The sequence below is a fragment of the Stegostoma tigrinum genome, chromosome 3 (assembly GCF_030684315.1).
Source record: "Stegostoma tigrinum isolate sSteTig4 chromosome 3, sSteTig4.hap1, whole genome shotgun sequence".
NCBI lineage: Eukaryota > Metazoa > Chordata > Chondrichthyes > Orectolobiformes > Stegostomatidae > Stegostoma > Stegostoma tigrinum.
The window spans coordinates 29,253,303-29,541,660 of record NC_081356.1 but is presented as its reverse complement, the minus strand read 5'-3'; the positions used below and the strand labels follow the sequence as shown (position 1 = coordinate 29,541,660).

The 288,358-nt window shown below is 42.1% G+C and overlaps 5 protein-coding genes across 9 annotated transcripts in view; 2 read left to right on the top strand and 3 right to left on the bottom strand.

The window, feature by feature from the left end:
* Positions 1-25,346, bottom strand: part of gda (guanine deaminase) — a 43,945-nt gene extending 18,599 nt beyond the window's left edge. The window contains exons 1-7 of the mRNA XM_048525472.2: positions 25,131-25,346; positions 12,059-12,147; positions 10,303-10,477; positions 7,552-7,639; positions 4,803-4,908; positions 2,782-2,809; positions 94-201 (exon numbers count right to left, since the gene is read on the bottom strand). Coding sequence (XP_048381429.2) covers positions 94-201; positions 2,782-2,809; positions 4,803-4,908; positions 7,552-7,639; positions 10,303-10,477; positions 12,059-12,147; positions 25,131-25,262 — 726 coding nt within the window. The 5' untranslated portion in view covers positions 25,263-25,346. The remainder of the gene's footprint in view (positions 1-93; positions 202-2,781; positions 2,810-4,802; positions 4,909-7,551; positions 7,640-10,302; positions 10,478-12,058; positions 12,148-25,130) is intronic.
* Positions 25,347-38,141: 12,795 nt separating this feature from the next.
* On the bottom strand, positions 38,142-68,769 carry c3h9orf85 (chromosome 3 C9orf85 homolog). Of its 4 annotated transcripts, none has more exons than XR_009444841.1 (5): positions 67,098-67,319; positions 47,889-47,995; positions 43,625-43,738; positions 38,611-39,883; positions 38,142-38,526 (listed from the first exon to the last, which is right to left on the bottom strand). XR_009444841.1 is itself a non-coding variant. In XM_048527425.2 (5 exons), exons 1-4 carry the CDS (start codon positions 67,197-67,199, stop codon positions 39,571-39,573), a joined length of 636 nt encoding a protein of 211 aa, XP_048383382.2. In that variant the 5' UTR covers positions 67,200-67,320; the 3' UTR covers positions 38,154-38,526; positions 39,546-39,570. The 4 variants fall into 4 exon arrangements, 3 of the variants coding, with proteins under 3 accessions (XP_048383382.2, XP_048383384.2, XP_048383383.2); XM_048527425.2 differs by having other exon boundaries at positions 38,154-38,526; positions 39,546-39,883; positions 67,098-67,320; XM_048527427.2 differs by lacking the exons at positions 38,142-38,526; positions 67,098-67,319 and adding an exon at positions 68,181-68,769 and having other exon boundaries at positions 38,535-39,883.
* On the top strand, positions 67,509-124,768 carry LOC125450942 (alpha/beta hydrolase domain-containing protein 17B). Its single transcript, XM_048527423.2, has 3 exons — positions 67,509-69,123; positions 117,869-118,048; positions 121,543-124,768. Exons 1-3 carry the CDS (start codon positions 68,657-68,659, stop codon positions 121,760-121,762), a joined length of 867 nt encoding a protein of 288 aa, XP_048383380.1. The 5' UTR covers positions 67,509-68,656; the 3' UTR covers positions 121,763-124,768.
* Positions 124,769-137,263: 12,495 nt separating this feature from the next.
* Positions 137,264-223,139, top strand: cemip2 (cell migration inducing hyaluronidase 2). 2 transcript variants are annotated; one of them, XM_048527164.2, is made up of 24 exons: positions 137,264-137,591; positions 164,719-165,064; positions 168,539-168,679; positions 172,804-173,362; positions 177,945-178,114; positions 181,532-181,720; positions 186,494-186,663; positions 187,552-187,761; positions 188,936-189,141; positions 189,811-189,880; positions 194,063-194,191; positions 195,990-196,078; positions 197,311-197,442; positions 198,471-198,506; positions 199,718-199,873; positions 201,206-201,383; positions 206,707-206,922; positions 209,851-210,059; positions 213,816-213,998; positions 216,443-216,662; positions 217,697-217,798; positions 219,318-219,460; positions 220,013-220,122; positions 222,908-223,139. In XM_048527164.2, exons 2-24 carry the CDS (start codon positions 164,731-164,733, stop codon positions 223,096-223,098), a joined length of 4,143 nt encoding a protein of 1,380 aa, XP_048383121.1. In that variant the 5' UTR covers positions 137,264-137,591; positions 164,719-164,730; the 3' UTR covers positions 223,099-223,139. The 2 variants fall into 2 exon arrangements, with proteins under 2 accessions (XP_048383121.1, XP_048383120.1); XM_048527163.2 differs by lacking the exon at positions 137,264-137,591 and adding an exon at positions 148,221-148,641.
* Positions 222,723-285,644, bottom strand: si:dkey-238d18.4 (TBC1 domain family member 17). The gene is made up of 10 exons (XM_048527995.2): positions 285,120-285,644; positions 264,149-264,334; positions 260,703-260,827; positions 255,624-255,727; positions 253,616-253,683; positions 252,422-252,568; positions 243,029-243,119; positions 237,287-237,435; positions 229,033-229,174; positions 222,723-226,446 (listed from the first exon to the last, which is right to left on the bottom strand). The coding sequence occupies exons 1-10, from the start codon at positions 285,382-285,384 to the stop codon at positions 226,287-226,289; spliced, it is 1,437 nt and encodes a 478-aa protein (XP_048383952.1). The 5' UTR covers positions 285,385-285,644; the 3' UTR covers positions 222,723-226,286.
* Between the last annotated feature and the right edge of the window lie 2,714 nt (positions 285,645-288,358).

Sequence of the window (288,358 nt, the reverse complement as noted above, 5' to 3'; positions counted from 1 at the left end):
ATGTTAAAACTATTCATATTTGTTGCAGCAAAATAGGAAACCAAGTGTTTTTGAAACACATTAAATTCTCCCTAATGTTTGTGATGGCAGTACCTGAATATGCAAATCCTCAGTGTTTGCATATGACCCCAGCTGTTGCAGTAATTCAGAAGAGCAACTAGGCACGAAACGAGGAGTCACAATGGGTTTTACCAGAGGGTACTGGAAACAAAAAACAAACATATACATTTAGCACTGTTCACACACACACACACACACACACACACACACACACACACACACACACACACACACACACACGTGAGGAATTCATTTCCTAAACATCTGAAGTACATTTTTCTACAATAATTAAAACTGAAAAATGCTGGAAATGTTTAACAGGTCAGGCAGAATTTGTGGAGAGAGAAACAGAGTTAATGGATCTGAATTTTCATCAGAACTGGAAGACATTGGAAACATAACAGGGTCTTAAGGAGGTATAAATGGGAATATCAGAGACACTAACAACACATGGTGTCTGAAAAAACAGGAACAGTAGTTCTGAGATAGTAGAAACTGATCTGAGATTGAATTCAAATTTGAGTCCATAAAGCTGTGAAGTGTCTAATGTGTCTAATGGAGCTTTGATGACATTTTGCTTGTGTTTATGTTGGATTTCGCTGGAACAGTGAATGAGGCCAACAACAAAGAGGTCAGAATGAGAATGAGGTGGGAAATTAAAATGACTGGGGACTGAAAGCTTAGGATCAAGCTTGTGGACTGAATGGACGTGTTCTGTAAGATGACCCTTCTCCTAACTGCCTAATCTGCACTTGGTCTCCTTCATGTATTGGGGAGGACATCGTGAAAAGGGGATACACAATACTAATGGCCACAGCATCAGAGGAACAGTATCGCTGGTGTTTCGGTTTGGGACTCTCCTTCAGAATTGTTATTTTCTGAAGAAGGGTCCTGACCCAAAACGTCTATTTTCCGCTCCGCTGATGCTGCCTGGCCTGCTGAGTTCCTCCAGCTCCATACTGTGTTATCTCAGACTCCAACATCAGCTGTTCTTACTATCTCTACACAATACTAATGTTCTATTTATACTTTGTGAAAAGTGCTTACCAATCTCCCAAGCCCTGTCAGCTCATGTAATGGTACTAAACTCATCGTCAGCACAGTAGATCAGTGGTTAGCACTGCTGCTTCACAGCACCAGGGATCCAAGTTTGGCTCCACTTTCAGGCGACTGTCTGTGTGGAGTTTGCACATTCTCCCCGTGTCTGTGTGGGTTTCCTCTGGGTGCTCCAGTTTCCTCCAACAGTCCAAAGACATGCAGATTAGGTGGATTGGCCATGATAAATTGCCCGTAGCGTTCAGGGAGGAGCAGGCTAGGTGAATTAGCCATGGGAAATGCCAGGTTACAGGAGCAAGGTGGATCTGGGTGGAATGATCTTCAGAGGGTCAGTGTGACTCAATGGGCCAAATGGCCTATTTCCACACAGTAGGGATTCTATGATTCTCAGCCAGCTGCTGCTGATCATTATTCTGCTTTTGTCACTTACATCTCCTCTGGATATCTTTGTTTCTTCACTAGCCCTATTGTTATCTCCTCTGCCTTGCATCATCATCCCTCTGGATACTTATTTTCTTGTGACTTCCAGCATATCTTCACCCCGCACTCTTTTAAAACCCTCATCCCCCTTGTCTCTGTTTGAGGTTATAACCTTTTACTGTTCCTTTCATAGTTCTGAAGAGGAGTTTTCAAGCTGGAATCATAGAATCACGCAGCAAGGAAACAGACGTTTCGGCCCAACTCCTGCATGCCAACCAGTTTTCCTAAACTGAAGGGTCTAGGCCCGAAACGTCAGCTTTTGTGCTCCTGAGATGCTGCTTGGCCTGCTGTGTTCATCCAGCCTCACATTTTATCATCTTGGAATCTCCAGCATCTGCAGTTCCCATTATCTCTAGTCCCAAGCACCTGGCCCATATCCCTCTAAACCTTCCCTTCCATGTATATTTCCAAATATCTTGTAAGTGTTGTAATTGTTTCTAACACTTCCTCTGGTAGTTCATTCTATAGACACTCCACCCTGCTCTGTGTGAAAAAGTTGCTCAGGCCCTTTCAAACCTTTCCCCTCTCACCTTTAACCTATGCCCTCTAGTTTTGGAGCCCCCTCCCCCATACTACCCTGGGGAAAAGATCTTGGCTATTCACCTTATCTAAGCTCCTCATGATTTTATAAACCTCTATAAGGTCAACTGTCAGCCTCCTATGATCTAGGGAAAAATGTCACAGCCTGTTCAGCCTCTCCTTTTGGCTCAAGCCCTCCAATCTTGGTAACATCCTTGTAAATCTTTTTTGCACCCTTTCCAGTTTAATAACATCTTTCCTGTTAGCCTCATGGTGAAGCTGTTTCAGTCTGGAGAATTGTACTTTCTGCATGGGCCCCTTGCCTTAGGGACCTGCCAGCACTTTTCAGTTATCAGAACACATGAAGGTGACTTCTTAGTAAGCTACCTCCCGTAGGACTGCAATGGAACAACGGCATTTTCTGGATCTACTGCTAATCTGTAAAAAATATCAATGTTGGTAAGGTTCTGTTCATTGGCTCTGATTCTCTCTGCAAACATGCTGCCAAACCCAAGAAATATTTCCAGCATTTTCTATATTTATTTCACATTTTTAGCATATACAGTATTCTGCTTTGAGTCAAAAGAGTACACCAAATTATACGTACACTGACATTTCCAATTGCTCAGGCAGTCAAAATATTCAGTTTAAAAGGGTTTCACTTACCATCCGCCCAGTTAGTTCCGTAACAAATCTGTGAATAACAGCAACAATTCAATGCATCTTATATTGCTGTGTCTAATGTCGGGTACATCTTAGGCATCCAATAACCAATTACAACATGTGTAAACATTTCTTAAGTCAGAAGATGCCAATCATTATTGAATTTAACTCAATAATAGTGATCAGCAATAAATCCAGAGCCCCACTGGAGTCAGAACATTTGAATGGGTTAACATCAGTCTTGATAATAGCTTACCTAAGTGTGCAGTGTCCATGCTGTAAATGAATGTGTTACAAAAACACCCTTATGAATGGATGATCTATGTTTGTCCTAGGCCTTAAACTCTGGAATTCCCTCCCTAAACTTCTGCTTAACTGATTTATTGTGTTCTTCAAACCCTACCACAGTGGAACTAGAGGTCACCTGCCATAATATTGCATTGTGTGCCTCAGTCATTTTTTTTTGTTTGTAAAGGGTCCTGCGAGGTACATTGGAACATTTCACTATGTTGCAGCTACCCTATAAATGTAGGCACTGAATTACCTGCACATTATTCGCATTAACAACCAGCAGGTCCAGTCTGTTGCCCAGCAATCTAGAACAAGTAAGCTGCGAATTTCTGGACTCATGGCTTGTCTCTACATGTCTTTAAATACCCAAAGCATGACTGAAGGACCAGATGAAGAAGGGAGTGGTAATTCAGTTACCTACTTCCATTCCAATGTTCCCATCTACCACATGCAACTGCAAATCCCATTCTGATCGTATGGAAATGCATCAGAAATCCAGGGGCAACTAAGACGAAGTAGGAATGTAACATGAGACAGCTCTTCTTCTTATGTATCAAAGCGAGGTGACTCACTCACTAGAGACACTACAAAAATAGGCCCTTTCCATTCTTTTGGTCAGTGACAATTGAAAAAGTTATAAATTGCTGACAGTCGCAACTGAGGTGAACTCTCAGTGAGGATATCACTGTTTTAGATTTCATAAAGTGACTACAACCCTGAGAGGAACTTGTTGGATAATGCTGTGTTAATGATGCATTCTGTTATTAAAGAGCACATCACCCAGAAATGAAGTGATATACGGTGATTCGTGATTGCTGGTTGACTTAATCTACATTTTAAACAAATCATTCATAGGTGTGGACCAACGTATATTATCAATTTGTAGTTGTCCTGGAGAAAGTGGCAGTGAAGTGATTCCTTAAACTGCTGCAGTCATTTGGTGTAGGAACGCCCACAGTGCTGTTTGGAATCATGCTCCAGGATATTGACCCAGCAACACTGAAGGAATGGTGATACAGTTCTAGGACAGGATTGTATGTGGCTTGGAGGGGAACCTGCAGGTGGTGGCGATATTCCCATGAATCTATTGCCCTTGTCATTTTGGGAGGAACTGGTCGTGGGTTTGGAAGGTATTGTCTGAGGAGCATTGTTGAGTTACTGCAACACATCTTGCAAGTGATACACACTATGTACTCTGTATCAGTGAATAGATTTAAAATACGTCATGTTTTTAATGTTTAAAAATTACTTTGTTACTTTTTCATCATGTTTTCTTTTTCCCTTCTCAGGATCCAATTTTTTTTTGCTCTTTATTTTTGTTTCTATAATGGATTTGACTCAGATTTACACCCCACCCCCCAACTTCTTTCCCCATCATTCACCTTTCTCCCTTCTCAAAGATTCAATCTCCCTGGTTAGGCATAAGATGTTGGACCTATCATTGAGGTTACAGGGGCCCCAATTTCCTTGTTGTGCTGTTAGCAGCTCACCTTCCCAGTACATTACAGAGAATTTTCCAGCTGAAGTTTATAGGAAGGAATCAAACTAACTGCATAGTAATCCACTCCAACAGGATCTTATCCATTACGAGGAAACCAAGTCATACAGTTTGGAGCATTTTCAGAATGGTTACCATGGCTACACGACTGCATCAATGGAAGCAAAACAAATGATCGTTTGTTTGAAACTTGCAGTACTCAATAATGCAGAATGGTTCATGGAAAGAACCTTACCTTCTTGTCTCAGACACAGATTCACACAGCTGTTCCTTGTAGGTAGGAAACAAGTTATTAAGATCCATACAAACTTTACCTACAAAAGCACGCTGGCCCAATTTATCTGTGCAAAACAAAAGGAAGTCCACATTGTATGTTCACAGCTTTGTAACAAGCAGAAATGTCTATCATTTTGTTGAAATTAAATGCAGTCATGCCTATTGCACTCTAACTAACAGTAAGAGTTCAATTGAATAGACCACACTGGTCTCTTGTACAGGACAGCACAGAAAATTGCTGTCTTTTATAATTGTATAATATAACTATATAATTGCATTTAATAATTTATCAACTACATACATACTAATTTTCAGCTAAATTATTAGAAAAACAACTTTTTCACTTTGATTTGTGGGCTGAGTGGGTAGCAATCTTGTCACTGCATGAGAGGCTGCTGACTCAAATTTCACTCCAGTGCCTCAAGCATGTAATCTCGCTGACACTCCACCTCAGTGCTGCAGTTCAGAGATGCCTTCTTTTAGATGAGACATTGAACGGAGACCCTGGGTAGATGTATAAAAAAAGTCCTGTAGAACTAGTCCAAAGAAGATCAGAGGGGTTGGTGCGCCAGCTAATAATCAAACAAAGTAAAGCTTTCTGGCGTCCTTCCTGCTCGTGAAAATTAGCCATGAATAATTCGGCTGCATTTGAACGTTACATCAGTGGCTACAGTTCTAAAGTACTCCATTAACTATGGAGTGTTTCAGGATGCGAAGAAAGGCAGTATCTACAAGCGAGCTTTTCTTCTTAAATAGCTGCCTGGTAATACCAATTATGGGCATTACTAAAAAGAGACATATTTTGTTGAAGCTTTTTTTTACTTGGCACTAATCAGAACAATTTGCACAAAATAGCAAGATAAAATGAAAACAGCCTCTTTACTAAATGACAATAGAGTGCAGATTGGTTGGCAAATGGACTCTGATTGGTAGAGGTGTTGCCATGGAAAATGTACCAGTTAATAACGACTGACAGTATATCCCTTCAGCTGTTACAACAATAGAGTATCCACCATACTCAAAAATCCTGCTCTTGCAAAACTCACCATGGTGTACAGCATTGAATATGACTCCACAATTGGACATTGCTTGTTAAATAATCCTGACAACCAATTTAGGATTGTTAATTGGGCTTGTACTGTGGCGAACTTGTCTGTTTTGGATGCTAAATATGTTAAGATACAAGGACCTGTTCTTTGTAGACAGAAAGAACATTTTTATATAAAGGTGACAGCTGTTTTGTGCTTCGTTTCTTAGATAATGCCTTGACTGATCCGAGCCAATAAGCCTTGTTTAAAATTAAAACAACACTTAACAGTTATCTGTCGATGTTGGAAATATTCTGCAACATCTGTGATTAGAGAAATTTAGTTAACGAGGTTGTAGACTTGCTCGCCGGCGTGTTTGATTACAATCAGCTCAGCAAGCAAGTTTACAACCTCATCCACAACCTGAGCTACAAGTCTTCTCAAAAACTTTAAATTTAGTTAACATTTCAGGTCAATGAACAATGGATTTTGATGAATAATCACTGGTCTGAAACATTAACTCGGTTTCTTTCTATCTGTCCGACATGCAAAAGCTAATATTCTAGCACTTTCTGCATTTATTTCTGAAGCCAAAAAGTCTTGAACACAACAGTCAAAATTAATTCCCCTCAGAAGGATGAAATTCCTGTGGTGGTTGGCTGCAATAAATACTGACATGGATTGACCGTGCCAAGTGCAATCAGCTAAAATCATTTTGTATAGCAGGGGAGACTCGATGGACTGAATAGCCTACTTCTGTTCCTAAGTGGTTTGCTTTTGTGCCAGATTTCCTACTTCAAAAGCTTCTATTCAATTAGCACATTTAATGTAATTAAAACTACAGCTGCTATAATCAAACAAAAATTGGCACTAAGCATCATAAAGAGAAATTAGAAAAGGCACTGGGTCCAGGATGTACATTTAGGAAGGGAATCAGAGAGGTCTGGGGCTTAGGCAGATGGGGTCACAGTGGTGGAGTGTTGAGGAATAGTCAAGTTCAAGAGGACAACACAGGAGCTCAGAGGTCTTGGAGGGTAGGGGAGGCATTAGGGAGAGGGGTTTTAAGACAGAAATGAGAATTTAAAAGAAAAACTGTTCCCAGATCAGGAGCCAATATTGATTACTGTTATGAGTGAATAGAAGCTGATATGAGTTAGGATATGGGTAGCATGAGCTTAAGTCTATGAAGTGTGTAAAATAGGAGAGCATTAGATAGTCAAAGGTAACAAAGGCCTAGGCCATAAGGATGACTATAGTGATGGTACATGTCACAAATTATTTGTCAAGTAAATGGCAGCCAGGGGACAATAATTACACCAAAAAAGCGTAAAATCAATCCCAGTCACCTAAAGAAGTATGGCCTCCAGGATTTAATTGTAACCATCTTCTTTCTGACTGGGACCTACATTGTATGCAGCCTTTGGAAGATTAACATTGGACAGTCAATGTGAGTGACTTTGCATTTAATTTGTCAACCAGGGGAAATAATTTGGGTGTTGGGCGAACCCCATCTCCCTGGCTGAGATAAGCAACATGGACTGATGTTAACAAATAAATTTAGCTCAACAAAAGCAATTTCAGTTCACCGTCACCTTTTCAAAGGTAATTAAGGATGGGCACTAAATGCCGGCCCAGCCTGTAACACACACATCCCATGAATGATGAGAGAAAACTTCTTACTTATGATGCTGCAAAGCTTTAGAGTTGATTCGGTGTGAATCGTTGCAAAATAACATGCGGTGGTGGTGCCGTTTCTCAGAGTTCTTTTCTGCCAACAATAAAGACATCATTAGCAAGAAGCTTCTCTTCTATTTTTAAAAGAAGAATATCTAGTTCTTTTTTTTTTCCTAGGGTTTCCCTGATCCAGATAGCAAAGTATCAATAAGACTTGTTTTGATAAAAAAAATTTACAGTAAAGAAATGGACCATTCATTTTTCAACACTAGTATTTATGTTCCAGGGAGTCATCCCCCCCCCCATTGTATTTCATCTCACTTCCATTAAAATATTTGTCTGCCCCTTTCTGCCTCTTGTTTATCTAATTTCCTCTTAAATATATCAATGTTATTCAACGGAACCACCGTCTACGATAACAAGTTTCACATTCTCCCCACTTGTTCAGTAAAGACATCTCTCCTGAATTCACAATTAGATTTGTTATTGTAATGACAGTTTTGGACATTACTGAAAGTGATAGTTCTCTCCATCTAGCCTATTGATCTTCCTCATTACTTTAAAGACCTCTAATGGATCAAAGCTCATCCTTCTCTTTCCTTGAGAAACAGGAGCTAACCTATCCAATCTTTCCAGATAGATCTAAGCTCTCTGTTCTAGAATCATCCATTTTTTGCAACTTCTTCAGTGCTTTGATACCCTTTTACTAAAAACCATCCACAGTTCTTCTAACTTGAGTTCAGTAGATGCTTTCTTTATTTATTCACGGGATGAGGGGTCACTGCCTAGGCCAGTTTTTTTTGCCCGTCCTTTATTGACGAAAGTGTCTGGAGTTACATGTAGGCCAGACCAGGTAAGGATAACAGTTTCCTTCCCTAAAGGACACTAGTGAGTCAGATGAGATTTCCCGACAATTGGCAACGAATTCATGGTCATCATTAGACTCTTAATTCCGGATATTTATTGAATGCAAGCTCCACTGTCTGCCCTGGTGGATTTTGAATCCAGGTCCCCTGAACATTGCCTTGGTTTCTGGATTAAAGGTCCAGTGATAATACCACTATATCATTGCCTCTGAAAGAATTCCAGTAATGCTGCACTCTCTCCGTACTGTGCTGGGCATGTCAGTTGTCATTCTACGCTTGAGTTTCTGGACTGGGACTCATTATCTTCTATCTCAGACACACCAAGTGCTGCCCACCGAACCCCAGCTGACACTGTGCAGAATGTGACTGTTCAAACCAATTCGTGAGGTTTATGTGCTAATGATTTTAGCTTCTTCCAAAGTGACTCACCAAACCTGAAGTCTCTGCAAAGTATATAGGAAACACACAGAAACAGACTCTAAACATTATTTGTTCTTTATTCATTCTCAGGATAAGGGGTATCACCAGCTAAGCAGCATTTATTGTTCATCGCTAATTGCACAGACAGCAGTTAAGAGGCAACCATATTCCTGTGGGGCTGGAGTCACATTTAGGCCAGACCAAGTGAGGATGGCGGTTTCCTTCCCTAAACGACATTAGCAAACCAAATGGGTTTTTCCGACAATTGACAATGGATTTATAGTCGTCATTAGATTCTTAACTGCAGACATTTTATTCAATTCAAATTCCACTATCTGCCGTGGCAAGATTTGAACCCAGGTCCCCTGAACATTGCCTTGGCCTCTGGATTAGAAGTCCAGCGATAATACCACTAGACCATTGCCTCTGAAAGAATTCCAATATTACAGCACTCTCTCCATACTGTGCTGGGCATGTCAGTCTTCGTTCTAAGCTTGAGTTTCTGGACTTGAACCTGGGTCCCCAGAACATTTTCTGGGTCTCTGGATTAACAGTCCAGCGATAAAACCACTATCATCAAATGACGCCATGATCTCCTTGTAAAGTTTTGGTCAGTCACTCCCAATTTTGTCCATCCACCAATTAGGTTTTAAAGTGGTGTCTATGAGAACAGTGGAGATATCAAACCAAGTGAGGTACAGGAACAAAGGGGATCATGGCATGCAGATCTACAAATCGCTAAAAGTGGTGACACATGTGATCCAAAAGTGCTAACACAACACTGTGATACATTTCTAGGAGAAAAAAAAGCTCCTGATCAAGGACCTCCTCATCCTCCATGCAGAAACACAGCTACAAAGACTCATAGACTGTCCCTCCCATGTAACTTGTTCACACTGACTATGAGTGTGAAGAAAACCAGGGTGTTGCATATCCTATACTGATCACACTAAATGCATCCCACTGGAAGTCATTAGTAATTGATGCCACCTTGAGTCCTCAGAGTCAGATAACCTGAATCTTGATGCAGAACATGATAAACAGGGAAAACAGCTACCACCTTTGTACTTCTCATGAAATGTCTATTGGAGCAAGCAAATGGTTTTGTAAGTTCTATGTTCTCAACACAGAACTGTTTGGCTGTGAAACATGGGTGACTCACAATTGCCAGGAAAGGAACCTCAATAATTTCCATGTTTGTTGTCTGTATTGCTGTGCAGACAGCTAGCATTTACTCAGTGGATAGAATGGTCTTTTGTGCCGTGATATCTCTTTGACTAAGAATATAGAATTAGTTACAGCTAGAATTCCTAGGAGAAAAAAGGAAAGAACTAGTCATCGCGCAGTTAGCTTCAAACAGTACTTGCTTCCTGTGAGATAGAACAATTTGAGTTCGTAAATATCTCCCACCATTTTGATGGAAGAAATTGGAAAATGAATATGTCGAGGTACATTAAGATATTAGACATACCACTACTTTAGTGTAGGTATCCTCTGCAAACTTCAGGTCTTTGAATTTGGATTCAACAGGAAATGTATACTCAACCAACCATTCAAGAAGTGGTAGATCCAGGCAGGTTCCCATGTTGGGATATTGTGATGCATGAATGTGTGTGTCAACTAGCCCTGGAATAAAAAATTCTTCCCTGAAATAAAAAGAATAAAAATCATTAAGGCTGAAACAATATCCTTTACCATTTAATCCAATTTAATGCAATTCATGAAGGACAACAGCAATAAAGTTAATGTTTACACACAACTAATATGGTTGCTTGTTTTTGTTTCTGATTTACAGCATCGGCAGTTCTTTTGGTTTGTATTTAATATAATTGCTTATTCATTACTGGTTAAAAAACAATCAGCAGTAAAAGAATGAAATAAAAGCCATCATGTTAGAAATAAAAGATTGCAGACCCCAAAGCTTCTTTGTTCTGCATTCCTATCACTCTTGTGAAAGATGTTTCTCCTAAATTGTCCATAGGATTTATTAGTGACCATTCCTTCTATGACTCTGAGAAAGGCTCTTCTCAATTCCACACCATCCCTCTCCATCACTCCTTCAGCATTCTGCAAAACCCCCTGACTCTCAGCATCATCTCTCCCTGCTCACTCCCCATAGTAGCAGTCACTATGAAAATCTTGGCATTATAGGACGTGATGATGTTCTACCTTGTAAATGCCTTGTGACTTCTGGCCTCTCTTCAGCCAAGAATGCACTGCTTGATTGCGTAAATGATGCTGTTTGTTTGGAATTGTATGCAGTAACAAAATGCATTATTTCTGAGCATTAATAAAACCCTTTTGTTTTCACAAAATATCCCAAATCATTTCACGGGTTGTTTAATCAAACCAAGCCATAGAGAGGATAGATAATCAAAAATTAAATCAAAGTAGCACATGTTATGGTACATCTTAAAAGAATGGCTTATGCCCAGGCAGCTGAACACATGGTTGCTAATGGTAGAACATTGGAAACCCAAGAGAATACCCAAGAGGTCAGAGTCAAAGGAGCACAGAGATCTCATTATCTCTACAATGGCTGAAGGAGATAACAGAGATAGGGAAGGATAAGGCCATGGAAGGATAAAAGTGTAACTCATGGGAAAAATGGTTTTCTACTCATGAAGCCTTCCACTCCATCCCTCATTTCCCATAAACTTGGTTCCGTAGCCAACACCCACAGATATCTTGCTGGAAAAAGACAGTCTCCCAGTGTCCTGCCACTGGCTGTCATAGAAATAAGAAACAAGAATGGGTAAACAGTCAAAATAAGGGCCAATCCCTCATAAGATGAGGTAGTTGGTCACCTTGCACTTGGAAAGCAATCTGTTTCAAGGCAATTACTTCACCCAGGGGCTTTTGTCCTGGACTCTTGAGTTTCTTTATGCCCAACTCTAAAATCAGCTGTCCTTTTCCAGCTGCTCACCATCCTCATTTATGTCTGAGGGAAGCATCATACTGAAGCAAAGCAAGATATCTCTGCACAGTATGTGGGGAAGTAAGTAGATAGTGAACAAGAAAGCATGGAATAGAAATAAAAGGAGCTGGAGATGCAAATCAAAAACACTTTAAGATAGAACTAAGGTCACAAATGCAAAAGCAACACTACGCTTTATTCATGTTGCAAAGTCTCAAGCATGGTTTTAGGGATTTTCACTGCAAACTCATATGCCTTCATGTAACACATGACTAATGAGTGAGGATACTGTTTGATGATATTGACTAACCTTTGTTGAAGTACTCGGATGTTCTTTTTCTGGAAATGCCATGTTTGGGATAACTCTTCCTCTTTATCAACAGTCTCAATGAAAACAATCTATGTGGCAACAAGAAATGTGGTTTAATTCAGTTAGATTGGAAAATTTTCTTCCTCATTGGAATATTGACGACAGAAACTTATATGACTCTTAACAACATGGGCTAAGATGAAAAATCTGAGATAAGTGTATGAGAAATCTAGTGAGGCCTTTCTAGATGTTGGCAGCAACAAGTCACATTTTCCAAAGAAATCTCAGCATGGCATCGATAGGATTCTCACAAGAAAGTGACGAGCTGCCTATTAACGGGGATTATTGCTTATTATTACCTTCATTGGCATTCTTATGTCATTAGTATGCGCATTTCTCCTCTACTGTGCCTCAGATAAAAACTAGTATTTGAGAATTCTCGACATAAAACTCAGAGTAGGGAAGCGTCTCGCGACTCCAGCTTGCTCCTCAGTACCACTTGGGCACTCAGCACCAACGTCTCAGGGCAAGCTTCTGGCAAGGGGGACATACCTTCCATGTTTATGGATGGTAGACTCTGATAATGTGTCAGCCTCTCCACTACCACCATAATACATCTCTGACCCACCGAAAAGACACTTATGCACTGTAAGGACAGTCTGTGCACAGAGACAGGCAGCCAGCTTACAGATTGGACCAGGCTGCATCCCAAAGCTTGTTCCCTTAGTGCCCACACATTTAGCCCCATGTGGATGCTCACAGCATCCCTCCTGGGCCTTGCCTTCCTTTTTACACTTTGGCCCCTCAACTAGAGCTTAAAAGTTCACAGAATGCTGCATTGCTTTTCCTCTCAGTGTGGCCACAAAAGCAGGCAGCTTGTTGTGATGGTCAGCAGTCAAGGAAGTGGATATGTTGCTTTAAGACTCATTGCTGCATTCATCTCTCATCTCCACTATGTCCAGCACAATGGTATGTGCTGCAAGCAAACACCTAGGTCACAGTCAAAGGAGAGTTGAAGGCAAGCAGACAGGTCCTTACCTGTTCTGGCCTGCATGTGACTCCAGACCCACAACATTGTGGTTGATGCTGAACTGTCCTCTGGGCAATTAGGGATGGGCATTAAATGCTGCCTAGCCAGTGACACTCTCATCCCGTTAATGAATAAAGAAAGAAAATGGTGGGAGTCGAATGTAGGATATTAACGGGTGTTGGCTGTCTCTGTGAGACAACAGTGTATACATAGACAAAGTTACAACAGAGACACTTCGAGCTCGATAAAACTCAATGAATTTATTAAGTGAATGATGCACACCTTTAACCACCAGAGATATCTTAACCTCTGTTACTGCTCTTAGTTCTGGAACAAACTCTGAACGTTATTACCTGGGAGAGGTGCTAACCATGTAGGCTGGAACTTTTCACAATGTCTACATCATGCTTCCTGATACAGGGCATTCCTTCACGTTTGTTAGTTGCTGATGAAATCAGGGATTTCCTAGGCTGCTTTTTGTACAGATCTCTGTATCAAGTGGATGCCTTATTTGGAATTATCTGCCATGGTATGATTCAAACCCTGTATCCAGACATTATCCGGGTCTTTGGCTGAACAGCCCAGTGGTTATACCACAAGGCCATCACTTCCCCACTGTTGACTCCTTTGTCAATTTCTGTATTTTTAGCATTATCCAACAAGGGTATGGTATATGGAGGCCATAAATATCTTGGGCAAACAGTTTGCTGAGGTGAGGACATGGTTAGTGCAGTGTAGACAGCTAATGACGTCTGCAATTTCATAATGCTCGGAGGCCATGAAGCAAATCCAGACAATCACATCATATCACTGCAGGAAGGGGTCCAGAATAATAATAACAGATGGTGCAAGCAGACAGAACCATGAAATACACACAAAAAGCAGAAATTCTGATAAAATTGCAAGGACAGCAGCATTAATCACAAGGACTGAGATATCCAAAAGGGACAGGATACAAAATTATAGCTTGGTCTTGCATAAGATAGCTAACTTGAACTTTTATTTTCAACCAATGTTGCATGTAACTATTGTGATGCAAAAATGTGTAAATATGTTATTTTGGCTACAGTTGGCAGAGTGCTTTGCAGGCTGCCTGTAGAGATCACTCGCTGCTGCGTGGTTAGAAGCTCTGAATAAAAATTGACTTGTTCTACTTTTCACGAAACTCAAGACTCTTCTTTGAAATAACAAGGTGTAGAGCTGGACGCAGGACAAGCAGCATCAGAGGAGCAGGAAAGCTGACGTTTCGGGCCTATACTCTTTTTCAGAAATGGGGGAGGGGAAGGGGGGGTTCTGAAATAAATGGGAGGGGGGGAGGCAGATAGAAGATAGATAGAGGAGAAGAGAGGTGGAGAGGAGCCAGACAGGTCAGGGAGGCGGGGATGGAGTCTGTAAAGGTGAGTGTAGGTGGGGAGTTAGGGAGGGGATAGGTCAGTCCAGGGAGGACGGACAGGTCAAGGGGGCGGGATGAGGCTAGTAGGTACGAGATAGGGTTGGGGCTTGAGGTGGGAGGAGGGGATAGGTAGGAGGAGGGGATTGGTGGGAGGAAGGACAGGTTAGGGAGGTGAGGACAAGTTGGGTTGGTTTTGCGGTGCGGTAGGGGGAGGGGAGATTTTGAAGCTTGTGAAGTCCACATTGATACCATTTGGCTGCAGGGTTCTCAAGCAGAATATGAGGTGCTGTTCCTACAACCTTTGGGTGACATCGTTGTGGCACTGCAGGAAGCCCAGGATGGACGTGTCATCCTAGGAATTGGGTGGGGAGTTGTAATGGTTCGCAACTGGGAGGTGCAGTTGTTTAGTGCGAACCAAGCGGAGGTGTTCTGCAAAGCTGTCTCCAAGCCTCCCCTTGGCTTCCCCGATGTGGAGGAGGCAACAATGGGAACAGCGGATACAGTATACCACATTGGCAGATGTGCAGGTGAACATCTGCTTGATGTGGAAAGTCTTCTTAGGGCCTGGGATGGGGGTGACGGGGGAGATATAGGGCTGGATGTAGCACCTCCTGTTGCAGGGAAAAGTGCCGGGTGTGGTGAGGCTGGAGGGGAGTGTGGAGTGGACAAGGGAGTCCCGGAGAGAGTAGTCCCTCTGGGAAGCAGATAAGGGTGGGGAAAGAAAAATGTCTTTGGTAGTGGGGTCAGATTGCAAATGGCGGGAATGTCAGAGGATGATGTATTGGATCCGGAGGTTGGTGGGGAGGTACGTGAGGACGAGGGGGATTCTGTTTTGGTTGATATTGTGGGGAGGGGGAGTGAGGGATGAGTTGCGGGAAATTGGGGAGACACGGTTGAGGGTGTTCTTGACCACTGAGGGGGTTAAGTTGTGGTTCTTGAAAAACGAGGACATCTAAGATATTCGGGAGTGGAATGCCTCATCCTGGAAGCAGATGCGGTGGAGGCGAAGGAATTGAGAGTAGGGGATGGCATTTTCTGCAGGATGGTGGGTGAGAGGAGGTGTATTCTAGGTAGCTGTGGGAGTCGGTGGGCTTGAAATGGATATTGGTTTCCAGGCGGTTGCCAGAAATGGAAACAGAGAGGTCCAGGAAGTAGAAAGAGGTATCAGAGATGGTCCACGTGAACTTAAGGTTGGGGTGGAAGGTATTGGTGAAGCGGATGAACTGATTGAGCTCCTCGTGGGAGCACGAGGCAGTGCCGATACAGTCGTCAATGTAATGGAGGAAGAGGTGGGGTTTAGGGCCAGTGTAGCTACAGAACAGGGATTGTTCCACGTAACCTACAAAGAGGCAGGCATAGCTTGGGCCCATGCGGGTACCCATGGCCACCCACTTTGTCTGTAAGAAGTGGGAGGAATTGAAAGAGAAATTGTTGAGGGTGAGGACGAGTTTGGCTATGCGGATGAGGGTGTCAGTGGAGGGGGACTAGTCGGGCCTGTGGGACAGGAAGAAACGACATGGGGAATGCAGACGAAGGAGGGTTTAGACCCGAAACATCAGCTTTCCTGCTCCTCTGATGCTGCTTGGCCTGCTGTGTTCATCCAGCTCTACACCTTGTTACCTCAGATTCTCCAGCATCTCCAGTTCCTAATGTCTCTGAAACTATTCTTTGAAATCTCTCCCAAACAGGAACAGTTCATAATGAAGTCCTGGGAGGCTCCTGTCAGTCAGGGGGTCCTGCTACAAAAAGGCAACTTCAGTCTTCAGGACCAGCCCAGGGATTTGTGCATAGTCAGGCATGTCGTCAGGGTAAAGCCTATGGGTTTGATAGGGACAGCTCCCAGGAAAGGGTTATTGATGCTTGGAGGGTTCATCTACACACAGAGGTTGAGTCAGGAACTCATTGACTGTAGACTACTCCCTTTAGACTTTGAAGACATGACCAGTTGCTTGCACACATTTGCATTTTTGCTGCTGGTGAGATTGCCATAGCGTTGAACCAGAGACCAACATGTTCAACCCCTTTGACTGAAAACCACAGACCAGCATGACAAGCTGCCTGGCTACGTCTATGTACCAAGTAGCAAAGCAATGCTGCAGTTCTGTGAGCATTTCAGCTTTGGCCACACTGTGAAAAGGCAAGGCAAGGCAAGGAACAGCATGACCAGGTAAGGATGCTGTGGGCATCTGAGTTGGTGCTAAGTGAATGAGTGCTAAAAGTGCAAGAAAAGTGCCCTGACATGCAGCCTGGTGTGAATGGTAGCTGAGTGCCTATCCCTGAATGCAATGTGTCTTTGAGCAGCATTGCAATGGTCATTTCTGGTGTACCCCAAAGTATGTAGTAAGTGGATCAGAGATGTCCCATGATGGTGAAGCGAAGCTGGCATTTGTTGAATGGCAAAGTGTGTAGATGTGACATGGCTGCTGCTACCTTGGAACATGCCCTGTGATGTTGGTGCTGGCTGTTCAGGTTGGAGGTCCACAGGAGCGAGTGTCCAGTTGGAGTTGCCAGGTCGCACTCTGACTTTCATGTCAGGAATTCTCAGCATCTAGTTTCTATTCACTTTCTGGTCAGATAGGAATCTGCATATTAATGGGGTGAGATTCAGCGTGAACGAGGCTGATATTAGGCAATGATCCTGTTAATAAGCATCTCTCTGATTTCTAGCGAGGATCTCATCTATTGCCCTGAACTCTTCTGGAAAATGCTACTTGCTACTCCCGACACTGAAAAAGACCATACTGAACTTCTCAATAAGACCATGTGTTACAGGTGCCATTCCCCAGATTTCTCACAATGGTTCATTGTCTGATTCTTTTGCTCTTTGTAGCAGTGACCCATATCTGCCAATACTAAGTGGCCCATGCCTGCTTACAAATTGGAAGACAGACACTAAGAAAACTAAACAGTCTGGTCACACAGTGAAACATAATGGTATCTTTGAACAGGCCTACTCCAAGCTTAGCAAAGGGGCCCTGCAAGCAACCATCCGAGACAGATCTGATAAGAGGATGCCTAAGGATAGACAAGCTCCAGCTTCATTAGTGAAAGGATGATTGTCCTAGTCAATAAATAACACCAGGTGAACCAGTCAGATTAACTCACTAAGCAGCTGCAAAGACAACACCTAAAGTTATTTTGTAGTAAATCAGCATTTCTTTGAAGTTATTCACAATATTGAGAAATAAGTTCTAGGTAAAGATTCTTCAGAAAATCATAGAAGTAGTTTTCAACGTGAAGGATAGATGCATATATAATCAAAGTATAATACAAACATTCAGGAAAAAGAAACACTTAAACTAAATATGAAAGTTAATTAGTCTTAGGAAATACCTTCTCTTATGTTCTGAACAAAACAGAATGTTCACAGCCCAAGCAGCTATAAAGTTTTATACTTTATGACTAACGTTATACTAGAAATTAACCTTATAGCAATTAGTTAAAACTAACTGTCTTTTGTACTTTAACATATATAGTTGGAACAGTGAGAAATATAAAACAAATAACTGAATTTGATAAAGATAAGCACACAAAATACAACTCATGCCTGTCCTTAGAGATTAGCAAGCGTGAGACAAATCCCAAGGAGTATAGCCAGTAACTTTGAAATGTGAATGGATAGGATGCATAAAAAGATCCCATGGCCTAGGGATAACAGTGTCTAGTAAGCACTACGAAATCATGGGAACATGGGAATGCCCATCATTGACTAGGTCTCCCATGGAACTGGTGGCGTGGATTAAGGAGGAAGGACAGTATCCACGCTGTATTTGACTATTGCAACTGAAAACGTATAAAAATGCTGTATTTCACTGGAAAAATCAGAGTGTGTCATTGATCTCACTTCTGATCAGAGCCAAAGATTAAGGGAAAAATTGCCTTCTCACGTTGAGGCTAAATTCGGGGTAGATCCTTTGCTCCTCTCCCTGCATCAACTGGTTTTTGCTTGAATAAAAGTCGTCCACTTACCTGAATCCTGCCTGCCTCCTGAGTCTTTATTCCATCTCGGTTGGGGCCGGTGGTGGTAGGGAGTGTGTGGGGGCTATGCTCCTACACCACTGCTCCCTGCTTCCTGCTTCCTGACATTTTGAAGTTTTCCAGCATTTTCTGTTCTGTATTTCAGATTTCCATCCAGTAACTGTGGTAATTTGCTTTTGGAAAGATGGAAGCATTGGAGGCTGAGGCGTGACTTTATAGAGGTCCATAATATCATGAGGACATGGATAGAGGGAAGAACCCAGGTCTTTTCCTTGGGTTATGCGACTCCAGAACTAGAGGGGCGTAGGTTTAAGGTGAGAGGGGAAAGATTTAAAACGGATCTGAAGGGTAACTTTTTCACACAGAGGGTGATGCGTGTATGGAACCAACTGCCAGAGGAAGTGGTGGAGGCTGGTACAATTACAACATTTAAAAGGCATCTGGATGCGTACATGAATAGGAAGGGTTTAGAGGGAAACTGGCCAAATGTTGGCAAATGGGACTAGGTGAGTTTGGGATGTCCGGTCAATGCAGATAAATTGGACCAAAGGGTGTGTTTCTGTGCTGTATGATTCTATGGATGTGAGTTTGCTCGCTGAGCTGGAAGGTTAGTTTTCAGACGTTTCGTCACCATTCTAGGTAACATCATCAGTGAGACTCCGACGATGTGCTGGTGTTATGTCCCGCTTTCTATTTATCTGGTTAGGTTTCCTTGGGTTGGTGATGTCATTTCCTGTGTTGGTGATGTCATTTCCTGTTCTTTTTCTCAGGTGATGGTCGATTGTATGATTCTATGACTCTATAACTTGCACTTCTATAGTGGTTTCTAAAGTGCTGTACAGTTTTAAGTACTTTCAAAGTGAAGAACTACTCCAATGCAGGAAACGCAGCTGTTGGTTTACACTCAGCATTGTCCCACAGATAGCATTGTGATAAAGAATTGCCTTTCTAGTGATGCTGTTTGGTAACTTAAAAGATAAATGGCATGATGGCACAGTGGTTAGCACTGCTGCCTCACAGCACGAGGGACCCAGATTCAATCCCAGCCTCAGGCAACTGTCTCTGTAGAGTTTGCACGTTCTCCCTGTGTCTGTGTGGGTTTCCTCTGGGTATTTTGGTTTCCTTCCACAGTCCAAAATGTGCAGGTTAGGTGGATTGGCCATGCTAAATTGCCTGTTCAGGGATGTGTAGATAAGGTGGGTTATGGGGGATGGGTCTGGGTGGGATACTCTGAGGATCAGTATGGACTTGTTGGGCTGAAGAGCCTGTTCCCACACTGTAGGGATGATATGGTTAACCCAGTGCCAGGGATCGTTTAACTCTGAGGCCTCAACATTTCATTTTATAATGGCAGCTCTAACAGTGAAGTGTTCCTTCAGTAATGCACTCTTAAATAATACTGAATAAAGGCCTGATATGTTATTTAGATGCGACCTTCTGGGTATGAAGCAGTGTGAATGTTTCCTGAAGGTATTTGAAGAGAAAGGATGTGAGGGCCCTCTCTCTGTCTCGACTGCGCACCATTGCTCATCCTCCCAGCGGAGAGGAGCCAGTTTGTTACCATCCACAAGTACAATCCCCACATCCTGGCATCAGATGTCCTGAACTTCCTCGGAGGGTATGTACAGCTTGAAGGAGGCAGTGCTGACATAGTGGACTCCTTCAAAATGTGGATCAGCAAGCGGCGGGTCAAGGTGGACCCTGAAGGTGGATACCAGTGGGAACATCCTTCACCAAACCACAAGATTTTTTACAGTGCCAAACTTCAGGGAGGTCAGGGCACATGGCAGTAGGCTGCAAAGTGACCCTCTGCAGGAACTGTACAGGAGGGGCATCTGACTAAGGACTGTAATGAGTCCAAGAGTTGCAACTAATGTAGGGAAGCAAGTCACCTCAGCAAGGCCTGACCAAGACTGGGGGCCACGTACGTACAAATGGCGAGAAGTGGCAACACAGGCACTGGACCCTAAAAGGAAAGAATGGTGCCATCTTAATGTCAGCAACTCCCACTGCTGCTTCTGCATGTCCAGGCCGCTCATTCTGGCCGGACACTTCAACTGCATCATCGATGTGATTGAATGATCCAGAGGGGCTGACAGCAAACTAGATGCCACATCCAGATTCCTGATGGAAATGGTTAGAATTGCCAAGCTGCATAGCATCTTCAGCACCTCTGCAGATGGACTGCAGGGTGGATACAGTTGATCACAGCCGACTGGGTCTTTCCACTCAAGTACAGATCTCCAGTTTGTGTCCTAAGTGTTCTCTGTCAGATCCACTGATGTCCAGCTGGTGTTCTTTGCTGACCAGTGACTCCTGCTGGAGACTGTCAGCTATAGCACAACCTGCAGGCTGGCAAGGGAACATGAAAGCTGAATGTGAAGCGTTTGATCCCAGGAGACATTGAGGAACTCAAAAGGACAACAAAGCTTGGAGGAGTGTGAAATCCCTCTTTGACCCTCTGGCAGATTGGTGGGAAACAGTTAAGGGGAACATTAAGAGGCTCTTCATCCTCAAAGATATTCAGAAGTTGAGACAGAAAGAAACAGGTAAAACTGTCCAAACACCAGAAAAGCATGCAGAACCTACTCCCGCTGCAGAAGATGGAGGTCAGTGCCAAGGAGAACCTCCAGGAGGTGAAGAGTCAACGAGCCTCACTCTTTGCCTCAGAGGCCACCAAGACAATCTTGTGATCCAGGGTCTGCAGTATGGGGGAAGCAGGATGAGACGTGCTCATGTTTCTTCTTCCAGAAGGTGCACAAGGAAAGCTCTGTGATCAGAAGCCTGAAAGAAGAAGATGGCTCAATAATGTCATCTCAGTTTGACATCCTGAGGATCAGCAAATCTTCTTTGTGCCAGACTGTATGACATGAAGCCCACAGATAGCACAGGCTCCCAGTAGTTCCTGTCCTCTATCACAGAGGTCTTAGACGACAGCACGTGAGAGATGCTGAACAAGCTGTTATCTCGAATCCTTAGAAAAGAATAAAACTCCCAGAAGTGGCTGCTTACCATCTGAGTTGTATTCAGGTCTGTGTGACTAGATTAGCCTTGATCTGTTGGAGGTGTATGACAGTTGGCTTCTGGAAGGTAGCACACATGAATCCATGAGGAAAATTATCATCACCCTCATTTACAAGTAGAAATGGGAGAGGGAAGAAATTAGAAACTGGCGACCAATCCATGCCCAAGGTCTCCAAAACAGGCTTTGGGGAGGGAATCTGCAATTGTATCCTTCTACAACAACATTGTTAGTACAGTTTCAATCAATGGGTGGAAATCAGAAAGCTTCCCAATCAGATCTGAAGTCAGGCAGGGCTGCCCTCTCCCCTGCCTTGTTTGTGTGTTGTGTAGAGCCTTTAGCTGAGTCTATCAGGAAGGATGCGAGCCTGAGAGAGGCAACTACTTCAGGCAGCAGAGACCTGTAGGTCAAAGCCTCCCAGCACATGGATGATGTTGTTGTTTTCTGTTCAGATCCGCTGTCAATGCGCAGACTCATAAGCATGTGTGACATGTTCAAGCTGGCTTCAGGAGCCAAGTTAAGTCAAAGCATATTCTTTGTGAACTGGGCCAACCAATCCGATGTTGCCTTCACTCTCAGGGCAGATTACCTGAAGATGCTAGGCCTATGGTTTGGAGGGGCTGTGGCGTGCACAAAATCTTGAAAGGAATGTGTCACCAAGGTGAGGCAGAAACTGGGCAAGTGGGAGTGCTACTCCCTGTCCACTGCAGGTAAAAACCTGGTCTTCAGGTGTGAGGTACTCCCCGTATTGAGGCATTTGGCACAAGTCTGGCTCATTCACTGAACCTGCACCTTTGCAGTCACTTGAGCCATCTTTCACTTCACCTGAAGGTCAAAGGTGTACCGTGTCCACAGGGTTACAAATGTACAAACCTCTGGATAAAGGGGAGAAAGACATACCCAATGCTGCCCTCATCCTGATGGCCACATTTGTGTGTGGCTGCATCAAGCTGTGCGTAGACCCTCCAAACGCAGCAGCAAGTGTCACTGCTTTACCTCTCCCCAGTTTTGCAAGAGATGGGACTGGCCTTGGCACCACAGAATGCTCCAAGTAGTTGGGCTGTTCTATATCACCTGTCCTTCATGGAAAAATCTGCAAAGAAAAACACCTTAGACCACAAGTCCATTAGGAAGTGATCAACAAGTAGTGCACTCAAGAAAAGGATCCTGTTGCATGGTTCCCTGAGCAGACTGTCAAAAGTCATTTCACAGAATTCCTCATCATCAGAATTTTCCAATGAGCACCAAGATATCGCTTAGCCGGTGGTGGGAAGGGCACTGCCCATCAGATCCTTTTTGCATACCCAGTCTCTGTGCTCCACTGCACACTGCCCTTAAAGCAGCTGTTAGTGGGGTTAGGACAGGCTGTCACTCTCTCCTTCTGCAATGTGCCTTTTTAAAGAAGGCCTGGAGAAAGACAGAACATAGAACAGTACAGCACAGGAGCCTGCTCAATTATTGGATCCTCTGTTTGCCCCAAGATGAATATAAGTAGTGCCATGCATGAGTAGGAAACGCCTTTGGTTTCTGCAACTGCAGGGAATACCAGATTTCAATATTTGTTTTATTTTCTTTTTATGCAAAGGCCGTAGAGAACATCTTTAGAATCTGTGTATGTACGTTAAAAAATTATCTTTATGAGTAAAGTGTACTTTTGCAATAAAACCATCTCTCATTTTTCAACAACATTCAAGTTCTGTTCTACCAAGCAACCTCTACTCAAATAGATCCCACATATCTCTGTAGATCAGTGCAATTCATAATTTTGATTCCAAATTCCATCACCTCTTAAATCTCAGCACAAGCCTTTTATATGTTGCTGCTTAATCAGTTATATCTACAATATCCATTTCACAATCATAATACTTCTATAAATAATAGGTGTAAAACTTGTTAATATATATGACAGTAACTTATGTGAAATAGGGAATTGGTTTCTGTTTCATTTGCCAAGAGCAGTAAATGATTACGCCTGGAAATAACATGCTTTGATGATGTGGAACTTCTTTTTGTTCCTTTTATTTCCACCTATTCCGCTGAGTAGACTATGGTGAACGAGTTTGCCAAATTCAACTTGGGTGAGTCATTCCAAAATTACGTCTTATCCTGTTTCAACTAGATCAGGCAAACAGGTTTTTTAACAGAGATGTTTAAATCGTTACAGTAAATACAGAATAAATGTTTCATGTGGCAGAAGAGTCAATTATCAAAGCGGACGCAGATTTAATATGGTAGATAAACGAACCATTGTAACGCAAAGAAAACAAAAAAAAAATTCACAGTACGCTGTTGTGACCCAGAATGTGCTGCCTGAAAGGGCAGTTGGACCAGATTCAGTAATAATTTCCAACGGCAAGTTGAATAAATATTTGAAGTCGAAACGTTTGCAATGGTCATTCAGACAGAGCAGAGGAAGTGGAAATAGTTAGACAGCTTTACTAAAGGGCTGGCCAGGCATGATGAGCAAAATGCCCTTCTTCTGCACTGTATAGTTCTATGTTTCTCCACTAACTGGTCCTAACTGAGGAGATATGGTAAGAGATTTGACAATGTGCCTAGTTCATGGCATTTTATTTGCCAAACTACTTTCCCATGGTTTTTAGAATAATAAAATAATTGAAACCAGAAGACGGGGGAAAGTAAAGACTGTACAGAACCGGTTTAGTATCTGCATATTTTTATGTTTTACGTGTAATGAACTATGGACTCTGGATTCTCAATCAAAGAGAGAAAACTAAAGCTAACAACTGTATAGCCACACTTGGTATTTATTAGAGAGTATAAATTCTCATACCGAGATTATACCACGACTAGAATTTGTCTCACGGAACCTGTACAAATACAATTCCCTAAATTATAAACAAAAACAAAAATTGCTGGAGAACATCAGTATCTGCTTTCTCTCCACCCATTTCTGCCGCAAATCTAATTTCTCCAGCAATTTCTGTTTTTATTTCAGATTTCCAGCATCCACGATTCTTTGTTTTATTTACAGTTTGCATATGTGTTGGAACCTTGGGTTCGAGTTAATTGAGGAACTTGTATTGTGTTCTGACATGTAAATATAAAATTAAAGATTTGCACACAAATTGGGTTGTTAAACCTTACAAGTGACAAGATGAGTCCCTGTGGTGTAACAGTAGGCCATTTGGCCCATCAAGCCCACGTCAACCCTCTGAAGAGCATCCCATCTCCCCCTACCCGTTTGCCTGGCGTTTCCCCATGATCTGAGACGTTACTCCTGATTTCCTCTCCGCTGATGTTGGCAGACGTTCTGAACTTTTCTATTAATTTCCTGTTTTTGTTTCCTCACGGGCATCTTACACATTATGGACAATCTGCGGGAGGAAACCCACACAGAGAAAGTGCAAACCTCGGTCGCCCGAGGCTGGAATCGAACCCAGGTCCCTAGCGCTGTGAGGCAGCAGCGCTAACCAGTGAGCCCCCGCACCGCCCGGGTGACAAGTAGCCAGCTGACTATGACATTTGGATCAGGGACAGAAAACTGCTACTTCTGCATGTAACCATTTTTATATATAAAAAAAACTCAAATCATGCAGCACCGTTCGGCGGACCCCTGAAGAACATTCCAATTTAACAACCGATTTGGCAGTATTATAAACGGGAAATTTGAAACACGAGTTCTCACCTTTCCCATCCCGTTTACTCCCAGGATACGAGGGGCTAGAGTTTCCATTGGGGAAGTGTCAGTGGCATGGATAAAGGTCCCCTTGAAAACTTGGAGGCTTTCGCCTTGCGGACGGGGAGTTTCGGTTGTCATGTTGTGGAGTGACAGCCTTCCTCTGCAGCGCTGAGAAAGCTGTGGAGAGTACCAATACACACCACTTCATTCTCTTAAATTGAAGCTTTGGGCGCGCATATCGAATAGTGGGCGTATACCTTCCTTTTGAGAAACAACTACGCGTCGGCTGGGTTTGCTCTAGAGCCATCAGAACAAAAAGGTCTAAAGCAATCGAAGGTAAAAAGAAAACAAACGAATAATAATGTCGTTGCTGGTGTCCATCTCACACTGTAGTTTAAAAAGGACATATTTCAGTCCCCAACAATTACAACTCGTGGGGCATCTAATCCCACATGCACACAGAATCGAAGAACATTAAAGGAGACCCTTTGGCCCATCGTAGCTGAGCAGGTCATTAATCGTCCATCTATTCTAATCCCATTTACCACACTTGGCCCTCAACCTTGAATGTTGTGGTATTTCAAGTCGTCAGTTAAATAGTTCTTAAATGTCTTGAGGGTTCACATCTCTACCATCCTTTATAGGTCGTGAGCTCCAGATACAGCCCTCTGGTGGAAACATCTTTCTTCACATGCCTTTGAAACCTCCCACTCCTTACCTTAAAGCTGCTCCCTGGTTACTGAGATAACAAAGTGTGAAGCTGGATGAACACAGCAGGCCAAGTAGCATCTCAGGAGCACAAAAGCTGACGTTTCGGGCCTAGACCCTTCATCAGAGAGTGAAGGGTCTAGGCCCGAAACGTCAGCTTTTGTGCTCCTGAGATGCTGCTTGGCCTGCTGTGTTCATCCAGCCTCACATTTTATTATCTTGGAATTCTCCAGCATCTGCAGTTCGCATGATCCCTGGTTACTGATCCTTTTACGAGAGGGAAACCTGTACCTACCTAACCTGGCTACGCCCCTCAAAACTTTGTACACCTAACTCCTTTCAGCGCCCTCTGCTGCAGGGAAAACAATGCCAAGCATATTTAGTGTCTTTTCATAGCTGAATCACACCAGCTCAGCATACACCCTGTTAAAGTGTTGGAAAAGGTGCAGAGGAGATTTACCAGGATGTTGCCTGGAATGGAGGGAATGTCTTACAAGGAAAGGTTGAGAGAGTTAGGGCTTTTCTCTTTAGAGCAACAAAGGATGAGAGGTGACTTGATAGAGGTGTACAAAATGATCAGAGGTGTGGATAGAGTGGACAACCAGAGACTTTTCTGAGTGGTGGAGGTAGCTATTACGAGGGGGCATAGTTTTTAAAGTGAGCGGAGGTAGATATAGGGGAGACGTCAGAGGTAGGTTCTTTACTCAGAGAGTGGTCGGGGCGTGTATTGCATTACATGCATTATTTTCATTTCTCTGTGTTTACCTTGTTATGAATCCAGCTAATGGTAATACTGGACAATTCAAATTTCCAAACGAAACCTATTCAGGGTAGTCTATTTAGGACGGAGATGAGGAGACATTTCTTCATCCAAGGAGTGGTGAGCCTGAGAAATTCAGCCTCACAGCACCAGGGGCCCAGGTTCAATTCCAACCTTGGGTGACTGTCTGTGTGGAGTTTGCACATTCTCCCTGTATCTGCGTGGGTTTCCTCCAGGTGCTCTGGTTTCCTCCCACAGTCCAAAGGTGTGCAGGCTAGGTGGATTGGCTATGCTAAAATTGCCCATAGTGTTCGGGGGTGTGTGTCCAGAGAAGGTTTCTTCTTTCCTTCTCTCCCAGTACAACTCAGTCCCGGGTTCTGTAGTTGGGGTAGAGAGAACCTGACCGACAGTGCGGCCTGTTGATCTTGGAGTTTTGCTTTGGTGACCCCATCGAACATTAGCATCTCAAGGTCCAGATACGCTGTGAGTGTCGTGATCAGAGAGACGTTCACCCTAATCAACTTAAACTCCTCCATGCCTTGGGGGATTGTGGCAGGTGATGTAGAAGTGTAAGGCCTGGTCCCCTGACTGGTGTGTCCTAAGAGGAGGCCTCTAGAGAGTCTCTATGTGGTTCTTTCTCCATTTACATGCTGACTAGGAAGGAAAAACTGAGTGAGACCAAAGTTCCCTGTCGCCTAGCAACAATAGCGGAAAGATGGAAGTGAAGGCCTGTGTGTGTATCCATCAAATTCTGAGACTGCTGGATCTGGCAGCTGTCAGCCAGGCGCTCATATACCAGACGCAGCAGGATCCTAACAGCATTAGTGCAGTCATGCAACCTTTGTGTCAATCCCTCCAGTACTTCCAACAAACCTATTTGCTGCTCCTATGTCTACTTGCGCATTTTTATGAAGTTTGTAAGTGCTGACACCATGGGTTCCTCTCCTGCTTGCAGCTGAGCAAATACTTGCTCTCCAGCAATCTTCTAAGTGCCAGCAACCTGGGATGCCTTTTCCCCCAACCAGCTATGGCAAAGTGGCGGTGGTCTACTCACAGGTAGATAATCCCTGTTCTAGTTAAAATACTCACCAATGTGTCAGTGTCTGAGCTGGTGGAGGGTGCATATGGCAGCCTTGACAGTTCATCCTCTGAGGCACCCATGTGTTCTACCTCAGAGGGAGTGGAGGGGATGTCTTAAAGGGCTGTGGTGTTGAGCACCGAGACCATGCTGATATCACCTATACCTGAAGGAGTCGAAAGTGAGAATGTGTCGTGAACAAGTTTGGACATGTTCAGACACATTCACCATGGTGTTAATAGGATAGCAGCACAGCAATGCAAACTCCAGGATATGATGTTTTCAGCATCACCACAGGTATGATTCCAGTCCTCACTAGCAAGCGCTAGCATCCTCTATTTGTAGGCTTATGGAGCCAAATGATGGGCATCCCACCACTGCCTTAGCTCTGTCTGCCCTATTATGAGTCTTATTATCCTGGAACAAGACAAAGGGAGGAATTGAGTGAGATGAAAGTGTGTGGCACAGCTGTTGCTGCTAGAAATATGGGTGTCTCAAGTGAGTGAGTAGGGGCACACTGGCTGTGCGCTGTTAGTTGTTTGGTTGGTTACTGGTGCTGTTGAGGGTCGTTGGCGGGGAGGGGTGTTGTGCAGTGACTGAGATAAAATGTTTTATGCAAGATTGAGAGTGGTAGACCATGAGACTGGTGGAGATAGGTGCAGTAGCAGATTTGGAGTGAGTGTGATTTGTCAGAGAGAAGACAGTGGCAGACCTACCATGGCAGAGCAGATATGGTAATTAATCTTCCTGTTACACTGCTGGGCATTACAGAGATAGTACTGACCTGCATGGCAACCTCTGAGTGGCAGGGACTGGTGTTGTGCCTTCTAGTCTGATCCTGGAGGAGAAAGAAGATGGCATTCCCCTGTACCCTCCCATTCACCAGAATCTCCACGTCCGTATTTGCAAAGTGGAGTACTAATTTTCCCTGATAATAAAATGTGAGGCTGGATGAACACAGCAGGCCAAGCGGCATCTCAGGAGCACAAAAGCTGACGTTTCGGGCCTAGACCCTTCATCAGAGAGGGGGATGGGGTGAGGGTTCTGGAATAAACAGGAAGAGAGGGGGAGGCGGACTGAAGATGGAGAGAAAAGAAGATAGGTGGAGAGAGTATAGGTGGGGAGGTAGGGAGGGGATAGGTCAGTCCAGGGAAGACGGACAGGTCAAGGAGGTGGGATGAGGTTAGTAGGTAGGAGATGGGGGTGCGGCTTGGGGTGGGAGGAAGGGATGGGTGAGAGGAAGAACAGGTTAGGGAGGCAGAGACAGGTTGGACTGGTTTTGGGATGCAGTGGGTGGAGGGGAAGAGCTGGGCTGGTTGTGTGGTGCAGTGGGGGGAGGGGACGAACCGGGCTGGTTTAGGGATGTGGTGGGGGAAGGGGAGATTTTGAAGCTAGTGAAGTCGACATTGATACCATTAGGCTGCAGGGTTCCCAGGCGGAATATGAGTTGCTGTTCCTGCAACTTTCGGGTGGCATCATTGTGGCACTGCAGGAGGCCCATGATGGACATGTCATCTAAAGAATGGGAGGGGGAGTGGAAATGGTTTGCGACTGGGAGATGCAGTTGTTTGTTGCGAACTGAGCGGAGGTGTTCTGCAAAGCGGTCCCCAAGCCTCCGCTTGGTTTCCCCAATGTAGAGGAAGCCACACCGGGCACAGTGGATGGAGTATACCACATTGGCAGATGTGCAGGTGAACCTCTGCTTAATGTGGAAAGTCATCTTGGGGCCTGGGATAGGGGTGAGGGAGGAGGTGTGGGGGCAAGTGTAGCATTTCCTGCGGTTGCAGGGGAAGGTGCCGGGTGTGGTGGGGTTGGAGGGCAGTGTGGAGCAAACAAGGGAGTCACGGAGAGAGTGGTCTCTCCGGAAAGCAGACAGGGGTGGGGATGGAAAAATGTCTTGGGTGGTGGGGTCGGATTGTAGACGGCGGAAGTGTCAGAGGATGATGCGTTGTATCCGGAGGTTGGTGGGGTGGTGTGTGAGAACGAGGGGGATCCTCTTTGGGCGGTTGTGGCGGGGGCGGGGTGTGAGGGATATGTTGCGGGAAATGCGGGAGACGCGGCCAAGGGCGTTCTCGATCACCGTGGGGGGAAAGTTGCGGCCCTTGAAGAACTTGGACATCTGGGATGTACGGGAGTGGAATGTCTTATCGTGGGAGCAGATGCGGTGGAGGCGGAGGAATTGGGAATAGGGGATGGAATTTTTGCAGGAGGGTGGGTGGGAGGAGGTGTATTCTAGGTAGCTGTGGGAGTCGGTGGGCTTGAAATGGACATCAGTTACAAGCTGGTTGCCTGAGATGGAGACTGAGAGATCCAGGAAGGTGAGGGATGTGCTGGAGATGGCCCAGGTGAACTGAAGGTTGGGGTGGAAGGTGTTGGTGAAGTGGATGAACTGTTCGAGCTCCTCTGGGGAGCAAGAGGCGGCGCTGATACAGTCATCAATGTACCGGAGGAAGAGGTGGGGTTTGGGGCCTGTGTAGGTTCGGAAGAGGGACTGTTCCACGTAACCTACAAAGAGGCAGGCATAGCTGGGGCCCATGCGGGTGCCCATGGCGACCCCCTTAGTCTGTAGGAAGTGGGAGGAGTCGAAAGAGAAGCTGTTGAGGGTGAGGACGAGTTCAGCTAGGCGGATGAGAGTGTCGGTGGAGGGGGACTGGTCGGGCCTGCGGGACAGGAAGAAGCGGAGGGCCTTGAGGCCCTCTGCATGAGGAATGCAGGTGTATAGGGACTGGACGTCCATGGCGAAGATGAGGTGTTGGGGGCCAGGGAATTGGAAGTCCTGGAGGAGGTGGAGGGTGTGGGTGGTGTCACGGACGTAGGTAGGGAGTTCCTGGACCAAAGAGGAGAAAATGGAGTCCAGATAGGTGGAGATGAGTTCGGTGGGGCAGGAGCAGGCTGAGACGATGGGTCGACCAGGGCAGGCAGGTTTGTGGATTTTGGGAAGGAGATAGAAACGGGCCGTGCGGGGTTGGGGAACAATGAGGTTGGAGGCTGTGGGTGGGAGGTCCCCTGAGGTGATGAGGTCATGAATGGTGTTGGAGATGATGGTTTGGTGCTCGGGTGTGGGGTCATGATCGAGGGGGTGGTAGGAGGTGGTGTCGGAGAGTTGGCGTCTGGCCTCGGCGATGTAGAGGTCAGTGCGCCATTCTACCACTGCGCCATCCTTGTCTGCGGCATTTCCCCTTATCGTCCATTCTCAAAGCAAATAAATTGACACTTGCGGGGAAGCTGTAGACTCTGGGTGTAAAACAGCCTTTTAAATATGGCACTGATGCCAAGAATCCCAAGTTATCCTGGAGTAGAGAGTACTTCTGCCCATGGTTAGTTGCAGATTATGATGAGCTGAGTGCTATATGGTGTGTGCGTTGTATCATTTACGATGTGAATTTGGGATGGTATGACAAATAAATACTGCAAGGCTTTGTGGAGAGAAACTCTACATGAATCTCGCCAAAAATTACAACTGATTTCTGATAAGGTTCAGCCTTTTGTTTCTATTCATCACTTTAAATATTCATTCCCTCTACTATAATGGCAGCGGTATCTACTATTTACAAGTTACTCTGCAGCCACTTGCTCCATGACAGCGTCTTTCAAACCTGCATGCTTTACCACGTATGACAAGGATGTCAGATCTTCAGGAATATCACCCAAGTTCCTGTCCAAGTCATAAACCAACTTTATCTGTAATTGTATCTCTGTTCCTCGACTGCTACTGTGTCAAAATGGTGTAGCTTCCATCAGAACAACATTGTGGATCAATCTATAACATAAGCAGTTCAAGTAGAAGGTTCACTAACATTTTGCTCACAATCTCCTGGGATAGGCAACAATGTTCACAGCTCATGAATGAATAAGAAACATGTTCCAATCCCATTCCTTCAGAATTTACTTTTTATCAATATATGAATTTAATATTTTCCTTACATATTTCTCTTTCAATCATTATTTTGAACCTTACAATGTCATGATTGCTATTGACCAGATGCTCCCCGTATGCTTATCTGTATTATCTTTTTAACTTCCCATTACTAGGTCCAGTAGCAAAACCTCTATAGTTAGGATATTACATTACTGAGCAAGCATATAAATCTGGACGCATGATAATAATTCCATTTGCCTTTCCTCCATGCAATTTTCCTTGTGAAAGTTGAAATCTCCCATAATTTTTAGTTGATATATTTTACTCATTCCATATACTTTCCTTTTCTCCTTCACTTCCAACAGAGCCTATAGTGTACCTCAGTTAGTATTAGAGAGAAATGGAGTCTTGTAGCACAGAAACAAGCCCTTCAGCCCACCAGGTCTATGCCTCCCAAAAAACACCAAGCAACACTAATTCTATTTGCCAGCACTTGGTTCACAGTCTTTTTTGTCCCAGCAATTTAAATCGTCATCTAGATGCTTCTTAAATTTTGTGAGAGTATCTGCCTCTCCCTTCTTCTCAGTCAGCATGTTCCATATATGTATCATCCTCTGAGTGAAAATCTTTTTCTCAGATCTCCTCTGAACTACTTGCTCCATACCTAAAACTTTTGCCCTCTGGTTCTAGACACGCGTACCGTGGGGAGGAGATTCTCACAATCACCCCTGTCTACACATCTCATAATTTTGTATACCTTAATCAGATCTCACCCCACACCCAGCCTCCTCTACTCCAGGGAAAGCAAACCCACCTTATCAGCCTCTCTTTATTACTGAGACTATCCACCACAGGCAACATTCTGGTGAATCTCCTCTGCACACTGTCCAGTGCAAACCCGTCCTTCTAATTATCGATGACATCTATCATCCAGCTGGAACTATATGGACTCAGTTACAACCTCAGTGCTAATTATGTTCATTACAGTCATTATGTTATTTCTAACAACTATATCTGCCCCACACCAGCTCCTTCCCTGTCAAAATGCTATACTCGCTAATTTTTTTTTTACAAAATCCCCACAGTATGGAAACAGGCCATTTGGCCCAACAAGTCCACACCAACTCTCTGAAGAGCATCCCACCTGGACTCAAGCCCCCTGCGGTTCCACCCCTGTGACCCTGCATTTTCCCTGCCTAATCCAACTCCACACATTCCTGAACACTACAGGCAATTTAGCATGGCCAATCCATCCAACCTGAAGATCTTTAGACTGTGGGAGGAAACTGGAGGACCCAGAGGAAACCCACACAGACACAGGGAGAACATGCAAACGCCAGACAGTCGCCTGAGGCTGGAATTGAACTTGAGTCCCTGGAACTGTGAGCCACCATGCAGCCTAATATTTTAACTGCTAGCTCTAATCTTCAAACACTTTGTGTTTCAATTGTCCCTGCTACATCTGGCTGTTTATTGTCCCAGTTCCATAATTAAGATATGGATTCAGTATGTAGAATTACAAGCATTTTAATTTGTTTTTATTTATCTTTTGCATGACTTTTTAAAATTGCAGTTAGCTTTATTTAATCAATTGTTTTTGTCTGACCTTTACTCCCATCTCTTATTTCTGTTAACTTCAACCTACTGTTGTTTGTACCATATCCACCTTCCCTCTTATCTCACAAATCTCTAGTTCCAGGCATCCGTTCCATGATGGTTCTGATCCTACCCCTGTCCAGGTGAAGCCCGGTCGAGTCATATTTTGTTTCTTTCCCCAGTAATGGCTGAGACCTGTCACACCAGGCTGGCAGCTATGTTACCACAGTCCCGATCTTTTCATCCTTATTCTAATCCACACATTGTTGAGGCAGTATCTAAGACTACCATCTGTGGGCTCGTGCTTTTTAAATTTGATCCCTAATTTGCTATACAGTCTCGGCAGGACATCCTCATATTGCTTCCTTCTTTCTTGGGATAATTAGGGCTGGGCAATAGATGCTAGTCTTGACAGTGATACTTACATCCCATGAATGAATTCAAAATAAATGTGATATTTTCACCAGCTTCAAGATCTCCCCTCCCCCACCGCATCCCAGAACCAGCCCAGCCGGTTTCTGCCTCCCTAACCAGTTCTTCCTCTCACCCATCCCTTCCTCCCAGCCCAAGCTGCACCTCCATTTCCTACCTACTAACCTCATCCCACCTCCTTGACCTGTCCGTCTTCCCTGGACTGACCTATCCCCTCCCTACCTCCCCACCTATACTCTCCTCTCCACCTATCTTCTTTTCGCTCCATCTTCGGTCTGCCTCCCCCTCTCTCCCTATGTATTCCAGAACCCTCACCCCATCCCCCTCTCTGATGAAGGGTCGAGGCCCGAAACGTCAGCTTTTGTGCTCCTGAGATGCTGCTTGGCCTGCTGTGTTCATCCAGCTTCACACTTTATTATCTTGGATTCTCCAGCATCTGCAGTTCCCATTATCTCTGATATTTTCTGCACCTGGAATTTGAGAACTGGATCCTCCAGACTCCTGTTGCAATTTGCCTTTAGACAGAATCCCTAAGTGCCATTTGGCCCATTGGATCTAAACCGACCCTCCAAAAAGCATACAACACACAGACCCATCTCCCAGTCTATCCCCATACTCCCATATTTCCCATGGCTAATCGACTTGGCCCGCACATGCCTGGACACTGTGGGCAATTTTGCATGGCCAATCCACCTAACATGTACATCTTCAGACTGTGGAAGGAAACCAGAGCACCCAGAGGAAACCCATGCAGACATAGAAATATAGAACTTAGGACCAGAGGAGGCCACCTGGCACTTTGAGCCTGCCATTCTTCATGATCATGGCTGATCACCAAACTCAATAGCCTAATCCTGCTTTCTCCCCATATCCTTTGATGCCATTTACCTCAAGTGCCATATCTAGCGGCCTCTTGAATACATTCAATATTTTGGCATCAGTTACTTCCTGTGGTGATGAATTCAACCGGCTCACCACTCTTTGGGTGGAGAAATATCTCCTCATCTCCGTCCTAAATCATCCAACCTGAATCCTCATATTGTGACCCCTGGTTCTGGACACACACACCATTGGGAACATCCTCTCTGCATCTATCCTGTCCACTCCTATGTGATAAGTGTCTATGAGATCTCACCTCATTCTTCTAAACTCCAGTGAAAACAATCCCAATCTAGTCAATCTCTCCTCATATGTCAGACCCGCCATCCCTGGAAACAGCCTGGTAAAACTTTGTTGCACTTCCTTGAGAGCAAGAGCATCCTTCCTCCGGAAAAGAGACACAATATTCCAGATGTGGCCTCACCAAGGCCCTGTATAACTGCAACAACACATCCCTGCTCCTGTACCTAAAATCTCTAGCAATGAAGGCCAACATACCATTTGCCTTCTATACTGCCTGCTACACCTGCATGCTTACCTTCAACGACTGGTGCACAAGGACACCCAGGCCCCGCTGCACACTTCCTTCTCCCAATTTATAGCCATTCAGGTAGCAATCATCTTGTCTTTGCTTCTGAAGTGAATAGCCTCACATTTATCCTAATTATACTGCATCACCCAACCTGTCAAGATCATGCTGAAGGATCTCTGCATTCTCGTCACAATTCACCCTCCCACCTGTCTTGGTATCAACTGCAAACTTGCAGATGTTGCATTTTGTTTCCTCATCCAAATCATTAATATATATTATGAATAGCTGGGATTCCAACATTGATCCCTGTTGCATCCCACTAATTACTGCCTGCCAATTTGAAAATGACCCATTAATTCCTACGCTTTGTTTCGACTCTGCCAACCAGTTTTCAATTCATCTCAATAAACCTCCTCCAATCCCATGCACTTTAATTTTGCACATTCATCTCTCATGTGGAACTTTGTCAAACACTTTCTGAAATTTGAAATATACTACACATCGATTGGCTTCCCCTTGTCAACTCTACTAGTTACATCTTCATAGAATTCCAACAGATTTGTCAAGCATGGTTTCCCCCTCATAAACCCATGTGGAGTCTGTCTGATCCTGCCACTGCTTTCTAAATGCTCTGCTATAAAGTCCTTGACAATGGAGTTGAGAATTTTCCCCCTACCGATATTAGGCTCACTGGTCTATAGTTCCCTGTTTTCTCTCAGCCTCCCTTTTAAAATATTGGAGTGACATTAGCCACCCTCCAATCTGCAGGGACTGTTCCAGAATCTACAGAATCCTGTAGGATGACCACCAATGCATTCACTATTTCTACAGCTACTTCCTTGAGTACTCCAGGTTGTAGATTATCAAGCCCTGGGGATTTACAGGCCTTCAATCCCAACAATTTTCCCAGCACCATTTCTCTACTAATGTTGATTTCCCTCTGTTCTTTCTCTCACTAAATCTTGCCTTTCCAACAATTCTGGTATCTGATTTGAGTTCTCTTTTGTGAAAACAAAATCAAAGTATATATTCAGTTCCTCACCCATTTCTTTGTCCCCTATTATACGTTCCCCCATTTCTGTCTGTAAAGGACGTACATTTGTCTTAACGAATCTCTTTCACATATATACCTATAGAAACTCTTAGCATCAGTCATTATGTTCCCTGCAAGTTTACTTTCATTCTGCATTTTCCCCTTCTTAATCAATCCCTTGGTCCTTCTTTGCTAAATTCTAAACTGCTTCAAATCCTCAGATTTATTAACTTTCTTGGCCAATCTGTATGCTTCTTCCTTGGAACAGGTACTATCTCTTATTTCCTTTGTAAACCATGGATTGGTCCATTTTGCTTCTGTGACAGACAGGAATAAACAGCTGTTGTAGTTCCCATGAGTGTTCCTTGAATGTTTGCCATTACCTCTCCATTGTCATCCCTTTAAGTAACTGTCCCCAATCTATCAAGGCCAACTCACACCTCATATCCTTGTAGTTTCCTTTATTAAAGTTCAGCACCGGAGTCTCTGAATCAACAGCTTCACTCTCCACCTTGATTAAAAAATTCTCTCATGTTATGGTTGCTCTTCCCCAAGGGGTCTTGCACAGCTTGACTGGCAAGGATTCCCATCTCATTACACAGCACCCAGTCTAAGACGCCTGCTCTCTAGTCAATATCCCCATATATTGGTCAAGAAAACCATCCCATATACACTCCAGGAATTCCTCCTCTATGGCATTGTGGCTAATATGATTTGTCCAATCCAAAAAAACCCATGATTATCAATATTCCCTTATCACATGCATCTCTGGTTTCTTGTTTAATGCTATTATTGACATCACCACTGCAGTTTGGGGGTCTATATGATACCTACTAATATGTTTTGCTCCTTAGTATTTGTAAACTCTACCCACATAGACTCCACATGGGGAGAATGTGCAAATTCCACACACAGTCACCCCAAGACGAGAATCGAAGCCAGGTCACTGGCACTGTGAAGCAGCAGTGCTAAAAACTGCATTGCCCAGTGTGCCCTTTGATATCCTGGTACTATGCAGAACTTGGCAACAGAAGATCAGAGCAGTCATTGGCCTTACAGCCTCTTGAACCTGCTCCGTCAGTTAATATAATCATGGCTGATCCTCAACATCACCTCCATTTTCCATCTGGATCCCCACCTCTTGGCTCCCTTAGTGTCCAACAGCTGGGAAAGTCAGTCATGGGGGTGCTACATAGTCTGAAAGTTTCCCAATATCTTTGCCTGGGATTTGCAGGTGCCAGGAAGGGGTATGGACAAAGAAATCAACCTTTTTTCTTTGATTGGGTTGCAGTGTTGATCATTACCTACCACCAAGAGGGGTGTGATGAGAGTAGTAGGCCATATGTCTCCATGCTGAGCAGCCAATCAGCTCACAGGAAAGGAATACACAGCAAGGGGACTCAGCAGCACAGAAATACATGTATTTGGTAAATAGACAGAACAAGGGGGCTAGGATTTCATTGCAGCAGTCACTTTTAGAACTGCCTCTCAGTATTCTTATGAAAATCATTGGAGTCTGATCCTCATCCCCTCCCTTACTTAAAAATTTGATTACTATAATAAAAACCATGAAGCCGCAGAATCAACACGACCTTCTGGCTACCAGTTCCTTAATAATAGATACCAGCACCATCTCAATAATTCATGTCACTCCCTTGTTTACTCTCTCCCTTCTTTGTCAAATTCTGATCAACTGAGATGGTTCTAAAATCTAGGCAATTTTGGGGAAATAAAAATCATAAAACCATATCCACCATCTCAACATAATCACTTCTAGAACTCCTCAGGGTGACCATTTCTCTCTGGGTGATAGGTGATGAAGAGCGATTAAATGTGTGAAATAGGTGACAGCGTACATTTCATGGGTGACTGCGAGAGAACTAGGTAACGGTCTGTGGAATAGGAGACAGAGACAGAGAGAGAGAGAGAGACTGGATGACTGTTATATTGCTCAAGCTAACCCAATCTATCCTTCACAAAGGGAGATAGTTTTTGATCTGAGAGAAACAAAATACACTGCTCCTTCGCCACAAAAAAATTCCATAATCATCTGCTTATGATTTCACTGAACTATTGTGGGAAGCCAAATACCAACATTAATATGAATGCAATCAATTTTATTTTGGAAAGTTAAGCTTGCAAATTTACAAGAAGATCAATTCCAAGCAGTTTGTACTTTAAAGTACAAACTTGAGATTTGATTTTAATTCAACATTTAGCTGGAATGAATAATTATCATCCTGAAACATTATCATGCTTTTCTCTCTCTTGACAAAAATGGGCTACCACGGAGTATTTTCTGTTTTTAGTTCAGAGTTCCAGCAACTGCTGTAATTCATAAGCTCTTCAGTGCTTTAATTTATTGTTTCTTTTCTTCGAAAAGGAGGCCTGGCTTTGAAGTTTTCTCTCTGTCAACAAGATTTCTGCTCATCTCTCCAGTTCTAACATAAGGCCATCAGGCTGGTTCCCTTTTCACAAATCCTTCATGGCCTGTTGAGTGTTTCCAGCATTTCCTGTTCAGATACCTTAGACCAATGAAAGCGAAGGGGGAAAATAAAGACAAAATACAGTGCAATTAAAAATAAGGAAATAACAGTATGATTTCTTACACAGTACGAGGGTGGCACGGTGATGCACCGCTGCTTCATAACGCCAGGGACCCAGGTTTGATTCTGGGCGACTGCCTGTGAGGAGTTTGCACATTCTCCCCGTGTCTGCGTGGGTCTCCTCCGGCTGCTCCAGTTTCCTCCCATAGTCCAAAGATGTGCAGGTTAGGTGGATTGGCTATGCTAAATTGCCCATAGTGTTCAGGGAGGTGTAGATTAGGTGGGTTATAGGGGGATGCTCTGAGGTTCATTGTGGACTTGTTGGGCCGAAGGGCCTATTTCCACACTGCAGGGATTCTATGATTCTTATAATTTTATTGACTTAAGTAGAAAGTCAGAATCCACTATTTGAAAGATTATCCAAATAAAACAATAATTGTTTGGTAGTACAGAATTGCAGCAGTTTTGAATTTTTCATCTTGCAGATGCAAGAACAGCAAATTTCAAAAATGAGCAACAAATAATATTGCATGAGTAAAGGGTGCTGATTAGTCAAGTCACCGGCCTGTGGTTCCCTTTGAAATCTCACATTCCTGTATATGCCCTGCTGAGTACAGAATAAAAACTTTTGACAACATGTTTATTTTTAATCAGCTGTATATAAACAATATTACACTGTAAAGAATGAATTAGGTCACAATTACATGGTCACTTATGTCACAATGTAGCCATTGAGGGGGTTAGTGCCAACTGGCAATATTTCCATAAATAAGGTGATAATGATGTCAATGTATATTCTGTCAAAACTAGAACAGCAAAACACATCAGTCAAACACAAGTTACATCTATCAATGGTTTGCTCTTACAATTCTGATTTACAAGATGTTAGTTTAATATTTATCACATTCGTGTGTCCTAGCACTATCTCATGCTAGTCAAGCAAAAATTCAACAGGATTCACAAATTATGCAAAATCCTGAGATATTATTGTAACTTACATTGGAATGTTACAATTGCAATCTATCATGCATCCAAAGTCAAGACAGAAATATCAAGCACGTTATGTGCCTCAGTTCCTTCAGCCTTTGATAATTTGTTTTTATACAATGCTGCATCCACATGTGGAACGTGTAGAGGAGTTAAAGAGGATTGAATGAAATCACTTGCATCTTTTACATCATTGCTGTCATCAGTATCAAAATCAGAGTCAGCAATACTGTCATCATTGTCGTCATCATCGTCATCACCATCCTCCTTTCTGCCATTTAGTCTGCTTCTCGTTCTTAAGTTTATTTCAACATTGCTGTTTTCTTGTTGATAGTCCTCAGAAGCCAATCTGGAAATTGTGGAGATAAAACAATTAGACCCATTAACTCATTCAAAGCACAAAAAGAAAATGAAGAAATTATATTAATATAGCTTTTTCGTATCTTCAGTAGGTTCATAAAGTGCTTTGCTACTAATGCATTGCGGTCACTCTGTAGGAAAAACAGCAGCAAATTGTGCAGAGCAAGCTCCCACAAACAGTTACATGATAACCATCAGGTCATTGGCATATTTATTCCCCACCCAATGCCCAAAAAAATATGCAGAGTTAACTGCACAGATCTTCTTCAAAGTAGTGACGGGGCATTCAGGTTTACCTGTGAGATGGATGCGGGCAGGCTTGTATAAAACAAGGTTAGCCATCAATGTGCTATCTCCTTCCATTGAATGGGTCATTTCCATCGAATGATATTGCACAGTTGCTAAGAATGCTTTATGTTCAGGTAATTAGACAACCTAATTACAGAAGACCGCAAAAAAGGTGGTTCAGTGCAAGGATTTGAGTCTGGAAGTTGGAAAACCTGGGAGATTAACAATGCCTGTAGCCAGCAGGAACAGTTGTTCTTACTGGTGGAAGCTGCCCCTTGTGGTTGGGAACTTTCCCTGATAAAACCTATGCTGATTAACATACCCACAAATCAACTTACAGCTGGGGGATTGTAAAGTAGCCGAATAAAACCCTAACCAGCAGGAAATGATTACTGCAAACTGAAGAATTCAAAGACAGGAATTTAAACCAAACCCTCCCCAGTGCAATTGTGCAGAGGACTAGTTTCTACACCAGCCCGATAGCGCTTGCCCCAAATGTAACAGGAAATAAATTAGGGCAAAACTCTGCACCTAACCCAGTCACTGCTCTGGTAGGGTGGTGAATAGTCACACCAAACCAGCTCAATTTATAGTTGTAGGGAAGGTCGGGTGCAAGCTTGCACATGTCCTTCAATAGTCAGTCAATCTATAAAGCTGTCCTGAAATAACTTCTGTACTGTCCCAAGAATGTGGGATATTATTAGTATGTGAATTTTGAATGACAGACAGAATATAATTCAGCACCTGACATATCTCATGCTACTGACAGGAAAAACCCTATATGTTTTGGTATTTGGATGAGACTCTGTTCCAGACTTTTGTCCAATGGAAGCAGCTGCAACCTTATCCATCACTCTTTGAACAAGCTGCTCCTCATTTTCTTCCTGCACTTCATTGCCACAATCCATGCAATGGTAGGGACTGGACAACTGAGAAGATTCCATCTCTCTGTTCCTGGACCAACTGATCATCTACCAGGCTCAGTTTGGGCTTAATACTTGTTAAAGGGGTAAGAAGGAAATAAAGGGCCTTCACGTTGGCAAAATCTGTGTGCCCCTGGAGGGGGAGTGTGCAGTGGGCATCTTTCTACAAGTGGAAGTGGACTGGGTACTCAACATTAGCAGTGACAAGTAATTGACTTGAAATGGTCAACTCACTCAAAACATATTCCTTTTAAAAAAAAAGTTAAAATCAGTTCCATTTAATCTATTTCTCTCTCCACTGATGTCACCTGACTAGCTGAGCATTTTCTGCTTTTATTACAGGTGATTAAAACAAATAAGGATGTTGAGAATGCCACTTGGTTGCAGAGATTAATGTAGGACATTTTAAAGCAAATGCACCAAACTTGATGTCACGTTCTATTTAGCAGGGGAGCAACTAATAAAGAAGAGAAGGGGATAGTTTCTGGTTTTTTGCAGACAATATGGATTATGGGCAGCACGGTGTCTCAGTGGTTAGCACTGCCGCCTCAGTGCCAGGGACCCAAGTTCAATTCCAGCACCGGGTGTCTGTCTGTGTGGAGTTTGCACATTCTCCCGGTGTCGGCATGGGTTTCCTCTGGGTGTCCTCCCACTGATCAAAGGTGTGCAGTCTAGGTGGATTATAGGGGGAATGGGTTGGTGTGGACTTGATGAGCCAAAGAGCCTGTTCCCACACTGTAGGGATTCTAAGATCTGCTCTTCTATGTTAACAAACATTATCTCACCAGCTTTGGCAATGGATTTACCTGGGACCCAGAATGACAAGGCCAGCTTTTATTAGAAAGAATTGGGTCATATTTTTAAAAATAAAATTGTTTGTTGCTTCCAACTTTGAAGTGCACCAAGATTTTCTGAAATTTTGTTTTGTTCTAAACCACTATGCATATGCGGGTCCGCTCATTATTGACACACATTGCTGATTAAATATTACTAACTTATAGGTTAACAGACGAACTAGCAAATCAGTGAAGATCTTGAACTAAATGTTTCTGTTAATTTAAAGTGGAACAAAAACATGTTGCGAAACAAAGCACCAATCAGAAAATAAGAGCTTGAACCTGAAAGGCATAAGAATGTTTAGAATGCCATCTGGCAGCAATGAATAATGTAGCACAAAGCGTTCCTGCTCCTCAACTCAGCCGCTCTACTGTAGAATGTTGTCCAAATGTAAAACAATCTTCACATTTGTGACCAGAAAGGAAAAAAATTCTGCACATTATCTCACCTAAGGACAAACTGCCTTTATTGTGAATGGCTCTGCCCAGTGGAATAAAAGCATGCACCTACAGGAACTCGGCACAGCAGTGTGCATCACTGCCCCATTACAGAGCTGTGGCAGCAGCTGCCAGTCACAAATACGGCACTGCCAGTATAATCACACCGATTGTATACACTGGATCTTGGCTAATTGACACGTCTGTTCCTTCTGATGAGCCACGATCTTTTCAGCCCTGGGCTGAATCAGTGCGAGCTAATGTGAGAAGCAGCTAAGGCCGGCACGTTCTGAAGAAGGGTCACTGAATTCGAAACGTTAACAGTTTTCTCGCCATGGATGCTGCCAGTCCTGTGTGAGTCCCAGCAGTTTCTGTTTGAGACAGCATGGCTGTTGCTTTAAAGGACTAAAAATGTGGAGCAGTCTGCACACAGAATGTAATCACGTAGCAGCACGTGCACAGACCAGTCCTGAAGCCTGTCACTATGGCCCCATCTGCACAAGCCTTGGGGACCTATTTTGGCATTCAGAAAGGTGAAGGTTTATAAGAGTTTCATTCTGGGAATTCTTCTTAAGTTATGAAGCTTGATTAAAGAGACTGGGATTGTTCCCCTTAAAAGAAAGGTTGAGAGATGATCTGGAGGTGATCTAAGCCATGTGAAGTTTAGATAGAATACATAGGGAGTAGCTGCTCCTTTTGGCAGCAGTGGCATGAACTGGAGGACACCCATCTGAAAGCGAATGGCAAGAACCAGAGACAGTGAGAGGAAAAGTTTTTTGTTGAAAGAAAATGCCATGAGTGCTTAGGATCTGAAATGCACTTACCGGTGGTTCAGTTGAGGTTTCCAATAATAAAAAGGGGAATTGGGCAACTATCTGGAGAAATAATTTGCAGGGCCACAGGGAAAATACACAGGTATGGGACTAACTGAGTTTCTCTCATAGCAGGCACGTACATAAAGTAAGTCATGGCCATCTTCTATGACGTTAAAATCTACTAAATCTATGTAGGTTAAACCACATTACATGGCTGGCTGTTCAGTAGAGCCACTGGTTGGCAAGGGCAATGAAGGGTAGGCAACAAAAACAGCCTTGCTTGTGCTATGTAACTGAAATTAAATGCCAGGAGAATAAAAAGGGTACTATGTTTGCACCATAGGATTCCATTGACTTACAAAAATGATCTTTCCTGTCTGGGAGATTCCATTGTTTCACCAATTATAAAGTATTGGAAAAAAATACTCACGGATTCACAATCTCTTCTTTCTTCCCACATTTGGCGCAGAGCTCCAATTTGAAAGCACAGGGTTTACACATAATGTGGTAAGAGTCCTTCACTGTTTTCTGAAGGCATTTAACACTAAACAGAAATAAAAACAAAGGTAAAAAGAAAATTGCTGATATTTTAACATCACAACAGACACCATGGAAACAGTAATTTGGAGGCTAAGTTCTTATATTTTCCATTTTTATTCAGCAATACCGGAATGTTACAGCACAGAGACAAACCACTCTGCCCATCAGCTGTGATAGTTGAAAACAGCACCCCTCATTCCATTCTAATAGCTCCCTGTCAACTTTATTAATTATTCCTCCTCTTCAATGCAATTAATTCCCCTTTGAAAGAGTAAGCACTTGCGATTAGCTTGGGGTCCACAATACTATTTTGCTGACCAGGAAAATAATTCATCATCATTTACCCCCTTATGACCTGCTCATAACCTCTGAAGACTGATTATATCAACACAAACTCATTTAGTAATAGTGGTTTGTAACAATTCTGGTTAAATAATAACGTAGACTGCAAAGAGTTTTGAAATGAAGCTTATCCAGAGGTAGGCTGCATTCTCTTCTTTGATGGACATAGTTCAGTGGTTAGCATCTGTCAGGACCCACTAAAATCACCCCCCCTCCAATACAACAGTTTCTGTTATATTGGCGCTTAATTGATCAAGTTAGAAATGGAGATCTACAAGACATGCTTAATCAATTACTGAACCAGAACCGGGGGGGGGGGGGGGGGGGGGGGGGCGCAGGGGGATCTATTGAAAACATTGCTTGAGCAAGTAACAACTCCATATTAAATTGTGATCAAGCTGCCTAATGAAGTGGGTTCCAAAGGATCATCAAAGCATATATCTCATCCAAATAATGGAAGCTGCATATTTAAAAAAAAACTTGCCAGTTGAACGTTTTAGTGGCATGCTTCATTTGAGCTTGTGGAAGCTCAAGGCTAAAGTTACCTACTTTAAGTTCAAAAGAAAGGGAATAATGTCATGATGATCAGACCATGGAAAAGGATTCCCAAGTTATTAAAGTTCTGGAAGAGATGGCTTCCGTGGTCCAGGTGAAATGGAATGAGGTGGCTCCCCTTCTTTATTCACCTGCTCCTTTGGTTGGTCACAAAATCTACAGGAGAATGTCCTCCTTTTGGATACCTTGCTCCCAGATTATATTAGGCTATGTTTCAAAAGCAGCCAATTTAATTTGGCTGTCATGTCAACAAGAGAGTTTATTAGTTACCCAAACATAGAAATAACACCACAACACATACACAAATTACAAATGGGTGTGTAAAAACAAATTGTTTAAGAGTAAATGGAAACATGTTGCAGCTGTTGCAGTGTCTATTACTGGTAGTGTTGACATTGGTAATTGAAGGGTCACTGAGTTTGAGCTTTGCAGATTCGTTGAAATCCTTTTGCCTGTCTTCTAGCACCCCAGAGCTGGAAATCTTTTAGCTGCAATGCAGGGGTGACTAGCAACTGTGACCAACTCAGCATCAATCAAATCCAGGATACTGCAGGAGTTGCTCAGTCCATCAGAACACCTTTTTCCCCGAGCACACACAAATCAAAGTTGAACTGGATTGTGTATTGTTGAAAGCTGGCAAAAAAAAACATGCCTCTTGCTCAGACTGCTTTGTTTTCTCCTGTCACCACAGCCACTGGAGATTTTATTATTTCAGTTTTATAGCACACTTCTTCCTCTAATCTATCCATTTGATGCTTCCTGGCGCTTCATCAGATTTGACAATCCAGGGTTTTCTCCAGATAGTCACTGAACATTCGAGTTAGGAGCAGGCATTGGCTCTTCAGTGGCAGAGTGGGCTCGAGGCATTCAATTAGATTATGACTAACCTCACAGTAACCAGAAATCCTCATTCTCATCCAGCTCTGAAAACCTTTTCACTCCTTTTCTAAAGGGGAATTTAACTACCTCCATCTTAAAAATGGGCTCTACTTCCACCACCCGTTCAAAAAGAGAGTTCCAAAGACTCGAGACCCTCTGATAAAATCTTTTTGTGGCCTCCTATGTGTTTCATATGGGCGATCGTCAACACTAAACAGTGAATCTACATCCACAGTCATGTGTTCGGCTGCAGCACTTGGCTTTTAAAAAAGACATTGGAATTAAAAAAGATCGGTAACTGATCTAGGATTATACTCCATGGTGACGATAATATTAAAAGTCTCGTCAAAACACATTACGCTATTGAGGCAAATGGAACAATTAAGGTCCACTGAGTTACACTGAGTCATAAATACGCTTCTGGCCCAACAGCTCAACTTGGTGTTTACGTTGTCCCATTTCTCCTCCACTCACCCAGTTAAGGTAATCCCTGATGTACCAACTCACTTATCAAAAATTCTTTCATGGGAGGTGGGGAGCACCAGTTGCAACATTTGTTGCCCGTCTTTATTTGCCCTTGACCTGACTCTCTTGGTGGGTTATTTCAGAGGGCGGTTAAAAGTCAGCCACACTGCTATAGTGCTGGAGTCACATGTAGGCCAGACTGAGTGCGGATAGCAGATTTCTCTCCCTAAAAATGACAGTGGGACCAGATCATGTTTCACAACGACATTCTGAGGAAGGGTCACCGGACCTGAAACATTAACCCTAATTTTTTTTCCTCACGGATGCTGCCACACCTGCTGAGATTTTCCAGCAACTTGTCTGCGTTCCTGATTTACACTGTCCACAGTTCTTTTGGTTTTTATTTAATGATAGCATCATGATCACAATTACGGAGACATAATTTATTAACAAAATTAAAATTCCAGCAGCTACCTCTGTCCCCAGATTATTAGCTGCTGCGTCTGGGCTATCAGTTCTACTTCATTACCACCACACCCAGCCCCAATACACTTCGATTTCACTATATTTATGCTGCATCTATTGAAAATTTGCCCAAATAGATCAGTGAAAACTTGTATCCAATTTTTTTTTAAAGTGAGAATCATTCTCTCCTTCCCAGTCAACCCACGAAGATCTATTTGTCCTGAGTTGCAGCTCATTTTCAAATTTTCAGCAATTTATTTTGTCGACTGTTCTACTGACCACAAGGTTCTATGCAGGTCCAATTACACGTAGGTTTTAAATTCTTCTTTCACTGCACTCTTCAACAAAGACGTAGCATGATTGAGTCACAAGATAACAGACAGAGATGAATAGTCCAAGCTAACTAACAGATTACTTTAAAACACGAGCAAGGTGTTTACACAGACCAAGAACATCTACTGAAACCTATTCAAATAGATGGCATAAAATCTATGCAGATACCCAAGATCAAATAGACAACATAACAGCAGACAGGGGTACAATTTCTCTTGATTTGAGTCACTGGATGCAATAGCATTTGGAAACGGGTTAGAACTTGGGTCGTGGTTTGTTAGATCTTTCTAACTGCCTTAGATATACAACTGTGTTTGTTTTCAGGCCCCCCCCCCAACCCCGTTTTGTGTAATAATCCTATATGCTGTTGTTGAAGAAAATTTGCAGACTTGTGAGAATAAGCGCCATGTTAATTGGACAAAAGTAAACCGAATAAATAGTCTATAAATCCAGGTTTAATCCTGGGATGTGACTTGTTCAATATTAATAACAGCAAGAATCAAAGTTCACACGCTTACCATATGGCACTGTTAAGGGAGTCATCATGTGTGCTGTAACAGCAAACCTCCAATAACATTTGAAGCCATCATCCTCATTTCCATGACAGAGAAACATTTAAAACCACTTTCTGATGTTGCAAGAAAATCATACAAGGTTGACAGCGTGTCAATATCATACAATATGCTGTGATAGTGTCTACCCTTCAAAACCACTTAGCTGGCTGCAGAATGCTTTAGGGTGTTCCAAGGAACTGCAAGCCACTTTCTGAAAGTAAGTTTATTGCCACAAGCATATTTTTGATGCAAGTGGCAACCCAAGAAGATTGGTATGGAAAGCTACAGGGATAAAACAAAGTAGACTGCAAAACAAATGGAAGAATCACCAGACCTCCTGAAACATTAACTCTGCTTTTGTCCTTCACAGATGCTGCCAGACCTGAACTTTTCCAGCAACTTTGTCTTTGTTCTTGAAACAAATGGTCATTTGTTGTTCTTTTAAAAAAAACTACCACTTCCAGTACCCAAATTAATGATATTGATTGAACATCAATGGATTAAAAAGATGCACAAAGATTGTCTTTGAACAGACAAAGAGCTAAGAAACTTTTAACTTACCATTTCCGAGCTTGACCAAGTGGCTTATATTTGTTGTATTTTATTTTCCATTCTAACACTTCCTTACAATGTTTACAGACACCTTTATGCACCATTGCATTTAGTCTCTGGAAGGAATAAAAAAGGTTTTATGTAGTAATGCGATTTAAAAATCCAAATTTCAAAATATGCTGAAGAAAGTACAATGGATTCGGAAGGATGATTCTATGTTGGAGGTGTTCTGAGCCATAGCAGAGATAACCTGATATAGGCTTTAGGTTTGAAGGGCAGTTGTAGACAAGATATTTCCATTTATGTCTGTGTCAGTGTGGGAGAGCACGAGAGCGAGGACAGTGGAGGACACCAATTCTGGGGGCTTATCAATACAAGAGAAAAACATGGACTTTAGGGGACTCTCTTTACCAACTGAGCAATGAGAATCTGGACTCTCAATCACAATGTACCAGGGTGAATGGTATGGATACATTTAAGGTGAAAATGGATAAAGACATGGGAGAAAGGAATACAAGCAAATGATAAAGGTGAGATGAAGAATGGAAACAGGTTCATAAACAATGACATATTTGGGCCAAACTGAATTTATATTTTTATATTACATTTTTTAAGCATTTCTCCAGTACAAGCAACAGTTTAGGTCGATGAAGTTCACTCTCAATTTTAGAAATCAGAAATTTAGGTGGTCACAAGCCTTTTTTTTGCTATCATCTAAACATTTTATTAATTCTTTAAATAGAAATAGAAACAAACGCAAAATGGAGCTGATGTTTTCAATGTCCTCGAGTGAACCCATGTAAAGCAGACTGATAAGTTCACCTGCAAACAAAGGATTTTCTACATGGAATGAGACTCGAGATAAAATGAGGAATATGGGAAGCCATGGCTAAATTATATTCAGTCTTGAGGCCACATCTTCTTAATCTTAGAATAGGGGTTCCCAAACATTTTTCCAGTGAAACCCAACTTCAAGGCTGGAAAGTTGTTGTGACCTCAAAGTGAGCCCTAAGAACAGGTCAGGAAGGGAGGGACCCTCAGTAAATATCAGTGCATGGAACGGAGGGGTTTTAGTTATTTTGTTCTTCTTCTGTGTGGGAGGGCTACCATTTTCACTGCTGCAGGAGGCAGACATCAGGGTTCAGTAAATTAGGCCTTGACCACAGTTTGAAAAATAGAGCCAGCATGTGAACTTGTCTTATACCTGCTCATTTGATTGGAGTGTCATGGCTTTGCGATGCCAAACTTTTGATTCATGCCCTCCCACATTTAGGGAGCACCGTCTTAGCAATTAACCAGTGGAAGTGCAGTGTTTTTATTCAAGCCTTTTGCAAGTTTCAACTTTAGTAACTTTGGATGTACATGTGTGTCAAGCTTAAATGGTTTAATAGCCAATGTATTAATAGCCAGAGTGCATCAATATTATCAGATCACATAGGAATAGAACCTGAAGGAAGAAATTTCTTATGAATTCCTGCTAAAGTTGGTCTTTAAATAGTGTAAATAACTAAATAAATATTCATCAATAGTATAATTGCCAGTCCTCTTCTATCAAAGGCAACCACATCCCAGTTATGATATTTACACAGACTGAAGCAAACAAAAGTTTAATTCACAAGGTTATTTTTTAAACTTGTAATTATTGTTGCTAGAGCACGCCTATTTTATTGTAGATACTAAAACTGATTTCCTGTTGCTATTTTAAATGAAAGGCAAACTATATATTATGGCTAGCAGACCAAAGTCTATAAAAATCCTTCATGAAAAATCTGTATCCATTACTCTTTAAGCAATGTAAAATTTTGCTTGTGGCAACTTTGGATGTGTACAAGATAAACTTGAACATTGCACCAGGATTTCAAATAAACTGTAGTTTCTCTGTCTAGAACTATGTCATCCTTCCCCACAATAATTTTGGAAACTTTAATAAATAAAGTTGAAAAATAGAGCCAGCATGTGAAGTTGTCTTATCCCTGCTCATTTGATTGGAGGGTCATGGCTTTGCGATGCCAAACTTTTGATTTGTGCCCTCCCACATTTAGGGAGCACCTAATCATCTAAATTCCAGGAAATTTAAAACTAATGGTAAAAGTTCTCCTCGTAAACTTAATTCAGATACCATTCTGGTAAGTTTATTCTTTAAGCAAGACCAATATAGTATTTTCTTCAAGTGTGGTGACCAGAAGTAAACCATGCATTTTAACAAGATATCAGGAAAGGAATTAAAATTGACAGAGCACAGGGAATGTCAGACTGCTGTGAGGTAGGCAGAAGGTCTGTTGAACTAGAAACAGAAAAATCAACAGTACAAAATGAGACCACTTAGCTCAATTTTTCTGTGCCAGTCAGTAAAAGGAGTTATGCAGCCTAATCGCACTGACCAGCTCTAGGTCTGTAGCCCTGTCGGTTAGGGCCTTTCAAATAAATATTCAAATTCTTTTTCAAATATGACGAGAGTTTTTGCCTCATCAACTTTCAGCCAGCAAGTTCCAGACTCCTACCTGCACCTGGGTGAAAAATAACTCTCAACTCCACTGATTCTTCGACCAAATTGTTGAAAATCTGCTTGCCCCAATTATTGACATCTGCTCCAAGAATACGTTCTTCATATCGACACCAAGTAATTCAAAATCTTTATAGGCATCAATTAATCTCCCCTTAATCCCAGAATATCCAATCCTTCCACAGACCATACCCTTTTCACTGGCAAAATCTTCATTAATGTCCCCTGCACATTTTTGAGCGTGGTCAAACTCTCTACATAATCCTGCATTTACAAATGCAAGGATGGAGCTTTACTTTGATTTGTTGTTAATAAATACATTCAAGCTATAAATCCTTAACAGCAAATCCTGTAGCACTGCATTTACTACAAATTTGTCCCAACCACTTCATGAAATAAAAAGTTTTAAACTATTACAAAATTTTCCCACCCACCAGCTGGTTTGAATGTCCAGGATAAATTGGACTCGGAGTGTTTATTTCCGCCACAAAAAGGCACACTCTGAAAGTACAAGGAAAACATCTTACCCAATCAGCATTCTGAAACAATGGCAGTGTTAGGCTGATTTACAGTTATTATAATATTTAAGTGCCTTTATCCGCTGAAAGTGAAATGGTCTCATGCGGCAGAAATTCAAGGCTTATAGCCCACATTTCCAAAGCACGGGTGGTTTTAGAATAAAGAGAGTTGTGATGTGCAGAAATTGGTCAGTGCTGAATTTTCCCTTCTTAAGCACCCACATTTAATCAGTCAACACTTTCGGACCTTTGTGTCTGTGCTGGCTCTTTGAAAAACTATCCAATTAGTCCCATACCCCCACTCCTTTCTCAGGGCTCTGTAAATATCTTTTCACCTATCCAAAGTATCTTTTGAAGCTTAATATTGATTTGCTCTGCCTTCTGTTAATGACCATTCTCTGCTCATTTTCTGAGGACCCATCATAACCTTGAATAACCCAATTGAAGCTCCCTTGTCTTGCTCTAAGGCAAGCATCCCAGCTTCTGCACTTTCTCCACCTCACTAAAATCTCATCCTTGTATCATTCCAGTAGGGTATCTGCATCTACTTGCATGCATTGACATTATTTGTGAAAGTACGTAGATATGGGAAATGCCAACATGTTCAAAGCTTTGAGAAGAGATGAGGTGGTGTTTCAAGGATGGTAGAGTCAGATGCATATTTAAGAGGGGAGATTAACACAAAGGTTATTTAAAATATTTCTCGGTACGATCGCTTCCCTTTAAACTTTGCCATTTTACTTTGCATATCCTGTAAATATGACCAAAATACACTATCCTCCCTCATCCTCTTGAACTTCTCAGAAGCAAAAATGACCCTCTGTTGGACAGCTGATAATTGGATGTAAACCTAATCTCCTTACCACTGTATAGTCACCTTCAGCAGATTCCAAAGTTTATCCTTGGCTCTCTACTTGTCCAGGTCTTACTCCAGAAGGCATTACCCAGACAAGAAGTTTTAGTTAATGGTAGTCAGCTCTCTGTCCTTTACTACTACATTAAATTCCATAGCCACCTCATTTTAATCTGATCTCAAAATGTCAAATTCACCTTAAGGACCTATCATGCTGCATAAGTAACAAAGTCTTCTGGCTCTCTACATCACAGCTCATACCTTGCTGTTCATTGTATATTGTTGCTGCTCTGTGACTACCTGTACGGGCAGGAAGCTATTATTATTTATAGAAGCCAAATTCTCAACCTAGCAATAATCTCCCAGGCCACCTCAGACATTTAAGGTGATTAGTCATCTGTTTAGTCTGCAGACAGGGCACTCCTGGGTAATGCAGAGTGTTGTTTGTCTCTTCAATGTGAATAAGCGGTTAGTTCTCACAACCCAGTGAAGGATGGTTACACAGGCACTGTGGCTTATCCTGAACCTGTTTGCAACGACTGCTCTCTCCATTGTATTTCGAAGACTGACAAATGAGGTTTGTCACAAGGGACATGTTACAGTGATTTCCTGTGCTTTTCATTCGTAGAGTCATAGAGTAATACAGTATGGAAACAGACCCTTCGCAATACCAAACTAAACTAGTCCCACCTGCCTACTTATATCCCCCTAAATATTTCTGGTTCATGTATTTATCCAAAATGTCTTTTAAATATTGTAACGGTACTCACATCCACCACTTTCTCTGCAACTTCGGTCCACACACAAACCACTGCATAATATAAAAAAAATTGCCCTTGTGTTCTTTTAAATCTTTCTCCTCTCAGGTTAAAAATACGTCCACTAGGTTTGAAATCCACTTCGTAGGAAAAGGACACAGGTGGCCGGGGTTCGAGTCCCCAGGTCAGTATAAATTGACTAGACTCATTGAACACAAACTTCAAATAATTATGTATCAGAACCCCTAGGTGTCTCTGTTCTACAACACTAACCAAGGTCCTAATTTTAGTTGTATAAGACCTGCCCTTAATTGTTTTATCAAAATGCAAAGTCTCACATTTTGCAAAATTAAACTCCATTCGCCACTTTTCAGCCCATTAACCTAATTGATCAAGATCTCTTTTGTAATCTTCAATAATCCCTCAATCCAAAGGCAGTTTGCTGTAGATCAATTTAGGAAAGAGCTACTACTTCTTTACCTCTAACTCTGTGTAAACCTTCTTGCCTGGTCATATTCTCAAGTTTTAAATGCTTCCTCGATCAAGCCTGAAAGGGAAGAACTCCAAAGTGCCCAAATAGTGTAGATTCCATTCTTGAATGTGCAAATTCCTTATGTGTCTTATTAAAGTGCAATTTAAAATTGTCTAATACAATTCAACTCTTTTGAAGAAGCCCAGAGAATTTTCTTTTACTGAGCCAATAAGGTGGCCATTCAGCCCATCATACGTACAGACATGTTCACCTAAAGAGCATATGCATGCTGTTTGACGAGCTAACCAATTGGTCGCATACCCTCTCACTCTTCCATTCAATACTGCAACTCCAACTGGCACGCCTCCCATTTCAAGTGCTTATCCAAATTTCTTTTAAAGTTACCTTTGAATCTGCCCCCAAAAACCTTTCAGCCAAAGCAATCAACAAAACTTGTTTTTTTTAAAAACAACTCATCTCCATCTGATAGTTTTAAGGAAATTGACAAAACAGTCTTCTACTCACAAACCGCTTTGCTTTTGGAAACAAATTACTCCTTGTTTACCCTGCCATAAAATTCACAACCTTAATTGCGAAAATGAAAGACACTAATCTGGAAGAAATAAATTATCAACTGAGATGTTAATGGGATAACATTAATTTTTAAGCTCCTTATCTTCCTAAACAGGGGTATGTAGAAACTGTTTTAAACTTACTGCCTGAATAGGATTGAGTGGGAAATGTTTGTGAAGGTGTGAGACTTCTGTAAAGGGGTGAAACTTTCGTAAAGGTATGAAATAGATAATAAAATGTGAGGCTGGATGAACACAGCAGGCCAAGCAGCATCTCAGGAGCACAAAAGCTGACGTTTCGGGCCTAGACCCTTCATCAGAGAGGGGGATGGGGGGAGGGAACTGGAATAAATAGGGAGAGAGGGGGAGGCGGACCGAAGATGGAGAGTAAAGAAGATAGGTGGAGAGGGTGTAGGTGGGGAGGTAGGGAGGGGATAGGTCAGTCCAGGGAAGACGGACAGGTCAAGGAGGTGGGATGAGGTTAGTAGGTAGCTGGGGGTGCGGCTTGGGGTGGGAGGAAGGGATGGGTGAGAGGAAGAACCGGTTAGGGAGGCAGAGACAGGTTGGACTGGTTTTGGGATGCAGTGGGTGGGGGGGAAGAGCTGGGCTGGTTGTGTGGTGCAGTGGGGGGAGGGGATGAACTGGGCTGGTTTAGGGATGCAGTGGGGGAAGGGGAGATTTTGAAACTGGTGAAGTCCACATTGATACCATATGGCTGCAGGGTTCCCAGGCGGAATATGAGTTGCTGTTCCTGCAACCTTCGGGTGGCATCATTGTGGCAGTGCAGGAGGCCCATGATGGACATGTCATCAAGAGAATGGGAGGGGGAGTGGAAATGGTTTGCGACTGGGAGGTGCAGTTGTTTGTTGCGTCCCCTTCCCCCACTGCATCCCTAAACCAGCCCAGTTCATCCCCTCCCCCCACTGCACCACACAACCAGCCCAGCTCTTCCCCCCCACCCACTGCATCCCAAAACCAGTCCAACCTGTCTCTGCCTCCCTAACCGGTTCTTCCTCTCACCCATCCCTTCCTCCCACCCCAAGCCGCACCCCCAGCTACCTACTAACCTCATCCCACCTCCTTGACCTGTCCGTCTTCCCTGGACTGACCTATCCCCTCCCTACCTCCCCACCTACACCCTCTCCACCTATCTTCTTTACTCTCCATCTTCGGTCCGCCTCCCCCTCTCTCCCTATTTATTCCAGTTCCCTCCCCCCATCCCCCTCTCTGATGAAGGGTCTAGGCCCGAAACGTCAGCTTTTGTGCTCCTGAGATGCTGCTTGGCCTGCTGTGTTCATCCAGCCTCACATTTTATTATCTTGGAATCTCCAGCATCTGCAGTTCCCATTATCTCTGTAAAGGTATGAAACTTCTGTTTCTTCTGGAGTGGCCAGGTCAGTGACCTTTGTTCAAGTCAGACACTTCGGTGGCTTGAAATCGCATCCTGTCGTTATCAGTCACTTCACGAATGATCAATGCTGTATCCTGTTCTCTTCATGTTCCAAGTAATTGTCTTATGTATCAGCCAATTCATAGAGCACAGAGAGTGGGGACTGTCCGCTGTTCGGGGATAATTGTTTTGGGAACTCAGCACACTGTGCCAGGTTGTGTACAGCGATCCTCCACAGCTTGTACTTGTTTAATAATAAAGGATTGTGTTTTTTGTAGCCAGATCAGTGTCTTGATATTGCATCAAGTCCGTGAGGGTTCCAACATTTACGGAGGTCGTACACGGAGAACTGACTAAGCGATCATTTGGGTGTCGGCGTGAGACAGACGGGCCCACAAGGTACAATTCACCTTGGTCTCTCTCACTAACCTAACACCTGTGCGACCCCTTGTCCCTATGTGGCTCTGTACTGACGGAACCCCGAGACGACTCGCGACCTTGGACACTGATAAAGTAATTCCGGGAGGTTAGAGTCCCCTGGTGGCCAGGGTTCAAGTCCCCAGGTCAGTATAAATTGACTAAGAAAGTCTGGGAGGTTAGAGTCCCCCAGTGCCAGGGGTTAGAGTCCGCAGGTAAGGATCGGGATTTTGGAGGTTAGAGTCCTCCTAACTATAAGCATCAGGAATTCGGAGGTTAAAATACCGGGGTTCAAGTCCCTGGAACATAGGTAAAGGATAACTACAGTGTCTGTCTCAACCACCCTGCCTTAGACTGGTTGTTAAGAGGGAGATCCCCCACGCAAAAGTCAGGGTCCTGAAGTGGGCGTGGAGACCAAGGACACTGGAATAGTATACAAAAAAAAGGCAGAAGTAAAAGTGTTAAAATGGGACAGGCGTTGGATAAGTCAGGTGTCGGAACCCCTTTGCATGGGTAATGTTGGGGTGACCCCGAAAATGAAGTACAGTTTGGACATCTGTTGGCATGCCTAAACAAAAAATTGGGAAATGAGAATTGGCCATCGGGGGAACGGGGGATGCAGAGCTATGTGTTAAAGCTGAGGAGGCATTATGGACACGTAATACAGGAAGCAAATGGAAAGGGTTCATGTCATCCTGGAGAAAAAGAGCTGAGGAGCTGACTGAGAAATCAAAACTGGCCAGTTGGGTGGATGATGCACGTTGGAGAGGGATTAGCGCCTGTCATAATGAGGGGAAACCAAAAACTTGGGACGTTTTAAAGCTGCAGTGTGAGGATCACAAAATGAATGAAGAGGAAAGGGTTAAACAAGAAAAGGCGGAAAGGGAAAAATGAAACAGACAACAGGGATTAGAGTGGCAAGCTGAGTTGATGGAAAATAACAAAATCAGACGTACTTCCTGACTGAACACCCAGTTCCACTCAGCTTTACTGGAAAGCACCTCCACACACTGCAATCCAGCCTGCCCCAGCTCAGAGCCTCCCTCTCCCAGACCTGCAAAGGACCCCTGCTGTTTTTCATCCTCCGCAGGATCCACAGACTGAACACCCAGTTCCACTCAGCTTTACTGGACACCAAAAATCGTAAGTACAACCAACTCACTGGCCCCTGCCCCCCACAAGAGGATTCCTGCGCCTCCCAAATCCCGACTCTGTCCCTGCCCCTCCCCCACCATGCACCCGCCGCCATTGACCATGAGGACACGGCCGGAGACCCCACCGATGACGTCACATCCGCCTCCGCCGGCCACAGAACTTCCGGAACCGCTGCTGCAGTCACCACCTCCACGTCCAGGTACTACAGCCCACACACCACCCTCACCTCAGCTGCTGCCGCCCACCCCGATCCTCCCACCGCCGACGGAACCCCGCCCGCGGCCGACGCCGACGGAACCCCGCCCACGGCTGACGGAACCCCGCCCACGGTCGACGGAACCCCGCCCACGGCTGACGGAACCCCGCCCACGGCCGACGGAACCCCGCCCACGGCCGACGACATCATCGCTCCGCCCACAACCTCCACAGCCTGCAACCCCAGAGGAGACAGCCACACTGAGCCCTGTCGCATCTTCACCATCCCCCCAGACCTCCCACTGACTGAGGACGAACGGTCAGTCCTGAGCAAGGGGCTCACCTTTGTCCCCCTACAACCACACATCAACGAATACCAGTCACGGTCGGACATAGAGCAGTTTTTCCGCCGTCTTCGCCTCCATGCCTACTTCTTCAACCGGGAACCCAACCCTCCTTCCACTGACCCCTTCACCCGCTTCCAACACAAGTCCTCCTCCTGGACACCACCCCCAGGCCTCCTACCCTCCCTCGACCTCTTCATCTCCAACTGCCGTCGAGACATCAACCGCCTCAACCTCTCCACCCCTCTCACCCACTCCAACCTCTCCCCCGCAGAACGCGCAGCCCTCCGCTCCAACCCCAACCTCACCATCAAACCCGCAGACAAGGGTGGCGCAGTGGTAGTATGGCGTACTGACCTCTACATCGCCGAGGCCAGACGCCAACTCTCCGACACCACCTCCTACCGCCTCCTCGATCATGACCCCACACCCGAGCACCAAACCATCATCTCCAACACCATTCATGACCTCATCACCTCAGGGGACCTCCCACCCACAGCCTCCAACCTCATTGTTCCCCAACCCCGCACGGCCCGTTTCTATCTCCTTCCCAAAATCCACAAACCTGCCTGCCCCGGTCGACCCATCGTCTCAGCCTGCTCCTGCCCCACCGAACTCATCTCCACCTATCTGGACTCCATTTTCTCCCCTTTGGTCCAGGAACTCCCCACCTATGTCCGTGACACCACCCACGCCCTACACCTCCTCCAGGACTTCCAATTCCCTGGCCCCCAACACCTCATCTTCACCATGGACGTCCAGTCCCTGTACACCTGCATTCCGCATGGAGATGGCCTCAAGGCCCTCCGCTTCTTCCTGTCCCGCAGGCCCGACCAGGCCCCCTCCACCGACACTCTCATCCGCCTAGCGGAACTCGTCCTCACACTCAACAACTTCTCTTTTGACTCCTCCCACTTCCTACAGACTAAGGGGGTGGCCATGGGCACCCGCATGGGCCCCAGCTATGCCTGCCTCTTTGTAGGTTACGTGGAACAGTCCATCTTCCGCACCTACACAGGCCCCAAACCTCACCTCTTCCTCCGGTACATTGATGACTGTATCGGCGCCGCCTCTTGCTCCCCAGAGGAGCTCGAACAGTTCATCCACTTCACCAACACCTTCCACCCCAACCTTCAGTTCACCTGGGCCATCTCCAGCACATCCCTCACCTTCCTGGACCTCTCAGTCTCCATCTCAGGCAACCAGCTTGTAACTGATGTCCATTTCAAGCCCACCGACTCCCACAGCTACCTAGAATACACCTCCTCCCACCCACCCTCCTGCAAAAATTCCATCCCCTATTCCCAATTCCTCCGCCTCCGCCGCATCTGCTCCCACGATAAGACATTCCACTCCCGCACATCCCAGATGTCCAAGTTCTTTAAGGACTGCAACTTTCCCCCCACGGTGATTGAGAACGCCCTTGACCGCGTCTCCCGCATCTCCCGCGACACATCCCTCACACCCCGCCCCCGCCACAACCGCCCCAAGAGGATCCCCCTCGTTCTCACACACCACCCTACCAACCTCCGGATACAACGCATTATCCTCCGACACTTCCGCCATTTACAATCCGACCCCACCACCCAAGACATTTTTCCATCCCCTCCCCTGTCTGCTTTCCGGAGAGACCACTCTCTCCGTGACTCCCTTGTTCGCTCCACACTGCCCTCCAACCCCACCACACCCGGCACCTTCCCCTGCAACCGCAGGAAATGCTACACTTGTCCCCACACCTCCTCCCTCACCCCCATCCCAGGCCCCAAGATGACATTCCACATTAAGCAGCGGTTCACCTGCACATCTGCCAATGTGGTATACTGCATCTACTGTACCCGGTGCGGCTTCCTCTACATTGGGGAAACCAAGCGGAGGCTTGGGGACCGCTTTGCAGAACACCTCCGCTCAGTTCGCAACAAACAACTGCACCTCCCAGTCGCAAACCATTTCCACTCCCCCTCCCATTCTCTTGATGACATGTCCATCATGGGCCTCCTGCACTGCCACAATGATGCCACCCGAAGGTTGCAGGAACAGCAACTCATATTCCGCCTGGGAACCCTGCAGCCATATGGTATCAATGTGGACTTCACCAGTTTCAAAATCTCCCCTTCCCCCACTGCATCCCTAAACCAGCCCAGTTCATCCCCTCCCCCCACTGCACCACACAACCAGCCCAGCTCTTCCCCCCCACCCACTGCATCCCAAAACCAGTCCAACCTGTCTCTGCCTCCCTAACCGGTTCTTCCTCTCACCCATCCCTTCCTCCCACCCCAAGCCGCACCCCCAGCTACCTACTAACCTCATCCCACCTCCTTGACCTGTCCGTCTTCCCTGGACTGACCTATCCCCTCCCTACCTCCCCACCTACACCCTCTCCACCTATCTTCTTTACTCTCCATCTTCGGTCCGCCTCCCCCTCTCTCCCTATTTATTCCAGTTCCCTCCCCCCATCCCCCTCTCTGATGAAGGGTCTAGGCCCGAAACGTCAGCTTTTGTGCTCCTGAGATGCTGCTTGGCCTGCTGTGTTCATCCAGCCTCACATTTTATTATCCTGTACTTCCTGACATGTCTGGTCTGCCAATATTGCTTCAAAATAATGACACTGATGACCAGGAGGACAAATTCCATCTAGTGCCCCACCCGCCCAATCATATCAACCCATATACCCTAATCCGTCTGCCAGCGTTCCACCACCACCATCCCAGCAACCACTACCCCAACCCTATTCTCTACCACCGCCCGCCCATCTACAACCTGATCCAGGTCCCTCTCCATTTACACAACTAGCTCCCCCTGGAATCATTACCCACCCTGCTGACCGGAACCAGGCTTTGGAAGGTATCACCGATCTGGTTGCTTTCCGAACCCAATCATGAACCCAGAGAAGGCAAGAGACTAACCCTTTTGAGACGCAGAGGACAGAACAATTTATCCTATAATACTGACACAGACAGTAGTAGTGAACATGACTAGCCTCAACATTATGACCCTGAAGATGAACAATGGTCCAGCGAGGCTATAGAGGGACCGGTCGATTCCAGTAATTCTTACCAAAGAAGAAAGGGAAAGCGTTCCCACAAACGCAGACAAATACAGTTCCCTACGCGGACAGTCCCTAACCCAAATCCTGGTCAGGGAGGCCAGGCCACCATGCAGGTTTACACACCCTGGAAACCACAAGAGATGTGTTTAATCATGACCTAGGGCCCAGATCGAAAAACAAGCCCAGAGGATTTCACTGATTACATTATAGGGACGATCCAAATGTATTGGGCCATGCCGCAGGATCTTTTCAGTCTGTGCTGTATGGCGTTGACCCCTAGTGAGAGATCTAGAAGGAAGGTCCATTTGGGACATAATGATTGGGCAACCTTTGCAGGGGCAGTTCCCCAGCCAGGAGCCCAAACCCAAGCAATCAAGGGCACTCTTCAAAGGACCCTGCAACAACCAGAGGATATAAGTAAAGTATTAGAATGCCGCCCTAAGCAGCGAGGGGAGGGTTCAGATTTTTGGGATCAATTCTGCTCCACATATGCCACGCATGCAGGTGACATCACTTATAATGCAGGGAACACTTCAACTCAATTTAATGCCCTACTGCTACAGTGTATCCCAGAAGAGGCTGCCACCGCTATTAGGACCAACAATATGGATTGGCTGGATAACACCCGTCCACAAATAAGAAGGGCGCTTACTTATTACTGGAATAATAATAAAGAATCTAAGCCGACTAAAGTCAAATATGAAATGGTACAGCATCCTTCTCGTCAGACCCATCACAAGGGCTCAGATGCTCCTGTTATAGACCCTGATGTCCTCAGAGGCCATCAAATGGAATCCCAGTATTGTGTGCTGAGATGGGTCGATAGGTATGGCCGTGGGTATACAATTCAACCAAACGGTCCCAGTGCACCTCTTTATCGGCCACCCTATACCCCTACCGACCCTTTCGATAACCATAACAACTACCTTCCCCATAGTGGTCCATCCTGGTTGGTAACGCCAAAGCCAACACAGGGCTGTTTTAACTGTGGTGGCAGGGATCATTGGCGGCGAGACTGTCCACAGTTATAGCAACAAAATAGACTCCAGCGCAGGAGACAACTTTTCTCTGCCAGCAACCCTTTCTCAGCCTGACTATCTTCCCTTGTGAATTTCCACATATTGACTAAGGACCCTGAGGATGAGCTGAAAGTATGCTCGACCGTTGAGGGCAAGGAAATCCCCTTTATGATTGATCCTGGAGCCACAGCTTCAACTCTTGAAACCTCCTGTGTAAGCCAGCATGGGTTTACGCTCTCACTTGCCTCCGTGAACCTTAGCAGGCTAACCGGGCAGGAGAGGCTAAACCCCCTGACTGAACCACTAACTGTCCAATTCGACCCCTAGACTTACACTGTCCATTTCGCCCAGACCCCTGATTTAGGGATTAATCTGGCAGAAAGAGATTTGTTGTGTTCCCTCCAAAGCGAAACGCTTTGTTTTAATGAGGATATCGCCATCAAAAATAATGTCACTAAGAGTCAATGTTAGACTTATTGCTCCCCCCAGTGATGGGCTGTCGAGTTGAGGCCAGATGATTTTACTCCTCCTCTGCAGGCCCCAAATCCCCATGTAACCGTTTGTTATGACTCCACTGGAGCTTCCACAGAGCTGTTAGCCACCTTTACTCCATTTCTGGGGTTGACTGTCACTGTTACCATTACAGGACACATTGAAAATAAAGGAGGGATCAGCCTTCTTGGTGGACATTCCCGTCCACCTCTAGCACCAACCGGGTTCAGTTTCTCCCCATATCACCTTATCTGTAAACAAGGGTATAAAGCAAAGGCACTGGGATACTTAGCTCACTGCTTACAGCAGCAGTTAGACCCCAGTGTCACTGATGGGCCCCAACAACTGGCAGAGGGGAGCTTAACTTATTATTCTAGCCCTTTCACGGTAGTCCACCCGTTCTGCCACCATCAACACCAGCACGGCCCTTCAGAAGAACCCTTTTGTGATCTCTAAGCATGAAGTAGGATGCACCCCTGTGGAGCCTATTAAGATCCAAATTATACCAGGAACAAAACTACCTTCAATACCTCAGTACCCCTTAAGGCCAGAGGCAATAGAAGGGATAACACCCTTGATTCGGTCATTCCTCTAGCAAGGTGTTCTAGTTTCCAGTCAATCACCCTGCAATAGCCTCATTCTACCCGAGCCAAAACCAGGACGCCCGGAATGGAGATTAGTGCAGGATCTCCAGCAGGTCAACAAAAATAGCCCAGCCTTTATACCAAGTTGTGCCGAATCCTGCAACGATTCTTAGCAGCATCCCTGCCAATGCCTGTGTTTTCAACCTGGTTGACTTACAGCATGCTTTCTTTGCTATCCCTCTGGCAGCAGATTCCCAATATTTGTTTGCTTTTAGCTTCAAGGGCCAGCAGTACACACCTCCCTCAGGGATTTGTCCATTCACCCACCTTATTCTCCCAGGTATTGCATGGGCAGCTTTCGGAGCTTCGGCTCCTGGACGGCTCTACCGTTGTCCAATATGTTGATAACTTGCTCCTAGCTAGCTCTTCGGAATCTGCTGACATTGCAGATACCAACCGCCTCCTGAACACTGTCCATTCGTGGGGGTGTCATACCGCACACCAAGGTTCAGTGCACTCAGCGCCAAGTCAAATTCCTGGGGACTTTGCTCGTTGCTTCTGATAGGCAATTAACTCCGGAACGTATTGCACCCATTCTAGTGACCCCTCTGCCCACTCGCCCCAAGCAAATGTGTGCCTTACTAGGTTTAGTTAACTACTGCTGACAGTGGCTCCCTAATGTAACATTACTCACCAAGCAGTTAACCCCTGTGGCCTGAAGCAAGGCTCCAAAAATCTTTACCTTATTGGAAGAGCAAAGATCAGCCTTCACTGAGTTAAAAACGGCCCCCTCGCCAGTGCCCCAGTGCTCGGAAGACCCTTGTATGACAGGCCCTTCCAGTTGTATGCCAGTATCCTAGAGAACTGTGCAACCGCTGTTTTAACCCAAACCCACGGGGATTGCAGGAGACCCGTGTCCTACTATTCGACTCATCTTGACCCTGTAGCTATGGGTCTCCCACCTTGCTCACAAATTCCTCATGTCCATTGCCTTGTAACAGCCGCTTCCAATATTACTCTCCAGCAACCCTTGACAGTCTATTTCTCACATGCTTTTGTAGCCCTCCTGACTTCCCATCAGACCCAACATCTTACACAGGCACGACTCAGTCGCTGTGAGATAGCTCTTCTCAATAACCCCCTTCTGACTTTCTCCTACTGCTCCACTCTCAACCCAGCGACTTTCCTGAGTAGCCCACCAGAAGAGCTCCTAGAGCATCCCATGATTGCCTTTTGCGCAACCACTTCTTAACCTCCCCTCGACCGGACCTTTCAGACGCCCCATTACCCACACCGGACCTTACCCTCTTCGTGGATGGTAGCTCTTCGATGTGATCCTTAGGAGCTCCCCTTTCATGATATGCAATTGTGAACCACACAATCGCTTTAGAATCAGCCTCCTTCGATCCTCCGGTATCTGCTCAGAAAGCAGAGCTTTTTGCTTTAACACGGGCTTGTATCCTGGCTACAGGAAAGTCAGTAAACATATACACGGGCTCACGATACGCTTTTGGCGTGGCCCACGACTTTGGCCAGCTATGGTCGCAGCGCAGGTTTCTGACCTCCTCAGGGACACCTATTCAGAGCTCACTATACGTCCAAAATCTCCTCAAAGCCATCCTCGTCCCCAAGCGATTGACCATAATCAGATGAGCGGCTCATGAAATGGATAATACGGATATCAGCAAAGGCAATACCAGAGCTGATCGAGCTGCCAAAGACGCTGCAACAGCACGCAATTCTATCGTGTCCTCCATGAACCAGCAGGTGTTAAACTGCTCACCTGCCTCAAAAACAACAGGCATATCAGACATTGACAATGTTCAGCACTCACAGGGGGATGCCCGTGAATCCGAGAAAGAAATATGGAAGGCACATGGATGCTCACGTTCTGCGTAATCAGGCCTGTGGGTTACTCCAATTGGCCAAGTGTGTATACGTGACGCTTTGTTGCCTTTGCTCATTGACTGTCTTCATTCTGATACCCACCTTGGCAAGGAGGGAATGAGTAGTATCATGCTCTGTACCTGGTGGCACCCTCGGCTGCCTGAGGCAGCCCAGTCTCGGAGAGCATCATGTTTGACATGCCAGCAAGACAATGTTGGTCACGAGGCGAGATGCTCACCAGGAAGAACACCCTTGCCAGGTGGACCGTTTGAATTACCGCGAGTACACTGTTGTAAGTACTGTCTTGTGATTGTTGATGTATTCAGTAGGTGGATAGAGGCTTTCCCAACGACAAATAACAAAGTCTCAACAGTAGTCAAATTGTTATTAACTGAAATAATACCAAGGTTTGGAGTGCCTCGACAAATTAGTTTGGATAATGGCCCCCACTTTGTAGGAAAGATTAATAAGGAATTGTGTGATGCGTTACACATCCAACAACAGTTCCACCATGCCTACCACCCCCAGGCGGCAGGAGTAGTGGCTAACAGAACTCTCAAAGCTAAACTGACTAAGCTGACACCCAGAACCAGCCTTAACTGGTTAAAGGTTTTGCCCCTAGCTCTGTACCACACGAGAATAACACCCCACTCAACTACTGGACTCTCGGCAGCAGAGATAGTCTATGGCCGACCCAGTAGGACACCCTGGGATGCCAATACCGGCCCACCCACCCAAATAGACTTGAATGTTATGGGTGAGGAAATGCAAAAGTACTTCCAGCACTAATGTCGTCTCCAAAGTTTCTCCATTCACAGGTAAAGTGTGCCTTCGGACCACTTTTGCGGATATCAGACCAGCACCTTGAGGATCAGAACTGCTCTTTGTGGCCTCAGATAGGGGACTGTGTGCTCATTCAGGGCTGGGATCATCCCTAGCTTGGACCAAAGTGGAAAGGGCCATTTCAAGTGCTTATCCAAACTCTGACAGCCCTTAAAGTTAAGGGACAGAATCGCTGGATCCACTTAAGTGGCTGCAAACGGTGGGTCCCCTCACCAGCTTCCAACTAATCACTGAAATGAGTATTGTTCTGACCGTGTGTGGCTTGGAGGACAATTTGTTTTATCGGACTCATATCCAACTGCATGGATTTCAAACAGCATGTTATCCACTAGCACAGTCTGTAGAGGTTTTATTTGTAGCAACACCAGGATGGAACCGTCACCAACTCTATGAAATAGATTATTCTGGTAGGCCTTGCCAAGGGGAGGGAGGAACTTGGAAGAGGGATGTGCAGGGTAAATGCGTAGACTTGGTGGTTAACGGCCCCTCCAATTGTGCAGGTACTAAACCTAAGCCCAGGAAAGAAGGGACCAACTGTACGAATCCGAACAGCTATCCAACTTATTTTAATGGTACTGGGATTTGTTGTGTATATGCTTCAGTAAACGTCACTAACCATCCCCATGATGCTTCCTGGCCCAGTCAATGTGTAAAACAAACTTGTACAACTAGGCAGGGCTACTGAACTGCTGCTGTTTGGAATCGAGCCCAGTAAATGAGACTCCAGGCATAGAGTGGACTTGAAATTCTGTTGTAATGGCACTCATGTAAAAACGGGGCATGAGATATTCCGTTTCACTCTCCAGACTTCCAACCATTTAAAGGTCAATCCTCCTGGAATAGTTACAAAATAGTAGGTGAGTCCGTTACCTGTTACTGTGCTGAGAAGGGGTTCATTTTCCTTCTCAACAGGACGTTTTCTACTGCTACTCCAACTTTGCTGATGCAGTTTGCTGTTGGGACAATTGGGCCTCTCATGGTGACTTGTCCCCAACAAGCACATATTCAACGACAAATTGTCACACGCTCCGTAAGTGAGGAGTTTTACGTTGAGTGGCAGGATCCAGTCACCTTGGGATCTCCCTTGGGATACAGCTTCCGGGGAACTGTCAGTTTGGGAGGGTCCTCAGGGGTGGTGTCCGCTAAAAACTGCATTTACCTTATATGTGGACTCCCCACCCTCAGAAATAGCACCAAGTTGGCATAGGAGGCAGTAAATCAAGAATTAGCCAAACTTTAGCTCTATGCTCAGCAAACCCAGTATGCAGTGGACTATCACCTGGCTCAACAAGGAGGAGTATGTACGGTTATAGGGGATAAATCCATTACCCATGTTACTGACGAATGCTACAATATTACCCAGGCCATCCAAGGACAGTTGGACCAGTACAGAGAGGAAACCCGACCCAGGGACGGATAGTTGGGATGGCTTTTGGGTGGTTCTTGGGGCTCATACGTACTACATGGGTTGGTTATCTTAATGACTGTCATAACTGTTTGTTGTGTATTCATGGTATGCCTGAACTCCTGTTACATAATTATTACCGAAAGACTAGTAGCTCCCCTCTCGCCTGCGATATAGGTTATCATAGAATGATAAAAGGAGGAAATGAGATGTTAATGGGATAACATCCCATTAATTTTTATGCTCCTTATCTTCCTAAACAGGGGTATGTGGAAACTGTTTTAAACTTACTGCCTGAATAGGATTGGGTGGGAAATGTTTGAGAAGGTGTGAGACTTCTGTAAAGGGGTGAAACTTTTGTAACGGTATGAAACTTCCGTTTCTATTTAAGTGGCCAGGTCAATGACCTTTGTTCAAGCGAGACATTTCGGCGACTTAAAATCGCATCCTGTCGTTATCAGTCACTTCACAAACGATCAAAGCTGTATCTTGTTCTCTTTATGTTCCAAATAATTATCTTATGTATCAGCCAATTCATAGAGTATAACAAGTGGGACTGTCTGCTGTTCGGGGAGAATCGCTTACGGAACTCAGCACACTGTGCCAGGTTGTATACAGCGATCCTCCCATTATCACTCCACAGCTTGTACTTGTTTAATAATAAGGGATTGTGTTTCTGTAGCCAGGTCAGTGTCTTGCTATTGCATCAAGTCCGTGAGGGTCTCCGAAAAACGAACCGAACACGACAATGAAAGTGTTGCTTACCTTCATCTTTTCACTTTTGTCATATTTGTCATTTTTGAACCGAATAACATTCTGATGCTTTTGTGGTCTTTTCCGCGCAACGTTTCCTTTCTGGGAACTCATACTCTAGTTCAACAAATTATAATGCCACTTCACTAAATCGCAACATATCGTGCACAAGGAACACGTGTACATAGAACCACCCACACCTTGTGCCGGAAGTTTAGGAAAATCACGTGATGACCTAGGACAATGAGGTCATCACACGACGCCCCACCTCCGGATATGCTCAAACCGAATTGGATCATGGGCCCAGTGACTGGCATGCTAACTGGTGCATTGTCACATCAATCAGTGGCTGTCATCTAATTAGATGGGCAATTGGGCGGGACCCATTTAGCACCGTTTGTCGCCTCTCGGAAGCGAACGGTCGGTGACGGGCTGCTGGTCCTTTTTGAAACGGCCACCCAACTGCGCACGCGTCCACTTCCCTACCCCCTCTCTCACTCACACATACACACACCAGTTTCCCTCGCCATTGAAAAGCGTGCCTACTGCGCAATGCGCGTCCACCAACCTTTGCGTCCTGGCCTATCAACTGCCCATTCCCTACTTGACCCGGGATAACAAAGTGTGAGGCTGGATGAACACAGCAGGGCGAGCAGCAGCTCAGGAGCACAAAAGCTGACGTTTCGGGCCTAGACCCTACTTGACCCGGCACCGCCGTAACAGCCGCGCATGCGCGCTGTTTCAGCGACCCGCCAGCTGCACATGCGCACCGCTAAGCTAACGGCTATTCCTCACCCCACGAGCTCCAAAAGGCGTTTTATTGCTGCTCCCACCTAATTACGCATAAAAAAAGGAAAGTATGGAAATACCTTGGCCGGCGGATTTAGTGCTGAAATCACGGATGTGAGTGCGGTGGAAGAAAAGAAAGAAGGGCGCGTTTGGGAGCGGATTGGGGGGGGGGAAATCCTCCTTTGTTTTATTCGCCGTGTGGAAGGTGCGGAGCCCGGCAGACGTTCCGCCGACATTTGTTTCCGTCCCCCTCCAAACCCCCACCATCATTTACCCTTAGCGTCAGGCCGGCGAGCTTTGTGTTACCTTCTGAATCCCGTCGTAGCAGCAGGTTGTTGAGGAAATATCGCCGAATCATTGCCTGAGAAGGTGGGGAGAGACGAACGGAGCGGGAACCCTGTGTTGTCGATTAATTCGGTGCCTCCTTTCTCCTGTCCTGAGGACGCAGAGAGGGAGAGCTTCTCCCCTTATTTTCCTTAATCAATGACTCCCATCCTCGGCTGAAGTTTACACACCGATTCTGTCCCTTTGCGTCCACTTGGATCGATGAGGCGTGGGAAATCTTTTGCACAACACAAATCGGGTTGTTTTTTTTACTGCATTTTATCCATCTGCTTAAATCAGTGTCTTTTATTGTCGGGTTGATCATGTTCTGCACCAGATTTCATCGCCTGTGAGAATTTACTGTACAAAGTTTCATGTTGAACTCTGCAGTCACTGGAATTATTTATTTATTTATTTGACTGAGGGTGGGGATCTTACCACATTCTCACATCCTCGCCATGAATAACCTGTCTCTGAGTGAGCTGTGCTGCCTGTTCTGCTGCCCTCCCTGCCCTGGTCGGATTGCGTCCAAACTGGCCTTCTTGCCCCCCGAGCCTACATACGCGCTGCTGGCCGATGAGGCTGGGGGCCGTTGGAGCCTGCACCTGTCCGAGCGGGCTGACTGGCAGTACTCGCAACGGGAGAAGGATTCCATCGAGGCCTTCATGACCCGGACCAGCCGGGGCAACCGCATCTCCTGCATGTTCATTCGCTGCTCGCCTAGCGCTCGGTTCACCTTGCTCTTTTCGCATGGCAACGCCGTGGATCTGGGCCAAATGAGCAGTTTCTACATCGGCCTAGGCTCCCGCATCAATTGCAATGTCTTCTCCTACGATTACTCGGGCTACGGCGCCAGTTCTGGGAAACCTTCCGAGAAGAACCTTTACGCAGATGTGGACGCTGCGTGGCAAGCCCTAAGGACCAGGTAGGGAGATCTGTAGCTTTCACATTCAAAAGCAAGCGGTTATTCAGCTGGTGGTGTCTCTTGTAATACCTATTGGATAAATCCTATTCTGCTACTGTTTTTTGACCTGCAACGCTAACCTCTCTTAACAGCGACTAAGTATTTCCAATATTTTCTATTAATTAACGGTTCTACCGTCCTGTAGGGTGGCTGTACATTCGGCCCATTATATCCAGACTATTCCGTGTACATTTTTTTTCCTAAATATTCACTGATTCTGTCTTACATGTAGCCTCTTCTATTCAAACGTATTTTCATACTTGGTTTCAAGCTTTTTTTTTCTCCTTTATCATCCATCGTTGCTTCCCCTGCCCTCAACATCTGTTTAAGGGTACATTTTCTGTTGTCATTTCTGTGGATGATTTTGCAAGCAGTTTCCGTTGCCTATATGGTATCAAACTGGATGGTTTTAACATTCATTTTCTACAATTAGTTGAGTTGCTATGTGAATGCCTTTCTCAAATCATTTGAGAAAAATGTCACTTTTCAAGAAGCCTAAGAACCTAGTACAAAAAAATCATAGAATCCCTACAGCGTGGAAACAAGTCCTTTGCCCAACAAACCCACGCCAACTCTCAAAGCATCCCACTCAGACCCATCCTCTATAACCCACCTAATCTACACATCACTGAACACTATTGGCAATTTAGCATGGCCACTCCACCTAGCCTGCACATCTGTGGACTGTGGGAGGAAACTGGAGCATCTGGTGGAAACCCACACAGACATGGTGAGAGTGTGCAAACTCCACACAGCCCAAGGGTGGAATCGGACGTGGGTCCTTGGTGCTGAGAGGCATCAGTGCTACCCCAATATTGACAAATGTTTCAGTACTAAACTAGGAAGTTCTAGCTGCATTGTTTGGAAATTGATCGGGAGATATGTGACAGTGAGTAGAGTATGTCCTGTGTTTTGGCAGGATGAGACAAATTGTGTTCCCCAGGCATCTGTCCACTGTATTTATCAAGGATTTGAAAGATAAATAGAGAGTTGCATAAAGTTGGTTGTGGTACATCCTTTGCAACCTCAGGATGACCCCTCGAGTTTTCAGTGAAGGAAGTGTTCTTTGAAAGTGTGTTTGTCGGAAACTTGGCATCAGATATACACACAGCAGGCACCCACAAAACAATTGTAATGACCAAATAATCTGTCTTGGTGATGTTGGTTGAAGAATGGATGTTAGTAAATCGCTGTTGATCTTCAGGCAGTAAGATGGGATATTTATGCCCATGTAATGTTTCATCCAAAACGTAGGAGATCTAGTAAGTTGCCACAGAATTGGGGAAGAAATTACAAAGGGAATAGTCAATCTAAGTTAGTGGTTGTGATTTAAGTTCAATGTTGAATACTATGCTGTCATTGACTTTGGATCCAAGACTGACAAGGTGTACTTGCTAAACGAGAAACTAGAAAGTGTGGAGGAGCAACGAGGTTTGGGTGCGCCAAGAATACAAACCTCTAGAAGCCACTGGACCATTTGAAAAGGTAGTTAAAAATGTCTCTGTGGTGTTTGTTTTAAATTCAAGACGACTGGGATATGAAGGGGAATGTTTTAAAAGGAAAGGGCTGTCTTGTATTCCCTTGTGTATAGACTTTATTTTTATAAGCACTAACAATGTCCAGTTTCTGTTTCACAGGAGCCTCCTCCCAGTTTATTTAATCTTTTCTCTCAGCCCAACCTCCCATTCCTTCTTCGTGGTGTTTATCTTCCTTCTCCTTTAAATGTATTTACAGTATTTCATGCTACTCACTTCAACCACTCCCCCTGGTGAGTTCCACATTTTTTTGGGCAGTAAGTTTCCTCCTGAATCCCCTGTTGGATTTATTGTTGACCATTTTAGATTTATACCCCTATTTATGAACCTCCTTGCCATCCTCCCTCCACCCCCAAGTGGAAACGACTCTGTAGCTCACTGCCAAGCTTCTTCATAAATTTTAAGTGCTTAATCAGATCCCCTTCCACCCTTTTCCTTTTTAGAGAAAAGTGTTAGCTTGTTCAGACTCTTCTGATGGGTGTGACCTGTCAATTTTGATATCATCAGGTTGCGCTTTTCTGCACATAGTGGTGGGAATCTGAAATTCTTTCCAAGAGGCTTTTGAGGCTGGGAGTCAGTAGAAGCTTTTGACATTGAAATCAATAGCTTTTTGATAGTTAGGTGATGTAGAGCAAAGATGGGTAACTGTGGTGGTACTGCATCATACAACATGCGTGAATCTGATGGTGCAGGCTCATGTATTTTTATTGGCTGTTTTACTCAAGGTCTGAACAAGTTAATTTAGTAAGATGGTCAGGGGTTTGTTTAGTACAGTTGACCTTACCAAATGCATGATCTCAGGTTTAGTCTTCAGTCTTTAGTCTTTATCTACCTGGTTTTTGTGGATTACTTGAGCCAGGTTGAAATAAACTGTTAATGGTATTTATGGCTAGTAAAGCGATAATTAATGAATGTTTGTTTGTTTGTTTATTGATTACAAATACCCACTGACTGGAGTTAAATGCAGATTGGAGAACCTGCTTGATTTCTGTTCCTTTCAATGCCCTGGTGAATATTGGTTGGCCCTGGGTAAATTTTCATATGCTGTACCGTTAGAAACATAAGGAATTACTGAAAATAATGATACTTAGCATTTGAAAAAGGTTTTTAAAAACGTTGAATTACTCTGCTATGATTTGATTGGTAACACTGTCACCCCTTTCAAAAGGATAGAGAATTCATGCTTCAAAGACAATGTCTAACTGGTACCAGTGCAGAACTTTGGAGTGTTGCATGGCCTGACTTTCCATCTGAGATGTTAAACTGCCCCCTCAAATAGATGTAAAAAATATGTTGCATTATTATGAAGAAGGCTACTCTGTGTCCCTCAACCGCCACCACTGAAAACAAATTGTTGTGCTGTTCCCAGGTAGTCATTTTCTGTTTTATAATAGCAGCAATATGTTTTGGAGCGCAAGTTCAATGTGATGGCTTATTGAAGTGATCTTGAACATCTGAATGGAAAGAAATAATAACACATACAAATGCAGTTTAGGGGTAGGAATGAGAGGGCATGCTATCATCCACGTAAACATTCTGTGTTTCCTCTGCTCATTTTTGATATCCGTCCTTGAGTGTGTTGCCAATGTTAGAAGCAGTACTCCAACTGAGATCTAAACTGTGATTTGAACACCCAGTGTTTGTCTCAGCATTATGACAGTAGGCCTTGGAAGGAGGGCATCTTCCTGAAGCAGGACAAGTTAATTATCAGGGAGGATTACTAACTCATTGAAAACCTGTTCCCCAACCTCGCACCTTTATTCCTCTGGATTGCATGATGCTTGAGCTTTTCAGTGTTCCTCTACCACTAAATCCATTAATCTGATGAAATTACTGTAAGGTCTGAATGTTTCATTGATCATGACATTGAATTTAATAAACAATATACTTTTACTAAGTAATTGTATATAGTGTATGACACACAGTTCTCTGTGCCACTGCATCTTTTGAGAGAGTGATTGCAGGAGAATATCAGACAGTTTCAGGGTTGGAGCAGATTTAAGGTGTAAGATAGCAACTTTCATTTACATAGCATCTTTGGCATGATAAATTAGCCCAGAGTGAAAGCAAGCAAAACCTGCCACCAAGCCACATAAAGAGATATTTGGACCAGCAATGGATATCTTGGTCAAGTGGTTGAGCTTTAAGGATGCTTCATATGAGAGAGAGAGAGAAAGATATTTTGGGCAGTTTTAGGCACTAAAAAGGGTAGGTGTGGCAACCATTGCATTGGTGAATCTTCAGATGGGATGGTTAGGTCGCCAGAATTGGAAGAGAAACGACAGGTCTGGGAATTATAGGGCTCACAAAGGTTAGAAGGATGGAGTAAAGATGGGACACTAAAGAAATCTGAAAACTGCTATGAGGATTTTAAAAGGAATGGATTTAATGTTTTATCGAAGATCTGTAGCTTGGGTTGCAGTTGGAGTTATTGGTTAATTCTCCAAACTTACTAGTTTTCATGCAAACGCTTCTTCTCCCTTCTAGGTGACATCATCAGTGATGTGTAACCTCTGTTGAAACGCTGTTGTTTGGTGCCACTCTGAATTTATATAGTCTGGTGTGTCATGGCGAGCAGTCTTGTTTCCCATTTTATACCGTAGTGGTATGTAGATGGGGTCTTTTTCAACATGTTTGTTAATTGCATTGGTGGTTGAAAATACAATACACTCCAACATGGAAGGGCATCAGTTTGACTGGGACAAGCAAGACAAAGACAAAGACAAAAACAAGCACGAGAATTTCTGGAGGCCTGGTTTTCGGAGGCAACACAGCACTGATGTCACCTGTTGGCTCGGTGAACCAACCAACAGCTCCAAAGTTAAGGGGTTCCTGTTCTGGGAACTAATGTATTCAGGTTATTGATGAATAGGGCCTAAGTGAGAATTAGAATGCATGGAACAGAGTTCTGGCTGAGCTCAGTTTATGAACGGTTGTAAGTTTGGCCGGTGGAGCATTGGAATAAATGTGTGCAGAAGTAACACAGATATTCAGGGTTCAGCTGCAGATGCACTAAGACAGGGCTGGATTAAAATCATGTTATGAAGGTGGAAGTATGTAGCAAAATTGATACATTCCTAGTACTGTTCAGTAACACTTCATTCTTCTTCCCCCGGTTACCTTTTGCACCCATTTTAATGCAGTGGACCCCGTAAGAGTGATTAGTGGACTTTATTTAACTCTATATTGGTAGGGAAAGAACAAAACTTGCACAGACCCCTTCAGTTGTTGTAATTTGACTTGTTCTGGTTAATTTTGCAATTTGCTTGTGCCAATCTACCATTCGTTAGCCCATGCACTTTCCCATTGGTTTGTTGACTATCAATATTGAAGACTATTATTTTCTGTTTGCAATAGTTCATTCTTCTGCAAGGATCCATTGATTTTAGTTGTGCATTTTTTTGCCTTGTATATTACTTGCCTGCCTCTTCTGAGGCTTTGATTGAATATTCTTAATTCTTTGGAAGGAAAAGTTCTTAGGCTAAAGCAGGTTTCACATAATTTCATTTTCGAATTAATCCTTTGAGATAATGCCAGAATTACATTAGTAGCTCCAGTCTATTGACGGGCTGTTTCAGTTTGCAATGATAATAGGGATGGAGAGTTGTGGGGCTGAAGGGGTTACAAAGATTGGGAGGGCTAAGGTCAAGGGAAGATTTGAATATGATGATATATTTTTGGTAGCAAAAGAGGAATAAAAGGCCATTCATCTCGATGACTGCCAAACAGTATGACCCTGCAACTGACCAGTGGGTAGCATGTTGATTGTATTCGATCAGCCAGTGCTTGCAAAACTCAGAACATTGTGTCCAGCACTAGATGTAATTCTGCTATTGGGCAACATTTATATAAATCCAGAGTGTCCTAAAAATTATTCAGAAACTAATTTTAAGATTACTAGTCAAGTTCACGGTGCAGTTTTTCAACCTTGTGCCTTTTTAGTTTCAGTGCTATCTTACTTCCTTCATGTTCAAGGCAAGTAAATTTCATGTCTAGACGCAGGCACCTGTTTCTGTTAAGCTGATGTTTCAAAATATTTTTCCTGTTATAGAAACCTTAATTTTGTAACTGGGTGGTGGCGATGATTCACCACAGGGCAGAACAAAAGATTAACAGCTCATGCTGTATCACTTGGGGGTTGGACCAGACAGGTACATAGTTCGCATACAGAGTATCAAAGGCTTACAAGAAAGAGGGAAACAGACTAAACCAACTCTCAAGTGATGCAATATGATCATCAGTCTCTTGCCTTGCCCTGTGGTGAATCATAGCCAGTATCCGAAATATAATACTTGAAGTCATGCTTTTCTCTGCCTCTCCCGATATTATTGAGTTCTGTTTTCCAGGCCTCAATAGAAACTTGCACTTTGAGTAAGGTGAAATTTTTAATTTTCAAATTAAAAATTAATTTTATTTTCCTTTGTATTGAGCATTTTCTTTCTTAAATTTTAAAAAGGTGATATGCCCAGTCTCCTTTTGAAGTGCACCATTTGTTTACTTTTCTAGGTTTGTTTGAATGATGATTGACCATAATAGTAGGGTTTTTGTATTTAACTTCTTATGCAGGTGCCACTCAACCTACACAAAGATTCATAGCATTTCAGAAATAAGGTATTTATCTTGTTCAAATTGTGTGTTTTTGGAAAGTAATATTTGTATATGGGATGCAATCCGACAGTTTCTCCATGAGTTAATGGAAGCACTCATCTTTGGTAAACAATTGTGAGCCAGAAAACAATAAGAAAAGTAATATTGACAGGCAGAGTTGCTGGTGATGTACTTTATAATTAAATGCTTGTATTAATGGAAGTAATCACGTGAGCTGTGTCAAACCGCCATAATAGGTCAAACGGCCTCCTATCTGTGAAAATGTATGATTCTTGTAAGAAGTTCTCTTGATTTAGCAATGTTTCCATTATGAACCACTTTTAATCTAGATGCATAAACCCTGATGCAAGCCTTGCAGTGATTCACATTACTTGGGTGAAATATAACGCATCCTGGCAATGCATAAGACCATAACACACAGGAGTGGATGTAAAGCCATTTGGCCCATCGAGCCCACCCCGCCATTTAAATCATGGCTGATGGGCATTTCAACACCACTTCCCTGCACTCTCCCCGTAGCCCTTGATTCCTTCTGAGATCAAGAATTTGTCGATCTCTGCCTTGAAGGCATCCAACGCCCCGGCCTCCATTGCACTCTGCAGCAATGAATTCCACAAGCCCACCACACTCTGGCTGAAGAAATGTCATCTCATTTCAGTTTTAAATTTACCCCGTCTAATTTTAAGGCTGTGCCCACAGGTCCTAGTCTCCCCGCCTAACGGAAACAACTTCCTAGCGTCCACCCCTTCTAAGCCATACATTATCTTGTCAGTTTCTATTAGATCTCCCCTCAACCTTCTAAACTCTAACGAGTACAATCCCAGGATCCTTAGCCGTTCATCATACGTTAAACCTACCATTCCAGGGATCATCCGTGTGAATCTCTGCTGGACATGCTCCAGGGCTCGTATGTCCTTCCTGAGGTGTGGGACCCAAAATTGGACACAGTATTCTAAATGGGGCCTAACTAGAGCCTTAAAGCCTCAGAAGCACATCCTGTCCCGCAGGCCCGACCAATCCTCCTCCACCGACATCCTCATCCGTCTAGCCGAATTCGTCCTCACCCTCAACAACTTCTCTTTCGATTCCTCCCACTTCCTACAGACAAAAGGGGTGGCCATGGGTACCCGCATGGGCCCAAGCTATACTTGCCTCTTTGTAGGTTACGTGGAACAGTCCCTTTTCCGCACCTACACAGGCCCCAAACCCCACCTCTTCCTCCGTTACATTAAAAAAAGCTCTGATGAAGGGTCTAGGCCTGAAACGTCAGCTTTTGTGCTCCTGAGATGCTGCTTGGCCTGCTGTGTTCATCCAGCTCCACACTTTGTTATCTCTGAAGCACATCGCTGCTTTTATATTCCAACCCTCTTGAGATAAATGGCAACATTACATTCGCGTTCTTAATTACGGACTCTACCTGCTAGTTAACCTTTAGAGAATCCTGGACCAACACGCCCAGATCCCTTTGCGCTTCTGATTTGTGAATTTTCTCACCGTTTAGAAAATAGTCCATGCCTGTATTCTTTTTTCCAAAGTGCAAAACCTCACATTTACTCACATTGAATTTCATCAGCCATTTCCTGGACCACTCTCCTAAACTGTCTAAATCTTTCTGCAGCTTCCCCACCTCCTCACTACTGCCTGCCTGCCCACCTATCTTCGTATCATCTGCAAACTGCGATAGAATGCCCCCAGTCCCTTCGTCCAGATCATTAATATATAAGGTGAACAGCTGTGGCCCCAACACTGAACCCTGCGGGACACCACTCGTCACCGTTTGCCATTCCAAAAAAGAACCTTTTATCCCAACTCTCTGCCTTCTGGCAGACAGCCAATCCTCAATCCAAGCCAGTAGCTCACCTCAAACACCATGGGCCCTCACCTTGCTCAGCAGCCTCCCGTGAGGCACTGTAGCAAAGGCCTTTTTGGAAGTCTAGATAGATAACATCTACTGGGTTTCCCTGGTCTAACATACTTGTTACCTCTTCAAAGAATTCTAACAGGTTTGTCAGGCATGACCTCCCCTTACTAAAACCATGCTGACTTGTTTTAATCTGACCCTGCACTTCCAGGAATTTAGAAATCTCATCCTTGACAATGGATTCTAGAATTTTACCAACTACCGAGATTAGGCTAATCGGCCTATAATTTTCCATCTTTTGCCTTGATCCTTTCTTAAACAAGGGAGTTACAACAGCAGTTTTCCAATCGTCTGGTACTTTCCCTGACTCCAGTGACTTTTGAAAGATCACGACCAAAGCCTCCGCTATTTCCTCAGCCACCTCCCTCAGAACTCTAGGATGTAGCCCATCGGGGCCAGGAGATTTATCAATTTTTAGACCCTTTAGTTTTTTTAGCACCTTCTCTCTTTTGTAATGCCTACCGTACTCAACTCTGCCCCCTGGCTCTCCCTAATTGTTGGCATACTACTCATGTCTTCCACTGTGAAGACTGATGCAAAGTACTTATTAAGTTCTTCAGCTATTTCCTTATCTCCCATCGCTAGCCTTCCAGCATCAACTTGGAGCGGCCCAATATCTACTTTTACCCCTCGTTTGTTTCTTAGTAAAAGCTTCTTTCAATACATATCATTTCTATTATTACTAGCTAGCCTACCTTCATATTTGATCTTCTCCTTCCTTATTGCTCTCTTTGTTATTCTCTGTCTGTTTTTGTAGCCTTCCCAATCTCCTGATTTCCCAGTGCTCTTGGCCACTTTATAGGCTGTCTCTTGTTCTTTGATATATTTCCTGACTTCCTTTGTCAGCCATGGCTGTCTAATCCCACCCCGGATAATCTTTCTTTTCTTTGAGATGAACCTCTGTACTGTGTCCTCAATTACACCCAGAAACTCCTGCCATTGTTGGTCTACTGTCTTCCCCGCTAGTCTCTGCTTCCAGTCAATTTTCGTCAATTCCTCTCTCATGCCGCTGTAATTACCTTTATTTAACTGTAACACCATTACATCCGATTTTGCCTTCTCTCTTTCAAACTGCAGACTGAACTCTACCATATTATGATCGCTGCCTCCTAAGTGTTCCCCTACTTTAAGGTCTTTTATAAAGTCTGGCTCATTACATAGCACTAAGTCCAGAATAGCCTGCTCCCTTGGGCTCCATCACAAGCTGTTCCAAAAAGCCATCCTGCAAACATTCCATGAATTCTCTTTCTTTGGATCCATCAGCAACATTATTCACCCAATCCATCTGCATATTGAAGTCCCCCATGATCACTGTGACCTTGCCTTTCTGACATGCCCTACCTATTTCTCGGTGCATCTTGCGCCCCTGGTCCTGATCACTGTTAGGAGGTCTGTACATAACTCCCATTATTGTTTTTTTGCCTTTTGTGGTTCCTCAATTCCACCCACACAGACTCCACATCCTCTGACCCTATGTCATTCAGTGCTGTAGATTTAATTCCATTCTTAACTAACAAGGCAACCCCACCCCCTCTGCTCACCTCCCTGTCTTTTCAATATGTTGTGAATCCTTGGATGTTTAACTGCCAGTCCTGAGCTCCGTGCAACCATGTCTCTGCGATGCCTATCACATCATAATCCTTCAAGAGGATTTGAACTGTTAATTCATCTACTTTGTTGCGAATACTACGAGCGTTTAGATAAAGTGTCTTAATGCTAGCTTTCTTATCATTATTAGAGAGGTTGGAAATCCCAAGATGTCTTAAGCTATCCTTCCTTTTTGCTGTATTCCTAGTCTGCCTCGAGCTTAAATCCACCTGTACACATGCTATCCTGTTGCTTATCTTTCCATTTAACTCCATACTGCCTGTCTCTTTCACTTTCCCTCCCCCCCCCCCGACTCATGTGCAAGTTAAGAATGGAATTCCACTGAGCATGACTGGAGGAGGGAGAGCCAGCACACAGAGACTAATTATCCAGGTTGTCACCAGCTGATTTTTGAGGGTAATATAAAATATAGCAGGGACCCAAATTGTCAAAATAATAGGGAGAGGAAGGTCAGAAAAGATGTTTCTCATTATAAAGAATCTGAACATCTTGAAGCTATGTGGGATCCCGCCTTGTAATGTATACACAGAATTTCACCTTGTGGAACAAAATGCTCTGAAGCTTGATTCATCAGTTAGTGACAGAGTGAATGCATGATTAGAAGTGCTGTAGAAGAATAGAATGAACATCTGTTTGTAGTTTTGTACAGTTACACTTGATTGTTTGGAGTGGTGAGGATAAATTTTCACCAGTATTATTTGCAGCACTTTCAGTTGTCACTGGAGGAATATGGCAGTGCCATTAAATCCAAGGGTCCATTCTGGCTTCAAAGTCCTGAGCAGTAATACTGGCTTTTAAGGATCAAAGTAGAAGAATTCTTAACAAGTAGCGAAATGATTCTTCCATATTTTGCCTGCAGTGTACTTTTTATAAAAAGTTTAGTGTTTTTTTACTGTACTGTAGCAGCCAAAGTGTTAAGAAGTAAATACTGGAAGATTGTTTTAGTAGGTGCATTTCTTTATTTTGGCAATTTATCCCATCAGTCTGTCTTTTTGCCTTTTTTCTTCATTGTTTACTTAAATTTTAAATTTAATTAATCTATAAATAGGTTGCTGCCCTTTTTATGATCTTCTGCCAAAGATTAACAGTTTTGAGGATGTTGTTCAAACCTTTGCCTTCTCAGTTACCTGCAAGATCCATGATGAAGAGGCAGTTCAAATTAAACTTCAGTATGTCTGTTTTACTGCCTGCTTTTAATTGTAAAGGAAGGTTTCTTTTCTTATGCGGAATCTTGCTTCATTTAATTCTTTAAAAATGCTATGCTCATGACGTTTTAGTTCTGTGCCCCTTTTGTTTAGCCCTGGTGGAGTGTTGCTGAACAAAGGAATGCAGGTTCATAGTTCTTTGAAATTGGAATCACAGGTAGATAGGATAGTGAAGGAGGTATTTGGAATGCTGTCCTTTATTGGTCATTGCATTGAGTATAGGAGTTGGGAGTTCATGTTGCAGCTGTACAGGACATTGGTTAGGCCAGTTTTGGAATACTTTGTTAAACTCTGGTCTCCTTGCTGTCGGAAGGATGTTAGAACATAGAACAGTACAGCATAGTACAGGCCCTTCGGCCCATGATGTTGTGCTGAACTTTACCCCCCCACCTTATACTGTCATCCATATGCCTATCTAATAGCCGCTTAAATGCCCCTAATGAGGCTGACTCCACTACCCTCTCTGGCAATGCATTCCATGCCCCTACCGCTCTGAGTAAAGAACCTACCTCTGACGTCTCCCCTATATCTACCTCCACTCACTTTAAAAACTATGCCCCCTCGTAATAACTACCTCCACCCTCGGAAAAATCTCTGCCTGCCCACTCTATCTATACCTCTGATCATTTTGTACACCTCTATCAAGTCACCTGTCATCCTCCTTCGTCTAAAGAGAAAAGCCCGAAAGCTCTCAACCTTTCCTTGCAAGACCTTCCCTCCGTTCCAGGCAACATCCTGGTAAATCTCCTCTGCACCTTTTCTAACGCCTCCACATCTTTCCTGTAATGAGGCAACCAGAACTGGACACAATACTCCAGATGTGGCTGAACCGGGGTTTTGCTGGAGCATAACTTCATGGCTCTTGAACTCAATCCCTCTATTAATGAAAGCTAACACACTATCCGCCTTCTTAACAACTCTATCCACCTGGGTGGCAGCTTTCAGGGAACTGTGGGCATGAGCCCCAAGATCCCTCGCTCCTCCTCACTGCCAAGAATCTTTCCGTTAACCCTGTATTCTGCTTTCAAGTTTATCCTTCCAAAATGAATCCCCTCATAATTTTTAGGGTTAAACACCATCTGCCACTTCTCAGCCCTGTTTTGCATCCTAACAATGTCCCTTTGTAACCTAGAACAGCCCTCTGCACTATCCACAATGCGACCCACTTTTGTATCATCCGCGAACTTGCTAATCCACCCTTCCATTCCTTCATCCAAATCATTTACAAAAGTCACAAACAGAAGAGGACCCAGGACAGATCATTGTGGTACACAACACGTAACTGAGCACCATGTTGAATATTTTCTGACCACAACCACCCTTTTTTTCTAAGGGTCAGCCAATTCTGAATCCAATCTGCCACATTCCCTCATCCCATGCCTCTTTACCTTCTGCATGAGCCTACCATGGGGATCCTTATTAAAAGCCTGACTTAAATCCACGTATATCACATCCACTGCTCTACCTTCATCCACGTGTTTGGTCACCTCTTCAAAGAATTCAGTAAGGCTTGTGCGGCATGGTTTACCCCTCACAAATCCATGCTGACTACAACAAATCAAACTGTGCCTTTCCAAGTGATCATAAACCTTATCTCTCAGAGCCCTTTCCAATAATTCGCCCACCACTGATATAAGACTAATTAGTCTGTAATTTCCGGGGTTATCCCTATTCCCCTTTTTGTTTGAACACGGGAATGTCATATGCCTCTCTCCAATCTTCTGCTACTATACCAGTGGACAGTGAGGATGAAAAGATCACCGCCAAAGGCCCTGCGATCTCTTCCCTCGCTTCGCATAGAATCCTTGGATAAATCCCATCAGGCCCGGGAGATTTATCTATCTTCAACTTCCTCAAAATTCCGAGCACATCTTCCTTACTAACGTCGACCTCCTCTAGCCAACCAACCTGTTTCACACTGCCCTCCTCTACAACTAGGTTCCGCTGAGTTATGAATACCGAAGAAAGGTATTCATTAAGGACCTCTGCTATCTCTATAGGCTCCATGCACAAATTCCCTTTACAATCCTTGATCGACCCTACCCTTTCTCTGGTCATTCTCTTATTCCTCACATACGTGTAAAAAGACTTGGAGGTTTCCTTGATCCTATCTGCCAAGGTTTTCTCATGCCCCCTTATGGTTCTTTCTTCAGCTCCTTTCTGGACAACTTGTGTCCCTCTAGAGCCTCTTCCATTCCTTATTTCCTAAACCTTACATAAACCTCCTTCTTCCTCTTAACCAGACGTTCGACCTCTCTTGAGAACCAAGGCACCCTCACTCGACCGCATCTTCCCTGCCTGCTAAGGACAAACATTTTGAGCACATGCCGTATGCATTCCTTAAATAATCTCCACAATTCTATAGCGCTCTTCCCTGACAGCATCTGTTCCCATTTTATGTTACCCAGTTCTTGCCTAGCAGAATTGTAATTACCCTTCCCTCAATTATAAACCTTACCCTGCTGTATGTACCTATCCTTTTCCATGACTATTGTAAAAGTAACAGAGTTATGATCACTACTGCCAAAATGTTCTCCTACCAACAGGTCTAACACTTGGCCTGGTTCATTGCCAAGCACCAAATCCAAACTGGCCTCTCCTCGTGTTGGTCCATCTACATACTGTGTCAGGAATCCTTCCTGAACGCACTGGACAAAATTTACTCCATCTAAGCTATTACAACTAAAATGTTTCCAATCAATATTTGGAAAGTTGAAGTTACCTATGACTACAACCCTGTGACTTACACACCTTTCCAGTATCTGCCTCCCAATCCACTATTAGGGGGTCTGTTTTAAAAAAAAACCAACAAAGTGGCTGCTCCTTTCTTATTCTGGACCTCAACCCAAACTGACCCTGTAGACATATCATTCTCAAACTGCCATTTAGTAGTTGCTATACTAGCCCTGACTAGCAATGCCAATCCCCCACCTCTTTTTCCACTCTCCTTATTTCTTTTAAAGCATCTAAATCCCAGAACTTCCAATAACCATTCCTGTCCCTGAGTTACCCATGTTTCTGTAATGGTCATAACATCGTAGTTTCAAGTACCGACCCATGCTCTAAATTCATCTGCTTTATTTCAGATACTTCTAGCATTGAAGTATACACACCTTGAATTACCTCGGTGTCTGCAATTACGCTCCAACCACCGCGTTTCTTTATAAACAATCTCACTCCTTGTTGTCTGTTGTGAGGCTGAATACCTCATCCTCTGAATTATAAATCCAGTTCCCCACCCCCTGCCAATCTAGTTTAAACCATCCCATATAGCTCAGATAAGCCTCCTTCCCAGGATATTTGTGTCCTTTCGGTTGAGGTGCAACCCGTCCTTACTGTACAGGTCCCACATTCCCCAGAATGTGCTCCAATTATCCACATAATGGAAGCCCTCCCTCCTGCACCAGCCCTGTAGCCATGTATTTAACTGCACTCTCTCACTGTTTCTTATCTCGTTATCATGTGGCTCTGGTAGTAATCCAGAGATAACTACCCTGTTTGTCCTGGACTTCAGCTTCCAACTGTACTTGTACTTCCAACTGTTCCCTGTACTTGTTCTTCACATTCTCAGTCCTTTCTCTACCTATGTCATTGGTACCGATGTGTACCATGACTGCTGGCTGCTCACCCTCCCCCTTAAGAATCTTGAAGACACGATCCAAGACATCACGGACCCCGGCACCCGGGAGGCAACGTACCATCCGTTCATCTCGTTTGCGTCCACGGAACCACCTGTCTGTGTCTCTTACTATCAAACCCCCCGCCACAATTGCTCACCTATTCTCCCCCCTCTTTCCTTCTGTACCACAGGGCCAGGCTCAGTGCCAGAGACCTGTCTGCTATGGCCTTCCTCGGTAGGTCATCTCTCACAACACTATCCAAAATGGTATACGTATTATTGAGGGAACAGCCACAGAGGATCCCTGCACTGTCTGCCTATCCCCTTTCCCCTACCTGATAGTCACACTGCTACCTTTTTCCTGTACCTTGGGTGTGACCACCTCCCTACAATTCCACCCTATTACCCCCTCAGCCCCCTGAATGATCCGGAATTCATCCAGCTCCAGTTCCCTAATGCGGTTTTTGAGGAGCTGGAGTTGCATGCACTTGTCGCAGGTGAAGTCAGAGGGGACACCAGCAGTGACCCTTACCTCCCACATCCTGCAAGAGGAGCATGCAACTGCCCTAGCTTCCATTTTCTCTACTCCTGATTTCCAGAAGAATAGAAAAATTAAAAAATAAAGCCATACCTTACGGACCCTCCACACACCCTTTTTTTTGGTTAGAGGAGGAGGATTGGTGGGGGACACTACATGCGTAGTGTTTTGGGTTTAGCCAATGCCCAAATATATCACCTCCTTCCTGGCTCACGTTCTCTCCACACACCAACTGCTGAAAACGAGGGCCTGTGCTGCACGAGGTAAGTTTTTATACTAGAGAAAAAAACAACCTTACCTTCTGGTTGACACTTTGGCTCGCACTGCTGCCGCTGAAAACACCGTTGTTAAACTTGAAAGGGTTCGGGAGAGATTTACAAGGATGTTGCCAGGGTTGGAGGGTTTGACCTATAAGGAGGGCTGAATAGGCTGGAGCTATTTTCTTTGCAGCGTCAGAGGCTGAGGGGTGAACTTATAGAGGTTTGTAAAATCATGAGGGGCATGGATAGGGTGAATTGTCAAGGTCTTTTCCCAGGGTAGGGGAGTCCAAAACTGTGGGTATAGGTTTAAGGTGAGAGGGGAAAGATTCGAAAGGGGCAACTTTGTCACATTGAGGGTAGTGAATGTATGGAATGAGCTGCCAGCGGACCTGGTGGAGGTTGGTACGATTTCTAATTTTTAAAGAGCATCTGGATGGGTATGTGAATGGGAAGGGTTTAGCGGGACATGGGCCAAATGTTGGCAAATGGGACTAGATATCTGGTTGGCATGAAAAAGTTGGACCAAATGGTCTACTTCCACAATGTGCATCCCTCTAACTCTGAGTCTCCCGCTCAATCACTAACTGTCTCATTTTGTTCAAAAAGCATTTCAGACGTCGTTATAGAGATGTATGCTTTTTATTAGAGAATTTAAGCGCCATTGATTTATGGAAATTTAAACTTCTCATAAATATATTAATTCTAACAACCAAGAGAAAAGAAACAATTTGATTTTGTCATCCAGATGTGAACTGGGACTTCCAAATGGCACTCCGTTACCCAGTCCTGAGGCATATACTTTATTTTATGTTATTTGAAAATACTGTTTGTTTATGAATATCTGAATTAGGAACAGAAGTAGACCATTCAGCAACTTGTGTCTGCTCTGCCATTTGGTAAGATCATTGCTGATCAGTTTATTTTGACTTCCACAATCCCATCTACTCCTGATAACGTTAACTTTTTATTGCGATAGGGAATTGATCTATCCCTGTCTTTTTAAAAAAAATCACTATTCCAAAGTTGCTCACCTCACTGAAAGAAAAATAATTCACCTATCTTGGACCTGAAAGTGTAGTCCTTAATCTTAATAGTGCCCCTAGTTCTAGACTTGCCTACAGGAGGAAACATCATTTGCACATCAGTGTTGGTCAAAGCATTTCAGGTCTTGTACCTTTCAATTAAGTCACGCTCACTCTCCAAACTCCAGCCCAATTTTTCTCCATAAGATACAAACTCATTCCATGTCTCGATAGTAAATATTGAAGCAGCTCCAAAGCAGGCACATCTTTAAATAAAGAAGCCAGAACTGCATGCGGTGTTTGCGACATAGTCTCATCATTGTCATGTACAACTGACATGTATCATCCTTATTTTTATGTTGGGTTCTTCTCATAATAGAAGATAGCATTTTACTCGTCTTAATTACTTTTTGTACTTTCATACCAATGTTTTGTGACTGCTGGAATAGAACACTTACTTACCTCTGAATTCTGCAGTCATTTCATTTAAATAATACTTTGCTTTTTTATATTGCTATTCAAGAACATTTCCCTACATTGTACTCCATTTGTCAGATTTTCATCCACTCAACCTATCTTGGTTTGAAACCTCGTTTTCTCTTCCTTTTTTCATCAACCTTTCCTATCTATCTTTGTTTCATCTTCAAATTTAGCTGCCATGCCTTCACTCCTGTCACCTAAATCATTGATCTAAATTGCAGAATGCTGAGGCCCAAGCATTGACCTCTACAGGACACCACTGTGACTTTGTGCCATATGGAAAAATACTAGATTACACATACTGTTTTCAGCTACCCAGTCAGTTTTCTATCCATGCTGATGTGTTACCACCTAAACCATGTACTTCTTTCTGCAATAATCTTTGATTTAGCACCTTATCAAATATCTGTCAAGATGTTCACTATTCCTTTTTTTTAAGAATCCAACTGGTTTCTTCTGGTACTCCTAATTTAATTCTTCTGATTAATATTCGAGTCATTCTGTCATTCTTGATACTAAACTTTGTGCAATTTCCCTAAGTTTCACATTTTCATTAAATTTTTTTTGTTTCTCGTGGATAGTGGATGCTCCCCTTGGAATTTTTATGCATAGTAGAATATACTTATTCTAAGTATTCTGAAATATCTCTAAATATATGCCACCACTACTGTTACCCCTAGCCTTGCATCCCAGTTAATTTTAGCTTGGTCAGCTTTCATGCCAATATAATTGCTCTAAGAAACTAAAGACCCACTGTTCTCCTGTTCAAACTGAATGTAAAAGTAAAACATGTAATTACTGCTGCTTAGAGGTATCTTTACTCTGAGTTGTGAATTAATCCTGTCTCATTGCACAATACAAAGTTTAGTATAACCTTAAAAAAAACACAACCAAAATGGCTGGAAAATACTCAGCAGATCAGACAGCATCTGTGGAGAGAAGGCAAAGTTAACGTTTTGGTTCTGGTGATCTTCAGAGCTGAATACAATGCACTGTCTAGATGGTTCTAGAATGAGCTGTTCTAAGAAACAGTCTCATCTGCAGCCTCATGATCCTGTCCCTGACCACCAGACAAATCTGAAGACCCTTTCCTAAGTATGACTGCCTCTTGGAATAAAGTATCCAGCATATTTCTCCTTTTACTGATTTGCTGATATCGTTTTGGCTTGCACTGAAAATACAGTACGTGTCTTTTTACCCTTGTGTGCCAATTGCCCTTGTTCCCTTCCCACTCCCCTGAGTTTCTATACAGATCTAGATTTAAGTTTAAATAAGGCTTTTAATTTTCTTAGACCATTCCACAAAGTGCTTCACAGATAAATTTTTTTGTAGTTTAGGCACTGTTGTTGAATAAGTATGCAGTCATTTTTGTTTGAAGTTCCAGGATGTACTAAAATGAGAATATATTACCAATCTCTAACTGTGGTGGGAAGGTGGGGTGGTTTGCCAGCTCCTTGAATGCAAGTTGGTGGTTTGCTGGTCCATTTTAGAGGACAGTTAAAAGCCAGCTGCATTGTGGGACTGGAGTCACACAAATTCGATAAAGTCGTAGATTTCATTTCCACTTCCCCACAGGACTTTAGTGAACCACATACATTATTATGACAGTCATCATCACTGTCACTGATGCTAGATCTTTATTCCAGATTTATTTAATTAGTTGAATTTGAACCATATCATTAATCTAAGCCTTTGGATTCGGTGATCCTTGTGAACCAGCAAAATCTTAAAATTTCATAAAATAAGCTTCTGAGTCTGAATTTTGGCTTACAGGTTCAGGCTCTTGTTAACTTACTGTTCAAGCATGGTCCAGGGAGTAGTCAATTTTAATCTTTAAACTGTCTGTTATTACTGAGTTTTCTAAAAGTCAGGCATTTGGATCTGTAAAAGTTTTTAAGTCCTGTCTGATTTTTGGTATGGGGGCAGGCTAGGAATTTTGCTTCCAAATTCCTAGAATCTTAAAACCTGTTTGCAGGAATATGTGGTTTTGTTTCATGTGGTTTACTGCAAGTCACTGTAATTTGCAAATCGCAGTATATTTTGTGCATAACTGATTATTCTTTGTGTGTTCCTTAGTATTGTGACTGTGAAAGTTTTACTACAATAATCAGAGCCCAAGGCCACAAGAATATTTGGATGTTGTTAGGAACCAATTGTGACAATCTTACAAACACAGCATGATAAGGGTTGAGAAATCTATTGAGGTTATTTTATATTACTTCCTACTTCATGTAAAATAAAAGTCCTAAATCAACTGAAAGTTATATATTTCCTATAGCTTGGAATGTGTTTCACCAATTGTGGCCCAGATTCTGAGTGTCTGGCTGTGAAGAAAGTTACACATAAATATCCTGCTATCTTTGTTGTGAGGATTTCCCATTTCCGAACACCACATTGAATCTGATGCCAACTGAAGACAATCTCCAGGCTCTAGCAACTGTAATATCATTCAGCAGAGTGAACAGCCAATCACAGGCAAGTATTCTCAACAGCAGCAAATTAGGCTTAGGGAGCAAAATGGACTGATTATCCTTCAGTTTGATTAAGTCTTACAGAGGGATGACATAAATGATTTGGACATACATGCAGGATTATAGTAGCAGCAGAACATCATAGTTTAAACATATTTTTAAAGTTTTTTTTTATAAGGAAGTTCTTAATGGAGCAATTTGACATTACATAGACGTAATTATTTTCAGCAATAGTTATTAACCCAGTTACACCTCATTCAGTGAAGTATAACTTTTTCTCAAGTCTCCACAGCAAAACTAAAAGCGTAAAAGAACAATTTCATGTCAGTTCAATAATTTCTAATTGGTTGTGATCTTCGGGTGCTTCCATAGCAAACCATTCGTAGGGAATCAAGAAATCACTGTCAATAGTCCTTGGAATTTTGCCTTTAACTATACGTTTGCAGATTCCAGGAAGCTGCTGTTGGTTTTGAGGGAGTAATGATAATGGGCACTGAAGGTTTTATGGGTTATCACTGCTTCAAAATTCAGGCCTATTTCAACTGTAGGATTGTTCACCATCCCTGGGTGCAACTTCTCTCGACGTCTTCAATTGGAAAATAAAAACAGAAAATTTTAGTCAATTTTCTACTTAATTTTTCTTCCTTATACTATATATATTATACCATACTATATTTATTTTTAATGTTAGAACATTGTAAATTAGGCTTTGCTGAAATCATAACCAAATCTCTGAAGTTTTTGTTTAGACTGCTAATTGATGTCAAAATGCAGACATAGTATGCTTCAAAGACATTACTTTAATGTGCCCTCAAGACTGAAAGGCAGCATTCATAATGTAACAGACAGCCACCACAAAGGAAAGAATGGACACTGCCATTTAAGGGGGGAATCTGTCTACCTTTATATGTCTAATTTATGACACACTGGGGAATTTTTCAACTTGATTATAAAGATAGAAAGGAATATTCAAGGGAGTACGTCATTTATCACTTCTAACTTGTTCTGCTATTCAATTTGATCATGAATGATTGACAGCTCAATTCAAATTCTATTTCCCTGTGCGTCTTTCATCAAAGGTCTGTCTTGGATTTTAAAGTTAACAATTGACCTAGCATCAACTACAATTTGTGGAAGACATTTCAAAACCTTCCTTTGTGTATAGATTTCTTTTCCAACTTCACCACAGCAGCTACTTGAGCTACAGTGCCATCTTTAGGCCTAAACAGTGAGTTGAATGTAGCCCCCAAGGCCTCCCTCATACTTGGACTGAATTTGTTGATGTCGATACTTGTAACTTCAGACACTGCTGATGTGAAGATGCAGTAAGAGGAAGAGGCTAGTGAATGGTGAGCTGGTCGCTTGTAAAAGTCAATTCAAGATACTAAGAAACAAGAAGTAGAGTTTGTTAAAAAAGGCACTGGTCAATGTGTTGGGTCAGGGAAAAGAACAATTGTCTCCTGTAGTGTGCAACAGTGGTAGGGGTATTACTAGTTTTCTTCCCTTGCATGCTGTGTTATTTACACTTTATCAAGGAAATGAGGAATGTTATAATCTGACATTGTCAGTCTAATGTTTTACCTGTCTGTAGGCATGTTATATTATATATATATTACCTTGATGATGAAGTATGGAGAATAACTGGGGTAGGATGACTCTTGAAGTATATTATGGGAATTTGGTACTGTCTGTGACAGGTGGCTAAAGATTGTCATAAGCCAAGTGGAAACAGTTGGCAGTAGGAAGGTCCACCTACTGATCAGAAATAAGTGGCTAAAAGGACTGTGTTCAACTTTATTCAGTTTATGTTGTACAGAAGTAAAGCTTTCTTTATTGGAAAAAATAAGGCGAAGTGCTTTGATTTTTTTCTTCGAATATGGAGAGTGCTGGAGAAGCGTAGCAAATCTGGTGACATCTATGGAGAGAGAAAAACTGAGTTGATGTTTCAAGTCCAGTATAATTCTTTGAAACCTGCCCGAAGATGAGTCAGAGATAATGGGAACTGCAGATGCTGGAGATTCCAAGATAATAAAATGTGAGGCAAGATGAGTCATATTGGACTCTGAACATTAACTCTCTTTCTCTCTCCTCTGACGTCGCCAGTTTTGATAAGTTTCTCGAGCACTTTCTATTTTTATTTTGAATCCCTCACATTTTTAGTACTTCACTTTTTTATTTAATTGCTTTACACATTTGCTTATCCTGCTTTCACAACTGAACTTTTATGATACTGAAGAGGATGTAGTTGAGAGAATTCTCGGTTTGAAAATTCAGGCAGTGTATTATCTACTCGCCTGTTGACTGAACATAATTCAAGGTGAGACAAGTTTAAGTATATGTCAGGTTGTGTGCTGTTTTTATTATTCAGTTTCAATTTCTATGAAATTTCCATGAATAATCTTTTGAAGTGCAGGAGAGAACCTTCCTCGTTTATATATGCATACGTAACAGAGGCATGATTGTGTGCTATCAGGACGCTTTATCAAGTCACCCTGCTAATCCTTCTACCACTGCTTTTGCAGAATTTGCTGACAGCTATGTGATTAAAGTTGCCAAAACAAATTCTCACTGATCATTGCTTGTGCCGATAATATGTATGCAGCAATGTATCATCTGTGTTGACTGTGTCACGGGGTGTGTTTGACGTATCAGAAACATGCCTTGTCAAAAGAAGGTTTTGAATCATTAATCGACACTGAGACTGTGTGTTTCAGACTCTTACACAGGTAGAATGTTTTAGGACAGAACAGTGACAGGGAGATATATTCAAATTTTAGTTGTGTGATGGGCAAATCATTCATAATTAATAATTTCAGTGATGTGATGAAAAACTAAAGGGTGATTGAGAAAGTAGAATGTCAAAATGCGATGTGCAGAATATTGCTGGGTGTTTTAAGCTTTATAAAAACATATCAAAATCTCTATTACAACTATTTTAATTAATGCATGAGTAAATCACACTGAAAATTTTATGAATGTCTGCCATGTTTAAGATGGCTGAGTTTGGCTTCCAAGTGGTGTTAGCCTCCAATACAAATACTAAATTTTCTGGATCTGCCTGTTTACTTGCAGATTGCTGCTGATGTGGAACTCTGTTTATTTTACATTAGTTTGCAAACTCAAGTAGAGATAGGTGTGAGAGATAATGGGAACTGCAGATGCTGGAGATTCCAAGATAATAAAATGTGAGGCTGGATGAACACAGCAGGCCAAGCAGCATCTCGGGAGCACAAAAGCTGACGTTTCGGGCCTAGACCCTTCATCAGCTCTCTGATGAAGGGTCTAGGCCCGAAACGTCAGCTTTTGTGCTCCTGAGATGCTGCTTGGCCTGCTGTGTTCATCCAGCCTCACATTTTATTATTTTAGAGATAGGTGTGACCTATTTAAAGTTTGGCAATATAATTTGAATGGAAAGTGTTGAACTCAGGATAAAAGTTGTAATTTGTACATTAAGTCTGAGATGGTGGTCAAGTGATGAAAGTATCCAGAAATTGCAATCCTTGATTTATTTTTTCCAATATTAATTAATGTAATTTAATGGTAAACAGTTTGACTTCAAAGTTTCAAAATAATGTCTGTATTCCTTAATTTATTTAACCAGGAGAATAACGTTGCATTCAAAGTGTTTCTTATATTACTGGTTCTTACCAGAATGCTGTAAATGGCAGTGTTTTCTAACTTTATACAATGGTGTAGAATGTTCTATTTTGTAGAATCTGTTTTGAAAAAGGGCTTCCTAACAACTTCTTAAACAAGACTTAATCACTGGAATAGATTGGACAAAAGCTGATTTTTAAATGGCTGGAGGTAGATTCGGAAAAGCAAGAATTGTGACAACGTTGGCAAACAATGATCTACAACATTAGTGGAAGACATTTCAAGCATTGTTAAAAATCTAAGAAAAATGTATTCTGTCAAAAATCAAGAACAATCTAATGAGGCATCATTGATGAATCAGTGTTTACTAGGGAGATGGATCAGAGGATGGGGGAATGATATTAGAATATGAAATAAGCAAAAGAAACTAAAAAGAAAATACCTGGTCGAGAGAGCTTTTATCTGCACAATTTAACATCTACGTAAGAGATACAAGAAGCACTATAAATGTTTAATAATGTGATAGAATGGTAGCTATCTACCAGCTTCTAACTGCAGTGAAAATGGGTACTTGCACGAGCAAGATTCTACAGACCAGTTCTAAGGAACGTCCGCCCAACCTGCAGTGTTAACGCTGATTTCGCACCACAGATACTGCCAGAGCTGCTGAGCTTTTCCAGCAATTTGTTTTTTGTTTCCACAGACTTAACATTAGTTAACTAACCTATAGATTAACATTGATAGGAAGCATACCTGATTTCCAACTGAAAAAGAAAATAGAAAACCATCTTTAAACCAGAACTTGGCTCATCATTCAGTGAGCAGCATATTGGTGTAGATTGGCTGGCTAACAGGAAGCAGGAATAAGTGTGTCTTTTTTCAGGCTGGCTGGCACTTGGGCCTCAAAGTTTTACAATTTATGTAAATGATTTGGCTGAAGTGATAGAAGGTTTGGTAGCTAAATTTGCTGATGATTTAAAGATGGGAAGAATAGTGACATATGAAGAGCGCATAGTATGTAGATAGGAGGGCAAAGATCTGAAAAGTTAAGTACAATGTGGCAATGTTTGCAGTTGTCCATTTTGGTAGAAAATTTAAAAAGCATTTGATCTAAATGGTGAGAGATGGCAGAGTTTATCTGAATAACTTTGTGATTCATGTCCGAGGACATACTGAATGCTCAGCGAATAATTTGGAAAGCCGGTAGAATTTAATCATTGACAAGGGAAATTGAATGCAAAAGTGGGAATGTTATGCTTTAGTTGTATGCAACACTGCTGAGATCAAATGGAGTTTGGAAAGATGTATATTTATTGGGAGCAATTCACAGTAAACTAACACTTGGAATGAATGGGTTGCCTTATGAGAAAAGACTGAACAGGCAAGGTTAGTATCTGCTAGTGTGCAAAAGAATAATGTATGTTTTGATTGAAACATAACAGGTCATGAGAGGTCTGGATGTAGAGAAGAAATTTCTTATTGTGGGAGAATCTAGAACTAAGATGTCACTGTTTAGAAATAAGGTGGTTGCCCATTAAGACAGGTGAGGGTCATGGCCTTTAGAACTCTGCTTCCACCACCATTTGGAGAAAGAGAATCCTTTAATATTTTTAAAGCAGAGGTAGGGAGATTGACTCTTGGTAACAAAGAGATTGTAAGGTTATTAGGGAGAGTTAGGAATATGGAGTAATCATACTAGCTGTAATCAGATTGAGTAGTGGAGCAGGCCCGAGGGACCCTGTAGCCTACTTGGCCTGATTCATACGTTTGCAGTTTAATGTGTACAGTGATCAGAATGGATAGCTGGCTGGCTGAAAGACAGGGAACAGTAGGTAAGACTCACTTTCAGTGCAAGCCCGAACCACAGCACCACAAAACTCCATCATAAGTAAAACATGGAGCTACGTACTCAATTTATCCCTGCTGGCACCAGTCTGAGCCAACCCCAAGGAGACAGTTGCTGTGGCAACATGCACTTACGCGTTCTAATCTGGAACCTTGAATACGATAGATAGATGCTCCAGCTTTCTTTTCTTCATGTGGCAGTCCAAGAATCTCTCCTATTCTTGCTGTCTGCCATTTGTCTGTTGGATTTGTTTGTCTGCGTTATGAATGCACTTTCATTGGCTGTCACATCCCAGAGTGGGATTGAGTATGGTCCTTCTAATTCAGAGACAGAGATGCTACCCACTGCACCAAACCCTAGAGAAAAAAAGGTTAGCTATTAAAAATGCAGATGGTAGGAAGTGGGTCCCCTTGAGGAACAGTGCTTGTACCAGTGTTTGCATTATCAGCAGTTTAGACTTTAGGAATAAGAGCACAATTTCTACACATGTGACTGACATCAAATTAATGGGCTGGGTGAGAGATAATTGTAACAAAGGAAAATTGCACTGAGTTACTGTGTAAAATTTCAGAACATATAATTGAATGTCACTGCAAAATTATGAGTCATTGCATTTGGTAAAGAAAGCAAAAAGATTTCAAATAGCCTGGAAAATAATCTGAATTGGGTAGATATGGGGGTGCAAATACAAATATATTAATAAATTTGTTGTAGGAATAGTGTACCACTTGGTGGGAGTCGTGACGGCCTGTAACAGGTACAACATCTTAAAGTTGTCCATAAATGAAGAAGTATTGACAGCTTGTTGGAAGGGCGTGGTAATAATCATTGGCAATTTTAATCTACAGTTTGACTGGGGAATCATCATCTGGATGAGTTCATAGAATGTTTTCGGGATAGCTTCTTAGAACAGCATGTCCTGAAGTGATGAGAGAACAGGCTATTCTAGACCTAGCATTATGCAACCAGAGAGGACTAACTAATGATCTTATATTGATTGTGTCTCTAGGTAGCAGTGACAATAATATGATTGAATTTTAATATTCAGTTTGAATATATGAGAAGTGAGTCTGAGACTTTAAAAGTTTGATCGACGGAGGGCACTGCCTATAGCAAGGTGCCCAGGATTCCCTTGTGGGCACAGGCTGCTGCCAAGTGCAGGGGGTTCTGCCTTCCACATTGTGCCACAGAACAAATGCCCAATGCTTGAGGAGGGCTGCCACATCGTTGTTACAGCCAAGCAGAGCCTGCAAAACCAAAAATTTGAATAAGAACAGTTATGAGGGCATGAAAGCAGAGCTGGTTAAAATGAATTAGCAAATTAGGTTAAAGCATTGTTCAATAGAAATGCAGTGGCAGACAGTTAAGGGGATATTTCAGAATAGATACATTTCAACAAGCCAGAAAGATTCAAAGGTGTTGACCCATCTGTGGTTAACTAGAAATAAAGTAAAAGAAAAAACAAGTAATTGTATAAAGACATGGCAGGTGGATGAATGGATAGAATATAAAAAACAGCGAAGAATGACCAAAAATAATGAAGTGGGAAATATTAGAGTATAAGTGAAAGCTAGGCATGAAATACAAAAAACATTGTTAGTTTCTATAAATATTTGAAGAAGAGCTAACAGTGAACTTTGGGCTTATAGAAGGTCAGAATAGAGAAATAATAATAAAGTTTCACAAGTAACATCCCAGAAGCACCAATAAATCAAGAAATAGGAGGGAGGCACCTTGGAAAATCACAATCACAAGAGTCCTTGAATATTTTAAAATCACAGGTGGATTTTTATTGAGAAAATGCTTGAAGTATTGGGGTGGGTAGGAATGTAGATGTGAAGTTAAATTAGATCAGCTCTGATCTTACTGCATAGTGGAGCAGTCTCAGGGAATAGAATAGTCACTGCTTTCTGACTTGTATGTTCTCATGTAGATTTGCAGATTAATATGGTCACTCAAAAATGAAGCAAAGCAGAATTGAAAGCCAACAAAGTTACACCAAACTTTAATGGCGCACTGTGTACAGTTTTGGTTGCCATATTATTTTTTAAAAATGGCAAACTGGAGAGGATGCCTAGAAAAATTTATAAACATTGTATCAGAAATGTAAGGTTATATTTATCTGAAGAGCCTTTCTATGCCTAGGGAGTGGTCAACATGTGAACTTGATGCAACATGGGGCAGTTGACATGAATAATAAATTAATTTAAGGAAAAACTAGTACCTTATCCATTTCTTTCTCATGCTGTTGTGAATAGCTTGAGTAAGGTGCTGTATCATTTAGAGTAGATGGAGGCTTGAATGGGGCTTAGACATAATTATAGACTGGTTGGGCTAAATGGCTTGATTCAGTGCTGTATATTGTAAGTGTGGTTGTGCATTCTGATTTTTGAGCTGCATTCATGAGAGAGTTTTTTAACAAGTACATGCAAGTCCAGTGGAGCATGGGAAGAAAATGGCCATTTAAGTTTGTAAATGTCACATTTCATTAGATTGTGTTGCTCAACGCATTTGAAATGAGAACTTTTTAAACAGTGCTTTCTAAAGGTTGGAGACAAGTTGAAGGTCTTTCAGTGTGTTGGTTTCACTAATATTTATGCTGCTTATGCTACATGCAGCATTACCAAACAAAAGCAAACAACAAATTGGCCGTGGTACCTTATCCAGGGCAGCAACTGTTCAAGTATTTCTGGGCATACATCTGTCAACTTATTGATCGAGAGTGTTATTTATCAAATTATTCATGATATTTTTACATTCATTGCAAGATGAAGTATTACCAATTTGTTTGTCAGTTTCTGACACAGGTTGGGAGCTGGGTTCTTTCAGCCACTAGAATGATTGAAGAGAGCTATGTTCTTGGGAATTTTGAGGTAAGATCTGTAATGGCAATTTCCTTTTTTTAAAAAAAAGCTTTTCTTTGGGTATTTTTGTTGGTAATTTTGTTTGAGCATCTTTACAAGGTTTTGCTTAAGGATTGCCAGTATTTGATTTTTCCCAGTGCGTTAATATAAATACTCTCATATAGTTGGTCCTGCTTAAAAGGCAAAGATTTCTTTGTAATGATATAAATGTTTTTACATTGCATGGTCTTCAGTTTGCAAAGCAAACAGCTGTTGGAGGATTATTACAGAAATAACAATACTGATTAACCATGGTTAGTATTGCTTTGTGAACCAGTCATCACGGAAATACTCTGAACGGGTTTTCTTAAGAGCCTAATTGTCTTCTGTCTTTACATTACCCGTGCTTTTGCTGCCTTCAGACTTGACTATTCAAATCTGCTTTTGAACGACCTCCCTGTCTGTCCTTCTCTAATCTTCAGATCATCCAAACACCTTACGAGAATCAAGTTTCATTCACGCATCTTTACATCATTCTACAGACACCCATTTCCCCCCCTCCCAAAAAAGTCTTACTTGCTGATCTGCTTTAAAATTCGGGCAATCCATTGGTAAACTAAAGTTAAAAGTTCTCAGTAAATACAGTGTGGAGCTGCAGGAACACAGAGTAGGTCACGTCAGAAGAACAGGAGAGTCGATGTCTTGGGTTTACACCTTTCATTCTTTGAGATCTCTGCACTTAGCTCATTCTATCTTGTTGACCATCACTGATTTTCATTGCTCCACCAATTTACTCACTTGCCAAAACTCTAAGCTTTGGAATTCCTTTCCTAAACACTTCTAAGCATCTCTTAATTTCTTAAGACCTACCTTAAGACCTTGGCTGAACTTCTTTCTTTGTGGCTAAGTGTCAAGTTTTGATTTATAAAGATCTTTTGAAATTTGTCAGCATATCTTATTACATTAAAAATGCTGTGTAAATGATTTTTATCAGCATTTGTGTATTCTTGATGTGTTAGGAGATTACTTTTAGGCGTTGGCAATTCTTGTCTGTCAGAGATCAATAAAGCTTTAAAACTGCATTAGGGCTAAAAGAAACTTTGAGGAGCATCATTAGATTTACGCTCACCTATAAGCAAAGTATTTGTGACTCTTGCAAGCGACCAGGATAAATCAATATGTAAAATCGGGTCCATTGACCCAAATGCTGAAGTCACTGGCTAATTTATGGGAAAGTGTTGGCTTTTGATCTGAAATTAGTTTCAGGTTAACATGACTAATATTGAAGAACTTATTGCCTTACAATAGCTGATCAAAACTGCTTTGGGCAAGTTCTACCATGGTGGATCTGCAAGACTAATAAACACCAAAATGTATTTGGTTTATCTTCAGAATGGAGCTATACCAAACCCAGACTCTGATAGTACGCAAGTATATGATGAAAAATGCCACCAAATCCAATATTTTAATGTTCACTTTCTAATCCTTCTAGGTAGAAGTAAGGACTAAAGATACTAAACAAAATGTTTACAGTTATACAAACTGCTGTGCTGCAGCAGATTAGATTTGCAGTTCTTATTTTTTTATCTCAGCAATACTTGATTGCCTCTTGCAGTGTTGCTCTTGGGTTTTGTGGTTTCTTTTTATGGTTGTACTGTGACTCACCAAGGGGCCTAATCACATGATATTTCAATTGATGTATGTCAGGCGCCATCCATCCTGTTTTGAGAGTTGCCTAACTGCTGCTATGCCCTGTACTTGGCAGCTTAATTCATCAATTAGAGTTGATTAACATAGTTGAAAAATCACATGCAGCTTCAAATATCGCAGTTCACCTGTGCTTTTAAAGTTTAAATTCAAATTTCAGTTTAGATTACTACCATTTGAATACGAAGCTTCAGAAGGTATATGTGACATGAATTACTGTCATCTAATAGAGTATAAAAAAATTAATTTTAAAACTTCATAACATTCATTGTGAAGTTATACATATTTAGTTTAAAGAATAATGAGAACAAATCCTTTGCTAGGTTTTATAAGGAAGATTCAAACAATCCTTTTTTTAGCAAGGTCTTATTGGGGTGCATTTGCCTCATGTTCTGTTAAGTGTTAGCATAGTTTTAACAATCTAAACATCAAGATATCTCTGACAATAAATGCCAGCCTTCCCAAGGCTGACATCCCTGAGAATCACTCATTTACAAAAGCTTGTATTATGACAAAAATTCTTGACAGTAAAATTTAATTCCAGTTTGGTAAGGGTAAGTTGTACTCCTTTAATGTTCCTTCAGCCCACCTCATACCACATGTTTCATCGCTTACTGCATTTGTTAATTTTGCACTATGTTTGTGTTTTTCAGTAAAAATTTGAATAGTACTGTACAATGAAGGTAACTTTTCAAAATTACACTGTTACACGTTACATTAAACTTTATTTGAAAATACAAAAGCACAGGCATTGCCTTCAGAGCCAACTTTAAGTAAGACTGTATTATGTTTACTTAGTACCTCTATAGTGGATTTTCTGAACAGGATTTTCAAGTGTAATTATGAATTACAAAACTGTAGTCTAATTTCTGTTGGTCAATCATGTTAATTGTTGATACTTCACTTGGGGTTTTTAGTCGTTGACTTCACTCACTGCTACATTGTTTAGCTGGTGTGTGGGGGTCGAGAGAAGGTGCTATGGCCTTAAAATTATTTAACTCGTTATTGAGTCCAGAACGCTGCAACATTCCCAAGTGGAAAATGAGGTGTTGTTCTTCCAGCTTGCGCTGAGCTTCACTGGAATACTATTGCAAGCCCAATACAGATATTGGCTAGGGAATACAGTGGAGCATTGAATTGGTAGGCAACTGGAAGCTCAGGGTCATTTTTGTTGACAAAACATAGGTGATCTGTAAATAGAACTTCTTTTAACATTACAGATTGGAGAATATTTCACTAACCATAAGAAAGTGAAATGTGGGGCAAAGAGCTTTCTGTGTCCAGTATACAAATCACTTGAAGTTGATGTACAGTTACAAAACAAATTAATCAACAGACCAATGAAATGTCTGCTGTTTTCTTTTCAAGTTGGTTAGAATTCAGAAGTGATGTTTCATTTTTAGAAAGTTTTGTTTGGATCCTATCTAGAAGAATCTTCAGTTTTGAACACCACAATACAAGACAGTAATATCAACCTTGAAACAAGTATAGCACAGGTTAGCCAGAATGATGTCAGGACTTGAAAGTTACATTGCAATGACCAATGACCAATTACATAATTTTGTAGCTTGTATTGCCTTGAGTTTGGTAGATTGAGGTGCTTAAAATGATGATAAATGGAATGGATAACTTGGTGCAGAGAAATACTTTTCTTGTGGGAAATATAAAACTCTGGTATCCAAGAAAATGAAACAAAGTCAGGCAAATGGAATTGAAGTTCAAATTGACCACAATCTAATCAAACAGCAAAATGGGCTCTAGAAACTGAATGGCTTCCTCCTGTTTTTCTAACCAGTGATTTATGGTGTAGAATATTAAAAACTTGTCAAACCATCTTTCAACCATGTGAGTATCAATTAAACATAAACTTTGCTGATATGCATACCTCATGATATGGAAACTGAACAGACAAAACCTTAATCATATAATCTCATCAAATTCTGAGTTTAGCAGATTTATGTTCTTACAGTTGCATTTAGAAGGGAAGTATAATGGCTTCGTCAACAACTGCCTCTCTTTGGATATTTTAAATTTGTGGATTTGTTGTAGTCTCACTTCAATGTTTTGCCGACAGTCTTAATTTGGTAATAAACTAATATTAATGAACTTTAATAATTATAGTGAAGTATGCCGTTGTCTCATTTATTACTGAATTACTTTCTTAATGTAGCAGAGGTCTTTGGTAAACTCAGATATTTGAAAACAATTCAGCACTTGGATCTGCTCTGACCTACAGATTAACTTTCCCAACCTAACTTTGTGGCGCCCAGATATTGGAACACTGCAATACGAGGCTGCTGCTAGTGTCTGTGCAAAGAACAAAGCACTTACAGATGTCACAATATATCTGGCTTTAAACCAGAAGCTGTGCATACGTTGTTCAAATCAATAAAGTATGAGTATTCTGCTTCACACATATTTGGAATTCCATTCTTTTGCAAAATGTAGCAGTTAGATTGAGAATATTTGAAGCAGGATTATACAAGTCCCCAAACTGCTTCCTGCATATTAAGTGGCATGAGGTAAATACCTGCTTTGCCACCCATCTCCTTTGACAATTTGACGACCGTCAGGAAAGGTATGCACAATGGCTACAGAACTTGAGTAACTTACCATGGTACAGATACTGGCAGGGTCTAAGAAATAATTATTCAGAATCTACTGGCCTGCCGTATTTTAATGCCATATTATTGCAGTTGGTTTCTGGAATGATGCGAAATCGTCAAAGTCAGTGAGGTTGTAATGGTGATATCCGCAGTAAGGACTTAGGAGTAGGCTATCCAGCTTCTGGGACTTGCTTTACCATTCCACACCATGGCTGATCATGTGCCTGAAGGCTTTTTTTCATGCACTATCCATACATCCCTTGAGGTTATTTATTTAGAAATTGATTGATGTCTTATCTTGAACATACTCAATCCTTGGTCTTCCACACTGAGTTAAAACATTCTTCCTCCCAAAGCTTCCCCCTTTTATTCTGAGATTGTGTCTCCTGATTCTACATCATCCCTCCCCCAAAACCAGGGGCAATACCTCTTCTGCATCTACTCAGTCTAGCTCTTTTAAGAACTTTGTAAATTTCTTATTCTTCTAAACTCTGGTGAATTCAGCCCAGTCTCCCCGGACAATCCTGCCATTCTGAGAATTAGTCTGTTGAATCCTGTAGCAATTTCTCCATTGGAAAGTGTATCCTGCCATTAGTAAGAACACCAAAACTGCCTACACTGCTTCAGGTGTGGTCTTACCAAGGTTTTATATAAGTACTTTGTAGTTGCTAGCTGTCCCTGCATTTTACCTTTTCTTGTGAATGTTCATAATATATTACTTATATTTGAGAACTCCAAGCTCTGAAGTAGAGGAGAAATGGCTTTTAGTTTTCAGGCCTGTGAAGATCTGACCTGTACGGTTTTCAAAGGCCATTTTGAACAGGGAGTTCAAAGCTTGATTTTATAAGAAGTAATTTGAAGTTAGCTAAAACAACTGGAGAGAGAATTGGTAAGGTGTTTACTGATTTGAGTTTTACAACCTCTAGAGAGTGGAATCGAGAAGCAGGTTCATACAGAGAAATGCTCTTCTCAGAAGTATCATTAGCTGCAGTCTCCAAACCATCACTGCTAGGGAGAAGACTTGATCAGCTTAGAAATGTGAGAAGAGATCTCTAGAAACCACAGTTGGAGAGGTGCCAGAGCTGAAGTCCTCCAAGGTTGTTGGAGACAGAAGCACTTTGGGTAATATCTTAAGTCTCTTAGATAGACAAAGAAAATAACGTTTAGTAAATGTGCTGCAATTTGCCCAAAGGAAACTGATTATAGCTGTACCTTAGCATGATGATTGAAGTGATTCACCAATAAGGTTTGAGTGTCCCTAAGGTTTCACCTAGAATAAATGTGATTTTAACATAATGAGATTGTATTACACTATTCAAGAGTTACAAAAAACAATGTGTTTTTGCTTCTGAGAATGTCTGTCTGTCTGTCTGTCTGTCTGCTGACACTCTGAAAATACTGTCAGTGTGCGCACACAAATTGCAAATACGCTGTAACTTTGCTAATACCAACATTGTTTTTTTTCCCATTTCCTCAGGAAACGCAGACTTTGTCTTTTGTGTAACAGACCCTTTTAATACTTTTATGAATTGCCTCTTGTGAATTTATTCAGCCACTGATCTCTATGGTAGATTTGTCTAGCATTATTGTCTGCTGGGATCATGATGGCTTTTAGTGACATATGAACAAGAGCACTATTTGGTGTACAAAAACTTCCCAATCTCTAACCTTTAAGAAAATCTCTGCATTTTTGCTATTCCTACCAAAGTTGAATAACCTTTCAATTATGTTCCATCTGCTCTGCTCTGTTCTTCTCCACCCAGCCTATCCAAATCCTTTTGAAGTTTGTTTTGCATCGTAAATTTCCTATTTTCTATCCATTTCTTGTACAGTGCTAATGAATTTAGGCATAGTTAAGAATTCATGGGAGTTTTCTTCTGTCTTTTTAATTGCCATACAGCTTAAGCTCCTCTACCCAGCTCCCACAAACTGATTCATTTTGGAAAGAAAAGTACAAAGGAAGCATTCTATTTAAAAGGAATGATGGCAGAATTTGGCAGAGAGGAATCTTGCCTTGGTACATGGATAATAAAAATGTTGCATACGGGTACAGAAAGTGATTAGGAAGGCAAATGGGATGTTATTATTTATTGGAAGGGGCATAGAATATAAAAGCAGAACCTTGTTGCCTCCATTACTTCTGGGCAGACTTTACTTACGTAAAGCAGATGGATTGTGGGCAGCATGAATCTAAATTTAATTTCTCATTTATTTGGAACAGCAACACCAACAATGCAGCATTCCCTCAGCACTGTGTAGGCAGCAGTGGTATTTTGGCTTGATTTAGGTGCAGGGAGGGTTAGGAAACTTTGCACATTAGATTGGCTGATGGATTCATTAAGAATCTTGAAATGACCAAAAATTCAACCTTTGTGCAGCTAAAGATATCATCTAATTTTTGTAAAATAATTTGTTTTTCTTAGAAGTTTGTGTTGCACTTTATAAATGTGTTTAGAAGTTCCTGTGCTAACCACAACACGTGACCTTCTCTGGTCCAGTAAAGGCCAGGTCCTGATGTTCCAGATTAAGATGCTACCTGTGCTTAATTCTATAATGATTGTGTTCAGGCAAAATTTAATGTGCAAGCAAACACTTCAAATGTTTGCTTCTCTGAGGCCGTCAATTTCCCCACAATAATCCTTAAACATTCCTCTGCCTTTAAGTAACTATTAGCTACGTTGAGAACATTGTGCAATTTGATTTTTTTTTCTCCTTTTTTTTCTTCCCACTTCTCTTTTAGGCATTTGAACACATTGGCTGTTTAAACCATTTGGTAAAATTCTTATTCCCACTCGACAAAGAGGAAGTCTAGAAATTAACGTGGACGGTCTGATCAGTTGTACCTCCTTTCACACTTGTTGAGGGATTATCAAGTTTGTCTGTTTGCTAAAACACTTTTTTTAGAAACATAAGAATTCAAATATAACGCTCCAATCCCACCTTAGGCAGAAATTTTTTTTCATAATTTAATAAAATGTACCTGTAGGCTACGTTTGAATCCATTTGTAAAGCTATTGATAAAAGGCTCCTGGATAATTACACCTGAAGATGTGAAATGGTTAGAAGTAAGGAGGTGACTGTCAAAAGTTTCATACGGCTCAATTTTTAAAATGCCACCCTCTCCCGCTTGCTTCAGCCTCCTTCGTATTTAAATGCATTGCACAAAGGTTGAATTTTTGGTCACTTCAAGATTCTTAATGAACCCATCAGCCAATCTAATGTGCAAAGTTTCCTAACCATCCCTGCACCTAAATCAAGCCAAAATACCACTGCTGCCTACGCAGTGCTGAGGGAATGCTGCATTGTTGGTGTTCCTGTTCCAAACAGATGAGAAATTAAGACTCTGTCTGCTCTCTCAGGTGGATGCAGAAGATCTAATTTCCTTATTTAGAAGATGAAGAAAAAGACTTGTCTTTATGTTTATATGGCACCCTTAATGTCACAGCACTTTTACAAGCTGCATTATCAAACAAAATTTCACACTGAAGCAAGTAAGGATGTGATGGGACTAGTGACTAAAAGCTTGTTTAAAGAGGTGGGGTTTAAGAAGCACTTTAAAGAACAAAGGAAATATCAAATGTCTGAGAGGTTAAGTGGGGGGAAAGTCCAAAACATGAGGGTTTGGCAGCTGAAGGCACAGCCACAAAATTTGCAGCAATTAAATTCATAGATGTTTAAGAGGCCAGAATTGAAATTTTAGAGTGAATTGAATCTTGGTGGGTTATAGAGCAGGAGCTGACAAAAAATGGGGAGAGGTGAGGCTGTGAAGGAATCTGAAAACTAGAAGAATTTCAAAAGCAAGGTAGTACTTGAATAGTGGAGTTCTATCTGCTATTCTGACAAATATTAGCCCCTCAGCCAATATCACCACACAGATTATCTAGCTAACAAAGTGTGGAGCTGGATGAACACAGCAGGCCAAGCAGCATCTCGGGAGCACAAAAGCTGACGTTTCGGGCCTAGACCCTTCTTCAGAGAGGGAACTGGAATAAATAGGGAGAGAGGGGGAGGCGGACCAAAGATGGAGAGAAAAGAAGATAGGTAGAGAGGAGAGTATAGGTGAGGAGGTAGGGAGGGGATAGGTCAGCCCAGGCAAGATGGACAGGTCAAGGAGGCGGGATGAGGTAATAGGTAGGAAATGGAGGTGCGGCTTGAGGTGGGAGGAAGGGATGGGCTGGTTTTGGGATGCAGTGGGGGGAGGGGACGAGCTGGGCTGGTTTTGGGATGCAGTGGGGGAAGGGGAGATTTTGAAGCTTGTGAAGTCCACATTGATACCATTGGGCTGCAGGGTTCCCAAGCGGAATATGAGTTGCTGTTCTTGCAACCTTCGGGTGGCATCATTGTGGCACTGCAGGAGGCCCATGATGGACATGTCATCTGAGGAATGGGAGGGGAAGTTAAAATGGTTTGTGACTGGGAGGTGCAGTTGTTTATTGCGAACTGAGCGGAGGTGTTCTGCAAAGCAGTCCCCAAGCCTCTGCTGGGTTTCCCCAATGTAGAGGAAGCCACACCGGGTACAGTGAAAACAATATACCACCTTGGCAGATCTGCAAGTGAACATCTGCTTGATATAGAAGGTCATCTTGGGGCCTGGAATAGGGGTGAGGGAGGAGGTGTGGGGGCAGGTGTAGCATTTCCCTGCAGTTGCAGGGGAAGGTGCCGGGTGTGGTGGGGTTGGAGGGGCGCATGGAGCGGACAAGGGAGTCGCGGAGAGAGTGGTCTCTCTGGAAGGCAGACAAGGGTGGGGATGGAAAAATGGCTTGGGTGGTGGGGTCAAATTATAGATGGCGGAAGTGTCGGAGGATGATGCGTTGTATCCGGAGGTTGGTGGGGTGGTATGTGAGAACAGGGGGATCCTCTGGGGTCGGGTGTGAGGGATGTGTTGCGGGAAATGTGGGAGATGCGGTCAAGGGCGTTCTTGACCACTGTGTGGGGAAAGTTGTGGTCCTTGAAGAACGTGGACATCTGGGATGTGCGGGAGTGGAATGCCTCATCCTGGCATCAGATGTGGAGGAATTGGGAATAGGGAATATACCGGTTTGTGGGCAAATAATATGAGCAAATTGCCTGAGCCTTTCCCACTTAGAATAGTAATTGCCCTTGTAGAGCATTTCATTGGCTGTAAAATACTTTTTCAAATATGCTATGCAAATTCAAGGCCCATTTCCTCTTTTAATGGGCAAAAGTATTTTTCATACGTTTTAGCAATTAAGTATGCATATATCTCAATCCATTTAAATATCCTGTTGATCTTTAACTTTTGATTAGTATGCATTGGCTCCATACTTCATTTAGAACACCGGGCTTTTATGCCAGCTCTTCCTGTTACTTCACTGCTGTGCAAGAATTTTAGTTCTTTGAGAATTCTAGTATTCACCTTTTTGAGTTTACCCCACTTTGGTAGTCTGGTTCAAAGGGCCTTAATTAGTCATAATGAATTAAATGCTATAAATAGCAACAATTCCGCCATGTGTGCATTAATAATTTGGTTCATTTTCCCAAATATGGCAGCAAGTCTTTTGTATGAAGGTGGCAGCAGAGTAGGAAATGGACTATTGGTCAAGATAGTCTTAACGCATTATTGTCATATATATTTTTCTTGTTTTAGATTCATTTCAGTTGTCGTTATTTACTTAATCATAGTTATACAGCACAAAAACAAACTCTTCAGTCCAATACTTGATAGAACAACATGCCAACAAGTTGTGTCTTATCAACGGTACATTCCAAAAATTTTTGTATGTGTATTTTACAGTAAATTGTTCACAAAATCTCTTTCCATTGGAGTCAGAGTCTTACAGCATGGTTATTTTAAATAACTTTGGGGGAAAAATGTTTTTTATTTTCAACTGGCTGACATACCAATTATCTGAGGGGAGTTTTGGCCAAGGTGTTAAAACAGGCTAAATAGGCCAAAGCTAATGAGACAGTTGTTTAAAAGTCTGTATTTAACAGACTGTCTTGGTCCTAATTATTGGGTGCTGTAATTTGAGCTCGCCTGGATACTAAACCAGAAATCTGCATTTACTTCAAATTTGAGTAATCTAAAATGCTGTTCTTCTTACTCATACCAAGTCATGTTCACCCACCATTCTCTCACTTGCTAAACTGCACTTAAGTAATGCCTCTGTTTTCAAGTTCTCATCCATGCTTTCATACTTATCTTATGCGTTTTCCTTCCTAATGTCTGTAATTGCTGCCTCTTGTTTCTCTCTTTCTTCCAATTTTGACCTTCTGAGCATCCCTGATTTTAATCCTTCGTGGAAATACCTTGTGTCATATTTACAAATTAAAATGAGAAATGTGACTGTTAAATGTTTAATGAATTAAGGTCAAAACAAATTTTTAACTTTTTAAATTGATGCTCTGCATCCAGTTATTTCCCCACTTAGAGACCCTTTTCACCTTCGTGAGAAATGTTGTGATTGGGTATGTCAGAACCTATAACAAATGAAGTCCGAATTTTGCATTTGGTAGTTAGTAATTCTGGGACTCGGTGCTTTATATGGTTAACCAGGCCGAAACTTCTGGAATCTGCATGTGCACATTTAAACTAAGAAGCTTGGAATTTGTGGCCCAAGTCACCCAGCTTTTTTCCAGACTATGTTGTAACAGAAATTGGTTGTTTTGTTTTCTCTATCTCCATCAAATTGCCTGTGGTACTCTTCATCTATGTATCCACTTAATGAATTTATGTACCAAGCCCAATCAAGGTAATGTAATACCACCAAAAGTGAAGAAAAAGGTAGGGAGAGAGGTAAGAGATTAAATCACAGTGGAAATGGATTGGGATAAAGTGGTTGATAGACTTGCCATTTAACTCACTTTACCAGCATGATTTTTGACTTGGCCATTTGTTACTACTTAAACACACCAGAAAAGGTTAGGGGAGGCAATGGCCTAGTCACATGATTGACGGTCTAGAAGTCAGAGACCCAGGTAATTTCTGAGGACCTGACTGCAAATCCCACTGTGGCAGATGGTGGAATTTGAATTAAATACAAATCTGGAATTAAAAGTTTAATGATGACCATGAAACTATTGTTGATTTGCCGTAAAAATCCATCTGGTCACTAATTTAGGGCAGGAAATTGTTATCCTTTCCTTGTGGTCTGCATGCGACTAAACCTCCATGATATCCATCACTTAGAGTGGCATAGCAGAATGACACAACATACCAGTGCAAAAGGCTGAAACATTTGCAGTAATCTTCAACCAGAAGGACCAAGTAGATGCTCCATTTTGGCCTCCACCAGAGATCCCCAGCATTACAGATGGTCTGCAGCCAATTCAATTCACTCCACATGATATCAACGAATTGTTGGAGGCACTGGATGCTGCAAAGGCTGTGACAACATTCCAGCAATAGGACTGAAGACTTTGCTCCAGAACTTGATACTCCCCCAGCCAAGTTCTAGTACAGCTGCAATACTGGCATCAACCCAACAATGTAGAAAATTGTGTAAGTATGTTCTGTACACATGCACATACTATCAGTGAAGTGATGAATATCAAGTGTTATCAACAAACACTTGCTGAAGAATAACCTGTTTACGGATTCCACTTAGCTCCTGACCTTCTCAGAACCGAATTCCAGAGGTGAAATGAGAGTGACTGCCCTTTACATCAACGTCACATTTGAGTGTGATGTCAAGGAGTTCTAACAAAGCTGGAGTCAGTGGGAATTGGGGGGAAAAATACTCCACTAGTTAGTCATACCTGGCACAAAGGAAGATCATTGTTGATCAGTCGTCTTGGCTCCAGGGCATCTCTGCTGGTGTTCCTCAGGGTAGACTTCTTGGCCCAAAATCTTACAACACTTGAACATTAACATCATCCAGCATGAAGAAGCCCTCTTGAACCAGGGTGTTCTATCTGCAAAGTGCCCTAACAGAAATTCACCAGGTTCTTCTACACCACCAAAGCCCATAACCATTACCATTTCGAAGGACAATTGCATGGAATGGAGCTATTGTACCTCCAAGTTTTCTTCCAAAACAGTCAGCATTCTGACTTTGGAATACATTGCCATTCCTACAGTGTCACTAAGTGAAAGTACTGGAGCTCTCTGATGATATTGTGGGTGTACGTACACAAAATGGACCTTGCTAGGCTGTTTCTGGCCTTAAAACTACTCCTACCTTGTTTAGATATAGCAGTCCAGCACTAATATGAAATTGCAGGCCACAAATTATATTTCCATTTGCCACTGAAGCCCTGATCATGGCCATCTGACAAACATACACAGCTGGTTTCTTTGTCATGCCTACCTTTTTCTCCTCTCTGTTCAACGTGATGAATTAAATAGTTTTAAATAGGAGTTTTCATACTGCCCTGAACATAATGTTTACTGCAATTAAGCGAAGATGGGATTTTCTAATCAATGGTCAGAGTGGGTGGGTGACATGTTCTGGCAGCCAAGTCAAAATCCTTTTGTGTGTCACTGATTTTTTTTTCATGCGAAGGGTAATTGCATTATGTGAGCTTGTCGTTTCCAATACACACAAACCTTTAGCCTGAATCTCCTCTTTGAGGACTTAATGCCACTAATTTCAGACCATGGTTCTACATCAGATATATTTACTGCAGTATAAGTTTCACAATTCATGTTTTTTGTCTTTGAGTTATTGTTATGAAAAGGAATAAATTTCCATATTTGCAAGTTGTCTGGTTGTCTCAAATCAATAGTGGAAGAGATATCTGGATACCCCAAACATTGAAAACATTACACTAACCATTGGTTGATTCTATATTTCTTTGGTGCAGTTGACAATCTGGTTTTGTGGAACATATCAGACAAAGATTAAACTAATGTAATTTGTTATGGGACCTGGAACAAACTCCATTTTACTGTCTGCACCATGTGATAATATGAAGAGAAACCTGGAGCATATGAGGAGTCTGTAATCCTGCTAGCCTCAATTGCCTACCCTACTGTAGCGGATCAGTCACCTGCACATATGCTAGCAGGGAATGCCTTATGATTCATCAAACTTGCCTATCCTTTTAAAATTTTCAAGTGGTGTTTCAGTAGTTGAATTATTGACTTTTATAGATATTGCTAATTCGGTTCACAAATTTGTGAAGAGCGGACACATACAGTGGATGGAGCACTCATTGCCGTTCCAGTGCAATACATTGAGATCATTTGAACCTTTTATTATTTTGACAATGATTCTTATTGCAGGAACTGTTGAGGGCTCTGAGCCAACTCTGCCTGTCCACTTGCTGCTGTATTCATGGATTATTTCAAAATACTAGCCAGTTCAAAGTCCAGGAGTGGCTAAGGCCACTGTAGCATGCAGTAAGATTCACTGAAATGTGGGAAAATGTGGTTTGTGCCAGTACCTCCGACTACATTATAATGCGTACTTGGCATTCTTTAGTTGCTGAATATGTGCATTCAGCTTCTGAAAATGAGATTAGTGCACTTTGGCAGCTGAGGCCAAAACCCAGTTTAATTCAAGGTCCATTAAGTCACTGTTGAAAATGCTTCTGGTGAATTGGGCATGGCGCATTTCAAAGTATCACATATCTTAAGGAGTTATTCTTCCTGCTCCATCTTTGTAGCAATATAAATTTAATTCCCTTGTTCACACAATTTTGGTTTTGGAATTGTTAACCATCTCTGCTTCTACCACTCTTTACAGGCAGGGTATTTCAGATAATTATCATTTTGCTGCATTAGACTTTTCTAAACCCCTTTCTGCATCTCTTGAGGGTGACGTGGTGGCAGTTGGTTAGCACTGCTACCTCACTGCACCAGGGACCTGGGTTCACTTCCAGCCTTTAGTGATTGTATGGAGCTTGCATGTTCTTCCCATACCTTCGTGGGTTTCCTCCCATAGGTCAATGATGTGCAGATTAAGTGGATTAGGCATGCTAAAAATTACCCTGTGGTCTCCAGGAATATGCAGGTTGAGTGGCTTAACCATAGCAAAAACACCACGTTGGGTTACAGGGAAGGGAAGAGGGTGTGGGTCTGGGCTGGATGTTCTTCAGTGGGTCAGCGCAGATTTGATGGGCTGAATGATCTTTTACTGCACTGTTGGAATTCTTAAGTCTGTGTCCCTAAGCCTTGTACCATTCGATAGACTCTTCTCTATCGATTCCGTCAAATAGTTGGTGGTTGGCATTACTCCCTGAAAGCAGAGGAAAATTGACAGTGGTGTTCAAAGTCATGACAGGCCAAGGAACTGTTTTAGCTTTTTTCAGAGAAACTGTTTTCTGAGGCAAGAAGGTTGGTAATTGTTTTAGGTGGCTGGCAGAAGAACCAGAGACAATATGAGGAAATATTTTCTAACACAGCAACTTCTTATGATCTGGAATGTGTTGCCTCAAGGGAGGTGGAAGCAAATCAATTTTTAAAAAAAACCCTTTTCAAAAGGGAGTTAGATAAATACACTCAAAGGAGTAAGATTTGTAAGGCTATGGGGGGGAGAAGACCAGGGGAGTGAGAATAATTGCTAATAACTGTGACAAATATTTCAGAGTTATGACGGATCAAATGGCCTCCTGTGCTGTAAGAATCTGACTGCATTTCATGTATTAACACTGACAACATGTTGCAGTAGTATGCGCTCACTAAATACTGATTGGGAACATTGGTCTAGGGCTCTGTGTCTCAATACACTCCTTTTAACGTTTGCAATAAGTGGGGAAATTATTATTCAGGGAACTGGTTTGATAAAGAAGAGACGTATTGTTAACCTTTTGATTTTCTGTGCAAGTTCTATATTTTCAGTTTATCAAACTGGAATTGTCAATTAATCGTATAATTTGGCATGGGAAGAATTCAATATGATGCTTTGGATAAAACTGCTTTATTGTGAGATACCAAAATTTTCTCACATGAAGAGTGAAAGGACGTTTAATTCCGAAATTTCCATGGCCAGTTTAAATGCATAATCTACAGTTTCAGTTGGAATCCATCAATTGGTTCCCACTGCAAGGAAACTGCAGAAAAGTTACATTTCCTACTTCAGGGATGCACCAAATGTGATGGCCTTGAAATGTTTAGTCAGTAATTAATCTTCTATTTCCTTTACCAGGGCCACTGAGTTCAGCTTTCTAACATAATCTTTTGTTTGAAAGAAATAGTTGTGAGAAATGGATTAACCATATATTTTTAGAATTGACTGCTGTTATCTTGTAGTTTTGCTCTAATGTAGGCACCATTCAGTTATATTTGGGCTATTTTATTCTGGACAAATATCTCTAAATTGCCCTTGGTATTTTTTTGTTTAAATTTGACAGAAAGATAACTAGGAAGTAGTGTGATCACAATGTACATGTGTACATTTTTTATTGAGCACAAGTTCCCTCTTAATTGAAAGTCAATTTTTAACTCCGAAAAAGACTTTAGTTAATATTTTGTGAATTGGTTTATAGCGGAAGCTGTATTTATATTCCACACTGGTTTACTGAGTCTTAACATTGTTCATGTCCAAGTTTATGGTCTTGCTTATTATTAAGTTTTATTAAGTTCTTTAAATATTTGAGAAAGTTGCTTTACTGGAAACTACTGATGTTGTTTTCAGTGTTAAAGTCAACCTGGAAATTATGGAACATCATTATAAAATGAGCAGTGTTCAGATGTTAACTTGCTGTCTTCTTACAAAGCAAAGCATTAGCTTTGGGGTTCGAGATGTGAATTATGTGCCAGTTATGCTTTCTAAAAGATAAAAGAAGAGGGGAAACTAGATGAATGAGGAGAAAAGAGGATCATGTTAGAATGAGGTGAAGAGGAAAAGGAGGAGATATATGTGGAGCGTAAAGAGCAGAAAAGATCTGTTGAGTCCAGTGGCCTGATTTCTACTGTACATGCTATGCAACAATACTTAGAAATACCTTCACAGTCTGAATGACAGCAAACGTGTATATGAACATACAAACTCGGATCAAACCTGCTTTGCCATTCAATAAGATTGATTGTGGCTGATCTGTTTGTTTTGAATTCTATATTCCCATTTATTCCAATAACCTTTTGATTGCCTTGCCTGATGATAACCTATCTACCTCTTCAAAATATTTAAGATCTTGCCTCCAACGTCTTCTGAAGTAATGTTCCAAATTTGCATAATTGTCTGACAAAATAAAAGGAAATCCCTAATTTTTAAACAGTGACTCCTAGTTCTGGACTCAGTCGCAAGAGGAAACATCCTTCCCACATCCAGCTTAACATAGCCATTCAGGATCGTTTATCCTTCATTTCAGTCACTTCAAGCCCAGTCTCTCCAACCTTTAAACAGTTTAAGAAGCTTGCCATATTTAGGCCAAGGCATGGGTAATAAATGCTACATTTCCTGTAACACTCAAATTCCAAATGTGAATTTTAATAAAAATATGAGACATCATACCTCCTTGTGAGAGCTTGTTCCCCAATGTATGTTTTTGAGCTTGTGAATTACTTGAACAAAGCAAATCTAGGGCAACTAAAGCTTGAGGCCAGCTTGCTGTTTAGCTCAATCATTCTAGTTTTGACTTGACTAGTGATGTAAAGACATGAGTGTATATCACCAGAGGCAAGTGAAGAAGGATCCGTTCTCTTTAAAAGAAAAAGCATTCGGGTACAACAAAGGAAGCAACACAAAAAATAGTACCTCTGGATATGGCAAGTGCAAGTTTTTAATGCACTTTTGTGTGGTTGGAATCAGTCACACATGTTCCAGATCTGGCAGTGTCTATGGAAAGAAGGCTGAGTAAATGTTTTGGGTCCAGTGACTCTGCTTTCACTCCATAGATGCTGTCAGACCTGCTGATATTGTGCAGCAAGTTTTGTTTCACATTTCCAGCATCCATAACTCGTTGTTCCAATTTACATTATAATCCAGGATTTAATAAATTAATCCATGTTATCTACATCAAAACAAATGTGTACATCTTAAATGGTTGAGGACCATGGTGCAAATTGTCCTGTGAATAGAAGGGGAGCGGTGTCGGAACTAATGATATGGTTCTAAAATGTTACAAAGCTCTTCGGAGTTTCTGTAGCTTGGAAAAATATTAAGAAACAGCAGATTTTAAAAGTTGGTACAGGGATGGTAATACCCTACTCCTGGGGTATTGGGACTGCTTCCCAGTAAAGGGGCACATGTACAAAATGGACAATTTGCACTCTAACAGATCCAGGCCAAGATTGGGTGGATATAGATTACTTGTTTTCCCTGGTTGGTGACCCTAGAACCATACTGTGAGGATAAGGGGCAGGCTATTGAAGATCGAGATGGGAAGCTTCTTCGCTCAGAGGGTGGTGAACCTTTGGGCATCTCTGCCCTGGAGGGCTGTGGAAATTCGATCATTGAGCAGGTTCAAGGCAGAAACCAATAGGTTTCTGGAGACTGACACTGAGGAATGTGGAGATAACGAAGAAAAAAATGGCTTTACGCAGATGATCGCTTATGATCCAGAATAGCAAAACAGCTTGATGGGTGAATATTGTACTCCCGTGCCTATTTTCTAAGCTGCAAAATCTTCATGCTGCATAGTTAACTCATGCCTTCTGGAGAGATTTGCAAGATTTTGACATTGGATACGGTAGCCAAAACACAGAAGAGAGCAACACTGAGAATTAGAAATATCCCAAGGATTAAGGCACATGAATGACAAAACATTCTTTTCCGATGGAAAAAGTGTGGAGCTGGATGAACACAGCAGGCCAAGCACCATCTTGGGAGCACAAAGATGCTGCTTGGCATGCTGTGTTCATCCAAATCCACACTTTGTTATCTCGGATTCTCCAGCATCTGCAGTTCCCATTATCTCTTTTCCGATTTAAAGTTGTTAGGATCTGGAACACTGTTCCTGAAAATCTGGTGGAAACTGGTTCTGTGAAAAATTTTTCAAAAAGAATTTTGGCACATGAGACAGGTGAGGAATTTGGCTACAGACAAAAAACAGAGGCGTGGGTCTAAGCGCAGCTTCTCTTTCTACCACAAGATATAGGAGCAGAAGTAGGCCATTTGGCCCATTGGGTCCGCCATTCAGTATTATTGATAATCTAAAAATCCTCAACTCCATTATCCTGCCTTTCCCATAACCCATAATTTCTTTACTGATTTAAAAATCTGTCTATTTTAGTTTTCATTGTACTGTTCAATTTAGTCTTGACCGCCTTCTGCAGTAAAGAGTTCCACAGATTTACCACTATCTGAGAGAGAAGATTTCTCCTCATTTCTGTCCCAAATGGACATCTCCTTGCTTGGAGATTTATACCCTTTGGTTCTAGACTGTACCGTAAGGAGAAAGAACCTCTCCGCACCTATCTTTCACGTCCGTTAAGAATCTTTTATGTTTCAGCAAGGTATTCTCCTTCTTCTGAGGTCCAATGAGCATAAACTCAACCTCCCTAATATTTGATTCCTTCGAATAACCTAGTGAACCTTCCCTGGATTGCTTCTCGTGCCAATATATCTGTCCTTAAATAAGGGACCAGAACTATTTGTATATTCCAGCTGTAGTCTGATTAGTGCCTTGTATAATATTAACAAGACTTCCTCCCTATTTTTGTACTCCATTCCCTTTGGAATAAAGCCTGATGTTCCATTTGCCAGTGTATTACCCATAGAACTTGGATGCTAGCTTGTGATTCAGGCGCTTAAAACCCTCTGTGCTGAAGCTTCCTGCAGTTTCTCCCATTAAAAAAAATTCAACTCCAGTATTCTTCCTGCCAAAGCCCATTGCCTTACATTTTCCAGCTTTATGTTCCAAGTTTTTGCCCACCTTTCTTAACCTGTCTATATCTTTCTTTAGACTCCTTATCGTCTCCACTACTTGCCTTCATACCTATTTTTGTCACCTGCAAACTTGGCGATAGTTCACTTCCTGCCATGTAAGTCATTAATGTAAATTGTAAGTAATTGTGGCTCCAGTGCTGATTCTTGTGGCAGTTCATTAGTTTCAAGTTGCCATTCTGAAAATGCCCCCTTTGTTCCAGCTCTGTTTCTTCCATTACTCAGCCAATCCTCTATCCATGGTAATATACTACCCCAATATGTGCTGTTATATATTAAACAGGCTTAAGTATGGTATCTTGTAAAATGTCTTTTGGAAATGCAGATATATAAATTTACTAGTTCCCCTTTATCTACCCAGTTTGTCATCTTTTCTAGGAGCTATAATAAATTTTTCAGGCGTGATTTCTCCTTTGTGAAGCCGTGCTGATTCTCCTTTCATTATTATATGTCTTTTTAAATCCTCCTGCCATTACTTTTCTCCTATTTTCCCAACAACAGCTGTTAAACTAACTGGCCTCTGGTTACTTCCTATTTGATTTCCTTCCTTTTTGGAATAAGTGGTTTACTAATCCTCTGGGCTTCTCCAGAATCCAGGATTCTTGAAAAATTACTACCAGTGGAGCGAACATCCCTGTGGCAACATTCTTCAAAATCCTTCCATGCAAGTCCAGGAGACTTATTGGTCTATAACCCCATTAGGTTCCTAGCAATATTTATTGTTTATTTCTTCTCCACTTTAACCACTTCATTATTGAATATATGTGGAATGCTATTCGTAGCCTGTACCATGTAGACTGATGCCAAGTATTTTGTTCAACCTCTGTGCAATTTCTTTACTGCTATTGCTTTTGTCCCCGACCTTATTCTCTAAGGACCCATTGTTCACTATTGTTGCTCGTTCTTCCTTTTGAAGAAGCTCTTTCTGTCTGTTTTTGTGTTACTTGCTAGATTACTGTCATAGTTTAATTTATCCATCTTATATATATTTCCAGTAATCTTGCACAGTGGACTGAATAGCCTCTTGCACCTCTTTATATATGTATAAACTGGCTTATGCTTTCCTTTAATTGATAGCGAGTAACAAGTTGCCTATTATGGATCATTCTGATTAATTTGACAACTGAAGTGAGTGGTAATCCGTAGCCAAGGTGCTGTTGTTGGGCTTGATAATGTGCTAATGGAGCTTCCCATGTAGCCCCACATGGTGCTGTAGAGTGGGGTAATCTAACAAGGCAAGTGGTGTTCTGTGCTGGGAAGCTACAAGGGTTAAACTGGTTTAAATATGAGAATTGCTTATACAGTCTCTTGGGGTCCTACCATTCCGATGCCAGTGAATTTCTGGACTTCTATAAATGGGGCACCTCTCTGCGGGAGACATCTAGTATTACTTGTATGAATTTCTAAGTGCTTTGTGTTTGGAGGCACTTCAGCATGGAGATTAGTTTCTGCATTATCCAATACCCTGCAGATTACAGTTTCTTTTCAATTATGCAGAAAAATTAGGCCATCTCAACTAACTTATTTTTGGAGCCTTTACTATAAAGCTTTACTCAAAGAAAGGAAACTTTAACAATAGTGCTTTTTATTGGTCGAAGATCATGGTTATTTAAGAACTCACTGTGGTGAAATTAATCTTCCAACTTGCTACATGGCCGTGTTCCACAGAGAACTGAATTTGAATCCAGGCCATACTGATAAATGACTTTCTGCATTACTTCAGGGATTCAAAGCAAACAGAATTTGGCTGTGGAGAAGATCTGTTGTAATGCAAAGAGAGCTGTTAGCTTGCATTTAGCTCCAGCTGTACTTTACAGTCCAATGTGAAAAGTGGGACAATGTTTTAGTCAAAATAATGGTAACCTGCTTCTCTGACCTGACTTGATTTCTCTCTTTATCTGCCCTGCCACCATAATTTGTTTTAGAAATCCTTCCCTGGGTTGGGGGGTAGAAACAGTAGACTGATGACAAGGTTATTCAAATTATTAATTTATTTTATTCATTCGAGAGGAGTACGTGTCACTGGCTGGGACAGCATTTATTGTCCACTGCACCACCCAACCCTAACAAAAACACTGTTTAAAGCAGGTTTGCTCTCTATTCAACAGGTATGGGATTCGTCCAGAGAATGTGATCCTGTACGGTCAGAGTATAGGCACAGTACCTACAGTGGATCTGGCTGCTCGATATGAATGTGCTGCAGTTGTGCTTCATTCTCCTTTGATGTCTGGTATGCGTGTTGCCTTTCCTGATACCAAAAAGACATACTGCTTTGATGCATTCCCCAAGTAAGTCATTTTTCTTCTAGTCTTCACAGATAATTACTGACTGCTAGCAAGGTTAATGTTTGAAACCTTTTGTCGTATATGTTCCTCAGATTTTGTGTTGGAAAGTAGTGAAAGTGTAGATTCCCCTGGGGAATGGTCATGGCCCGGCTGCATAAGGAGGCAGCAGAAAGAGAGGGAGAACCACAATGGTAGGAGTCTCAAATGTGAGAGGTATAACCAGGTATTTCTGCAGCCACAGATGTGACACCTCCATTGGGTGCTGTATCCTTGGTGCCAGGGTTAAGGATGTCACTGAATATCTGCAGGCCATTGTTGGGGAGGGGGGGGGGGGGTGGGTGGTGGTGGTGGTGAAGTAAACAATCAGATTGGTCGGAATGTGAACTACAGTGACAAAGGTAGAAAGAGAGAACCTCCTGCAACCAGAATTTGGTGAACTAGATAGATTAAAATGCAGGACATCAAGGGTTTTAATCTCTGGGTCACTCTGAAAGCCGTATGCTTACAAGTAGAAGGTTCTTTGAATATAACCAAAGTGAGGTACAAGGGAGCACAGTAAGGCTGGATGGTATTTATTAGAACGCGAGAAGTATTGCAGCCATGCATATGAGATGCGGTCATTGATTAACCCATCAGAACATCAAGAGACATGATCAAGGGAGGGACAGTATTGGCAGCTTGATATGGAAACTTTAGGTGAGTTACAGGGTGGGATGTAAAAAGGGCTGATATCACAATATTGGTCAAGGAGTAATTATTGTACTAAGAAAAGATGATAGCTTAGAAAGCTCCTCAAATGACACCAGAAGATGCATTCACTTTGTGTGTGTGTGTGTGTGTGTGTGTGTGTGTGTGTGTGTGTCTATATATATAGATCTCCTAGACAGTTTGACATATAAAAAGGCACATCTCGGAATTGTGGAAATGAAAGGATAATAATTGTTGAGGATTTCAATTTCCCCAATATTAAGTATCCAATGATAGGGGCCTAGGAAATTCAGAGGACCTTGGTGTGCATGTCTACAGATTCTTGCAGCCAGCAGCACAAGTGGATAAGGTCATAAAAGGTATGGGGGGGGTGGGTAAATGCCTTCTTTAGTCAAGGCATTGATTACAAGGGCAAGGGTGTTAGGATGGAGCTGTATACAATGATAGCCAGACTGCAACTGAAGCGCGCAATTCTGGTTACCACACTGTGGGATGAGTGTGATTGTACTAGAGGGGGCACTGAAAGAGACTGACCAGAATGTTTCCTGAGCTGGAATAATTCAGCTATCATGAGATATCAGGCTGCGATTGTTTTCCTTTGTGCAGAGAACACTGAAGGGGAATCTAATTGACGTGCACAACATTCTGACTGAATGAATAGGGTACATGAGGAGCATGTTTCCTCTTAGGGAGTCATTAATCAGGGCATTGTTACAAGGTAAGGAGCAGGAGGTTTAGAGAAAAGGTGTTTAGGTGAACATTTGAAATGCAATAACATACAAAGCAATGGGCTACGTCATGGAAAATGGAGCAGGAACAGATTGATGTTTGACCCGCACAGGCACCATGGGCCAATGGGCCTCTTTCCATGAAGTTGCAACTCTATAGCTCACTCTATCGTTAGATTTGTCTAGTTCAAATAATGTGGTGCTACATTTAGTAAGTCTTCTATAGCTTCAGCATAATGAAATGATATGTCATTTACAATGAACCCTTAACAGTGCAGCACTCCATCTGTACTGCACAGGATGCCAGCATGGATTTTTTTTTTCTTAAATGTGTATGTGTTCCAAGGTCTTGAAGTGGGACTTATACCAACAACCTTCTGATTCCAAGCTAAGAGCATTAACCATTGATCTATGGCTCAGTTGTATTATCCTGTTGGTGGAAATATCCACAAGTATAATGATCAGTTTTCAGGTAACCTTGAGACTGTATAACTCAGGATACCCTTCCTTCCTCATTGGAGCACTATCTGTCTCTCAAAGTATTGTTGTTTTCCTGTGTTTTATCTGATTTTTTGGGAGTTTGTGAATTTATTGCCAAAAGTCATTACATCAGCTTCAAATTGCTTCAGGTCTTCTGAATTTTTTGCCTCCTTAAGCATGATGTCCGGAATTCTGTGGATGAGGCTCATATGTTTCATGTATAAAGATCGTATTTGCAGGTGTAAGAAATGCAAAATGCAGTTTTGGTATGTTGTTAGGATCCCCATAGAGATCAGTAACTTGAAAGAAACAAATTCTAGCTATTAATTAGCTGCATGGATCACACGAGATTTTGCATATTAATATATTTACTGTAGTAAACAGACTAAAAACATGAATTTGTAAACATCACTATAAGGCAAGTAGTTTGTTAAACTAGAAAGCAGAGGTTTTAACACAAAGGAGAAAATACCAGCCTGGCTTCATTTTACAGTGTACTTCAGGTAAACATTCAGTTCTCCTATAATCAGTCTAAGTTGCTTGACTTCCAAGGATATACTTACAATCTTTTTCTTTCCCTGTCTGGAAACATGTAACCCAAGAACTGACGTGCCTCAAGTTCCTGGGCAACTTCTTTCTCTCATTAAGATTGGTCAAATTGTCTTGCCTTGTTTTGTCTCCCTCCCAATTGGATCCTTTCAATCCCAAGTGTGAGCTTTTGTTCTCATTCCAATGCAGTGAACCACAGACTTTAGTCATCTCAGTTCATTCATACTCTCTTAATTTAAGCCACCTCGGACCTGGACAGTTCAACTGTGTCTGAGTGTTTTTAGGTACGTCATGGAGAGCTGTCTTTCAAACCCATCTCTGTGGCAATGTAAATCACATGGACCTTGCATCCAGGTGGAGATGTTGATTAGCTTTCCTTGAAAACCCAACTCTTTCTCTCCTCGCTAGATGGACAGTTTGAAGTAAAACTGTTTTCACCCTGACACTTTTTTTGGGACTTTGGAGACTGGTTCCACTGTTAGCACACCGTACTTGTATTTCTCCAGGAATGGCCTCGTTGTAGCTTTCTTCCCAGTAAAACTCTGTAGGCTGCCTTTAGTCTTTTAACAGTCAAACTACCCTGGCTTATTGTCAGGCACATACCATATGACTGTTTTTCTTATCTTAAAGACAGTCTCAACGTATAACAATCTTGTTATTGTAACAATATAGAGTTTTTAGATTTTTAAATTCAGTATACCATTTAAACTAAGTTGTATGTCATCATTTATAGAATTATGCTGGTTTTTAAAATGCATTTATTAGTCAGCGCTACTGAAACATGATCCTGCATTTCACCTTGCAAGCACTGAATTTTTAATGTTGAATAAACCTCGACATTAACCTGACGTCTGCTTTAATGGTGGTCTCTGGGAATAGCTGAAGTAAGGAATTATTAGTGGGTGCTAAAGTAGAAATAGCAACAGTGTTAAATGTAAAGTTTTGGGCTTGATTGGCCTTTCTAATAGAGTAAGCACACTGACTTCTTCACCATGGCATTCAATGAATCTAAATTTTAATTTCTCCCGACAGCATTGACAAGATTTCGAAAATAGCCTCTCCAGTGCTGGTCATCCATGGGACTGAAGATGAAGTAATCGACTTCTCACATGGGCTTGCGTTGTATGAGCAATGTCAAAGGCCGGTAGAACCACTGTGGGTAGAGGGAGCTGGTCACAATGATGTGGAGCTCTATGGACAGTACCTTGAAAGACTGAAGCAGTTTGTTTCTCAAGAACTGACAAATTCTTAAAAGAAAGTTTAATATGCAGGAGCTTTTTTTTTTGTTTTGCTATTTTAAAAAAAAATCATGACTGCTTTCCATTTCTCATTGTCAAAGCATATATGCAACTGTAGTCTAACTGAGAAAAGCCTTAAAGGGCTTTGCAAAAATGAAGAACTGCCCTTAGGATTATAGAGGTTTGTAACCATGAAAATAGTGATAATTGCCAGTATGTTTACAAAATATATCTATAAAACTGGAGCATGTAGTCAGTTTGTCAAATTGGTTTAGGGTGACACCAAAAGAAATACTTTTTCCCCCCCTTCTATTCAGAAATTTCAGTTTAATAATGTCTAAAATATTCTTTCAATAATTGTGCACATTGTTGATTTGTGTATATTGCCAAATTGATTTGCATATCACTTACGAAGAGAATTGGATTGAATAGGCTGTCTGGAATGTATCTTCGTAAATTAACTCCAATTTACATGTAGAGCAGAAATATTACTAATACTGGAAATCTTAATTTGAGAAACAGAAAATGTTGGAAATTAATTTCAGCAGGTCTGGCAGAGTCTGTGTTGCAAGTTTAAACTGTTGATGTTTTCGATTGTAACTTCTTGTCAGAACCAGCTTTCAGCTTGGAATATAAAATTCTTCTTCAAGGCATCCACGCGTAAATGTAAATCCTTAAACAGGATTTTCGTAATATTTTCAAAAAAATACACAATTGAAATACTTTAAAAACATATTAATAAAATTTAGACAATTTACATTTGATCTGAGCTGTTGCAGAAAGCTGGCCAGACATTAATGTATGAAAGCCATAGTGCATGCTATGGTTTTTCAATTCAATAAAATGACTTGAATTTTCAACAGATATATGTAATGTAAATCTAATGCGATACAAGTTGAGAGACATGTAGCTGCTGAATTATTCAGTAACGCTCCAGCTACGTGCTTGGCAGGATAGTGTAAGCAGGAAGTATTGTGGGGTGGGGTGGCAGTGTTGGTGGACATGGGCTCAGAATCTCGGCTTCTGAGTTGAAAGGACAAGAAATATTTACCCATTACACAAGACTCATATCACCTGGCAAATTTGATGCAATGAAATATTACAAGCAGCTTTCTGGATAAAGCTGGTCTTAAAATTTAGAAATGCACGAGGATATATTTCAAGTGCTGAATTTACTGAGATGCTAAACTGAAAAATTGTAAATACAATTTGTTTTGCACACAATTTTAACAAATTTGTGGCCACTCAGGTTTCAGTTTTGTTTTGCTGGTCATGTGAATAAACTCTGGTTTCAGATTACACATATGTACTATATGTAAATGCAAGGGAGATACTTGTTAAAACATACTTAACATCCATGACTTGAAGGAGTTTTTTTCATTTTGCTGCAAAAACCTTTTGTAATGAGGTAGTTTTATCTTCTCCCCATCTTTCTGAGCGTAGGATAAGGCAGACTGGAGAAGGATGCCAAATCATGTAGAATTGGACACTAATTAGAAGATGGTTTTAATAAAAAGTAACCAGCACACTGTAATACAACATTCTTTTCAGGTGTATTCCCTGCTTCCCCTTTACCCCCTTCAGTGTTGCATACGTTAAAGCTTTCTGAACATTATAGGGCCATGTGGAATGATTGCATTTAAATGGAGAATACAAAGGATTTTTTAAAAAAGGGACAGGCTTTAACACTATGTAACTCAAAGTAGCCTTACAGAATTGCGACATTTTTTTAAACGTGAATGTGTAAATGCTTGTACTACTTGTATTTGAATTTTTATGCTGATGTATAATCCCATATTTCTGTATATCATGACCAAGTGCTATTTAGCAGTCAGTTGTATCTTGCCTGTGGAATAATTGTACAAGTCCGATTTATACATTCAGTGTCAAATAAGATATGGCAAGCAGGCATTGCCAGTGTTGATGCAATATGCTTTGTTCTAACAGTGCTATATTCTAAGCTTAGTACTTCAGGAGCCAAATATTAAACTCTGCTGGAGCATCCATCTTTAAAGACAATGAAACAAGTTGTGGTACCTTCCACAGTCTTAAACAGCAATTAGCATCTGTGTATATTCCTTGACCTATGCCAGTTCCACTCATTACTGGAAAATATAGTCTTCGTTCTTTGAACTGCTTCGACAGTGTGTAGAATTCAGCAGGTTTCTGGTTGCATAGAATTAATTCCGACTGCGGTTTTGTGATGCATATTATGTTGTTCTCATGTATAAACCTTTGAGTTAAATTCTGACATTAGTTGATAACCTAGCTAAGATAAATCAGTCTTGGTCGTTTCCATGACATGCTCTGGAATAAAAGCTCCCATTTGAAAATCAATCTGGCTCTAGAAACCAAGGGCAATCTTGTCTGTCCAAATGGCAACTGAATGTTGCTGCCTATACACGCCTGGAGCACTGGTGCTGTTGTTCAGCTACCTCAATAGTTTGTTAAATTGGAACAAAATCTTACTTGTTCTCCGAGTTTGGAAAGACCAAACCCCAAATGCCCCACACTCGGTGTATCACTTATGACACTTATTCTGTCTTTCCAGGCGACTAGGTATATGTTGCTGTGTTTCACAGACATCAATGTAAGATATTATTAAGCTGTTTATTTTCTATCATTTTGGACACTTCTAAAAGAGCATTGTTACTGCTAGTGGCTCCTTCCAATTCGTACTACCTACAAATCTGCTGAGAAGTGGCAGTAGAGGCGAATGGGAATGATATGAAACAGATAAGTTACTTAGCAGCTTGAATAACTTAAACAGCTGGGATCATAGCAGTTGCATATCACCAGCCTAAACAGATAGGTGCCATATATTAAACCCCTTTAAAACTGTGTGAAATCTGTGTTTTATGTAACCATTGTTTAAATGAAGTTAAATGGGTGGCCTGTGGAAAATGAAATTCTCTAGTCCTTTTTACCATACTGACTACTGAGCAAATCAAATTTACTTGTACCTCTTTCTTTTGCTTTTTTCTGTTTTACCTGATGCGGGCAGATTGGTACTTTTATTATTAGAGTTGAATTAAACTTTGATTTAAAACACACATGAGCATTACTGATGTCTTTTCCCGTTGGTCTGAGTAGATTACATCAAATGTGGAGGGATGGCAGAAAGCAAATGAAGACTAATTTCAACATCTTGCAGGAATTAAGCTTGAAATTCTGTTGTGCAAAATAACTGGTTTGGCTTGGAAATCCATTCTAGGGGGGAAAAAAGAGCCTCCCATTTGTTGCCTGTGTTGGAAACTGTTTTGCATTGTTGGTTCGCTGAGCAGTAAGGATGTCCAGTGTGTATTATATCTCGGTCGTAAGGGATTCACTTCTGCCCCACACCGCCACGTCATTGAAAAGTTGATAATATTGCCACACTGCTTAATCACAACAACCTGTAAGGTTTTGGAGGACCAGCATCCATTTGATGGAAATGTCAAGGAGCATGTGATTGTCAAATTGAACATCTTTTACTGCCCCCGCTCCTCTTTCTGTCCATGATATTTCCCACAATCGCAGATACACAGGAAGGTATTTTTGCCTAGATGCACAGTGTGGTTGGTGAGGAAGGTCACCAGAATCAGCTCTGTACCTAAAATGATGTTGAAGTTGGCATTATGTAGATAATTGAAATTTACATTTTATTGCTTTAAAAAAACTTCAGCTATAAAATGAAGTTTATAATTATATTTTTACAAATAGACCTTGTTAAAAGTGGCAATGCTATATAATCCTCATTTGTGGGCCCCCTGCTGTCATTAAATCCACCATCTGGCTGTCATTATGTTGCGTGCAATCTTTGCCACATGTGTTGATTATAAATACAATTCTGTTCTACAGTTGATAGCATTCCAAAGAACATACAGTACAGAAACAGCCTTTCAGCTCAACTGGCAGTGTGTTCCACATGACCTTCTTCCAAACTGTCTTCCATGTCACTGCATCAATATGACCTAACTAACTATTTTTGATTTGCTGTTGATGACGTTACTGCCGCTCTGCGTTGGTGGTGAATGGAATGACTATTGGTGGAGATGGGTAGGATGCCAGTCAAGCAGCATGCTTTGTTCTGGGTTTTGTTGATCTTTTTGGGTGTTATTGGAGCTGCACTCCTACAGACTGTTAGACCGGATTCCATCACACTTGTTCTTTGTAGATGACAGACGGGCGTAGGGAAGTCAGGTGGTGACTAGTATTTTTAAAGCTCAGAATTCCCAGCTTTTGACCTGCTGTTGTAGCCACAGTACTTGTAAAGCTTGTCCAACTTAGCTTCTGAACAATGGTAACGTCCAGGATGGTGGTGATGTCATCTTCAAATGTTCCAATGCCATCGAATATTGAGGGAAAATGTTTAGATCCTGTTTTGCTGGAGACGTTCTGGCACTTGTGTGGTGTGAATGTTACTTTCCACTTGTCAGCAAAAGTCCGAGTATTGTCCAGGTCTTATGTTGGCATGGCCGCTTCATTCTCTGAGTTGCAAAAGTCATTCATCAATTATATTCCCAATTCTGATCTTACAATGGAAGCAAGTAATTGATGAAGTGGCTGAAGATGTTCGCGCCCAAGGCACTATCTGTTGAAGTTGATCTTTGAGGAGCAGTGATAGTGTCTCTGTGTTCGGTCCAGGAGGCCTAGGTTCAAATTCCACCTGCTCCAGAGGTGTGTCATAACATCCTTGAATACGTTGATTGGTGAATATCTACCTGAGGAACACTCACAGCAAAGTCCAGGGGCTCAGATAATTGGCTTTCATCAACTGCAACTATCTTCCATTAGGTCAAAAATGACCACGATAATGGAGAGTTGTCTGTGAATCCAATTAACTTTATTAGGGTTCCTTAGTACTACGTTCAGCGAGATGCTGCCATAGTCTTAAACACTCTCCTCACTTGAACCCTTTGTCCGTGTTTGGTTTAAGATAATGCAGTTTGGAATCTGGTGGTCCGTGCAAAGCCCAATTTGAGGATCAGTGAGCGGGTTGTTGGGTTTTCCCTACTGATAAGTGCTAATGACGTGTTCCACTATTTTGCTGATGTTTGAGTTAACTGCCGACATGGTATTCAGCCAGATCAGATTTGCCCTGTTTCTTTTGCAGTCAAAAACTTGAAAAATAACCAATGTTATAAGGTAGCTATCAAAATTGGAGCCGTAATGGAGTAGCATTGTTAGTTCTGGAGTAGAGGTTTTCAACACAAAGGGATTTTTGTTGGGGCTTCAAACCTTTGCTTTGTCCAATGCCTTCAGTAGTTTCCTGATAATCACGTGGAGTGAATGAAATTGGAACTTCAGGAGGAGACTGGGATGGATCATCCCCTCAGCACTCCTGAAACAAAATTTGATATCGAGCTGCATTAGAAGACACAAGGATGATATTCACAATAGAGGTGGGAAAGATTTTAAGATCACATAAGAGGTGAGCAAGGGGCTAGAAGATGATCCAAGAGCTTTGGGCGTTGATATTTGGTAGTATAACCTCCAATATTAGAGCAAGGAATATCAGAGATACACAAGAGGTCAGATCTTGGGGTGCAGAAATCACTGGGTTCCTAGACTGGAGGAGATTACAAAGATGGAGAGGGGTGAGGTCATGGAGAGACTTAAATTGGAATGAAAACTTTAAAATTGCCACAAAGCTGGAGTAGGATGGATCAATTTAATTAAGTTAAACTGTACATATTTACCAGGTTGATGCTGAACAGTTGTAATACTATGCTAAATAGAATTCCAATAATAAAATGTGAGTGAGAATTTGCTGGGAAAGGTCTATGAAGTTTAATCTCAGTAGAATGGAACAGTTGAAACCATTTAATTATTGAGGTTAATAGTGACTTCAAAAATTTATTTCAAAGATTTGACCCAGATTGCCGCAGATTCTTTCTCAATCTTAAAATAATAAGCCAGAATGTTGTATGACGTGTTGGCAACCCAACTCTAGTAATTATGCTTCCAAATTGAGGAATTCATTCTTGGGAATCAAAGTTTGAATTTTACACTTGGAAGGACACTCATGTCATGTAGGATTTGAATAAAATGGAACACCAAGGCAGGGAGGAGGCTTCTAGGCCCTGGGATGTGATGGTGGAGGTGAATGGGACTGAGCTGAGGGGGAGAATGTTGTTGCTTAAGGGCTGGTCTCTGAAGGTCACAGGAGCAGGTGGCCAGAAAAGTGAATGTAAAGATTTTGGTCCAGAGGAGCTGGCGGCTGTGCCATAAGAAGTTTAATGTCCTCGCATGGATTGTTAAGGTCAGTGAAGGCATCTAGTGACCTCTCATGGTGTTCAGTGCCACATCCCTATTACCCAATTATCAGCATTCCGTGGCAATCAGGAATCACATTTAGCAGTCTTTGACCATTTCCAGAAAATGTATGGACTCAAGATTTTTTTCCACTGTTTATGCCACACAGTAACTTAGACATTGATTTGCCTGGAAATTTACAGATTTCTTGACAATGCACATTAGAGGGAATGTTGATTCTAACATCAGATGTTCATCAACTTGCCCTTGCACACGTTCCTGTGAAACTGAACCTAGCTCCTGTTGCTTCCATATAAAATCCAGTTATTCAGCTTTGGCAAATACATCACCCAAATTGTACGACACAATTACTAAATTTTTCCCTCCATATTAAAGTTACATATTCTAAAGCAAAGTAGAGCCAGTGGGTGATAGGTACACCTGCTTTTCCAGGCCCCCAAAGGGGAAATGGTGCTCCTCTTTATGGACCTGGCTCCTACCAGGGCCTGTGGCACGTGACTTTGCTGAGAAATGATGCCAATGTATTCCAGTCTAATACCCTATTCAGTGGATTGTGACTGGACAAATAATCAAGAACCCATGGCTAATATTCTGTGTTTGAGTCCTGCCATGGTTGATAATGAAATTTGAATAAAAAGCAAGCCTAAGGGTAACCATAAAACAACTGTTGATTCTTATAAAAATCCATCTGGTTCACCTGATGTCCTTTAGGCAAGGAAATCTGCTGACCTTATCTGGTCTGGCTTACATGTGACTTCGGACTTTTTTTTTCAAAAGCACTCATCTCAAATTCCCATCCTGCTATCTGGTGCAACATGCAGTTGACTTTGGTACAGCACAGGGCAGTTTCTCTCATGTCACCTCTGGATTTCAGCTCTTTTGCTCATGTTTGGTCCAAAGCTGTAATCAGGTTAGAAACTGAGTGGCTGGCAAAACCCAGAACGAGCATTGGTGAGCAGGCTGTGTCGGAGCAAGTCCTGCTTAAAAGCACTGTTGATGACCCTTTCTGGCACACTTTTTTTTAAAAAAAAATTCACTCATGATAATGTGGGTGGTGTTGACTAACTGGGCTAGTAATTATTACCCATTCAGTTGACTTTGAGAAGGTGGTGATGATTTGGCTTCTTGATCTGTCAAAGTCTGTTTTATATAGAAGTTGCGGCGGGGGGGGGGGGGGGGGGGGGCAGGAAGAGTACCAGAATTTTGGCCCAGTGACATTGAAGGAATGACAATATATTTCCAAGTCAGGATAGCAATGAGCTTGGAGCAGAAAGTACAGGTGGTGTGTATCTGCTGCCCTTCTATTTCTGGATAGAAGTGGTTGTAGGTTTAGAAGGTGCTGTCTAAGGAACCTTGGTGAATTTCTGCACTGCTTCTTGTAAATAGTACACAGTGTTGCTCCTGAGCGTTGATGGTGTGAGTGGATGCTTGTGGATGTGATTACAATCAAGTGGGCTGCATTCTCCTGGGTGATCAAGACTTTGCTTGAATTGTGGGCTGGGGGGAGGGTTAATTTATTGGCTTGGATGTATCCTGATTTTGCTGGGTCAATTCTAGTGTTGTAACTGTTCTGGAACAGTTTGACAGGGCATGGAGTGCAGGTTTTTACTACTATTGCTGGAATATTGTCAGGGTGCATAGCTTCTGCAGTATCCAGTGTCTTCTGCTGTTTCTTGATGTCACGTGGAGTGAATGGAATTAGTTGAAGGTCAATATCCGTGATGTCAGTTACCTTGAGTCAGCTGAGGTCGATCTTCCAATCGACACTTCTAACTGAAGGTGGATGTATATACACCTGCCTTGTCCTTTGCACTGACGTACTGATCATTGGAGATTGGTTATTTGTGGATTGCCTTCCTCCAGTAAGTTGTTGAATTGTCAACCATCATTTGCAACTGGAGAATGTCAGGACTGTGAAGCTTACTTTTGATCCATTAGTTGTGGGTTTGCTTAGCTCAGTCTTGCATGAAATTTTTGCTATTTGGTATGCAAGTAACAATATGTTGCAGTTTATTCAATTTAATTTCTAATTTATCGTATGCCTGTTCCTGACATGGCCTCCTGCATTCTGCATTGGCAGAGGGAATGACCCAGACCTTGCTGTCTCAACAGTCTCTGTGCCAGCTCGCCATTCCTGTTCCGGTATTTGCATGGAGAAGTAATTTACGACTCTGCCATCCTTGCAGGGATGCATAAAATCCAGGAACTCGCTACAATACTTCCCAAAATACCGCTCAGACTTTGCTGTAACTCATGTAGATAAATCGCCTTCCTGCAAGTTGGGTGGTGCACTTTTCAAATAAAACTTCATATTTGAATCTCTCTTGCCGCTGCATTTAAAAAAGAAAAGTCCTTGATGTGGATATTGTTGGCTGGGATTATTGCCCTTCTCAAACTGCCCTTGCACTGAGTAGCTGGTGAGGACATTTCAGAGTCAACTATGTTGCTGTGGGTCTGGAGTCACACGTAGGCCAGACCAGGTAAGGATGGCAGATTTCTGTCTCTAAATTGGTTAACCAGCTGAGTATTTATGACAATCAGTGGTTACAGGGTCATCATTGGACTACATTTTAAGTTTAATTTATTGAAATCAAAATTCACCATTTGCTATAATTGGATTTGAGCCTACAAACCTTGAGCATTAGCCAGGGACTCTGGAATACTAGTCCACTGATATTACTACTATATCGTCCCTTAGTGGTCCTTAAACCTCTCAGTCAGAAGGTTATGGATTAAAGTTCAATTCCTGGATTGAAGTACAAAATTTTGACATGGTATTTTTGGAGTGCGGCAGTGAGGAAGGGTCACTGGATCTGAAATGATAACTCTGCTTTTTTTCTTCACATATGCTGCCAGACCTACTGACCTTTTCTGTTTTTGTTCCTGATTTACAGCATCAGCAGTTCTTTGTTTTTGTTGTGTATGGAGGTGCATCTTTTTATAGTGTGACATTAAATTAAGGCCATCCTGTCCTCTTTAGTGGTGTGAGTGGTCCCTGTCCTTTTTGACCAAGAGCAGGGAAGTTCTCCCAGTCATCCTTACACCTTTTATTCATTGCTCAAGCTATATCACAAATACAAATAATCTGGTTGTTATCACTTCCTCGATTGTGGGAACTTTTTGTGCCCAAATTAGCCGCTACATTTTCGACAATATCACTATTTTCAAAACATACTTTACTGGCTCCAGTGGGACAAAGGGGTCATCAATGCAAAGTCTTCCCTCTTCCTCTAATCATAAATAACGCAAGAAATTGATAAATAACAAAAGTGCTCACATGCTACGTATTAAAGGAATTAACCCATCTTCTCACAGCATCCTCAGCCTCAATCTCAGGAACGTCTTGACTCCATGGCTCAATCTAAGAGTTGTTCCCATGCCAGGCCTCCGCTGCAATTATTAGTCATGACATGCCCAAGACTTTCATTCAGAGGCAGAGGAGGAGCTGCTAAACATGATCCCTGGTCAGAACTTAGAGCTACGGGAGCAGGCTGGTGGGTGCACAGCACAAACATTCTCCACAGAGGTATACAGAAGGTGTCTAAAATATTTTCTGGAATTTTTTTTAAGAAAGAAGATATGCTGTTACTTTTGCTGCATCTTATACCAGCTAGGCTGTCCTATGTTTCACTCATTCTTTGGTGTTGGAAGACATCTAATATTAGGATAGGAATGCTTAAGAGATTTCAACGGAGAAATATGAAGTTGAGATTAACAGCATCGTTTTAACTAGAATCACCCATATTTTTCAATCACCTTGCAGTTATCAACTGGTAGTTACATGGTATTTCTGAGATTTTTTACCTAACTTATTACACCATTTTCTTTATGGTTAAGTTTAGGAGCTTTTCTCCTATTGGAGAGATTTATACTGTTCTTTCCCCCCCCACCCCACTTTTTAGCAGAAAATACACATTGGTGTCAGCTCTGGCTCAGTGGGTACCAATCTCAGCTCTTGAGCCACAACAGTTGGACCTCAAATTGGCTTGGGTTGGTCTTAGGAAACAGAGTGGTGGTAGAATGCTGCTTGTGTGACTGGAGGCACATGCCCAGTGGTGTTCCACAGGTATCAGTGCTGGATCTTTTATTGTTTGTGATATTCAGAAATGATATAGATGAGAATCTGGAAGGGATGATCAGTAAGTTTGCAGATGACAGCTTGGCTGGGTGGCTGATCGTGAGGAAGAAGTTGTTAGGTTGGAGGAGGATATACACAGATTGATTGGATAGGTTGATCAGTGGCAGATGGAATTGAACCTGATAAATGTGATCTTGTGCCGTTTGGAAGCAGTACAAGGCAAGGTAGTATTCAACAAATAACAGGACATGGGGAAGCTCGGAGGAACAGAGAGAAGTTGGGGGGTTTGTCCCCAGATCTCTGAAGGTGGTTGGACAGGCTAATAGGGTAGTTAAGGCATACAAGATGCTTGCAATTATTAGTCATGACATAGATCATTAAAGCAAGGAGGATATGTTGGAGATGTACGGAACTTTGGCTAGGCTCTAGCAGGAATACTGTGTATAGTTCTAGAAACCAGACTATAGGAAGGATGGGATTGCATTGGAGGGGGTGGAGATGAGATTCACCAGGATGTTGTCTGTAATTGAGCATCTCAGCTATGAAGAGAGGCTGGATAAGCTCAGATTGTTCTCTTTAAAAAGAGAATGATGAAAGGGATCCTGATTGAGTTGTATAGACAGGATGGTAGAAGGCAGCCATTCAGTTTTTTTTAAGTGTCTAGAAAAATGGGGTATAACTTTAGGTTAAAAGGCAGGAGGTTTACAAAGAATTTGAGGAGTTTGTTTTTCATTGAGAGGGTGTTGGGTTAGTTTAGGTGGATAACTTCATGACTTATTTTAAAGCATTTGGATGAGCACTTGAAGTGCCATAATATTCAAGACTGTGGGCCCATTGGGGGAGAGAGGAACAAGTGGGTTCTGCGATTCTGCACAGACATATTAACCTATTTAGATGGGCCTTGAACGATGCTGTGCATTGGCTTGTATGTTTGGTACTATAATAAATTAGTATATTGCAGGGTGTTGTAGTAAAGCCAGCTATCTCTACAAATGTGAAATTTTGAAACTACCAAACAAACTAAAAAGGCTCAGAGATAGTAAGAACTGCTGATGCAGAAGTCAGAGATAATACAGTGTGGAGCTGGTGGAGCCTAAACTGGAAAGGCTGTTTTCTTTTACATAACCTTTGCTCATTGGAATTTGAAGAGGTAACACTATGCATTTATACTGCTGCAAGCAAGGGACAAAGTTCCAAGTGATATCAGCAAGTTGGTGCAAGTTTATTAATGTGCCTTGTGCTTTCTTCTTTTCATTCTTTCTTTTACTTTCTTTTTCTTGATGGCTCTTTCTTTATTTAGACCCTACAACTATCTACTCAGTTACTTTCTGTGTGCTGTGTGCTTGAGAGCTTCGCAGAACTGTTTACCACTGGTATTTTACTCTCCTCATGTTGTCATGGTTTACTTATGATCCAACAATAATGAAGATATCAAGAGCATCAGGATGACAGTCAGTGAACTAGATCAACCATGGACATTTTCCATGTAGGATTTCCCAGGTTTTTGTTTTCAACAGCAGCACCCTTCTTAATCTGTAAACAAAATTTAGTTACAAAGTTTGAAAGACAATTGGACAGGTTAAATGTTTAGGAAAGGTTTAGAGCATATGGGCCAAGAGCAGGCAAATAGGACTAGTTTAGTTTGGGAAACTTGGTCGGCAAGGACGAGTTGGACCGAAGGGTCGGTTTCCATTCTGTATGACTCTATTTGTGCTTGACATCTGTTCAAAGTTTGTAACTAGGGTCGCCAGCATTGGTCAGAAGCACTCTCCGAAGGTTCTGTCTGGTGGCCTCTTGCCTCCAATCACTTCACTCGATCCTTTCCACTATTTCTGACGTTTTTTTCACTCAGAACAAGAAGGGGTTATTGCTATTGGAACACACTCCCTCAAAAGGGAATAAAAGCAGATTCACTGAGAACTTTCAGAAAGGAACTGAGTAGATAGTTGTAGGGTCTAAATAAAGAAAGAGCCATCAAGAAGGAACAGGGGGAAGTGCAAGTAAGTTGGCTATTATTTCAAAGAGAGAGCACAGGCACAATGGATTGAATGGTCAGTTCTCTTCTGTGTTTTGACCTTCCATTATTCTGTGAACACACAAAAGTCTGTCAAGTAAATAGAGGGGAGAAGCGAGATCAAGAGAATATTTTGTTTTTCCATAATGCCTATATGATTTTTCTCTTGCGTTTATTTAAAGTAGTCATCTTGAGATTCACCTCGACTGGCTATAGACCCCAGAGCAATCCTGAAGGTTTGCCAACCCGACTCCTCTACTGTCAGCCACAGGAATTCATCCACATACTGTTTTATAGGTCCTAGGCTTGGTCCTTCCTGAGTGTTCTGGAGAAAAACCAATTCCTCTATCTGCTCCAACTTTCAGCCTTGATCCCATCCAACCTCCAATCCCCTGGCTCACTTGTACTGCCCTGCCCATCCTGGCTGCATCATCAGCTGCTGGCCCAGAGCCCAGACTGTCCATGAGGAATATCACTGGAACTTCATCAGTTTTCTTTTACGAAAAGGGCTTGAGAAATTGGAAGCATTTATGAACTTACTCTTCAGTAAGGCATTCAAAATTGTGGTTATTGTAAAAGAGGCTGAATTGGAACTGCTTTCAATTGAGATCTGTCTTCAACCAGCTGCATTATTAGTCCCATGAAAAATTCAGTTCTATTTCAATCTTACTTTATCATTTTCCTTTATAGTAGCCAATAGTTAACAATTCACATCTTCAGATCATAGAACAAAGAACAATACAGCACAGGAACAGGCCCTTCGGCACACCATGTTTGCACTGAGACATGATGCCTTTCTAAACTAAAAATTTTTTGTCAGTATGTGGTCTGTAACCCTCTATTCCCTTCCTATTCATATATCTGTCAACAGGCTTTTTAAATGTTGACTGAGATAATTCATCAGACAGTGAATAAAAATATTTGAGGATGTGAAAGTTACTCTCATAAAGAGTTGTTGAGATGAGCAATATTGATGCATTTAAGGGGGAACTAGATAGGCACAAGCGGTAGAAAATAATATTCCTGTAATAGCAGAGGCATAGAGTGATACAGTACAGAAACAGGGCCTTCAGCCCACTGTGTCTATACCGACCAACAAACATCAAAATATACTAATCTCATTTATCTGCACTTGGTCCATAGCCTACTGTGTTCTAGCATTTTAAGACCTCATCCAGATGCTTCTTAAATGTTGTGTGAATACCTACCTTCACCACCCTCTCAGGTAGTGTGTTCCATATTTCTACCACCTTCCGGCAACATATCAGCATAAGCAGAGAACTGGGTTATGATGCTGTCAGCAGGTCATTGGGCAGTTGAAGTGAGATTCTGTGCCTGTGTGTGTGTGGTTATGATACACACACACAATGGATATTGAATGAAATAGTACAAAAGCTGATACCTACCAATCACTCAATTACTTTGGATAAAGTTGGTGAACTATTTGTACATGTTGTAATTGAGGTTCAATTGATGAATCTCCAAGGGGTTAGATTAATGAATCTCCAGAGTTTCAATCCACCAATATGTCCTACATCAGCAGGATTTTTGGTTATCACATACACAGACAAGGTCTTTTATTGATCAAACTGAAGGTTCTTCTTAAGGCCTGGGGTCTCATTTTCAAATCTGGTATTTAAAAATCATTTTTTCTCCCTCTCTCTCTCTGTACCTTCCCGTGGCTCTGTTGTTCTGTTCTTTTATCCCCCTCTTTCTGTTAATCAATCCTAGTGTTTTATCTGTCACTTCAGTTATCTCTCCCACCTAAATCCTCTTCCTCCCAACAATCTCAACCACATCCTTTTCCTCCATTAACCCTAAACAATGACAGCTTTCCTAAAGTCTGTCACAAGATCTTTTGTTAGCATGAGAATGGCAAAATTAAAGGAACTGAAAAAAATCATCTCCATACATTTGACTTCAGCGACTTCACTCTATGGTATTTTTACACTTAGTCACTTTGGATTGTAGCAACCCAAGATCTTAACAATTTAATTCCCAGCTTCTTCCAATTTTAGCCATTCAGACTACACCTTTCCCATTCTCCATGTCTTTCTCCCAATCAATTGGCCTCATCTTTTTTGAAATTATTTTCATCATCATCTTTGTCTTGCTGATGGACTTCCAAAATTGTGATTTGCTCATCTGAATTAATATTTTTTACCTATATTCGCACCATTAATCTCAATACCAGTATGCATTTTAATTACATTTGATAATATGGAGGGCATTTTCAAATAAGTATGAAAAAAATTATAAGTCTTGTGGCTGTTTCTCACTTGAGATTTAATGGCTTGATATGGGTGGCTTTCATCAGTTCATAAAAGTGTTCAAAGAAAATGAAATAAAATATAGAACATTTTTTAAGTCTCTGCAGTTTCTTTCAACTGTCTTTCTGAGCAGGGTCCTGGAAGTTGCTGTTAAATTTCTGGACACTGTGTCTAGCTTACTGTACAACACCATATGTGAAAGGATTTCTGTGAATCCCTGCACAGATTTCAAAGGCCTTGGAGTGGAATCATATGGGATTCACAAGTTCATTTTTTTTAAGTCTTCTATGAGCAGTGGTAACAGTTGATTAGTGGGGAAAGGAATGACCAAATTGCATTATACACTCAGCACTGTTCATGGTGTTGAGGTGATAACCATTAACTGCGGCTAAATTTCTGGTTTAACACTTGAACTCACAATGTTCTTCACAGACTTGAGAGAGAGCCACCGCCTGAGTTATTGCTGATACCTTTTACTCATTACCAGCATTCACACCTGTGTGAAGCCTGTAGGTTAGAAAGCTGCCCCTAATTTGGCTCCTGCCTAGATCTGGTACATTGTGGCTCTATCAAGGCAATTAATTGCAGGACAACTATTGTGTTTAAAAAAAGTGTTTGTGGTCAATGTAAAGTGTTTACTTAGTGATTAGGATGGGGGGAAATGATTTGCAAAAGGAAGCATTAGTAAAATGCAGGACTCCATCCTGAGTAAGGTGCCCTGTCAGGGGAATGTTATCTGAAGTAAGATCCTGTTGACAGAAACCAGGAACAACGCTGAATTATTCACACTGAAAAATTCTCCTGCAGACCCAAGAGGAGGAGAACAACCAGACGGTGTCTTTTCCCCTTGCCCTGTATATAAAGAGCAGATGAAAACAAGTAGAAGTAGTTCTGTAGCTTGGATGGGAAAGAGTTGGGAAGATGGGAAGTGTTTATCTCTGCTGAAGTTACCGTCAAGGGAGTTTCCGTGACAGAATATTAAATGAGAAGAAGTGAAAACAGTGATTTAAATTGAAGAGGCAAAAAAAAACGATTTTGATTTGTAGAGATTTGTTTTGAACTAGTCAGTTGCAGGAGATTAAGTTTATTGCCATTTAGACACAGGGGGAGAGAGTTGGAAGCCAAGATTGAACTCTTGCTGCTCTCTCCTGAGGAACAATCCATTCCATTCAAGTGCTCAAGTTAACAAGAACAAACTCTGAACAGTCCTCTCTGATCGAAAGGTAAGTCTTTGCAAAGCAAAGAAATTGTCTCTTGCTTCAACATTGGTCAAGATCTTCTGATTTTATTACATTTCAATTTGTGAAAGCTTATTTATCTTTCAATTTACTCAAAAGAAAAAGATCTTAAATGAGTGTTTTTTAAACTGTTTGAATATGACATACCTCTGTTGCAATACTTCGTGACAAGGCTTGGTATCAAATTGATGTTTAATAACACTCCTGTGAAACACTTTGGGACTTTTACGACATGAAAGGTGCCAAATAAACGCACACTGTTGTTGAAACATTGATCATAATTATTTTAAACTTTGCCTGTGTTTCTTTAGCAGGAAAACTGATTTCCACCCACATAACTTTGGAAGCCTATATTTTTCTCTCTGTTAGCAATGAAGCCCACCCAAATTCAAGATTATGAACTAATCTGGCTGACTCAACTCCCTCTGTGTTTCATTCCCTAACAGTAATAGGTCTTTCAGAAAACTGCTGGCAATGTAATCCATTGCTGTACAGATCCAGCCATCTTGGCTTAGTTTATGAGACCGCATTTATAAAAAATGACCTCGATACTTGTATTCTGAAATGACAATAAAAACAGGCTTTTCTCACATGAAGTGCGGATTGCATCTTGAAATCAACTATACTTGCAGCAAATTTTCTCAATCCTTCAAACATATTTGAATTCAAGAACCGAAAGTCAGTTCAAACAGAAGGAAGATTGCCTGGCAAATAATTTCCGATAGTTTCTGATGAGATATTGCCTTTAAGGAGGTGTGGCACAGAATGGAATCACAATGGTAAAAGGTTAGCTAGTGAGGATATGTTGCATGGAGGCGATTTGTACTCTGTTGATTATAGAAGGCGAAGGGATGATCGAATTGAGAAGTTTAAGGTGATTAAAGAAATGGATAGGGTAGATAGGGAGAAGTTATCTCCTCTAGGTAGGGAGAGCCTAGATTAAGTGAAGTAACCTTAAAATTAGGGCTGATTCTTTTGGAAAGCCCTTTTTACAGAGTGGTGAAAATTTGGAACTCAAAACATTCTTGAGGCCTGAACTGAAATGGAAATGTCAATTTGTGGGATTGATAGATTTATATTAGACAAAAGGATTTTAAAGGTTACAGTACTGAGAAGTGTAGATGGAGTTAATAATGATATCAGCCATGATCCAACCAGATGATGGAACAGGCTGGAAGGGCTGAATACCTTATGCCAATTACTATGGACCTTTATTTGATTTCCTGATGCAGAAATCACCCCAGTTCGTCATCCATCAACTGTATTTTGTTTCTTTTAAGCAGGTGACAAGTCATTTCCTATGTTCCTATTTATCTGATCAATGGCAGTAATGAAGCATAATTAGCTGTCAACAATGAAAAAGTGATAAGGTAGTATATCTACTTCCACTCCCTGGCTTTTTCCCTGTAACCCTGCAACATTTTCCACTTCATATAATTATATAAGTGCCTTGCGTTCCTCAGTGTTATAATCGCCTGATGTTCGTGGAGAAATTTGCAAAGAAAAGCACCTTTGACCACAAGTCCACCAGGAAGTGGTCAGCACGTAGCATCCTTGAGACCCTGCAGGAGGAGAAAGTGGATCCTATCGAGTTGTTTCCTGAACCGACTGTCAATCTCAATTACCAGAATGCCTAATCACCAAAACTTTGCATCAAGCACCAAGATATCACTTGGCTGGCGGTGAGAAGGGCACTAACTGTGAGATCCCTAATGCATACCTGGACTATCTGCACCATCGCACACTGCCTTCGAAGCAGCTGTGGGGAGTGGGTACAGACTGTCACCCATTTCCTTCTGAAATGCACATTTGCAAAGGAAGTCTGGAGAGAGATGCAGTGGTTTTTGTCAAGCCTGGTCTCAAGCAGCTCCATGATGCAGGACTCTGTGCTCCACGACTTGTTCCCTGGAATGCACACACAGACAAATATCGACTGTGCCTGGAGGCCCACCAAGTCAGTGAAAGATGCTGTTTGGTCTGCACGAGATCTGTTGGTCTTCCAGAGCAAGGGGTTGACCTTGATCAAGTGCTGCAGACTGGCACATTCCAGATCTACATGCTGAGAGATACATTAAAGCTTGGGGCAACTGCCGCCGAGACACAATGGGGAAAGACCCTCACTATCTAAGGTCTTGCTGTCAAAGTATAATGGGAGTCCATTCAGTTATCAGACCCTCTCAGTGCCTCAAGTACATGTCTTGTACCTGTAAGAAGTGCCTTTGGTTTGTTTGCTGCATAGAGTCAAACTCTGGTGTTTGTTTGTTTCTCCACAGCCCACTGTGCAGAACAGAACTGCTTTAGTGACTTTGTTCATAGATAAACATACTTTTCTGAATAAAGTATATTTTTGAAATAGTAAAATCAAAGCACCTGTTGAAAGCCGCAATCAAATCTACTTCAATATTTGTGGGCAGCCTGGTGGCTCAGTGGTTAGCACTACTGCCTCATAGCACCAGGGACCCTTGTTCAATTCCACCCTTAGGCGACTGTGTGGAGTTTGCACATTCTCCCTATGTCTGCATGGGTTTCCTCTGGGTGCTCCAGTTTCTTTCTACAGTCTAAAGATGTGCAGGCTAGGTGGATTGGCCATGCTAAATTGCCAGTAGTGTTCAGGGATGTGTAGCTTAGGTGGGTGATCGGACGATGGGTCTGGGTGGGATGCTCCAAGGGTCAGTGTGGACTTGTAGGGCTAAAGGGCCTGTTTCCACAGTGTATGGAATCTATGATTCTGTGACCGGTTTCACAGAGTACATTCCAGATCTAACCGTTGGCCGTGAGAAAAAAACACTCAGTGCACAATTAATGATTCTTTTGTTAAACACCTTAGATCAGTGTCTTTGATAGTATTACTAGTGGCAGCAGTTTCTCCCTATCTGTTCTGTTCAGACTCCTCTTGGTTTTGAACACCTCAATCAAATGGCCTCTCAACCTTACCTTTATTGAGGAGAACAGCCTCAGCTTCTCCAATCTATTCAAGTCTCTCATCCGTGGAACTGTTTTCTTTTCTGTACATTTCTTAAATCATTCACATCCTTCTGGAAAGTTCAGACGGAATCACCATGTTCTATTAATGGTCATCCTAATTTCCTTATGCACTTTTAATGCTGCCAAATGTCTCAAGGTGCTTTGCAGGAGTGTGACTATCAGTAAAATTTAATACTAATTCCTATAAGGAGAGATCAGAACCAATAATAGTTAACATTTAACTCTTAGTTAATGCCTTTCTTCCCATGGTTCAACACAGGCCTTTATTAGGTTTTCTGCAGAAAGGGTGTAAACCAGCATTGTTTATATACTGTGTCATCGACATTAAAGAAATCTGTCATAAGATCTCATATGAAAGCAAAACACTGTGGTTGCTGGAAATTTGAAATAAAAACAGGTTAAAGGTGGCACAACTGACATTCCATTGCAAAAATGCATGCACATTCATAAATGCATTGCTATTTAAGAAAACCTAGCTACATAGCTTACCCGTCCTTAACATCATGCCATCTTAGGACCCTGTTTAAAGGAGTGCTCCTGTACTCCCAATGCCCTGTGTAGCCCAACATCCTCTCCTTGTTCAAAGGGGGAGCATAACACACCCGAAAACCTTCATACTGTAAAAAAAGATGTGAAGAAGAAACAATCAGAACTTTCCTTTCAACGAACAACAAAAATGGAGTGCTTGCCTTCTGAGCAGCAACAAATTTACAGTCAATATGTGGTCACTTCTCCCAGCTCGCTGCTGCTGGAACTGGATGGTAATTATGTTCTGTCCGGATTGTTGCATCTGATACTACAGCACTCTGTAATACTGAAGGTGATGTTCCTCCTGTTCAATATATTCATCTTCCTCCTTAGAAAACTGCTGCCATTCTCCTGGCTCTCAAATTCCCATCATATTCCCCCTTTGCTGCCTCTAGTTATACAGAGCACTGCATGCTGGGATTATGCAGCACATTCTATCTGTAGTGGCGGAGCATGGCGTTGCCCCACCCCCCGACTCACCACTGCTGACAACCTAGAGAAGCCATCTTTGTGACTGCATTAAATTGAAAGGCAAGACGGACAGAAGTATTGTGAACATTTAAGGTCTGACTGAGGGGACAAAGTGTAAAAAGGCATGACTAGACAAGATGCTGCAAGTATCCAAATAGGCATAGAGTGAGCAAACACTAAGACAGCAAGTGAGGTGCCTGAGATGGCCCCTGCTCCAAGCCATGAGCTGGTCCCTGTGCACAAAGTGTCCTGGCAATAGCATTGCAATTGAAGGTGCTGGTCTGCTCCAAAGTGCAGCGCCAAAGTGGAGGACTCTGTTAGAGGTGATGTGCATTGATGTTACAGTGAGGCTGGTGCATGGTGGATGCCAACCTCTGGGGATGACGGAGTAGGCGGTTGCTGCCCGTGGAACATAACCTGATATGTTGGGAACACCTGTACATGATGGAGTTCCAAAGCAGGAGGTGGCATGCTGGATTTGCCAGCAATTGGTTGTGATTTCTGTGTCAGGAACTGTTACCATCAAGTTTTAATCTGGCGTATATGAGGTTAGGAAACTGCATATCATCAAGACAAAATTAAGTACTAATAGAGATGGCAAAAAATGCAGATGCTGGAGTCAGAGTCAATATAGTGTGGAGCTGGAGGAACACAACAGGTCAGGTAGCATCAGAGGAGCAAGAGAGTTGACGTTTTGGGCCTAGAGTCTTGAAGGGTCTAGGCCCGAAACATCGACTCTGACACTGCCTGACCGGCTGTATTCCTTCAGCTCCACACTGTATTGATTTAAGTACTAATAGAATGTTAATGCATGCAAACGGATTCACATAGGCTTCTTGCCATACACTGGTCAAATTTTCCTCTTGCTGTTCAAACCTTGGGTGCAGAGTCAGACATTTCTTCACCCAATGTCAAGAAATGATCTTGCCATATTTTTCCAGCTGGCTTGCCAGTGTCTGCATCATTCAAGGGCTGGGAAGATTACACCCAAAGTTCCTGTTTTGATTCTAACATATCACTTCTTTGTAAGTGAAGAGAGGTTGAAATGTGACGGGTTTTATGGTATTTGAAAAAGGGTGAAGGGTCAGATGGAAGAAAAGGGAAGGTCGTGGATAGGTTAAAGGGAGGATAGGATTAAATGACAAAGACATCAAGTTACAAAAGACAAAGAGGATGCCAGTGTTGTGGTTAAGGAACAAAGGATTGATCTCGAGTAAGTGTTAATGGTAGCACAAAGGACAGCTCTGTCTGAAGCAAAAAAAAACATGGAAAAAAGGTACAAAGTGGCACTTGGAAGGAATAACAAAATGGAGGGTAGAGTTCATGGTCTGAAATTGTTGCTGACATTGTTGAATCCAGTAGATCATAAAATCTGAAGATATACTTATTCCTGTATCTTTTGAAACAATTATTTACATAGGCGATCTTAGTTGTTTGCTTCAAAGCTACTTTTCTCAAAAAAATCTTGCTGACTTTACTGTTCTGGAATCTTTTGAAGAGTTGGTTTTATTAACCATTGTCTTTCCATGCTATAGATGATGAATCCTTTTGCTTGCTTTGACCATATTGATGCTGTTCCATTCAGTCATTTCCTTATACTAGCATTTCTTACAGGTGATACCCAGATATTTGCAACAGAGAACACATGCTATGTTTTCTTTTCGTGGCATTTTGAAGCCATCATTTTTAGTTTTGGAAGACTTGTTGCTTCAAGGTACAAAGGGATTTGATTATTAACCCTGAACTTCCCATATTGTGACAAAGATTAGTCAAAGATCTGCCCTTCAGGAGTATTTTCGAGAAGTGAGAGATTTGAGGAAGAGAAAAATGTGGAGAGGTTTTAGGGAGGGGTTTCCAGAATTTTGGGGCCCAGGGTGCTTTAGAAACACCTGCTTATGATGGCAAAATGAAATTTGGGAATGCAGAAATGTAAAGACTCACAAACACATGACAGTTGACATCTCAATGATTTATGCAGAAAGTAACAGTCACATGCAAGCTTTTTACACCCGTGCTGCAAAAGAGTCCTCAAAGGGTTTTATTCTTTCTCTCCTCCTGCAATGCCTTGCATTAGTCACTGGTTCTGAAGCTAAGGTGCAGGAAGCCTGCTTGGCAATAAAGCTGTTTGGCCCCCTAGGTTTGGATGGTCGACCCCAGGGCGCTTGTGTCTAGATAGGCCAGATATTCTGAGGCAGGTTGACCCTTTTCAGCTTCTATCTCCAAGGCCCAGAGGTTGGGCAGGTAGGGTGGAGATTGGGGCGCCGGCCACTTCTGTAGTATCCTGAGTGGAAACTGCTGAGGGGCTTATGTGTGGTTCCTTGTCTGGCTGGGTACCTCCTGGCACTGCCCTGTCTCCTGGTGAGGGTGGGGCACCTAAACTGGAGTTAACATTCCACGTGTCCCTATCACCATGCTTTTGGTCCTGAGGATGATGGAGTGCAGGTTTTTGCACCTTTCCAGTAGCCTCTGAGGATCTGGGTCAGTCTCTGTATTGAGTCTTTCTATCTTTCTCTTTCTGTGAAGTCATACAGACGGTAGCAGGATTAGCTGCACTGACACAGCTTCTGGGAAATGAGGGGCATTGCATCCCAGATGTCTCTCTGCTACTGCTGTTCCTCACTGTATATGAAATCGCTGATAGACAACACCACTGGGTCCTTTCTTGCCTGGAGTTAAGCAGATACCAGTTTTCCCACCGTCCTCTGAGAACCAACGGTCTGGACGGTTTCTCCCTGGGCCACCTAAAGAGCTGTCACAGTGAGGTGCTCACCAGATTGTGTCCTCACACTCTCTATATTTAAGGTTCCCACTAAGGTGTCAGTATGTGAGCCCCATCTGAGGTGGGATGGGCAGGAGCTGCCCTGCCAATTCTTCATCAGAGGCCCCTCTACTCTTGTCTTCAGAGATCAAGGATGGATCTTCTGGTGTGGCCAAGCATTTCTCTGCAGAAATTGAGGGTGGGCCAGCGAAATCCCGCAAGATGAAAGAGAGAGAGAGAAGGTGTCATGACCAGAGGCTAGAAATGGTGCGCGATAATTGAGAGTAACAGTGGAGCTCACATGAGTGTTGTAGTGGAATGAAACGTGGTACTTCTGTGTTTCATGGGACAGAGATGTTTTTGTATCTCCATAGGAATGGTAATATTCTCCTCTGAGGGCCAGGATTCTCTCCTCATTGGGAGTGAGGACATGGATGTTGGCCATACCTCCACTTGTTTAGACTCTCATTGGCCTGTCATGAGTGGACTCCTGAAATGGACAAAAGTAGGGGACCATGAGTGAGATAATAGTGGGTGGCTGGGTGTTAGTGATGGTGTATGCAGGGGAAAGGATGTGAGGTGTATGAAAACACTGAGGGGGCAGCACAGAGGACAAGCAGTATTATTGATGTGGGTGGTTTGGGGAAGAAATAACAGCGAGTGAAATAAGGTGTTGCCTGTAATGGTGAGAGTGGAGGAGTATGTGTCTAAGTGGGAGGTGGATGCATTGGTGGTGATGGAGTGTGTGTGGGGTGCGAGATGGAATGCTGTGGCACTTACCCTGACAGAGTGGCAAAAGCCAATGACTGTCTTTCAACATTGCTGCCCATTCCTCTGGATCCTGGAGATAGCACTGACCTTGCTGATGATCTCAGGCCAGGCTGGAAGGATCTGGTGGTATAGCATGCTCAGCTGGTCCTCTCCTTTGCACCACCCCTTGACCAAGAACCTCTGGGTTTCTACTGGAGAATTTTGGTGTCATCTTCTCCTTCTCCAACATATTCAGAATCTGTCAATCACAGCATGCTGGTGCACAATAGGTTTTTAAAGATGGCACAAGTACAAGGGATGACAGTCTTTAGGTAGAGAGCTGCTGATTGACAGGTTGTTGTGAGGTAAGATGGGGCAGAAATCAAATGTGAGAGATACCATAAGGATGTGTTGGTAATTAATGAGATAAGCTGGTAAAATGCAGCAAGAAACCCTGCAAAACTAGGGCTAGATTCAGCCCTATGTATGTAACAGGTCTTATTTAGAATGCTTACTCTATACTTTGGCTCTAGGCACAAGCTTCCCAGTACATTTTACAATTTGTATAGTCAGGTTGAACACTCCCACGGCCATAGAGAGACTTCAAAATGAGGATGAGAAATCGAGATATTTCCTCTCGTCTGCATGGATCATTAGGCAATTTGGAATGGAGAAATTGGTTGAATTGTTTTCATTTGTGACTATAGCCAACATCGTCTGATTAATGTTATACTGCCAACTGCTGCACCATCTGAGGTTGATCAACTCAAAGTCAAGACAGACAAGGAAGATCTCCCAATCAAGATAGTGGAAAGGACCCAGCCATTAAGTCAGAATCTAAACATTGCCTTGTTGCATTCAATGGCATTAACATCACTGAATACCCATCATCAACGTCTGGGGGTTTACCATTGACCACAAAATGAACTGAATTTAGCCATATAAATAATGTGGCTGTAAGTGCAAGTCAAAGGCTAGGAATCCTGCAGGGTGTAACTCATGTTCTGACTCTCCAAAGCCTGTCTGCCTTCTACAAGGCACAACTCAGGAATGTGATGGAATATCCCCATTTGCCTGGATGAGTGCAGCTTCAACCACATTCATGATGCTTGACAGCACTCAGTTGCCTGCTTGATTGGCACCCCATTCACAGACATCCACTCTCCCCACCATTGACACTCAGCAGCAACAGTGTGCTCCATCTACAAGATGCACTGTGGAAAGTCACCAGGGCTCCTTAGCACCTGCCAAACTCATGACCATTTCCACCTAGCAGATCAAGAGCGGCAGATAATGGGAACACTACTACCCACAAGTTCCCCTCCAAGCTACTCACCATCCTGACATAGATATATATTGCTGGTCCTTCATTGTTGTTGAGTCAAAATCTTGGAATTCCTTCCAGAATAGTATTGTGGATGTACCCAGATCAAATAGATTGCAGCGGTTCAACAAGGCAGTTCACCACCACATTCTCAAGGATAACTAGGAATGGCCATTAAATGCTGGTCCAGTCAGTGATTCTCACATCATGTGAGTGAAGTTTTAAAGTCCTTTAGGGAATGAAATCTGCCTTTAAACCTGATCTGACCTACGTGTGACTTAAGACCCATAAAAATCTAGGTAACTGCTAAGTGCCCTTTGAACTGGTTGAGCACACCACTCAGTTTGAGGGTAACCAGGGTTGGACAATTGTCCTATGAAGGAACACATTTTAAAAAAATAACTACTAGAAACAGCAATGCGACAATCACCAGGTTATGCTTTTTAGATATTAAGGTTGAGGGGTAAATCTTGGCCAGGATACAGGGAAGAAAGCCACGACCCATCTTCAAATAAGACTGTGGGACTTTTGTTTCTCTCCAGTTGAAAGGGCAGAGGGAATGTTGCATCCATAAGACAGCACCTCAGATAATGGGTACCATAGCCTGGATTTTGCACTATTGACCTCCCAGCTCTGAGTCAGTAGGTTCTTATTGTAATTCCTACTCCAGCATTTGAGGACAGACATCAATGCTGTACAGAAGGATTGCTGCATTGACATCTTTCAGCTTTGGTGTTAAGACAAAATCCGATCCTTCCTCTTAGATTGACTCTCAACTTGTTTGGTTGCATTATGAGCACACCTTCCATAGCCATCCAGTCGTAGTGTGGGACTTGAACGCAGAGCTTCCAGGTTTAGAAACAAAGCAACACAATCCAATGAATGTGTTCTCCAAAACAGCAAGATACATTGGCATTGGAAGCTGTCCAGAGAAAGTTCATGAGGATGTTACCAGGTATGGAGGGGCTGTTTTCAAAGACTTTGAGTATGTTTGGGCCAGTACTCATTGGAATGTAGACGAATGTAAGGTGATCTTATTGAAACACACAATATTCTTAAAGGAATTGACAGGGTAGATACAGGATGGTTGTTTCCCCTGGTGGGAGAGTCTAGGATCAGAGGGTGTAATCCCAGAATAATGGGTTGTATTTTTAAGACAGAGATGTGGAGGAATAACTTCTCTCAGACAGCAGTGATTCTGTGGAATTCCCCCAACAAGAGGGCTGTTGAGACTGCGTCATGAAGTATATTCAAGGATAGAGTGGACAGTATTAAACAGTGAAGTCATCAAGGGTTTTGTTTTTAAATCACTGGTGGGCTGTGGGCATCGCTGGCTGGGCCTGCATTTATTGCCTACTGCTTCTTGCCTTTCACAAGGGGGTATTATGGGGAAAAGGCAGAAAAATGTAGTTTAGGATTATCAGATCAGCCATGACCTCATCGAGTGACAGAGCGGGCCCTATGGGTTGAATGGCCTACTACTACTCCTATGCTTTAATGGTCAATATTTCATTGCCTTAAAGGCTTTGAGAAACACAGAACTTGTGACGGCCGCTATATAAATGCAACTCTTACATTTTTTTCACTTCTAGTGTTGATAATTGTTTTAAATAAGCTAAATTGACTTTGTTTAAAACTTCAATGAAAAATAAAACTGAAATAATAAAACTCATATTTTCGAGGCGGCCACACAAAATGGGGTAAAGATGTTTGAAGAAGGTTGGTTTTCTTCAGGTGTCCATTAGAGGTCGTCTCTTTACACGTTATAAAACTGAAGAGGGGAAGAAGACATTCACAACTCTTTCGAGAGAGAGAAAAAGTTGATGACGCCGAAGTGAAACTCCACCTTATTCCTGTCGCTGATTTAACCCAATCTGAGCACTATTCACTTCCTTTTTTTCTGGGCACCGCCGCTGATTCAGTGAAAAGCAAGTGAGCGGAGCAGGAAATAGACCTTTGGTGGTGGGGGTGTTTCCTTGCGAGTGGAAAGCTACTGAAACACCACAGGGAGCAGGGCTTTAGGCTTCAGCTCGTAATGTAGCGATTGCGCTCGCTGCAAATACAGCATCAGAGACGGTCCAGTCACCAAGTCACCAAGAGACATGATGCTGCAAGCGATGTCTCGACCATAATGACTGGTAACTCCATGGACACACCGTAACGTTCACCTCCTGCGTCTTCCTGTTTTCTTTAAACAGCTGTACGTTACAAAACAAAAGGTAAGGCTTCTCGCTCCCATCGCTGAGTAACTTTGTTCAGGGTGTTTTTTTTTCTTAAAAAATGTATTAGCTTCACAGATGCAAGGTGGGAGCTAGGATGTCTTCCTGAGCAGGAGAGTGGTTCTTTTTAATAAGTGAGACCAAAGATCGACTTCTCGCTCCCAGAATCAGGCTGGGCTCCAAGGAGCATAGACTTGAAGTGAAGGAAACCTCACGTTTAATTCCTCTTCACTAAATCCCTATTGTTCCTTCTCAGCTGTAATGTTGCCCATCCCCCCCCCCCCCCCGGTACTGACAATCTGACAAGTCATCCAACAACTGGAGAAACACTGTTAGCAGTGGCAGCTAGGGTCAGACACTGATTTTGTGTCAGTGGCTGGAGAAGAGTGATTATGAGGATTTTAAAACACACACAAGTTGCTGCGATCTGGAATGCATTGGAAGCAGATTTCAAAGGTAACTTTCAAAAGAGGTCTGGATGATTGCAAGCTATGGGGAAAGAGCTGGATAAAGTGTGCTGATGTTGCAGTCTCAGCTGTGCCTCCATTAGTAGCACACTTGCCTAGCAGTCAAAAGGTTTTTGGTTCCGGTCCCAGTACAGTGCTGACAAAGTGCCATCTTTGCAGAATGGTGTTAAAGTGAGCCTTACCCGTTTGCATTCCCAGAACTCCCACGTGCAATTTTGGAAAAGAAAACACAGGGGAAATTCTCCCCAGCATCTTGGCCAGTATTTGCCCCTTCACCAGTACCTAAAAAACAGATGATCTGGTAATTATTACATCGCTGTTAATGGGATCTTTCTGTGTACAAAGAGGGTGACCCTCCCATTCCCTACGTTACAATAGTGACGACGTATCAAAAAGTATTCAGTGGGTCTAACCTACTTTGTGATGCTCTGAGGTTTGGAAAGGGTCTGTACAAATGCTGAGAGCAGTTGGTGGAGTTGATACCTTTGGGTGCTAACCCAAGGGAGATGTAAGGATGGAAGTGCAGATTTTTTTTTAAGGGGATCCTGCTCATTGTCCAGTGAGATCTGCTGAGGTGAGCGTGGCTGTCGGATAAGAACAGGATCAGGGTCACTTTTGATCATTAAAACAGAACATGCTGGAAATAATCAACAAATTGGGCGGTATGTGGAGAGAGACGGAGAATTGATGCTTCAGGTCGATGACCTTTCACCAGATGTGATGATTTCACGCAATGAAATTTTTTTAGACTCTCAGTGAAAGAATGACCTTTTTTAATAACCTGTAAATGAAGTGAAGGTATAAACATACAATTCGTTGTAAAAAGCAGAACTTCAAATAAAGTTAAATGCTTTTGAAGATAAAAAAACATAAGCAATCTGACTGGTGCCAAACATCTTGAATCATATAACTGTCTATATTTCTTGAATATTCTAAACCTGATAGATTTGTAATTGAAACACTTAAGAGTTGCATTAGCTAGATTATTGTATTCAGTGACACTGGAGACTCCTGCCAGTTGTCTCTGTATTCCCTACAATCAGGAATGAACGATGATGCAGTTAAAAGAAGTAACCATAATTTATGACAATCATAAAAACAAAGACTTAATAACTTAAAATAAGTAATGTGTAATGAATATATTAGAATAACCTGACAGGTCATAACGATGAGACCTCAGCTTTCATGACGTATGCACTGTAATCTCACACATGATCCCATACATACTGCCTGTAACCCGAGTTAAAATCACTGAGACAAAACCCATTACAATTGAGCAAGCTGGTTTCTTTTATAAGTGGTATGTGAATGAACAGAATATAATTTCCAGTGAATGTTAATTTATTAGACAAAGCTTTTTTTTTGTAAACTGCAAGGTATACAGCATTCCATTAAAACCTGTTGGTGGGCTAAATCTACTTTCTGAGCTAGCAAGCTCACACAATTAATTAAGTGTAATCTTTTCAGAATGTTTAATCTCTACCTTGTCTCTTGTGCTCTCCCTGTCTGTCACTGTTTCTACTCCAAGCTTCTGCTGCCTGCCTCCCCCAGCTTGATGCAAACACCAGAGCCTTGACCTCTGACCCTGCCTCAGCTCTTTCACTCTTTCATGTCAGCAATTGATTCCTTAAGCAATCAAAAGAACCTGCTGTTTTCCTCTTGGGCATTGATTTTCCTGTGGTCCTCACACGAATGAAGCCAACCTCAACGTTAAATGAATGAATGAACATATTAACAAGTTTTGCTATAAGTTTTTATATAAGGTGCTGGTGCGACCATATGTACCGTGTGCAATTTTGGTTTATTTCCTTGAAAGTTTTTAACAACATTGGTAGCAGTTCATAGAAGGTTCATTCGACTGAAATCTGGGATGGGGCACAGTTATTTAAGACAAAATGTTGAACAGCTTAGGTCTGTGTGCCCAAACGTTTGGTCACTTGCTGACAGTTTTCATTTCAAGTTATGGTGTTAAAATTTGCATGAGATTGCTCTGTGCTAAAAGCTGTACACAATTACAGCGTGGTCATTTGTTGTTAGCAGCAACTTGACATAAATGTTTCCTATGTTAAATAGTCAATAAGGTTGAAAATGACATGTCGCCTAGGTTCTTTCCTAGAAAATGAGGCTTCTATTTACAACAATGTTCTATACACAACAGATCAGGGGATAAATTAGGCATGCCCGAAATGTGCGGGTTGGACAGTAAATGAAGGGCTGGTTGGCAGTAGTTTGTAAAAATATTACTGTGTGTACCAACTGCATCAACTGATCATTGCTGGAACTCTTGTAATCTCTACCTGCCATTTGTTAGGATGAGGAGCATTTCCATTTAGTTACAACAGTGACTAGGCATTCTGTCTGTCTGTCTTTTCATTCAGCCTCAACTACTGCATTTGGGCAATGGAATTCCTTCGTATTAGCCTCAGCTTATCAATGAAGTGTTTGGCACTGCACTACCTTTTGCAGGAAAATCTGCTGCTCCTACCGTCTGCCAACAGATGCATAGGTGAGATAGTAGGGTCATGTTACTAAAGTATCCTGTACAGTCAACAAACCCTGATATGGGACTTGAACCTAGGGTTCTTCAGCTAAGAAGTATGGATGCTACCACTGCATTATAAGAGTTCCTGCAAGGCTTTCAATCAGTTTTATTAATATTTCTCTTCGATTTACTATTAACTCCTTTTGCACTCTGAGCTAAGGAAACAATGAGATAGTAAGAACTGCTGATACTGCAGTCGGAGATAACACAGTGTGGAGCTGGAGGAACACAGCAGGTCAGGCATCGTGAGAGGAGTTGGAAAGTTGACGTTTCAGTCAGGACCTTTCTTCAGAAAACAATGATATCTCGCCCTTGAACTCTGCCAAATATTCACTATTATATTTTAGGACCAAGCTTTGCCCGTGAGTCTTATTTTTGTTTAACCTATTTTTCCCAATCAATCTTTTTGGAGATATTATCACACACTTTTGGAGCAGGTAGGACTTGAACCCTGGTCCCTTAGTCCTGGGTTAGGGACACTACCACTGCTCGTGAGAGTGGCCACAGAGAGTGGTCGTACTGCTCCTTCTGCTGTTTCATCTGGGATGAGCTAACAGCATAGGTCAACCAATGAATCTGGACCAGAGCTGTTGCACAGAATTGGACCATGCAGTATGCTTACCCAAGGAGGGATCTTCAGCACCAAGAGTAAATCCTCAATTAGCTATGAACATAGGTCTGGGAGGAAGCCACTTAACGCCTTGGACTGTCTTGTACCATTCAATGAGATTACATTCGTCTATAACTTAACTCCACACAATACCACATTGTCCAATATCATTTAATATCTTTGGTTGACAGGAATCCATCCATCATAGATTTCAAATAAATAAAAGATCTGGAATCAAATGCCATTTGCAGAACAGAGTTCCAAAACGCTTTTATCTTTTGTGTGTTGATGTGTTTGCTAGGTTATCCTTCATTGAACTAGGGAGAAAATCCAAACAGGACGTTGTCAATGTATTTTGACTTCTTATTTAATCTTTTGGCCGATTCCTTGCTAGAAAGTGCAATTGATATATTGCTCTGAGATTCATTGCTTTGTATTTTTCTCTTGTCAAAGGATTATCTCAGTACCAGGAGGGAAAGTAACCTAATGTGATCACTAGCTGGAAATCATTTTACAGTACTCTTGGTCAAAGATAAATGCCACACTATATTTCTAGAAATAGATAATGTGAATAATTCATTAGCTGCTCTTGACCACATGCAAACCTACTTGTTTATTATTTGATGGTATTATGCAAGTGGTACCTCAAGAGTTGAAATTCAAATGTATGGTTAGTTAGATATTGGGATGTTTTCAGCTTTGGGAAAATTACACAATAGTAAATTAACTCTTTCATATGTCTTATGCATCGCAGAATCTGTTTCACCACAATTAGAATCATGTGTAGCAGAGAAAAAGGCAATTAGATCTATCGTAGATAACAAAGTGTGAAGCTGGATGAACACAGCAGGCCAAGCAGCACCTCAGGAGCACAAAAGCTGACATTTCGGCTCTGGACCCTTCATCAGAGAGAGGGATGGGGAGAGGGTTTTGAAATCAATAGGGAGAGAGGGGGAGGCGGACAAAAGATGGATAGAGGAGAAGATAGGTGGGGAGGGGATAGGTCAGCCCAGGGAGGACGGACAGGTCAAGGAGGCAGGATGAGGTTGGTAGGTGGGAAATGGAGGTGCGGCTTGAGGTCAGAGGAGGGGATAGGTGAGAGGAAGAACAGGTTAGGGAGACAGTAAAGAGCTGGGCTGGTTTTGGGATGCAGTGGGGGGAGGGGACGAGCTGGGGTGGTTTTGGGATGCACTGGGGGAGGGGGAGATTTTGAAGCTTGTGAAGTCCACGTTGGTACCATTGGGCTGCAGGGTTCCCAAGTGGAATATGAGGTGCTGTTCCTGCAACCTTTGGGTGGCATCATTGTGGCACTGCAGGAGGCCCATGATGGACATGTCGTCTGAGGAATGGGAGGGGGAGTGGAAATGGTTCGCGACTGGGAGGTGTAGTTGTTTATTACGAACCGAGCGGAGGTGTGCTGCAAAGCAGTCCCCAAGCTTCCACTTGGTTTCCCCAATGTAGATGAAGCCACACCAGGTACAGTGGATACAGCATATCACAGTGGTAGATGTGCAAGTGAACATCTGCTTAATGTGGAAAGTCATCTTGGGGCCTGGGATGGGGCTGAGGGAGGAGGTGTGGGGGCAAGTGTAGCACTTCCTGCGGTTGCAGGAGAAGGTGCCGGGTGTGGTGGGGTTGGAGGTGAGCGTGGAGCAGACAAGGGAGTCGTGGAGAAAGTGGTCTCTCTGGAAGGCAGACAGGGGTGGTGATGGAAAAATGTCTTGGGTGGTGGGATCGAATTGTAGATGGCAGAAGTGTCGGAGGATGATGCATTATATCTGGAGATTGGTGGGGTGGTATGTGAGGACGAGGGGGATTCTCTTAGGGCGGTTATTGACGGGGCGGGGTATGAGGGATGTGTTGCGGGAAATGTGGGAGACACGGTCAAGGGCGTTCTCAACCACTGCAGAGGGGGAAGTTGCGGTCCTTGAAGAACGTGGACATCTGGAATGTGCGGGAGTGGAATGCCTCATCCTAGGAGCAGATGTGGTGGAGGCGAACGAATTGGGAATAGGGGATGGAATTTTTGCAGGGGAGTGGGTGGGAGGAGTTGAATTCTAGGTAGCTGTGGGAGTTGGTGGGCTTGAAGTGGACATCAATTTCTAGCTCGTTGCCTGAGACTGAGACAGAGGGGTCCAGGAAGGTGAGGGATGTGTTGGAGAGGGCCCAGGTGAACTTGAGGTTGGGGTGGAAGGTATTGGTGAAGTGGATGAACTGTTTGAGCTCCTCTTGAGAGCAAGAGGCGGCACCGATACAGTCATCAATGTAACGGAGGAAGAGGTGGGGTTTGGGGCCAGTGTAGGTGCGGAAGAGGGACTGTTCCACGTAACCTACAAAGAGGCAGGCATAGCTTGGGCCCATGCGGGTACCCGTGGCCACCCCCTTTGTCTGTAGGAAGTGGGAGGAATCGAAAGAGAAGTTGTTGAGGGTGAGGACAAGTTCGGCTAGGTGGTTGAGGGTGTCGGTGGAGGGGGACTGGTCGGGCCTTGGGGACAGGAAGCAGCGGAGGGCCTTAAGGCCATCTGCATGAGGAATGCAGGTGTTTAGGGACTGGACGTCCATGGTAAAAATGAGGTGTTGGGGGCCAGGGAATTGGAAGTTCTGGAGGAGTTGGAGAGTGTGGGTGGTGTCACTGACATAGGTGGGGAGTTCCTGGACCAAGGGGAAGAAAATGGAGCCCAGATAGGTGGAGAGGAGTTCGGTGGGGCAGGAGCAGGCGGAGACAATAGGTCAACCAGGGCAGGCGGGTTTGTGGATTTTGGGAAGGAGATAGAAGCGGGCGGTGCGGGTTTGGGGAACAATGAGGTTGGAGGCTGTGGGTGGGAGGTCCCCTGAGGTGATGAGGTCATGGATGGTATTGGAGATGATGGTTTGGTGCTCGGGGGTGGGGTCGTGATCAAGGGGGCGGTGGGAGGAGGTGTCGGAGAGTTGGCATTTGGCCTCGGCGATGTAGTGCGCCATACTACCACTGCGTCTCCCTTGTCTGTGGGTTTGATTGGGGGGTTTGAGATTGGAGCGGAGGGCTGCCCATTCTGCGGGGGAGAGGTTGGAGGGGTTTAGATCTATTGTGTTTGTTCTCTGAAAGTGCCACCAATTAGCCCCATCATCCCCATCATCTTGCAAATATTTCCCTTTTGGAAGTTATTGTTGAATTTGCTCCCACTACTTTCAGGCAGAGCATGCCTGATAACTCAAATGATTAATAACAATTAATTCAACTAGAATGAAGAATGATCCAGTCAGAATGGATTCATTCTTTGTGGACCTTGCCATGTAGCTTCCTGATCCCCTAGTGTTCACTTCCAAGCTTCTTTATTTCTCACTCTTCCATTACACCACTTCTTAAAGCCTTTGTACTTGACCAAGCTTTTGGTTACCATGCTAATATCACCTGCGTATCTTGGATTCACAAGTTTTTATGGTAATGATCTGTGACCTGCGTTGGGATGTTTTACTTGATAAAGTTGCTACTTAAATGCAATTTGTTGCGCAGAGGAGTCTGATGGGTTGTATTTTTACTTTATCTTTTCAACCCAACAACATTATTGACAAAAACTTAAAAGTATGTTACTTGATCACTCAAAAATTGATATTACATAAACTGTAAACGAAATTGGTTTCTTCCAGTATTTGAGCTGTTTACAAGATTTATAATCACAGTTAATATTTGCAAGATTAATTTTGCATCAAGTGTGCAGCCCAAGGGATTTTGCCCAGTTTCCAGCCTCACTGTATACCATAGCCGAAAGGCCTTAGATAGTGGTCTTTTCCTGCTGCGCCATTGCTGTGCTGCTCCTAAATTTATGTGTCTCTTAGGTGGTATTTTTGGCAGACCAAAGAACAATTTTTACCAAGCTAATGGTCCTTCAGCCGCAGTTGACATTTGTCTCAGTGTACATCCCTTGGAACAGGCCCTAGAGCACAAAGTCCTGTATCAAGGAATTGCTCAGGATGGACAGCGCTGAAAGCTTTGCATGATTTCTGTATCTTCATTACAAAGACACATTCCAGAGGAGGATGACAGTCTGTAGGAAGAATGGCATTGATGGACTGAATGATCTTTGTTTATGTCTTTAGCTTCTCTCATAACTGTTTCCATGAAAGAAGTAACTTAGCATTGAGGGTGATGCGCAGTACTGTGAAAGATACAAAAATCAGAAATGCCAAGATGCATTTTCAAAGAATATTTATCCAATCTGAAAGTTCCAGATAACCAACTTGTGATTAGAATGATAGAGTGCAGAAGAATGCAATTGACCAATCATGCCTGTAATGGTCTTTGAAGTAGATATCTAGTCCAGACTCTTTCCCCAGAGTGTATTTATTGAATCCACCTTTGAAACTTACTGTTGAGTCTGCTTCCACCACCCTTTCTGGCACTGCATTCCAGACCATCATAAGTCACTGCATGAAAAAACTGTTCTCATCTGCCCTCTGTTTTTTTTGCCAGTTACCTTTCAATTTATGATGTCTGACTACTGAATCTCCTGCCAGTGGAAACAGTTTCTCCTTATTTCCTCTATCGAATCTCCTTGTGATGTTGAACACCTTTATTACGTTTGGCTGTTTACCTTTTCAGGAGTATTGAGACTTGCAACTGAAGTGGTGAAACCTTGTGGAATGAAAGTTACTGTCAAAAAGATGAAAGTTATGGAGAGTGAGCAGCTGGGACAGATTGAATTATCTTGGGAGCTTCTTGTGAGAAGATGGTTACACCTATTTTTTTTTTAAAAAGCGCTAGTATAGCATTTGCAAAGGATGCTTTCCAAACTTAAAAAATTGCTCAGTGAGTGAGGTGAGGTCTTGAGGAAAGAATTGTCCTGACTGTGATTTGGGATGTGTCATATGAAGCTGAAAAGTGGACCTTGAGAAGACTAGAAAATTGTGAGATGTGGATCTGGTGAAGGATGGAGTGGTCAGTTGGAGAGACCACAAGGACAGTGACAAAGTTCTCAGACTGGTGAAGAAGAAAAGCTCGTTGGGGAATATCATCAAGAAAAGGAAACCACGTTGGATTAGTCATATTGTAAGGCATGAAGGAGGTAACTGAGGGAAAATTAGAGAGATGTAAAGAAAGAGATTGGGGTTTGATAACTTGAAATTGAAAATGAGAGGCTCCTAGGAGCAAATGAAGGGAGTAGCACAAGACTATGGGATATGGTGAAATGAGCAGAGGACTGGCTATAATTGATCATAAGGAGAAGAAACTCAGCTTCACTAGTCTCTCAATGAAATTGATTTCAATGTTTCAGTTAGAGAGAGAGAGAGACAGAGATCAAGTTTTCTTGTTCTTTGTTGCTTCTGTCATTGTTTCTACCTAATATGTTTCAAACTTTGAAAGGTCATCGATCAGGAGAATTAATTCTGTTTCCCTTTCCTTAGATGCTGACTGACCTCCAGAGTATTTTGAGTAGTTTCTCTTTTTGCTTTGTATTTTTGCAGGTTATGCAGCACGTCAGGCAGTATACAGCGGTAGCTTTTCCAGAATTACATTTTCATTCTTGGGTGTTTGTGCTTATGTCAATCCTAGTTCACCACTGTAAGCACTCTTTAGCAGATGCCAGCTGATAGCAATCTTAAGTGAGTACTTTCCACCCCTTTGCCGCAAAGAATAAATTTGAGTCTCATCTATCTTGTCATTTTGAACCATGGCTGAAGGCCATATGCTGAAATGATGGTACGTATCCTTTCAATTTGTGGAACAGAGTGCTGGACTTCCGAAGTGAGTTGGCATTTATTGTGAGCGGCAGATTTTATCGAATCATTATATTGCTGCCCTCCAGGAACGATGCCAGGCCCTGAGCGATGGTGATATTTACGGGAATAGTACTGGGGAGAGGGACGTAGATTATGTGGAGAAGCAGGCATTGCTTTCCTTGGAGCCAAAAAGGGTAAGGCAAGTGTGGAAGTGTTAGCGCTTAGCAGAAGTATTCATAATTATGAAACATTTTATTCACTGGTAGGAGGTTGGTGACTAGATGACAGAAGTTCATTGTGATTGACAAATGAACCAAAAATGAGAAAGGAGTGTCTTTAAAATATGAATAAATATTTGAAGGGGAAGTAATGCAATGATACAGCAAAGGATTGGGGGCAACTTGATAGCTCTTTCAAAGAGATGCTATAATAGGCCAAGTGACATCTTCCTGTAGTGTTTGATTCAGTGATCATAGCCTGTAGACTCAGAGTCATACAGTGTGGAAATAGACCTTCAGCACTACTTGTCCGTGTCAACCAAGTTTCCTAAATTGAACTAGTCACATTGCCTATTTTGATGTCCATGACTTTGACATGAGTTTTCTGATTCTGCACCCTTGTAAATCGGAGGAGAAAGGAATCAAAGGAATGACACAGCATTGTGGTTTAGTTGGTTAAAGTGGCTCTGTAGTAAATAAGAAATCCTAGGTTCAAATCCCAATGTTGCCTATACTTCACTTTAAGGGCTGGCACAGTGGCTGAATGATGGGCACTGCTGCCTCACAGCGCCAGGACCTTGGGTTCGATTCCAGCCTCAGGTGACTCTCTGTGTCGAGTTTGCATGCTCTTCCTGTGTCTGTGCGTGTTTCCCATTGGTGCTGTGGTTTCCTCCCACAGTCCAAAGATGTGCAAGTTAGGTGGATTGGCCATGTTAAATTGCCCTGCAGTGTCCAGGGATAGGCAGGTGAGCTGGACTATCTAAGGGAAACACAGGGCCTCAGGGTACAGGTAGGGTGGGTGCTTTTTGGAGGGTCGGTGTGGACTCATTGGGCTTAACAGTCTGCTTCCACTCTATAGGGATTCAATGATTCTGAATGGGTTAGATGAAAAAGATGTGGAGGATAAGCTGAAGCTATCACCGTCCTAGGGTTTATCATTGACCAGTAATTGAACTGGAAGAACCACATAAATACTGTGTCCACAACAGCCAGTCAGAGGTTAAGAATTTTGTGCTGACTGTCCTCCTGACTCCACAATGTCTGCTTATGGCCTGTAGGAAAAAAACCAGGAATGTGATGGAATCAAAGATTTTAAACTTTGAGAAAGTGTTGTGTTCACTGAAGCTTACCAAGATTACTTATTCCAGCCACCAAAAGATTTGACCAGTGGTTTACTGGCGGAGTCTCAGTAGTAGCCGCAATCCTATAGATTTGCAGCTGACAGCTGAAACTGCTAAAGGATTTATGGAATCCCGAGGTTGAAAGCAGAACGATGCAGTAATTATCTAAGTGCTGTTTTCAGTGAAGTGGATTGCAAAGAGAAGGGAGTGTCTGGAGTCTAACAATAGCTTCTGATCACTGAAGGGAATACCACCTAGAGGCTTCAAAGAAAGCTGCTGGCATGTAAAACTGGGTTGATGTCTTGGCTAAAGCAGTGGTTTCGTCAGTGTGCTTGTATAGGTGTCTGATCTGGTGGAAGCTCACTATTTCTTTTTAAGTATAGTTTTCAGTCGGTCGCACGTGATGTGTTTGGGCAGGCCGCACATTTTTCCCTCTGAGGGCAGAAAATATAAATTGGAAAACAGTGAGCCATAAGACTGTTGTTTCAGTTTGATTTCCACATGGTGCTTTTCAGAAATCACTGTCCTTGTGAGTAAACTTATTTTGTGCGATTTTTTTTTTAAAATCGGAGTTTGCCATCCACGTTTTAAACTTGTGGAGTGAGTACTGCATGCTTTAATTTTCATTCACTGTATCAATGTGTAATAAAACAGAATTTGATTTCCACTCCCCCTCTCTCTCGCCAAACCAAATTGGCACAAGATGTTTCCATTTGTAGGCGAGACGAAAATTAGGAGCCATAAACATAAGATAGCCACTAATAAACTTGAGTGTTTTTAAGAGAAACTCCTATACTCAAGGAATGATGTGAGTGTGGAACCTGCTATTACAGAGTATTGCCAAGACAAATGGGAGACAAGCATTTAACAGGAGGCTCAAAATACCTGAGGGAGAAATGAATAGAAGGATATGCTGATCAGTTTAGATGAAGAATGGCAGGAGGAGATTAGTACGGAGTATAGGCCAGTCCTATTGACATCCTAAGGGATAACCATTAACCAGAAACTGAACTGAACTGGACACACGCATACCACGATTACGAAAGCAGGTCAGAGGCTAAGAATTCTGTAGTGAGCAACTCTTCTCCCTGCTCTGCAATGCCAGGCATAAATCAGCCCTGGGATGGCATGCAGCTCCAACAATACTCAAAAAGTTTGACAGTATCCAGGACAAAGTGTCCTACTTGATTTGCACCCAATTCCCCACCATCAGTTTCACTCCCTTTGTCATCGATGCACAGTGGCAGCAGAGTGTATCGTCTGCAAGGTGTGATGCAGCAACTTGGTAAGGTTCCTTCAATAGCAGCTTCCAATCCTGCAACCTCTATTGGCCGGAAGGAAAAGGCAGCACGTCCATGAGACCATCACCACCTGCAACCTTGAGTTTGAGTTTGATTTATTACTGTCACATGCACTAAGATACAGTGAAAAGTGTTGTTTTGTGTGCTATACAAGCTGGTGGCCTAATATAAAGTGCATCAGGGTAGCAGAACAGAGTGTAGAATATAGTGTTACAGTCGCAGAGAACATGCAGAGAGAGAGATCAGAATGAATATTTGAGAGGTCCGTTCACAAGTCTGATAAGAGTGAAGAAGAAGCTGCTTTTTAATCTGTTTGTAAGTGTATTCAAACTTTTATATCTTCTGTCTGATGGAAAGAAGGTGGAAGAGAGTATAACCGAGGTGGGAGGGATCTTTGATTAAGTTGGTTGCCTTCCTGAGCCGGCAGGAAGTATAGATGGAGTCAATGGATGGATGGCTGGTTTGCATGATGGACTGGGCCGTGTTCACAACTGTGTAGTTTCTTGCAGTCTTGGGAATAGTAGTTGCCATACTATGCTGTGATTCATCCAGGTGGGATGCTTTCTATGCTACATCTATAAAAATGACCAAGAATCCTTGTGGACATGCCAAATTTCCTTAGCCTCTTGAGGAAATAGAGACGTTGATGCACTTTCTTGACTGTTGCATTAACGTGGGTGAACCAGGACAGATTGGTGATCCTGAACTATATCCTTGTTCGTTTGCTGACACCAGGTCAAATCCTGGTGCAGTGTTCCAGACAGTACTATAGATTTTCTTGCAACTTGCCATCCTCTTCTGCAAATCAATCAAGAATGAGCAGTAAGTATTGGCCTACCCAAGGACAACCATGTCCCATGAGTTAATAATTGAAAAAAAGTTGAATTGTGAAATCACAGAATCCCTACAATGTGGAAGCAGACCATTCAGCCGATTGAGTTCACACCAACCCTCTAAAGAGCATCCCACCTAGACCTGCTCCCCAATCCTGCATTTCCAATGGCTAGTCCACTCAACCTGCACATCCCTGGATACTGTGGGCAATTTAGCATGGCCAGTCCACCTAACCTGTACATCTTTGGACTGTGGGAAGAAACCAGAGCGCCCAGAGAAAACCCTCACAGGCACAGGGAGAATGTGTAAACTCCACAAAGACAGTTGCCTGAGGGTGGAATTGAACCCGAGTCCCTGGCATTGCAAGCCACCATATGCTGCCCACAGATATAGAAATAGATATCCAACTTTTAAAAGCTGAAGACAGTGTTTCATGAGCCTAATGCATTCTGAATTATATAACCAGGTAAGCTTTAAAACTGAAAACTGTTCAACATATTCAAGATTTAAATTAAGATGGCATGAAGGATGAAAGAATCTCTGTTGGGTGGAAGTTCTGTTTGTCCAAAAGGTAACTGACACAACTGTATTGACTCAATAACTGTCATAGAATGACTTGGGATAGATGGCCATTCAGCTCAAACTGTCTCAAACTCCCACCACTTTTGTGTGCTAATGACCAGATTATCTAAGTCTTGTGACGTTGTTTTGCAGGGGCTAAATATTGACTCTGGCCTCTGGGGTGAACTCCCCTATTGTTTAGCAGCATGATGCTTTGGGTCCTTTTACATTCACCTGAGCCAGTCAGATGGGCCATCAGTTTAACATCTCATTTGGAAGACTGTACATTTCAGCACTGCACTAGAGTATTAAACCTGACTGTTGTGCTCAAGCCCTGGAGTGGAAGTTGAACCCAGAACTTTGTGATTCAGAGACCTGTGTGCTGCTGACTCAGTCACATGCTATGGAGAAGTTAAGTTGGTCTTTTCATGTTCACCCCTTTGCCAGACCAGAAAATGATAAACAGTGTACAAGTGGTTTAGTAGAAGCAGGACAAGGAGAATGGTAGGATTCGATTATAAGAACAGGACGAGGCCATTCGGCCTGTTAACATGTTCTACCTTTCAGCAAAATGGTGGTTGATTGCAACACACAAACCCACTATTGCACCATGATTCCTTTCAATACTTTTGGTTGACAAAAATCTATCAATCTCAGATTTAACATCAACTTGGCAATAATTGCCACATGTATAAGAAAGTTACAAAGGGTGGTAGAAGTTTGATTGGAGAACAATTTTGTAATTTCATTGCCAAAAGGATCTGGCTTCACTGCTTAGATTGTGGTCCCCGAGTGTTAGATGAAAAAGTTTCTCTCTATTTATCCACCCAATCTGTTCTCCTTGATTCGAAAGCTTTGAAATTATAAAAGTGGTCAGTTTGTTTCCTAGCTTTCTTCTCCAGTATCCTGTACCACTGATGCACAGACATGCACACACTCTCACACGAAGGATTGAATGCCAAGAGAAGTGAGACGCTGCAGAATAGAAATTAGCCGACACAAAATGGTAGGTTGCGTGTGATCTTGAGCCAGGAAATTGTGGTAGTGACATACTGCTGTGTGCTGATCCTACGTTTCCAGGCGCTGGATCGTCCTGCAGCTGGTGGGCACCATACCAAGACCAACAATAATATGTAGCAATGTGGATGTCAGAAGGGGCCACATTCAATATGTGATGACTTGGCCCAGGGTATTTTGCCACTAAGAGATGACTGATATTTTAATTACACTCACAGAACTGATTTCGATGCATCGGAAAGGTGCATGAATATCCCGTTTCTGGGTCCCACCATCCATTCACCTATAACCCATTGTTCGCTAAGCTGCATTGCATCTAATTTGGCAATGTCTCAGTTATAAATCCTTATGTTCAGATCTGTCCTTCGCCTTACTCCTCTCTACCTCTGCCTTCCCTAGCCCTGCAACCCTTTGAGATTTCCACACTCCCTCAGTCCTGACCTCTGACACATTCTAAATTTTAATCTGTTCATTATTGGTGGCTATACCCTCAGATGCATAGACCACGCTCTCTGGAATTCCCTCCCTAAATCTCACTATGTCTTGACCTCTCTCTTTCCTCTAAGATCCTATGAGATGATCTATTAAAACCTACCTCTGAGATCAAATTTTTGACCACTCGACCTGATACCCACTTAAGTGCCTTGGTGTCATGTTTTGACTGTTAATGTTTTTGTGAAGCCCATCAGGGTTGGTTTAATATAGTAAAAGAACTATTTAATTGAAAGTTGGTATTAACCCAAATAGTGAAGAAGGCATTGCACACTCAACTCTGATTCAGAAGGTAATGAGGTGAGGCTTGACTTCAGAGACCAGAACACAATCTAAATTAACACCTCAGCACCAAATTGAGGGAGTGGTGCACTACTAGAGTTGCTGAGGCTTTAAACTAAGGTCCCTTCTCCCCCGCTCCCCGTGGTATATTTGAAGAGTGGGGGAATACTCGTGGACTTTTTGGACAATATTTACCCCTCAACCAATGCCTAAAACAGAGGTTCGAATCATTGTTGTGGGATTGTGATGTGTCAAATTCATTGCAATGTTTATTTATATCAGCAGTAAAGATCTTTAAAGTGCCCGGAAGTTGTGAAAAATGCAACTGAAATGCAAATCTTTTCCTTGTAACCTACAATGCAATGTTTGGCGATATTTGTTTGTTTGTTTTTGCTAAACTCTAAGATTGTACTGTCTGTTGAGCAGCTTTTTATGAACTGACTAGCTACTCTTCAGCAAGTTTTGGCAGTTCCCAGGGCCATACACTGAGGGCTGTGTTACAGCATCTGCCCATGTCTTAGTGAATCGAGTGCTCGTGAATAGCTGGAACGCAACCAATGTCTCTTTGCTTCTAAGTGCACACTCTTAACAGTTTGACTCTTGGTCGTATTTCCTTCTATTGGAACATCTTTCCTTTTGTGTACATTATAGCCATGACTCATTGTCAGAGGAACAGTACAAAGACCGTATTGTTTCTTTGAGCGCATAGACTGCAAGGAGTTTACATCCAAGCTACCCTGCACATTAGCCAAATGCTTTGAGCACAAGATGAAAGGATTGGAGTAGAATAAAGCATGGAAGCTCTCTTGAGATTGCAGCTTGAGGCTCTTCTGTGGTATTAACAACTCTGTTAACAGGCAGTGGCAGAAATAGGATTTTGCTGGCGCTTTTGTTTTCAACAGTCCTAAACCACATGCCTCTTTTATTCCCCACAGCTGACTGGCGACATGCAGGAGGATAAGAAGAGGCCTGCTCACTCCCTCCCGTACAGCTCGGCTTTGAATGGGAGGCATTGCCAATCCCCAGGCTATATCCCTGGCAGGGTGATGCCTGTCCGGCCGCCCCCTGCTCCTAGGGTGACTGATCCCACTGTGCAGCGGTCCTCTTCCAAAATGGATAATCAAGCCATCTTTACACGGAGAGGAAATGATCAACGGCACAGGTCTGACTCCAGGAGAAAGAAACTGAAGAGTAGCTGCATATGCTTTGGTATTTCTATGGGTATATTGCTTATTGTGCTCGCAGTTGTATTGGGAACAAATTCCAAGTTGAAACAAGATGGTAAGTGTCCAGTCAAACTCATGATCTTTGCAAGCATATAGAATCGCAAATGATTATAGCACGGGAGGAGGCCATTAGGCCCATTGTGTCAATTTTAGTTCTCTGTGAGAGTAACTCAGGTAGTTTCATTCACCTGCCTTTTCATTAGAATCCCTGCAATGTGGAAGTAAGCCATTCAGCCCGTCAAATCCACACTGACCCTCTAAAAAGCATCCACCCAGATCCCTCCCATCTCTGTAACCCTGCATTTCTCATGGTGAATCCACCTAGCCTGTGCATCTCTGGACACTACAGGGCAATTAAACCTGTTAACCCATCTAGCCTGCATATCTTTGGACTGTGAGAGGAAACCAGAGCACCTGGAGAGAAGCCACGCAGATTCAGGGAGAATGTGTAAACGCCATACAGACAGTCGCCTGAGGCTGGAATCAGACCAATAGACAATAGGTGCAGGAGTAGGCCATTCGGCCCTTCGAGCCAGCACCACCATTCATTATGATCATGGCTGATCATCCACAATCAGTATCCTGTTCCTGCCTTATCCCCATAACCCTTGATTCCACTATCTTTAAGAGCTCTATCTATCTCGTTCTTGAAACTATCCAGAGACATGGCCTCCACTTCCTTCTGGGGCAGAGCATTCCATATATCCACCACTCTCTGAGTGAAGAAGTTTTTCCTCAACTCTGTTCTAAATGGCCTACCCCTTATTTTTAAACTGTGTCCTCTGGTTCTGGACTCCCCCATCAACGGAAACATGCTTCCTGCCTCTAGAGTGTCCAATCCTTTAATTATCTTATACACCTCAATCAGATCCCCTCTTATCCTCCTAAACTCAAGTGTATACAAGCTCAGTCGCTCCAATCTTTCAACATATGATAGTCCCGCCATTCTGGGAATTGACCTCATGAACTTATGCTGCACTCCCTCAACAGTCAGAATGTCCTTCCTCAGATTTGGAGACCAAAACTGCACACAATACTCCAGGTGCGGTCTCACCTGTACAGCTGCAGAAGGACCACTTTGCTCCTATATTCAGTTCCTCTTGTTGTGAAGACCAGGTCATTGGTGCTGTGAGACAGCAGTGTTAACCACTGAGCCACTGTGTCACCCCTTTTCTCTAAAGTGTTGCAATTTTTGTCTTCAGGTGCTCATCCCATCCCTTTTTGAAAACATCAGTTCACCAACTTCTTGCACATTCGAGATCCAAAGCACTCACTGCTTAAACCTCGTATTTCTCATGTCATCTTTGGATCTTTTTGCAAAACACTTTGAACTTGTATCTTTTATGGTTCTTGGCTGTTCTGTCAGTAGGAACAGTTTTTCTTTATCTAACCCATCTAGACCTTTCATGATTTTGAACACCTTGATACATCTCCTTCGGCTGAAGATGCTTGCATACAATCCTGTGACTTATATATCCCTGCAATGAACCTCAACACTTTTTCCACTCTATCACCAAGATTGCATATTCCCATTTCCATGATGTTGCTTGTTACTACCTCTCCCTTCTTTTATCTGCTGCTGAAGCCCTCCTCCATGAATTGGCTACCTATAGATTTGGCAATTCCAATGCTGCTGTGACTGATTCTTCACCTTCCACACATTTGAGCTAGTGTAAAACTCTGCACCCCATATCCTATCTTGCATAAAGCCCTATCTGCTCATCTATTCCTCTGCTCACTGACAGACACTGGCCCCCAGTCTGACAATGCCTCAAATTTTAAACAAAATGTTCTCCAGTTTCTTTTCAAGGCCCTCTGTTGCCTCGCCCCACTGTAACCTTTTTCTGGCCTCCGCGCTGCTCCAATTCTAGACTCTCGCACATCTCTGATTTCCCTGCCTCTGGAAATCTATGCCCTTATCTGTCTCTCTCTTCACCTCTGAGATACCCCTCACCTACACTGATATCTCTATGTTACATTTTGTTTGTTAATGGTCCTTTTAAAGCTCTTTGGAACACTTTTGCTCTATTAAAGGCATTAAAAGATATAAAGATTTATTGGTGAGTAATGTAGCATTAATGGTTTGCCAGTCCTGTTGTAAGGAACTTGAAAAGGGCAACATGGTGGTACAATGGTTAGCACTGCTGCTTCACAGTGCCAGGGATATGGGTTTGATTTTAGCCTTGGATAGCAGTCTCTATGGAGTTTGCATGTTCTCCCTGTGTCTGTAGGTGCTTTGGTTTCTTTCCACAATCCTAAAATGTGCAGACTAGGTGGATTAGCCATGCTAAATTGCCCTGTAGTGTCCATGGTGATGCAGATTGGGTGGATTAGCTATCAGAAATGTTGGATTATGGGAATGTGGGGAATAATCTTTGGAGGGTCGATGCAGACTCAATGGGCCGAATGTCCCCTGTCTGCATTGCAGGGATTTGTGAACTGAAAAGAATGTCAACAAGTTCTGTTTAGAAATTCCACCCTCCTGCAACCACAGTGCTTTAGATCGATTCCTCCCATTTTCTACAAACTGTTGCAACCATTTTCCGGCTGTCTTCTTCTCTGTCATTCTTGGGCAATTCACAGTATTCTATTTCCGTGAAGCAAAACTGCAATTCAATGTGGTCTTTCAAGGTCATAGTTTATTCCTGTAATCACACCCGTTGTTCACTGTAAAGCCAGCTGCACCTTTTCAGTTTTTAAAAAAAAGTATAGCATGTTTTCAGTCAGAAAACTTTCATTTTTTTTTTGGTGAGGATCTGTTTAGAAACTACAGCACAAAAATAGGTTGTTCAACCTAATCAGTCATTGATAGTGTTTTTGGTTTAATGTGATCCACTCCATTGTGGTGATTGTAGTGAACAAAACTGAATTGTCAGCTATGAAATATAAACACCATCTTACTGCAAACATAGCATGTTAATTCTATATGCTTTAGTCCTTTTAGCTTACAATCTTGTTGCCTTGCTTACGGTTTTTACTGACTTCAGCATTCTAGTTTTGGAACATGTTTGGGAATGAGGGTACTTAAAATTTCTAATTGGATTTTATCCAAGCATCGGTTGGATTAATTTTGAGGCACAGGAGGAGGCCATTTCGTCCATCATCCTGTCTTGTGTGGTGCTGGCTGGGCTATTTTATTATTACTGCCCTATCTGCATTATCCTATAAATGTTTCTTTCTGAAGTATTTGTCCGATTAGTTTTGAAAGTTGCTTTTGAATTTATTCCCACTGCTCTTTCAGGCGGTGTGTTTTAGATCACAAGAAATTATGGACACTTTTAAAACAAGAAGTTCTCGTCTCCTTTTTGGTTCTTTTTATCAGTTCCCTTTAACCTGTGTCCTCTTGTGCCACTGGAACTAATGCCACCTTATTTACTCTGGCCCAAACCACCACCTCATTTTGGAAGTAATCAAAATGTTTAACATTACAAATGTCGACTCCAGGATTTATGCTTCTTTTATATTAACAATAGGGATTTGATTTTACCAGTCGGGGACTGAGGTCATTTATTGTTTTGTGATATTTCAGAGAACTGCCCTGATCAGAAATTCGGATTTAGGGATTGGAAACCGGGTCATAACAAACACAAAAGAGTCATCATCAAGAGCGGAGATAATCTCAGACTAGTTTCATCAGCAACTGTTCATTCCATTATCATTCAGCATGGAGGTAAGATGACCATTTCCATTACAGTGTCTATCGAAGAGAAAATTGTGCTTTTTTATTTATCATGTTCATATTAGTCATCCAGAGGTGGTGGCTTTTGTTTTGGCTGAGTAACTTTTTCTTGGAACTATTGAATAATGCTATTGTTTTTAACTGTTGTACCATTAAGAGTGTAGCCTTTCACCAGACCACCTCGAAATGATCTACCCATGTCTTGTGAAGGCAAAAAAAATTATATAGAACTTTACTGCATTGAAATAGGCCATTTGGCCGAACTGCTCTATTCCCTCAAGAATTACATCACAAGTTATACACTGTTTCAAACACATTCACTGCATAAGAGTTCAACACTTACGCCCTCCCAAGTCTAGCTTCCCTTTCATTGTATTCATGCTATGTATCTCAATATATGTTTATACATCTTTGCTCCAAGGCAAGAGAGTTCCACATTCTCTGAGTAATGACTTTTCTCTTATTGTATTTGTTAGGGCTACTTTATGGATGTTATATATTCTAATCTAGTTCGGACTGCCCTGTGCATGAATTCAAATACCTCTATCTCTTGAGCTTTTGGTTTTTCCCTAGAGAGAAGTATTCCAGCCATTTCCGTCATTAATCAAATGATACAGATGACAGCAAATATATTTGTTTTTGCACCTACTCCAGTTCTCGCTGAATTGTGAACTCTGCTCCAGGTGGGATGCTGGAAACTCGATTAGTACCTTGCCCAGAGTTGACGCATTGATTGTTTTATTGCAGAATCAGTTGTTGTCACACCTTTCCCAACCACACTGATACACATTGTGACTTAGCAGGGATCACAACAGCAGACCACTACAGTGGGTCCCAGTGCGTTCCTGATTTGAGATCGTGGCACACATTGCTCCGTATCAAACCATGTTGTACACTCCTTGTGCAAGTGAGGAGATATCTTGCCTCACCTCCACTCTTTAAAAACATAATTAATGTCCATCTTAAAACAATGGGACATGTGCTGTACCAATTTTTGCTGATTATTTCATGGGATATGGGCATTGCTGGCAAGGCAGCATTTGTTGCCCATCCCTAATTGCCCTTGAGAAGGTGGTGAGCAATTTTCTTAAACCGTTGCGGTTTACGTGTCGAAGGTGCTGCTAGGATGGGAGCTCCAGTTTATTTAACCAGTGACGCTGAAGGAATAGCGATTATATTTCTGAATCAGATGGTGTGTGGCTTGAAGGAGAATTTGCAGGTGGTAGTGTTCCCTTGTGTTCTAAGTGGCAGAGATTGTGGGATTGGAAGGAGTTGTTGACTTGGAACATTACATCTTGTAGATGGTACAGACAACATCTGTACATTGTGCTTTGGTGGTGAAGGGGGTAGATGTTTAAGACGGTGGATGGAATGTTAATCAGGTGGGCTGTTTTGTCCAGGCTGGTGCCAAGCTTCTTGAGTATTGTTGGAGCTGCACATCTCCAGGAAAGTGGGAAGTATTCCATCATGTTCTTGACTTGTGCTTTGTATGTAGTGGACAGGCATTGGGAAGTCAGGATGTGAGTTATTGATCGCAGAATTTCTAGCCTCTGTCCTGCTCCTGAGGCCACAGTATTTATATGGTTTGTCCAGTTCAGTTTCTGTTCCATGGTCATGCACCAAATGTTAATAGTGGAGGACTCAGCAATGGTAATGCCATTGAGTGCCAAGGGCCATTGGTTGGTTTCTGTCTGGCTTGAGACCACATTGCCTGGCACTCGTGTGACTGTAACTTGCCACTAATCAGCCCGAGTCTGAATATTCACCAAGTCTTGCAGCATTTGATCATCGACTGCTTCATTATCTGAGAATGTGTGAATGGTGCGGAACAATGTGCTATTATCAACAAACATCCCCACTTCCGACCTTCTGATGGAACAAAATGGAGAGATTGTCATTGAAGATGTTTGAGCCTAAGATCCTACTCTGAGGAACTTCTACAATGATGTCCTGGGACTGAGATGATTCGCCTTCAGTCTTTTCCACAATCTTTTTCCTTTGTGCTACGTATGACTCCAACCATTGGAGAGTTTTCTCTCTGATTTCCATTGACTCCAGTTTAGCTGGGGACTCTGTCAAAATGTAAAAGGCTTGATGTCAAAAGCAGACACTCTTGCCTCAATTCTGGAGTTCAGTTCCTTTATCCATGTTTGGACAAAGGTTGTAATGAGATCAGGATTCTAGTGGCCTTGGTGGAACTCAAACTCACTAGCACCACTGAACTGTTTTAGAACATAGAACATAGAACAGTACAGCACAGAACAGGCCCTTCAGCCCACAATGTTGTGCCGACCATTGATCCTCATGTATGCACCCTCAAATTTCTGTGACCATATACATGTCCAGCAGTCTCTTAAATGACCCCAATGACCTTGCTTCCACAACTGCTGCTGGCAACGCATTCCATGCTCCCACAACTCTCTGCGTAAAGAACCTGCCTCTGACATCCCCTCTATACTTTCCTCCAAACAGCTTAAAACTATGACCCCTCGTGCTAGCCATTTCTGCCCTGGGAAATAGTCTCTGGCTATCAACTCTATCTATGCCTCTCATTATCTTGTATACCTCAATTAGGTCCCCTCTCCTCCTCCTTTTCTCCAATGAAAAGAGACCGAGCTCAGTCAACCTCTCTTCATAAGATAAGCCCTCCAGTCCAGGCAGCATCCTGGTAAACCTCCTCTGAACCCTCTCCAAAGCATCCACATCTTTCCTATAATAGGGCGCCCAGAACTGGATGCAGTATTCCAAGTGCGGTCTAACCAAAGTTTTATAGAGCTGCAACAAGATCTCACGACTCTTAAACTTTATTTTAATGAATGCCCCATTGATCATTTTGTTGATGATTGAGATTAAACTGATGGGGCTACAATTGGCCAGGTTGGATTTGTTCAGTTTTTTTGTTGACAGGACACACCAGGGCGATTTCCCATATGGCCAGATAGGTGCTGGTATTATAAATGCACTGGAGCAATTTGGCTAGGGCCCTGGCCAATTCTGGAACACAAGACTACAGTACTATTGCTGGAGTGTTGTCAGGTTCCATCACCTTTGCAGAATCCACTGTCTTTAGCCATTCCTTGATTTAGGATGCAGTGAACCAAACTGAGTGAATACTGACATCTGAGATGCAGGGACTTCAAGAGGCAATCAAGATTAATCAGCCACTTGGCACTGCTTCCTGAGAATGGATGCACGGTCTTTTACAATGATGTGCTGGGATCTCCCCTCATTGAGGACGAGGGTGTTTGTCTCCTCCACATCTTAGTCATTTAATTGCCCACCACTGTTTATGACTGATTTGGCATTACTGCGTAGCTTAGATCTGCTCTGTTGGTTATGGAGATGCTTAGCTCTGTTCATTGGGTGCTGCATGTGCTGTTTGACAGCAAGCAGCCCCTTGTTGGAGCTTCACTAGGTTGACACATGATTTGGAGCAATGCCACGTGCAGCTCCTGGCAAGTTTTCTTCAGTTGAATGAGTGGGAATAAGTGCTTGCTTTAGGTTACCGTACCAGTTAGTTGAGAGTATTATTCCTTTTGGGAATATTATTTGAGTATGTCGCTCAAATGAACCAAAGGAATGAGATTCGCATTAAACAATTGTAATTTGACATTAAAACTCGTAATCTAGAGTTCACACTACTGCACATTTCTGTCATTTTAAACAAAGAACCAGAATAGTAGAAGGAGAGATCCATCTGAGGTATTTAGAATCGTAAAGAATTTGAACGGATAGATAAAGAGAAATTATTATTGCCAGAACAAAATGGTTGGGGGAGGTTGAGGGGGTGGGGGTGCGGTTGCGAGGAGTTTAGCTGGAACCTTGAACCTTGCAAAAAGGTGAATCACTGTCGATTCCAGCATCCCAGGGGATCAGGGTTACAGGGCGAATGGAGTTAAGATGCAGGTCAGCCATGATATAACCAAATGGCAGATCAGATGTGAGGGACTGAATAATCTTCTTTTTCCATATTCCTTTTAAAAGTGTGAATCAAGCTACCCTTTTCCCTCATGCTCTCATGTTTACTACCTATTATCCTTACAATGATGGCTCACCTCTTCATTTAAATGTATTCAACTTGCCTGAGAGCTTTTCACGCATCTGTTGTTCTACAGGAGTGTTGGTCTTTGCCGACAGTGCAGATGGTTCCCAAAATATTTCCCTAAAATGTGGTTACATCCTGGTAAAGGATGGAGGGGCGCTTCACATTGGAGCAGAAAAATGTCTGTATAAATCCAGGGCCAAGATCACGCTCAGTGGCCGATCTGATGAAGGTGAGGATGTGCCAAAGTTTGGCAAGAAGTTCATTGGGGTGGAGGCTGGGGGCACGCTAGAGCTGCATGGTGCCCAGAAAACATCGTGGACTCTGCTGTCCAGGAGCCTGCCCCCGTCGGGGCTGGAGGCCGGCTCGTATTTTGAGAAACCAACCACCCGTGGACTGAATGTCCGAGTGATTGATCAGGACACTGGGCAGGTGCTGCTGGCTGACAGGTTCGACACTCATGAGTTCGCCAATGAAAGCAGGAGGCTGCAGAACTTCCTAAAATCTCAAGACTCTGGCCGAATCATTGCTATTGCTGTGAGGGACTCTGCTGCCAAAAATCTTCTTCTGGAAACAAAGAAGAGTATTCAGAAGTTGCTTGGAAGTAAGCATGTTCAAGATTTAAGTTACAGGTAAGATGCAACTGAATTTCTGCTTCTTGTAAACAGTGCGTGTCGGCCTATTAATAAATAAACCCGTGATTATCTTTTGTTTTCTTCTTTTGTTTTTAGTTATAAGGCACAGGTATATTTTCCAATTTCCAATCATTATCCTTCTTGGATAAATATGTGAAGCCGATTACAGCTCCCTGTGCAGTAATAATCTCAAAAGTGAACTCTCAGCATTGATAGCCACCTTCACGTATGTTACAGACCAGAACAGAACCCCCTCAAAATATAATAAGAACGTAGCCCACACCCTAGCTTTTTCTTATGTTAAAGTTAAACATAGAACATAGAACAGTACTGTACAGCATAGGCCCTTTGGCCCACGATGTTGTGCTGACCTATTGTCCTACTCTAAGATCAAACGAACCCACATACCCTTCATTTTGTTATCATCCATGTGCTTAACCAAGAGTCCCTTCAAATGTCCCTAATGTACCTGACTTTACCACCACTGCTGGCACAGCATTCCATGCACCACTATTCTCTGTGTAAAGTACCTAACTCTGACATCTTCCCTATATCTTCCTCCAATCGCCTTAAAATTGTGCCCCCTTGTGATAGCCATTTCTGCCCTGGGGAAAAAGTCTCTGGCTATCTGTGCCTCTCAGCATCTTGTACACCTCTATCAAGTTACCCTTCATCCTTCTTCACCCTAGCTCCCTCAAACTTTCCTCATAAGACCTGCCCTCCATTTCAGGCAGCATTCTGGTAAGTCTCTTCTGCACCCTCTCTAAAGCTTTCACATCCTTCCTATGATGAAGCAACCAGAACTGAACACAGTATTCCAAATGTGGTCTAACCAGGGTTTTCTAGAGCTGCAGCATAACCTCACAGCTCTTAAAATCAATTCCCCTGCCAGTGAGAGCCAACACACCATAAGCCTTCTTAATAACTCTATCAACTTGGGTGGCAACTTTGAGGGATCTATAGACGTGGGCCCCAAGATCCCGCTGTTACTCCACTCTGCCAAGAATCCTGTATTCTGCTGTTAAATTCAACCTTCCAAAATGAATCACTTCACACTTTTCCAGGTTGAATTTCATCTGCTTCTTTGCCCAGCTCCACATCCTGTCAATGCCCCGTCGCAACCTACAACAGCCCTCCATGCTGTCCACAACACCACCAACCTTTGTGTCATTGGCAAACTTACTAACCCCCTCCTTCCACTTCCCCATCCAAGTCATTTATAAAGATCACAAAGAGCAGAGGTCCCAGAAGAGATCCCTGTGGAACACCACTAGTCACCAAGCTCCAGGCTGAGTACTTTCCATCTACTGCGACCCTCTGTCTCCTATTGGACAGCAAATTCTTATCCAGACAGTCAAATTTCCCTGAATCCCATGCCTCCCTACTTTCTGAATGAGCCTACCATGGGAACCTTATCAAATGCCTTGTTAAAATCTGTATACACCTCATATACTGCTCTAACTTCATCGATGTGTTTTGTCACGTCCTCAAAGAATTCAATAAGGCTTGTGAGGTATGACCTGCACCCCTCCAACTTCTATCTTTTTTCAATGCCGCCCTTAAAACCTGCCCCCCCGATAAATCTCCTAGCGATCTCTGCCAATACCTCCTTATGTGGTTTGGTGTTACATTCTGTTTGATAATGCTCTCTGCTCCAGTAAAGGTGCTGGAGAAATACAAGGTTTTCTTGGTAGACTATGGCAGTCCACTTGACCGTGTTGTGATGCACCTACACTAAATGGATTGCAGTGGTTCAGGAAAGTGGTTCTCCACCACCATCTCCATGACAATTAAGGATCGGCAATAAATATTGGCCTTGCCAGCAAGACAAGCATCAAATTAACCATTTACAAAAGATTATGGCTGATATCAGTCTTGTCTGCTCATGTACATTCCTGTAAAGACTACTGGTTAGGGACTGAGAATGGAAGCCCTTGCTAAATTGTTGAATTCTCCCTCCCCTGTAGAGTTCAATTGCTACTTAGCCAAAGGTCAGTTCAATCCCCTTACACTGATCTTGCTGTTACCTTTATGTAGATTTGGGTGTGACTGTTAACTCTAGGGCAAACTAGTTTGGAGCTGGGATTCAAAGGTTATTTACCCACGTTATTCACTGGAGCAGAAAGACCAACTGAGATGTCTGCGCTGTCCAAAAAGATGCTAGCGTTTCTTCCTCTTGCTTTTTGTTTTTGGAATGATTCTCGCGTGTTCCAAAAGTCAGAGATGCTGTCAGCTCGGAAGGAGGCCATTCAGTACATTGTACCTGTGCTGGCTCTTTGACATAGTCGCCAGGCGTAGTTCCACATACTGTTCTTTTGATTTGTAATCCTGTCTGTCCATCACCTTCCACTGTGTCTCTTACCAGCTCTAGTTGCTTATGGAATCAATGTTTACATCCTTCTGTGTCTCAATGTAAATCTTTGCTTTTTAACTCTATTGTAAAGTGCCTTATATAATAACTTCAAAATAATATAATTTGTACTTTCCACTTTGCACTGTCCTTTTGTGATGTGGATGAATACATTTTCAAAGGGAAAAGTATGTTTGAACAGATGGTCTGTTCATTTTTCTCAGCACTGGGAATCAGTCCTGAAGTGAAGCTGTTCGACACATTATAGTGTAAGTTTGTTTTAAAATGAGAATATTACTACAACACTTAAACAGATGATTGATTGAGATTTTAATGTTGAGGTGGTTAACTCAGTGATTAATCTTTGGGAGTCTGCTGTGAACACAAACCCAGGAGAAAAATCATGAACACATTAATATAAACAGCGCCCTTTTCGTTTCCTGTGAACAATTCCGTTATTGATTAAAAAATCGTGGAAATTTGAGAAAATGATTGACTGAACAAGAGGTCATGTCATTCACCCTTCAAGAATGGGTTCAGTCTCTGTATTGCCAGCTGCATGTAGGCGAGGTCCTATGAGACTGTACTGTTGAGGGAAGAGGAATGCATGTTAAAGGAGCCATAGCTCAGACAAGCAGGAAGCTCTCCCAGAGTCCAGATAAATATTATGTCCCATCCAGCAAAAAAATCCATACTGTTCACAACATTTCAGTTCTGGGATTTTGCTGCTGGTCCGTATCCTTTTCTGGTGCCATACTCATGTCAGCCTGCCGCATGTGTCTACAAAGCAACCCTTTGAAAGGTCACAGTAGATTTCAAAATAACACCTTTTAAAAAGCAGCCTCATAAGGTGGATGGAAATTGTTGTGTTCTTGCAGAGATCTGGGTTAAGCCAAAAGAAAAACTTTTAAATTCACGAGATGACATTCTGATCCATGATCTTTCCAGTATGGATGGTCTCTATCTTGCAGTCAAGGAATCAGCTATATAATGTACCAGTCACACAAGAATAGAACACCAGAGATATCACATCTGTGTGCATAATCAGGGTTAAATGAACTTCACAACATTTGTCACAACAAGAGCAGTTTTGTGGTATACGTTATATGGGCAAACATACAGGGAAGCACTTCAACCATATCATATGGGCATTGCTATGTTACCCAGAGGAAACTAAGTCAGAAATAAACCTGCACTTCTGTACCACCTTAGGATATCTCAAAGCGCTTTACAGCTAAGGAAGACACTTTTGAAATATAAGAAGGAAACACATAACAGCAAAATCAGGCACAGCAAGTCTCATAAACAGCAGTGATAGAAAATCAATGCTGCTGCTGATATTTAGCTATTTTTGCCAGGTGATCTGCTGTCATGGTATGCCACGCTGATCTTTTCTTGTGCCATCCTTCCACATCTAGTACAGAGGGAATAAATCTGTAATGCCACTGCATTAAAGCTGTTACACTTGGACAAACCAGAAAAGGTTTGAACCTAGTGAAGGGCAAATTCACTCGATGATCTTGACACAGATGTAGGATTAGAACATTTTATCAGAAAAAATGGGAGCTGCAGATGCTGGAGAATCCAAGATAACATCCAAGAGCCTCTCTGATGAAGGGTCTAGGCCCTTTTGTGCTCCTGAGATGCTGCTTGGCCTGCTGTGTTCATCCAGCTTCGCACTTTGTTATCTTAGAAAATTTTATGTCTGCTTTTATTGGACCAGAGAAGGATTGGAGGTGACCAATAGATGCTGAGAGGTTTAGATGGAGAAAAACCTCTCTCTCAATAACCAGAAATCTAGGATTTAAAATAAATGTTAAATGATCCAGAAGAGAGGTGAATGTTTTCACTCTGAAAATTGTCAGGATCAGGAAGATTCTCTTCCTGAAAAGGTAGAAGAAGCTGATCCCATACTCTCACCCCAAAGCAAATCTATGATAATGACAAATGAAGAGTTTCATATCAGGAATGCTTTCCAAAGCTGAGAGAGCCCAAGAACACATATCTGTTGAACAAAATATATTGAACCACAGCAAGAAAGGAACACAAAAATGAAAGGTGTAACAACTTGATCTCTCAGCAGTGCCTCATAGTCAGTGCACTCAGTTCCAGAGATGCAAAATAAAGGGCTAAAACAACATTTGCAGCAAATAACTGCATGAATAGACTGAACCTAATGATTAACAACACTGCATTGACTGCTAAATGTTTTTCTGATTTAATGGACAGACAAGCATGGGCTCTTGTAGGTGTGGTTGGTGCTGGTAACTCTTCTTGCAGTGAGTCTGTCCGAGACTATGAGAACCATGACACAGGAGGGAAAGCAAGAGCCAGCAGGGAGTTTATCACTTTGGATGGAGTGAGATTCGCAGTGTCTGCCTCAAGTCAATGGAAGAAAGGTACTGTATAATTGTGAAGACAAAATACTGCAATATGGTGGATGTCTGAAAGAAAAACATAGAATATTGGAAATACTGAGCAGGTCAGGCAGCACCCGTAGGGATAAAAACAGAGCGATTGTTTGAGATTCTGATGAAGGATCGGAAATGCTAACACTGTTTCTTGCCAAAAATTATTGGCCTGAGCTTTGTGGTGGTAATGACTGCAGCTGTTAGCTAGAATATCTGGGTAAAACAGGCAGCAACTTCTTCGTGTCCTCGTTTTTCAAGGACAACAACCACCCCCCCCCCCGCCCGCCTTGGTGGTCGGAAATGCCCTCGACCACGTCTCTCACATTTCCTGCAACTCCTCCCTTACACCCCCTCCCTGCAATAACAACCAAAACAGAATCCGCCTCGTCCTCACGTACCACCCCACCAAACTGAGGATCCATCGCATCATCCTCCGACACTTCCACCATCTGCAATCTGACCCCACTACCAAAGACATTTTTTCCCATCCCACCCTTATCTGCTTTCTGCAGGGACCACTCTCTCTGTGACTCCCTTGTCCGCTCCATACTCCCCTCTAGCCCCACCACCCCTGGCGCTTTTCCCTGCAACCGCAGGAAGTGTTACACCTGCCCCTACACCTCCTCCCTCACCCCCATCCCAGGCCCTGAGACAACCTTCCACATCAAGCAGATGTTCACCTGCACATCTGCCAATGTGGTGTACTGTATCCACTGTTCCTGTTGTGGCTTCCTGTACATTGGGGAAACTGCTTTGTGGAACACCTATGCTCGGTTCACAACAAACAACTGCACCTCCCAGTCGCGAACCATTTCAACTTGCCCTCCCACTCCTTGGATGACATGTCTATCCTGGGCCTCTTCTAGTGCCACAACGATGCTACCCGAAGGTTTCAGGAACAGCAACTCATATTTTGCTTGGGAACCTGCAGCCCAATGGTATCAAAGGACTTCACAAGCTTCAAAACCTCCCCTCCCCCGGCCACATCCCAAAACCAGCCCAGCTTGTCCCTGCCTCCCTAACCTGTCCTCCCACGTATCCACTCCTCCCACCTGAAGCCCCACCCTCATCTCCTACCTACTGGCCTCATCCCGCGTCCTTGACCTGTCCATCCTCCCTGGACTGACCTATCCCCTCCCTAACTCCCCACCTACACTCACCTTTACTAGATCCAACCCTGCCTGTTTGACCTGTCTGTCTCCTCTCCACCCATCTTCTCCTTTATCCATCTTCTATCTGCCTCCCCCTCTCACCCTATTTATTTTAGCTTCCCCTCCCTCATTTCTGAAGAACTGTCTCGACCCGAAACGTCAGCTTTCCTGCTCCTCTGATACTGCAAGGCCTGCTGTGTTCATCCAGCTCTACACCTTGTTATCTCTGATTCTCCAGCATCTGCAGTTCCTGCTATCTCTGAAACTTCTGCTGTTCACTCAGTCATTGTTAATCATGAAAATTCCTGTTTGTGTTACCCTGTTGCCCTACAGGTTGTGTGGGATAAAAACCGAAAAAACTGCGGATGCTGTAAATCAGAAACAAAAACAGAAGTTGGGCTGGAAAAGCTCAGCAGATCTGGCAGCGTCTGTGAAGAGAAATCAGAATTAATGTTTTATGTCCAGTGATCCTTCCTCAGAAGGTTATGTGGGATATTGTTTGTAAATTGAAACTTGGCAGTGATCACTTCCATGACTTGAGCTTGGGTTAATTGCCCAATATTGTTGTTTGAAAGATTAAAATGTTCAAGCTTACGGAATTGGGAATGATGGAATTCTTTTTACTAGTACAACACTGGCAATTAACTTCCCTGATCCTGACAATATAATTTATAAGTGTTGGGTCTCATTCCTTCAGAAGAGAATTAATGTAGTTTTAAATGAGCTTTTTCTGCAAAAGTTTTTCTATATGCCCATGTCTTTACTTTTATCCTGTTTAAATATTTCCATATGATTTGTATTCCTTGATTTTGACGTTGTGCTTTGCTTTCTGTATGGCTGACTGAGGAATCTGCAGTCTGACCACTTGAACAGCCTCTGAGCTACTGATCGATACTGCAGGTGCCCTAGAGAGGGGGCTGAATTCAAACAGATGCATGAAAAGTGGAAATCTCCCTGACTAATCCATTAAAGGTGCCTGGGCAATTGGGTATGATATGAATGGCATAAAACGTTCATTTGCAACTTAGACTAAAATCTGGTCAGATGTTGTCACCGTTCTTCTAGAGCTGTGGTATTCCAATCTAATGACCCAGACAGTGCTGTCTGGTGGGGTGGGGAGCTCTGCGACTTTCACCGAGTGTAATGAAGAAACAGCAATATGCCTCGAGCTTGGGCAGTGTGTGACTTAAGGGAGAACTTGGAAATGGTGGCATTCCCATGGCACCTGCATCTTTGACGCTCTACAGAGCAAAATCTATGGTTTTAGAAGGTACTGTTTAAGGATCCTTAGCAAGCTGGTAGATAGTATGCACAGTTGCCATGGTACGCTGGTGCTGGAGGAAGTCAGTGTTTGGGTGTTTCTCAAGCATGCTGTTTATCTCCACAAGACTTATTCAATAGCGAGAAAGCTCATCACTCTGTGATAGATCAGATCCAATACTGGACATTTGACCAAACTCTGTCTTGTCTCACAATCTACATTGTCAGACAATAGCATTTGGGAGTGAGAATCTTTGGTACAGTTTCTTGTTGTCCAAACCATAATTTTTCTTTAAGCTGCATCTCATGCACAATAATCATTCCAACTGAAATTGAGCCAGGTGGAGTCCATTGTTCATTCAACCTTTTGGAACATGCACTGAGAGGTGAAACGTGTCCTGTAATACTGCCCAGGATGGGGTTTGCCTGTCAAAGAAAGTGAAGGCTGAGTGACTGACCTGATCAAGGGCTTTAAGGTTATGAAAGAGTTTGATCAAGAAGATGTTCCCACTTCTTGTTGAGGGTGAGACTGTTGGTGGTGCTGATCAAAGTTAGAGGATCTTACTATAAAGTTATTAATTAATCCAGAGTTACAATGTGGAACTTTGCAGAACAGGAAATACTTGATGTGAATTATATTGATGTATTTAAAGGAAAAGTATATAAAAATGAAAGCAGGAGAACTAGAAGAATATGTTGATGGCCTGAGATGAAGAGGGAATGGGAGCAGTCTGTTTGGAGCATTTATAAGGCACATGCCAAATGGCCTGAATGGTTGGTTTCTGTTCATTATATGCTGTAAAATCAATACTTTCTGCCTATATTTACAATTAAGTGGAGTAAAAACAGTTTATTTGATTCTCTCATTTTCTAACATGCCCAGTTCACAATTTCCAAACTATCTGCTGGAGGAAGGAAAATGCAAGGTTGTTTTAATTATAATTTTATTTGTACGTGTGTGTGTGTCTGTCTCTGATTCCTTCCATATGGTCAGGGATCCCCCTGTCAGAATTCCATGTGGAGGTGTCCGGTGGCTTTATCCTGGACCTGCTAGATGAGGTAGAAGGCTGGGAGAAAGACGACCAGATTGTTATTGCCAGTACCGATTACTCCATGTACCAGGCTGAGGAGTTTACTCTGCTTCCCTGCCCTGAATGCTCAAAGCATCAAGTCAAAGTCAAAGGTAGGTTGAAGAGGGTCATCAACATGCTAATGGGCAGGTCAAAGACTGGTTGGCCCATCTAACCTGTCCCATGCATACATCATGACTGGACCATCAGGACGAGATGCTTCCCTCCAATTTCCCCCCAGTGCACCCATGTAGTCTATCGGGAGATTAGGGAAAACAGTCACATTGGGCGAGAGGGAGTGGCGATTAAATTATGTAAGTTGCAACAAATCTCATTAGGAGCACCAAGCACTTTGATCTTCTCTTTTATTTATTTTGAATTGTATTTGGGAAGATATTGTCTGGATACATACAATTTATATGGAATGGAAGCATTCTGTCTGTGGCAAGCTGAAATACATACTGTATATTTCTCCTCTGGTCACTTACCCCTCTGGTCAGCTTCATGTCCATGGGAGATAAATATAGGCCAAGTTTCAGTGAGTACATGTGCCTGATCTTTGCTCATTTCAGGGCAGCAATTGCTAGACCTCTAGGTACCATGGATGATTTGGGTGATGCAGTGGTGACTGTAGGAGAGTGTAAGGTCATCTAAAGGGACTTAATATCAGGTAATTGCATTTTATTAAGGTCCACATGACCACAGACTTTGGTTTTGTTTGGTTCCTCTTTAATCAACGTCAATAATGAAAGAAAATGATTAGCTGTTTTCACCATCCCCTTCATACCTCCCCAATAATATTCAGTCTACCTATAAAAAGGCACTGAATATCACAAAACAACTTCTATTTTTCGAAGATAATAAAATGTGAGGCTGGATGAACACAGCAGGCCAAGCAGCATCTCAGGAGCACAAAAGCTCCAAGATAATAAAATGTGAGGCTGGATGAACACAGCAGGCCAAGCAGCATCTCAGGAGCACAAAAGCTTTTGTGCTCCTGAGATGCTGCTTGGCCTGCTGTGTTCATCCAGCCTCACATTTTATTATCTTGGAATCTCCAGCATCTGCAGTTCCCATTATCTCTGATTCTATTTTTCGAACTTGTGACTAATGCTCTCACTTAATTGTGATTAATTTTGAGTAATTGCACTTAATGTTCTTCAACCAATTATAATGAAGCAAGAGATAGTGGGAACTGCAGATGCTGGAGAATCCAAGATAATAAAATGTGAGGCTGGACGAACACAGCAGGCCAAGCAGCATCTCAGGAGCACAAAAGCTGACGTTTCGGGCCTAGACCCTTCATCAGCGAGGGGGATGGGGTGAGGGTTCTGGAATAAATAGGGAGAGAGGGGGAGGCAGACCGAAGATGGAGAGAAAAGAAGATAGGTGGAGAGAGTATAGGTGGGGAGGTAGGAAGGGGATAGGTCAGTCCAGGGAAGACGGACAGGTCAAGGAGGTGGGATGAGGTTAGTAGGTAGATGGGGTGCGGCTTGGGGTGGGAGGAAGGGATGGGTGAGAGGAAGAACAGGTTGGGGAGGCAGAGACAGGTTGGACTGGTTTTGGGATGCAGTGGGTGGAGGGGAAGAGCTGGGCTGGTTATGTGGTGCAGTTGGGGGAGGGGACGAACTGGGCTGGTTTAGGGATGCGGTGAGGGAAGGGGAGATTTTGAAAATGGTGAAGTCCACATTGATACCATTAGGCTGCAGGGTTCCCAGGCGGAATATGAGTTGCTGTTCCTGCAACCTTCGGGTGGCATCATTGTGGCATTGCAGGAGGCCCATGATGGACATGTCATGTAAAGAATGGGAGGGGGAGTGGAAATGGTTTGCGACTGGGAGGTGCAGTTGTTTGTTGCGAACTGTGTGGAGGTGTTCTGCAAAGCCGTCCCCAAGCCTCCGCTTGGTTTCCCCAATGTAGAGGAAGCCACACCGGATACAGTGGATGCAGTATACCACATTGGCAGATGTGCAGGTGAACCTCTGCTTAATATGGAATGTCATCTTGGGGCCTGGGATAGGGGTGAGGGAGGAGGTGTGGGGGCAAGTGTAGCATTTCCTGCGGTTGCAGGGGAAGGTGCCGGGTGTGGTGGGGTTGGAGGGCAGTGTGGAGCGAACAAGGGAGTCACGGAGAGAGTGGTCTCTCTGGAAAGCAGACAGGGGTGGGGATGGAAAAATGTCTTGGGTGGTGGGGTTGGATTGTAGATGGCGGAAGTGTCGGAGGATGATGCGTTGTATCCGGAGGTTGGTGGGGTGGTGTGTGAGAACGAGGGGGATCCTCTTTGGGCGGTTGTGGCGGGGGCGGTGTGTGAGGGATGTGTTGCGGGAAATGCGGGAGATGCGGTCAAGGGCATTCTCGATCACTGTGGGGGGAAAGTTGCGGTCCTTGAAGAACTTGGACATCTGGGATGTGCGGGAGTGGAATGTCTTATCGTAGGAGCAGATGTGGCAGAGGCGGAGGAATTGGGAATAGGGGATGGAATTTTTGCAGGAGGGTGGGTGAAGCATGATGTGTTTGGATGCAAGGACTGAGATTGTTGTAGAAACAGGAGGAAATGTTCCCCTGATAAAGTGAAATAGGCTGTAGTCAGTCCCCTGATATGGGGATATGCAAGGATCATACTAGACAGGTTGGTGGGGGAATAGCCAATTTTTTTTGGCACAAGCCACAGCTGGAGGTAAACTGAGATGTTTGTGCATCACCACGGGTGGGGAGGGGATTCTGAATAACCCACATTGACAGCCTAGTGAAAAATTTATCTCTTCAGTCAACCATTCCGTCAGTGAATAATAAATATTGAACCACTGCTTTCTTGAAAAATAAATACCAATTATTTTTCTTCAGTATTATTACTACATCGTGAGGTATTTTAACAGGAGTTGTAACATTTTTACTGTTATTATAAAAATCCTGTTAAAAACTTGAAAGAAAGCCTATGTACTAAAATGGACACAATTTGCTTCTCTTTGTTTTTTTGAAAAATATTACCACTGCCATTTACTCTCCAAAGCTTTCCATTCTGCATCTGTCAAAACCCTTTGAGTCTTAGCGTTATTACAGCAGAGGAGGAGGCTATTTGATATGTTGAGTCAATGTCAGCTCTCCAGTCAATCCCATATCCCCACTTTATCCTTGGAGCCCTGCATGTGCCTATCCAATTCTCTTCTGAAATATTTGATAGTTATAACTACCTTCAACCTCGTAGGCAGTGAGTTCATTATTGCCACTGGCTTGTAAAAATGTTCTGTCTTCTGTCCCCCTGCATCTCTTACCCAAAACCTCTCAACATTTTCTAAAGAAGGGTCTTGACCCGAAACGTCAGCTTTCCTGCTCTTCTGATGCTGCTTGGCCTGCTGTGTTCATCCAGCTGTACATTGTGTTACCTATAACACGTGTTACCTTGTTCTAGTACCACCAACTAGTGGGAGCAATCTTTCTTTTTCTCTCTCATCATAATCTTGCACACTGCTATCTGATCTGTCTGAATGTTTCAGTATTTCTGCCTTGCTCTATTGCCAATATTTCCTTAAGCCTTTCCATTATAGAATTGAATCATTTAATTCCTACAGTGTGAAAGCAGGCTACTCAGCCCATTGGCTCCACACCAGATCTCCGAACAGCATCTTGCCCAGACCCATCCACCTACCTGTTCCCTGCAACCCTGCATTTCCAATAGCTAATCTACATGGCCTGCACATCCCTGGACACTATGGGGCAATTTAGCATGACCAATCCACCTAACCTACACAGTTTTTGGACTGTGGGAAGAAACCGGAATACCCGGGGGAGAAAACCACGCAGACACGGGGAGAATGTGCAAACTCCACACAGGCAGTCACCTGAGGGTGGAATCGAACCTGGGTTCCTGGCACTGTGAGGCAGCAGTGCTAACCACTGAGCTACCGTACTACCTAAGGAAGAAGGAATATTCCCTTCATATCCCCAGGATTATTCTGTTGCCTTGCTGAGTCACCTCATTCCGACAGTACCGAAATAAAGAATGGCTCAGTAGTTGACTCTGCTGCCTCACAGCACCAGGGACCTGGGTTCAATTCCAACCTTGAGTGACTGTATGTGTGGAATTTGCAGATTTGTGCTGTGCCTGCATGGATTTCCACTGTGTGCCCTGTTTTCCTCCCACAGTCAAAAGGTGTATAGGTTAGATGGATTGGTTGTGTTAAATTGCCCGCAGTGTCCAGGGATGTGCAGGCTTGGTTAATCAGCCATGGCAGATGCAGGGTTACAGAGATAGGGTGGGTGATTAGGTCTAGATGGCCAGTGTAGACTCAGTAGTTCAAATGGCCTCTTTCCGCACAGTGGGGTTTCTATAATTCTAAATAGCCATCAGGTGACACATAGTTCCATGTTGGTATTTATGATCCACACAAGGCTCCTTCCGCTCTTTTTGTTTCTGACCCAATTAAGATATCGTTCTATTGCTTTCTCCCTCACGTGCTTAGTTAAAGGCATCTATGCTATTTGTTCTATTCAGAAAGCCAGTTGGTGAAGGATAGAGCTACAGCCAATCTTAATTCAGTCTTACATTTCTTTGTAGAGAGAAATATTACAAGTGTATACCTCCCAACTCAATCATACCACATTTTTCAGTAAATGTATCTTTATATGTGCTCAAATTAAACCCCACTGAATGCCGTTCATCTGCAGGTGATAGAATATGATCAGTCTATTCACTGCTATGGCTTAATGTACAGAAAATTCCATGTTCTCATTACTTGCTAGATAAAGACATTTCCTGTTGGATTTAATAGAGCTACTAGATATGTATGCCATTGACTTTTAAATTTTGCTTTGAACTCGGACTGTTTTGGCGATGTATCATCTCTGCACACATTTGGTGCCATAACTTGTGGCTTTAATGTTTCCAGAAAAGGCTCAGTTTCTTCACATTGGAGAGATTATGGATGGGATAGACATGAGAGCAGAGGTGGGAATTTTGACAAGGAACATTGTAATTGAGGGGGAGATGGAAGATTCCTGCTATGGTGACAACTGGTGTCAGTTCTTTAAACATGACACATTTGGAGGACATTTGAAGGTGAGCTTGATTGTTACTGACAAATACTTGTGTCCCACCTGAGGTTTGACTGTATTCATTTGACAAAGTGTGATTTGACTTTAATTACGATTCAACAGGCAACACTGTAATTCATTTTGAAACTTTTGTTCACAGAATTTGGAGAGACAGTGTTTATCAAGGAGGAATATAAAGTGAATAACTTTTTATGTGTTTCCATTGATAACAGTTATCAACTGTCATGTAAATTGGATTATTATTGTCAAGACCTCTTGAGATCTTACACGTTTCAATGCAATCCACTGTGGGGTTTTTTTCTGAACATCTGGCCTATCCTCTTCAACTTTTGATTAGAATCCCTACAGTGCAGAAACAGGCCCTTTGGCACAACAAGTCCACACCGCCCGTTGGAGTATCCCACCCAGACCAACCACCCTAAACACTATGGGCAATTTAGCATGACTGATCCATTTAGCCTGCACCATCTTTGGACTGTGGCAGGAAAATGGAGCACCCGGACGAAACCCACGCTGACACAAGGAGAATGTGCAAACTCCACACAGACAGTCACCCAAGGCTGGAATTGAACCCAGGTCCCTGGTGCTGTGAGGCTGCAGTGCTAACCACTGAGCCACTGTGTTTTCTTCATCATACAGCCATCTCTCATCTCCGGAATCAAGTTAGTGAATTCTTCCTCACAAGGTTCAGCTTTGAAAGGGCTTACTGTAGTACTAAAGGCATTTCCTTCTGAGATTATTCTGTTCTGGTCTAGGGTTTAAAAAGAAGTCCCAAAAGTTAAACCAAAAGTAATCCTCAGAGGCAATGACAGGGCGTGGTCTTTCTTCTGGAGTTTCATTTTGAGAAGGAACCCAATTTTAATCTTTATTTTGTTCCTCTGTTCTGTTAAAGATTATGAAGAATTTTACATCTGTTCATCTCTCTAATGTGGAGTTGATGCACATGGGCCAACAGATTATGGGCAGCTACCCTGTGCACTTTCACCTCTGTGGGGACGTGGATAGACATGGGGGCTACAGTTCTCCAACATATCTGAAAAGCCTTGCAATTCACCACTGTTTCTCCAGATGTGTCACTGTCCATGCAACCAATGGCTTGTTGGTAAGTACTTCTGCTGACTGGTCTGGCTTGTCACTTCCTACGTGGAAAGTATAGACCAGCCTCCACAATGGGTTTATGGGGCAAGTGTTTATGCTCTGCCTATGCTTCCCCTTAAATAAATGCATGATATTTGTCTTAACTGCCTTGTGTAATAACATGTTCAACATTGTGACTACTTCATATGTGAGAGAGTTTCTTCTGCATAACTTATTAAATTTATTAGCGATTACCTGCATTTATTGCCTGTGATTTTGGAATTTCCTAACCAGTGGGAACATTTTCTGTATCAAATCGCTTCATAATTTTAAAGACCTCAATGAAATCAATCCTCAGTCTTTTGTTTGCTATAGGAGAGGTTCTCGCCCTGTTAAGATTTTCCCTATAGTTATAACCTCTCTATTCTCGTGGTATACTTGTAAGTCTCTTCTGCACCTTCTCTAGGTCTCTATAATTATTTTAGTAGTATTGAAGCATGAACCGTGCACAGAATCTCCAAAATCAAAAGTTTGAAGGAATGCATTATTTCATTGTCACATTACTTTAATGCTGTTTGTAGAGTGTGTGATCAGATGAGAAAGATACTTTGCTGCCTGCATTATAGAATTGTGAGCCTTTTTAACAGCTGCATGGAAATCTTTGGCTGGAATATCCTATTTCTGTCTGGGAGTGGATTAATTGCACTGAAATATAATAGGTAGCCTGCATTAACAACAACAAATTGCATTCTATGTCACCTTTGACATGGTGAGATGCCCCAAGGCCCTTCAAAGGAACACTCTCATATTTCTTCCTTTTGTCCCTCCCAGCAGGGTCTGGTGATTAATTTGGAGTCTCCAGGATGATTCTGGAAAGTTGGTGATTTCTAGATGCTATAAACACACTGTGTACACAATGTAAGATCAATAGGGTGAACAAACATTATGACTGCAGTAGTTTGGTTGATGCTATTTTATACAATTGTTGATAACTTTCCTATCAACATGCAGTTTGCTCCAGACATACCTGAGAATCTCTTACTTAGTGACACCTAACAAGCTCACTACCTGCTCTTGCCATCTCCAACTTCCACCCCTTTGAATGATGAACAATGGTTCCTATTGATCAGTAAATTTTGTTGGACAAATCGCTGCAAGGAAAAGCCAAGCTTGCTTCTGTATTTCTGTCCTTTTTCCAGATAAGTGACACTGTTGGCTATGACACACTTGGGCACTGTTTCTTCTTGGAAGATGGCATTGAGCAGCGGAACACTCTCCACCACAACCTCGGCCTTGTCACCAAACCTGGGACTCTTCTGCCCACGGACAGAAATGATGCAATGTGCTCCTTAATTCTTAACAATGTATATGGCAGTTACATCCCTGTGCCAGCGACTGATTGCAAGTAAATGTTGCATTTTTGGGGCCATTCCAATTACTTGTGCAATTTGTTACAAACGGAGAATTTGTGATTTTATTTTTTGTTTAAAACAATAGTTTATTTGTTTTACAAAGAAACATAAAGTTAGAATCAGCTAAACAGTTTTGACTGATAAAGCAGAACACTTTGGTCAGAAAGAATGATACCTATTTTCATTGGATACCTGGGGAGATAGCCAAATTCCTGGGTTTCAATTTTCTGTGTCCAGAGATCTACGCGGTTGGGATATTGCAGATACAAAGGTAAAAGATCAAAGAACCTTGAGTGCAATTGTGTTACAAATAAATTTTATGTTTCACCTGAATTTCCTCAATCTTTTGTGCCCAATTGAATCTTGGTTCATTATGGAAACTCCATCCCTGGGTAAAAGAGCTGGAAGCACATTTCATGCAATTCCACTGATCATTCAATATCTTGGCAATGCGGGAGTGAGGGGATGGGGAGTGCTGTGGGAAAGTGCAGTTGAGGTAAATCAGCTGTAATTATATTGAATGGCAAAGCCAGCTCAAAAGCTGAACGGCCTCCTGTAGCTCCTGTGCTATGCTAATTCTGCAATTCTATGAGAACGGGGAGCATCTATTCAAGGCAGCAACTGTTTTGATTTATTCAGGCGTAACTCTCTGTCTCTCACAGGGCAGTTTCCACTTTCTGGATTGCCAATCCCAATAACCATCTCATCAGCAACGCAGCTGCAGGTTCACAGGTGAGCCCAAATTCCTAGCAGGTTCATAAGTCCTTGGGTTCATGGGGAGGGAAACCGGGGGGCAAACTTAGCATGATTTTTTTAAATGCCCAGTTGTTGGTATTAGTCAAAATGATGCTTAATTCTGCTGAAACATTTGAAACCAGACTTTACAGGAAATGCTACACTTGCCCCCACACCTCCTCCCTCACCCCTATCCCAGGCCCCAAGATGACTTTCCATATTAAGCAGAGGTTCACCTGCACATCTGCCAATGTGGTATACTGCATCCATTGTACCCGGTGTGGCTACCTCTACATTGGCGAAACCAAGCGGAGGCTTGGGGACCGCTTTGCAGAACACCTCCGCTCGGTCCGCAATAAACAACTGCACCTCCCAGTCGCAAACCATTTCCACTCACCTTCCCATTCTTTAGATGACATGTCCATCATGGGCCTCCTGCACTGCCACAATGATGCCACCCGAAGGTTGTAGGAACAGCAACTCATATTCCGCTTGGGAACCCTGCAGCCCAATGGTATCAATGTGGACTTCTCCAGCTTCAAAATCTCCCCTTCCCCCACCGCATCCCAAAACCAGCCCAATTTGTCCCCTCCCCCAACTGCACCACACAACCAGCCCAGCTCTTCCCCTCCACCCACTGCATCCCAAAACCAGTCCAACCTGTCTCTGCTTCCCTAACCTGTTCTTCCTCTCACCCATCCCTTCGTCCCACCCCAAGCCGCACCTCCATCTCCTACCTACTAACCTCATCCCACCTCCTTGACCTGTCCGTCTTCCCTGGACTGACCTATCCCCTCCCTACCTCCCCACCTATACTCTCCTCTCCACCTATCTTCTTTTCTCTCCATCTTCGGTCCGCCTCCCCCTCTCTCCCTATTTATTCCAGAGTCCTCACCCCATCACCCTCTCTGATGAAGTGTCTAGGCCTGAAACGTCAGCATTTGTGCTCCTGAGATGCTGCTGGGCCTGCTGTGTTTATCCAGCCACATATTTTATTATTTACTGGAGTAAGGCATCTAATGGTTTATTGAGCTAACAAGGTGTAGAGCTGGATGAACTCAGCAGGCCAAGCAGCATCAGAGAAGCAGGGAAGCTGACGTTTCGGGTCTAGACCCTTCTTCATTTTCTGAAGAAGGGTCCAGACCTGAAACGTCAGTTTTCCTGCTTCACTGATGCTGCTTGGCCTGCTGTCTTCACTCAGCTCTGCACCTTATTATCCCAGATCTCCAGCATTGGCAGTTCCTACAATCTCCAATGGTTTATTGAGTTTTCTTGCTCTTCTCCGTTGCATAAAGATTTTTCTTCGCAACATAGCGTGGGCAAAGGACATCTGGGACTTTAGTAAACAACAACATTAACAGTCTGTCTTCTTAATCCATAAAATTTAAGGATTGAGAAAGAAAGAAAAACAAGCGAGAATGACATAGGCTAATTTAGAATTAATAAGAAGGGCGCAAGAAAGATTAGCGTATGAGAGGGAGAAAAGTACAAGTAAACATAAACAAAATTTCACATTAAGAAAATTCCTAACAATAATCCACTTAAACTTTGCTAAAAAGGGATATCAAGTGGAAAATGTGTATCTTGTACTCATGAGGGTGAGACATGGTGTGGGGAGAGAAAAACACAACTTTTAGAAAAGAGGTAACAATTTGTACAGCACAAGAAGAGGATGCTGATTGTTTAGCTGAACTATCACACATGTTGTGATTGTTGTATTATGCATTGGAAAACTTGCTGTTCCTTTCTCCAGTTTGTAAATGGTGCAGAATGACCTATATCTGTCCCTGTGTTCCACTTTGCAACTGAGATTGTTTTTATTCACTCATGGGACCTGGGTGTCGTTGCCTGGATCAGCATTTATTGCCCTTGAGAAGATGGTAGTGAGCTACTTTCTTGAACCTCTGCAGTCCATGTGCTGCCCATAATGACCTTAGGGAATTCCAGGAATTTAACCGAGAAACAGTGAAGCAACGGCGACATATTCCTGAGACAGGTTTGAGAATGCCTTCAAGGGGAACTTGCAGGTGGTGGTTTTCCCATGTATCTGTTGCCTTTATCCTTCCAAATGGAACCTGTCGTGGGTTTGGTAGGTGCTATGTAAGGAGCTTTGGAGAATTTCTGCAGAGCGTGTTGTAGATAGTACCCACTGCTGCTATTAAGCATCAGTGGTGGAGGCATTGGATGCTTGTGGATATAGTGCCAATCAAACAAGTCGCTTTGTCCTGGATGGTGTCAAGCTTCTTGAGTGTTGTTAGGGCTGAATGCATCCAGGCGAGTGGCGAATATTCCATCACGTTCCTGATTTGTGCGTTGTAGGCAGTGGACAGGCTTTAGGGAATCAGAAGGTGAGTTACTTTGCAGTGTTGATAGGGCTGTTTCTACTGTTGCTTTTGCTGGCACCTAGATTGATGCCACGTAGTCTGCCTGGTTTCATTTCTTTGTTGAGACTTATAACGATTGATACAACTGAGCGGCTTGCTGGGCCATTTCAGAGGGTTGTTGAGAGTCAAAGGTAGACCAGACCATGCAAGGATGGCAGTTTTCCTTCCCAGAAGGACATTAGTAAACTAGATGGGCTTTTCTGAAAAACAATGGTTTCATGATCATCAGTAGATTCTTAATTCTAGTCATCTAATTTCTGTGACCAGTCTCTGATCTATGAGTTCAACTTGGGCAGCAGATTGAGTTTCTGCAATTGACTTTGTGTCATACAGAAGGGACATCAGTCAGGGTAAATGACATCTAAGGATTTCAATTTGGAGTCAAAGTTGTTGGTGCAGAAGATTGGTTAGTGTGGGAGAAAGGGAAAAGATATGAAAGCATGTATGAATTTGAATGACCTACTTGCCTATCTCAATACAGACATTCCTAACTTGAAACAGTGCCATGTATTCTCCTCTGATAGAAACAAAGAGAAATAACTTAAAATCTGAATTACCTTCCCACCCCATCACCCTTCATTTGAGATGGTCTTTATCTCAGGCAGAAACATTTCTTGCTCTCAGTTGAAGGAATGAAGCAAATCGGTGTGCGCTGCCTGGTACAGAGATTCACTGCTCCCCAGGAAAAGAAACACTTGATATTTCTCTCAGAACTAAACCTTGACAGCACCTTCCAAACTCACTGCTTCCTCCACTACTTAAAGAGACAAAGGAAACAAATACATGGAAAACCCACCAGCTGCACATTCCCCCTCCAAGTCACTTAGGGTCCTGTCCTGGGGCTAATTTGCTTTTCTTTCACTGTTGCTGCATCAAAATCCTGGAAATCTGTACCAAATAGCACTTTGAGTGTGCCAACACCATAAGGACTGCCGTGATTCAAGAAAGCAGCTCACCATCACCAGGGCAATTATGGTTGGATGGCCAGTGTCATTAAAAACAAAAGACAATTTAAAGTTATGACACCAAGTTCTCCCAAATCTATTCTGCTATGGGGGCAAATACTTCATGCTGAAATCTCTTTCTGTAGCTGATGTTAGCATATTATTTGGTTAGTCCACATCTGAGTCCTGTGTATTTGGTTTGGAGTTTTGGTCTCCTCACTTAAGGAGAGACACACTCGCGTTGAATGTAGTGAAGAAGGTTCACTGAGCTGATTCCTGGATGGAGGGTTTGTCATGAGGAAAGCTTGATTGGAGTTTGGAGAATGAGAGGTAACCTTATTCGAATATGTAAGATTCCAACAGAAATGACAGGATAATTACCGAGCCAACCTCCCCTCTTGAAGGAGAATCTAGAAGTAGAGGGCACAGTTTTAAAAAGTAATGCATCTCTCATTTAAGATGGAAACGAGGCATGACTTCTTTACGGAGAAGGTCGTTATTCTTCAGAATTCTATAAAACAGCAGGGGAGGCTAATCCATTGAATATATTCAAGGCTGAATTAGGTAAGAGTTTTGACTGACAAGGGAGTCCATGGTAGCGGAAACAGGCAGGAAAGTAGTGTTGAGGGTACAGTCGGATTTGCTGAACTGAGTGAACTGCCCTTGCTCCTATTACTTATTTACCAGAGAGTTCAGTAAAAATAATCTTTAAAAATACTTATTTTTAAACCAATGTGATGTAGATAAAAATATTAATCAATAATCTCCAGTGTTTAGTGTAAGAACAAATTGAGCTTTCTTTCCTGTATAAGTTTGTGCAAGCTCACTCACTTGTTTATTATTTACTTTAGGATACAGGGATATGGTACCTGTTCCATAAAGTTCCCACAGGAGACTCCCAAGGGTTGTTCCCTGAAACTAAAGCTGAACTTACCCCATTGGGTACTTTCTACAACAACAGAGTTCATTCGAACTTCAAGGTAAGTGCTTTCCTGAAAGCTGTGATGTGACTGGCACAGTGCAGAAGTTTCCTTGTGTCATAGATGGATCCTTTGTCAGTTTAACTCTTAATGTAAATCTTCAGGATCTAAGTGATGGGATTCATTTCCACACAGGTATGCACACTTTCCACATTTGTACTTCTGGATCTCTTCAGTTTGCTTTTTCCATTAAGTTGTAGTTTGTTTCTGAGACTGACGTTCAGTCATACTCCTTAATCTCTAGTCAACTGACTATATTCCTTGAGATTTCAGCAAATGTCCTCTTGCCTCCTGCTGTCTCCCCCACACGCCGCGATGTTTGTTGCCCTGTCTAACCGTTGTCATAGTCTGTGAGGTCCCTCATCTTATTGGAAGACAAATAAGCCTCTTGTCCCCACTTCAAGAATTATAACTGGCATGCAAGTGCACTCATCTCCCCATCCTCAACTGGTTCACAAAAGTGTTCAAAGTCACTTAAACACATCAATACCTTGTGGTGTGTCTGCAGCAATGTCGTGGAAAGTAAACTTAATTCTTTGAGGAGGCCAAGCTAAACTTACAGGATTATTATTCTCCAGTCCTTCCCCATTGCAAAGTGGTTTCTTGTTAATGAGCACAATCAATTAAAACTTGGAGTTTTCTTTACATTTTCTGTCTAACACTGAAATAAAACTACAGAGTACAGACTGGAGCTCAGTGGGTTAGTGAATAACCATGTGCTACTGATATTAATCTTGGCTAGAACTCACCCTTTTTTTAAAAAAACATTTGGGCCATGATTTATTTTTCCAGGGGTAGACTTGTAGACTTGACTAAACCTGAGGAATATTCAACATCTTATTCTCACTTGCTTTTTCATATTCTGATTTTTTTCTTGTTGTTAATTTATTTGTATTGTATGTATTTGTCAACATTCCTTCAATTTTTTTTGGTCACCATCCTTTGTTTTGAATTGAAGTTTACATTCATTTCTATTTTGCTTTTCTGTTCTGTGTTCTTTCCTTACCTCTTTCTGTCTACTGCCTTTTGCTGAAGAGCTGAGGTTAGAGGGTAATGTTCGTTGGATCTTTGCCCATTCTGTGATGTAACTAGCTAAGTTGACTTTCCAGCTGTTTCATCTGTCACCCCAGGGATAGAATTAGCACAAGTTTCTTCAGAGTTAATACCTCCTTTTCCCATCAAACCCCATTATTCAATACAATTGTGTACGGAGATATGAGGCAAATGAAAGAAAGAAATAACTTGCGTATGTATGTAGCACTTTTCATAACTCCAAAGTGTGATACAGGCAATTATGTTTTCTTGATTTAGAGTGTACTCTGTTATGTTGAGATACACATGGCACATTTTAAGGACAACATGATCCAACAAACAGCAATGAAATGTCACCAGGTATTCTGTTGTGTTGATGTCGGTTGAGGGTTAAATGTTGGCCAGGATATCACAGTGGGAAGCCTGCTATGGTTTCCATTAAAGACTGATCCAAAACTCTGTAAAGAGTAAACCATTCCAACATGTAAACGTTCTGACCATTTTGTCCTGTTATTGAAGCAAGTTTGTTTACCCACTTTCCTTCCTATTTGGCAGTACAGTTCAGATTTTGGATTGGATGCAGCTTGCAGGTAAAACATGCATGGACTTCCATAGATGTGGTTGTAAATTATGTAATGAACTGGATTCTCTAGAAGATTAACTCAACAGATGGATTTTTAATTTGTATGAGAATAGTGAGTAATGTTTTAACATGATGCAATGTTTGTGCAGCTTTGCTGTAATTCTTCTTGATCTTTGTTGCCAGGCCGGACTGTTCATCGACAAGGGAGTGAAAATCACCAATGCTAGTGCTGATGATCCGAGAGAATACCTTTGTTTGGATAACAGTGCAAGGTGAGTCAAGGAACTGACCTTTGGCAAAGGAACAATTGTTTTTTGAAGTGGAAAATGCATTTGCCTGTAGCGTCAGCATAAAAGGAATTACACAGCATGGTAGAATGGGCTTGCATTGACATAGTGCCTTTCACAACCTCAACATCTAATGGTGCTTTGCAACCTATTAAGTACGTTTTGACATGTAGTCACTGCTGTAATGTAGAAACATGACAGCCAATTTATAAAAAGTAAGCCCCACAAACAGCAATAATGAAAAGATAATTTGTCAGGATGCCTACTGTTGGGTGTGATTCCATGATCATTGTACAGTGCTGCGTTATGTTAACAGCCAGTGTAGCAACCATTTTAAGATGATCAGTTGAGGTAATGGTTCATTTATATTTTCTAGAAGTGACAGACATTCAGACACAGGGGCCCGTTCCCTGAACAAAAAGAACAAATCCAAACCTTGCAACTTGCTGCTTTACCAGGAAGCGTGGGAAGTCTGTCATTCCCTGCTGATAACCCATTTGCCTCAGCCAATTGAAGTTGAATTAGTAACCAATCAGTTGGCACCTTTTTTCTCTTGTAGGATAAACTTTTGTGATGGTTTGGTTGAATTTGGCATACTTACTTTTATTCTGATGAGAGCAAACTGGCAAGCTTTGGCGATGTGCCTCTCACCTTTCAACCAGCTTCTGTTTGATGATGTTGGTTGAGCACTAAAGGTTAGCCAGGAAAACCGAACAGAACCTCTCTGCTCCCCTTCAGAATAATATGTGAAATCTGCTGTGTTCACCTGCGAGATTGGACAGGAACTTGATTTAACGTATTGTCTGAAAGGCAGTATAGCACCAGGAGTCTCAGACGAGGTATTATTTCTGAGGCTCCAGAGTGAGCTTGAATGCACAACCTGCTGACACTGAGGCAAGAGTGCTACTACTGAACCATGGCTGGAACAGGCAAACACAAAATTAACGTTTCTCAGAAAATGCTATTCTTTTCACTGAAATCCATTCTGACTTGGTTCAGCTTCCTGCCAGTCTATAGGCGGTAATGCTGTCAATGAGACATGATTCTTTGGCAATGAGTTGAGGTTATTTGGCCCAGGGAAGCACAACTTTCCAGTGCCTAATTCTTTCCTCCTTCCTTGAACCCAAGTACTTTCTTCTGTTGGGAATAGATCCATTGCGATGTTTCTATACGTGGTACATTTTCAGCAGCTTTAAGTTAATGTTCATTGTGTTAAGGTTCCGTCCTCACCAAGATGCTGACCCACAAAAACCACGCGTTGCCGCTGTCATCAACAGGCTGATAGCATTCAAAAACAACGACCATGGAGCTTGGGTCCGAGGAGGCGATGTTGTATTTCAGAATTCTGGGTATGTGATGGTCCAATGTGTCATTTCCTAGTTGGCATGAAAGATGAGGTTTAAAGCCTTTACATTGAATGTACAGTACCTGATGAGGCCACTTGGCACAATTGATCCATGATGGCGTCTGTGCTGCACACAATCCGTCTCTGAGTGGTAATTCTTCTTCATGCCCTACTTCAGTTCCTCTCTCTGTCATGTGTGTATCCAGCTTCTCCCTAGACGCTGCCACACTATTCACCTCCACCACTCCACATGGTATTGAGTTCCACATTCTCCCCACTCCGAGGCCTTCGAGATGAAACTATGATCAGGCTCTCCAAAGCCTGCTTCTGTTAATTGCCACACTTCCCTATCACTCCCTCTCATAGGGAACTGGCTTCCAGGGCTCTAAGGTGCTTCATGAGAGCATCATTGCAACCGAGCCATTGAAGGAGCTGTTAAAACAGGTGACGAAAAGCTTGGTCTATGGTGTTGTTTTGAAAGGCCACATCAGAGTATGGGAGCGAGGTGGAGAGATCTAGGGAGGGAATTCCTTGGGTTTTGGGAGTTGGCAGTTGAAAACACAGTGACTAGTTTTGATGCTGTTAAAAGTGGGGATGTATCAGACAATTTACCCTTCTAATGTTTCTTTACACAGGAGAGGTTAAAATTCATTCGACCATTGATGTTCTGCTCATGTCCAGTGCATATTTTAAACATAGATAACACAGTGTGAAGCTGGATGAACATAGCAGGCCAAGCAGTATCAGAGGAGCAGGAAAGTTGACGTTTCGGATCGAGACCCTTCTTCACAGCGTGTTATCTCAGATTCTCCAGCATCGGCAGTTCCTATTAATCTCTTTATATTTTAAACATCCTAGCTTTCGTTCTGATGGGAACATGATGAGATTTGGAGGGTCCCTGTTGATTTTAGTACTCTTTATATTCTAAGGTGCTATGAGGCTGCATGTGTATCTGAGAGGGAACATTGCTGTCAGGTTTCTGTCTTCAGGGAAATGTTACCTGTATTTATCATTTTCCTATTAATATTTCAGGTTTTCTGATAATGGAATTGGACTGTCGTTTGCCAGGTAAGAGAAGCTGTTTGGTGTGTGGAAAGCGGCAGTTCACATTTGAGCTAATGTACTTTGCACTTTATTAGAGCTTACCATCTTTCCTGTTCATCGTTGTGGAGGGAATGGCTGAGAGTTTGCACTGTCTGCAGATTTTTCAAATTCAGAAATTACAGATCCCGCAGCTGAAAAGTGATGTCTTTTACAAAGGCAGTGTTGAAACTGCATTAAGCCACCTGTGTATTTTGGATCGTTTGCACATAAACTGCACATGCAGAAGATGTTATTTCTGGTGCAGGAATTGCTAGTAGAGTGCTCACAGAATTGAGTTATTTCTTAAAGGTTCAACAATGTTACACACTCTGTGTAATTCCACCAACAGGATGGGTGCCAGATGCCATCTTTCAGTAAGTAGATGTTTGTTGAAGTATCTGAGTTGAGCACCCATTGAACTTATTAATGCTGCCAGTTTCTGGGAGACTCCTCTTTTAGTTTTCATTATGGATACTTGCATATTTGGAAAGTGGTTTCACTAGGAGCTGTACTGTATTCTTAGTATAGTAATATAGAGCTACCCTCTTCACACAAAGGGCAACTCTCTTCACCTCCTCCCTTTCCCAGCATCATCAATCCCAAACATTGGGAAGGTGGACTTCAATTACCGATTTCCAAACTAAGATTGACAGATGTTTGTGAATTGTTCTCAGAGCAATACAGTATTATGTGTTCTTTCTTTCTTGAATGTTAGAACCTACCTTCAAGCGGTCTTGGTCCAAGCCATTAAATCTTTCATGGTTTTTTGAGCTTTCTTTAAATTATTCATTCATAAGCAATGTCATCACAGGGAAAGCCACCATTTATTTCACATCCCTAGACTGATTGGGTTGTCAGGACATTATAATGAGAATTTAGCAGTTCCAACCCAGGCCTGGTGTCAATTGTAGGCCAGATCAGGTGAGGGTAGCAGATATCCTTTTTTGAAGAACAGTTGTGAACTTAATGGGATTTTACTGAGACTAGTTGTTCATTTCAGATTTATTTAATCTAGTTTGATTTCTTAGCTGCCATTTCCGGGATTTGAATTCTCACCTGCACATTGTTCGTCTGAACTTTCAGATTCCAAATCCTTGGTGTTACCACTATGTCTTGGCATCTGTACTATAAAGTGCTGAACGAATTGGAAGGCTAATGTTCACAGTTGTTTCCTAAATGAATAACTGTTCTTACAGTGATGGCAGCTTCCCAAAGGATGAAGGTTCAAGTCAAGAGATCTCTGAATCGTTGTTCATTGGAGAAAGCAAGAATTATGGATCTCAGGGAGGCCAGAACAAATACTGGGGTGCTGGTGGGGTTGATGGGAAAAATCGCACGCTACCAAGAGACAAGTAAGATTCTTTGATTAATGTCCATTCTCTATGAACATACCTTGGTATTACAAATACTGTGTGAAACAATGGATATATGCTTGTATTCACTGTACTAAAGGTTATGTACTGAAAGTAATTTGGTTGCTTTAAAACTGTCAGGCGTTTGAAAGGGGTTGATTGGAATAGAAAGAAACACTTTTCTGTTGACTGGAGAATCTTCTACATGGTACTAAACTCAGAACCAGGTTTTTCAAGAGAAACATTAGAAAACACTCCCACAAAATCTTGCTGATGCTAATGCAATTATTAATTTTAAAGCTGAAATTGGTGACCCTTCGTAGACAAGACAAATCCAACAAGAGTGTGAAACCAAGGATGGTTGCATGTTGTTGAGAAACTAATCACCCATAAATTCATAGACTTTGTGAGTCAGACTTGAAGCGATGAATTTCCAACACCTGCACCTATAATCCATAGTAGAATTGATGTCTAACTTCTAGAATTGTGCTTTCTTGTACAATGAGATTCTGTGAAGATCTTGAAATGCCTAAGCAAAAACATTCCATAATCTTTCTCTAAGCTGAGGGCAGCATATGAAAAGACTGTCTAGGTTCATCATGTTGTAATGTTTGCCTTCCATTATCTTCCATTTTCAACTTGATACTTGCTAATTCCTGCAAGTTGTTTGTTTGTTAATGACATATCTTCTCAAAAGCTCCCTTTGAAGATATACCACTATTTTATGCAATCTCTCTTTACGTTTAGTTACTTAATTAAAATAGTCTTCATTAACAAAACGTTTTCAGTTTGCATGCTGTCCAAGATGCCAACTCTGTTCTTTTTCCAGTGTAAATTGCTGATCACTATTCTCTTGTTTGTCTCCTTCCATAGATATTGTAGATACTGTGTTTCATTCAGTTCTTTAAAGACACAGTAGCTTGCAACCTTAACAAGCCAATTGAACTCCTACCTTCTTCCGTAGTTTCTTTTCTTCTTTTGATTTTGCTCAAAAGTGACATGTTGTCGAAGCTTTTCATCTTGCACTTATCTGCACAGATGCAAAACTGCCAAATTTTGCTGGGAGTGATTTGTTCTGCATGGTGCTCCCATTGAAATTTGGCATTCTTGCACATGTCCAGATGAGTGAAAAATGAAAGCTTTGTGACTGCACGTCCTCCTTTTTTTCAGCAGTACTTGAGCTCTGTTCTGTCAAGTGGTCCTTAGATATTCTTGTTTTCCCTTTTGTGCTTAAAGTCAAATAAAGCTCCCACATATTGGTAGCGAGAATGAATCTCATTTTTCGATCTACAGAGAAGTTTTATGTATTCTCCTCTTCGGGCTTTAAAACAGGACCTTCCCCATCAGAGGTTTTCAGATTTATGACGGTCCCATTCACGTCACTAAGACAACCTTCCAGAATTACATGGCAACACCAGTTCGATTTGCCAGCGCTGTCGGATTCGTTCTAAAGAACCCCTGGCAACTGACTCCGAAGAACAGTTTGTCTCTGGTGAAGTTTGGCAAAAGTGTAAGATTATCTTGTTATTTACTCTTTTGAAATAATCATGCATGTTGTAAAATTCTTTGGCATACTGATGAATATTATAAATCAGATCACCAGACCATAACATAATAAAAAGAACAACTTGCATGTACATAAGCACCTTTTTAACACAGCAAAACATTCCAAAGTACCTCGTAAGAGTGTTCACAAACAAAATAGCTCACTGAACTGCATAAAGAGATAATAGGAGAGCTGATCAAATGTGTGGTCAAAGAGGTAGGTTTTAGAGATGGGCTCTGTACTAACTCAGGAAGCCTAACAGGGAAGGGACACCAAAATAGAGTTATGACCCATCCTTGAGTCAGTTTCATTTTTTCTTGTGTATCCAGAAGTATTATCATAAACGACTGAACTTTTTTATTCTCCATCACCAAATCTTCATGGTATTTTTTTCTGTCTAGTGATCATCACCAATAAATCACACATGCTTCTAATGGAATAATAACATGCAAAACCTATTAAGGACAATGCAAGCCATCAAAAGTGAGGGAGAGATGTGGGGAACTGGAAGGGGTTGTGTTTGCTTTTTTTCATATGCCTGAGTCTGCTTTATGCAAAGCACAGCTGCTGAACTCCAACTGGACAGGCTATTTTCTGATACTAAGGGAGCTCTTACTCCATGTGCTGAATAGGGAGATTAATTAGTGATTCTCCATGGGCCTTAAAATGTTTATCACAACCTTGCCCCACCAAGCCTGAGGGTTCCCCCTCGCTTCTGTGATGATGGGGCCTCATGTGAGATTTTGTTCATAGGTCAATTCCTAATATTTTGCAGGTCTGTTTGAGAGGGGTATAATAAGTAGGCAAACATCTCCTCTGTGAACATTGTTGAAGAGTCACTGCAGGGAGCACGTCCTTGTTGGCATGTCAGCAGAAACGGTTGCCTCTGTGGAGGGTTCTTGCCAAAGGTGGTTGATGTGTTTTTCTTGAATGATCTTCTCCCTGGTTTCAACCATTACCAATTCTAGTTCCATTCAAGCTAAGTCCTGGGATATCTGGAGAGCTATCACTCAAGTTCCTCACGTGGACTGTATCTCCCCCTAGTGACTTTTGAGACCTGGGAAAAACATTGACTCCGTTATGTTCCTCAGAGTTGGAGCCCCTTCTTACGGCTTTCACAGGGTACAGTCTATCTTTGTTGACTGTCTACCTGAGGCACCTTGCGTACTTGCAACACCTTTTCCCTTTTTATTTGGATGCTGGCCTCAGAGAATTGTCCTAAGACCTCCTCCAAACTCTTTACATGTTCCTTTTTAGTAGCTCCTGAGATAAAATTGCCATTCAGATTGCCACTCTGGGCACCACTTGGAGGATGTTCTCCATTATCCTTTGAAAGTTAGTGCCAATCAGATACCCCAAAAGGCAAGTGATTGTACCCATTCAGTCTTCTGTGAGCATTCACAGTGACACACACTTGCCAGGTGACACTTTGAGCTCCAGTAGTGGGTAGGTGTGGCTCATATTCAATTCAGAAAATAAGTGACCCCCCCAGTCAGATTTTCATAAAGTCTTCTATGTGTGGCATAGGGTATCTGTCTAAGTGGGAAACTTTGTTGACGGTCAATTCCTAATCCCCACAAATGCAGACTGAGTTGTCAGTTTTCACAACTGGGACTATTGGTGTAGCCCATTCAGCGGATTGCACAGTTCATGTTATTGCCAAGTTTCTGCAGACATTCCAATTCACCTGTACTCTGGTGTATAGGGCGTAGGGCCTTTATCCCATTGATTTTTGTTTGATTTTGATTTTATTGTCACATGTACTGAAATACAGTGGAAAGCTTTGTTTACTAGTAGTACACGCAGATCGCAGCCAGCAAAGGATGTACAGATCAAAAAGACTTAGAGGCATACAGGTTACATTATTTGAGGCTAGAGTCCTTTCAACAGTTTGATAACGGCCAGAAAGAATCTGTCCCTGAACCTGTTTGCGTGTGTGTTCAGGTTTCTGTATCTCCTGCCTGATGGAAGAGGTTGTAGAAGATCAGTACCAGGATGTGATGGGTCTTTGATAGTGTTGGCTGCCTTTCTGTGGCAGTGGGTTGTGTAAATAGAGTCCATGGGCAGAAGTTTGGCTTCTGTGATAGTCTGGGCTGTGCACACAACCTTTTGTATTTTCTAAAGTCCTGGGCAGAGCAGTTGCCACACCAGGGCGTTATGCCCCTGGACAGTATGCTTTCAATGGGGCGTCTATTGAAGTTGGTGAGAGACCTTATGGACATACCAAATTTCCTGAGCTGCTTGAGGACAAGAGGTAGGGTTGTGCATTCCAAGAGGTCCTCTTGGAAGTCTTCAAGGTACTTCCCAATAACTTCATACAAGTCGTTGATACCTATTTTAAAGATCTGATGCCAATCCAGTCAGATTTCCTGTAGCCAGTGCCTTCCCAAAGGCTGGGACACAGCCCTGTGCCAACATTAAGGGGACTTGAACTGCCCGTGGCAATGTATAACTGGGGTGTATACAGTAGTCTTAATATATATAAATAGCATGTGGCCAATCTAACCATGGTGTCTCGCAGGACTGGACAGCCCCACTGGACTTTCCTAAAGGTTTACTCCCCAACAATAAATAGTGTACCTGTACATGTTTAGGAATTTGCCACTAACCTGAGTGGTCATTTTTAATTGGGGCTACACTTTGGGAGCAGTGATACAGTTAAGCTGTATAAATTCCTCATCCTCGGGCTGATTTACTGCAAAGTCTTGTCTTGAGGTGACTTTACCCTTCGGCCTGGGCGGTCTGTGTTTTGCTGGTTGCAGTAGCCTTGTCTGAGATGGACCCTGTGACAACAAGTGCAGCATGGATGTTCTTGCTCCTCACGGTATTGTGGAGAAACTTGCCATCCTGTTCTGGAATCTTGCAGCCTCCAACTCCAATTGCCCTCCTGTGGCGATGAACAGGAACAGCGAGTATTATCCACCAGGGATTTGGCTGTGCAGCGTGGGAGTTGCCCCAGGTTGAGGATGGTACTATGGATCCCTGAAGCTGCTGATCCCCTTTTTTTCTATGTTTTTACTGGAAAGAGCCTGTTCTGTGGCTTTCTTAAGGTTCAGATTTGGTTCAGTCTGTGTAGCATCCTTTGGGTTGCAATATTATAAATTCTACAAACTAAACGACCCCTTAACATTTTTCAAAATGCTGACCTGTACTTAATGTTCCATCAGTTTTCATAGTCTCGTCAAAAATTCAGTAACTGGTTCCCTAGGAAATCTATTTGCCGTTTAAAATTCTGCAATGTAACAGATGGTTTGGGGTCATGATGATCTGCTACAGTATCTATCAGTCCATCAAAAACTTTGACTTTGTGTTGCCAGGTAGGTTAAACTCTTATGATGCTGAAAGTCAGGGCCCCTCAAGTGGTCAGCAGAACAACCTATTGTAGAGTCACAGTCATACAGCATGGAAACAGAGCTTCGGCCCAACTCGACCATGAGGTGATCCCCTTCTATCCTTGAAGTGTTATCACACAACCAAAAACCATCTATGTTCACCACCAAATGACTGACCATTTTGTTTTGTTTTGTACCTATTACTGTCACTGGATCTGCTTTTATATGTTTTATATTTTCTAATTAACCTGTTCAGAGATGTTATTGCATTCTACTGGAGCAGGTGGGACTTGAATCCAGGCTTCCCGGCTCAGAGGCAGGGACGTTACCATTGGCTGTAACCAAGGGAACACATACTCAACAAGCTCCGTTGAGGAGAATAATTAGCGAGTCCCTATGGGTCTTATGGGTGTTATCACAGTTTTGAAATAAGAAAGAGAGACAGTGAAGTTAAGGAGGGGAATCTCAGATTGCAGCCAAGGCAGCTGTAAATATGGCAGACTCTGGTCAAACAAAGGAAATTGAGATGCTCCAGTGAGATTAACTGGAGGAGTTTGGACATGCTGGGAGGTTATAGGACTGACAGAAATTACAGAGGTAAGAAGAGCTGAAATACTGTAGCAATCTTGGAGTGTTGTAGAACTCAAGAATAATTAGTAGAATCAATGGCTAGAGACATCATTAGGTGTTTTGTTGTGCCTGAGGCTGGTAAGTTGTCTGATTGTACAACCCCTTTGAATGCTAATGAATTGCATTGTGGTTTATAAATTATTGTCTGCCATTCTTATAGGAGGGGTGCTACATGGCTACTTTGGCTTGTTTTACACCATTCTGGTGTTCTTTTCAGCACGTTATCTTGTAGTTTTGGTTCCTAGTCTTCTCCCTCGATCTCCTCCTCAACACCTTCTAATCTCACCAGGCAAGTGTTAACTCCAGTCGAAAGATTCCACAGGTATCCACCTCCCTGCAGGTGGTGGATGTTAACAGGTCAATTCGCCGTGTAGTTAGTCACTGCTGGGTCTGAATCTGGTTATTAGGGGGTGTGATGTTCACAGGGTAAATGATTGTGGGCACTTGGTTTAATTTTGCTTCTGGAAGGTGGCACCTCTGGCAGAGCAGGACTCCTTCAGTACTACACAGGAAGTGTCAGCCACGAAGATGTGCTAAAGTCTCTGTGGACTTGTTTCAATTGCTCAGGATTGAAGTCTGAAAGAAATGGAAACAGGTTTACTCCCTTTCACCCTCTCACCACTGGCTGCAATAGGACCAGCTACTAGTGTATTGACCTAAATTGGCAGTAATGTGCAGTAATGCGTTAGGCAGTGAAATAAGTGAGTTAACAACGGGACATGTCCTGGTGACATTCTGAATGAAACTTGAAAAAGTCTCAGATCATAGACACAGTATGGAATAAGACTGTTCAATCCAACATGAGTGTGCTGACCATTTGAAATAGTGACCCTGTTTTCTTTACTCCCTTGTTTTATTTTCCCCACTATGTCACAAATTTTTTTCTTTCGTTATTTTGGTCTTTTGAATGCTGCTGTTGAAGTTGCTTCTACTGCCCTTTTAGGCAGCACCTGCAGGTGACAACAGCTTAGTGTGTAGAAAAAAAACCCAGGGGTTCTTCTGTTATTGAATTACCTGCATACAATGCCTGCACTTAAAAGTTTCCTTTCAAATTGCTCAAACTTCATATACATTAATCTTTGGAATTCCAGAAATGTTTCTCAATGTTCTTCAATCGTTAATTTCTGAAAAGACTTCATCCCTTCTTCACTCCCATATCTCTCTTGTGTATTGCACTGATTAAAGCTTGTTTAATTGTGAGCAGCATGATTGGACTAACTTTTTATTTACACCTAAAGCAGACAGGATAATGTAACAATGCAATATACCTTTCTTATATTAATCACAGTAAAATCCACAACATTTTTAATTACATTTGTCCTTAGGTGTCCTTGAAGGTTTTCTTTGGCACACCAGGCCCGTGGTTTGAGGGCTGTGATCTCGACGGTGACAAGAATGCTGTGTTCCATGACGTTGACGGATCTGTGACCGGCTACAGAGACACATACGTGGGCCGCATGGATAACTTCCTGATCCAGCATCCCAGCTGTGAGAATGTCACATCCTGGTTTGGCACAGTTTGCAGCGGAAAATATGCTCAGGTAAAACAAAACTGAGGCTTGGGGAAGTGGGGAATGCGTGAGGGAACGAGAGAAATCATTTCAAAGCGTATTTTTCAAAATATCTTTCATGACCTACAGACCTATTAAAGAACATCAGAGCTAAATGAGTATGTTTGAAGTGACATCATTGTCATAATATAGGAAACGTGGCAACCAATCTACATGCAGCAAGCTCCCACTAATGAATAGGTAATCTGCATATTTTCAGTGGTGTTGGTTGAACGAAGTGTATTAGCCAGAATACTGGTGAAAATTCTCTTTCCTGCTACTCTTTAAAATGGTGGCTGCATGATCTTTTATGTTTGTCCGAGTGAACAGGCAGGGTCTCACCATCTCATCCAAACAGTGGCACGTGTGACAGTGCAGCTCTCCCATGGTTCTGCTTTGGAGTGGGTGCTATGTCTCTTGAGTGGGACTTAAACTCTCAGTCATTCATCATCACAGTTAGTTAGATATAGTTCTTAGGGCTAAGGGGCCAAAGGATATAGGGAGAAAACAGGAACGGGGTACTGAGTAGGATAATCAATCATGATTGTATTGAATGGCAGAGCAGGCTCAAAGGGCCAAATGGCCTACTCCTGTTCCTATTTTCTATATTTGTATATTTATCTTGCTCTGCTGTGAGTTTTTCCCTCTTGAGCTAAGTCTGTTTGCGCTAGGGAGACCAGATTCATTTTTTTTTCTCCCGCTTGTTCCAAAGGAATGTCATGTTTACACATTATCAGCTGCGCATTTTGAGTCGGACATGGTCACTTGTCTTGAGGAGTCACTTAATTCAAATGTTAATTTTTCAATGCAGAGCTCTATCCCACAGTAAAGTACTGTATATTCCCAATGCTTGAATCAGTTCTGAGGGACAGGTGGAGTAAAACTGCCCTGTCTTCATTTGGAGATATAATTTCAACAGGTAAATTTTTTGTTGGCTTTAAGAAATCGAGAGAATTGAGATGGAGTGGGCAGTGCCAGATGAAGGAAAACCATGACTAGAATTCCCCAATTAATTGGAGACATTGCAAGCTGTAGAACCTGGTTGATATAGCAATGACGATCAGCCAAGCTCTATTTTAACTGGCCTGAGAAAAAGGTGATAAGTTGTTCATCTGTCAGAGTTACAGACAGGGAAGGGGAAGCTTCTCTTACGGTTGACTCCCACCATCAGCATTAACCACTCACTGCAAGGCTAGAAACAGAGTGGAGTTTACTGTACTTTGCTCCGGCTTTGGAGGAGGATCACTATCACAGTGAGCTACTGAAAAAGCAGGGCAGTTTTCATGCATTGAGCTGGTGTGTTATGGGTGACTCAACTGTAAGTTGAAAGAAGAACTTGAGCCTAGTTTTCCTACAGTATCTGTCACAACTTTAGGAAGCACCAAGGAAGAAATGTAACACCTTTCATAGCCACCAAACTTCTCATAGCATTTCACAGCCAATGCATCTTGATAAAAATTAACCCAAACACAGCCCCTGTTTCTGTGCAGCACTCCCTCAGGGAGTGAGTGAGCCAAGATTTTTGTATTCCTATTCCTGAAAAGGGACTAGGACCGACAAAGCAACTTGCTCGGACTGAGTCGGCCCACTGACTCTTAGTTGGCACTTGGATTGGAACTTGTCAGAGGTGACAAAGGATGTGGATGGTGAGCCTGCTTTGGAGAATGATGGGCACCAGGGCCTAATTTTACCAGCAGCAAGTAGATGGTTGCTGTTGATATTTTAATGGTCCCAAGAGCTGTCACCCCAACTGGAGGACCAGCAGCTCTGGAATGCCGCTGGGAGAAATATCACTTCTGACGCAGAGGGAAGGAAAATGTAATTTATATTGTTGGAGTAGAACTCCTTTGAGGAAATCACTGGGGCCATAAGGGAGCATGTCTCCACGCCTATGGTCCCCTCCCCATCAACCTTTCTTGCATAAAACCTTCCTCACCAACACTGTTGATGGGCGGTCAGCTACTCTACCATTAGCAAGTGTGACGAAGGTTGATAATGTATTGTTGTTCAAGAACTTAAGTTCTAAAGTGGGAGAGTGAGGGAGAACTTTAAGTTTGACTTGTATTTCTATATTGAATGTGTTAAGATGACGGGAAGCATGCTTTTTAGTTTCACTTTAAAAGGCACATGTTTTTTTAATAAGAATTTACAGTCTTAGAAAAGAGCTTGAGGTGAATAGTTCAGTGCATTAGAAAAGTTATGAGAAAAGAAATTAGGCTGTCACCCAATAACAGAGTGGCCAATGACAAAAGCAGACACACAGAAGTAAGCTCATTTACAAATGCAGTGTGCAAGTTTCATTTAGAGAGAAAAGGACTGTAATAGCAGAGATACTGTTACTTGGGGGTTTCTAAAGCAACCTGCACTCAGAAGTTGTCTCGAGTAGATTAAGAGTGAATAAGAGAGAGCTTCATAAACAGACAGATTCTCAGGGAGATCCATTAACTAAAGGAAATAGCATTGAATGAGTGCAGAAATTTGCTGAACAGATGCCAAGTATAAATGTGCCACCTGACCAAGGAGCTTTAAAAAGGAGACGGGGGACCTTTTACTGAAGTTTGCCAGTAACATTATTGTTGAGGGTATAATGGTCTGAATCTTCTTTTCTGATATATAAAATGAGTCCATATCAAATAGTTCTTATTTAGAGTACCACAGTTTGTGTTTTACTTCAATATAATAAATTTTAATGTTCTTTTGATAAAAGTACATTGGCAGCCTCTTGTGAGTATTTTCGGTGACTGAATTCCATGGTAAAACAGAAGCAAAGTAAAATTATGATCTCCAGTCTCACTCTCACCAAAGGACCTCTTCACTTGTAGAAGTTGAACAAGGGTTTTTTAAGTGAAAGGACAATAACACTGAAATACCTGGTCGTTGGTTTTAACATTGATGGCGATATTGTAATTCTTGTTCTAGGTTTATGTACAAACCCGTCGGCCTCAAAATCTAACCATGACCATTGTAAGAGATGAATATTCTGAAAATCCTATGACCCTACGTGGCATCAACCAGAGAGCAGACTTCCAGCAATACCAGCCTGTAGTGATGCTCCAGAAAGGCTACACAATTCACTGGAATGGCCGTGCGCCGGAAGAAATCTTTCTGTATCTTATAAACTTCAATAAGTAAGCTGTGGTTTCACAAGCACCTCACTAAAACACCTTAAGAGAAGGTTGTTGTTATGTACTGTAACAGGATGGGGTACTTTTAGAAGTTTGTCTTATTCTGACCTAGTTTCTAAATGTTTTTTTTTTGATAAATATTTTCTCACCTATGTGAAGAGTGCTGGTTCTGGGAAAGCTGGGACCAAATAGTACATGGAGAAATAGCTGTATTAATAGTTAATGAGCCCATTATCCAGTGAGGAGATATATTCTGAGTTGTGAATCAAGAACTTGCTGGTTGATTTTCTTCATTCCATGATTTCTTTACACAAATGGTATCTTCCCCTCAACCTTCCAGAGTTTTTTCATGAACTTTCTGGATTTTCACATTAATTGTTCATTAAATGTTGTGCAAGGCCCTGGTGCAGTGGTGATGCAACTTGGGGTAGTAATCCAAGAAACCCAGTCTAATACTCTGGTGTCATGTGTTGAAACCATATCATGAGAGCTGGTGGAATTTACACTCTGCTAATAAATCAGGAATATGGGGTGGAAAATCCATCAGGTATACTAAAGCCCCTTTTGAGGAAAGTAACCTGTCATGCGTGTGACTCCAGATGCAGAGTAAGGTGGTTGGTTCTTAATTGCCCTTGCAAGCTGCTGACTTCAAGGGTGATGTTTAACAAACAGCAGCCTCACTAGCAATGCCCACCCAGAAAAAAAAAAGTCAAATAATCTTAGGGTCAATAAGACAAACAGTTTCAATTCACAGACTTGCTTTTGTTGGTCAGAACGTTGAATATAAGAGTTGGGACACCTGTTGTTGCCGTATAGCACATAGATTAGGCCACTTTTCAAGTACAGGGGGTTCTGTTATAACGTGATGGTTGTGTTCCTGCACAACACTGCATTATAGAAAATCACACGATAGAAACAATGGACCCCAGGGGAAAAGTGGGCTTAGGACTGTCCATCGAAAAATATCACTCAAAAATCACAACATAAAGGTTAGCACAGTTTGAACAAATGCTTACTTTTAATTCAAATCTAATAATGAAATAAATTTAACACCTTATCTTGAAAAAAATGTCAGGTTGCTCCGTTGTTAATGCAGGGGCTGAAGGTTGTTGTCATCATTGTCATCGTCATCATCATCACCTTCAGGTGCAGTTGTGGTTGCAGGGCTAGGGCGAAAAATAATTCATCCAGAAGTGAGTGGCTATGGTTCATTGTTTCTTGGGGGTTGGCTTCGAAAAGGCATCCAGTTTTTACTGTTTTGCCCTTTTCCTTCTTCCATGAAGAAGCTGTTCATTGGATACCAAATAAGATATTATTCCATGAACTGCTATCCTGCTGCATAACCCATTGTAATCATTGTCCTCTAAGAGCTGCAACAGCTTCTCAATTTCCATTAGGATAGAAAACAAAACAGAAGTGAAGAGTTTTGGTGGTGCTGCATCCTGGACTACTACTACTTCTCTAGCTTCCACTTGCCCCTCAGTGACAGGTTGTTGAATATGAGCTACAGAGAGGTCTTCACAGTGGGACTCAAGCAGCTCTTCAATATCATCGCTCTCCACTTCTTCAATTCCAATTTGCTTTCCAAGATCAAAACATTCTTTGATTCTTTGGAGCTCCTCTGACGGATCAAAGCTTTATGCATCTTGGAAAAATCTGCCCAGACCTCCATGATACTGTCAATTGCATTGTTGATGTTAAAGCTGTTCCAGAATTGAAGAACACTGTCCTATTCCCCTCAGTGGCTATAATCAGACTCTTAAATGTGTGCCTTAAATAGTAAGTTTTAAAAGCTGCTATTGTACCCTGGTCCATGGGTTGAAGGTGAGAGGTTATGTTTGGGGGTAGAAATAGCAACTTTGATGTTTTCAGAAAGCTCACCACTGGTGGGAGGATGGCTTGGCGCATTATCCAAGATGAAGATAACATTTGCGGGCTTTGTTCTGAGCATGCACAAACGATCTGTGATGTCACGCACACTCCTCTGCGCACTGACGGAATGATGTTCTAGCCAGCACAAGTTATTTCTAAAATGCGAACATTCTCCTGTTTGTCAGCAACGTGATAGCCAATTTGTGTTGCTGGCACACATGTTAGTGTAGAACCACCTTTACTGCCTTCAATTCTGGTCTCCCTGCTATAGGAAAGATGTTGTTAAATTTGAAAGGGTGCAGAAAAGATTTACAAGGATGTTGCCAGCTTTGGAGGGTTTGAACTGTAGGGAGAGGCTGAATAAGCTGGGGCTATTTTGCATGGAGCATCAGAGGCTGATGAGTGGCCTTTATAGAGGTTTATAAAATCATGAAGGGCATGGATAGGGTGAACAGCGAAGGTCTTTTTCCCAGGGTAGGAGAGTCTAAAACTAGAGGGCATAGGTTCAAGGTGAGAGGGGAAAGATATAAAAGGGACCTAAGGGGTAACTTTTTCACGCAGAGGGTTGTGTGTGTATGGAATGAGCTGCCAGAGGAAGTGGTAGAAACTGGTACAATTACAACATTTAAAAGGCATCTGGATGGCTATATGAATAGGAAGGGCTTAAAGGACTATGGGCCAAATGCTGGGAAATGGGACTAGTTGGCATGGATGAATTAGACCGAAGGGTCTGTTTCCATGCTGTATGTCTCTATGACTGTGATTCCAATAACATACCTGGAGGTTGTACATTTCTTTTAAAAGCTCTCTGGGCCAGAATTTGGAGGTTTAGTTATGGGAATGGCAGATGAGTGGTGAGTTAGTGGGGTCAGTTCAATAGTTTCCTAGGAATTAGACTAGTTTTTAATCTTCTAACATTTCCCAGGTAACCAATAATTGCAGCAGAACCATCCAAAGTCCGTTGTTTAAATGGGTACTCTTGCAAGGTCCCAGAAGTAGATAGGATTTGTCCAGCAGAATCTTCAAAACTCCTGGGAAATTCCCTCAGTGTCTGCTACAATGGGGGATGCCACAGCATCCCAACGTTCAACTGCCACCCATGTTAGAATGATGACTGTCTGGCCATCGGAAAATCCGAGCCTACTTCGCTTGCTGCCACCCTCACAGCTTTGCTACAGTGAAGACCTGAACACTTCAATTTATAAAACTTGTGCATTAAATGTGTATCTAAGCTTTAAAGACCCTGCTGTCTGCCTTACGATAAGTTTGTGTTTTTTTGATGCAGCATCCTTGATGATGATGATGACATGTGTCTGGTGACAGCAACCCTGCAGACATAATGGCAGCAAACACCACCAACTAAAAATTGCAAAGATTCATTTTCTTCATGATTTTCTCACTTCCATTCTGTTTGTTTTTTTTCCCCTGCTAATCCAATCTTTCCTTACCTGACTCCTGTTACCTTCTGTCCTTCCTCTGTTTGTTGTGTGCTCTGATATGTCTGATTATCCTTGCTGCGCTTTTATTGTCTGACAATGCCAGTGAGTGAAGCTGTGAAAACATTTTGGAACTAAAGCCTAGGGACAGTGTCTTACTAATGAGGCTCATAGTGATACGTCATCCTCCACAAAGCTTGACCCGCAGTTAGGCACAGACTGGGGCAATGCATTTGCATTGACCTCTCTCAGATAAAATATAGTTTGACAAAAGGCATAATGAGCTGTCTTTATGTTGCATTTTCTTTCACTTCCCACTTATTGAGTGAAATTTTTAATCTCGTACTGAATTGGGACCAAGTTGCTGTGGTAACCTAAGGAATTTTCCTCCACCAATCACCTTTCTAGATGTGGACATATTAATTTATTTTGCGTTTTTTTTATTATATAGAGAGGATTGGATCCGTGTTGGTCTCTGTTATCCACAAGCCACTACTTTCCAAGTCATAGCTGACATCTACCAAAGACAAAACTCAACTGCTCATAGTGTAGAGGATTACAAAGCAGTGCCTTCTCTTGAAGAGGTTCAGCATAAACCAGCAGAGAGACAATATTATTTTGACAATAGTACTGGGTATGTAAATTTCCTCCTCAGCATCTGTTTCCTGACTGTTGGGATAATGTTGAACAGTGCATGATGGCCAAGGAACCTGCTTAACCTCCCTTTTTTTTCGGGCCTGCTTTATTCCATTTTCAGGGTAACAACAAATGTATAATACCTTTTAACATGATAAAACTTCTCAGGACACTTGAGAGCAGCTTTCCAAAGGTAAATCAATGTGCCTAGCCAAATAAGGTGATATTAAGGCAGACAATCAAAAACGTGGCCAAAGAGGTAGATTTTAGCAGCATTTCAAATGAAGAGAGGGAGGTGGAGAAGTTTAGGGAGGAAATTCCACAGCTTGGAACCAAAGCATGGGCTTCGGGGGTGAAGTAAATAAAATTGGACATATGCAGGGGCCATGAAGTTGTAAAGTGCAAAGACTTAGAGGATTGTAAGGCTGGGGATGATTATAGAAGCAGGGAAAGATGTGTCCTTGGAAGGATTTAAAAATCAGTATCTGAATTTGAAAGGACATATTACGGACTTGGAGCCACTGTAGGGCATTGAGTGCAAAGACCTCCCTCTTCATAGAAAAATGAAACTGAACTTATTTTTCAGTCTGCAGTATTTTCTTTTACTAAAAATGACCCTATATAAATGAATGTAATATCTGCCACAATTTCTAATCCTCCATCAAACTAGCAGTTGATTAAATACCTAAACAATTTTGGAATTATCTGTGTAGACAGGAACTTTTTGGCTGATCCTCCATTGGAGCCACCCTAATTAATTCAAAAGCCTTCTGGGGAATTGACTATCTATTTGAAAGGGAGAAAATGTTGTATAGCAATGAGGGAAGATGTAGGGCAGTGGGGCTAGGCTAAGTGGATAGCTGTTCCAGAGAGTTGGCAGCGGCAAGCTGGAATGAAGATGTTCCTCAAGTTCTGGGAAGTTTGAAGAAGTAGGTGAATAATCTCAGTAACCATGGAGATATAACTGATTAGAGCTGAAGGGCTTTCCCAACAGAAATATGTTTAATCAGTTAACTAAGACTGACCATTGACAGCTCCTTCTGCATATCTGCACCATCTGTGGTCTAATCAAAGTGCACACTCTCATCCTACTATATAAATTAGTGTTCCCTTTCTACACTGGTTTCTTGTGTTTCAGTTCTGATAAGTGCAAGACAAAATGCTTTGACTTTGTGCACCTATGTTTAGCCATGTTTAAGGAACTGGGAAATTCAAAACAGAGGAGCTAGAGCACCAGCAATTGTTGGGGGGGGGGGGCACAATTACAACATGATGAGCTTGCAGGGATTGTTTCCGTTCTAACTAAGAGCAAAGACATTTAAAATGGTTGGTGGTGAGATTATCACAAGATCAGATGTATTTTCTCAGCATAATTTTTTTTAAAACAAGATCTTAGGATATAGTGCATGTGTTTATGTCTTGACTCATCAGAAATTAACCATGTTGATATTATTATGGTGAATTGGTCAAAGAGGTCACATAGAAAGGATAAAGGCACCTGCAGAAAATGCTAACAAGATTCAGCTCTGGCTTTATGAAGGGCATTGGATAATTATCTGAAGAAGAACATGTTTTCGGGTCTAGGAGTACAAGACAAGAGTGGGACTAGCAGGGAGCCAGCACAGTCAGAAAAGGCTGACCGGCCTCTTTATGCTGTAACCGTTCTATAATCAAACAAGGATGATGTCAAATTGAGAGAGGATTCCTCTAGGCATAAATTCCCAGCTGGCTGAGTCTCCTCTTTCAAGTGAATGGAGGGCTGAAAGAGTAACCTGACTGAGGTCTTTAGATTACGATGGTTAGAGAATGTTCTCCTTTGTACAGGAAGTCACAAGCAAATCCAATAGGGAATTCATCAGAAACATCTTTATCCAATAGACATAGGAGCAGAAATTAGGCCACTTGGCCTATCGAATCTGCTCTGCCATTCAGTCATGGCTGATAAGTTCCTCAATCCCATTCTCTTGCTTTCTCCAATAATCAAGAACCTATCTATCTCAGTCTTACATGTACTCAATGACCTGGCCTCCACAGCCTTCTGTGGCAGTGAATTCCATAGATTCACCACTCTCTGGCTGAAGAAGTTTCGCCTTATCTCCAGCAAGTAATGAGAATGTGGAACTCACTATCACAAGGAGTGGTTGGGATGAATAATACAGATATATTTGGGGGAAGCTGGATAGACAATGGAGGGAGAAAGGATTAAAATAATAAACGTAAAGGGCAAGATGAAGTAGGTTGGAGAAGGCTTGCAGCTACATGAACTATTTGGGTCAATTTGTCTGTTTCTCTGCTCTAGATCTATAATTGGCCTTGGAATCATTGGTTAAAAGTTCAGAGGACAGATTTATGCATGTATTTAAGATCTTGGCACCCATCACTGCCCATACTGCACTGGGGAAAGGAATGAAGTCTCCTTGCTACCCTCTCTCCTGTTTTTAGGCTGCTGTTTCTAATGCTGCAGGCGCGGCACAGTCGGGAGGGGCACAGTTACTGCTCGACCCAGGGCTGTGAGCGAGTGAAGATCACAGCCACCATGCAGTCCCAGGCCGTGAGCAATTGTATGGCTGCTGGCTCGCGGGAGTATGCCAGCCCTCCAAAAGCCACGATAGTCATGCCACCAAAGATCTTGAACGAATGTGAGAACTGTGGAGCCTCTCAGGTAAACTCTCAAATGCAACTTAGTCAGACATCTCAGCATCATCATTCTGCAAGTTTTGTCGCCTATTACTCACTTTTCGTTCCACGAAACAAATAACTTGTGTTCATAATGGGGGGGATATGAATGCAAGATGTCCCAAAGTACTTCACAGCCACTTTTGGGATCTTGAACCTGTTTCCAATAGCCTGAAATTGGAGATTGGGCAGGAAATGGCTGTAAAGGGGTCTTTAATTGCCACTTAAAGTCTTAACTGGAGTAAGGTTGGAGGCTGGGCTGTGGTTTCCTGGTCTAGACAATACATGTCCCAATTTATGGAAAATTCAGGCCTGATAGGAAGGTAGTTGGAATATCATCTGAGGAACTTGATATTAACCTCATCCCACCTAAAGCCTGTGAAACCGCTAGCAGCAGAGGGTGTGATATTTACAAAAAAATTGATGGGTGTGAATAGCAGCAAACTACAATGAGGGAATTCAGAGCAATGGAGTAAATCCTTAAAATTAGAGCAGATCATTTCAGGAGTGCCATCAGAAAGCGCAGAGAAGGTAGTGGTAATCAGGAAATCTCTCTCAAAAATCCTTAATTCTTTGGGTGGGGGATGTGGATTGGGGAAGGGGGGAATCAATTTAAATTTTCAATACTAAGATTTGCCAGAAATATTAACTGAAAATATTGGAGAAACCCAGCAGATGATCTTTTGGAGAGAGAAACCGAGTTTTGAGTCCAGTATGACTCATGTTTTTGATGGACTGTTGTCAGGCAAGTGGAACAGGGCAAAGCCGAGTTAGATGGCGTTAAGGTACAGACCCAGCCAAGGTCTAATTGAATGGTTGTACAGTGCTCGAGAGATTGAATGGCTTCTGTTCCATGCTCCAACCAAATTCTTAAATTAAAGCTATTTGTTTTTCCTCGTCTGCCTGCGTAACAGGAGATGCAACATGAGGTGAAAGCTGCACTAGCCATCATTAGTTTTGAAAGGAGACCATTGATAATTTTAGATGAGAACTAATTTCCATGTTGTTTATATCCTGCAGCGAGTTTTTACAAGTGATCCACACAAAACCTACCTCCTCTTGCAAATCCAATCCCTCAGCAAAACAGAGATTCTGCAGGGACATGGCGAGTCTTACATTTCTGTAAGTAACCCTTGAGCTATGTGTCACCTTTTATTGAGACAGGAATTTTCAGTAAAACTCAGGGGACAGCATGTGATGGGGGGGACGCAAAAAAACTAGGTGACAAGAATGGGGTAAGAATTTGGAGCTGTGTACATATTTGGAGTCCACTTTCTTCTGATAATACCCCACAAGTAATTATTTCTCAACCTGAGGTCATTCAAAACTCTACTGCTCATGGTTTACCTCACTGTGTGTCCCATTTCCCTATTACCCCCATGTCAACTGACCTACATTAGCTCTCAGTCAAGCAGCATTTGATTTAGTAAAATACTCATCTTTGTTTGAAAACCCTCTATAGCCTCTCTTCTGCCCATTTCTGCAATCTGCTCCAAGATTTCTGCACTTCTTGAAGTCTTGCCACTAATGCACACCAATGATAATTGCTCCACTATTAGTAAGTGTGCTTTGAATTGCCTTAGTTCCAAGCTCTGGAATTCTCTCCCTCCACACTTTCATCATTCCTACCAATGTAGGAATGAGAGCACATTCCTACATTTACTTTCTTACAAGTTATTTAATTTTAAAATAATTGTGTGAAAGAAACATGAGACATTTTTGTGATTGGTGAAAAATCTAGGGGCAGTGAATGATTTGGATTTGAATGACATATAGGGGGTAGGAACAAATTCAGTGGTAGCATTCAAAAGAGAATTGGCTAAATAATTAAAGGGAACAAATTGTTCCAGCACAGACTCTGATCAGAATGATCTCTTTCTCTGCTGTATTTTGCTGTGATTCCTTGAGCAGAATATCCCACAGTTAGATTTCACTTATACTTAGTCACAGACATTCTCTATCTGTTGTTAAGCAGCTTTTTAAAACTTTCATTATCCTTGTGTCAAATTCAAGGTGCACCTTCATCTTCTGTAAGCACACAAAGGGTCAGAACACTTGAACTGCCCTTGTGTTACGACAAAGCTCCGCAAGTTTCAATTCATAGATTTTCAATGATGAAGGGGTATCAAACATTTCAAATGCAAGGTGGCTAGATTAGCCATGATCTAATTGAATAATTGAACATGCCAGAAGGACAAAATGGCCTCCTCCTCCTGTGCCAGTTATTGTTTGGATGTAATGTTAATGCTCCAATTTTGGAGGTCACATAGATTGTCACAAAAAGAAAATGTTCTTTTGAATTGCTCCCACTGACTTGAAATCCAGCTGTTCTACCTATTGCAATAGGGACTGCACCAAGCCACAAGAGGAGTGAGAAAATCTCAGTGATCTGAAGCTGAGATACTGCTGTGTGTCACTAGTGCTGAAATGAAGAATTGTGTTGGGTGGAATGTAGGATTTCTTTTCCACAAGGAATACATGTTCCAGTTAGCTCACTGTACATTCAAAGAGGACAACCAGAATGATTTCTGATATTCATTTAAGATTAATGGACAGTTTAAGGAGCTAATGCTAAGAAGCATTTCTTATCATTAATGTATAATACCTGCCTCTGCTACACTGACAGATGCTTCCTTTTTAGGTGAATGGCATCAGGTTCCCATTTCAAAATGGATTTTTCATAGTGATGGTCGATGCCTGCAGTGGAACAGTAACCAAAAATATATCATTTAACAAAGCAGATACAGCTATGGCCAAATTCCTGAGCACAGGAGTCACCCAAAGGTATGAAGAAGAGGAAGTGATTTTGGATTCATTTTAGGATTGGACAGGTTTTGTTTTAATTCATTCTTCTGATGTAAGCAACAACAGGAAGGCCAGCATTTTTGCTTGACTTGTGGGGCTGGAGGGAATTGGAAAAAAAATGTGAAATTTTAGAATGGAAGCATTGTTTACTGGGATCCAGTGCCAGTCAACGAGCACAGGGAAGAGGGAGGAACAGCCCCGTTTCCATCCAGGAAAATGAAATGCATGTTTCAATCTCACTGCAGGATGGGAAGGTCAGGGAGCAGTTCTTTGGAATAAGGTAGTGAAAATCTGGAACGCCCTCTCCACAAAAAACTGTTGAGAATCAACTGAAGTTTACAGAACTTATTGTTTTTAGTTTGGTAATGGGATTAAAGGTTACAGAATTGAGGAGTATAGATGACATCAAGAAATGGGTCAGCCATGACAGAACAGGCTGGAGGGTCTCAATAGCTGCGTCCTATTACTATGTTTTGATCAGCTACGTTCTGTAGCTTTGCTTCTGTTGGTAACGAGTGTTTTCTTTTCCAGATCAATTATCTTATTAGGTTCAAAAGACATAATAAGTGGTGACATTGATGCCATTTCTGAGAAGATGGTCCAACTGGGCATTGCAAAACCTGCACAACTTCATAAAAAGGGTATGTCTTTTAGTGATATGCATCAACAGCCTATTGGTCTCCTAGTGCAGTGTGTCGATAAAATTTTTAACTTATTTGTTTAGGGAATATGGTCATCATCATCAACAATGTCAGCATTTGTTACCCATTTGTGATGATGGTGGTGATGATAAGCCAGCTTCTTGAACTGGGCAAGTCCTTATGAGTAGATACACCCAGAGAAGGAAGTTCCAGGATCTTTACCCAATGACAGTGAATAGGGCTTGTGAGTTGGAGCTGTTCCCATGTTCTTGCTACCCATATCCTTCTAAGTGACGTAGGTCGAGAATTGGGAGGTGTTGTTGCAGACTTGTCAAGTTTCATGATTTCCTTCTTTATCAATTGTTGTATTTTTCCTTTCTTCGGTAGTGCTTTGTTCATAATGCAGAGTTTGTAATGGAATGTTTCTATGGTAAATGTGATCAACAGGGGGATATTTTTCTAGTGCTCTGGTTTTGTGATGTGATCTGCTTAGGGCAATTTCAAATCAAGAAGAATGGACTTTTTGAATCCTCCAGATCAGTCCGAATCAGATAAACAGAGCAAATCTCTCATTTAGCTTCCAGCATGGTATCCTTAACATTTATGTTGTTCAAAACTCAAATTCTTTCTTCGTAACACTAAACAGACTTGCATTTATGTGGTGCCTTTGACAAGTTCAGTATATCCCAAAATGCCTCGTCCCCAGAGAAGTGTATTGTAAAGTAGGAAATGTAGTTGCCAATTTTCCTCACAGCAAAAGCTCGCAGAAACAAAAAAACCAGCCACGATGACTGGATAAATGTTTGTTGAGTGACATTAACTGCAGGATAACTGTTTCCTGGGTCCTTGAGGCAAATTTGCTTCTAGTCTTTTTATCCAACCAGCAGCTGTGGAATTATTCCCCTGACCCACCCCTAATCCATAGGGCCTGAGTATATTAGTCAGAAGTACTGCTTTTTCAGTGGACCAAAGTCTCCTCGGTGCAAGGAGTACGAGTGTGATTTTGTGCTCAAGATCTTGGAGTGGAATTTAGAGATGTACAGCATAGAAAACTTTGCCAGCATTCAGCCTCTATCCCTCTCAACCCTTGCTATTGATAGACCCATCCAGATGTCCTTTAAATGCTGTAATTGTACCACTTGCTCTGGCAGCTCACTTCATACATGCAGTACCATCTGTGAAAAAGGCCCCTTAGCTCCCTTTTAGGTCTTCCCCCTCGAAACTCAAACCTATGTGCTCTAGATTTGGACTCCCCCACCCTGGGGAAAAGACTATGACTAATCAGCCTATCCATAACATTCTTGATTTTATAAACTTCTATAAGGCCACCCCTCAGCTTCTGATGCTCCAGGGAAAATAGCCCCAGCCTAATCAGCCTTTTCCTATTGCTCAAACGCTGGCAACATCCGATGTTCAGAATTTGTATTTTGAATACAGTCTACATTCACAGTTATAAATTGAATGCAAAATTACTTTGGGGCTTTTAGGATGTGTACTTGGTCTTATGAAAGGCAGAGTGCCATTAATTCTGTGAAGGACAAGGAGAATATTTAATACAAATCAGACCATTTTATTTCCACGTGAAATTTGTGTGCAATTATTGTCACCAGGCTAACACTCTCACGTGGTGACACAAAGGAGTATTTAGGGCAGCTGCACATTTTTTTCCAACAATAAAGCCTAAATGAGTAACTGCCTAATGTTCCACAGGATACGTGACCGAGATATACTCAAACTATTTCATAGATGTAATCTCATTCAAGCATTTAAACAGCAGAGATAAGCCACTTGAGTTCTGCTGCTGTTGATTCTTCATGCAATTTTAAATCCATTTGATTAAATTATTACCCTATCTGTACTCCCTACTGTCTGTTATTAACACCCTATGGTGTTAAGTAGCATGAGAATTAGTTTTTACATCAATCAAGTCTGTCAGGATATGGTTGATGGGTTGGCTTAGGAATAGCTCTGCTGTTTCAAAAAAAAAAGTAAGCCCATTTAAAAGAAAGAAAAAAGGACTTTTGCTGCTATTGATTCCCCTCTTATAGCTCCCCTCAAATTTCTCGTCTCCGATTAGCATCATTCAACACAAGGCCATTTAACCTATTATGCCGCTGCAAACTCACTCAGTTATCCAATCAGTCTCGTCCTCCATTCTGCTCTTTCTCCCAAAACTTTGCAGACTTTTCCACAAATTTATCCAATTCTCACAAAAGTTACTGTTCAAAATACTTCCACCACCCTTTCATCCAAGATTGCATCAAAAAAACCTATTCTCTCTTTGCCCTCATCCCAGAGCTGTGGAAAACAGAACAGTGGTTAACATAGTCTCAGCATTTTAATCACACATTTCAGATGAGAATGATACCTTCAGGAGAATCATACATAAATATACTTGATGTTCTAGTTGCAACATATGAATATACGGGCATGAGTCCTTTGGTTTTGATTAGATATTCATTAATTTGGTTCTATGCAGTTCTAATTCATAGCTCTTTAGCTTATGTAAAGGGCATCATAGTCACCTCTACAGTTTTTAAAGCCAGCACTCATCTTTAAAAAAGGAATCAATTCCCACCTTGTTTCAGTTATGCACATTTGGTTAAATCAATTGAAGCAAATGCAAAAAACAAAAGTATCAGGTTTATTTTTAAAGGTTGGTTAGTTAAAAGCAGACCAATCCAAGCAAACTAAGTTAACATTTACAGCTTTTCTCAGCAAGACAGAATGATTCATGTTTGCAGCACACCACACGAGTGACAATATATTCTTTATTCACTTACAGAGAGCATTGCTTTCTTTGGATACAAGGGGGAATTTAACCCATCATGGACCGGGCTGTACAGCAGCCCTGCTGGACAGAGCCTGCCACTCCTGGAAAAATACATTCCCCTTCAACTACAGGACTATGGCTGCACTAATGTTACGAAACCACAAAGAAAGGAACTGGAACTTTTACAAAAAGCTTTACAGTGAACATCAATTTAAATAAAATGTGAACTAACTTATTTTGTTAATGCTGGTTTTATAGTCTTTTTTTTAAAACCCTTCTCCCATTCATATATATTTATGTCTCCTATTTTAAAACAAGTTAGACAATAATCGTAAATAAAAGAAAACAGTAGAAATAGTCATAGGTTAAGCAATATCTGTAGACAGAAAGAGTTAATATTTTGGGTTGATGTGTATTGTTAACTCTCCACAGATGCTGCCTATTTCTAGCATTTTCTTTTATTTCAGATTTCCAACATCTGCAGTATTTTGCTTTTTTGATGCAAAATAATGCGTTGTGTTCCTGCACTGATACGATACAGCCTTCAAAGAAAGCTATTTGGCCTTTTAAATATTTTCTAACCAGGCTCATGTGAAGTTGGGCCCAGAGCAAGTTTTTAGACAACCTTTTGTTGTAATTGAAAACATACAATTGCATCTCTATATTTCTCTAGTAAGTTAATCATTGATGAATTCAGAAGAATCCTATTCACCCCAGAAGACAGTGGGAATTTAGAATTCACTGCCAGGAGGGTGATTTACAATAAATATGTTCATTTAACGGGAAGCTGGAATAACAATGGGAGAAAGGAATAGCAAACTGGTAGGTTGGGAGAGGATTGTATGAAACAAAGAACATAAGACTGGACTAGAGAGGCCTATTTCTATATTCCATATGACTGAGTCATGTGAATTCAGCAAGAAATATAGTGAATAAAACTTACCGTATCTAAGGCTTTATGAACAGGGGTACAGAGAACAACAGCAAGAAATTTAGGTTGAATGTATCCAGTTCTAAAGAATGGTTTAGGGATGAGGAATTTTAGTTACCAGCTAGATTGAGGGAGATGGGTCTATGTTCCTTGAAATGGCCGTTGAGGAGAGATTTGATAGAGATATTCAAAATCTTTAAGGGTCCAGGCAGAATAGTAAGGAAAAACTGTTTGTGTGATGGAAGGATCAAAGAATCAGGGCACAGGTGTAAGGCGGTGAGAAAGAAGGATTAACGTTTCAGGGGTAGTAGGAACTGCAGATGCTGGGAATCTGAGATAATAAGGTGTAGAGCTGGATGAACACAGCAGGCCAAGCTCCTCTGATGCTGCTTGGCCTGCTGGGTTCATCCAGCTCTACAACTTGTTAACGTTTTAGGTCCAGTTCTGAAGAAGGGTCACTGGACCCAAAGTGCTAACTCTGCTTTCTCTCCACAGATGCTGCCAAACCTTCTAAGATTTTTTTCCAGCAGTTTGTTTTTAGTTTTTGATTTCCAGCATTTGCAGTTCTTTCATTTTTTTTGCACAGATGTAAAGTAGCTGTGCAAAAGTAACGGAGATGTGGAAACACTTACACAGCTACTAGTTAAGATCGGAAATGCACTACCTGCGTGTGTGGTGGAGGCAGGTTCAATCAAAGCTTTCAAGAGGGTACTGATTATCTGAAAAGGAAGAATGTGTAGGGTCACTACAAGACGACAAGAATAGCATTGCTCTGAGAATCAGCGCCACATTATAACAGTTCTGGGAATTCTGTGCGGAGAAATGTACCACACATGCAAAATATGAAATGGTAGATTTCCAAGCAACTGTAATTAGTGAACTAACACGTATGAACAAAGTCAGTGAAACTTAGCTAAAGAAAGAGGCTAGAGTGATAATTTGTAGGTCTGAGAATGCTCCGGATAGGAAAGAAAATAGTGAGTTGCACTTTAGGTAATGGAATATTTATGATGTTGAGGAGAAGGAATTGGATTTCAGTTAACTAGAATCTGATTCTGCTCCAACTTGCTTTGGGAGCTATCAAATATTATATCATAGTATTTCAAGAGGAGAAAGGACGCACCTTCAAACTAAGCTGGAGTCTGAAAACAGGATTCAGATACCGCACTCAATGACTAAGAGGCAGTGAGCCACAGGTTTGTACCTAACGAATGGTGGACTCTTCTTGAAAGGAATTTTAATCAACAAGTCAGTGCTGAAAGTGCTTTTCTTTTCCTAATCAAAACTGTCTTTATAAACAGTTAAAGTCACACCTGGTACAAAGGAAGATGGATCCAGTTGCTGGACAACAATCATCCCACATCACAATGTTCTTCAGGGCAGTGTCCTAGATTCAGTAATGGTCAGTCACTCCATCTACGGTTTTCTGAGGAAGTGCTGTGCTGTCACAGGTGGTGTCTTTCAATTCTCCCTGGTGTCCCAGTTAATAATAAAACCTCAAATAACTCCAGAGAACTGATTTGGTCCTTAATCTCACTGTTGCTGTGGGAGCTTGCTGTGAACACACTGCTTTAAAAACGTGGGCAGCCAATGAGAACTTTGGAGAATCCTAAAGGGCACAAAATGAATTCATATATTTTCAGTGAAATTGAGCCCTTCTGTATAATTATGTGGGCAGTGTTCAGAGGTCAATGCTTAACAGAAGAGTTTCAATACATCATACAAAATCTTACTAAATTTTAATGGACTTAAATGAAGGAAAGCTCAATACCAGGATCACATTTTATTTAACATTATTTAGTAACAATTATGAAAGATCTATTCAAGATTTTTTTCCCCCCACTGCAAAAATTTTAAAGTGAAGTGAAATATTTCAGAAATGCAGATTCTTTACAGCCCACTAAAGTATCTCTGGTAGGGCCTAAATGCAGTTTATGAACCATTTATATCAGTACAGGGCCAGTTAATTTATTAAAGAATTAACAGACCAAGTGGTAGAATGGCAGATCCTAGCCAGGGTTCTTGTCACAATACACTCCCAGTCTCAGCTATGTTGTAGGAAAGCACTGAGCTGAGGAACTTTAATGGTGACAGACAATCACCTCATGACAAGAAGCGGTCATGCCTAATTGAGAAGTCTCAGTAGGACCAACATTATCCAATCTTGTGCATCTCGTCATTGAAGGAGAATTGCTGAACACAGCAAAGGACCAAACCCAATGGAAAATAAAATCATGTGTTCTTAAATGCAAGACTTTTGTAGCTGGAACCTCAGTGATAAGACTGACCAATCAACCAATTAGGCTTAAAGATACAATGTAAAAAGGTCAAAAGGCTCCTGCAAAGGCATACTTATTTTTGGAGACTGCCTTTGCAAATGCAGGTGTGGAGTCCTGAATTGCAGGGAAATACTTCTCCTTGCTGGTCATAAACCTTGAAGTAATCGGTGAACGTTGGCTGTCAGGAAAACAAATCCATCAGCTTAAACTTAAAGGAGCTCTTTTTCTTCTGTTCTGTACAGAGTTTCTTGAAACAGTCCAGCACAGATTTATTGCAGTAACTGAAGAATGCTTGCTCTGCTCTTTCAAGAACACAGTCCAAGTTGAGCGTCCCCTGCAAGCTGAAGGTACAAGAAGTGTAGTGTAACAGAACAAACATAGAAATGCAGTATTGTTATATGAACCAAGCTATCACTCAGGAAGTGGCCAGCTGGTATAAACAGCTGCTTTTGTGGCACTCAATCTTCTCAATCCTGTCAGATCCAATGCTGACCTTATTAAGTTTGAGAATGGGATTGATGGTAGAATTTAAAAACAACCTTGATTGTTAATTTGAAAATCTGACCACAAATTCTTGAAACCAAGAACAGCTTTAGGGATATATTGGCCCCAGGAATCAAATGAATTGTTAATGTTGTCTTCATATCCCTAGACCTTTTCTCTCATGAAGAGTAGAAATTTATAGTATTACTGACAGGCTAACAGATCCTGATATTAAAATTGCTTCTACATGTAGCCTGATACCCATTGAACAAGGAGTTCAGTAATACATGCAGACTGGTTTACAAATCAACAAAATGGCAAACTGGGAGCCAGCTATACCATCAGGCAGCAGTATCCTGATGGATGGAGACCCAAAATCCAGACAAATTTCCATCTACTGGGACAACCTGATGCAGAGCCTGAACCCGACGCCTTTTCATCAAGAATCAGGAACACTTTCACGGAACCTGATATTGACTCCTAATGAGTGGCAAGTTCAGGAAAGGAATTTATGACTAGAGGAATTAATGTTTTTATTCTCCTGTCAGTTGTAACATCAGAAATACAGAGCCAGGGATTCCTCAGTTAGCATCTTGTTCTATTCCCCTCACTACATGTTTCCCTGTACTCAAGGGTTCTCCAAGAGACAGCAGCCAATGCAGGCCTGATATGGATCTGTCTTGAGACCATCCCTTTATGTAGGATGCATAGAACAAACAGACAATTCAGCCCCAGTGGTGTCTGTATGTTCCTGCTCTACACCATTAACCGCCATTAAATCAACCAAGGTTAACATGGAGGGTACTGAGCAAATGAGCATTTAAACAGTAATTTACTGAGAGAGGAGTGGAGTTAGTAGTTAAGAACCTGTAATTATAATTTCCATGAATAAATCCATTCCAAGCAATGGCTACTTCTAGTATCTTCTTTCTCCAACTGGCTATTAGAAGTATAACATGCAGTAACCTTGTCCCAACCCAATTTATTTCACCATTAACTGTATCCATCTATTCTTTTCTTCTTCCTACCACTTTGCATGAATATATGCTCCAAGTATCATGATCCTTTCTAAAAAGGTGCCCGAAACCTCTTTCCCAAACAGGTGGTGATACCTAGCACAAAGGGAGATGGTTGTGGTTATTTGAGGACAATCATCCCAACCCCAGGACATCACTACAAGACTATATCAAGGTGGTGACCTAGGTCAAACTAAGGTCAGCTGCTTCATCATTGATCAACCCTCCATTAAAAAGTCAGAAGTTCAAGTTTTCGCTGATGATTTTCCAGCTCCATTCACAGCTGAATCACACCAAGATCAGAACTGACAAGTATCAGGTAATGACTAATCCCAACAAGAGAAAGCCAAGCCACTTTTACTTGACCAAACACATCAATGTGACTGTGACCAGACTGTTAACACCTCAATGATGGAGGAGCTTCAAAGATCAGACAGTGAACTAGAACTGCCCTATCAACCCTGTGGTCACAGCGGAGTCAGGGTATTCTGTGACCTGTGCCTCACCTCCTGAGCTCTCCACCATTTTCAAGGCTCAAGTCAGAATATGTATGGATGCGAACAACATCAACATCTGAAAAACTTGACTCCTCCCTGAGCAGAGCTGTTTGCTCAGTCAGTGCTACTTCTACTGGGCTCAAACCAAAACATTGTCAAGGCTGGCATTTAATGCCCATCCGGAACTGCCTTGGAGCTGTTCTCAAATTAAATGGCTTACTAGGTCATTTCAAACCAGCATTTTATTCTAGATTTATTAATTGAATTTAAATTCCCCCAGTTCTCCCATGGCAGAATTTGATCTCGTGTCTTTGAAACATTACTCTGGGCTTCCAGATTACTCACCCAGTAACATGGCCAATGTGATTCCATTCCCTACTTTATTTCATTATCACTTTGTCAACATCCTGAAATTGCCAGCTTCTCACCACTGGGTTCCAGTGATTAAGTTCCACTTCCTCCACCACTGTCTTCCCAGGGCAATAAATGGTGGAATCACCCAGAAACAAATAAGAAATCAACAAACAATGTCAGATGTTTAAAGTGTGCAATAATGAGGGTTGTGTTTATATTTTGGTAATAGCAAGAAATTGCCTTCAGGAAAGCTGACTGAAAGTGGGGTGCTTTCAACAAAACCGGTTCTGTTAAGGTGAAAATATCTCAACTGATTAAGATTGGAATGTGATCTCCCATTACCCTATTAGAAAGGCCCTGGAATTAAAGGCCAATTAGCTATTGCTCAGGGAAATTTCCCATGGGCAAGAGACCCTCAGGCAGCAGCACTGGCCACATCGAGCGGGTACGACACAACGTGCTTAAAGACAGACTGCTGTATGACATTTAAATCTGAATGCTATACACTAAATTCAGGCAAAGCCAATCTATTGTCCTTGGTGAATTGAGAACAGCAAGTGATTGACAGTAGGTTCACCTGTTAGTAAACTGGATGAGTTCTGCTTCATCTGAGCATTTTAGTAGCAGTTCCTTTTTTTCTAGCAAGATTGCGGCACAGATGAAAAGTTCAAAGGTGTAATCATTATTGGTCAATGGCAACTCAGGCATAATCTTGCCTTCTACAGTTTCAGAAGACAAAGAAAAAAACTGGTGAATATCAGAACTGCACATCACATAACAGTTAACGCTTTAAACAAAACAATATATTGATTTAAAAGGGGGAGCACAGATTTGCTAAAATTTAGAGATTCTTTTAACTTTCCAAGTTGCTTTTCCTGCAAAAGAACAGTCCTGCCACTATTAGGCTTCAGGAATAGGCAAACTAGCAGCAGATACAGTTAAATATGGGTGAAGTGTTCACGACTGTGTCTTAGGAAGAAATTTACGGAATGGGGTTCAACAAATAGTGACCCAAGCTGTCATTATTCTATAAAATTGGGACATCAGGCAAACAGAGGTGAAGAAATAGTGATAAATTAATACAAAAGCTTTATTTAAACCATAGTTTCAGTATTGTGAACAGATTTGTGGCTCCTCTATAGATGGCATCAGGCTTCAATTGAGATTGACTAGAGAATGATCCCAGGGTGGGAGATTGAAGTTAGGAAGCCAGGGTTCTGACGCTGTTTTCATCAGAATAGCCAAGATCAAGAGATTTTTCCATGAAAGAAACATACCTTGAGAAACAAATCAGTCATGATCAAATGGTGGTGCAAACTTGTTGGGCTGAATAGCCTAATTCTGCTCCTAACTTTATGGTCTTATAAAGGCTATTCATACCCTGTATAGAGAAAAATTGCTTCCTCTATTTGACAATGGGATAAAAAGCTATGTATTTAAAACTGGCACTAAAATTTGAACAGTCAGGTCCGTGAAAAACACAAAACTTGATGGGCCAAACAGCTTCCTCTGTGCTCTGGACAATTTGAAAGGAGTAAAAATTGAGATATTTCTTTACACAGATTGGAGTGTTGGAGCATGGGATACTTTCCCACAGAGTGGGTGAAGGAAATACGCTGCATCTTTCAAAGGGAAGGGCTATGGGGAGCGTAGGACAATGGAAATGGTTCAGAATGCACTTGCATACAGCCAATATTGCCACACAGAGCCAAACAGTTTCCTCCGCACTGTAATCATCCACATAGTTCAATAACTCAAAATGAATCTTTTAAAAGAATAGTACATCTTCTGCACAAAGAATCCTAGAGTTATAAAAGGCAGCTTAAAATCAGACTGAGCTGTTCATCAAATTTTCTTACAAGCCAAATTATAATCATCTAAAATATCACCAAAAGGAATTCAATGCATTCTTGAAAAGTAAAAAATCACTCATAGGGGTGAGGAGGGGGTATTCAAAGAAGGGTTATAGACACAATGGGTTGAATGCCTTCTTTCTGTGCTGTATAATTCAGTCACTTTTTCTCCCATTCTTCCTGCCAAAAAAGAATAGTCCTCCATGTCATCGCCTTCTTCACATTATATGTAGTTTCTCAAGCAAATTCTTTTTAAAATTAAGAACACCAACAACAATTTATGGCCGACAATGTCATTACCTGTATAGAATGATAGAATAATTAAAAACAAACAGAATGAGGCCATTGGCTCATCATACTTGTGCTAGTCCTTTGGTAGAGCTATCCATTTGGCCTAACTCCCTTCTCTTTTCCATTGCCCAACAAACATTATCCCCTTCAAGTATTGTCCAATTCCCTTCTGAAAATTACTGAACAGGCCTTTGAGGAGTTGATTCAAGATTGTAATAATTCATCATGTAAAGAAAATGATAGTTCATGGGCTATTGTTCAATTCTGGGCACTGCACTTCAGGAAGGATACAGTGGCATTTGAAATCAAAGCTAAAATAATAAAAGTACGAGATCAGGCTTCATTGAGTAAAAGATGATTCAGCTACAACCTGATCAGTGTTTAGAACATTAAAAGTATTTAACTGGGTTAGATTCAGACAACCTCTGATGGAAAAGTAAAGTATTAGGGGGCATTACCTTAAAATTAGAGGTACATCATTCAAGGGTTCTCAGGAAAAACTTCTTCACAATGGTTGCCTGTAATTCTCCTCCACCAAAAGGTTTGGATGCTGGGGAAATCGTGGCCTTCAAAGCTGAGCTCAACAGAATTTTGTTGGGCAAGGGTATCGAGGGACATGGAAACAAAGTGGGTAAATGAAGTTGTGGTGTAAATCAAGTAATTAAATGATGAAGTAGACTCAAACAGGTGAATGATTCCTCCTGTTCCAAAGTTCCTGAACTATAATTAATCACAAACAACACTTCATCCCTTACTAACTGAAGATGACTGCAGTTTGGGGTCGATGTTCTGTGGAAGTGTACACACTTGCACGGAGCATTACAATGAACAGAAGGTTTTTCTTAAAAAAAAAAAATCAGTCTTAGGATAGCAAGGATCACTCCTGAAAGCCTTTGGAGGTGATGGTGGGCAAGTTGCATTCCTGAACAACTGCAGTCCATATGGTCCAACCACAATACTTTATCCTACAGTGGTTTACCACAACTGAATGGCTGGCTAGATCATTTCAAACAGCACTTAGACAACCACAATGCTTTGTGTATGAAGTCAAAGCAGGTAGAGATAGTAGATTTCCTTTTCTAAAGGGCATTAAATGAACCAGATGTGTTTCACGAGCATCTGCTATTTCTTGATTATTATTATTCAGGCAAGAACTTTTTTTGGTCAGTAATTTATTAAGTAAGTTTAAATTCACTCCCACTTGTGTCCAGAGTATTAGTCTGGGCCTCTGGTTTACAAGCCCAGTAACATTAACACCACATAATTGTTCACCTGATTTAGTGCTCCATTACAACATAAATATACGTGGCATCTATTCTAGAGTAATAGTGAATGTTGTTTTTTTGGATTGGAGGAAGGTTTACAGTAGGAATCCCCTGGGGATTAGTATTAGATCCCCTCCTTGATGCAAAATAATGATCTAGGTTTTCATTTTTGGGGTCAAATTAAAACTTTCCAAATATGCAGAACTTATAAGTACTATGAACCAAACAGAGGACATTGTTAATCTTTAACAGAGCATAGACAGCTCAATGGAATGAGTAGGCAAGTGACAGATGAACTTTAATATAGAGAAGTGAGCAGTGATTCAACTCAGTAGGAAGAACCAAGACAGGCAGTGGGACAATTCCAAAAGGGGTGCTGAAGTTGATGGGCTTTGGATAGATGTACACAAAATCACCGAAAGCAGCAGACCAGGTTTAGAAACTGGCTCAAAAGACATACAGATGCTGCATTTATATAAGTAAGGGCGTAGAGTACAGAAACAAGGAAGTTGAGTTATAAAAAAATGGCTCAGCTTCAACTGGGGTGTTGTGTCCTGTTCTGGGTGCCATTCTTCAGCAAGAATATGAAGGTATCAGTGAGGGTAGAGATAAGTTTCTTGAGAATAGTTCCAGGTGTGGGGAACGTGAGTCATTGGCCCATATTTGGAGAAGGAAAAGTACCGAATAGTTTTAATAGAGGAATTCAAAATCATGAGGTGCCCGGACAGGACAAGGAGAAACTGTACCCATTGGTGGAGGGATTGAGAACCAGTATAGACAGATTAAAGAGGTTTGGCAATAGAAACAACAACAGCAGCGAGATAAAACTTTACGTGGTTAATCATTAGGATCTGAAAAGCACTGCCTTAGAATGTGGTAGAGGCAGATTCAATTGGGACTTTGAGAAGCGAACAGAAGAAAATCAACAGGTCAATGCAGTAAAATCAGCTTAATAGATCAGGGGCAAATACTCTTAGTGAGCTGATACAGACAGTATAGCCTCCTTTCACTGTATCCAATCAATGAACATCACAAGGAAGTAATTCAAGACTAGAAAGGTGCTAGATCTTTTACATTTGTCTGTGCAGTTTACAGTTAACTAAGAAATCAGAAATAGAAAATTTGGCAAGGGTGTTTGGGCTAGGTTTCCACCATGAAGCATGGCCATAAACTGATTTGGAAAAAGGTGCTGAAGTTTTCTGTGATGTACTGCAGCAAGTGTGTTAATTCTTTGTACAAACTGTTGATTGCAAGTGATGCCTGTGGTGAACCAGCAGTGATCTCAACAGGCGTCTGTTTAGCAAACATAATGCAGTAGTCACTTCAGGGAGTTTCCCAGCCAATGTGCTCAAGAATGCATCTTCAGAAAACTTGCATTTTGTGCTTGAAATTGTACGTAATATCATTTTATAAATATGAGCAACACACCTCCAGCAGAGAAAGGTAGTGAAGCGTTACAGACTGAAGATAGATACAGAATTTCACTTAGGCAAATGCATTGGAGCAGAACTGGATTCATTTCAATATGTATCCCGAGTAAAACTTATCATTTTAATTTGCTTTTGAACATACAGAATATTCCCCAGTCATAATTGCATTGCAATCAACACAAAACAGACTGGCATTGTACACCCCTATAATATATTCCATAATCACTGGACTAAACCTCTATCCAACACCCCATAATCACTGGACTAAATTGTATCCTTCACCCCATTATCACTGAACTAAATTCAGCCCATTGAGTTTTCTTGCTATTCAATGCAATCATGGCTGATCGAACATTTCAATATCTTTGATCCTTCCTTTTCCATAACTCTGATTGTTGCTTACTAGTGGCATGCAATCTCTACATTAAACATGCTCAAAGATTGTGATTCTAAAATCTTATAAGGTAGACAATTCCAAAGATTCACAACCTCCGAGTAAAAGCTTTTCTCCTCATTTCAAACCTAACAGGCATACCCTTATTTCTAAATTGTGTCCCCAATTCAAGATCTGACAGAAACATCCTACCTATATCAACCCTGTCTAAGTATTTTGTAAATTTCAATGAGATCATGTCTCATTCAAAGCATCAAGAGAATACAGGCCCAGTTTTCCTGATCTGTCTTCATAGCACAGTTCCACCATCCTGGAAATAAGTCTGGTGAACCTTCACTGTCCTCCCTCTATGGCAGTGACATTGTGCATGAGATACAGACCAAAAATGCAACACTGCCCTAGGTGCAATCTAACCAACCTCCTATACAAATTAAGCAAGACTTCACTACTCCTGTGCTCAAATTCTCTTGCCAACAAAGGGTAACATTCCAAGCCTTTCTAATGGTTTGATGCACCTGCCTGTTAGCTTTCAGTTACATGTTCACAAAGACGCCTAGGTCCCTTTGTGCATCTACACTTTTCAAACTCTTACCATTAAAGAACTACTCTGTACATTCAAAGTGGATTTTTTTCCACAATATTCTCTGTATACAGCATATATAGAATATCTCACACTAAAAATGGTACTGGTGTAAACCTGTGTCCTACAATGCTGAATTGCTGGAGTAAACTATGCAGCAATAAAATATTGTGTAACCAAGTCATTCTGTTGCCCACATTTTTGGAGGCATTGATTCATCGTGGTATCCAATTTCATTAGCTCTTGGCACTTTCTGGTCCCAAAGCCACAGATTCCTCACAGATATCTGAACACAACTTGCACTCAGTGTGAAAGTACATTTGATAACTTCCTGATCTGACATCAACTCCCGCATGCATTTCAGCAGGAACCACTGGATAGTGAACAGGAGTAAGAATCCTGGGTAATTGTTTCTTTGCAATGAAATGGCCAATGGTTCTGATTACAGCTCCTTATATTGTAGATTTGTGTGCATTGTGGACAGTTCGTTCTTTTCTCTGCAATGTAGAACGCTACTGGAATGTGCTTTCAGATAGCATACTGGATGTTGACTCTAATTTTGACAGGAGGGTGGACTAGTTTTCCACTAAGGGCAGAGAATACAACACAGAGAAGGCCATGAGTTTTACAGAAAACACCTGGACAAGTCATCCTGACTTGGAACTATACGCTCTTCCCACCAGATGTGGGAAATCAGGAAGCAGTCTAGTGTCCCTGACAGACACATCTGCAGGTAGTGCGACCAGCTGCAGCTCCTCACAGACCACATGGTTCAGTTGGAGATGCAGCTGGGCACATTGTGGTGCATACAAAGAGAGTGATAGACACTAGCTTTAGGGAGGTGGTCACACCACAGGTTCAGACAGATAGATGGGCGATTGCTAGGAGAGGTGGGCTGACAGTGGAGGTGTCTCTTGTAGATATTCTTCTTTCAAACAGGAACACTGTTTTGGGTACTGTTGTGGGGTTAGTCTCTCAGGACACAGTACAAGTAGCAGCCAGGCCTGTGGCAGCACAACTGGTTCTGCTGTATAGCAGGGTGGGGCAAAGTCCAGGCAAGTGATAGTACTAAGTGACTCAATAGTCAGGGGCACAGACAGGCGTTTCTGTGGCTGTGAATGAGGCTCAAGGATGTTATGTTGTCTTCCTGGTGCCAGGGTCCTGTTCGTCTTTGAGCGGGCGTAGGGCATGCTGAAATGGGAGAGCATATAGTTCCAAGTCAGGATGACTTGTCCAGGTGTTTTCTGTAAAACTCATGGCCTTCTCGGTGTTGTATTCTCTGCCCTTAGTGGAAAACTAGTCCACCCTCCTGTCAAAATTAGAGTCAACATCCAGTATGCTATCTGAAACAGACAGAAGTCATTGTCCACATTGGCACAAATGACATAGGTAGCAAGAGGGAAGAGGAACGAGGCTCTGAGAAGACAATTCACAGACTTAAGTAGGGAGCTAAAAAGCAGGAATACTAATCTCAGGATTACTACCTGTGCCAGGGGCTAGTGAGGCCAGGAACAGAGAGGGACCACAATTGAACATGTGGCTTAGTGTTGGGGGTGGGGGGGGTGGCATTTAAATATATGGATCACTGGGATGTCTTCTGGGGAAGGTGGGACCTGTACAAGGAGGATGGGTTGTGGCTGAGCTGAAGTAGCACCAATATCTGGGTGGCAGGTTTGCTAGGGCTCTTCAGGAAGGTTTAAACTAATGCGGCAGGGGTTTGGGAACAGGCCACTAAGTGCAGGGACACAGGACAAAGGAGATACCGAGATATGCATAGCGCAGAGTAAAAGCAAGCAGCAAGATGTCATGGGGTTCAGAGGGACTGGAGATTTGGAGTGCATATACTTCAATGCAAGAAGTGTAACAGGTAAAACAGATGAACTAGGAGCTTGGATTAATGCATGGAATTACCATGTTATTGCCATTACAGAGACATGGTTAAAGAAGGGACAGGACCGGCAGCTTAACATTCCAGGATATTGCTGTTTTAGAGGGGATAGAAAAGGAAACAAAAGTGGTGGGGGAGTTGCTTTGCAGATTAGGGATCACATCACAGCTGTGTTCAGGGATGATACATCGGAAGGATGTTGCAGTGAGGCATTATGGGTGCAGCTCAGGAATAGGAAGGGTAAAATCACAATGCTGGGGGAGCCTCCTATAGACCTCCCAACAGCCCATGGGAGAGAGAGCAGATATATAGACAGGTATTAGAAATGTGTGAAGGAAAGCTGGGTATTCATGGTGGGTGACTTCAACTTTCCTCTTATTGACTGACTCCCTGACAGCCAACTCCCAATTCCCTAAGAGATCAAACGTCTGTATGTGCCATGTTACATGACAGGACATCCACAACCCTCTGGTATTCAGAACTCCAAGGATCCCATTGCCCTTTTAGTGAAGTAATTTCTCCTCCTCTCAGAACCAAGATATTGGTTCCCTTATTCCGGGACCATGATGCCCGTTTAAGATTCCCCAACTGGTGAAAACAATTGCCAAGCAAGACGTAAGCTATCAAGCCCTCTCAGAATCTTGGATGTTTAGCTGAAATTCTCTCTTCTTCTAAACTCCAAATAATATCCCCCAATTTATGCAGCTTCTCAACACCCCCTCATCCTATGAATTGGTTCAGTAATCTTGACTGTACAAACTTCAATACAAGTACATAGACTTGAAGAGAAAACATTTTCATGTCTATGGAAGAGTGTGAGCAATCAGATAGCATGTTTTAAAAAAAGCCAGCAAAGAAACAATGGGACAAGCGGCCTTCCAGACTAAAAAATTCTATGATTCAGGCTAAGTGGACCAGGCAGATTTTTCTTGCCATCACATATTCCTATTAGAATAGAGCTACTGGGGAAGATGGAGTTTGATTAGTACTTTTTTTCCCAGTGTAACAAGTTGGAATGTAGCATGAAATTTCAGCCAATAACCAGAAACTTTATAATCAAACTCAAAGCAAATCTGTTCTGTTTGACAGCTCACTGACACATTGTATCTAATTCTACCCAGGTTACTCACCTGCCCTCTGGAAATGTGTCATTCTCTCCGAATGACGGGCACTTTCTGCCTCCAGTGAGTTTAGCTCGAGGTGGTGACTGCTGAGGATCTCAAACAGACGGATTGCGTCGCTGTGCTCAAACTCTCGTTGAAACCCCAGCAGCAGCCACCTGCCAACAGGAAAGGCAGGTCAGTCCCAAAGGGATAGAGTAGAATAGGTTGTTAGTCCACTTTTATTTAAAGCTGTCATTACAGAGTTTCACAAGACAAACAGGCCATTCAGACCAACTGGTCTGTGGATGATAATTCTGATTGTGGCTCCTTTATTGTAGGTTTGACTGCATTGTGAACAACGCCTTCTGTTCTCCAGAGAATAGGGAGTCTCTGAAATGTGCTTTCAGCTAGAATGGTGAATGTTGACTCTGACTTTGAGAGGAAGGTGGACTAGGTTTGGACTAGGGCAGAGACCTCAACCTATAGACAAGCCACAGTCTTTATAGAAAATACTTGGGCAATGTAGAATTCCCTCCAAGACACACGCCAGCATGACTTGGATTAATACCACTTGAAGCTATACTTTGCCTCTCGAAGACACCCTCAATCAGAACTAACCAACACTGAACTTTTTGATTCAAAGTCATGAAGGCTCTTGATAGGAACTGTGTCTACTGGTAGCAAGGTCAGTAACCTGAGGAAGATGACTTAAGGTAACCGTAAAAGGTCTCTCCTCGCATCCCATTAGAATATGTCTTATTTCTTTTTCTCCCAAACACATCTCATTTCTGTTTCAATTGTCTCCTGTGATAGAGAGTTCCACATTCTCTGGGTAGAGTGGTTTCCTCTGAATTCTCTACTGAACTTAATACAGACCAGTTTATAACGTTTTAAGCCTAGATCAGATCTCCATCAAGTCGAAACCTATTTTTTTTTCTACACTATCAAGCCCTTCAAAGTCTTGATAATGTTGGGAAATAACATTAGGAGTGGGACTGCTTCCTGAATATTGACTAGTGAATCCAGAAGATGGCTCACAATTACCACCTTCTAAAGGGCAATAAGGATGGGTGTCAGTGATGCCAACATCCTGTGAAAGAATAAAAAAAAGAGAGCAAGTATTAGCACACTCAAGGAGTTGAACAATATCCAGAATAAAACATCCTGCTTGATTGACAGCTCAGCGATCACCTTAAGCATAACTCTCTTCACCATCATTGAAAAACAGGAAGCCTAAGGAGCTAATTAGCCTGTTTTCACACCTGCCAGAAGTCCAGGAGAGACCTTTCCTATTTTAAGGAAGCAGTTAAGTTCTTTTCTGGGGTCTTTCATCACTGAGATTGAATGTGTAAAAGCTCTTTAGTGAGCTGATGGATCCTTTATTTTAAAAAGAGTATTAGAGTAATACAGCATGGAAACAGGCCCTTTGGCCCAAACTGGTTCATGCTGACCACGGTGCCCACTGAGTTAGTACCAATTGCCTGCATTTGGTCCATATCTCTCTAAACCCTTCTCATTCATGTACCTATTCAAAGATTTTTAAATGGTGCTGTTGCACCTGCCTCAACCAATTTCTCTGGCAGTCCATTCCATACATGCACCTCTCTCTGCATGAAGAAGTTGCCCCTCAGGCCCTTCTTAAATCCTTCTGACCTCAAACCTATGCACCCTAGTTTTCAATTCCCCATCTCTGCGAAAAAGAGTACATGCATTCATCCTATCTATGCCCTCATGATTTTATACACCTCAATAAGGTCAGCCCTCATTCTCCCACATTCCAAGGAATAAAATCCTGTCCTGGCCAACCTCTCGCTATAGCTCAGGCCTGCTAGTGCTGGCAACATCCTAGTAAATCTTCTTTCCACACTTTGCCAGTTTAACCATGTCTCTCCTTTAAGTGGGTGATCAAAACTGTACACAATACTCCAAGTGCGGCCTCACCAACAGTTTATATAACAGTAACAATGTCACAACTACTATACTCAATGCCTTGACCAATGAAGGCCTGCATGCTAAATGTCTTCTTCACCACCCTGTCTACCTGTAATGCTGTTTTCAAGGAATTATGTACTTTACTTTAGGTCCTTCTGTTCCACAACACTCCTCAGGACCTTACCATTTACAATGCAAGTCCTACCTTGGTTTGACTTTCCAAAGTGAAACACCTCACATTTATTTGTATTGGATTGCATTTGCAAATCCTCAGCTCGCTTTCCCATCTGATCAAGATCCCTGTGTAATTTTTGATGACCTTCCTCACTATCAATGATACCACCTAACTTTACACCATCTGCAAACTTACTAATTATGCCTTATATGTTCACACACAGATCATTCATGTAAGTAACAAAGAACAAAGGTCCCAGCACTAATCCCTGTGACACACCACTAACCATAGGTCTCCAGTCTGATAAACAACCTTCAACAATCACCCTCTGCTTTCTACAATCAGACCAATTTTGAATCCAATTAGCTAGCTCTCCCTGAATCCCATGTGACCTAATCTTCATGACTAGCCTGCCATGCAGGACTTTGTCAAAGGCCTTACTAAAGTCCACACAGACAATATCCACTGCCCTACCCACATCTATCCACTTGGTTACCTCTTCAAAAAACTCTAATAGAATTGTCAGACATAGCTTCCCAGCCACAAATCCATCTTATTAACCTCCCCAAGAGTACCAGCCCATTTGTTGGAGGTGATGTGCTCTGACATAGTATGCAGCAAGCATGAACTTAGACTAGCATGTCAAACTCAGTCAAAGGTTTATTAGCAGCCAAATGGGAGAGAGAAGGTGAACAGAATGTGTGTTCTCACCATGGTTTACAACGCTGGCTCAATATCAAAAAAGGTTTATTTAAAATAAACATCAGAAAAAAATCTTGCGGAGAACGTGGGTTTGATCTTGCATTAAATGGTGGTGGTTTTCGTGACACTTAAGGATTTGACAATAGTGATTATATTCTTGTATGGATGCACAAAATGTCCCTATCAAGTTCCTTCCCATTGTCTGGAACATAATATTACTGAGGTCTTTGTTATGGTTTTGAATACACTGCCTTAAAAAGGTTGCTGGAAGCAAAAACTTAAAATTTGTATGGAGTCTTTATTTTTTAATGCTCCTTAAGACATTATAAAGCATGATAAAGAGCCACAAATGAAGCTATTAGGTCAGATGATCGATAAAATGTTTCTTTAAACAAACTAAACTACCTCAGAAGAAGAAAGCGAAATAGAAAGGTGGGAAGGCACAGGGAGCTTGGAGCCAACGCAACTGAAGACTTGGTTAGCAATGGTGGAGCAATTGAAATCATGATGCATTAGAGGCTAGAATTAGAGGAGTTCAGAATCTGAGGTTTGACAGTCTGAAGGAGGTTACAGAGGTTTGGTGGGGACAGAACAAACAGCTTACAATTAAAAACTAAGAAAAACTAAAACTGATTAGTGAGGATCTGGAAAAGAAGGCCGAAGACAGTGGTGGAGACAGGTTCCATTGTCATCTCCAAAGTGGGAACTGTACAAGCACCTGAAGGGCATCCAATTTGCAAGGACAGGAGAGCAGGATGAACTAAATTGTTCTTGCAGATAGGGGGCACTGGCCTTGTGGGTGAAATGTGCCTTAACCATTCTCTGTTAAGCCTTCTCTTTTCTAGAGAGAAGAGCCCTAGTCTGTTCAATTTTTACTGATAGTTTAAAACTAAATTCAGTTACTGTCCTTCACAGATACCCCAATTTGACTCTCCAACATTACTTAAGCACTGAAAGGGTGAACATGGGACAAGTGGAAGTGGATTCAGTTCCTTAAACACCTTGTACCATCGCATAATGAGATCCTTGTTTATTTCCATCTATGCACCTTGTTTCTGGAACGTTTAATACCTTTCCACAACAAAAATCAAACAAATCTCAGTTTTGAAACATTCAGCTGACTCCCAGCCTCAACAGCTCTCTCAGGGAGGGAGTTGCAGATTTCTACTCCTCTTGGTGTGAGGAAGTACTTCCTGACATCACCATGACAGGCCTGGTTCTAACTTTAACATTACGTCCCTTCTTGCCCAGAGGGGGTTGTTTCTTTCCATCTACCCTATTAACCCCTTTAACCAACTTATTAACATCCCAATCCAGTCACTCCTTAATAACCACAGATGAACTAACTTTCTTCATAACATCCACTATTCTACAGTCTCTCTGAACAGTGACAAAGAGTGAAGCCTTGATTAGTTTTTGAACGAATATCAGACTTTCTGGGAACTGATGTGATAATGGGAACTGCAGATGCTGGAGAATCCAAGGTAACAAAGTGTGGAGCTGGATGAACACAGCAGGCCAAGCAGCATCTCAGGAGCACAAAAGCTGACATTTCAGGCCTGGACCCATCAGAGAGGGGGATGGGGAGAGGGAACTGGAATAAATAGGGAGAGAGGGGGAGGCGGACCAAAGATGGAGAGAAAAGAAGATAGGTGGAGAGGAGAGTATAGGTGAGGAGGCAGGGAGGGGATAGGTCAGTCTAGAGAAGACGGACAGGTCAAGGAGGTGGGATGAGGTGGTAGGTAGGAAATGGAGGTGTGGCTTGAGGTTGGAGGAAGGGATCGGTGAGAGGAAGAACAGATTAGGGAAGCGGAGACAGGCTGGGCTGGTTTTGGGATGCGGGGGGGGGGGGGGGGGGGGAAAACGAGCTGGGCTTGTTTTGGGATGCAGTGGTAGAAGGGGAGATTTTGAAGCTTGTGAAGTCCACATTGATACCATTGGGCTGCAGGTTCCCAAGTGGAATATGAGTTGCTGTTCTTGCAACCTTCGGGTGGCATCATTATGGCACTGCAGGAGGCCTATGATGGGCATGTCGTCTGAGGAATGGGAGGGGGAGTTAAAATGGTTCGCGACTGGGAGGTGCAGTTGTTTGTTGCGAACCGAGCAGAGGTGTTCTGCAAAGCAGTCACCAAGCCTCTGCTTGGTTTCCCCAATGTAGAGGAAGCCACACCGGGTACAATGGATACGGTATACCACACTGGCAGATGCGCAGGTGAACATCAGATTGATATAGAAGGTCATCTTGGGGCCTGGGATAGGGATGAGGGACGAGGTGTGGGGGCAAGTGTAGCACTTCCTGCAGTTGCAGGGGAAGGTGCCGAGTGTGGTGGGGTTGGAGGGGAGTGTGGAATGGACAAGGGAGTCACGTAGAGAGTGGTCTGTCCAGAAGGCAGACAAGGGTTGGGATGGAAAAATAGCTTGGGTGGTGGGGTCAGATTGCAGATGGCAGAAGTGTTGGAGGATGATGCGTTGTATCCGGAGGTTGGTGGGGTGGTACATGAGAACGAGGGGGATCCTCTTGGGGCAGTTGCGGCAGCGGCGGGGTGTGAGGGATGTGTTGCGGGAAATGCGGGCGACGCGGTCAAGGGCGTTCTCGACCACTGTGGGGGAAAGTTGCGGTCCTTGAAGAACGTGGACATCTGGGATGTGCAAGAGTGGAATGCCTCCTGCTGGGAGCAGATGCGGCGGAGGCAGAGGAATTGGGAATAGGGGATGGAATTTTTGCAGGAGGGTGGGTGGGATGAGGTGTATTCTAGGTAGCTGTGGGAGTCTTTTCTGGGAACTGATGTTGTTTTCTTAGAAAGGAGAATGATTTACGACTGTAACTTGGAGATTTTTAGCTCAGCAGAGGAGATGAAAGGAGGACTAGAACCACAAAGTCAAACCTGGTGTTTTCCAAAAAATAAAAACAGCCAACATTTCTGATGAGGAAAGGTGTGGTGAAGCATCTATTACCTTACCTGTGGCAGAAGGTGAGTCCATTCATACCATCCCTCAGGAGGTGAGCGTAAAGTTGCGGGTCAAGTTCCTTTAGGAGTTGCTCCTCAAGTCCTGGACAACCATGAAGGACATTGTAGTTAATTACTACAACAAAATTAACACAAAAAAATGCTGTGACCAAAAACACGTCTTGGCTCATTGGTGGAAGCCCCTCAGGCTATAACAACATCCAGGGATGGTGTCACTGACCAGACAGTGAACTGGAGTAGTCGTAAATACTGTGGCTCCAAGTACAGGTTAGAGACTAGGAACTCTGCAGCAAGTAGATCACCACCTAACTCTCTAAAGCAGGCCTACCATCCACAAAGCATATGTCAGGAGCGTGACAGAACACTTCCCATTTGCCTAAATGAGTGTAGATCTAACAAGACAAGAAGCTTGACACCATCCAGACAGAGCAGCCTGCTTAGTTGGCATTTCCCTCCCTCCACTATCAATACTCAGCAGCACTTTCCAAGCTATGAGCACTACCGCTTAGAAGGACAAGGTCAGCAGATATATGAGATCACCACCACCTAATAAGCTTCCCTCCAAGTCACACACCATTGCTTCACAGTTGCTGGGTCAAGATCCTCAAACTTCCTCCCTGACAGCATTGAGAGTCTATCTACACACAATGGATTGCAGTGGTTTAAATCGATAGCTCTCTGCTATCTTCTCAAGGGCAACTAATGTTGGGCAACAAATGTTGGCCCAACCAGAAGCATCCAAACTTCATTAATGAATAAAAGAAAAACATTACACCCAGTGAAGTACTTTTCAGACTGTAATCCACCATACTCACTATTTCAAAATAGGAAACCCAGCAGACAATGCACACAGCAAACTTCCACAATCAATGTGATCATCAGTTTTTTGTGATGTTGTTCAAGATAATAAATACTGCACACGGCACCGAGAAAACTCTCATTTTCTTCTTTGAAGTAGTGGTATAGGATCTTCTACTTCCATGAGACCAGACAGAGGGGGCTTGGTTTACTATCTCATCAAGTCTGTACCAACCCCCTAAACAGCACCCCACCCTATCTTCATAGTCCCACATTAACCATGGCCAATTCACCCAGCCTGCACATCTTTGGACTGTGGGAGGAAATTGGAGCATCTAGAGGAAACCCACACAGACACTGGGAGAACGTGCCAACTCCACACAGACCATCAGCCAAGGCCAAAATCCAACCCAGGTCCCTGGTAATGTGAGGCTGCAGTGCTAACCACTGTGCTAGGCACCTCCAATTGTGCAGCACTTCCTCAGTACAGCACTAGTATATCAGCTTTGAACTTTGGGTTCACATTTTGGGAGTTGGGTTTGGACCCAAAACACTATGATTCAGAGATGAACATCTTATCAAGTGTGCCACAGATGATGACTGCAAAGTGTAGCCTGCAACTCAGTACAGCGTACAAAACAAGACGATTTTACCATCTGTAACAATAGTGTTTGTGCATCTACTCGGTACAAGATTACACCAGCCCTTCTTTCAGTTTCATCATTCTGTACGCATATTAGTAGTCAGCCCCATAAATGGATGTTTTGCTTACCGATATCATAACTGAGCACATGGGATCAAGCAGGAAATAGGGGATGTATGGAGAAAATGCACAGGAGTTTAAGATCTGCCTATGTTTTGTGTCAGATGCTAATGTCATTTCAAAGACCACATACAACCATACAAATTTTTTTTAATGCTTGATATTAAGCCATTCCTCATTTTAAGTGATTTTTGAGGCTTCAAAGTTCAATCTATATGCTGGCATCTACGGAAACTTAAGATTTAGAACTGGATTTCTTCTTTTTCCACCCTTGCCCCCACCCTCAGGCAGAGAACTAAAAAAGTTAATTAAAATAAATTTCCACAGCACAGTTTTATTTTCTTGTATAGAGGCTATTCTCTCTCAGAAAATAAAACATGAGATTTTAAAATTCTCATCCTTGTTTTAAAATCCTGCCATAGCTTTCTCTTCTCTATCTCTAATCCCCTCCAACCCCAAAATCATCCATGTGGTGTGTGTTCCTTTAACACTGATATCTTGTGCAATCCAATTTTAATTGCTCCTTGATTAGTGACATATTTTCATTGCCTAGGTCCCAAGCTTTAGGATTTTGATCATCTGGCCTAATATCCTCTATCTGATTCTGAATTACATTTCATTTTATAACACTTCCAATACTGCAAATGCGATGTTTGTACCACATTAAAAGTGTTATATAAATATAAAGCTGTTTTCTTCTTGAAATATGATGAAAGGCTGGCACTTAGCATTGGCTATAAAACAAAAAAGATTGAAGCAGGTTGGCCATGCAGTGCTTTGAGCTTAGTCTGCCATTCAATATGATCATGGCTGATTGTCCACTAAGTTCCCGGTTTCTGCCTTCTGCCCATCACAGGGCCTAAAACCTGACTGTACTCAGAACATGAGCTGGGTGGCTTTGCCCTCTGATACTGACCACCAGTGTTTGAGATAACAGTAGGATGAGATTTCATCTGTGGGCCAGCTGGTTACAAGCACCATCAACAATGCAACTCTGGCCACACACTAGAGTGGAGGAATGGGGAAACAGAGTAGTCTAGCATTCCCTGACCTTGGTCGTGCATCTTAAGAGTTCTTAAACACAACACTGCTGGCATTCATTCCTTGGGGAGCAAACAAGAAAGACAGCCTTTAGTTTAATTCTAGGCCAGTAACAGAAACAAATTGTTCAGTTTCTCAACCACCTGGCTAGAGTTACGGAATAACCCAGCCTGTTTACAAATGTAATACTACATTTGATTGCAAGATGAACTTGTGAGATGATGCATATGCCATCTCTAAGACCATCTACTTCTGCCTCAGTAATCTCATTCAAGTTAGCCTTTCTCAGTTCAAATGCTACCAAAACCTCGACGACCAGCGGACCACACACTCACTTGTTGGTACCCACATTCAGGGATAGATCATCTCCAGACTCAACCATGACACTGGGAATTCCTGGCACAAGGAGTTCCTGAATAAAATCCCCAAAAGAACTGTGGATGCTAGAGTCTGGAGGGCTGCAGGGTCCCCAAGCAGGAAACGAGGTGCTGTTCTTTCACTGAGTTCTGCTGGAACACTGCAGCAAGACTGAGACAAGGACGTTGGCCAGGGAACAGGGTGGTGTGTGATCATTGTCCACTCCTTTGTCTGTCCAACCGCTGTTCTCTCTCTTTTTGGGATACATCCCCACCTATCATTTACTGCCAGACCTGCTGAGCTTTTCCAGCAACTTCGTTTTTTGTTTTTGATAGGGAGTTCCTGCCAAAGACCACACTGACTTTGCAAATGGATGGTAGTTGCTCTGTTGTTACAAGACTGGTTGCAAGTAGGAGAGACGCTGCAACTTGTTTCTAAGGGTTTCAATGCTCCACTAGGAGTACCTCTGGATTCTGTGGAGACTTTTGGGACCTATACATATACATGGCTATTGGCTGTGCATCAGTGGGTTGCACTCTCACCTCTGAGTTCATTCCCTGTTCCAGGGTCACAAGTACACAATCCAGGCTGACACTGCTGGTGTGACACTGTGGAAATGCTGTATTGGAGGAGTTCTTCTCTTTTGGATGAGGCATTCAATAGAGATTCCAAATGACCCTCAGGTATGTGTAAAAACAAAATTCCATATCAGTAGTTCTAAAAAAACAGCAAAACATTTTTTCCTAGGTGTACTGGTTAATATTAATAATGCCATTGTCATTCTGAACATTTCTATTAAATCTCACTTTCATCTTCTCTCATCTAAACAGAACAAGCCTAACCTCTTATTTCTTAGTTACCAAAGTCCCTTATACCAGATACCATTCTAACGTCTCTTCTGCCACCCCCTCCAAGGTCTTCCCATCTACCAGTTTCACAGCCCCAATAAGCAATGGAATTGCATTGAATCAAAGATAGCTAACAAGCAATAAAAGCAGAGCATGAAACTGCACACTGTTAATGGCATGGTCACTGAACAGGAGATGGCAGCAAAGTGTCAGAATCAGTAATACAAACAGCAGAATTACATAAAACCCACAGATTACAAACAAACAGTCATGTACAAAGAAAGTTTACACAGAGACTAAATCAAAGACGTGGTGAAATTAGAAAAAGTGCCAGGCCTCAGAGATTTGAGTTGTGTGGAGAGACCGGAGATTCTGAGATTGCACTCCTTAGGACAGAAAAGTAATGGGGAGATTTAATGGACGCTTTCAAAATCATGAGGTTTGAGTAAATCAGGAGCAACTGTTTCCACCGACAAATGGGTAAATAACCAGAGGATAGATTTAATAATAATTTAGGAAATGAACTAGAGACGAGGGGAATTGGAATTTATTTTAACACAATTGACAGGGATTTGGAATTTACTGCCCGAAGAGAGTGGTATGAGCAGATTCAAGGTTCCTGCTATAAAAGGGAGTTAGATAAACAGCCGTAAAAAAAACACGATTTGAGTGGCTGTGGGAAAGAGGTGTTATTCTTCAGTTCCTCTTCATATACTTCATTAATTTCCCTTCAAAGGATCTACAGTATTTGCCTCAACTACTTCCTGTGGTAGTGAGTTGCTCATTCTCCTCACTCTCTGGCTAAAGAGGTTTTCTCATTAGATTTATTAATAACTATTCCTTTTATGGCTTCATGTTTAGAAGTGGAGTAGGGGTCTTTACATTTAACCTACAAAATTCCTTCATAATTATAAATGCAGCTAATCAGGTCAAACCTAAGCTTTCTGATTTATAAAGAGATGAACAAATCTTTTCCTGGAGACCAGGATCTCTTGTGAGCACTGTTTCCAAATGTCTCAGGATGAGATGTGAAATTTAAATGTCACTACAAGTGACACCCACAATCACCTGAAGTAGTGCAATGAAGTACAAACAATTGCCAGGATGATGATCGAGGTCACCTGCCCTTTGGAACCAGAGTGGGATCAGAGAAAAACAAAAAGTCACTTGTAGGTGTTGACCAGAATGCTCAAATTTCCAGTGATTCTCACATCACACAACCTGCGAATGCCAATATGAACAAAAAACTTTAAGTTAGTACAAGGACTGGCTCTGGTATTTCTCAAGTTTGACATTCAGAACTGTGGGATCAGCTGAAAAGCAATCACACAACCTGGCATGGTGCTGAGGAGACCTTAGTAAGTCTGAAATCCAGAAGGGGTCAGTGATGCTGCAAGGGAGGAGAAATAAAGACATACAAAGTGAAGGAGCAACACAATTCCAAGCAAGAAAGTGAAACTTAAAGTGATGTCACAAAAACAAAATAGAGAAAAGGAAACATGGGGTTGGAGTGAAGAAATCAAAAGATAAAATAATAAAATTTCAATAGAGAAAAAAATGCTTCTGTTTCAGGTGTCAGTTTTACAAAAGCAGATAACACACCTCCTCCAAGTCAGACAATTAAAATCCTAAGCAATACATTTGAACACAAAATCCAGGCTGAAACTGCAGGAGCTGCGCGGAGTGTGTGCTGGACTGTCGAGGTGCCACCTCACGGTTAACAGATTCAACTGAATCTGCTCTCTTGTGTGGACACCACAGCTCTGGGATGAATGGGTCATTTTATGAGGAAAGATCAGACAGGGTGGGTCTGCATCCATTGGAGTTCAGCAGAATTCCTGGAAATCTAATTGAGCATAAGATCTTTAGGGGGACTTGACAGCAAGTTGCTGAAAATGTGCTTCTCCTTTTAAAGTAACTACATCTAGGGGACATGGTTTGAAAGACGAGTGGTCTCCCACTTAAGATGGAGATTGCAAGAAATATCTCCTCTCAGAGGGTCGTTGAGTATGTGGAACGCTGTTCTCCAGAGAAAGATGGAGACAGCATTATGAAATATTTTTAAGGCAGAGGTACACTGATTCTTGACCAACAAGGAAGTCAAATGGTATCAGGTGTTGCAGGAAGTAGATTGAGGCTACAATCAAATCAGCAACAACCTTTATTGAATTGTGGAGCAGGCTCAAAGTGCCAAATAGCCTACTCTGGCATTTTAGGCCCTCAACAAGCACTCACAATAAAATCAACACACCATTCTCACATTGCTGCTTGCGGAAGTTAGCACAGATCAGCTGCCATGTTTGCTTGAACAGTGATTACATTTCAAAGTGTCCTTCATGGTTTGTACAGCACTTTGGCATGTTCTGAGGTCAAAGGAAATTCACAAATGTGCATTCTTTCCTCTTAACTGCAGATCTGTCCTTTAGCTTTTCTCAGGGTTTTGACGCACATTTACATCTTAGAGTAACATCTTCAGGATTTCCATCCATATTTGGATTGCTGCATTGTCAGTCTACTTACAACAGGAAAGAGCTGATTTATAAAGAAGGCTGCAGCATTTAAAACATCCAATTTTAATGTAATCACGTAGGGAACAAAGGGAAAAAGTCTCTAAACAGATATTGGATGGCGAGTATTTCAGATAAAAGTTGAAGCAATAAGGTATAGGAGCAGAGTTAGGCTATTTGGCCATCAAGTCTGCCCCACTATTTGATCATGGCTGATAGGTTTCTCAACCCAATTCTCCTGCCTTTGCCCTGTAACCCTTGATAAACTTGCTAATCAAGAATCTATCACTGTCTTAAATACACTTAATTATTTGTCTTCCATAGCTTTCTGCTGCAATAAATTCTACAGATTAACCACCATTGGCTGAAGAAATTCTCACATCTCAGTTCTAAAGCAATATCCCTTTCACTCCAAGGCTGTGCTCTTGGATTGTAGTCTCACCTACAACACCTTCTCATGTCCAGTCTATCTGGGCCTCTCAGTATTCTGTAATTTTCAATGCGACCCCCTCATCTTTCTAAACTGCATCTACTACAGACCCAAAGTCCTCACCTGCTCCCCATATGACAAGCCTTTATTCTTAGGATCATTCTTGTGAACATCTTCTGCTCGTAATATTCCAAATGTGGTCTGACAACAGCGTTATACAGTTTCAGCAGTACATCCCTGTTCTTGTATTCTAGCCTTCTTGAAATGAATATTAACTTTTTAATTTGCCTTAACTGCCAACTGAACCAGCATTTTAACCTTAAGAGAACCCTGAACTAGAACTCTCAAGTCTGCTTGTGCTTCAGATTTCCAAAGCTGTTCCCCATTTACAAGTTAGTCTGTGCCTCTATTCTTCCTACTGAAGTGCATAACCTCACAATTTCCATTGCCACTTCTTTGCACATTCTCCTAGCTTGTCCAAGTCCTCTACAGCTTCCCTACTTCCTCAACACTGCCTGTCCCACCACTTATCTTTGTGTCAACTGCAAACTTAGCAATAATGTCCTCAGTTTTTTTTATTCAAATCGTTGATGCATAATGTGAACAGTTGCTACTAGCTTCCATTCTGAAAAAGACCCTTTAAGCCTATTCTCTGCCTTCTACCAGTCAGCCAATCCTCTACCCGTACCAGTACCTTGCCCCGAACAACATGGGCTCTTAGATTATTTGGCCAACCTCTTTTGTGGCACCTTGTTAGAGACCTTCTGGAAGTCCAGATAGATCAGAACCACTGGGTCTCCTTTGTCTAATTACCTTCTCAAAGAATTCCAATGGATTTGTTAGGTATTTCCTCCCCTTGATAAAGCTGACGTGACTACGCCCCATTTTATTGTGCATTTGCAAGTACTCCACAATCTTATCTTTAGTGAAGGACTCTAAAATCTTACCAATGAGTGAGGTCAGGAAAATCAGCATATAATTTCCCCATGTTCGACTTCCCTCCCTTCTTAAACATTGGTGTTACATCAGCCACTTTCCAGTCCTCTGGGACCATCCCTGATTCCAGTGATTGCTGAAAAAAAAATCACCAATGCTGCTACAATCTCCTCAGCTATCTCCTTCAGAACTCTGGGGTGTGCTCCATCCATTCTGGATGATTTATCCATCTTCAGACCTTACAACATGCAAAGCACCTTCTCTTTAGGTGATGGTCACTACCCTCACCTCTACTCCCTGACTTTCTTGAAGATCTAGTATGCTACTGGCACCTTGCTGTAAAGACTGATGCAAAATACCCATTCAGTTCCTCTGCCATTTCTTTGTTCCCCAATGCTACTTCTCCTGCCCCCTTTCACAGGACTCCAATGTTCTCTTTTGCCTCACCTTTTATTGACCTAAAAAAGGTCTCTTGGAATTTTCTTTTATATTACTAGCTAGTTTACCCTCATATTTCATCTTCTCCTCCTTTATTGCTTTTTAGTTGTCCTCTGTTGGTTTCTAAAAGGCTTCCCTAGCCTCTGGCTTTCCACTGAACTTCACCACATTGTTAGCTTTTTCTTTTACTTTTATGCTGTCCCCGACTTCAGTTGTCAGACATGGTTGCCTCATCCTCCCCTTAGTAAGTTTCTTCTTCCTTGGGATGAATTTCTTCTGTGCCTCTCGAATTTGCCCCAGAAGATGCTCCACTGTCGTCCCTGCGAGGCTGCCCTTCAAATCAACTCTGGCCAGCTCCTCCCTCATGTCTTTGCTGTCACTTTACTCAACTGTAATACCATTACATCTGATTCCAGTTTCTCTCTGTCAAACTGCAGGGTGAATTCAATTATGCTGAGGTCACTGCTCCCTAGGGGTTCCTATACTTTTAGATCCCTAATCAAGTCTGCCTCATTACATATTAAGCCCAGAAATGCCTGATCCCTAGTGGGTTCTACCACAAGCTGCTCCAAAAATCCATCTCATAGATATTCCACCAATTCCTTTTCTTGACATCCACTAGTAACCTGATTTTCCTGGTCTGCCAGCATATTGAAGTTGCCCATGATTATTATAATAGTACCTTTCTTAAATGCCTTTTCTATTTCCTGAAATAATTTTGCCCCATATCCTAACTCTTGCTAGGTGGCTTGCACATAACTCCCAGCAGGGTCTATTTTCCTTTGTGGTTCTTCTATGCACACGATTCTGCATCTTCTAACCCATTAACTGCTTCGTGCTAACGATTAATGTCTTTTCTTACTATCAAACCCACCCCCTCTGCCCGACTGCCTGTCCTTTTAATAGGATGCAATAGGATATTTAGTTCCCAGTCCCAATTCCCTTGCATCACGTCTCATGATGTCCTCAACATCATAACTGCTAATTTTAATCTGTGCTACAAGCTCATTTACCTTGTTTTATATACTGTGTGCATTTAAGTACAACATTGTCAGTGCTATATTGACCACCTCTCTTCTCATTGCTGTCCTGCTTAACTACTGTGCTGAAAACCCAGAGCTTTAAGGGATATTAGGGCTTCTGACTAAAAGCTTGGTGAAAAAAAAATTTTAAAAGAGAGTCTGAAAAGTGGAAATAGAGCTGGGTATACATAAAAACAACAGGATATCAGCCCAACCCTTGAATCTATGGCTAAAACAGACTTACTGATTTTCCTTATCAAACCTTCTTCTTTGAAATCATAAGAAATCTCCTCAAAGTAGAATGTAGAGCACCAGTATGCATCCACTTCAGAGTCCAGTACCTCCAAGAAGCGGCTAACGAGGTCATTCATGCCTTGAACATAGCTTACGTCTAAAACGCGAAAGTAGAAAAGAGTTTCAGAGAATACACACTGTGAACACCTTCACAAGTTATTTTTAGATCAAAAATGTCTTTGTTTTAAATGTTAATTTTACAAATAGATTATATGGTCCTTTCGTCATCCTACAGGTGCCTTCAGAATGATAGATTTGGCTTTTAAAAAAACTGAGTCGCTTACAATGCCAGCATTTATTGCCGGTCCTTAATTGCTCTTCAGGTGGTGAAACCAGGGAAATTTTGTTTTCAAAGATGACAAGATAATTTCCTAGGTTTTGATATTTTTGTATTAAATTGAAGTTCATTATTATCATTAGCTCAGTGGCTAATTCTCTCTTCTCTGGTTCAGAGTGTATACTTTCAAGCCCTAGCGCAGAATGTGCGCATAAAATCCAGGCTGACACTTCTTGGGTAGTTCTGAGGGAGTGCTGCACTGTCATTTTTCAATTAAGAAGTTAATCTAAGGGTCAACTACCCTTTCAGATGGGCACAAGAAATTCCACAATACTGTAATGAGCAGCAGAGTTATTCTCCCTGGTGTTCTAACCACTATTTCTTTATGGCTATTCCTTTTGTATCATCATGCCCATGTTATTACATATTATGTATCAACCAGTTAGCCCTGAAAGCATTTATACACGAAGTCCCACTCCTACAGCATGCTTTGGTTTTATATTTGAAAAGTGAAGTAAGATCCCAGTGAACAAAGTTCATCCCCCTCCAGCCAGACCCAGAATCACACCCCCACCACCACATCATGCTCTCCTCCTCCCCAGACTCTCTTCATTCACTGACTCCCATCTCACCCCACAAGTTCTTAGTCCACTTCTCTTGCATTTGGACCTCTACACCTATCTGCAGATCAGTTACAATACTGTCTGATTTTTGTGGACCTGACGTTCATGGACCAGACTTTCACTGTATTTCATTGTTACTAAATCCCTTTGTAAAATCAAGTTCATGAAACTTGCTACAGAAATGCAAATCTCTATTTTTAAATAAATGACCCAAGGAAACAATACTCAAAGGCAGCAAGCGTACCTGGATGAAATGCTGCAAAAGTGATCAGTATATCTCTCAACACCAAAAGGTTGATCACACCTTCATTTCTAGGAAACAGAACAAGCAAATTTATAAATAGATAATTAGAACAGGTAGATTTTATTTTATTATTACAGTTGCGGTGTCAAACATACAGCAATAAGCAGCGCCACTCCAGCAATCATAATGGTCCAGGCAAATAGAGTAACCTGAACTTATGAAAAACAGCAATGAATAACACACAAAAAAAGTACTGTATTCAGTTCTGGGCACACCTTAGGAGCTACATAACTAATAAATTGGGTCTGTGACTGGTGTGAGGAGACTCAGAGGAAAATTTACTTGGCTTCATCCTAATAATCTATCTACTATAGTATTAGTAAGGGTGATCACTGCACTGATTGTAACAAGGTCGCCCAGGTGGACCGCAAAGAATGAGTTCCCTCATTGGGGCTGCTAATCTAATCAAATCAGGGAGTCCTGGTTGACAGATCTAAATAGGAGTGTCAGACATTCTGATACTGAGAGCTACTCTAAGGGAGCTGGACCAGTATCAAGGACTTTCCACATGACTTGGTGACAGGATACCGGCTCCTGTGCAGTAATTGTGGAGATGAAGCAGAATACACACCTCTGGTGGCTCTATCACCACTCTAAATGAGACAAACTTCAAACATACCCTGCAACTCAAAACTGAGCATCCATGAGGCACTGTGGGCCAACAGCAGAATTATGCACAACCATAATCTGTAACCTTAAAAGGTCCAGCATATCCCCACTCTGCCATGAAGAGATGGGATCAATCCTGACTCAATTAAGGGTGCAGAGGGGCATACCAGGCCCAACCACAAGATGCACCACAGAAATGCATCAAAACTCCTTAAACAGCATCTTCCAAAGCCATGACGTCTGCCAACTAGAGGAGGCTAACGCATGGGAACACCAACACCTGAAAGCTCCTCTCCAAAAAACACATCACCTTAACAGGTAAGAGTTTTCCATCATTGTCACTGGATCAAAATCATGGAACTCCCTTTCTAACAACACTTTTGAGTGTTCCTATACCACAAGGACTGGAGAGGCTCAACAGAATAGACCTCCACCATCTTCGCTGGAGCAATTTGAATGGATATGACATGCTGGCTCTGCCAGTGGCATCCACATTTCCCTGACTGGAGAAAACATATTAGTCTTAGAGGGAGTACAGCATTAATTTACCACAATGATCCTCGAGAACCAAGGGTTAAAACAGGTAGATGGATTACATTAATTTAGAATTAAAACAGAAAATGCCAGAAACATGCAACAGATCAGACAGTATCAGTGGATGCGGAAACACAGTTAACATTAAAGTTCAATAGCTTTTCATGAAAACTCCTGTACATCTGAAAGCTCATTGAACTGTAACATTAACTCTGTTTTTCACTCTGCAGAGACTGCTTGACTTGAGCACTTCCAGCATTTTCTGTTTTTATTGTGGATTTCTAGTAGCACCCAATAATTTCCTTCCATGTACCTAATTATGGTTGCATTTCCTGGATGTAGATGGTGAAGACTTTACAAGATTTCAATGGGAACTAATAAAGATAAGCTCTCTGACTGAAACTACATTCACTGGATAAAGAATACACAGTCTATCCCCAGGGCAGGAACATACAACAGAAACATTAAGGTTAGACTTTTCAGGGCTGAAATTGGGAACCATTATTACAAAGTGTTGTAGATGTTGGAAACTCTCTTCTTCAAATTGAAAATTACAGTTCCTCACTTGTAAGTTTTACATTTTGGACTGATACATTTAGCCAACAAAAATCTATTGGGGGCCAGGGCAGAAGTGGTACATTTTTAAAAATGGAGTTAGGTTGTAGACTGACAAGGATCTGTGTGGTGAGATAGCTAAATGATCTACTCCGCCCTCAACAGTGACTTGATGATATACCATAGAAGGATTTGAAATCAATCAATCTAGTATATTAATAAATAGATTTAGAAACAAGTACACACTTACTGATAGTAATCCAAGACTCGTTCAGTTCTAGGCACATCTTTGTCTATGATCCTAATTGCTTCATGCAGTTCACGTACATTGATTTTCTGACGGTCTACATAAAACTGAGAATAGTTTACAAAAAGATTGATCTTTACGTCATCCTACAAATGTTTTATTTTTTTAAATTTAAATAATTTTCAATTGCACAGCTAGATCAAAAGATTTGGGCATCATGAAGACAGACTATGAGAAAAATGGGATTGTTCTCCCTGGAGCTGACAAGGTTAAGGGGAAATTTAATAGAGATGTTCAAAATCATGAAGGGATTTTGACAAGAGTTAATAAGAAGAAAACTGCTTTGGTGGCAGGAGGGTGACTAACCAGAGGACAGAGCTATAAAGTAATTGTGAAACAAGAGAAGTGGTGAGGAAGATTTTTTTTCTACACAGCAAGTTGCTGTGATCTAGAACAGATTGCCTGAAAGAGCAGCAGAGACAAATCCAAAAGTAGTTTTCTAATAGAAATTGGATAAATATATTAAGTGGAGAAAGTGTTAAGTAAATGGCTAAAGATTAGGGGAGTGGCATCAACTGGACTGCTCTTTGGAAGAACTAGCAAGGAATGACGGGCTGAATAATCATCTTCTGTGTTGCAAGAACTTTTGTTTCTATGGTTAGAAGTGTCAGTGTTTGACGAACAAGATACTGTAATGACAAGTGCAGGCTATACTTCAGCCAGGCACAATTTATGTATGTAATCTCCTTTAGCCTTTCAGATCCTTGGAGATCTCTATACTCATCTAATTCCAGTCTTCTGAGCAAGTCTAATATCGATTGCTCCACTATTAGAAACCCAAATTCTGAAACTTCTTTCTAAAACCACCATCTCTCTAGCTCTTTTTCTTCATTTAATACATTCCTTAAAACCCTGTTGACCAAGCTTTTGGAAACTTGTTCTCATATCACCAGGAGTCAGATCCTGTGACATAATGTGCCTGTTGTTAAGCACTTTGGAATGTTTAGTGTGTGGAAGGCATGATATAAATAAGTTATACTGAGCTTTGTATAATTTCTTTCCAATACACCCGAAAATCAACTGTTGCAATCAACTGATTGCCACTAGTGATCACTTTGGTCAACTTAGTTTCAGCTCTTCACACAATGAGAAATTTCAACACCCAACTAAAGGTGTTTTACATGCAGAAAATATTACAATTATAGACTGTGCATGTGTAACATGGTACCCTACGATCTGGGTAAGATCTACTCAAAATACAAGCATTCTTTCGCAGGCTGGGGGCAACATCTTTGGAGAAAGAAAGTTAACATTTTAGGTTAATAGTCTTTTATCAAAATTTAATAGCGACCTCAAAGTGGCAGACTCAACAATGATGGAGCCTTTGAGAAGTCAACGGATATGCCCGATTCTCTTGCTGGAAATAGTCATCTGGCAGTTCCACGGCATACAAGGTGACTTATCTGGAATCTTGCTGCTTCTCTCTCCACAGATGTCACCAACCTCAAATACAAGTTGGCCACCAAAATCTTCTCCTTCATAACATATTCACATTACACCTTAACAATGATCTTGTCACTAAATATTGTTCGCAAACCAGATGTTGCAGAGATTCTGCTTTACAAAACAACCTTATTCACATTGTTCTCTCCAAACAAGGGTAACAGGAATAAAATGTAGAATGACTGAATGATTAGAGGAAAGAGGACATGAGTTCCTACATAGGCAACTTTATGACAATTGGTTGTCACAGCTGGGATGAAATCAAAATGGATACAGTCATCAAATCATTCAAGAAATGTGGAACATCAACACACTTTAGGGGACAGATGATGGTCCTAGGAATGATATGGCCTATGAGTGTATGATTTCTAATCATTTTCATATGGCGCCATTTGAGTAGCAGATCGGGATGAGTTACTTGGTTCTGAAGACTGTGGGTAGTTTGGGCTTATGGGTTTTGCATATTGAAATATACAATACGTGCACATTCTGCTGCTAAACAGTATTATTTTTGCACTTTAAAAACTGAATTAAATTGTTAACATTTTCATATAGCTTATGAATTTGCTAAATTTGGTATACAGAAATTATTGTTGTTCTCCATGAAGATTACTACTTCATAAATAAAAATACTGTATTGCCTTTTGAGCTTCTTTTGGGGCAGGATTCAGGGGAACAGTCACTGAATTTGCGATTGGCTGTTGTATGGGCAACATGGTGGCCCTGTAGTTAGCATGCTGCCTCACATCACCAGGGACTTGTGAACAATTCCAACTTGGGTGCCCGTCCACGTGGAGTTTGAACCTGCTGCTCATGTCTGCGCTGGTTTCCACTTGGTGCTTCAGTTTCCTCCCATAGTTCAAAGATGTGCAGGTTAAGTGGATTGGCCATGCTTAATTGCCCCATGGTATCCAGGGATATGCCAGCTAGGTGAGTTAGCTGCGGAAAATCCAGAGGTGTGAAGATGCGATGGGAATCTGGGGGATGCTCATCAGAGGGTTAGTACAGGCTCAATGGATTAATTGGCCTCTTTCTATACTGGAGAGATTCTAGGGTTCTATGACACCACGTAAACAATTGGCAAACAAGGCAAAGGGAAATCCATTGGAATTATTACCCATGTATAAGGAAATCCTCTACTATTTTGCTAAAAATCTGGTCACAGCAGCTCTATTTTTACGTGAGAATGTACGGTGTATTTCAGATTTCTAGCACACCTAATATTTTTACCTTTCACTTAAGTTATACTCAAAACGTCTTTTGAATGCTTTGTTCATAAATAGGCAACGGGAATGGAAGTGCCCCTGTATGGAAAGTAGAATATATTCAAGCTACAGGATGAAGAAGATGCCAATACCTTGAAAGCTGTAGTTTCAGCCGTAATTTTAAATGGGAGCAATAAACTTGTGGAAGTGTTTCAACACATTAGGCAATAGATGGTCAAAAGGAGAATCTGGCAGAACAGGAAAAGGTCCCCTCTGCCAGTTCCAACCGAGTAATCTGGCTTTAAATGTAAACAAAATTATACCAACATCTCTGTTATGAAACATCAATTGAAATTAAGTTGCATCACTCACAGAACAGATTATTAAAATCACAGATTTCTGATGCTTCCTCTTGAGTATGTACATTCAGTTTTTGTATCTTTAACTTCACAACACTAATAGAAGGATAGATCTAACTGAATGGCAGAATACACTCAAGAGTTGAATGGCAGCCTCCTGCTCCACGTAGTTTATTTTTAAAGAAACAACAGAAGAATTGAATACATATTTCACCTCTGACTCACTAAGGAGGACATTAAATAATTTCCCAGAAATGCCAGGGAACCGAGGGTCTAGTGACAGGGATGATTTGAAGAAAAAGTAGCATGAGTTTTTAAAAAAAGAAGAAATTTATGGTGTCAATGTCTGCCTAATCTCCAGTGCCTGATAATCTGTATTCCAGAGTACCCCAGAAATATTCGACAGTGCAGACATGGGGAGAAGGTGCAAACTCCATGTGGACAGTCGCCCGAATTGGAACTGTACGCGTCCACACGTTTTGTGGACTCTAGAGAAATTTGTACAGGTTGCAGGATGGCAAATGTAACCCCACTATTTAAAAAAGGGAGAGGAAAAAACAACAATGAAATAAAGACCAGTTTGCTTAACATTAGTCATGGGAAAAGTGTCACAGTCATCTATAATCTTTTATAATAAGATGTGATACAGAACACTTGAAAAGCATTTACGAGATTAGTCAGTGTGGTTTTATAAAAGGCAAATCATAATTAACTAATCTAGTGGATTTAACAAGTGGAATTGATAAGGGAGAAGCAATGAATGTGGTGCATTTGGATTTGAAGAAAGCTTTTGATAAGATCCAACATCAGAAGTTAGTGGGCAAAATTAAAACAAGTATGAGGGCAATATACTGGCACGAAGTGAGAATTGGCTTACAGACCAGAAACAGGGTGTGGAATACTTCTTAAAGGGCGTGAAATGGATCTTGGATAGGGAAATGATCTGGGTGGCAGACTGTGACTTACAATGCCGCAGGGATTAGTATTTGGGCCCCAAAATATATATAAATTTAAAACCTAGATGAGGGAACCAAATGTAAGATTTCCAAGTTTTGCTGGTAACACTCAGGCACAATTGTGAATTGAGAGATGATGCAAGGAAGCTTCAGGGCGATCCAGACAAGTTGAATGTGAGCTTATACATCGCAGATCCAACATAACATGGATAGATAATGAAATCTTTGGTGTGAGAAACAGAAAGACACAACATTATTTAAATGGTTATGTATTGGAACGTGGAGGCACAAAGGAACCTGGGTGCCCTTATACACCAGTCAATGAGTAGGAAAGCCAATAGTACATGTTGGCCTTCATTTCAAGGCCATCAGAGTTCAGAAATAGGAATATCTTGCTGGATTACACAGGGCTGTGGTGAGACCGCACCTGAAGTCCTATATGCAGTTCTGGTTTCCCTATACAAGGGATGATATACCTGCCATAGAGGAGTGCAGCAGAAACTCACTAGACTGATATCAGGAATGGCAAGATGGTCCTCAGAGGACAGCTTGGGTCACTGGGCCTACATTCACTAGAATTTAGAACAGTTTAGAAGAATGAGAGGAGATCTGATTGAAACATATAAATTCTTAAACAATAGATGCTAGGAGAACTTTTCCCCTGGTTGCGAAGGCTAGAACCTGAGGTCATCGTCTCAGGATATGGAGGAGGCCATTTTAGACTAAGATGAAGTAGCACTGCTTCACTCTGAAGGTGGCAGTCAACCTGTAGAATTCTCTACCTCAGAAGGATATGAAGGCTGGATCACTGAGTATATTCAAGAAAGAGAATAATAAACTTTCTGATCTTAAAGACATCAAAGGTAATGGAAAGAAGGTGACAATGTGGTATTGAAATGAAGAATCATCCATAATCATATTGAATGATAGAGTGGTTTGAAGGGTTGAATGGCCTACTCGTCTCTAGTTTTCTTTGTTTCTAAACTGTGGTCTAATCAATTATATTGTATTATCATTACCACAAGCAAAAGCAAATCCCATGCCATTTATCAAACTGACCTTTGCCTGCAGCTCTATGAAGGATATCTGCTCAGTCTTCTCCTCCGAAAGATCCATTTCATGCCCTTTAAGATTGCAGCCACTGCCCCTTTGTTGATAAGCAAGAGCTGCTTCATAAAGCTGTGCTACAAACAGGAAGCAAGAAACACCAGAGATCAGCCTAACACATCATCTACTTCAGAAATAAGCCAAGATCAAGTGGGATATCATCACACTCTATTGAGATCATTCTCAGCAGTTGGTATGGAGCTGATACTGCCTGCACTGTTTCTGCCTGAGGAAGGATTATCATCATCCTGATTTTAACATTCTCAACCTGTTTTCAAATTCCCCATGCCCTAGCCCTTTTCCTCTTAGACCATCTTACTACGACTTCTTCCAGCTCAAGAGTTCACCAAGATCCTCATGGCTGCAGGTTCTGGCCATTTACTCCATAATTGCCAACTGCATTTCAGTTGCCTGGACCCTGGCTTCCACCCTAAACCTCAGCTGGCTCTGCCTCTGCCTCTGCCTCCCATTTCAAGACACTCACTATAATTTGCCTTTTTGACTGAGCTTCTGATAACCTAATCTAAACTTATCAAATACAGCTAAATGTCAAATTACATTTGACAATACTCCTTGACATTTTTAACTAAGTTAAAGGGCCATGCTAATGTTGATTACCAGGGAGACTCCAGGAAATGAAGTTTGATCTACTGGATAACACAGTGAGGAACACCAGAGGAAAATCACGGAGCCATTCGTAAAAGGCATGTATAGTTTTACATCTTCTCTGAACTCCATATCTTCTCCATATTGGAGACATCTGATCAGGTGAAGAGTCTGGAGGTTGCATAACAAAGTCACCATGGTATGTCCAACAATAGTTGATAATCCTGATCTAATGTCACGTCAATAGATTATCCTGTCAGTTCAAGCTAAACACCAAAATATTTCAAGAATATGTTTGAAATTTCATTAAAAGTGTGAAATCTATGTAGTTACCGCACTGACATTCAAAAAAGTACTTCAACACCACTCAACTGAAGCAAGTTCAGGTAATCAGGATGCATGTACCCTTCAAAATAAAATTAAATCTGCTTCACATCCAAAGAGCTTATGGATGAAGATTCCGTCTTACATGGGATGTAAGCATCACGGGAAAGGCAACATTTATTCTTCATTCCTCATTGCCCCCTGAGAATGATAGCAGCGGGTATTCTTGAAACATTGTAGGCCTGAAGGGTGAATGTACACCTGCAATGCTGTTAAGAAAGGAATTTCAGGATTCTGCAGATCAGTCTGTCGAACAATTGAGGCCTGAGTTTGCAAAGAACTTATATCATAATATCTAAAATGCAATCATTGTTACAGTAAAGGAATTCCAAGAAATACTGCCTCGATTGACTTATTTCATTCCATATACAACATCCAGACGCCTTGGGAATTATGCACCAATCTAGATTGACCCCCATTTTAAAAAAAAGGAGAAATTCTTGCATTCATCCCTTGTTCCAGGTCTGCCAGTCTATCAATCATTGGTAACTTTGACTCCACTTTCCTTTCTGCCCCCCCTTAACTCTTGAATTCAGCTTTGAATAAATTTAATGACCTGGCTGTCACTGGTTTTTCAGGAAAAGAATTCCACTGTCCAAGAACCTCAGGGATATGATGTCTTGTTAACTCAGTACTAAAATGGAAAACTCTTAAATCTTTAAACTGTCATCCTGTTCTAGACTCACTCAAAAGGGGAAATATTCTCTAAGTATCCATTCTGTCAAACTCTCTCAACATGCTTCAATCAGATCACCTCTTATTCATAATTCCCATGAGTATACGCTCAACCTGCTACACCGCCCCCCATAAGAAAATCTCTCCTGCCCGGAAGCAACCTAGTTAACAATTTGTTAACTGTCTCCAGTGCAGGTATACGCCTCCAGTAAGAGAATTAAATTAATTGAATAGCTAATTCTCACAGCCATGCATTTCATTAAGATCAACAGATGGATCAGTTTTGCTGAACCAAGGCCACTTTGATTGACATAGACCATCATGAAATAGTGCTGAAGGAATGGGTGAGTTACTCATAAGGCTATCTAAGGGCACTATTTTTACTTGTTTGTGACAGGAGCGTTAAAAGATTTGAAATTAAAATTGCAAAGACATTGGCAAAAAAAACCCAACAGAGCAAACAGGAGAGATACCGAGAACTGCAGATACTAAAGTCAGAGACAACAGTGTGGAGCTGGAGGAACATAGCAGGCCAGGCAGCAATGTTTTGGGTCGGGACCCTTCTTCATAAAGAGTAAACAGGAGAATTTTAATTTTAGAAACAGTCTGAAATGATGGTGGAAGCAGTTTCAATAGTAACATTTAAAAAGACGAATGAGATAGATATTTTAAGAGGGAATTTTGCAGAGCTACAGGGAAACAGCAGGTAGAGTGGGACTAATTCAATAAATTTCACAAAAATACAACTCATCCCCCCAGGGTTTCAATGGCCTCCGTTTTGCTGTAGCACCTCATGATTTTAACCTAAATTATGGAACAAGACAATTGTTCTGAAAGAAAGGCACATTCTCCTTTTGTCTGGTTAAAATTAGACTAATAGTTCAGCACCAATCATGGTCACAACCGCTGAAAAAAAAAGATAACTGGGGAATCAGAGCAATCAGAAAATAACTGCACACACGTAGATCAATTCCGACTTCTATGCTTACACTGTTCCAGCACAGATTTATCAAAATTAAATCTTTGACCGAAATTCCATCCATGCAGATCTGCAATCCATCCCAAAGTTATCATATAGGGGTCACTGCAGCTAACATTCTTATGAGCTGTCCAATTGTTACATCTCCATATCAGTACATCGATTGTGCATCAGACCTGATTGCCCCACCTGTACCCATCTCAGATGCTCCAATCCTTTGTCATACCATTGCCAGTTCATGCTAGTAGTGTGTTGGAGCACAAAATTACATTTGAGCTGTTGGCTTGGACGGGATGGGAGCATGGTTGCAGGGAAAATGAGAACTAAACTTGTGGGGACAGTCTTGGAGATGCCCCATTCCAGTAAAATTCAAACCAAGCCAACAATCTTCTTTCAATTTTCATAAGCACTCTTTAGGGATTAGTCTCAGGATAAGAACACTGAAAACAGAGAGAAGAAATGTTTTCACTGAGATGGTTATGAATCTTCAGAATTCTCTTATCCTGCTAACATTCAGTCAATCAGCATGTTCATGTCTGAAATTAGTGGATCTCTAAGGGAATCAAGGAATTAGGAGATCAAGAGGGAAAGTGGCGTTGATATAGGTGGTCAGCTATGACCTTCGAACTGCAAAGTAGATTAGAGGGACCTACATCTTGTTTAATTTTTCTCTGTGAAACTTGAAAACAAAGCAAAAAGAAACTACTCCAGTCTTCCACTACCATATAGAACACACAATTGAGACAATACTTACTGTCAGTCTCATCCACCCTCATCCTCCTGCTACTTGGCATTAGGGTCTGCCACCGACACTTCATCATCTTGTAGCGAACATAGCGCTCCAGTGCCAGCACTTTACGCTCTCGAGTTGTGGAGGAGCAGGGATACATCCCAAACAGAAACTTCCATACATCCTTACGAATACTGGGATCCACACCACCTGAAAAAGTGAACAAAACTAACAGGTCCATTTGCTTCCTCGAACTCTCGGGATCCAGGTGGCACTGGTAATCCTCCAGTATCTTTTGTGACTAGCGTCTCAGTCCTTATTAAGCATGCATTCAGATTTCAAGAAGTTGGAGAATTTCCCCAAGGGCTAGATTGAGACTTGAGAAATTACAAAATCATTACTTATGTAGTTTATTGCAACGCTGCAAGATTTAGGCTGATTTAAATTGGACGTTTAAAAACAGTTTTGGAAAGAAACTATACAATTTGAAACAATCTAAGGAGACTCATTTGCAAACAAATTGATATATTTTGAGTGTAGTCACCGTTGTAGGAAACACAGCAGCCACTTTGCGTTTAACAGACTCTCACAAAAAGCCACCTGAGAACAGATTTTTTGCTCTTAGAGATTTTGATTGAGGGTTAAATACTGGGTTGGGCACCAGGAAGAATTCATCCTTTTCTCTTTACAAGTGTGGTGTGTGATTTTGTTCATCTATCTGAGGAGATAGATTGGGTATTAGTTTAGCAATGTGCCCCCAGAAAGGCACTTGCGGCGATGCAGCACTCCCTCAGTATTTCACTGAAAGTTTCATCCTAGATATGGGGTTTGGAACCCCACTCAAAGTACTAAGCCAAGATTGTAAAGATGACTTTAGACTCAAATTTTATCCCACTCTTGGCCCCTACCAGTACCCACTCCAGTGATTTTGGTAATCGCCATCTTAAATCAAGCGAAGAGTTGTGGAACCTGAGTGTGCAGTTCCACTGCGAACATTTCCAGTAGCCATGGCAAACACAGGCAGAAACTCCAGCCAAATTAACATATTTTTGATGCAATATTACAAAAATGCACTGAAGAGGATGCAAAAGGAATTATATGATTAAAGTATTTACTTTCAATTTTACTCATTGTAGATTTAATTAGATTTAAGTGCGTATGCTTCTACTTGTATTTGGAAGCTATTGCAAACACAACAGCATGGATGATGTACCTACATCTGCTGTGAAAAGTCTGCAATCCAGATATTTCAATGAGAGATGAATCATGCACTATGTTTGGTCCCTACTTTTTACTTCAGCAGTTTACATTGCTATTCTAAACTGTGTCACTTAACTCAGTCGGCTGGATGGCTAGATTGCAATGCAAAATGATGCCAACAGCATGAGGTTCAATTCCTGCACTGGCTAAGATTACCATGAAGTTTGTCCTTCTCAACCGTTCCCCTCTCCGGAGGTGTGGTGATGCTCAGGTTAAACCACCACAACTCTAATGAGACAGCCCTATGCTCCTTTGGGAGCAATTCAAATTTACCTTCCAGTTTAGAATAAAGAGAAGGCACGGTTGCTTACAGCACCTTTCACAACATTAGGATGGCCCATAGCACTTTTACACTAAGTACTTAAGTGGAGATGTGCTATAGAACAGAAAACAGCACAGTACAGGTACTGAATGAATGAATGATTAGTCACTGTATTCTATTGTATTTTTCACTGTAAAATGCAAAGGGAAAGCTTCAACAGTTGGCACAATGCAATGCCATTTTGAATAGTTTAAAAATAAAAAGGACAAATGATACAACTGAAAGAGAGAGTCCACAGCCAGATCACCAATGACACCTGTGCTGCCACCCTTTTCCACTGCTTCAACAAGGCCTGCACTAGACACACCAAAGTAGGAGTCAGAATTCTTGAGGCACCTTTCACTGCTGGGTTCACCTTGTCAACGTTGCTGATGCTGGTTCCTGGGCTGAAACCACACTCGTTCCATAACCAGGAGTCCCAGCTCCACACTTACCATGCTGCTGCTGTGCCAGTGCCAGGAGGCCCTGTTGTGCTGCAACTAGAAATCCCTGGATCCCCGTCCAGACTAGGCTGCCACCGCTGTCTTGCTAAGAGTCCCACACCTTCTGCCCTCCTGAGATGTCACCTTGCTAGTATTGCCATCTTGAAAAGTCTGCTGTCACTGCCACCTCCAATCACTGGAGGAGCTTTGCCCCCGTTCCTGCCGCCACCAGTCCCGAGCACCAGGAGGCCGTCCCCGTTGCTGCCGCCACCAGTCCCAAGCACCAGGAGGACGTCCCCGTTGCTGCCGCCACCAGTCCCGAGCACCAGGAGGACGTCCCTGTTGCTGCTGCCACCAGTCCCGAGCACCAGGAGGACGTCCCCGTTGCTGCCGCCACCAGTCCCGAGCACCAGGAGGACGTCCCTGTTGCTGCTGCCACCATCACCTCCAGTCACTGTAAGGAGATACACCTACTGTCAGGAGGAGCTGCTCTAGCTGCCGTGCCCATTTCACTGACTAACCCACAACAAAAGGCTCCAAGGAAAAATGAAATAAACAAAAATGTGAAACAAAAAGTAGTAAAAAAGAAAGAAAAAGAAAGAAGGCAAGCATGCCAACAGCATGAAGTTCAATTCCTGCACTGGCTAAGGTTAACATGAAGTTTGTCCTTCTCAACTGTTCCCCTCTCCCAAGGTGTGGTGATGCTCAGGTTAAACCACCAAAACTCTAATGAGGCAGCCCTATGCTCCTTCGGGAGCAATTCAAATTTACCTTCTAATTTAGAATAAAGAGAAGGCATGGCTTCTTACAGCACCTTTCACAACATTAGGATGGCCCAAAGGAAGTCCTGCTACTCAGCTGCTATCTTGACATGGAACAGATCTTACAGCCTACCATATAGGTGCCAAACATGATATCATTCTATACTAACCCCATCTGCCTGCACATGGTCTGTAACCATCTATTCCCAGTCTTTCACGTGTCTGTCTAAGTGTCCTTTAAACCCTGCGAGCGTATTTGCTTTTACCGCCACTCATGGCACCCTCTGTATAAAAAAAATTCTCATGCATTTCCTTTCATCTTTCTCCCTCTCATCTTAAACTAATAGTTGACTTTTCCACTCTGGGAAAAAGGCACTGATCATCCACCTTTTCCATGCCCCTCACGATCTTATATACTTCTATCAGGTCACCCCTCAGCCTCTGACATCCTAGTGAAAACAGTATGAAGTTTGTCCAACCTTTCCTTATAGCTAATATACTCCAATCTAGGCAACATCTTGGTAAACCTCATTTGCACCCTCTCTAAAGGAGCCACATCCTTTCTACACTGTGGCAACCAGAACTGCACAAAACATTCCAAATGAGGCCTAATGTTTTCTACAGATGAAACCAAACTTGCCAATTTTTATACTCAATGCCCCAACCAATGAAGGCAAGCATGTCCAATGCCTTCTTTACCACTTTACCAGACTTTCAGAGTACTGTGGACGTGTACCCTAAGATCCCTCTACATATCAATGCTCCTAAACTTCCTGCCATTTACTGTATCCTTAACTCTTGCATTCAGCCTCCCAAAATGCATTGTGTCACACTTGTCTGGATTAAATTGCATCTGCCACATTTCTGTTCAACTTTCCAAATGATCTATATCCTACTGTAGCCTTCCTCACAATCCACATCCTCACCAATTTTTATGTCATCTACAAACTTACTAATCAGACCACCTACATTTTTATCCAAATCATTTGTTTATTTTACGAACACTAGGGGTCCCAGCACTGATCTCCTCTTAGCAAAAAACACCCCTCCACAACGACCCTGTTTTTCATGACCAAAACAATATTGTATCTAACTTACCAACTCAGAGGATCCTCTGTGGCTTAATCTTGTGGATCAACCTACCATGTCAGACACTTTAGTAAATTCCATGTGGACAACATCAACTGCCCTACCTTCAATCATCTTCATTGTATTCTTTTGAGGAATTAATCAAACTTGAAAGATAAAACCTCCCCTGCACAAAGTCATGCTGACTCTCCCTAATAAGTGCATTAGTTTTCAATTATGAGTAAATAATTTCACTGATTTAAGGCTTACAGGCCTACAACTCTGCCTATTGTCCTTCATAAACAGAGGAACAACATTGACTATTCTCTAATCTTCTGGGACCTTGCCTGTGGCTAAAGAAGATAACAAGATCTCTGTACAGGCCTCTAATCTCTTCCCTTGCCTCCCTTATTATCCTGAGATACATCCCATCAGGCCCTGGGGGCTTACCTACATTAATGCTTTTCAAGACACGCAACATCAATTCCTTGGACTCCAAATAAATTCCATCCTTGAGTAGACTTATTTCCCTAGCTACGCTCTTGTTCCTAACATAAGTATATGATGCCTTGGGATTCTCCTTAATTCTACTTATCATGAACATTTCACAGTCCCTTTTAAGTTTTTTTTTTAAAAAGTTCTTTTCTGCTTCCTTTATATTCAAGGGCCTTGTCTGATTTCAGTTTCCTGAACCTTATACAGGCTTCCTTTCTTGTTTTTGACTAAACTTTCTATATTTCATCATCCAGGTTTCTGAATCTTGCCACCCTTAACTGTCATCCTCACAGTAACATGCTGGTCCTAAACTCTGATCAATTGGCCTATAAAAGGACTTGCACAGGTCAGACATGGATTTACCCTCAAACAACTGTCCCAGTCAAAATTCTACAGTTCCTGCACTGTAATAATCAACTTTCCCCCAATCCAGCACTTCCATCCGGGGACTAATCTTATCCTAAAAAATCTCTTAAAACTTACAGAATTATGATCACTGTTCCAAAATGTCCCCACCCCCACCGAAATTTCAATTACCTGATGAGACTTATTCCCCAATCCAAGGTCTAGTACAGCCCCTTCCCTAATTGGACTGTCTACATCCTGTTTCAAGCAACCCTCCCGGTTGCACGTAACAAATTGTGCTCTGAGCCCCAGGCATTAAAGGGAGTCCCAATCAATAGCGGGGAAGTTAAAAATCACCCACGACAATAGCCATGTTGTTTTTACATCTTTCCATGATCTGCTCCTCTATCTCCTGATGGCTACTGGGAGGGCTATAGTATAAATTCATCATAGTGACTTTACCTTCCTTATTACTGACTTCTACCTATATGGCTTCATGGAATGAAGCTTCCAAGATGTTCTCTCTTAGTGCACCTGTGACATTCTCCTTATTGAGTCATGGAACTCCCCCACCCCTTTTACATCCCTTTCCATCATGCATGCAACGTTTAACCCCTGGAGCCCTGAGCTACCAGTCCTACCCTGGTCTCAAGTTTCTGAAACGGCTACAACGTTGCAGTTCCATGTACTAATCCAGGCTCTACGAACATCCAGCTGACCTGTTACACTCCTTGTATTGAAAGGAATACTTTTCAGACCACCAGTCTCACTGTGTTCATTAACCTGGCCCTGCCTGTTTTTCCTATTTAGGCTTGCTTGACCTTAACCTCCACCTCTCCTCAATCACTCCACAACTGACCTACTGATCTGCTTTGCAATTCTCTCCTGTCAACTACCAACCATTCTTAGTTTGCATCGTGCCATACCATGAAAGCAACGTGACTTCATATGGCAATATGCCAGACTCTCTCTTTGGAAGCCCATAACTTGGTATGTGTTTGTGACCCTGAGAGAATATTATGCCAGAACTGTTAGGTTACACCCATCAGGAAAGGATTAATAGGCCAAGATCACTTTGCTTTTGAGAAGAGTTTGAAAAGAGGCTTAAAATTACGACAGCTTTTGATTTAAGTTGACACCAGAGAGAATGTTTCATCCTGTTAGGAATATCAAAACAAGACGCAATTGATGTGACAATCACAAAAAATGAGACTGGGAATTCAGGAGGATCATGGCCACACCTCAGCATGTCCTCAACATGATCGATTAAATCGAAGTTTGTATAGCATTTTATAATGCCCTTTTAGTTTTGAGTGGTGCAGTTTCAAGATAACCAGCAGCACAGAATATGCTTTAAGCAAAATTTTTAAAGTTATAGTTTAGTAAACAACCACTACTGAAAGTAATTTAATTAAATAGGTGATAAATCTATTAGTCAACATGGTTTAAAAGTGACGTTTAAAGTTAATTACCAAAACGAAAGAAAGATCGATCAGTTTCTAAGATCACTTTAGGCTTGTTACTTTGGTTTGAAGGTTTTCTTGGAGGTGAAGGTGGGTGGGGTTGAGAGAAGGAAGAGTCCGAAACTTAGCAGCCATGATGGTTCCTGCAGTTGAATAGTTGGAATTTCCTTTCACAGGTGGACTGAGCAGAATAGGTCTGGGAAGGAGTGAAGGCTCCTCAATTCTGCATTTACAAGCAAGCTGTGTTGATGCACTAGGCAGCCTGGTTCAGTACGCAGTCCTTTAGCTGGTTTGCCTTCCTCCACCACCCTGTCGAAAGCACTTATTTCAGGAGTACTGCCCAAAATTTTCTTGGAGTTCTACTCAAAATGATGCTATGGTAACTTCAAATGAGCCATTGTTCCAACAGGCAAAGAGGTTAATTACAATTCCAATACTGCAACTCCTCAAGATTTGAAATGAAAACAAAGTGCTGGAGAAAAAGAGCAGATCTGGCAGCATATATGGAGAGGGGAAGATAGTTCATGATTTCAGACTGTTATCACTTCTTCAGAACTGAAAAATCATATCAGACTCAAAACACAGAAACATAGAAGATAGGAGCAGGGGGCAGCCATTCGGCCCTTCAAGCCTGCTCCGCCATTCATCACAATCATGGCTGAGTGTTTGACTCAACACCTAATCTTGCTTTCTCCCCTTAACCTTTGATCCCATTTACCCCAAGTGCTATATCTAGCTGCCTCCCAAATACATTCAATGTTTTGGCATTAACTACTTCCTGTGGTAATGAATTCCACAGGCTCACCACTCTTGGGGTGGAGAAATATCTCCTCATCTCCGTCCTAAATTGTCTCCCCTGAATCCTCAAACCGTGACCCTTGGTTCTGGACTCACCCAGCATCGGGAACATCCTTCCTGCATCTACCCTGTCCAGTCCTGTTAGAATTTTATAAGTCTCTATGAGATCCCCGCTCATTTATTTGAACTCCAGGGAAAACAATCATGACTTAGTCAATCTCTCCTCACATGTCAGACCCACCATCCCTAGAGTCAGCCCGTTAAACCTTCACTGCACTCCCTCGAGAGCAAGAGCATCCTTCCTCAGAAAAGGAGACCAAAACTGCACACAACATTGTAGATGTGGCCTCACCAAGGCCCTGTATAACTGCAACACATCCCTGCTCCTGTACTCAAAATCTCTAGCAATGAAGGCCAACATACCATTTGCCTTCTTTACCACCTGCTGCACCTGCATACTTACCTTCAGTGACAGGTGCACAAGGACACCCAGGTCCCACTGCACACTTCCTTCTCCCAATTTACAGCCACTCAGATAGTAATCCACCTTCTTGTTTTTGCTTCCAAAGCGAATAACCTCATTTATCCAAATTATACTGCACCTGCCATTGATCCGCCCACTCACCCAACCTGTCGAGATCATGCTGGAAGATTTCTGCGTGCTTGTCACAGTTTACCTTCCCACACAACTTGGTATCAGCTGCAAACTTGGAGATATTACATTTTGCTCCCTCATCCAAATCGTTAATATATACTGCGAATAGCTGGGGTCCCAGCACCGAACCCTGTGGCACCATACTAGTTACTGCCTGCCAATTTGAAAATGACCCATTAATTCCTACTCTGTTTCTTCTCTGCCAACCAGTTTTCTGTCCATCTCAATACACCTCCCCCAATCCCACATGCTTTAATCTTGCACAGTAATCTCTTATGTGGGACTATGTCAAACACTTTCCGATGTCCAAACATACTGCATCGACTGGCTCCCCCTTGTCAACTCTAGAATAGAATTCCAACAGATTTGTCAAGATACTTTCCCTTTCATAAATCCTTGCTGACTCTGTCTGATCACACCACTCCATTTTAAATGCTCCATTATAAAGTCCTTGATAACGGATGCGAAAATTTTCCCTACTGCCGACATTAAGCTTTCTGGTCTATAATTCCATTTTCTCTTTCCCTTCCTGTTTGAATACTGGAGTGAGATTAACTATCCTCCAATCTGCAGGGACATTCCAGAGTCAATAGAATCCTGGAAGATGACCACCCACCAATGCATCCACTATTTCTACAGCCAATGCTTTAAATACTATGGGATGTAGATTATTAGGCCCTGGGATTTAATCGGCCTTCAATTCCCATCAATTCTCCCAGCGCCATTTCTCTACTTATATTGATCCCTCTCAATTCTTCCCGCTCACTAAATCTTGCATTCTCCAACAATGTTGGAATTTGATTTGTACCCTCTTCTGAAGGCAGAGCCAAAGTATGTAGTCAGTTGCTCAGCCATTTCTTTGTCCACTACTGTGCATTCAATGGTTTCTGTCTGTAGGGGACCTCATTCGTCTTCATCAATCTCTTTCTCTTCACGTACTTATAGAAACTCTCAGCGTCAGTCATTATGTTCTCTGCAAGGTTACTTTCGTACTATATTTACCACTTCTTAATCAATCCCTTAGTCCTTTTTTTCCTGAATTCTAAACCGCTTCTAATCCTCAGACATATTATGTTCCTTGGCCAATCGGTACACTTCTTCCTTAGATTGGATACTCTTTTTAATTTCCTTTGTAAACCATGGATTGGCCCTCTTATCCATTCTGCTTTTATGACAGACAGGAATAAACAGTTGTTGTAGTTGCTCCGTGCGTTCCTTGGATGGCTGCTATTGCCTATCTGCTGCCATCCCTTTAAGTAACTCTCCCCAATCTATCAAGGCCAACTCACACCTCATATTCTCATAGTTTATTAAGGTTCAGCACCCTAGTCTCTGAATCAACAACCTCACTCTCCATCGTGATTAAAAATTCTATCACATTATAGTCGCTTATCCCCAAAGGGTCTCACACAGTTAGAGTGGCAATGAATCCCTTCCCTTCCTCCATATATTGGTCAAGAAAACCATCCCATACACACTTCAGAAATTCCTCCTCTATGGCATTTGTCTCTATCTCCACAGATGTTGCCAGATAAAAGAAATTAATTACTTCAGAATTTACCATGACATCTTTCCAATGTCCTGTTCTTTCAGAAGTTTTGAATTCTCACACCTTTAGAAGAATTTGTTACATTGTCCAATGGTTAATCAAATTCTAAATGATCCCTTCAGTAAAACAAATCATTTGCTGTGATTTTCATCCCAAAGGGACTTTTGAAACATAATTTAGAGTTTTCTCTTCAAGCTACAGATTTGAAAGTAATGTTCTTTTAATAATACTTTCTTAAAAATCTGGAAAGTCAGAACTGCAAAAGGAGTGAAAGTATTTCCCCTTGTCACTAGAGTGGTAAGAATGTGAACCTTGCTACCACAAGAGGGTTGAAATGAACAATATAGATACATTCAGGGGGAAGTTTGGATAAATGTACAAAAGGAATAGGTGAGGCTGAAAGGAAGATGAGTAAGGATGGAGAGAAGCTTGGAGTAGAAAGTGAACACCATTGGACTGAATTTCCCGTTACCACATTCTATGTAAGCTAATGTCATTGACAGGCCAAAGCTATCAGGAAAGACTGAATAGGCTAGTGACAGGAGGCTGTCATGCTAAAGATCTTTAAAATTAGGAGTGGTTTGATACGGTAGGTGTAGAGAACATATTACTGCTGTGGGACCGCCCAAAACTAGGGCTCAAAGATTAGGTGATAGCTAATAAACCAATTGAAAATTCAGGAGAAGCTTAGGGTTCTTGTGTCACAATGGAAAGGGCTTACCTCTGAGCCAGGAGACCTGCGTTCAAGTCCTGACTGTTTCAAAGTGTGCATTAACATTTCTGAATAGGTTGATCAGAAAATATCTTCAAGAGAAACATCTTTACAAACACGTGAATGTGGAATTCACAACCACATGTACGATTTGATGTGAAGAGCACAGATTTATTGAAGGGGAAGGTGGATATGCAAGAGAGGAAGGATCGGGAGGAAATGACAATAAGAAGAGATGACGAGGGGATGGGAAGAGATTCAGACACAGCACTAATACCAACATGGACGAGTTGGTTTGAACAGCCCGTTTTTGTGCTGCAAATTCAGCAAAGCATTTACTCTCAAATCAATAGCTAAATTTGCATCCTCTCCATTACCTAAATTGGCTGCTATCTTGCTGGAACATGCTTCCCTGCAGTTGAGTGAACTCATAAAACTATTACTTGATCTAATAGTCTACAATGCTTTCAGCTTTTCACCTGTGCTGTAGCTAAAAACACTGGGTTTAAACGGATTTCTTTCATATGCACTGGAGAACTTTCATTTGAAAGTTCTTTTAAAATTATCTTCCACTGTATTAAAAAGGATGCAATTTGTATCATTAAGCATCTTTCATAACCTCAGAACATCCTGAAAATGCTTTATAGCCAGCAAATTCCTTTTGAAGCACAGACACTTACAATAATTACAAATTTTTGTCATGCTAGAGTTTAAAGGAATGAGAGGTGATCTTACTTCGATTTAGGATTCTGATGGGATTTCACAAGGTCGATGATGAAAAGATGTTTAGACTAAAACTATGGGATACAGTTTTTAACTGGCAGACTACAAATTTTAAAAGTAAAATGAGGAGAATTTCTTGTTTCTCCAGTAGGGAGTTAATTTTTGGAACACTCTTCCCTAGAGAGTGATAAAAGCTGAGTCATTGACTATTAAGACAAAGGCAGACAGATATATTTGACTAACAAGGAGTTGTTGGTTACCATGGTCAGGCAGGAACCTGAAGTTGAAATCACAATCAGATCTACTGCAGTCTTGTTGAATAAAAGAGCAAGCTAGAAAGCCCAAATAGCATACTCCCGCTCCTAATGTTATAATTGTACAAGTGCAAGGAAACTCAAAAACTAATACTGCATACAGAAAGAACCCACAAATAGTAACACATTAATGGCCAGATCATTTGTTTTTACTGATGCTGTTTGAGAGGTCAAAATTGGCTGGGGACACCGGTGGCTGGAGAAAGCAGAGGAGGAGGAGGGTGGGGCTGGGAAATCACTCTGCTGTTTTGCAAACAGCGTTATGAGATCCTTTATGATCTCCTGAGAACCACTACTAAAGAGGCCTCAGTTTAATATCTCACTGGCATGGCAACACCTCCTATTCTGCAGGTCTGGCAGTGGCAGCCTCGATTGTGTGTTCAGGTCTCTCGAATGGGACTTGAATCCACAAACTTCCATGTTGGGAATAGGTAAGAGTGCCAGTGACACACAGGTAATGGTATTTAAAAGCTATAAAGGCATTTAAGCAGTCACACTTTTGAAGAAGGTGGTCATAATCCATTCCCATCTTACAATTCAGGATATTTCTTACCTCACTTCAGGTTCATTCAGAACTCTAAACTTCTAACAAACTTTATATTTGTGGGTAAGGCATTGATAGCAAAGTACTCCAAAGAGCCTATAAAAGTGTCGAATTTGAGCTCACTTTTTTCTTATTCATTCATATCAATGAAGGACAACAGTTAGCATTGTACTTAAAGGCTAAACTACCAGTCTAATTTAATTGCAATATGATAGTCCAGGGATGCAGAATACACATAATCAGAAAGAAGATATCCAAATATGAATAATTTTTATAAAGAAGGCTGGTCAAAAATATTAAATGTTTTATTTATAAACTTTTAATGGAGTCCTTTAAAGACCATAATGTGATGGGCTGTTGTCTCAGAATTTGTACTTCACCACATGTCAAAAGCAAGCACTTTAGAAAAAGAGCCAGCTACACTTAGACCACCTGCATGCTTGGATTTCAACTCACCAGGTCAAAGGCAAATATAGATCATTTTAAGTAATCATAGTTATTGGTTTAATATGCTTGATGTCAGCCCTACAAGATCTAAATTGCACATCAAGTAACTATCTCAAGGACAAGTGACATCAAGTACCTAAAGACACAACCGACATCCAGGATTTCAAAGGCGATGTCCCTTAGTGAATGAAATCAGTCAGCTTACATGTGACTCCTAACCCAATGCCAATGTGGCTGACCCTTAACTCACTTCTGAAAAAGTCTTGCAAGCCACTCAGTTTCACCGGCAATTATGAATTGACAACAGTTGCTAGCCTTGCTAGTAACACCCACATCTATGAAAAGAAATAAATAGTGGTGTTTACAGTCCACACTAGCCTCCTTCCAACCTACTTCATCTATCCCTACCTCCCTATCCACACAACCTTCTACTCCAGGGCTTTTCAATATCTTTGCCTGGTAGAAGCCATAATTCAACTTCTCTCCCATTCTGGGAAGGGGGTAAACTGCTGAAAGATCATTTCCAGAGCAGCAAGCATGAACTTTCGAGTTCATCACTCACCCAGCCCCTCAGTGGCACTTTCAACCAGCTCCCGTTAAGCCACTAAACCCACCAAACTCAAGCCATTCGTTCTCTTCCCTGGATCTGAATGTCTTGAAGGATTTTTCAAAAATCCTTCCTGTATATCAATGCTCCAGTCCCCTGATTGAATTAAATGGCTCACATTGCGCTGCTCACTGCTCCTCCCATCAGATTACTGTTTTGCTCTCTCTTTTGATGCAGTTCAATTCACAGCAGGAGAGAAATAGCCTGCTTGTTGGACAAGTCTGCTCTGCTCTCTTCCTATCTATGTTGTGTGCTTATCCAGGTCCCCTTCAAATACAATTTTCTCCTTAAAATATATAAGCAGATGCTAGCATGCATGCAGCATATTAAAGCTGTCAGAACATACAGTAATACAGAATCATTTTGACAAAGAGTTTTGTCTTGTTTTGTCACAGGTCCAAAGAGTCAAGTTTCAATCCATTATAGTTTATTGTATCAGTTCCAAGACTGGATCACTTGAAATAATAAAAGCAACCTGCAGTTCTTAATGGGATAGTCCTGCATAAAACAGCTTAGAAGGTTTAGAACTACAGCTGTCTTTCAGAATTGACCATGACCATGACAACTCTTAAAATCTTACTTGTGACAATCATTTCAGGCCTAATTCAATGAACTGATTCAAGTAGCAAGACGTTACTGTAATATAGCAAATGCAGTAACCAGTTTGTGCACGGTAAGATCCCACAAAGTCATGTGACAATGACCAAACAACCTGTTATGGTAATTTTAGTTGAGAATCATGGAGGAAACGCTCCCCCATTCAGCTTTGAAATATTGGCACAGGAATTTATACAAATATCTGTGTGATGGCACCCTACAATGCACAAGGCAATGCCCACATAACAGTAGCAGACTCGGCCTGGAATTCTGGGTTCAAGCCTTGGAGTGCCACCCTTCTTATTCAGCGCTAGCCGTAATTGCCATTTATACACTGGAGCACAGTGCTGTTGGCCTTCAAGAAGCAGATTGGCAGTCAAGGATTCACAGCACTAGTTTCTGGAAACTGGACATGTATAGGAATATGAGATAACAAAGTGTGGAGCTGGATGAACACAGCTGGCCAAGCAGCATCTCAGAAGTACAAAAGCTGATGTTTCGGGCCTAGACCCTTCATCAGAAAAGGGGGATGGGGAGAGGATTCTGAAATAAATAGGGAGAGAGGGGGAGGCCGACCGAAGATGGACAGAGGAGAAGATAGGTGGAGAGGAGAGTATGGGTGGGGAGGTGGGGAGGTGGGATAGGTCAGATCGGGGAGGACGGACAGGTCAAGGGGGCGGGATGAGGTTGGTAGGTAGATTTCACCAGCTTCAAAATCTCCCCTCCCCCCACTGCATCCCAAAACCAGCCCTGCTCGTCCCCGCCTGCCTAACCTGCTCTTCCTCTCACCTATCCCCTCCTCCCACCTCAAGCCGCCCTTCCATTTCCCACCTACTAACCTCATCCCGCTCCCTTGACCTGTCCGTCCTCCCCGGACTGACCCATCCCCTCCCCACCCATACTCTCCTCTCCACCTATCTTCTCCTCCATCCATTTACGGTCTGCCTCCCTCTCTCTCCCTATTTATTTCAGAATCCTCTCCCCAACCCCCTTTTCTGATGAAGGGTCTAGGCCTGAAACATCAGCCTTTGTGCTCCTAAGATGTTGCTTGGCCTGCTGTTCATCCAACTCCACATTTTGTTATCTCGGATTCTCCAGCATCTGCAGTTCCCATTATCTCTGATCACAGGTATAGGAATAGACTGTTTCATTTGGCAGGAGGATCAGTAACCAGAGGACACCGATAGAAGGTAATTGGCAAGGAAACCCAGAGGAGACATGAGTTTTGTTTTTAAAAAACTAACAGTGGTCATAGATTCCTACAGTGTGGAAGCAGGCCAATTGGCCCATTAAATCCATACCAAACCGCAAAAGACCATCCCACGCAAGCTCTACCATATTCGTGTTATCCTGTATTTTCCCATGGCTAATCAATGTACCCTGCACATCCCTACATGCTACAGGAAATTTAGCATAGCCAAACCACCTAAGCTGCACATTTTTGGAGCGTGGGGGGAAACCCAAGCTGACACAGAGAGAATATACAAATTCACCCAAGGGTGGAATTGAACCCAGGTTCTTGGCGCAGTGAGGCAGCAGTGCTAACCACTGAGCCACCACGCCAATTGTGTTGTTAGGATCTGGACTGTGCTGCCTGAAAGGCAGGCAGAAGCAAGTTCAAAAGCAACTTTCAAAACGATATTGAATAAATAACTGAAGTGGAAAAATCCTGGAAATTGTGGACAAAAGTTCCCATTTCCTCCACCCACTTAAATGGTTTCCTGTACCGAGGTCAATTCACTCAACTGCCCTGCAGTCCCCACTCCTCAACACGTGGCTTGCAAGAACCTTGTAACAGTTGGACAATTGCAGGCTCCTTAAGGGATATCCCTCAAGTCCCCATACCTGCACACCTATAATCAAACCCTGCTGTTCTTGATCACGGACCAAGTTTGAATTGCCTGATCTAAAGACTTGTTTCTACCTCCTGGGAGAAAAGTGAACAGATAACTTTGTTCCTGCTGGTTACAGCTCAACATCTACAGCTCAGACACCAACTCCTCAACTTGAGTGTGAAGTTGCTCAAACTGCAAACATTTGCTACAGGTGTGTTCACTGTAGATCACCTTGGTGTCCAGCAACTCCTATTTGCTGTACCTGAAACACATCAGCCAACTTGACCTCTCTATCGTATTTTACTTGTTATGAATTAGGCCATTCAAGTAATCCTCCTCTTTATACTTAAGTATCCCCAATCTGAATGCTCAAATTGTATTTAAACTTTTTTGACACACTGGTGTCAATCTTATACCCATCAAGCCTATTTGTAAGAGAGGGGGAGTCAAAAAATGATTGAAGACCCAAATACAAAATCCCTATGCTAGAAATAATCACCAGATGCTTTGTTTAGGCAAAAATTAAGCAAACATCTCTCTCATTGGCCTGCTGAACTCCTGAGACACTGAACCCTAGCACTCCAGTGGAATTCACATTTGCTAAGCTGAACTGAGTTGGCTACTTAGAAAAATGCATGCAACAAAAAAGACTTAGCTAAGTCAGCTAATGAGGATCCAATTTTAGCCAATTCTTAATTAGGCTGCTCGTTTCATGCACCCCTTGAAGATATCCTGCTCAAGGGCTTTTTGCTCTTCTTGGGTCAATTGAACCATCATTGGCACATCTGCACCGAAATCATGCAAAACTAAATCATTTCCACAAACTAATGATACCATCTCTGGGAGAAGTTCAGTCATGTTCTCTGGTAAGACTCGTTGGTTGTGCTGCATTTAAAGTTTGACAAAATATAGAGAATGTGGTTAAACATTTTTGTACACTGGTCTATGGTTACTTTGTCTACTTGATCACCACTGTCATCACTTTCCTCATCTATTTCCTCTGGGCAAAATTCTTACAGTGACGTCACCATATGTAAGCGCATGAACAACAGGAGCATCACAGTTTCTGTATCTTGCTCACAATGTGCATGCAGCTTGTACAGACATCCTTCTCACAGAATCTAATAATTCCAAAATCATCTTCCCATTAGACACACTGGGTCCTTTAAAATTACCATCAGCGGATTCCTCGTCAGCAAAGATGCTGACCACAGGCTGTGCCAAGTGTTTGTCAGAAATCTTGTCCCTTACATGTTCTGCTGTCCAGATGGCACTTCTCACTGTAAATGCTTTCTGGAACAATGTTATCTCCAGGCCTCCGCACAATGTGCATACCTTCTAAACTTGCCCTTATGCTCAGGCTTTATCAACTATAAAATTCTTTGGTTCCTTGGCTAAATCAATGATGTTACATTCTGGGATAAGTATATAATAAACATATGAAAAAGAATTCCAGCACATGCACATACTGAGCAAACGTAAAGCATGAACAACATCTTGCAGTTTTCACCAAACCCAACCGACCTGCAATGAGTGCACCATGTGGAACAAAGTACTTCTGAAACCAGTCCAGACAAACTTGCCTGATTATTCATGCTCTAGTTACCACAACAGTGCAGTGGAAATATTCTTATCTCCTGGAAACATCATGGGCACTGGCTTTTTCTGATGTACAACAATTTACATTTTTCTGTTCCAGCTGTACTAGCACAACTATGCACATTAAATCTATCTTTTGTGTCTTCCATCTGTTGGTGCTCTTTCACGAGCTGCTACTAAGGTTTTTCCTGGTGCATAATGCCAAAATATGGATACTGCATCAGTATTTTAGATTTCTCCAAAAGAAAAGCTTTCATTAGCAACTGGGGTGTTTTCCCCATGGTACGGGAATCCAAAACTATAGGGCATAGGTTTAAGGGGAAAGATTTAAAAGAGACCTACGGGTTAACTTTTTCCAACTAAAGGTGGTGCGTGTATGGAATGAGCTGCCAGAGGAAGTGGTGGAGGCTGGTACAATTACGACATTTAAAAGGCATCTGGATGGGTGGAGGAATGGTTCAGAGGGATATTGGCCAAACGCTGGCAAATGGGACTAGATCCTGTCCTAAGTCCTTAATTTAGGATGTCTGGTCAGCATGGAAGAGTTGGACTGAAGGATCTGTTTCGACTCTGTACAATCCTATGACTCCATGACTTGGCAACTTGTATATGAAACTTCCAGCTGCCTCAACGTGTCAGGGATTTATCTCCAGACACTTTTTAGTTACTCTACTTGATGGCACCTTTTAGATTTGAGAACCAACCAGGACACTATTTGCATTAAGTTTAAATATTCAGTTCATGGAATTTGGGGCTTGCTTAATCAACAATGGTTTAGTCAATGGCACCCTCTTATTCCATCATCATTCAGTCTATCTCATCGCTTTTCGGTTTACTCTTTGCTTTTTTTGTTTATTTCGTTCTTTCTGAATGTAAAACCTAGCATGAAAACTGGATTCTCTGCTTCTTAAAATCAAATAGTGGAGGTACCCACCCCATACTTCTCATTCAGCTTTTGCAGAGCCTGGTGGAGGTGAATTCAATGGAAGCTTTCAACAGGGAATCAGATCATTATCTGAAAAGGAAGAATGTGTAGGTTATATGTAGGAGGTGGGGGAATGGTACCACAAGTACAGTACCTTAAACTGAGCTACCTGAGAACCATCAGTATCCAACTGAACATGCCTTTAAGCAGGCCAAACAAGAATTTTAAATTTGAGCTTATGGGAGTTGCTGCATTGGTGTGATGGCAAGATCCAAGTCGCATGACAACCTTTGTGGCTCTACCAAAAGCATGCTTCGAAAACTTTGCTAGTTACTACACTGTCGCTGTGATTCACCCACAAAGACACCTAGGGTCCATCTACTTGTGCATCCCCTTTAGTGTTTTATCATTTATTTATGTTGGCTCTCCATGCTCTTCCTACCAAGATGAATCACCTCATACTTCTCAGCAGTGAACTTAATCTGTCACTTATCTGTCCATTAAACCAGCTTGTCTGTGTCCTTTTGAAGTTCTCCATTATCCTCCCTACAGTTCTAAATGCCTCCATGTGTCGTATCATCTGCAATTTTTAAATTAAATATAAATTCCACAAATAACCCTGGTATGATTTGAACCCAGACACCAGACTCAAAACCTCAGGATTACAATTCTGACAACATTACCACAATGCCAGCACCTTCTCAGTTAAGCAAGGTTTCAACAAGTCAAGGAACCACATCATGAGTGAAGGGAGGAAGCTCAAATAAAGCATAAACCACATGGACCAGTCGGGCTAAATAGCCTATTGCAACTTTATACATACAGACATAGGAATTATGAGGGGTGGCACGGTGATTAGCGCTGCTCCCTCACAGCGCCAGAGTCCTGGCTTCGATTCCACCCTTAGGTGACTGTCCATGTGATGGTACCATTCTCCCCATGTGTGTGGGTTTCCTCTGGGTGCTCTGGTTTCCTCCTGCAGTCCAAAGATGTGCAGGGTAGGTGGATTGGCCATGCTAAATTGCCCGCAGTGTCCAGGGATATTGAGGTTAGGTGGGTTAGACATGGGAAAATGCAGGTGTAAGGGGAATGAGTTGTGGTGGGATGCTCTTCGGAGGTACGGTCTTTGGAGGGACAGTGTGGGCTTGTTGGACCAAATGGCCTGTTTCCACACTGTAGGGATTCTATGATTACAACCTTACATTTTTGCCCCTTAAGCCAGCTCTGCCATTCAATAAGACCTTGGCTGATTTGATTACGCCACATTTCTGCCTATTCTGATAAGCAGGGAGTGAAAAGTTATCAAGAATATGCTAACCACTACCTTAAGTTCAGGTACTCTGTTGCTAATACCTTTTGAGAAGGATACACTACTTTTACAAGGGTAACACCACCAGGGATGGTCAAAACAAACCTATGATGTGGAGGTGCCAGTGTTGGACTGGGGTGAACAAGGTCAGAAATCACATGGAGCAAGGGACTCGAAACGTTAGCTGACTTTTTCTTCACAGATGCTGCCAGACCTGAGCTTTCTCAGCAACTTCTGTTTTTGTTCCGAAATCACACGATACCAGGTTATACTCCAACCTGTTTACTGGTAAACACAAGCTTTCGGAGCTTCAGTAAAACCTATAAACCTGAAAACAGGATTGAATCTTTCCTCAGCTGCAAATGAAACAGTTGAGTTGCCAAGTTCTCCAGATGTGACTCTTACAAGGAGGAATGCTTTTGCTTGAATCTAGCAAATGTGAATAATCACCAGCTTTCACAGTCAACAAACATCATCAAAGCCATCTGCCAAGACACACACTTGTTTCTGCCAACATATTCCAAGAGCTCAAGATACTAAACTATCATTATTACGAGCAGTGGGAAAAGCACAACTTTTTCAACCTGTCAATCACACAATACATTGTGTTTCTGACTGACCAGCACACATTAGAGATGCAGTTAGTTTACCCATGATAGTTTTATTTATTCAGCTTCCCCTCATTTAGCCCCTAGTCTATTTTGAAAACTATAATTAAATCACCCCTGAACTTTCTAAATTCCAAGAAATATAAGGATACCTTATGTAATTTCTCCTGAGGTTACTTCTCAAACTCCAGATTATCACTCTATACACCTATGCTGCACTCACTCCAAAAATAATTTAGCCTTCGTACAGGGCGGTGCCCAGAACTGTTCACAGTAACCAAAACTTAAGATAGTAGCAGCTTTACTTGTCATCACATAATTACCAATCATTACAATAATTACTCCGCTTCAGTAGGTATTTCAAAGGGTTTCAACCTTCAGTGGACGGCCTCATGGTTACCTACACTGAAACATATTTGGCACAATTTTATCTACTGTCCAAATTTTAGTCCCCATTACAAAGTGCAAAACCAGCATTCCAATGGTTTCGAGAGGTTAGGTCAATTGAAGCAGATGCTAATTACTAAAATACATAGCTCAGTACTTTATGCAAATTCTTGCAAATGTGAAATTTGCAAGTCTTATGGACATTTTGAATATGTGATCATAAACACCTTTGCACTCGCAATACTGAAATATATACACAAGTTTAAAAGAATATGGTTGCATCACACCGTCAGCATAAAAAGGAAAAAAAGTGAAGTCAAACTTAACCCCAAGCCTTGACATCACATGGGCTGCTTTCAGCACAGTCAACCCATTTTCACCTACTTCTGGTCTCTTCTTTCCTACTGGCATACCATTATTCATCCTTTTGTCTGCCCTACTGTCTTTCTCTTCGTCCAGGCTCTGTCTCCACCTAACATCTCATTCATTTTACCCCATCCTCTGCATGATTACCACATTGTTCCTAGTTCCTACGAGTTCTGATGAAGGGTCACTGATCCTGAAAATGTTGACCCTGCTTTCTCTCCACAGATGCTGCCAGACCTACAGAGTTCCTCCAGTAATTTTTTTTGTTTCAAGCTTAACCATTTGCTCATCCTAGTGTATACATAAGTAACATAGACCTTTATTAAATTTCACTGTAGAACTGTTACCACAGAGCACGTGGATAACCCCACCTTGAACAAACTAGATTCTCCTGTACAACACATCAGCCCAAGACATACTGCAGAGTAATATCACAAAATTAATCAGTCACTCATTCCAGATAATACAAGTAATTACTTGGAAAATAAGATCTTTCAACACTTTTTTTCATTCCTCTTCCTTGGTCATTCTCCTCCTTGGGACGCTTCACAATCCCATTTCTCCCTGGAGCTCCACTAACCTTCACTCACTCACAATGCCGGGTGTGACAAATCACAAATACAAGAAGAAAATCTACAAGACACCTTATCATTCACCACTCTCCTCATTCCCTGAAGATCCTGTCATAGGAGGTCTATCGTCCCTCGTCAGGGATCACTTCCTGTCCCTCTTCAGGGGAACTGTTCATCGCTTCCCTGGGTGGCTGTTGAGCTTGAGTGGGCGTTACGCTCCTAAGGGCTGCTCAGACCTGGGGACGGGGTTGTTCGACTCTGGTGGGCATCACACCCCTAATGAGCTGTTTGACCCCAGTAGGCACCACTCACCCTCCTTGAATATGAGTTTACGAAAGTAAGACTCTCTGACCAGCCTCCCGTCCGGGTCGAACAGTAGTGGGAAGGTGCCGGCGCTGAGCTGGGGCCCTCCGCCTCTCAACACAACCGGTACTGGGGCCTCCCGACAGCCAAAGAACCTGCACCCCTCACCGGCGGCGGCCGCCTGCTCCTTCTCCCGAGGGTCCGACCCCTCATGTTCCTCAGATCTAAGGCCACGGCGCGAAGTCCCGGGGCTTGGGTCTCCGCTCGCCTCCATAAACCACACCAGGGGACAGAGCCCTGAGGGGCAGTGGATCAAATGGTCTGGAGGGGCCGGTGGATAAGGTCAGAGGTCAGGGCGGAGGGGCGGGGCTGTGGGTTGGGGTGGCAAGGGGCGGGGCAGAAGGGCAGGTGTGTGAGTTGGGGTGGTAAGGGGCGGGGCAGAAGGGCGGGACTGTGGTGAGGGACGGGGAAGAAGGGCAGGTTTGTGGGTTGGGGTGGAAAGGGGCAGGGGCAGAAGGGCGAGGCTCCGTTTGGTTTGACCACAGGTTGAGGGCGTGGCCAGTGGGCGCCAGTAGTCGGCGGGGCCTGATTGTTGTGCGCAGCATGAAGGGGGCGGGGATTAGCCAAAGAAGGCGGGGTATCATGAGGAGGCGGGGTTATTGTGGGCGGGGCCTGATGAAGGGCCGGTTCTGCCTTCATCCACATCAGCTCATTCATTCCAGCTGTTTACATTTTTTAATTTTCATCACTTCTTGCAAATTCTTTCTTTTTTCTTTCAGTTTATATTTCTAATAAATCAAAACAGTTATTCATATTTAGTACATTATGGCAGTATTTGTGGATTGAGGAAAGAAATGCACGTTTTAGTTCTGATCTTTCACCGTCCTCTTTGTAAACTAATTCGCCCATTTTCTTTATTCGAATAATCCAACCGAATTTGTCATTTCTGATCACTTCTTAAAAAGATTTTTTCTTTAGATTTTTTGATCCATCTGGCTGCCTATTTTCCATTTTCTCACTCACAGCATTCGTTACAAAATCTTTGCCCAGCTCCGTATCAATACATCCACCAACTACTAGTGAACATGTATATGATTGTCCTACTTCCAGACATGTCTATCGTCTTAAAGTTATTGTACTACAAGGAGACATTTGCAGGACAGACGTTCTGCTGTTTGCTTTGTGTCGTCATAAGCTTTTATTTAGTGCTGCTACATCAAGCTGATGCAACCAAAACACAATGTTTTGTTGTGTTTAAAACCATTAAGCTTTAGAGAAGTCCCTGTCATGTAATGACCATCTAAAAGACAATGCACTTGTCATCAGAATTACATGGAATGTACAGCAGAGAAACAGGCCATTTAGCCCAGTAACTAATTAGGGCAGCATAGTGGCTCAGTGGTTAGCACTGCTGCCTCACAGCACCAGGGACCCAGGTTTAATCGCAGCCTCAGGTGACTGTCTGTGTGGAATTTGCACATTCTCCCGATGTCTGCATGGGTTTCCTCTGCATGGGTCCAAAGATATGCAGGCTAGTTGAATTGGCTGTGCTAAATTGTTCATAGTGTTCAGGGATGTAGGTGGGTCACAGGGAGGTGCGTCTGGGTGGGATGCTCTCAGGGTTGTTATGGGCTTGTTGGGCAAGAGGGCCTGTTTCCACACTGTAGGGATTCTAACCCAAGCTAGTGATTATACTCTACACATCCCCCTTCCTCTCACTCAACCAGAAATTCTCTCTATTCCTCTCCCACTCCTATGTTTATTTAGCTCTAACCTAAATATATCTATGCTAGTCACCTCAACCACTCCCTATGATTTATATTCTCATTTCTTGCTGAGTTCCATGTACAGCAGAAGCTTGAGAACCAGACGTGTACACTGTGTTCACACGCCAACAGGTGTGCATTGATCCTGTGCAACTTAAAGAGAACATTACCTGTGATAGTGTGTTTAATATTTTGATCACTCTATAACTAAAGACATTTGTCTTGAATTTTCCCAATGGGTTTATTAGTGACTGTAGTTTTAGGAACCTAGGAACAGAAGTTTGATCAAACACTTCAAAGCCTTTTACCCACACTATCCCCATAAATATTTATGCCACTGATAAACAGAAATCTACTTACCCCTAAGCACACTCAAAGTCTGGGGTTCTACAGCTCTCTGCCTCACAGCACCTGGAACCTGGGTTCGATTCCAACCTTGAATGACTGTCTGTGTGGAGTTTGCACATTCTACCCATGTCTGGGTGCTCCAGCTTCCTCCCATAGTCCAAAGATATGCAGGCTAGATGGATTGGCCATGCTAAATAGTGTTCAGGGAGGTGCACATGAGGGGGATGGTTCTAGGTGGGACGCCCTGAGGGTTGGTGTGGATTTGGTGGGCTGAAGGGCAAGTTTCCACACTGCAATGATTCTACTAACCAAGATTATCTATTTACCAATACCTAAGTAAATCATTTTGTGTCATCTCAGTCTTAAATGGCATTCCCTACTTTTAAATTGTGCCTCCCAGATCTGGACTTGCCAACCAGGTTAAACATCTTATGTTCATTGACTTTGTCAATCCACTTAAGTATTTTTTTAAATGAGATCACCTCTCATTCTTCAAAACTCCAGAGAACACAGATCCAGTTTCCTCAATTTCTCTTCATAGGGCAGTTCCTTCATGCTGAAAAAAAATTCTGATGAACATTCATTGGGCTCTAAATATTGCAATAATATCTTTCCTGAGAAAAGGAGACCAAAACTGCATTCGGTAATTCAGGTGTGGTCGAAACAAGCTCCTATACAATTGAAGCAAAACTTTACTAATCCCATGCTCAAATCATTTTGCAATAAACATGACCAAAACACTATCTATTATCTCACATAATTACAAAGCAATGCTGTTCTGATCTATGAGCAGAGTAAAATTGGTTGAAACATTTTTCTTCATAAATGAGCAACTCAGAAATAATTGTATTTCCCCATGCATTAGATCCCTCATACAGTGTATGCATTAGCTGTGGCTCCATGGATAGTTCTAATGTTCTGGGAACATTTGTTCAAATCCCTGCTTGACAGATAGTGAAATTTGAATTCAATAAAGAAATCGGAATTTAAAAAAGAAGCTACTCTAATGATGACCATGAAGCCATTATCAATTCTGGTAAAAACCCATTTGGTTCAAGAATGTCCTTTAGGAGATGAAATCTGTCATCCTTACATGGTCTAGTCTACATGCGACTCCAGATCCACAGCAATGTG

Excerpts from the sequence above, each read along its gene's own strand:
- si:dkey-238d18.4 (XM_048527995.2), bottom strand. The coding sequence starts at position 285,384 with ATGGAGGCGAGCGGAGACCCAAGCCCCGGGACTTCGCGCCGTGGCCTT. Across the intron at positions 252,569-253,615 it reads TTTTGCAGCATTTCATCCAG|ACGTAAGCTATGTTCAAGGC; the intron begins GTACGCTTGCTG and ends TTCGCGTTTTAG. Across the intron at positions 243,120-252,421 it reads AGGTTTGATAAGGAAAATCA|GACTTGAGGAGCAACTCCTA; the intron begins GTAAGTCTGTTT and ends ATGGTTGTCCAG.
- LOC125450942 (XM_048527423.2), top strand. The coding sequence starts at position 68,657 with ATGAATAACCTGTCTCTGAGTGAGCTGTGCTGCCTGTTCTGCTGCCCT. Across the intron at positions 69,124-117,868 it reads TGGCAAGCCCTAAGGACCAG|GTATGGGATTCGTCCAGAGA; the intron begins GTAGGGAGATCT and ends TCTATTCAACAG. Across the intron at positions 118,049-121,542 it reads TGCTTTGATGCATTCCCCAA|CATTGACAAGATTTCGAAAA; the intron begins GTAAGTCATTTT and ends TTCTCCCGACAG.
- cemip2 (XM_048527164.2), top strand. The coding sequence starts at position 164,731 with ATGCAGGAGGATAAGAAGAGGCCTGCTCACTCCCTCCCGTACAGCTCG. Across the intron at positions 165,065-168,538 it reads TTCCAAGTTGAAACAAGATG|AGAACTGCCCTGATCAGAAA; the intron begins GTAAGTGTCCAG and ends GTGATATTTCAG. Across the intron at positions 181,721-186,493 it reads GCATCAAGTCAAAGTCAAAG|AAAAGGCTCAGTTTCTTCAC; the intron begins GTAGGTTGAAGA and ends TAATGTTTCCAG.
- c3h9orf85 (XM_048527425.2), bottom strand. The coding sequence starts at position 67,199 with ATGAGTTCCCAGAAAGGAAACGTTGCGCGGAAAAGACCACAAAAGCAT. Across the intron at positions 43,739-47,888 it reads CTTGGTCAAGCTCGGAAATG|TGTTAAATGCCTTCAGAAAA; the intron begins GTAAGTTAAAAG and ends ATTTCTGTTTAG. Across the intron at positions 39,884-43,624 it reads AAAGAAGAGATTGTGAATCC|ATTGGCTTCTGAGGACTATC; the intron begins GTGAGTATTTTT and ends CACAATTTCCAG.